General features: G+C 43.1%; 12 protein-coding genes and 2 long non-coding RNA genes across 31 annotated transcripts; 8 read left to right on the forward strand and 6 right to left on the reverse strand.

Moving 5' to 3' along the window:
• The first annotated feature begins 239 nt into the window (after positions 1-239).
• raf1b (Raf-1 proto-oncogene, serine/threonine kinase b) lies at positions 240-12,819 on the forward strand. Its single transcript, XM_077009548.1, has 17 exons — positions 240-364; positions 3,247-3,473; positions 3,801-3,916; positions 4,291-4,393; positions 4,512-4,669; positions 5,348-5,440; positions 6,831-6,984; positions 7,247-7,268; positions 7,389-7,489; positions 7,826-7,943; positions 8,297-8,381; positions 8,705-8,881; positions 10,163-10,209; positions 10,348-10,466; positions 10,761-10,892; positions 11,311-11,445; positions 11,583-12,819. Exons 2-17 carry the CDS (start codon positions 3,273-3,275, stop codon positions 11,721-11,723), a joined length of 1,902 nt encoding a protein of 633 aa, XP_076865663.1. The 5' UTR covers positions 240-364; positions 3,247-3,272; the 3' UTR covers positions 11,724-12,819.
• Positions 12,820-13,318: 499 nt separating this feature from the next.
• mkrn2 (makorin, ring finger protein, 2) lies at positions 13,319-19,105 on the reverse strand. 2 transcript variants are annotated; one of them, XM_077009603.1, is made up of 8 exons: positions 18,982-19,105; positions 18,346-18,474; positions 18,110-18,261; positions 17,702-18,012; positions 17,317-17,531; positions 16,952-17,062; positions 16,286-16,430; positions 13,319-13,925 (listed from the first exon to the last, which is right to left on the reverse strand). In XM_077009603.1, exons 1-8 carry the CDS (start codon positions 19,005-19,007, stop codon positions 13,776-13,778), a joined length of 1,239 nt encoding a protein of 412 aa, XP_076865718.1. In that variant the 5' UTR covers positions 19,008-19,105; the 3' UTR covers positions 13,319-13,775. The 2 variants fall into 2 exon arrangements, with proteins under 2 accessions (XP_076865718.1, XP_076865709.1); XM_077009594.1 differs by lacking the exon at positions 18,982-19,105 and adding an exon at positions 18,625-18,755.
• mkrn2os.1 (MKRN2 opposite strand, tandem duplicate 1) lies at positions 18,851-20,873 on the forward strand. The gene is made up of 5 exons (XM_077009615.1): positions 18,851-18,987; positions 19,198-19,596; positions 19,701-19,747; positions 19,846-20,008; positions 20,180-20,873. Exons 2-5 carry the CDS (start codon positions 19,343-19,345, stop codon positions 20,415-20,417), a joined length of 702 nt encoding a protein of 233 aa, XP_076865730.1. The 5' UTR covers positions 18,851-18,987; positions 19,198-19,342; the 3' UTR covers positions 20,418-20,873.
• A 1,095-nt stretch (positions 20,874-21,968) lies between these two features.
• mkrn2os.2 (MKRN2 opposite strand, tandem duplicate 2) lies at positions 21,969-23,357 on the forward strand. Of its 2 annotated transcripts, none has more exons than XM_077009629.1 (4): positions 21,969-22,171; positions 22,283-22,332; positions 22,652-22,820; positions 23,102-23,357. In XM_077009629.1, exons 1-4 carry the CDS (start codon positions 21,969-21,971, stop codon positions 23,355-23,357), a joined length of 678 nt encoding a protein of 225 aa, XP_076865744.1. The 2 variants fall into 2 exon arrangements, with proteins under 2 accessions (XP_076865744.1, XP_076865754.1); XM_077009639.1 differs by having other exon boundaries at positions 22,655-22,820.
• Positions 23,358-23,812: 455 nt separating this feature from the next.
• Positions 23,813-30,138, reverse strand: tsen2 (TSEN2 tRNA splicing endonuclease subunit). 3 transcript variants are annotated; one of them, XM_077009571.1, is made up of 12 exons: positions 29,624-30,137; positions 27,790-27,856; positions 27,660-27,699; positions 26,817-27,378; positions 26,493-26,558; positions 25,787-25,837; positions 25,557-25,695; positions 24,884-24,920; positions 24,383-24,494; positions 24,202-24,288; positions 24,033-24,117; positions 23,813-23,947 (listed from the first exon to the last, which is right to left on the reverse strand). In XM_077009571.1, the coding sequence occupies exons 1-11, from the start codon at positions 29,813-29,815 to the stop codon at positions 24,058-24,060; spliced, it is 1,413 nt and encodes a 470-aa protein (XP_076865686.1). In that variant the 5' UTR covers positions 29,816-30,137; the 3' UTR covers positions 23,813-23,947; positions 24,033-24,057. The 3 variants fall into 3 exon arrangements, with proteins under 3 accessions (XP_076865686.1, XP_076865693.1, XP_076865676.1); XM_077009578.1 differs by lacking the exon at positions 23,813-23,947 and having other exon boundaries at positions 23,978-24,117; positions 29,624-29,735; positions 29,863-30,138; XM_077009561.1 differs by lacking the exon at positions 23,813-23,947 and having other exon boundaries at positions 23,978-24,117.
• Positions 30,139-30,469: 331 nt separating this feature from the next.
• Positions 30,470-34,181, forward strand: LOC143517314 (uncharacterized). Its single transcript, XR_013131919.1, has 3 exons — positions 30,470-30,600; positions 30,987-31,062; positions 34,050-34,181. It is a non-coding gene; the product is annotated as an uncharacterized LOC143517314 (long non-coding RNA).
• pparg (peroxisome proliferator-activated receptor gamma) lies at positions 31,668-57,887 on the reverse strand. Of its 5 annotated transcripts, XM_077009670.1 has the most exons (8): positions 48,437-48,559; positions 47,842-48,230; positions 44,871-45,284; positions 44,191-44,360; positions 41,382-41,520; positions 37,703-37,902; positions 35,357-35,840; positions 31,668-34,267 (listed from the first exon to the last, which is right to left on the reverse strand). In XM_077009670.1, the coding sequence occupies exons 3-8, from the start codon at positions 45,280-45,282 to the stop codon at positions 34,020-34,022; spliced, it is 1,653 nt and encodes a 550-aa protein (XP_076865785.1). In that variant the 5' UTR covers positions 45,283-45,284; positions 47,842-48,230; positions 48,437-48,559; the 3' UTR covers positions 31,668-34,019. The 5 variants fall into 5 exon arrangements, with proteins under 5 accessions (XP_076865785.1, XP_076865801.1, XP_076865769.1 ...); XM_077009686.1 differs by lacking the exon at positions 47,842-48,230; XM_077009654.1 differs by lacking the exons at positions 47,842-48,230; positions 48,437-48,559 and adding an exon at positions 47,270-47,580.
• A 1,258-nt stretch (positions 57,888-59,145) lies between these two features.
• Positions 59,146-112,644, reverse strand: syn2b (synapsin IIb). 4 transcript variants are annotated; one of them, XM_077009704.1, is made up of 13 exons: positions 112,128-112,644; positions 88,988-89,045; positions 87,191-87,282; positions 84,091-84,247; positions 82,128-82,217; positions 71,872-71,934; positions 71,398-71,540; positions 70,700-70,774; positions 69,925-70,027; positions 65,925-66,077; positions 65,502-65,568; positions 61,760-62,369; positions 59,146-61,433 (listed from the first exon to the last, which is right to left on the reverse strand). In XM_077009704.1, exons 1-13 carry the CDS (start codon positions 112,481-112,483, stop codon positions 61,304-61,306), a joined length of 2,097 nt encoding a protein of 698 aa, XP_076865819.1. In that variant the 5' UTR covers positions 112,484-112,644; the 3' UTR covers positions 59,146-61,303. The 4 variants fall into 4 exon arrangements, with proteins under 4 accessions (XP_076865819.1, XP_076865848.1, XP_076865840.1 ...); XM_077009714.1 differs by having other exon boundaries at positions 61,297-61,433; positions 61,996-62,369; XM_077009733.1 differs by lacking the exons at positions 88,988-89,045; positions 112,128-112,644 and adding an exon at positions 87,901-88,034.
• LOC143517337 (metalloproteinase inhibitor 4-like) lies at positions 73,225-80,486 on the forward strand. Its single transcript, XM_077009742.1, has 5 exons — positions 73,225-73,726; positions 79,057-79,154; positions 79,491-79,605; positions 79,884-80,008; positions 80,261-80,486. Exons 1-5 carry the CDS (start codon positions 73,591-73,593, stop codon positions 80,456-80,458), a joined length of 672 nt encoding a protein of 223 aa, XP_076865857.1. The 5' UTR covers positions 73,225-73,590; the 3' UTR covers positions 80,459-80,486.
• On the forward strand, positions 101,505-104,529 carry LOC143517345 (uncharacterized). Its single transcript, XR_013131927.1, has 3 exons — positions 101,505-102,092; positions 103,750-103,940; positions 104,343-104,529. It is a non-coding gene; the product is annotated as an uncharacterized LOC143517345 (long non-coding RNA).
• An 8,881-nt stretch (positions 112,645-121,525) lies between the features above and the next one.
• Positions 121,526-126,383, forward strand: tamm41 (TAM41 mitochondrial translocator assembly and maintenance homolog). Of its 2 annotated transcripts, XM_077009762.1 has the most exons (8): positions 121,526-121,866; positions 122,045-122,227; positions 122,526-122,618; positions 122,901-123,051; positions 123,352-123,497; positions 124,337-124,502; positions 125,826-125,888; positions 126,016-126,383. In XM_077009762.1, the coding sequence occupies exons 1-8, from the start codon at positions 121,729-121,731 to the stop codon at positions 126,090-126,092; spliced, it is 1,017 nt and encodes a 338-aa protein (XP_076865877.1). In that variant the 5' UTR covers positions 121,526-121,728; the 3' UTR covers positions 126,093-126,383. The 2 variants fall into 2 exon arrangements, with proteins under 2 accessions (XP_076865877.1, XP_076865885.1); XM_077009770.1 differs by lacking the exon at positions 121,526-121,866 and having other exon boundaries at positions 122,089-122,227; positions 122,451-122,618.
• A 345-nt stretch (positions 126,384-126,728) lies between these two features.
• Positions 126,729-156,439, forward strand: vgll4b (vestigial-like family member 4b). 2 transcript variants are annotated; one of them, XM_077009828.1, is made up of 6 exons: positions 126,729-126,922; positions 127,754-127,830; positions 146,369-146,543; positions 152,897-153,122; positions 153,365-153,488; positions 153,753-156,439. In XM_077009828.1, the coding sequence occupies exons 2-6, from the start codon at positions 127,767-127,769 to the stop codon at positions 153,995-153,997; spliced, it is 834 nt and encodes a 277-aa protein (XP_076865943.1). In that variant the 5' UTR covers positions 126,729-126,922; positions 127,754-127,766; the 3' UTR covers positions 153,998-156,439. The 2 variants fall into 2 exon arrangements, with proteins under 2 accessions (XP_076865943.1, XP_076865933.1); XM_077009818.1 differs by lacking the exons at positions 126,729-126,922; positions 127,754-127,830 and adding an exon at positions 140,653-141,193.
• atg7 (ATG7 autophagy related 7 homolog (S. cerevisiae)) lies at positions 155,944-221,371 on the reverse strand. 3 transcript variants are annotated; one of them, XM_077009792.1, is made up of 21 exons: positions 220,379-221,371; positions 219,986-220,045; positions 219,589-219,787; positions 218,920-218,974; positions 218,093-218,210; positions 217,339-217,416; positions 217,140-217,256; positions 216,746-216,892; positions 210,305-210,393; positions 209,353-209,468; positions 205,579-205,669; positions 205,324-205,468; positions 203,210-203,368; positions 197,958-198,152; positions 196,854-197,013; positions 195,747-195,823; positions 195,334-195,449; positions 188,839-188,914; positions 184,815-184,895; positions 181,118-181,240; positions 155,944-157,197 (listed from the first exon to the last, which is right to left on the reverse strand). In XM_077009792.1, the coding sequence occupies exons 3-21, from the start codon at positions 219,752-219,754 to the stop codon at positions 157,150-157,152; spliced, it is 2,157 nt and encodes a 718-aa protein (XP_076865907.1). In that variant the 5' UTR covers positions 219,755-219,787; positions 219,986-220,045; positions 220,379-221,371; the 3' UTR covers positions 155,944-157,149. The 3 variants fall into 3 exon arrangements, with proteins under 3 accessions (XP_076865907.1, XP_076865898.1, XP_076865917.1); XM_077009783.1 differs by lacking the exon at positions 219,986-220,045; XM_077009802.1 differs by lacking the exon at positions 219,986-220,045 and having other exon boundaries at positions 155,944-157,263; positions 220,379-221,368.
• Positions 221,372-222,890: 1,519 nt separating this feature from the next.
• On the reverse strand, positions 222,891-230,664 carry hrh1 (histamine receptor H1). Of its 3 annotated transcripts, XM_077022129.1 has the most exons (4): positions 230,528-230,664; positions 229,522-229,574; positions 228,925-229,106; positions 222,891-225,184 (listed from the first exon to the last, which is right to left on the reverse strand). In XM_077022129.1, exon 4 carries the CDS (start codon positions 225,098-225,100, stop codon positions 223,505-223,507), a length of 1,596 nt encoding a protein of 531 aa, XP_076878244.1. In that variant the 5' UTR covers positions 225,101-225,184; positions 228,925-229,106; positions 229,522-229,574; positions 230,528-230,664; the 3' UTR covers positions 222,891-223,504. The 3 variants fall into 3 exon arrangements, with proteins under 3 accessions (XP_076878244.1, XP_076878252.1, XP_076878235.1); XM_077022137.1 differs by lacking the exon at positions 229,522-229,574; XM_077022120.1 differs by lacking the exons at positions 228,925-229,106; positions 229,522-229,574.
• Positions 230,665-238,069: the final 7,405 nt, after the last annotated feature.

The raw sequence follows: 238,069 nt of genomic DNA on the forward strand, positions 1-238,069 counted from the left end.
TTGTATTAAAACATTCACTGATTCCTTGCTTAGAAAGTTTGAGGAGCCATTCACTGTAATTTCTAAAATTTCTCATTTATAATGTCATTCACCTACCCTAAAGGTTTGTAGCCTATGTGTGGCACTTACTACCTCCAATACATTAAAACAGCTGACAGTATATTCTGAGTTTGTATAGTCTTTATAGCTCTTTGTTGTAAGGAACGTTAAAATGTAAGAATCTTGTAAATCTACTGTACTGCAACTCTAGGACGCGGCGGGTTTTTTATGTCTGATGTATTGTCGACATCGATGATGTCACTATGTCGACACTTTTTCCTCCAGCCGTAGTCATGGCGGAGCAACAATTCCCCAACTTTCGCTGGTAAGTTACTTGCTTCCGACACTATGTATATATTTAAAGAGCAGTCTCCGCTAGGTTATGGCTTGGACCGCAACTGCAGTATATAACAATACTTAGATTAATATGAAAGCGGTTAAAGCGAAACAACTCGTCAATTTATGGCATTATGTTGCCCTTAAATGTTACTTGTGTCCACTGTGCATGGGGGACTTGCTGTAAGTTTTGGCCGAAATATGTATACTGTTGGTCAGTGCGAAACTGACGTTTGTAAGCAGTATTATGTTCATGCATGTTCCTGTAATGCTATATTCGACTACTGTAACCCATTCTCCCAGTATAGTATGCTAGTATTGGTATGTTTAGTTGTAGGCGGTGATCTGTGTACGGCTAACAGCCATGCAAAAGCTGTACGATTAAAAGAACTTCTGTTTCGCATAGAAGATTACGGCGTCAGGTTTGATGTGCACCGAAACGGCCGTCACATTTTAACTGTGCTAAGTGCGACCTGATGTTTTTGCATTGTAGATTCGTCTGATCACTTCGTGGCCCTGAATTGCTTTCAGTGATTTGGTAAAATAAAAATGCAATGTCTTCGAAGCCTTGTAAAAAGATGCCATGAAATGACTGGAAATAATTTACCCAAATGTCCAGTCGTTTTGTAAATATTTGCATAGGTTTATAAATAGATTGTTTAACCAGTAAATGCAGTTTGCTCTGTTGCTTATTCTGCAGAGTAATAAGAGCAAGATTTACTACAGGACTTTCAAGAAGTCCAAAAATAGCTCACATATCTCATGTTTTGCAGCATTTCCCCTAGTGTTCATAATTTCTAAGTGCTTTGTTTTAGGTTTGGCACAGACATGGCTTTGATAACGCTGACATCACTGCAATGGCATACTGGTCAGAGACATTTCCATAGCTGACCCCATAGCTGGTTCACTGTTCTGCCTGTTAAACCCACAAGTTAAACTGCCTGTTAAACCCACACTGTTAAACCCACAAGTACAGCAAGCATTTCTCCAGCTATGCTAGTATTTGGCAGTAGGTACGCCTAATGTTCAGGTAGCCCGATATTTAATGAAGACAAAAAAGAACTGGATTACATTCTGATTTTTAGTTTGTTTTATTTTTAAACACGTTTGTGCATTTAAACTTGGTGCTGATTCTTGTTCAGTTTACTGGTCTTTACACTTTTGCTTTGAGCTTCGCATGAAACGATTCTCTTGATGTTGAAATCCAAATCCAAAGTGGCAGTAGACTATATAGTGTCAACCAGTATTCTTACTGTTGCTGATAACACTGCCTGAACATCCCAAAAGCTGAAATCTGCAGTAAAGAAGTAAAGTCACGTGGCTGTGAACACCTCGGTCATAACCACGTTAATTGTTAAATCACGTTTAATTGCAGTACATGAAGCATGCGTTGTACATTTTTTAGCAGTTCTGTTTTGTTCATGGTTTTGATTCTTTTGCTGTTGTATTCAGACCACTCCCTGGGAGTTACTGCAGTCCATGGTGGGGATATTAAGTGGGCTGTTAAACCTGTAATGATCATGGGAGTGAACAAGGAGGCCCTACTGCACTGGACAAGATGTGTTTTCTTATTGGTCCAGTGGACTTTATTTCCCTGGATGAGCTCCTATCTGCAAGCAGAGATGTTTTAATTAAGGACGTTCTGCAGTTAGCTGTGTTCCCAGGAATCTGACCCTTTCTACTGTTTCTACTCTGAACTGGGCTGCTATCTTCTTGACATGTAGTAAAAACTTTAAGACTAAATGTTTTCACTTGATATGCTTCAAAGTATGAAGCAACACATAAGAGGATCAAATAACTTCCTTCTAATCTGCATGACGCTGGATGACATTTTGAAGGTGCAAGAAAGTTTGCTTTTCTATGTGCACAAACGCCAAATGTAATGCTTTTTTATACTATCGATTTCCTTGATCAGATTTGTCTGAACTTGCAGTGAGGCTGCATGCTGATGGAAACATCAACACTGCAACTTTTGCTTGTTTTGTCAGTGCACAGACTGGCTGAACAAGCTTCTAATGTTAGAATGATGAACCCCGTGACTCTAAATGCAGATGTGGACAGCAAACGCCATTTAAACCACACGGTTGTTTGCAGCGGCCTGTCCATCACGGGCTCGTTTGGTGGGCTGTGCACTCCGAACACAAACCTTGCGGTGTCATTCTGCTTCCCTTGCATATCCTGCAGTGTCATGTATAAAATGGTTTTGCGATGTGTTTGCAGATCTCTGCACTGGAATAGACCAAGAGTAGATTCCTACCAAAAATAGAACTGTTGTTTGAACCGTTCCAGCCGTCTTCACGTGACAACAATCGTCTTATCACAGTTCTGATCGAGCCTGTGGTGGGCTCTTGATGACTAAGCACTCTCACATAGTGCTGCCACATATTCACATGACCTGCGTGGTCATGACTGGTGACCATTAGCACGGAGAGCATGTGTAATGTATCGCCTTTGAACACTCGATGCTTCCCAGAAACTGTGGAGTAAAGGTGTGAATGGGAAATTACAAAAATGTCACGAACCAGTTTGCTGGTTGAGTTGTGGCAGTTTCTTTGAACAAGTTCCTTCAAACTTTGCTCCTTTCTCAAATCTAACTATAGCTTTTGCTTTCCCAGTGGACCATGGCAATTTTGAGTGCATGCTCCTTGTATAAAAGAAAACTGAGGCACTTTTCACTATTTCTTCAATAAGAGTTATAACACGTGGTGTGTGTTTTCTACTGGCAGGTTGCTTGTTCATGAGTAATTTGCCTGTAAAGTTAATATGGGGCCTATTTTTTCCAACTCTCTTTTTTGAGAGTGGGGGTGATCGTTTACTTCTTTTTCCAAAAGTTTCTTTTCACTAATAGAAACTTGTTTCTTCTTGTTGTAGAATATTGAGGTTTGCGGTCTGGTCTAATGGAGCAGCTTCAGGGGGCATGGAAGAGCCTGAGTAATGGGTTTGGATTTAAAGACTCTGTGTTTGAAGATGCCCGCGTGTCTCCTACCATTCCCAAGGGCTTCCCTTATCAGAGACGCTCATCCGACGATGGCAAAATCCCAGACTCTTCCAAAGCAAATACAATTCGAGTTTATCTGCCAAACAAGCAGAGAACTGTGGTAAGCCATCTGATAATCTGCCCATCTAGTAAGAATAGCATACAGTACATGAATGTCCTGAACATGTAGTGTTATACTATTTAAGAAGCACCAAACAACCAAAACCAAAAGTGTGCTCTTATTTTGGATATGAACATTGGCTCTTATTTTGGATATAAACATTGGCTTTTATTTTGGATATGAATATTGATTTACTCATGTATACTCTTTCATCATTTACTGTGCTGTAAGTAAGAAGAGCCACAGCTAGTTCTGTCCTGTCTGCATGTGCGACACGCACCCATGCGACACGTCCAGCTCTTCTCACGAGTCGTCGTGTCTCTTCAGGTGAATGTGCGGCCAGGCATGACTCTGCACAACTGCCTCATCAAAGCCCTCAAGGTCCGAGGACTTCAGCCGGAGTGCTGCGCTGTTTTCAGGCTGCACCCAGAACAACCCAGAAGGTAAACTAGCTGTCCCAGTTGAAATATGAAATGTAATATATTGAAATATGAAACAATTAATGCATGAAAGGTTTTCAATGTCTGGGAATTAGGTTAGCTGGGTACTCACAGAAGATGTATAAACTCTGAGACAAACTCTATACTGAACGTGAAACATCATTCTAGATTCATGTTCTACTGTTTTTCTCATCATGTACATGTCACCTTTTAGGTGAAAACGAATTTACTATGTAGTAAAGAAAGGAGAGCTTATGTTTGCATGGCACATATGTTTGGCAACCTTACAGTTTTCTTGTACATGCATGCTTGCATTACCTGCATGCTAAATAAAAACGAATACAATTTAAAATGATTTTAATCCCCATCTTTTTTAGCAAAAAGTCCCGTATGGATTGGAACACTGACTCTAACTCACTCATAGGGGAGGAGCTGCTGGTTGAAGTCTTAGATCACGTACCGCTGACAACACACAATTTTGTGAGCTTTCTTGGAATAATTTCAGAGACTCTATAATGTATCAAGCCTCCATATGTAATTATTGATTTACTTTGGATCTTTTGACTATTGGTAATGTGCTTCTCTGCCCTCTCCACAGGTTCGGAAGACCTTCCTAAAGCTGGCGTACTGTGATATATGCCAGAAGTTTCTCTTACATGGCTTCAGGTGTCAGACGTGTGGCTACAAATTCCACGAGCACTGTAGCACCAGGGTTCCCACCATGTGTGTTGACTGGAGTAACATTAGACAACTTCTGTACGTCTGACTCTTGTACCAGTACCACACCACTCTATACTCACATTTACTTATTTCTGTTCATAATACAGCATCGGTAATTATGCATCTGCTCAATTGGGCATTTTTGTAGCTAAAATTGTGAAGCGATTTCAGGACGTGTAAGCCGGTGATTATCAAATATGAAGCAGTGGAAAGGATATTTGAAATGAAAGTTGAGGACAAAGATATTATCTATTCTTTAGTCTTTTCTATTCCCCTGTTTTGGACAACTCACAGGCTGATATTAGGGGCCAGCAGTGCACATGAAACATTTTGCATAAAGATGCCTATCAATGAAAATTAGCACAGGGTTTGCACAATCATCTATTCTTCTGTTGGTTACGCTGCTGATGGCTGTCCTGCAGTGCATTGGCTAGTCTTCCAAAACTCGTCTGTAACATGAAAATTTGCAAGTGCATGGGGCTTCAAACGGGTCCAACAGAGACACTGTGTGGTGGCGCTAGAAGGGAGAAAAACGGGTGTCGTCATGTAGCTTGGCTGTGTCATCCATGTTGGCCCATTGCTCTGGACTTTCTTTGATCCTTCAGACTTCGGTAATGTTTGGCTAGTTCACAATGTGCTAGTGTGTGATCAAAAGCATTAGTTAGATGACATGGTGCACCAAATATCCTTCTGACTGGTCTTGACGTTTCCCAGGTTGTTCCCCACACCGGGGGAGGGCGGGGCTCCTTCTCTTCCACCTCTAACATCTCGGCGGAAGCGAGACTCCGTATCCCGCCTCTCCACCAGGTTGGTGCTGCTTAGTTTCCGGACTATTCATAGCTCATGTCTCTAAATCCCTCCACAGAAGAGCATCACTCTGTGCCTGAACGTTATGAGGTATCGACATCTGAAGTCAGTTGTCTACATGCATTACATGCATTTTCTGAATACAACAGTTTCAGATAACCATTGTACTTTTCAAATAAACTTGTGCAAGTCACTAACCTACTTCAAATGAACCTTATCATCAGCATTAAAAATATTTTACCTGCCTATACCAGTTTGTTTAGTAAGAGAGGTGTTGTGTCTCTTGTTACACCAGTGCTATTCCAGGTATGTTTTAGAATGCTTTATAAAAATGTGCAAACAGTAGAAGAAAAACATTAGAAGCTACTTGAAGTATCTTGATGTTGATGATGAAAACAGGAGATTGCGCAGTAGCAGATGTGCAAGCTGGCGAGTGTGGCTATTAACATCTTATAAGATGTGTTATGAAGGTCATAAGTCAGGTTGGTCTGGAAAGTGACTGCCAGGAGGGTGAGATTCCCAGCCCTGGATCCAGCCTGGAGAAGTCCGTGACCTTGTGAGAATGGCACAATACTGGCATGTTGTCAACGCTGCATAGACCAGGGTTCTTCGGTGCTATTGGTTCAACGATGACACAGCAGTAATTTTTAATTGCATCCTAGATGGAGCGTGACAGATTCCACTTATTTAATCGGGCTCCGTGTTCAGTTGATAAGGTGTGCTCATGGTTGGGAGGAAAATATGCAGACACACCTGCACTCTGAGAATAGGGTTGGACGTTTGTGCAGAGAAGCATGTGCAACCATTATACACCTCGCCAAGAAAACAAAATCCTGTAAGAAACAAAAGTCCAAACCAACCTTGAAGTTTTAGGAAAATGGACCAGTTTTAGGTAGAACATGTTCATCTCTTTTGGCTGCTGTTCACCACCTCGACTGAATTACATACACTCTTGCATGCATAAGAATCATTTAGCAGCAGGAAATGGAATATATCTCGTGGGTGTGCCCATTAAACCAGAAATAGCTTGGAGAATTAATGATTGCATTAGGCAATAGAAAAACATTAGTGCAAAGGAGAGGGATGTAATCTTCAGATCATACAGATTGAGCTTTCAGTATTATGGGTCTTTCAGCTTGATGGGTCTTTCAGTATTATGGGACTTTCAGGGTTATAAACTTGTTTCCATCAAGCTTTGACACTCATGTTGATGTTTGTGTAAAAATTGTGCTTTAAGTGGTACTGACTAAACCCACTACAGACCACTAAGCTTATGGTGAGATTTGGACTGGTTGGCCAGGATATAAATACTTTTTTACATCTTAACTGTATTTTAATTTGAATGAAGTCCCTAAGCCCCTAAGTTTTCCGCTAAAAACTCTTCTTTCAGCGCTCATCACAGACACTCCACCCCTCATGCCTTCAACTACATTGCACCCACCTCATCATCTGGGACCTCTCTCTCCCTCCAACAGCGCTCCACCTCCACTCCCAATGTCCACATGGTCAGCACCACCCTGCCTGTGGATGGAGTTGCTATCGAGGTAATGCATCTGAAGCAGCGCTCCATCAGGCTCTTAGTCATCTGCGAGCCTGTGCACAAGATTGCTCGTAACAATATAGCAAAATAATTTGCAATCGGCCACTTCCTGCTAATGTCTGAGCTTTCGCAATAGATTGTCATGCAGTAGATTATTAGGCCAATGTAATGTAAAATGCATCACATATTTGTGAACTATTAACTCTTAACTTTCAAAAGGCAAAAAACTGAATAATTTGTCATTTCCTTTCCTTTTTCTGCAATAGGACGCCTTAGCTCCAGATTCAGGTAAGAAGTAAATCAACATACAGAAAAAGAAACTAAAAACACCCCCATAAAATCTCCTGATGGGAAGATGGCCTGTTACATCTATCTGTCTTTTACTCCCTTTGTGGCAAATGCGTGCAGCAAGTCCTCCAAATCTCAGCCCAACAAGATGGGCAAAAACCCCAGCGCCAGTCCCCAGGGAGAAGGGACTCTCATCCAACACTCAGGAAAAAAACAGAATTGTGAGGGCTACATCCTTTTAATTTATTTATTAGACACTGATTTACACGTATGTTATGTTGGCCAACATAAACCTGTTTGAAGACCTGTTAAGTAACTTGTATCTCAATAAATACTGAAAAAAATGTAGAAAATAGAAATAGAAAGTAATCTATTATCTTATAACATTTTCGTTATTTGTTACTAAGCTAAATTCCATTAGAATCGTGCTTTTAAATTACAATTTTCCTCAATCCCTCCAATTCCTATTAAGATGAAAATGTGATGCCTGTGGCGTGTAGTCTGCAGTGTAAAGTCCCTTTTGGGTCATGAACGCCGGTCCTGTCCTTATTCTTCAGCGACCCAGGGAGAAGAGAGATTCTAGCTACTACTGGGAGATCGAGGCCAGTGAGGTGGTTCTCCACTCTCGAATTGGTTCAGGGTCTTTTGGCACGGTGTACAAAGGGAAGTGGCATGGTATGTAACATGGTATGTTACATGGCTCCATGAGCTGGTAATCCAGGAACATTCAAGTCAATTAAAGTCACTTTTTAGTCTCTCCAGCACATTATAACCAGAAGTGTTTGTCAACCAAGTTCATTGGTTTAGATTCTAACTGAACTGTTTTATAATAGGTGTGAATTTGACCCAGCTAACACTTTGACCATGTGACATCCTGATATTAGGAGGCACAGTTAGGGGGTTCTATCTTCAGTTAATACATTTATTTATTGCTAGATTTTCTTTGTTTTGTCAGTAAGGTAATGAACATTTGCACATGGTTTCATTATGCTGATATATTTGGGGTTCATGAAATGCACCTCTTTCAGGTGATGTTGCTGTGAAGATTTTAAAGGTCAAAGATCCAACACCAGAGCAGTTCCAGGCTTTTCGCAATGAGGTGGCTGTACTGAGGTGAGAGATTTAGGGATAAACACACTCAATTGTCCAATAGCATTGCAAGCAAAAAGGAACAGGATTAGATGACAGAGGTGGAATGTTGTTGAAATGAGTAAATATGGGAAATTCCTCCTCCAATCTGAACAGTGACCTCCAGCACATTCACATATAATTAAAATAATTAGCTAATAATGGCTAACAGCTAGCAGGCAGTAGGCCATTTGGTGGCTACTAGCATCAATTTGGTGTTGGCCACGTTAGCTTTATTTGGTCCGAGAGCTGTTTTGAAGACTCACGCGGAGACCTCCGGTTTGACTATTGTGATCTTTCCGCTCCAGGAAGACCAGACACGTCAACATCTTGTTGTTCATGGGCTACATGACCAAGGACAACCTGGCCATCGTGGCGCAGTGGTGTGAGGGGAGCAGCCTCTACAAACACCTCCACGTGCAGGAGACCAAGCTACAAATGCTCCAGCTGATCGACATCGGCAGGCAGACAGCCCAGGGCATGGAGTGAGTGTGGGGGAGAGACCGGGGCAGCGGAGGGGGGCCCGCAGTATTCGTTTGGCGAATATCAAATTTACAGATCAGACCAAAGCACAACCGAAATTCTGACCCTGCCACTGCTGTTCTCAACTATGTGATGCGTGTTTTACTACAGAAAACATGTTTTACCACGTGATGAGCTGCATGGACAGTCTATAATATTACTAAAGACCTCAGTGCAGTGTGAGGCTAGTGTGATATTACTAAAGACCTCAGTGCAGTGTGAGGCTAGTGTGGTGATATTAAACACCTTAGTGTAGTGTGAGGATAGTGTGATATTACTAAACACCTCAGTGCAGTGTGAGGCTAGTGTGGTAATATTACTAAACACCTTAGTGCAGTGTGAAGCTAGTGGTGATATTACTAAACACCTCAGTGCAGTGTGAAACACCTTAGTGCAGTGTGAGGCTAGTGTGGTGATATTACTAAACACCTCAGTGCACAGTGAGGCTAGTGCTGATATTACTAAACACCTCAGTGCACAGTGAGGCTAGTGCTGATATTACTAAACACCTCAGTGCACAGTGAGGCTAGTGTGCAGTGATATTACTAAACAGCTCGGTGCAGTGTGAGGCTAACGTGGTGATATTACTAAACACCTCAGTGCAGTTGGAGGCTACTGATATTACTAAACACCTCATTGCAGTGTGAGGCTAGTGTGCGGTGATATTGGCATGCAGTTTGCATGATGCTAATTGGTGGCTGTGAGTGATACATACACAGGCTTACGACTTATTGTTAACTAGGAATGTGTTAATGAGTAATATTTAGTGATTCTTTTCTTCAGCCAGCAGCTTTGCATTTGTCGTAACAGGTTAAATTTGGCATTTTTTCCATCCCAACCACATGTGAATTCATGAGTTTAGTGACTAAAAATAGAGGTGTTTTATATGTAAACATGGAGGATGAGTGGTGTGGGTTTTTTTTTTTTTTTCGTGGTAAATTTTTTTTTAAATCTCATCTGTTACATTAGAGCTCTTCTCTGTGTTACCCAGATTGGCCTTTTCAAAGGTAGTGACACAGATATACGTGAAAGCAGTCGGGGTCAGAATGCAGGGGTCAGCAGGCTACATGGCAGAGCGGTTAGAGACTACGGGTCTTGCCCAAAGGGACAGCCATGCTGGGAGAAGGCAGCGATACCCTCTGTGCCATTTCAGATCGCAGCTTATCAATCACCGTCACTGTTACATGAACTAATGCATAACATCACGTGTTGTTATTTCATGATCTTCCATGTTTTCCCCCTAGTTATCTCCATGCGAAGAATATTATCCACCGGGATATGAAGTCGAATAGTATCCTTTAAATTAACATTTCCTATATCTTTTTATATATTCATATAAAGTACAGTCAAGCCACTGGCTGTAAATACCAAAGTATGTGTTGACTTGCAGGAGTAGATTTGATGTGTTCCCCTTAAGCGCAGTTGGCAGATATCTTCCTACATGAAGGACTAACAGTGAAGATCGGAGACTTTGGTTTGGCGACTGTGAAGACGCGGTGGAGCGGTTCCCATCAGGTGGAGCAGCCTTCAGGGTCCATCCTGTGGATGGTGCGTGGAAACACAACATATTAGATCAGTGGATGGAGTCGTGTCCATTTTGATTTTGCTGTGATCTGGTTTATGAAACCATGACTGAAACATTGACCTGTACCACACTTATGTAGTATGTCTTAAAGATGAGGTTTTCCTATGGTCTGGAAAGTGGCTTTGTTGGCTACAGAGTGACTTGGTGTTAGGTTTGTGCTAAATAAATGCAACTGTGTGAAACAAAGTGGAACCTTAATGTGCCGAGCAGACCTGATAACTCCTGCGATGTTAATAAGTAACCACGCTGTCCTGCAGGCCCCGGAGGTGATCCGCATGCAGGATAAGAACCCCTACAGTTTCCAGTCGGACGTGTACTCCTACGGCATTGTCCTGTATGAACTGATGACTGGGGAGCTTCCGTATTCTATGATCGCAAACAGAGACCAGGTAACTTCACATGCCACATTGCCACTTGAAGTCCTGAGAGTGACGGTTCCCTCTCGGATGCTGCTGCTTCACCTTATCTCTGTGGTGTGCGAGTAGCACCGTCTGCCCCAATCGCTCTTGCCAGACCAGAGCTGGGTGCTAAATTTAGAAGCCCTGACCCAGAGTTGGGGCGAAGGGCACAACGCCTGCCGGGCCCTTCAGCTTGGTTTGAGTGTTGGCAGCAGAGAGACTCCCTCATGCATTCCTCTGGGAAAACACACACACGCGCACACGCACACACTCCTTATGGGCCCTGGACCTGCACGTATTCTAAGAGCCAGTGTGAGTCCACGATATATTTGGGAGAGGACCTGTTGTTGTCGTCATCCCACCCCGCGAACGTAATTCGGACGATGAAGTGCTCACTCCTCTCTGACAGATCATCTTCATGGTGGGAAGAGGATACTTGTCCCCCGACCTCAGCAAACTGTATAAAAGCTGCCCAAAAACCATGAAGAGGCTTGTTGCTGACTGCATAAAGAAGTCCAAAGATGACCGGCCTCTCTTCCCCCAGGTAATTAGATCTTTTGTGGGATGATCTGAGCAACCCAGTCAACCTCTTTAACAGTCATTGTTAGACTTCTGTTAGTTTGTTGCATGACGCAGGGCTCTTCTAGAAATGGCGTTGCTGAAGTTCATTGTGTTCTTCAGATTCTGGCCTCCATAGAGCTACTGCAGTGCTCCTTGCCCAAAATCAACCGCAGCGCTTCCGAGCCGTCTCTCCACAGAGCCGCTCATGCCGAGGACATGGCTGTCTGCACCCTGACCTCCACCAAGCTCCCCGTGTTCTGAAGCAGGCGCAGCCCGGAGCGCTCCGGCGGGATTCCAGACTATGACTTAAGCGTGTTTGCTTCATTTAGAACCCAAGGCTGCGCTGCTCCAGAAACATGGATGTCCTTGTTTCCTTTGGCGGGTTGTGATCCGGAAGAGGCGATCCGTGCCTTGTTGATCATCAGACCCCTGGAGGTCTGCAGTTGCCCAGTGCTTTCTTCTGTGTGTGTGTGTGTGTGTGTGTGTGTGTGTGTGTGTGTCACAGTGCCCAGAGATCACCTCAGTGGTGGAAACCACCGATAGCACTTTTTATATTGATCTGATCACCACGGCTTTGAGATGTGCACCATATCATGAGATTATAAGCAAAAGGCTGTGGATTACAGCTTCAAAAACTGCTATAGCAGAGATACTGTTGATAGTAGCCCTAACTCTTGTTTTGTTTTTATAATGACATCTTTAACAGTCAGTTCTTGGGGAACTGGGAGTTTAAGAGCAAGTTATATTGTCCTTAAGTGCCAACTTGCATAGTGGCCCTTTGTATTCGAAGGCGTTGATGTTCAAGTTAATTACCCTTATCCAGCGAAGTAGATGTACAGTTCAAATTTACCTAATAAAATCTAGATCCCTCTATAGCATAGCGTTTTTTGTTAATTATCTTTTTTCAGGTTGTACCTATTTCAGGACTCAAAGATGAGAGGATATGAATATTGTTAAAATTATTAGGGACACATTTTTGACCTGTTATTGCTTCTTAGCAAAGGACCAACTTGGACATCTGAAAGACAGTTTATGCTTTGTATTTTAATAAAAGTAAGTTAACTACAAACTGCGAGTTGCTTATTTAGGTCATAGGAGGAAGTACGACTTTTTGTATGTTATTCTTTACAGGTACAAGTTTGAAACAGCAGTTCTGTCTCGACACTGCCCCCGGTGGCCGTTTAATGTCATTATTCTGTAGACGGCGCAACTCCATTACAACATGTCTCCGAGTTCTAAAACATAAAACCTTAAGCCTTACTTTTAAGTGTATTAATATAATTTACACTGCGTACGTTTAACTAAAAGCCTGCTGTCTAGAACAGAGGACATTCAAACAATAAAGATACAAACAGTACATCTCAGTATCTTTGTGCAACACAACTGGTGGGAACCAATGGACTTGCAATAAGTGTTTGTTTCTGTTCCTGATACACTTGAAAAGCACCATCACTATTTGAAGTGTTTCTCAACAGCATATGGTAGGACTCAGCGTTGGAACATGTTGTAAGTCAAACACCTTGCTTGTTTCTATTTTATTAGTCTCACTAACGTCACTCAACAAGACAATTCATAGAACAGGATAATATACCCTTATCAGGTACCTTCAAGTGTACAGAAGATGGGACAGAGTTCATTATTCTTATTTAGTATTCAGTGGGATGTCATATCTAAGCATTCATAAAAACACTGACGTTTGTACATAAGGAATGAGTGATAACTAGAAAATGAACCTTTCCCAATATTCATGTTTCCCAAAAATAGTAGAGAAGGTGCGTCTTTGTAAACTGTCCTAAGTGCAACGATTACAGTATTTTGTTTTTTTAAATACACAATATTTCTTTTACTTCACACACTACTTGAGTGCATTCATGATGTGCCAGAGGTTTCACCAGTCTTTTTTTTTTTTCCCCCACAAAACATTTTCTTTGGACATACCAACGCATTAAAAATCTTTTTAAACCAGCAAGATTCTAACACGCATCAGGAAAGGATAGCAGCTTACAGAAACACTACAGGTGCCTTTAAATAGTTTCATATTCATATACTATTTTTGTCATTTCACAAAAATGTACCACAGGTAAAAAGATTTTTCGTCTTCCTCTTCTTAGAAAACCACCTCAAACCATAAGCGGAAAAAGCTTTACCAGTGAGTACATTTCTATTGCTGAGAAAATGCGCACAGTTACCAAAGACATGAACCCACGGTTTCCCCCAGCTGGGCCTGCTGCTCTGAGCAGGCACGTGGGGTAGAGCGAGTGGGGTAGTGGGAGTGGTAGTGGGTGGGGTCAGTGGGTGTGGTAGTGGGTGGGGTCAGTGGGCAGCTGAAGTCCCCGCCTCTTCTCCAGCTGCTGACAGCTGCATGAAGAGTTCGCCCAGCTCGCTGACCTCGTCGTCGTAATGCGGGACGCCGCGGTGCTCACGTTCCTCGATGAAGTCCCACAGCCGAACGGAATTGAGGAACTTTGAAAGAACAACAAGAAGGTTCACTGGTCAACAATGACTGTTTCCTACAAAAACAAAACAAAAACAACCCTGCTTATCATGTATTTTTACATGCTTTAAAAAAAAAAACCTTAAAATATGCTTAAGAATGTATCACCCATAGTTTTTTTGTTACAGCACAGTCGTATGTTACTTTGTATAGTATGGAAAGAAAAGTGGAGTTTCTCCATGTTAACAGAGAAGGAAAAGAGATGGTCCTTAGGCCAAATACAGGCAAAACTATCACTACTTTCTAGAGGGTTTTTTTTGGCTTAAGAGACTCCTTTTAGGATAATTTTACTTTTTATGAAGATTAAGGATTAGAGATTACATCAAAATTAAAATATACAATAAACTAACAATAACCCTAACCCTAGAGTGCAATTCATGCATTTGTACATATAATCACCAAATTGTACGTGTTGGCCTGTGTACATAACGTATAAGATAACTGATGTAGGTGTTTAGTATTCACTAGAATGGTGAAATTGGTTAACAGGCTCAGTAGGGGTGCACGATATGGACTAGAATTGCGATAACATTGTTGGATATCCTGATATCGATGTAAATCACGATAAATTAAGATTAAAATACAGAAATGTAGTGTCTCTCTGAACAGCAGCACATTAATTTGTTTTGTGTTTTACTGTGTAATGAAACCAAATATTTTGCAGGTTTATTCAACAATAGATTCAATCTAGGTTTATACTTTCACGAGTGACCGTAGCGCGCGACTCCGCACACCTCGCGTGAACCTCCGCGAACGGCGGAAGCGTTTAATCTTGCCGTGTCACATTCTTTTGCAGAATGCAGTGTTGTCCGAAACTATATGTAGGCCTAGTAGTTTAAAAAAAACACCCCTCAAATACAGGGGAATGAACATTTACTTGACCAATTTTAAGGTTGCTTTGTGTTTCAGGTTTGAAAAGTGCTGGAATTTAGGCTAAAGTACTTGAAAATGCTTGAAATTGTAACTACTTCGTTTCACAACAAATATGTCTGATTGAACAGTTCTCTTATATTACGTTAACAAATACGAGCCTCTTGTAATTCCAGGACGAAACATGAGAGAACATGAAGACGTTAAGATCGGGCGTTTTGAAAATAAACAACCATTAAATAATGTGAATTAAAAAAGCGAATTATTTCGAATCATTTAGAGTATATGTATAAATATTTAACTCAATTAAGTTTAATGTGCTGGGAAATATTGAAATGGACCTTGAAAGTGCCGTACAAGTGCTTTAATTCCACCTTGTAAAGGTGTATGAACCCTGCAAACATGACTTTGTTCATTGCTCTGAGACGCGTCGCGCGCGAAGTTACAAAATTGGAGAGGTGACCTCGTGAATCGACAGCGTGCGAGGCCATCGCGATTACGTTATTTTCGCCTCGCGGACCCTCGCGCCGCGTCAAGTGTAAACCAGGCTTAAACCAAATCGCGTGTCTGATGAGCGTGTTCACCTCACTCTGCCTCTTGCCTACATACCACGTGATCATAGTCTGCACCGCGAATAGCTCCCTCTATTGCTGGACGAGGATAATGCAATTTGAGTTTGCTGTTATTCAAGGAGTTATCGTGGCTCTTTCGATGTGTTTATCGTGAAGCTTCACATCCCGATAACAATTAAAATACGATTAATCGGGCAGCCCTAAGGCTCAGAGAGTGCTGGATAAACCAGGATTTTTGTTTTTAATAAAAGGTCCTCATAAATGATTAAATATTGTGATTTGGAGGGGGTCCAAGTTTGTGAGATCACCCATGGATTGGCCGTGGGGGTCCATGTTTCTGAGGTCACCCAGCAGGCAAAGAGAGGGGGAGGGCCAGCTGAGGGCCAGAACTGCTGGCTGGGTGGGCGTGTCCACAGGGCATGCAACCAATCATCAGGAGTGGTTATCGGGCACATGGGCCTGATGATAACGTTTACTGATCACATGATATAAGCACCTTTGTACACACTGTAAATTGAATTAGAAGATCCATCAATTTTTATTCATGAATATATTCGCTAAATTTCTGCTCCACACTAAAAACATTCACCTATGCTGCCAAAGGTAATTACAAATCTCTCTTCCCTTCTGACATCTGAGCTCTATGGACATCTTTGGAGAATTCAGTGTCCCTACCCAAGTGTAGTGGATATATGTGGACTGCAGTGTGTGTGTGTGTGTGTGTGTGAATACTACCAGACGCAACCGATTACAAAAAAAAAAAAAAACAAAACCACACCCCCCAACAAAACATGGAGCGCATGGACATATATGCATGTACAAACTTGCTTTGAAGCACATGCTCTCTGACCTTGAACATATCGAATGAGATCGGAGAAGAGCATTACCCGGACGTTGCCTTCAGAGCTGAGCTGCTTTCGAGGTTTGTCAGGTTCGGCCCGTGTTCCGTCGGGATAGGCATGCATGTAAAAACACTTCCCCCCAAACGGACACGTGCCCCTCCCCTGGTCAAAGTACTTGCAGGGCTTCTTACTGTAAAAGGGGAAAAATAAGCCTTTTAGGAGATCTGGATAGCTCTGTGCCAGCAACCTACAATTATGTTGATCTGATAAGCTGATATTTGAAAGACAAACAAATTTAAATAGCAGCATGTTTCTAGTTCACAGTGATGGGAGTGGCAAACTGTCTCTTGTTCATGCGTCCTGTCATGGCTCAGGTGAAGATGCCGTGACCGGTACAGGACGCTGTGATGCTGACAGTACCTTCTTACATTATGGGCTGAAGCCAGAAGAGTTCTAGCTGGGTTCAAAAGCAGTTCACAAACTGCACTGCAGGGGGAGCCAAAGGCAGACTCCACACAGACAGACTGGTGGCTGACCTTTGGGTTTCTATTTAAGTTGCATTTTTCACTATGTAATGTTCAGCATTTTACACAGTAAAGGGTCTCAGTACAAGGGGCAACTGAGAATCATCTTCAGCTTGAACATAAAATGCTGATTTACGATACGGACCAGTAACATTGCACACAGTGGCAAACACAGACTGCTTCTCACCTAACCCCAGATTTGAACTCCTCAATGAGACGGTTCTTCTCCTCCTGATCTTCCACCCAGTACACACTGGGAATAACAAACTCCGACACCACTCGACATTCTGGACAAGACCTGCACACAACACAACACTCATGTTAATCATGGGAAAATATAGCTCTAACCTTACACTGTTGCTGCAATAACCGAATTCACATTACGATAATTACATTCGGACAATCTCTCAACGGTTCTCGTCACATCACAGTGAGCAGTAGGGTCTTCAGGGTCTTAACCGAACCTCCGAGGGGGGGGGGGGGGGTGTGTCTGCATGTTTGTACGCGGGACCCGGCGGGAGCTCCGGGTGAGCGGGTGGCCGAGCTACTCACTTAATGATCTTGTTGTCAAACTGCTTGGCGCAGCGCCACTGGCGGATGCAGCTGAGGCAGTAGGTGTGGCAGCAGCTGGACAGGATGCCGAAGCGCCGCTCAGCCGGTGCGGCCTTGTCGTACACCACCTCCATGCAGATGCTGCACACCTTGTCCTGGCTGTGCTGCACGGCGAACGCCTTCTCCATGTCCATCTCGAAGGCCATCATGCACATCTACGGGCGCAGGCGGTCAGCGTCGTGATGTCAAAACTATCATGGCGTTCTTACACGAAAGCTTAAAGCATACATCGAACGTAAAGGTTGATAAAAGATGAGAATGAGAATAAAAATCTCCCAAAAACTGGATATAAACCACACAGCGGAAACCGTGAATTTACGCTCACCTTCTCATGTGCCGCCCTCTGCTCTGGGTCATGGGGGTGCAAGACCTGCAACCGACAGATCTCGCACATGTCGCCATGGAGGTACGGACACGTGTTTCCGTAGTGACAGTGTCCGGCGGCAGCGTAGGGGCAGAGCAGTGGTTGGCGTGAGGGGGTGGGGTAGGGGCCGGCTGCCGCGGAGCTCTCCAGGCCCGTGCGGATGGCGTCTAGGTAGGTGTGCGGTTTGGCCTGGGAGCTGCTGTCCCTGTACTCACAGCAGTCCAGCATGCTCTCCCCACTGTAGGCCAGGCCCCTACCATCACTACCTAACGCTGAAGGAACAGAGAGGGGGGGGAAGAGCTTCAATGCAGGTGTGAACAGCAGACGGTGAGGAAGGAAGAGGAGGAGGATGATGATGATGTGGTCTACCTCTGTCTCTCAAGACCAATGGTTTCTTGGTGGTTCTGGTGGAGCCAGGTGGAGGTCCAGGTCCTGGAACCGATGCTCCTGTGCTACTGGTTCTGTTTGGGTGGTCCACCGGTGGTCCACCTCCACGGCCGCCTGGTTTGATGTGGTCATATCTACAAACAAAATAAGGTTTGTTCAATTTCTCAATTTACAGCAGCACAATTTAAATGCTCTTGCAATAAAAATGTAAGTCTTACCGACATCGGTCGCCATAAGCACATACACCTCTCTGATAAAATTTACATATTGTTGATGGTTTGCTATTTGCCAGATCGTGTGAGAACATACACCTGTTCCCTTCTCGACAAACGCCATGGAGAAAATACCTGCACAAAGGGGAAAAAAAGTTATTATCGATACAGAACTAGCTGTGCGGATATTTTAGTGACAATTCGTTTATGAAGCAGCTGGAGAGTTTTCTTTAAAAACGTTTGGTGTGATCTCCCCACCGTGCTAGGACACACACAGCTGCCTACCTAGCGACAACACGGTAGCAACGTCTCCAAAACAAGCCGCTATTTAGCTTAGCTACAGGCAGAGTGTGTCGTGGGGCAGGACTGGACCTCGCTGTGTTCGAGAGCGGTACATTTAGGCATTGCATGCAGCAGTCGCTCGCTAACCAGCGGGATAAAAGGACGCGGACGTGTTGGGTGAACGTGGCTAGCGAGTGTGGCTAGGACGAGCTAGCGCGCTAGGCTAACCAGCTAACACTGCACCATTTTGTCCAACGTCAAAGTCAATGGTGACACTACCGTTGACGAGCAAGGCTCACTCGCTCACATTTGAGGTTTACCGTCCCGCTAACACACCAGCAAATATTTCAACTGCGTTACCTGCAGGTGACTTGCTTTGTGGACATATTTCAATCCATATATACGCAATTTATATTTTTGTTCCTGTTCTCCACGTTTTGTGCAACCTTTAACTGTCGCCCACTGGACACGAGACTCTGTAATTTATTGGTTCCGCGCTGTTGGTCGGACGGCTCACACCGACGCCCACACAGTAAACTAGTTCGTGTAGTTCAGATTGCCCTTGCCTTTCTACAGGTCAGTATAAGGGTCGACATATACGCATAGTCAACGAGAGTGAGGTGCTGTTGGTGGACGCGTTGAGATGTACTAAAGCAGCAGCGACCGCAGGTGTGAAGAACAACCCGCCGGCTCCTGGGCTTTAGTCACCTGTGGATTTTTGATGGATAAAACTGTGATCAAGTTTAGACACTGTGGGAGAGATATTTATAGATTTTCTGATCAAAATAATACTTCATGCTCATTATATAAGCAGCATCAGTCATGTGCTGAAAGTAAACTTTGTCCCATTTGCCACGAGTCTCTCGTTTTTGGGCTGTTGGACGCACCTGTGGCGATTCCGGGTCCGTTTGCCAATGGCCACCACGTTTCGTGTGCGTTTCTTTTAGGAGCGAAAGATGGACCGTCGTCTCTACGGTACGTTTGACATATCCACTGAACACAAACTCTATTAAACATTTATTCAGACGTGGAAAAAATGAATACTGACACGATTCGGGACACTTTTATTTTTCTTTAAGAGAATCGCACGAGTCGGAGCTACATGTCGGTCTGTCAAACAAAAAAGGTAATCTTCAGCTACAAATGCTTGTTGTAGTTTGTCTATATTTTCAAGCAAGCTATCGTTTTCTGTAGTTTTATAACCAGCTGTCCCTATACATTCAGGTTTGGTGTATAACTACACACTGTCCGGAGTCCGGACGGACGCGCACGGGTGGGAACAGTGTGTGTGTGTGCAGCTGGTTCCTCCGTGCAGAGACGCACTAAGAGATTCGTGGGATGCGGAGCTGCGCGCGTTTTCATCACTTCCAACATGGGCTCCAGAACTGTGTGTGAAGTATTTATTCATTAACACTTCATCACCAGTAAAATAACATTGTATGCGCATTGTCCATTTGACATTTGGCTAAATGCACATTATCTCGTTATAAATATAACCTATTTTTAACCTATAACATCTGCAGTGCTAACTCAAGTGTTTTTTTGTTTGTTTCCCCAGATTTTATGAGGAGAGGGAGTTTGGATCTTGTTGCTATGGTTTTGTATTGACATTTATAAATCACATGCGATCACTAGACAACCAACGACCTCTTAGCAGAGATGAGTTTACCGGTACACACGTGTTACCGAAAATGAAGCAGGCCTCCATGTATATAAATGTGTATGAAAAAATACTGCAGGGTGGCTTTTACATTGGTGACAAAGATATCAGTGTAATCAGTACTTCTAGCAAATGATCATTCATAATTCACTATATTAAATACACGTTGCAAGCTAATTTCAATGTGGAATCACTGTTGATTCCTGAAATCACTATTAAAATGTCTCGTGTAGTTGTGTAATAGGTGATATCTGTGGATATCACAAAGTCATTATAAAGAAATTGGTTCACTTATTTTACAGTACCTTAATTTCTGGTATTCAGCTGGAGAATAAACAGGAGAAAAAATAATGACTAAATAACAATTGTTCTTAACTTGGTCTTAAGATATTGCATTTTTATTTTAATAAACTACCAAGCATGTATTAGTTATTATTAATTGTGCATTATTTATAATTAGTTAATAGTTGGAAATGTAAACTATTAACACACACACACACACACACACACACACATTGGTATGTACTTTAATAGTGTGTACTTTCTAAACAAGGTGTATTTATCATTCTCATGGTATTTTTAGGGATTCAGGAAATGTTCAGGGATTCAGAAGACAAATCATCGTCATAATTATAGAACATTTTCTATAAATTTGTCTTTAATTTAAATGTGTTTAAATGTGTCTAATTTAATTTAACCAAATAAACTCTAAACAGAGATGCATTCAATGTACATGGTCTTTACATACTTACATACTAATTTGTTTTCTTATCCAGAGAAACAGGACATTTTGTTCAGAGGTCCTTCATCAGATGTGCAAGCAAAGTGCTTCTGATATAATATGAGAAGGAACCAGTTTGTATATGAAAAAGTAGATGATTAAATTATCACATTCATTCCATGGGGTTCCAAGAGCAACAACTCGCTATGCAAACAAATATGTCATAAATATAATGTCCACTGGAAATGACATATCCTTAATCTGAATGGTCCAAATGTGTTCAATAAACCAAACAGCAACAATTATTAGTCTACAGTCTACAAGAGGTATTCTGTATGTAACTGAGAAGTGTGAAATGAACTTGTTTTTAGACGCCTACACTGGCAAGTCCTGAGTTGAGCTGCAAACCGGTAACTCACACCAAAGCAATATAGAGGTCTCCGAGTTTGAGCTACATGACTTCATGTAACATTTATGAACCTCTACGACAACAGACTGAGCTATTATGTGGCACCAATAGATCCCAAAAATGTGCAACCTGTAATTTACTTTAAAGGTGCACATTTATATGGATGTTAACTTTCTAACAAACATGATTTCAGATTCTTATTTACCACATTGTGTGCATAGGACTAAACAGATAAAGGATGCTCATAGCCGAACGGAGCCTCACGGTTCCGAGACACATGGACTCTACATCGTCCTTCACAGAAGCGAGCAAGCGTGCACAGCCACCGAAGCTTGCACGCAAATAAGCATTAAAAAAAGTTCAAATGTAAACAGATCCTGCCATCCCATAGGTGTAGGGTTAGCTGCAACCTGATAGGTTCCCAACAGAGACCAGTGGGCGTGAGACTGCCGAAAGACACCCACTGGTCTCCGCCGTTTCCAGCACCAGCTCCCCAGTAGGAAGCAGGAGGCCGTGGGGAGTCGTCCGAGCTGCTAGCTGCCCCATGGTTGGCTCCCATGGAGAAAAACGTGATCAGGTTCAGTCACTGTGGCAAGGCCATCTTTTGTTTCTTCGTCCCTGAGCAGTGTCCCGGGTGTGGGGTCAGCTTCAGTGGTAGGAGGCTGGAAGAGGCTCCCGTCAGGGTCCCCAACCCTTTCTCCAATGGACACAAGGCACCATGTGCTTTCCTGGTTGCTCCTGCAGAGGAAAACACTCTCAGGTATGGCTGATCTTAAATGTTAAGAATCAGTGTTTTTCTGTGGAAATAATGTTCAGTGGTTCATAAGAAAACAACTAAAGAAACAACAGATTTTTCACATTTCCTCTGCAGGGAATTTGATGGTGGATCAGACCTACATACTGGAATTACTGACACAAATGGTATCTATGTACCATTGTTTCTAAAGTTAATTTCAAAACAAACATGTAATGGTTCCAATTATGTCCAATTCAATTAATTGTTTTACAATCAGTTAACTGTTAAGTGGCAGGATTCAATAATCTTTCACCAAATTTGCATTTGAATCTATTAGCGACACGAAAACCTTGTATAGTGTGAAAATGAGTTAAATACATGTATTGCAATTAAGAATTTTCACACATAAAGAAGCCAATGCATATAACTGCTTTTACATTGTTATCAGGAGTATCTACAATTGTACAGAACCCTAACTGGATAATACATTTTGTTCCTGCAAAGGAGTAGTGTATAATTACACCAGGAGCGGCGTGCGCAGGGACAGCCAGGGCTGGGAGAGGTGCATCAGCGTGCCTCTAGTACAGCCAGACATGTTCAACCTCATCAACCAATGGGATCAGTACCTAGAGAAGTTCTCCTCTGCTCAGATGTGGGATCCACTGTGGCAAAGGTATGCATTTGTACTTATTGTTCCTGGGGAGATTTGCTCGCTAGCCTTTACACAACAAACATTTCTCTCTAGTGTCTAATTTGTGTGTTGTTCAGACTTAATCAGTGAACATATTGAGGTACAGTTGAGCTTTCCCCCCCATCATTCCTCAGTGTTTCTAAAGCCAAACTCCACCTGCGGTCTTCTAAAACGTTTTAGCAGCTGCTGACCCACTGGTGTGTTGATCTGTGGCCCCAGAAGCCCCGTCACTCAGCTCTCGTTCTCGCCTGCTCTGCCCACAGCTTCCACGAGGAGACCCACAACTGCTACAGCTTCACTCTGACCTTCATAAACTGCGTGCTGGCAGCACAGTCCAAGCGAGCGCTGGGCAAAGACGAGTTCACGCGCACCTTCGTCCTGCCCCGCGTCAAACAGGCGTCCAAGTACAGCACGCTGTGCCAGGAGATTTCCCAGAACCACTTCTACATCGTTGACAGCCCAAAGGGGGACATTCAGGAGGGTCAAAACGATGAGGACCGAGGGGACAGCAAACATTGAACTTGATGTAATTTTGTCTGTATGGATATCATTCTAAGCTCCGCCCCTGAACCAGCAATGTTAGATTTCAGAATAGGTCCGTGCAGTCGTAATCCCAACTGGCCCGTGTGAATGCGCATTTGCAATCCAGGTAATCAGCAGCACAACTGACTCTCACTCGTTTAATCTGCTGGAGCGAAATAATCCCGCACGAGCCCTTTTATGACCTGATAAATAACATTGTAATAATTAAGAACAAATAGAACTTTATGGAAATTGACACCTGTCCAAAACGTCTGATAAAAAGTAGATGTTCTGATTTAATAGAATGGGCAGACCTCAATAGTATATTTGCTTATTCATATGAGAAAAGTATTGCTGGATCTTGTATTAACATCCTTCAATAAACCAGGCTTCTCATTATATTTGGCTTTTGGGGCCTGCATAAAATCTTTTGTTTATAGAAAGTATAATATCCTCTCATAGACAATAAGCTAAACAATACAGAAGATCCTAGCATTGTTGGGAGGACACACCCTGGTGGGTTTAGTTTCAATGTGTCACTTAGCCTGTTGTTGCCTTCAGGTAATCCAGGAATCGCGTGTCTGTAGCTTCAATGAACATTAAAGAAAACAAATTAATGCAGTGCACAAGTTAACTTTATTGACACTGAAAGATAATCCATAAACAGCTTACTGTTTAACAAGCAATGAAATTCTGTCTAAATTTCTTCCTGCTCCGTGCGTTCTTTTGAAGATATCCATCTGCTTACAATTAGCTCCTGTAACAAAATCCCCACAAAGTCGTTAACACACATAAGAACTAAACATATTAATGAAATCAATAGCCCAGTCAAGTGTCTGACCTGAACTTTGACTCTCTTCAGGAATTCTGGTGAGAACACCTCGTCCCTCATATTTGGTGACGTGATTATGTAACAAAGCATCAGCTCCTGCGCAGCAGATATAGGGCAGATGAACCTCTGATTTCACTTTCTAACGCGTGTTATGTTGAAGTAGTCAGTTATAGCAACGACGGTGCGTCACCTTGGAGACGTTACCGGTGACTCTGCTGAGGGCGGCGAGTGACCTCCAGCTGAAGGCCCTCAGTGGAACACCTTGGAATGATTCTTCAACTTTCTCCACCACCACAGAGTAGCTGAAACACCACCCATACACACAGCTGGAATAAGGGGCAATACCACACTAAACATTCAACTGAGAAAGGCCCAGATCAGAGGCCCGTGATGTCATCAAACCTCGAAATACACATTTTCAAAATACATATTTTCTTATTGACCGACATTTTATAGAAGTGAACTTGTTTAAAGCAAAAAATATTTTTAAAAATCCGTGTAGGTATTTATAGGTATCTTTGGATGCCTGTTCTTCCTCTTGAGGTAAATATCCGTCTCTAAATAATCTACACATAACTTCTCTGTAACACACAGTTCTGTTGGGACAGGATGTCTCAACAAAGCTGCAGCTCCAATGCAGCTCCCCACCCAACACATCTCTAAACAATCCACATCATATTTCAACACCAACCTCGCATGATAAAACGGCGGCCCTTTCCGATACAGCACTGCGGAAGAAACCAAAATGTTAAAAGAAAACCTTAGTAGCTGGAACAACAACAACAAAAACAATGTTGTAACTCTACACAGCGCCAGGTACGAGAATCGTGTGTCAGAATGGAAGCTACTGAGTGCTGATGACTTCAGACTCGTGCCCTCCAAGCTCACTGCCAAGAGTCAGTTTCCTGGCCTCGACATTAAGACAGCAGACAAACTGGTAAGGGGATCAAGGGAAGCGATGCTTAGTGTGTGTGAATTATTCACCTCTTATTCTCCAGCATGAACCGAATGGAAAATCTACTGCACTGATTGCAATCACTCGACATCAAGAAATGAGAGACAAACATTTGAATAGGATACTCGGAAATTTATGAGGATTTCTCATTGCTAGTGTAAACATGTACTTAAACTTCAGGGTTTTCACTCACACACCCATTTAAAATTCATGATGGGCTGACTAATTACCGGAACCACCGAGTCCAGTCTACTGGGAACGGGTTAAGCACTGGGAACCAGTCTGAACTATACAACTAAGCTGTAGGGGGTTTCAAACCAAGCTCAGGTTTTTAAAGTGAAACACAACGTGTTACTTGGTAACTAGGACGTTCGAGTGTAGCCCGAGTGACGTGGTTAAACGTCCTTACACAAATCTGCTCCATATTTAATGCCCGACTTGGGCACCCAGCCTTTGCTGCGGAAGTAGTGATAGGCTGCGTACGAGGACTCAAAGTTGGGCTGTGCTGCACGAAACACAGCCCACACCTCCTGGACCGACAGGGGCTCCTGCAGAAGAAACCAGAAATCCCCTTTTTTTCATTCCGCCTGGAAAACAGAGATGTCACAGCATTCGACTAGAGCTTGTGTGTGTACCTACCCCATCATAATAGATCGACAAGCACCCAAGCGCAAAGACCAAGAAGAAAGCCTGCAATGTAGAAGAGTGAGAGTGACGGATGAGCCGAAGACGGCGGGTCTGCACGTCCTGGGACAGCTGGAATGAGGGAGCTCTAAGCTGCAATCTTATTATTGCTTTCTGGGACTTTGTACCAAGTCAACACAATGCATTTTGCTGAAAGGTAAAAACGACAACTTTGGACGGTAAATAACTGGACATTAAACAGCAAGCGTTCATTTTATACTTCCTCTATGACTGTTTGACGACACTCTCGGGTTCATTTGAGTCGGGTTACTCGTGTTCATCCACTAGAATTTTTACATCAACATGCTAATCCTTGAGGGGGCTTGTGTTAACATTAGCCTGTAGGGAGAGGAGCGTCAGGAGAGCTAGGCTTGGACACGTTTGCGGCTCCATTAACTGTTTGTGCTGGCTCGGTCTGCTGAATTCCCTCTATCAAATCCAGCTGTGACAATACGGCTTAATTGAGGCATTCATCTCGTCCCCACCTTTGCAAGAAAACAAATCAAGCTATTAATAGCAGGCCACTGTAATAGCGGTGTACTCTGGGGACCCATTACAAGACACAGCTGTATATACAGCTGTATATATATTAATATTAAGCCACAGCAATATGTATATGTTTTACAAAAGAGCACTCCATTATTTGAATTAAGTGCTTTACCTCTTCATAACTGAGCTGCAAGTACTCCATCATGTTAAAAGGGTCGATTCTGCAAACCAACTTGACCTTGGACACAGAAGGAAGAAGTGGTTAAGGGTTACTGCACGCACCTACTCTGGTACATCATCGGCTTACAAATGTCCACAGCTGAAGACAACATATTAGAGTGGGGAATCTGCCCTTTGCGGTGTTGAATGCAATTGCCTGTTAAGTGTGTCCCAGTTCAGATTTTTCAGAGGCTAAAGTGTTTCTTAACTGACCAGAACCCGCAAGAACCTTTAATGTTTTAAAACACATCATGCCGTCACATTTGTGCACATTTACATTGGAGGTGTTGTCCAGATTTGGATCGCCGCTGTCCTTTTCATTGGGTTCCTCTACCAGAACGTAGCCACAAGCTCCGGACGGTCCCCGTACTCGGGTGCCTGAGTTCGCCAGAACGCTCACAATCTGGCTCTCGTCTGGCCGACATCCACAGTGGACGATCCAGTCGTCATGTCTTCTGCATTTGACTGCTGCCATCACAGCTGGATCCACGGTCTCAGGCTCTTGAGGACAGAGTTCAGACAGTGGATCATGGAGGGCATTCTCCTGCCATTGCGGTGCTTCACCCTCTGGGCCTTTAAAGTCGTTTCCCTCATCGTTCGCATCTTTTTCAACGGTCGCTTCTTCCATCAACTGGTCCTGAGCCGTGCTGCCTGAAGGTGGCGCCAGAGGTGCTGTAGACTCTTGGTTTTGCTCAGAGCTGGACTGGTTGGTGCCATGCTCTCCTCTAAGGTCTAGCTCAACAGGATGTGTCAGCTTCTGCAGTATGTCGGTCACAACTTCTTCATCCAATCCCTGTGCGAGGAGCACCGAGCGGGCCCATCGCACATGTTTCTGGTACCTGGTAAAGATGAAACAGAGAGCAGAGGTTTTTCATTTAGGGTTTCATTTAGGATTATCTGACATTTCTCTCGCCTTCAGCCCTCTGTCTAATCTCTTTGCATTCTGATTATTTTTCCTGTTGTATTCTTAGAAGTTCATGTAATTTCTGTGAAAGTCTGCTGTTGCCTGATATATGCTGTGGAATATTTTACTTCTTGGAGATTACAAATCTCAGTATTGTTTTAACAATGAAAATAGAAACAATACAAAAATGCTATAATGTGGCGTCAGATTACTTACTTTGACAAGCAGATGACAGGCAAACATTCATCACCTTTGTCTAGAGAAAACAAACAATGCAAATCAACTGTTTATTGCACTTTAACTCAAGGCTTCAATATACTGACATTGACATCATGCCAATACCCACATTCCCAGCGTTGAGAAATACGGCACTCTGGTCCACTTCTCGACAGAACTCCTTTACCAAAGTAACCCTGAAATTATACACACACACACACACTTATTATTTTACACACTTTATTCTATTTTAGGAGTTCAAAGGCAAATGCATTTTTGTATGTTTCGCAGTGACGGCTCTTTTGTAAAAGAACATAGATCGATTAGCAGGTGTCCTGTTTCTTTATTGTATCTGTCCAACAGGGTTGGCGAGGGCTGGTGTTCACGCGCCATCACATCAGGTTTGGGCCTTTCAGGGTTTTTCACAAACACGTCACTCCATACAAACTCACACTGGATTTTCATGTAGGAAAATCATATGAAAACTTATATTAAATTCATGAGACCTTCCAAAATTCTTTAGTTTTACTCCAATTTTTTTGTGTGAATTTTTTATCTAATTTCTTTTAAACTATTTTATATTTTTTGCTGATATATAAAACAATGATGTTATATTACATCCTCATTGAATAATCATTGAATAATTTTTACTATTTCTTGTGATAGTGGACAAAACCAAAGTAACATGAAATATTTAATATTTCAAACTGAAATTCAACTGAAGTTGAGAAACACAAGTGGGATCTAAAGTGTGGCATCATGCATCAAGTTAGAACAGATAGAACTTCAGCAGCTCCTTGTCAATTCTCCGCTTAGCGAAACAACATTTTCCATTACTGTCCGTGGCAGTTTGCCTGTTATTGTAGGCTTTTTCCCAGGAGAGGAGGACTTGAACTCACTGTCACACCAAACTGCTTAATTTAATGATGAAATCAATTTGGATTGCAGTCTTTGACATGCTTCTCGGTATGTAGCAATCTGTTCTACAATAATCCCAAACCTGTTTCAGATGGGATTAGCCCAGACTTGATTTCTTGTTGTCGATTGCTACTAGTTGATGATGTGTGAAATTAGTTTAGTTGTACTAATTGACATACACGCCGTAACCTGTTAATTTATTGACCGCAGTGGAAAAACAAGATCAGTAGGCATCACAACGAGATGGAAAACCTCAGATCCATTTGAGCCCTTATGAAACATTGGGAAGAAACTGACATTGAAAAAATCTTGGCTAAAAGGTTTTAAAGGGAGCTGTAAGGGTTTTTAACCAGCCCGTAGAGGGTATTATTTACCAATATGGAGGCTGCACATGAAGTAACTATAAAAATTAAGTATTAAGTCATTTTATATACTGAAAATTAATATGAACACTTCCCCATAAAAGTGCTTCAATGAAAATGGAATAATTCTTGGGAAAATATAACAATATAAATTATAGATGTGACAAAAGTTTAACAGTATAAATTTGAAAACACGAGATTAAATTGGTTAAACTTTGATTTATATAAATATATTTTACAAAATATACTTTAAGCTTCTTGGAAATTCAGTACAAATTTCAAATCAATCCAGTGAGAAATAGGCAGTTGGTGAGGCTTACAATATACACAAGTACTGTAAAAGGGTTCGCTATATTTGCTATAGGATTTTGCAAGGTCTTGTGAAGTTTTCACATTACATTTTCAAGAAAATCATGACATGAAGCGGGAGTCCTAGGTGAACTGGCAAACACTAGCAACCATTGTAAACGTTTGTAAATATATATTTAATGTTAACTAATTTTCCTGCAAGTGCAAGACGTATAGTGGGTTGATGCTGTGGTTTGAGGGTGTTCCTAACGCGCAGCTCGGAGACTCCATGTGGCGCATGTTGTGTACCCAACACCGCACTGCACCCGCTCCCTGCACCACGGTGGGACACAGCTGAATAAAGACATGAACACATTCGCCAGAAGACAAGCCTACCTTTTCATATAGCGCTAGCATATGGTCAGTTCTCCTGACTATGACATGCCGATTGATTATTTCTGCGTGGTATATCTGGGTCTGGGGTTTCTGGTGCGAGGAAGCATCTTTGCTAAATGGAAGAGGAAGAGGAGTGTCAAATGATCCGTAAATCTTTGTCCTACGTTTCGGAGCCTGGAATATCGCTTCCATCACTGACGGGACAGGTCTAATGACCAGTCATGTTAATACAACCGTACTTGTCACGTCTGGAAGAAACCCTTTTTTACCGCTTTTCCCGTTTTGTCTCACGTTTTCAAACTTACTCAAAATGATATTAGTTAGCAAGCTAACAAGAAACGAGAACAGCTTTGGACGGTTTTAAACAAACGTGTTAATATCGCCGGAATAACCTTTACACGTGACATTATGAACAAAACGTGAGTTAAGTCCACTCGCTCGCGAACTAGGCTCCATACTGCTGACGTCCACGTGCTTCCGCACGAGGCCCAGGCGCGTGTCACAGTGAACTCTGTCCGACAGCGTTCGCGCATTTGTGTTTAGTTCCTACCATAGACTATAGCTATTTGATTTCTTACGAGCTCAAAAACGTTCCGAAAAGTATTAAAATAAGCGTCCACCATTTGCCCAACACGTGCAATGCAAATTAATATATTCACAAAGCATTGTTTGTGATTCGAAAAATAGACCAGGCTAAGTTGCGTAGTCGGGACTACTAAATTGTGTAGTCGGATTTCGTAGCTATCAGGACGAAGCTGCACGGACGTAATTCAAAAGCCGGTTTTGCCCCCCCCCCCCCCCCCAGTTTTTACGGTTAAAACCAAATATTTAAATAGCGACGTATCCATATCCCCCCACTTTTGAAATCAAAATTACGTCCATGCGAAGCTGGATCTACGAGCACACACACTGCTTAAAATGGAATAGACACCGATAGATGGAATAACCAATTCCTCCAATAAAAATGTTTTGAAACGGTAATGGTTTTGTTCTCTGTTGATATCCTATGGGATAAGAATGTTAGTATCAGCTAAGTTAGCTCGTGGTGAAGTGTGTAAACTGCTTTGAGTACCGGGCAATTAAGTGACTTCCATTGCCACTGTATTATGTAAAGTTATGAAAACAATATTGACTTAAATCGATTTAAAGGGAAGCTGTAAGGGTCTTTAACCAGTAGGGGGTATTCTTTAGCAATATCTTTACCTGCATGAGGAATACAACTCAGTATTCCGTTTAAAATACATCTACAGCAATTAATGTAAATGTTTTCACAGCCTTTTGTTTAAGAGCAGGAGAGTGTTAGTAAGCCATATCAAATTTTAATTAATAATGGCTCTTCATTATTTTTCCTTTTTTTTGATAGCTCATAACAGGACTACGACATTAAAAGAAGCCCAGTGCAGCTGGAATTAGTCATGGGTGTAAACATGAATTACATGGTAAGTGGCTACATGAACAACATGAACATGGCAAAACTTGGCTAATTCTGGTCGCACCTAAAAGAAAATGCAGATCTCACAGACAGTTAAAACACAAAAAAGAAGTGGACAGTTTGCATGAGTGAGATTACATTTCGTAGAACCAGAGGGGGGTGTAACCGAGACCGGCTAGGAGAGTTAGACAGGCTCGGGCAACACCAATACAACTGACAGTGTACCTAACGCTTTCTAGGAAACCCATTTACTGTCCTCTGTGTTCACTCCTCTTTGCCTTTGGCTAAGGAGACGGATCCCCCCCACACCAGTCACGAAGATGTGGGGCAGAATATGTTGTTATGAGTTTGATAAGCAGTTCCACATATGCCTTGGTGGTCCTTGCACACTAATAAAGTCATCAGTACATTCCATGAATCACTTCTTATGAAGTATGAGGGAATGAATAGAGTCCAATGTAATGTGAAACTATTGTGTAGCTACATACAAACTCCAAAGCAAATGCTTGTACCATACAGAGTATTTATAGTTTAAAAACCCGCCAAGTGAGTTTTGAGAAAAGACCTCAGGGCTCAAGAAGCACAAGCTTAGATGTTTAATTTACACATTAGAAAAGTTCTGTCACAGGTTTAGAGAGCACTGTGAATAGTAACAAAACCAAGTTTAATAGCTTTATATTAAGTTTACATTGTATTTTTGGAAAAACTGAAATCAGCACATGCATAGTCTCTAATGTTAAATATTTTAGCAGGGCGTTACCTTAAAATTGGTTGTTAGGCAGGTTGAAACATATTAATTATGCAAACCTAGTTTTACTTGTACATGCTCAGAATACTGATCTTCCTAAACATCTTTGTTGTTGCCTTTTACTGTCAGACATGGACTAAATAATATACTTTAGAGCAAACAAGACATTATTCTAAATTTGAAGAGAGATTATATATAGGCAAACACTGCAAATGGACTTCTTAGTCAACAATTGATAAAATGAAAAGGGCTGCTTTTGAGAGAACCACAAACACAAAAATGTAGTTTCCTTAACCAAATGCTATCTTTGGCCATATTCCTTCAATGGTTTTTAAACCAGGAAAATGTATTTTTTGATATTATTTGGCAGTGTCTATGAAGGATCTTGGCAGGAGTTAGTCGCTGGAGACTTGGTAGTAACAAAGTAAGGATATGCTGACACAACACAAAAAACACATTTAATCATCATCATCAAAACAGGCAGCGGATCCCTTTCCAGAACACTCCGTAGCCAACGCTGTAGCTGCAAGAGCTGATCTGTGTGTTCACTAACCACTCCCACTTTGGCCTTTGGAGAACAGACCTGGGCCTCGTCTGGCTCAAAAAGCTTTGAAATATATGACTTTTAAAAGTTTGACACAATCTGTTTTGCCTAGCTGAGAGAAAGACGTATAACAAGAACCTTTCTTATATGCGATCATCAATAATAATGTTATTACCAATGTTATTGGCCTAAATTACTTGATCTAGACTTTCCGTCGGGCCGAACGAAACAGAATGAAAAGCATCTGATACAAACGGAAAAAAGCTTTGTTGGACTGCTTACAGAACACAACACATTCTTGGTTCTCGTTTTCTTACTTGGGTTCTTTCCTTTGATGCACCTGATTCAAAGCATGACAGAACTGGTAAAATACAACTGAGTCAAACCAGCAGAAAAAGCCCCGCCCCCTACTACGCAAAAACTGAACTCCAAAGATCTGTCTAGTTATACACTGAGCATGATCAGGCATTAGCTTCCTGTCAGTTTATCAAAAGTGAAAATAAAACAGCACCAAGAGGTTTTATTATTAATGATTCACTGAAAAAAATTAATAACCAAGAATGAAAAAAAAAAAAAAATCAGTAAAACCGCTTTCACAAAAAAAGTTAAAAAAAATGTGCCCATTGTTTTGCAGCTGGAAATGATATCTTGGAACATGAGATATGCATCTACCATGGAGAGCAGCAGAGTTCATATTTTGCAATCACAACAGGGTGTGTTTGGAGACACACGCAATAAATGGGTGATGTAATGCCTGTGAAATGGATTCGCGTGTAATGGGACAGTGTGCATCGTGCCAGCACTAAGTTTCAGTAGGAAGCTTTTAAAGAAAACACGGGAAGTGAGGTAGTGGATTTATGAAGATGCATGACGTCCTGCACAGACGCCAAACACAGTCAGAACTGGGGGGTGCATCATATATTGAAAATATTTATTTACACATTCTACCATTTTATCAACAATTTGCAATGCAAAATAAGCATGATGAACTCCTCCACAGAGGTAGCCAAATATGTTTTACTATATTTACAAACCCTTTTTTTTGTGTGTTTTAGAATAAAAAAAATTAAAGCTTTGAAATATATGATTCCCTCTTCATAATGAAGAAAACCGCAAAAGACTCATTTATGTCCAAAACTGTCACAGTTAACATTTACTGTACATGATTTATGTCAGAAAAGAAATTAAGACAAATTTAGATCATATTGGTTTATTTAGTCTTTAAGAAAAGTATCACATCTTCATTTATATATTTTAAAACTCTCCGTCTCCATTTTACAAAGTTTTAAACCCCAGTGGCTGCTATCTTAGTATGAATTAAGCTGCACTCTGTGAAATTTCCATTTCACTCATCCAGGTTTGCCAACAGTTTTGATCCCACTGAAAACGTGTGCGTTAGTTTTTTAACCCCGTAAAATACATGTTTCACATTGATCTCATACAGCCCAACCTGGCATGTCCAGAAAGCTGCATGCTCTTTGAAGCACTCTTTGTTGTCACTGTCAGACAGCTGTGCTCCGTCACAGTCAATAAACACTTGGTCCTGTCACATGGTGGAGGTGTCGGTGGTGGTGGGTGGTGGTGGTGGTGGGGGGGGGGGGGGGGGGTCGCCCTTGGCTCCACAGCAGAAACGAAGGCACGGTGGCTGCTGCTGTCTTGACGGAGACGTGAGCTAGTACAAGTCTCTCATGATCTCCTGCAGGAGAGGATGTAAGCAGAGGTCGACCTCCGACTCCTTCAGCAGCTGGATCACCTGAACGTGGTGCGTGACCAGCTGACGGAGGTCCGTCATCTTCTGCAGGACTTTGGCGAACAGGTGCATGGAATCAGGGTGGTTCATCTTGAGGTGCAGCTCCAGCGCGTGGAGAACATTCTCCTGCAGCTCCTCGATGGGCTTCACATTCAGCAGGCCTGGACGATCTGTGGACATCACCAGCAGAGAGATTAATGCACCGTGTGCAGGGGTTCTAGATATACTAATGGTTTTGTTAGGAGTCATATATTAGTGACTTGTATGTCATGTGGTATATTAACCGATTAATGGACCACTGTAGTTTTATAACATCAGATTCATTCACATTTTGTATTGTTATTTGAACAGTTGTAATAACACACATTCATTGTAGGTACTATATGCCATGAATTTATAAAACCAAATGACTCCTATAGTCTTTCCCCCGGTTACAGGATTGAACACTCATAAATTTATATTTCTGTTTCTACATTGTTGTAATTTACTGTCATCTTTCTATCAAACCTATTTCCTCCATGTGTTGGTGGTTCACATTTCAATCTGAATCATCAAAGTTCAAGGATAAGAAGTTGGTCACAAAATGTTACCAATAAAACAAAGTGATAACCCCTTTGTTCTTGTTAACAGCGAAACAAGTCACAAAAATATCGATAATGTCGGATCAATGTTAAGAATCAGCCAGGTCTGTCAGTTCTGCATATTTTGGCTCATATCTAGTGCAAATCTTATTGATCACGTCACATATGTTTTTTACAAACTAAGAATATTAACATGAGTCACATGTGAAGCAGATGAGAAGGAACAAAACTCGGTGGATAAATTTCAGGTAATTTGTTAAATATGATAAATTACTAGGAAATCGTCACCTGCACTGCTGACAAAACATTTTAAACCTTTTCATTATCACTAGTTATTGGAAGCCACAGTTAACAAAGCAATGAGCCGAAAATAAGACTCACTAAACTACACTGTCAACATTTTCTTGTCATTGGTAGGATTACATGCTTGGTCACATGTCTCCTCCAGACACTGCAGTAGGGTGTAATCAGCACGTCTGGCATGACTGCCACACTTTCTCTGCTCTGACTGTCACGCGGCTTCACTTCTTTGTCACCATGTGACATGTAGCAACTACAGTTATTGGGTAACACTCCAATACGAAGCTGCAGTCAGTATACTGTTCTTATTCTGCAGTCAGTGTTGTGGCAAAACAAACAAAACCCAAAAATGCTTGGACCTCTGCTGGCACAACCCACCTCCGCTGAGGATGATGACGGCGAGGAAGAGCGCCATGTCGCTGTCATCCAGCTCCAGCGTGTTGAACTTGACAGAGAACTCGAATTTGGGCTCCATCATGTCACTGAAGGGCTTGCGCAGGCTCTTGAGGAACTCACGTGTCATGAAGATCTGGCCGTAGGAGATGAGCGTGCCGTCCTTGTTCATGAGCGGCGCCATCATGATGCTGAGCACCTCGATGACGCCATACTTCAGCAGCGTCACCTGGTCGTTCAGGTCCAGCACTGCGAAGCCCGGGATGCTCTTGGCGAACTCCGTGACCTCGCTGACCGCCTCGGCCGAGCGCGACTGGCAGCTATGGAAGAAACGCAGCTCCACCTCGCGCTGCAGCTCCGTCAGCGTAGCGCCCACGCTCTCCCGCCGCTGGTCCTGGTGGGGCAGGTGGCGGCCGTTGATGAACTGCTCACCCTCCAACAGAGACTTCATATCGTGGATGACGAAGGGCTGGGGGGGGGGGGGGGGGGGGTAAGACAGGCAGGCGTTACATCACTAGAATGTCACCCCATGTGGTGACCAGAAGGGAAATCTGGTCAATGCGCTGAACAGGTGTGAAAAGTGCAGGTTCTCTTCTGCAACTACCAATGTGCACTTGCTGTCTGGGCGCACCTGTTTGCAGGACATTTGAACAGGACGTTTCTCTGATGTTGCTCATTACCCAGACATTTGTACAGCTTGTAAGGTAGCAGCCTTCTCATTCCATACTGCCGTATTTTATTAAGAAGTACTGCTCCTCCCTTTAATATTACAATCATAAAGGAAATGAAGAAACCAGGTATGCTGAAAAAAAAAACGTTTCACAGTAACAATGTGTTCAGACAATCAAATCAGGACATGGACTTTAAATGTAAGACTCTTGATTTGGCAACATTTTGGTATTGCTGGGATAAAGTACGTATTAAGTATTTCTATTGCGTGGTATGCCTGACACTGGCAAGTATTTTACTGAACCTTAAACTCATCATGTATCAACCCCTAGCAAACCGTGAGAAGGTTAAATGAAAAATTGGAACAGCTAAACACGTCCAAGGAGCAGGTCAGTCGTTAAAACGACATCTCCGATTCTAGACGTACCCTCTCTGGGACTTTACTGTTGCATTAGGCCCGAAAAAATATTCGGACTGTGGGAAATCCCAAGGTGACATATTTCAGCTTAAGTCAACCGCTGCATTGCAAGTTCTTGCAGGAACTGACATGCCTATATTTTTTAATAGAAAGCAAATAAAAGTGAATTAGGAATTGTCCTACAAAGATAAATGCATTTATGTTGGAGTCTGTTATAATAGAAGTCGTTTTTTCTTCACCGAGGGCTCGATCAAGCGACGCCTACTGTTTGGAAATACATTGGCAAGAACATGTTCTGGCAGCGTAGTGAAAGTTGTCTGTATTTTTTACTCTTAAGGTTGATAGCATTACAATTGTGGCCTGTGCCTTCATAAATATTGTCGCATTCTGAAGGCACCAGATGTTCAGTATCATCCAGCTCATATCTTACTCCACACTAGTCAAAACAAGTGGCCTACAGCCTTGGTCATATCTCTTGCTGGAAAAGCATGAAGCAATATTTTTATTCCACATTTGCGCTGTATATTCAGATTTACTGTGTATAAAGAATCCGAAGTGTGGATTTGTGTGTTTGGTGTTTGGTGCAGACCGCTGCAATTCAAAAAGGTAAATGTTGTACCAATAACACTGTAAAGGAGAAGGAAACAGCAATACAGTAAGAAAGATAAAAAGAAGGACAATGCTCTAAGACAACAGTGCAAGAAAGCCGTCTTTCAGTTTTGGGGCCTTTAGTCACGTGACTTTACATCATGACCTGCCTGTAAAGAAATGTTGCGGTTTCACTGTTGCTCGTCAAAATGTGCCAGAACACATAAAACCTTCAATATGTAGAAATAAAGGAAGTGGATTTTCACATTACAATAGAAGGTTCAAAGGTTCCATATCCATAAATCCAGGTAGTGGCATCTTCTGGCTGCTAATGAGGCCCATCAACATAACACTGTTGTGGGGTTGAAGTATGCAAACATACAGTCAGGAGACAGACGTGTTGGAAACCTGAATTTCTGCTTTCTACCTGCCAAATAGCGTGTTGTTCTGGACTGTTCTCTGTGATATGCTCAGATAACTACTGTGCATAACCAATGACGTACCTACATACCTGCAGGTAGACTTCTGTTCACGTTGCTGAACACTAACAACAAACCACTAACTGATTAATCGCCGTCAATATCATACAAATGTGACCCCTCCATCCCCCTAAAAAAACAACAACACACAAGCAAGGAAACCAAAGCCCAACTCACTGCGTTGTCGCTGGTCTTCCCTGAGAGGATTGCCCTGGCCTTGGCTTTGGTCAGGGGGAAGTTCTTGAGATAAGATTCATAGAGATGCTTGGCTAGGGACCTCAGGTCAGCCGCCTCCGGGTGCATGTGGTCCATGTCAGCGGAGAACTCCGCCAAGAGCTTCTCCTTCTCCGCCTGGGGCATGCGGCCAAAGCGGATTGCTTGGGAAAAAATGGGACAGGCCAAGAAAACAGTCAGAATCTCCCAGAATCCCCCAAATCCACCATCTCCATGGTCAGTGCTAAGGCTCAGACCCTGGGGATAAGTGGGTGGGATGTTTATATATATATATATATATATATTTATATAAAAAAAGATTTGATGCTTTAGTGCATGGGTATATCGCCGAATGTCAGCATGACCCATCTACGACATCCGTTTCCTGTACCCAGATAAATTGCTTTCTGCTGAGAGCCACTGCTGCCATTTATTTCAAACTGTGAATTTCGATAGATGAACTCATCCATTTCCATATGTAATTGTTCACCTTTCCTGCAACTGAGACTAAGTGAAAGGGAGACTGGACTAAGGATAACTCCATGAGTCCATGAAGGATCACATGGTTTCTTGGCAACACATTATCAGCCTCAGTTTTATATGGCCTGTAATTAAACCCACTTGCCGACACAATGCCTCAGCAATCTCTGGTAATCTCTGCCTGGTCATCTTACAGCACTGGGACTTGCGCTCCTATTTAGGCTGGGCGTGGGTCAACAGATATGCTCAAAGGCGAGAAAGAAGGTCATACGTTCTTGTCACCTCGCCATATTGTTCAATAACTAAACAGAATCAAAACGTGATGTCACTGTAACTTAATGAAAGAAATGCTACAACATCCCGACACCATCAGTTAGTCATTTGATTTCTAATTACTTGTTTTTGTGAGATGCAGGAGGAATTTGGAAGGTCTCACACGATTAAGGTTTTGAATAATTAAATCTCTATCAATTTCTGTATAAAAGTAATAACTGTTATTGGTTAAGAAAATGTCTGTCAAAAAATGATGAATGTCAATTTAAAGGATTCTCTACATGGTTAACCACTCATCACATGTGCAAACAGGGACTGAACACGCTTGGCTCCCCCGTCACAACCCGGTAATTTGGGTCCTCACCCACATTTGATTTCAGTATTTGACTTCGGGGTAGAAAATGACACGTGAAGCATCAAGTGACAAGCCTGTGAGCCAGCAAACCTGCAAACGCATCTACCATATTTAATGTTAGGAAGTCAACATCCCCCCCCCGCATGTGTCCTGGCTTGTTGCGGGAGCGGTTTTTGATTAATAGAGGGGCTGAGCTGCCATCACACCTTTTGTAAACCTGCACAAGTGTCCTCCCCCTCCCTGCTCCTACTGTACACCTTGGCGGTGCGCCAGGAGCCGTGACACGGCGTATTTGCGGTTGCAGGGGCCGTGCCTTCATGAATCATTGATAAAAAAAAAGAAAGGTGGGGGTGGTGGAGGGGGCGGGAGAAAGCCCGGCTAAGCCTGATGGGATTTTGCCCAACCCCTGCGGCCTAGCCGAGAGCGAGAGGGAGGGAGAGCGTGTAAGGAAAAAGGGGGGAGGGATAACGAAGGTAGCCAATGACGAGGAGAGGCCCGACGCCAATAAACTTGGTTGACCCCGGCGCTTGGGCGGCTCCGCCTACAATCAGCTGCTGTGCTTTCAGGAGCCCCGTGAACTCAAGACACTCGCGAGCGGATTGGTTGTGCCTCGGGGGAAAAATAATAGGTAGTTTCCATTGTGCTACCTGTACAAGTATACAAACATACAAGATGAGGTGAAAAAAAAACCTCCCATTTAATAATGTTTAGGCTTGTCTCTGTGGCTCTGGTTATGCAGTCATAGTGCCAGAGATGTTAATGAATGATCAAGGGCTGACTGCACCTTACTCACCATGTCAGTGTAACACAACAATTCAACTATGTTAATGAAGACAACTATGTTAACGGAGAAGAATGACACAGCAAATTGTTGTTATTCTTGTCATTTTTAGATGGGGAGGGAATGAGAGCAAACAGACGTATGTGAACAGGGCCGCAAAGCCCAATATCAAGCATGAAATAAAGAGTGGCCACTTCCCTAGTGTGTTTTCAGAACCACGAGTTAAAGGGAAGTGAGGGAAATGAATCCGCCATCATTATGTGAACATTTCTGAGCTGTCAAGTAAAGGCATCTCATTCAAAACATACCAAAGCTGCTAGAGCATCAGTCACCCGGCTGTGACACACACACACACACACACACACACACACACACACACACACACACACACACACACACACGCATGCACACATACACACACGCGTGCACATGCACACGCATGCATGCACACATGCACACGCGCACATATACACATACTCGCACACGCATGCATGCACACATACACACAAACTTGCACTCACACATTTAAACACGCACACACACACACACACACACACACACCTTAACTACTTAAGATTCTCCCCTTATTTATAGACCAACAGGTATGTTCATCCAGTTCTGCACACTCAGTGCACCTCAACACGCCATGAGGACAGTCGCTACGCTGCTGGGTTTTGACGCCATGAGTCTTCCTGCCAAAGAAGTGTTGTGGTTATTTTTAGCCAGCTGGCCACTCAGTTTATGCTCCTTTATTGTGCGATGCAGCATAAAGACACATCTGTGCCTCCTTCACTTCCCCCTGCCAATCACGTCTGTACTGTCCATTATTTTCATCTAAGACACCCTGGATGAAAGTAAACAAACCATTCAGGTAATAATGTTTACCACTTTTACACGACTATATCTAGAACACGATATTTAAGTGAACAATCAACTAATATTCGCAATAAGATTTGTTATGGTTGCCTCTTCATGTCCTGATACAGGAAGATTAGGACAAAGAGAGTTAGACATGCTGTGTTCTTTCTGTACTGTGTTTTTAAACACTCTGGTTTAGGCCGGTAGTAGCAGATGATCAATGATACCATGATAGGGTCGTCTGAGATGGGCCTCGTTCTGAGATTGCGAGGTGTGAATGTGGGTGTTACGCTTCAATGGAAGCGGCTTCTCTGCATTCTGCACGTTCTGACAACCATGCCATGTACGAGGCAGCAGGAGACCACAAAGAGGAAACAACAACGTGAGCAGACCCAAGGTGCCGCTGCAGGGGAGGGGCCTCACGTCGAGTGTCTACCTCAGGCGGCTCGAGCGGAAACGGTTTTCTCTGAAATGACAGGGTCTTTCCCGGGCTGAAGCCCAAAAAAGACCAAACGGCGTCGGTCCGAGAAAAGGGGGAGCAAAAAAAATGTAATTAATAAATAAATGAAAGCGTGACACCCCTAAAAGGAAACCGGCAGGGTGGGAAAGTGTGGGCGCGGTGGAGCAGCACCGTCCCGAGAGTGGCGCGACCCAAGAGTGGCGTGACCCCGAGAGTGGCGCGACCCCGAGAGTGGCGCAACCCGAGAGAGTGGCGCGACCCCGAGAGTGGCGCGAACCGAGAGTGGCGTGACCTCGAGAGTGGCGTGACCTCGAGAGTGGCGTGACCTCGAGAGTGGCGTGACCCCGAGAGTGGCGTGACCCAGAGAGTGGCGTGACCCTGAGAGTGGCGTGACCTCGAGAGTGGCCTGCCCCTGGAGGTGGGAGTGGCGTCTCACCATTGTGCGACATGCCCACCATCAGGCACTTCTGGAAACGGCAGTATTGGCACTTGTTGCGACTCTTCTTGTGGATGCGGCAGTGCAGGTCACAGTGGTCGTAGACCAGCTTCAGCCGGATGGTACGGCGGAAGAATCCCTGTGGGGGGGGTAAAAAGGGGGTGGGGGTTTTGCATTACTTCATGTTCAACCTCTGACACCAAACTCTTTCACCCCGATCTCTCCCAACATGGCCGTCACCCAGTCCGGCTGCTGGCTGAACCCCCCCGATTCCTCTGAGGGATGATAGGAAGTGACCTCATCTCTTCATTGACCTGGTACTCACGCAGCGTCGTTGGACAGTTGAACATGCTCGGAGGAGAGGAGGGCAGTCGATCTACGTGATTTGTCAGCTAGTACTGCACTGGCACAGGGAGATGAGAACCAGGCCAGGTTCTGTTATGCTATCTTGGACTTCCCAGCTACGGATGACTCTGGCATTGTGGGGGTTTAAATGACATGATCCCTCATCAATAGTGCAACTCACACCTTCAGCCACACCTTCAGTGAACAGAGACGAGCACTCAAGTGTACCAGTGCTGTCAACCAGCATGTTGGAATACAAATGTGAGAGACCCCAGAACCCAATGAAGTGAGGGTGAAGGCGTCCCCAAAGCTGCCCAGAAGCTGTTGGTTTATAGCTCAGCTGGAATGCATAGCCAACCACAGGCTGCTCTGATACACCATACCGTGCTGCTTTTGCAGGAAATTGGAACTCGAAAGCAAGTTTCAACCTTTGGCAATTTTAGCATAGTTAGCACCTTTGTTAAAAATAGTCGCGTACAGGCATGTTCTGACTCGAGACTTTTATTAAAATGTTACCATTTTAATTTATGGGTACTATGTTTGAAGCTATGCTTTTTGAGCTACTAACAGGCCGCACTAAGTGCCAGGAAACATTTGGTTACAGCATCTATGTCAACTGCAAAATCATTAATCACCAAAAGATAACCTGGGGCCTCATGATGGGCATGTTATCTATACAACACACCATTAGGACACTGAAGGATTGCCTTGATTGGACTTTGGGCAGAAAAAAAAATCTCTTATTTTCTCCTCATCTAGTCATTAATAAGGGCAGATAAATGCATACCATGGATTATTAATATACACAAGAAAGAAAGAATAGTAGTTGTCAAGTAATTATATGGAGATCGACATATTCTAATTATCCAAGTTATGAACACCAATGCTTAAAATTCATAAACAAGGATGCTTTATTTATTTTCTTTTAATGATCTATTTCTTTGAATGCAGTTCTGTTATAGTGGTTCTTGCTTACTCACAGTAGCACTTTAGTCAGCATTCGTATATGGAAGAAGCATTATAAAACTGAGAGGATGTTTTCAATGTACGTTCTGTGCCCCTTGATGACTTTTAATTTTAATGGTGTTTCTGACTATAAATAGAAATAGGATGTTGGGTCCGTCTGACACTCCACCCAAAAATGGCTTTTGTATTTTAGAACAATTCACATATTAACCTCGTTGGCTGAACCTAGTGGAGGTATTGTTGTTGAGGACGGTGGAGCGACAACACTGTATTAACATGCTTTCACGCTGCTGGGGCGTTTCAATTGAAAGATCCTATTAATTTCAGTCATCCAGTTCTAAGAAACATGTCACATGGTTTGCCACATGTTAAGTATATATTTTTTTTAGGGTATCATCCTACTTCATGGTTATAAACTTGTCTTTTATGCTGTTCTGTTGAGAAATTGTGGGTAATTCCACTAAGGCTGATGGTGGTGTGCTAATTTAACTAAGGTGTATCATCAAAACCTACTACCCACCTACCTGCTTCTGGAAGCGCCATCTCTAGAGTGTGTGGGATGGAAATACATCTGAGCAGTCTGGGCCACCCACAAACTTCATTATTCTTATATAGATGCAACTTTTTGCCCTGGCTTTTTTCTTTGGGTGGAAACTTTCATGTGCATTTGTGGTTGAAGTGACAGACAGAGGAAAGATAGCCAGACACCTTTTGACCTCATCTGTGAGGCCGTCTGGGTGTGAACTGAAACCTCTGCTGAATTGATCTGAATGACAAGAAGTAGTTCGTGCTTTTTCGGGGCATGCAAATATGGCTAGAAGCTTCATAGGAAGTGGCATAATGAAATTAGCTCTAGATGAAATGTAGGAACTACACTCTCCCCAGCATACGAGGTCTGTTCCCTCATAAAACGGGTCTGCATGGGCCGGGCCTATTAATAACCCCAGAGAGCGAACACTGCTTCTGTTAGACCATAATCATGCCACCCCATAATGTGGTGACCATGATGACCATAGCGCCCATGTGGTGAGAGATAAAATTATGACGGTTGGTATTGCGGCACGTGTGAACTCGGGTACGAGACAGCAGGGTGTGTGGTGTGGGTCGGCTGTGAGGCGTGCGGTGTGGGCCGGCTGTGAGGTGTGCGGCGTGGGCCGGCTGTGAGGTGTGTGGCGTGGGCCGGCTGTGAGGTGTGTGGCGTGGGCCGGCTGTGAGGTGTGTGGCGTGGGCCGGCTGTGAGGTGTGCCGTGTGGGCCGGCTGTGAGGTGTGTGGCGTGGGCCGGCTGTGAGGTGTGTGGTGTGGGCCGGCTGTGAGGTGTGTGGCGTGGGCCGGCTGTGAGGTGTGTGGCGTGGGCCGGCTGTGAGGTGTGTGGCGTGGGCCGGCTGTGAGGTGTGTGGCGTGGGCCGGCTGTGAGGTGTGTGGCGTGGGCCGGCTGTGAGGTGTGTGGCGTGGGCCGGCTGTGAGGCCTGCACATGCTGAAGTGGCACTGAAGATCACCTTGCAGCCCTCGCAGGCGTGGACTCCATAGTGGAAGCCCGAGGCCTTGTCTCCACACACACGGCACTCGATGTTCAGCGCGGAGGTGGAGGGGTCTTCGTGGACTTTGGGGAAGGGGACGCTGGTTTCTGCGTACTGCGGTGGGGATTCTGGCTCCAGTTTGATTGAACCTGCGGGAGATCCAAATGACAAGCGGCGTTAGAAAACCAGCCGGACATCCCGCCTGCCCTTAAAAACGCTGTGAGCACCATTGCATTGTGTTAGAAGATGAAAATTAATGTTTGACCGCATGCTAAATGAATAAACAGTACTGTGATTTATTTCTTCTGTATAACTGCACTTTTAACAAGGTGTTATGAATCCATGTTCATACTATGAGGAACAACATTGCTCTTGCCGTGTCTGTAGATTTGTAGAATAAACATTGCATTTTTTAAAAGTTAAAACATCGTTTATTGGGTATTCCTAATTCTCTAGGTTACCTTCCATAATTTAGGATTAGCTATTGACATTTTCTGGGTCAGCTTCCCAGATGACAACGTAGCTTAAACCTAAACTATTTTTTATTTTCCATCTTGTTTTTTAAGAAATGAATGGCCAGTGGCTCTTGATTCCAGGAGTCTGGAAAACTAGCCCAGTGAGCTATCTATCTACAATAAACAGAAAAACACAGTGCATACTCTGGGTTTCTTGTACTCTGTAGCTGCTCTCTTGAGTCCTGTAGTTGCTCTCCTGAGTCCTGTAGCTGTTCTCCTGAGTCCTGTAGCTGTTCTCCTGAGTCCTGTAGCTGTTCTCCTGAGTCCTGTAGCTGTTCTCCGGGACCCTGTAATCACTGTCTTGGCCTCTATAGTGGAGTTCCTGGAGTCTGTAGCTGTCCTGGGCTCTGTAGCTATACATGTGTGTCAGGTCCATTGTGTGTAGCGCCTCACTCTGGGGTGGGCTGGGTGCGTAATCGGACGCCGCGATCATCGTGTAGTCCAGCGTGGAGAATGGCTTCATGTCCAGCGAGTGAGAGCTGTCGTCGAGACCCTCCAGTTCCAGAGCGTTCAGGCCGAATCCGGTGGCCCAGGAAAGCGTCTGCGTGTCCACCATGTCTGCGTGTGAAGGAGAAAATCAGCTTTAGGATGAGGGCAAGAGGTTGCGGCGTCACCCGGGGGGAGACCCGACGGGTCCGGCTGAGCCTGCGGACAGGACTGATCCCAAATCAGTCTGTGCTGGCAAAGCAGCTGTTGCATGAGACTAGGAAATTAAACATGTGTAACATGTACAATTAAACATGTGTAACATCCTGCCATTGATGTAACAGATCCCAATGTCAAATGGCTAACTGAGTCAAAAGAAGATCAACCCGAGAACAGCTTGAAGATTGTTGCTGCTCTCCTGGGTGACGTTACTGATCACAGAAACAGCAGCACTGCCCCTGATGTTGATGACACCAACATCCCCACCCCAACACCAACATGACACCAACACCCCCCATGTATCTGTATGATTATTTTGTGCAGACACAACACTGGCAAAGTGTGAGACTGAGAACACATTAACAACAAGTCTCAAATCAGTACGAGGGCAGGAACGCAGAACTTGTGTCAAGGGCCAGAAAATAACTCTGGCATGAACACACCTATAAAAACAAGCAAATTACTGGAAAGATCATTTATGTGCAATTATAATATGTCAAAAAGCAGGGAGTGGTTCTTTTTGTTTCTTTAAACATATTCAACCACGTGATTAGTTCACTGGAAAAGACTTTCTACTTATTTGTTCTTAGAATTCCTCAGTAATGTGCCAAATAAAATACTTTGTGTATGCTGCAGGGTAATCTGGTGCACCTGTTACTCAAGTTAAAAATACATAAATTTGAATGAAAAAAAAACATGCCATGTTAATCACCAATATGTACTGTGGCTACATTAGCCAAACAGTAGTCCATGACTATGAACACACACGAACTGGTTAAAAAAACGATCTCTCATCTTTAATGGCAAAAGGGGGGTGTGTGATATTTTGCATTTGTGCCCGTGCTTGTTGACAATAACAAAACCCATAATAGGCGTTGTTTTCCTAGAGAGCGGAAAAACCAACTAAAAAATAATAATGTAGAATCAGACTAATTTTTATTTTTAAATGACTGTCTGGCCATTTGCCAGCTTATATATCTTCTCTGATTTCCATAAATAACAATAATTATCAGACTCGCTCCAGTGACTGGATCACCTGTCAGGTACCGAGAGTTTTTAGTGAACTGGGAAAATCTGCTTTTAGCTACAGTGCACCAGCGAGCTGGAATTCACTAAGGAAACGCTGAAGCTCAGCGCGCTGGGAACACTAAACCATTTTAAACTTTTAGTTACTGATCACCATCAGAAAGCCTGTGAATGTTCTAAATGAGTAAGTGAGGGTTACCTCAATGTACTTCCGAGTTAATTTTTTTTTTTCATCTTAATTAATTGATTAAATTTGATGTACTATTTGTATATTTATGTCAATACCTGTATCACATGCTCGGCTACATTGAAAATGAGGGTCACCCTCAATGTACCTTCGAGTCAAAACACCGAGCCCAACTCCACTATGCTTTCTCAAGGGCAGAGATGTGCTTGATGATAAACTCATCCCTGACTTGGCGAGCACATCTATGAACTCACATAAGTCTTTTCACATCCCGGGTCTCTTCCAGCGAGACTGTTACATAACCAAAGCCAGCACTTCTGTAAACGACTTTTGCTTTTGTAACCAGATAGCTGGAAATGTGTGTTCCCACCTGGGACTGAGAAAAGGTTGATTGAAACTTCCTCCCACGTTTAATTTTATCTACATGGGAATTTATTTTAAGGATATTGTGAAACCCAATAGATGGAGCTGTGTGAACTCAGGGAGGTCTGATGAGAATGTGTACAGGTGTCACGTCAAACTTAACAGTGCCCACTAAATATTCCAAAAATAGCTAAAAATAGTTGGCACCGTGCCCAATGGCTTCCCTAAAATACACACACGCTGCAAACATCCTCTGCCCGGTGCCCTACTTTTTTCCCTGAATGGAATGTGAACCAATGAATGGGAATCTCCTAAGAATTACCTGCCAATTGTCTTCGCGCAAGACTCACGGGACCCTGGTTCTTCTCTATTCTTAGCAAACCCATGTCTCTGTGTGTCCAGCATGTCCACAGCGGGACTGTGGAAAACACACGTCCTTGTGGGACAGCTTTTGTTCCAGTTGCAAAGATGGGGAAGGGAGTGATTTGGCGAGACATCCCCTTTTTGCTTTCAGAGTGTTTCGTGTCCGCCGTCATCACGCTTCTTTTGGGTGAAACCACAGGCCTGTCACGTGACGCGTAAGGTCATATGATGCATAAGGTCACGTGAGGCGCAAGGTCATATGACGTGTATAAAGAACGAATGGTGATGAAGTACGTTGAATGCACAACACTTAACTGCTCATTTATTCTTGGTTATGTAATGACATGAAACACCCAGTGTGATGGAGCAGGGTGCAAAACAGAGATTGCTCCTGTTCGCCCCTTCTGTCGATTGGACCAGGCTCCTGCCTGTGGCAACCTGACGGATTAAGCAAGCACAACGACATTCGACAAGCCATCAAAGCTAATGCAGTGCGTAGGAAGTAAATACAGCAAATACGTGTGGACCAACCCTTAATGGACACGGCCGCTCTGTCATCGTCAAGTCTGGTCTTGCAGCACGCTGATGAGATCGGGCAGGCGGCGTGACGTTCGGCTGCTTGAGCCTTGTTCTCTTGTTCTTTGTGCAGTACTCATGCCATTTGTTTCACCTGCCAATAATGCCATATTTTTCAGGTGGTTCTAATGATGTCTTTGATTATGTGGGCTATTCCACACACACACTTGTTTATATGGCATCCTTCAAATAAGAGGGTGGGGTGGGCAGCTAGGGACAGATTTCTCTTCAGAGTTGTCCATGAGAGAAAGCGAAGGGAAGGAGTTGCTCACACAGTGTGATGTGAAATCCTTTCCACAGGGACAGTATTGCAACAAGAACATCATGTTTTCCATTGATATTTCCTAAGCACGACAATGGCCAAGCCAAAGGGAAAAAAAGTGAAACAGAAAATGTATGTTTCAAGTTTCATGTCTCACAAAAGCATCCAGTTTTACACATTTACAGTTCAATCAAGTTCTAGAAATCCTTTAGCAATGGTGCGTTTGCATGACACTTATTAAACGGGAGTAGAAAATCACAACAGTCGCTTTAACCAACAAATAATTACCTTACATGTAGTCCACAACGGGAAAGGCCGGCTAGCTTGCTCTTTAAGATTTTAAGCACAGATTACATTAAAAATGAAAAATCACCAAAAAGCTCCCGCACCAACCTGTCAGTGCGTCGTAACTGGCGAGCATGGAGGATTACGCTACCTGCGAATGTTTCTCAGGTTCCTGGAGAGGCGCAACCGTCAGCACGGAGCGCACAAGGAAAACCTGTCTGGCGACATTCAACGGCATTGCCGCATTCACCCAACACTGATAAGCGCAAAAGAGAGGCAGCTTCGCCTTCCTTGGGGCATTTTTAAGCGATAACACTCCGAAACGGCGAAGGAGGCTCACTATTCTGAGCTCAGAAATGCATGCGTTGTCAGGCAAAACCATTGGCCTATATTGGTTTCTTGGCGGGAGCCATTAACTGCAGACAAATGTACAACCAATGCTTGAAGAAACTTTGTCAAGATTTTATATTCTACAGCATTTGACTGACACTTTCACCCAGACTACTGACAGACGGAAGTGCTGATGCCTATTTGTCAATTGCTTGTCTTGAATTTTGTTGTATATGGATTTATAGCTAAAGCTGCCAACAAAGCTAAGACAACAAACTTGGTGACTTTTTAAATTCGCAGTAATATTCCTTGGTTATGTTGGTGTTTCATACTTTGCTGTAAAGGACAAAAGGGCCATAAAAAAATAAAATTGCAACATGTACGTCAGCGCAACACTTTCATCAGAAAAGGACGCGATCTTGAGGCCTTTGCTATAGAGAGCTGAAGAAAGAGAAAATATGACTTCCTGACCAGAGAACCTCCGACTGCTATCAAAGCAACGCCAGCAGCGCCTGCCCTCGTGCCACTGTCTGCGCAGGGCCCACTCACCACGAGATCTAGCCTAGACACCCGAGATGTCTCGCCGCCCACGTGACTACTACTGAATTCACTCAGCATCGTATTTGACGCTTTGATGTATCAATTATTCTGTATACAGGCTGTGGCCCAGACTCTGAACAATATGGCATGGATTGGTGTAGTGTGGCGTGTTGCCTCTTGATTTTTGGTCCCACTGACTGTAAATGCTTTGGAACAGCCAGTGTGCGGTGGGGAAGTCCTAAGTAAATGTGTCACTTTGAGCATCCATCTTGCTCATAGATGCTATCCTATCCTATAAGGTGAAAGGACAGGATTTGTCCGTTGTTTGTCCCTTACACACCACAGAGCAGCCCAGGGGTCAAGATACTCTCTCGGAGATGTGTTTCAGTGTAGTTACTGAATAATTCAGTGTAGTTGCTTAACAATATAGTTTAAGATGAATGGCTAAATTAGAAGTCAGGACTTAGAGGTTTTTGTGATTTGAGAATACACACATTCGAACGTATGTTGTCTTAAATTTTTTTAAATTCTTAAATAAAGAAAAATTATCTTTTCTCTTTTTTACTCACATTTAAAACTGCTAAATGGAGAAACCCCAGATGATGCATTTTCATAAGATTAGTGCATCAGAATGAGGAACCAATCATTTTCAATTTTGGTAAGCATGTAGCAAATAAGAACAGTTTCCCCTCAGCCTATCAGTTAAGCAAGAATATGAAAATCAGATTTTTAGGTGAAATGTCCCTTTAACTGTCCTGTGGGCATGAGTGACTCAAGTTTAAATCAGTGTAATGGAGGAGGATGAAGAAATGGTTAGCCCCCTAGGAGCTAACAGATCAGAGTGTGTCTTAACACCGTACCCATTTAGCTGTCTACTTCGAGACACAATACATGGAGGTAGAAACTGCTCTTAAGCTCACCCTCAGCGTGAGGGAGAAAACATATTCATGAGAAAACATTCATATTTTGGAATCTGACCACAGCAAAAAAAAAAAAAGATCACTGGTCTGCTACCGACTCATGCTGTCTATTTGCTTAGTGAATTTATTTAACGAGATAAAAACACACAAACAAGTAAAACCAACACTTCTACCTAATCAGTTAAATAAAACATTTGACTAATGCATGAATCTGTTTGGCAAATACTGTGGCCTGTTCTCTCTGCCCCGTTCTGACCACAGACTTAATGCTTGTGTGTGTGTGTGTGTGTGTGTGTGTGTGTGTGTGTGTGTGTGTGTGTGTGTGTGTGAGAGAGAGCGAGAGAGAGAGAGAGAGAGAGATGCTTGTGTCGCATGTGCATGTACATTTTTGTATTTTTATTTATTTTTCATAATTATTTTTACTTTTATAATTCCACATAATTCAAGCACCATCTAGTATACTTTATTATTACTGTATTTGAGATATGTAATATAAGCAAAATATACACAGCAGTCAGCTTTGTATTATACCACATGATTATATTGTAAATACACATTAATGGTTGTCGTCACACAATGGACTCTGTTTAAGGAAATGTGGTCTCAAACATTTCAAAGACACGTAAAAGTAATTTCCTATAGATCTACTGAGAAGTAGAAATTCTTTGAAAATAGTCAAAAGTTGTACATAAAGTGTTACTTTCCAACACTGAAACCCATATCTGATGACCCATATCTGAGGTAGTATCTGAGGTAACAATTCTAATTTTCAGACCACAACAAACGAGCAAAATTCCAAACCTAAACCAACATCTGATTAACCAACTGAAAAGTGTTTTTAAAGAGGCACTCACCCCAAAACCCTCGTCTTCACCCTGAACTGTGCTTGTCTGTTGCAAACACGTATTCACTGAACTTTTGACTTCGGTAAATGGGCATGAAAGTGGCTATTTCTGTGGTTATGCCAAATTTAACAGGAACTGGAATTTAACCCCCCCTCTGAATTTTCACACATGGCTTCAGCAAAATGCAGACAGCTAACCATCATGTGGTCCTGTGTGAAGTCTTAGGCTAGCCAGATCACTTCCTGTTGCTTCAGTCTAACTCAGAGCCTAACTCTGGTTCCACTTCTCGTTAGAAGACCCATACTGGCATGGGCAGTCTTTCCACTGGATAATCTCATATATTAAAGCTGGTGTAAATTTAACTGTGACGCGGTCAGTGCCACTTCCTGAATTTTCACTCTCCATCGTGGTATTAATGACCGATCGTTTTTAATCCCTCAGAAGGGAGCTGACCTTAAAGGAAAAGTTGAATATATTTCCACTTTTACTTGTGATTTGATTTCCTCGCGTTCCTGGCCTAATGTTGTCAGCTGCCTCAGCCGAGAGACACAGATGCTGAGCTGTGCTTACGAAACGATTCCTCAAACTGATGAAGACACTTCGCTCTGCAGAGTGCGACATTTACATTTTGTAGGTGAAAAGCTCCACAACGTCATGGTTTTGACGTCTGACAATATTAAGCAATAAGCAACATGTTCCATTTTTGATGGACATTGGCTTCACATCCAGATAGCACGTGGACACCGCACTCAGAACTCAACTCTAGATATTTTTATGATTTCTTTCATATGTCATTTGTTCTGAAAAGTCATGAAGGCTGTTGGAAAAGTTCAGCATAGCTTTACGAATAAACAGGACTTACACACTTAAAAAGAAAAAAACATCTGAAAATCTGAAAGCTAAATGCAGATAAAAGTTGCTGAGCCATCTGTCTAGCAATCTTGGGTCACAAACCATCTTCCCAAACAAACTGCACTCCACACAGGTACGCAGGTACGTGTGCCGCACGCACATGAGCACAGGCCAATCCTCCATAGGTACAGTAAAAGCTCCGTTATGATCTCACTGACCCCCCACCTCTGGGTCATTAAGATACATGCAAGAACATAGTTTAGGCCGGACGTTGAGCAAAAACACTCAAACCGTTTACCGGAACATTCTTGGGAGACCCTGATGGCAAACTGAATTCGCAACAGGCATCAGTTTTAGCAAGTGCTCCAAGTGCCAAGATCGTTATTGTGCAGTTTCTTGGGAATTTGCCCTTGCACAATATCTGAGGACACGAACTTTCCTCCAATTGCTTTTAATAGGCATGAGTTAATGGCTGATGGCTCTCCTGAGAACCACACCGTGCTTCCTCGCCGGATCAGGAAGGGGGTGGGGGGTGCCTGCGCTGTGTCAAGGCTCCTGCCATGCTGTAGCAAAGCCAGGCCTCGGCGAGGGAGAGGAGGGGTCTTCTGTTCCTCGAGGTGGGCAGGAAGTAAGGATCAGGCATGCCGAGGGGATTTGAGGGGGAGGGGGTGTTGTGGACTCTCAGGTTGACTCGAGCCTTGTGCAGGAGGGGGGGGGGGGGGGGGGGGCACACGAATCCTTTGAGAAGGGACAGCTCACTGATTGATCAGGGAATGCTTTTTAAACCCTGTGGACATGTTTACTCATCACCTTCCCAGATCCTGAAAACCCCAACAAAACATGCTACGCCCCCCCCCCCCCAAAAAAAAAAACCTAAACAAAACAAGAAAAACCCTAATGTGACATCTTTGACCTTACATACACACAATGTGTAAAATGTCAAGCATTTTGGGAAGTCCCAGTGTCTGCTCATGGACGTAACATATTTACGTGTGGCCTTTTCCATACAGAAATATTATAAACGACTATAATCTATTGTGATGTGTAGGTATTGATTATTTCTGCATATAAACAGTGTCTGATACAAATACTGTGCAATACAATATGAACTGCAGTGATGTTCTACACACAAGGATCCATAAGGCTGTAAAAAACTTTTCTTGACAAAAACATATTCCATTCAAAATATTTCTCACAATCTCATCTTAACTATTAAAATATCCAAAACAATAGCTGCTAAATGATCTCTCAGTCATCTTAGCATGGTAGTTGTGGGCATCCATGTCAACAGTACATTAGCACACAGATTCTTATAAATGTCTTTTCTCGCCAATGACTACACAACACAAGTGCTGCCACTAAAATGCCCACTTGGTTGTAAGAGCATCACAAAGATACTTTAAAAACCTCAGCTCCCAAAGGCTCAACAACACACACACACACACACACACACACACACACACTTGCACACATGACCACATGCTCGCCTCACACTTACCATACGCTCACCCACACACTCACTCTAACCGATCATCTCGCCTTTAGTCACTCCATCCATTTTGCGAGCGCGTGTTCCATCAGCTTCTGCCATTCTGCAAAACTCACAAGCGAACCCTCACGGAAACAGAAACCGCAATGCCGCAGAAGCAGACATTCAGAGAGGCCATTCTAGCGGCAGGCTGGGAGGTCTCACTACCTACACTTCTGAACATCGTGCCTTTTGCGCAGCTAGCATGTTTTGCGCCCTTGCTGCCTTGGTTTATTTTTTTTCTTTGACAAACCTCAGAAGAGACAACGGACATCCCGAGGTTAATACTCAGTTCATATATATTGTTGTCCTGACATTGCTATTACTTTTGTAATGGTTCCGCTTCTGAAGGTATGTTGAAGGCAGAGGTTTTGGAGGTTTGAGTTCTGACGCTGCATAATTAGAAGAGGCTCGTGGTGGGAGAACGGACGTTTTTTTTCACTCGGCCGTGGCAGCAAGGACCCTCCTGTGCAGACCCTGACGGTCGGCCTGGCTGAGCCAGCACCTTGGGCCGAACAGCCTCCAGCATGCAGGACGGGCGTATCAAAGGCCATTAATGGGGGGTGAAGATCTGTTTCTGACGCAACAGGAGTGGCTGGTATCGCTGTTGCGTCTGGTATCGCTGTTGCGTCCAAAGCCTGCAAAAAAGCTCTGGTTGCTCAGAAGACAAGGTGGTTTGTGCTTTTTGTTTTTTTGCATTTTGCAGTTCCTATCTACATCTCCATTGGAAGAGGCTGCATCACTGTTAATCGTCCAATACAAACAAACCTTTTTCAAGGTGCTGTGCAAGCTGAAGGTCATTTATGAAGACTACATGCACAACCCCAACATAACCCAACACAACTCAACCCAACACAACCCCACACACAACCCAACACAACTCAACCCAACCCCACACAACCCAACCCAACACAACACAACCCAACCCCACACACAACCCAACCCCACACACAACCCAACACAACACAACCCAACCTCACACACAACCCAACACAACACAACCCAACCCAACCCCACACACAACCCAACACAACACAACCCAACCCCACACACAACCCAACACAACACAACTCACAGCAGCATGCTGCTCACCTCCATTTACAAATGACTGAATTGATTTTGTTAGTTGCACAGGACAGTGCAGTCAGATATACATTTCTGAGGGAGACTGGGTTTCGAGTGGTTGGAACACACCCACTACCCTATAGCCATAACTTTAAACACTAGTACAAACATGAACGAAAGCTCTCTAGACAAGCACCGAACTGATCCTTTGAGGGGTTGTGGACCCTTCAAGTAGACCATTTCAGTTTGGCCTTTCAGTAGGGGACACTGGTGACAAGCTGAACCCTTTGACGCGGGTTTCACAGACCTGCAAGAAACCAGTTCTTCTACATGCTAACCCCCCCCCCCCCCCCCCCCCCCCCCCCCCACAGCATATTCTGCCACGCTCATAGCGCAGGTCCTCCCACGACTGCCTGGGGCCTCCTCCACACCAGCTCGGCCGATTCAGCTAACCGGCCAGCGATCGAGCTCCATAGCCAGGGAAACAGCTGCTGTATCAGCAGACAAAAGGCAAATTTCAGCACAGGGGTCACCCACCACCGCAACTGAGAACCACCAGTACGGCAGCTTCCGGAACACTGCAGATGTCAGCGTGGCCCTGTCGGTGCAAACGTTGCTCTTCCTAGCACAAAGCACATACCCAAAAGGCTCCTAGAGGGACAGCAAAAATGGGGCGGGGGGTGTTTGTGTTTAAAAGTTAGCACCATAACCGCATCGAGACGACTTCAAGGCCATTCTGGTATGACGAGACACATCACGACTGACACCCACCAACCACGTGGTAACCTTTAGCTGTCCTACGTTTAAACATTTTGCTCGACCCTGTCCTTAGCAGAAACAAGCAAACTCCATACAGAGTACGTCGCGGACAGCGAGAAAAAAAAAGCCACTGGTTTACAAGCAGGGCTTTTGTGATGTAGAGAACTCTAGACAAACTCCAGAGAGGCACAATGCAAACAGGCTTTGTATCACTGCACCTTACATTTATGACAACAGAACAAAGTCCATCACATAGTATGTCAATTATATAACTGGTCAGATGATCTCATGCCACACAGCGTCACCCAATTCACTGTAGACGATTTCATTGCATTTGAACCACACGTGCGTGCACACACACACACACACACGTTCATGAACGCATGTGAATACAAACAACCATGTGTACATACTCATTTACAAGTGAACACCATAGCTAATATGAGCTTAAGGTTTGACAGCTTTAGAATATAATAAAAAGTAATTGCCAGCATAACTATTACTATTATGAGAGGCAGCAAAAATACTTTATTAGCTACTTGTTAAAAATGTTAATTCAAATCCATTCAACTACCTATACTGACAAATAACAAATAGTTTTAACGCTTTAAACACACACACACACACACACACATATATATAAAGCAGAATAAATAGTAGAACTCAGTAGTTCAGTAGAACTAGTGCCCTGGACTAGTTTTCTACTGTAGATTTCACAATTCAACAAAAGGGTCACAGGTTATTTTAGTAATGTCCCTAAATTGCAGACAGACAACTTAACTCTTCTAAGTCAGAGACTTGGATTACGATACTGCGATTAGCCAGACTCACTAATGTAGAGCCAGCACAATCCTATCACGTTATCAGAGACCGATAAGAAGAAACGTGTGTGTGTGTGTGTGTGTGTGTGTGTGTGTGTGTAGGATATGGGGAACATGCATATTACTCCTGATTTATGACAGAACACCCCCCCCCCCCCCCCCACACACACACCCACACACACCCACACCCACTCTACCTCACACAAACCAATGCATGTTGGTCTGCTTGGGTTTCTGCAACCAAAGTGAAATTCATTATAAGTGGAATGATTATTAATCGTTCATCAGCCAAACGTGTTGAATAATAATATAAGGATGATCCAGATTCTCCAAAGATCCTACCTGTTGAGATCATCTGTATTTGTCAGTAGGTTCCAAGTGACAATTCCCCACATCTCAGGTGTGCCATGACACTGGTTAAAATGGTCAGGACGTTTGTATGGTGCATTCGTATTTCATATAATTTGTATGTATTTGTGTGACAGCTAGAATACATACAATATTCATAGGAAAGATGTTCCCTATGTAGACCTAATATTAGGCAGTAATGCAAAGAAAAGTGAAGTTAACTATGATATTAATGTCTTTCTACTAAATGTGATACAACTGAAGTATTTACCAGAGCATTTTATTTTTTGAAAGTCCGCCTTCCAAATTCAAACCATTACATAACAATAAAACATTATAAAATATTATAAAACATTATAAAATTGTCTAAATGTAAAATTGGAAGGGTGGTTCTGGTGAGTTTTATAGTTAAATTTAAATAGTCTACCTTTAATCACAAAATAGGAACTATAGCTGCGCTAATTAAGATAACTGGTCTTACCATGTTAATGGCAGCGTCAGACCACCAAGTCTGATATGTGCCTATTACCACAGTGAAACATGACTTAAAGACTCTATGTGACAATAACGCACTAAAAACGGACTACATTTAATGTTAAATAATCTCATGGATAGTTACACATCCTTTGGATGCAATCAAATATTCAGTTTTACACTACGAAAAGGCACCTGTCATGCCGTTTCAGCCCCACGGTACAGATTGCTCAACCCCACCAGCTACTTTCCCTGATTTACTATTTGAGTCTCATAGATGATTTACTCGCGTCCATAAACTGCTGAGTCACACAGAATCGATTAGCTATGACAAGCACTAATTTTTGCACATTACAAAGTTTACGTGAACTTTACTTTTAACTTTCAGTGTTGTTTACGACGACACATTTTCAATGGCAGTAACGTTGGACTGTCGTTACTCGTATCATAAGGACGTCCAACACTGAGCTCGTGTTTCTGATTTTCAACGTACGCGCAATCAGAAAAAAGACATATGTATACGGTACGTGTGGGGAAAGTGGAAACCTGACGTGTTGCAGTTATCTTGAGTAAAAGTACACTTTCCCCAGTTCCATCACTAAACAGAACTCCTTGACTGAGTCGTCTGGTGAGACTTCATCCTGCAAGAGACTCACCTGAAGTTCTTTCTTGAACGAGGACACTCGCGCTCCGTCTCTGTCTGGTGTCTTGTACCGCCACGAAACTTTCTTCTTCGGTGTTCGCCTTATAACACTCTTCCTTTTGCCTGTCCGTGTTGACAAAAAAACACTCGATGCCTTCAGAGAAAATAATTTATTGAGTGGAGAAAACGAGACGTTGACAGGTGCTCGTTACAGAGGCGCAATCGCACTCGCTGCGAGGGGACTGATGCTGGGGACATGCTTCTCGCGTGCGTGTGTCCCTCCCACTGGAACACCTTCTCGCGTGCGTGTGTCCCTCCCGTTGGAACACTTTCTCATCACATGGAGCAATGCGGAAAGCCTTTTCCAAAACAGTTCACACAGGCGAGGCGTGGTGGGCTTCACTGTTTAATTACTGTTGCAATGTCTCAGTTTAACAACATGGCGTCTTTGGTGTGTATTCATCCACTCTATCTCGATCACTCAAAAGTTGAGTGATACTTGACACAAAGCTCAACCATCTAGTAGAAGAAAATACCTCTAAGCAGACAATATAACAATATATAGTTTAAACATAGAGCGTAATAAATATAATTGTATACTGCTCAAGTATATATAGCCTACTGTATACTGTATATATATATATATATATATATATATATATATATATATATATATCCATCGTAAAACAACTGAAATCACCGCAGACAATAATATAGAACGGAAATACCGAGCTACTGGTCTTTGACCACAAAGTAGTCAATAGCAACACGTCTTGCAAATGTATAGATACGTGAATAGGCTATATAGTTCAGTCTGTCAAATGTATAGATACGTGAATAGGCTATATAGTTCAGTCTGTCAAATGTATAGATACGTGAATAGGCTATATAGTTCAGTCTGTCAAATGTATACGTGAATAGGCTATATAGTTCAGTCTGTCAAATGTATAGATACGTGAATAGGCTATATAGTTCAGTCTGTCAAATGTATAGATACGTGAATAGGCTATATAGTTCAGTCTGTCAAATGTATAGATACGTGAATAGGCTATTCAGTCTGTCAAATGTATAGATACGTGAATAGGCTATATAGTTCAGTCTGTCAAATGTATAGATACGTGAATAGGCTATATAGTTCAGTCTGTCAAATGTATAGATACGTGAATAGGCTATATAGTTCAGTCTGTCAAGTTGTAAGGTGGAATATGAGGAATTACAGTATTTTAGACATTTCTTTAAATCACAGTAGCTAGAACTGTTTTCTCTAACTAGAAAAACACCCAGAAGACACTCACTCATATAAAAACAACAATTCTGACTAAAGAAGTCATAAATAAAAACACAATTATGACTAATGTCGAGTGACACTAGCACGAACCCTCAAGCACGCTAGTCATTGGCCTACAGTAGGCGTTGGTAGAGATCATAATGATGCATTATGACGATGCTATAGGCTATAATTATGGATTATAATGATGCTATAGGCTAATAACTACACTACTGACACAACCTTAATGTTTTTAACCTTAATGATTCTATTGGCGGCAAATTGCAGTGATTTCTAGTCAGCACGCTCAGAAGAGTGGGTCAGGGGTGTTCTCTGAACTTTATTTTTGCAGTTCAAAAATTCATAACATTTAGCAGTTACAGAGTGTGTTTATGGGAAAACATCTGTCCAAAATCTTATAAACATCTCATCTAAATATTCCAAAATTCCAGTGCATCTGTGTGGGGTAGGCCTATATTGATATAAATCTACAAGGACTACATATTTTATTTAATCAAATCTGTAGGTATTGTAGAACTCTATGTAAGTACTCATTTCCACTTACGGATATATTTCATTTAGTTTTTTATTGTTTCGTACACCAACATCCCACCAAACTCAGACTAAGACTGGGAATGTTGCTTAAAAATAAAATAAAAGAACAGAAATAGATGTGTGGTGTCTTTGAGGCACACAGAAGCAACACAAAAACAAAGCAGCGATACCAAGACAACACGTGAAAATAATTTTAAAATGACCACGAGTCCTTCTGACCGTATTGTTTCAGTCACACAAAGAGCTACAGTCTTGAAAAGCATTTATTTTTCAGTAACCTAAGAGTAGGTTCACTAAAATTCACTCTCAGACCAGTGGTTGTGTATGAACCTATCTACCAAAGTAACACTTTAAGGTTAGTGAGCATTTAGCTACAAAGGTCACGTCTGGCGGTTCTCCTACAAATCTTCACTTTTATATCTGGCCTCCATTTTTATTGAGAATAGCTGGAAATCATGGCGTATTAAGTTGTGATTGATATTGGCAAGAAATATAGTTCACACGTTCTTATACATATTCTAATAGTTATAATCACAAATACGAAAAGTGAGATGAAGGAGACCCCATAATCTTATCTAACGTCATTCTTATTTTGTTGAATATTGTACAATTGCATCGCTTGCTTCGTTTATCACATATCTATACGAATCACTTAGCGCCATCTACTGGAAATTCACATTCATACTTCCTCGCGAGTTATACTTCATTTAAGAGCGAGTTAGTCATCCTGAACAAAATAATTTGATTGCCAGCTCATATGTCAGCTGCTATGTCCTTTGTTTGCTTTTTTGTTTTTTTTTTAAAGATTTTTTAAAGTACAAATCTTCAAGATGTGCAAATCAACACAGCCACACTACGTACACATCATGACACATCATGAAACTGCTCAAAGCAGCAAGGCAGTGACATCTGCTCTGCACTTATCATAACCTCAACAATCCAGTAACAAGAAGAAAAACATGCTTTCACTTAAAAAAAATCTCACAAATACATAAGCAGTCACTACTGGTGCACATGTAAGATAAATGAACAAATGATGGTCGTACTATGAGAACCACAGACAGTTCACTAGTAAATCAGTGGAGAGTAGTTCCACATTTATTGACACTGTACAGGAGAAAGAAAAGAAAAAAAAACTGTCACTGAGTCATGCAGAGGTACCGCAAACCAAGGAAACACAACATGAACAATATGACACCAGAAATAAGTGAACTACAACTTAAACCTCCCGAGGTGCAGAACAAACTGTACAATACAATATGAACAGATCCTGCATGGCACCCATGAACAGCTCAACAAGTGGATAAGGTCTTAATTCAAAACCACAACACAGGACACCAGGCCTTCCACTGAAACGCCACTACTGTATTGGAAAGTGACCAGTCCAAGCAATTCGTACGTTAGGAAACTTGGACAGGAAAGTGCTTGTATAAAGGTCTCATCGAGGTATTGTTGAACGAATATCTCATCGGCTAATAATTACGACAGGTCAGCTAGATAAACACAGCGCGTGCGAGACACAAGGGAAACTACTCACGGATATTTGTCTTTGGGTAAATAAAAACACACTTCCACGATAAGGCTACAACATCGAAGGTTAATGGGTCATCTCAGCACACAGTAGGGCATCTTGAGTGCCTTAGACAACCGTTTCCCCTGGAACATGCATCTGAATATGAACAGACTCCTTCCTCATACAGATGGCAGTTTCAGACCGGCACGAACCACGTAATGTAGATGCCGACACCGTGCCAGAACAGATCACTACACATCACTCTCCATTTGCTTACTGACATCCAGACATTTTACAGCAGAGTTGGGAAGAGGGTACGATGTAATAACAGCTACGTGGAGTTAACCTCGGACCATTACACGCTGTCGCCAATCCAGGCCACGGCCGACCTCTGACTCGCAAATGTGTGACTAGTCAGAGAAAAGGCTGGCGAAAGACTTCCGCAAGTTTCGAATGGTCTCCGCCTTGGCTTCATCCTCATTGCTGGAACGGAAGGTCTCACCGAAGGCGTTGAAGGCGTTGGTCAAGGACTGGGATTTACTGGAAAACAGGTACAAAGTCGCAAGACAGATGAAGCATTATCCAAAGGGCTTTTAATGCAATAACTGGACACTTGTAAAGGCTCCCTAAAAAAAACAACACAAATTGAAGTAATAGCATAAGTTTCTACAGCCACTCCTCAGGTTTCAAGAGACAGTCCACATTTTAGGCCTAACCCAGCTCCCACACCATAAAGAACACTGAGTCACTTGTACACTGCTTTACTGAGAAGTTAAATGTTAAAGCAAAAATGCGGACTGTTGACCCAAGGACTGGGCATGAAAGCAATGGAATAAGTGTTCCTAAAGCAGGGCAGAAACCCTTACTTTAAGAAAGGATGTGCCGATTTCTGCTGAGGTGCCGGCTGCTCCTCTACGGGAGCCTGGGCGGGAGCTGCGGACGGCGCGGGGCCCAAGCGTGCCGCCTCGGCCGGGCCTGCACTCTGAGCTGGAGCTTCAACCTGAGCTTGCTCTTTGGGCTTCGGCTGGAGCTGGGGTTTGACCGGGGACTGGGCCTTGGTGGGAGACTGCGGCTTAACGGGGGCTTTGGCCGGGGGTGGTACCTGTGCAGAGGCTGAATCGGGCTGCGCCTGGCCCGGGGTGGGGCTTGGATCTGCGCCTTCGGGCCGGCCCTTGGGAAAGGCCTTGGCCGGAGGTGGGGTCTGGGGCTTCGGTTGGAGCTGAGGCTTGGAGTTTCGCCGGATGGGTGGCACAGGCTTGGGGGGAAGAGGCTTTGGGGGCTGGGGTTTCGGGGGCAGGTCCGTCGGCTTCCCTGGGGCAGGTGCGGGAGTGGCCTGGACGTGGGGCTTGGGTTGCTGTGTTGTGGGTGGAGGAGTCGGTGCCTTTTGCACGGGTTCCGGAGCAGAAGCACTAGGGCCCGGCTCGGAAGGAAGTTCTTGACTCTTAGCTTGTGACTCTTGGGGTTTCGCAGGGCCCCCTAGATTTAGCACAAAAGACACTCATCATATTAAAACACTGTGTACATGTCAAATATTAACAAGGCCATTTTAAATCCAGCACAAGTTGCTTTGATTTTTCAATTAATCATAGATAAAGGATGCACCCCCAAGTTTGGCCAAAGTAAAAGGTCTGGTCAAAGGTCACAATCTCTTGTGTAATGATGGTCATATCCACAGAGAAAAACAAATCAGTGGGAAACTGATTTATTCAATCAAGAAGAAAAAGTGAAATGATTTTAAACAGATAGTAAAAGGACTTGCAGTAAAATCACAGGTACTGTTGTCAAGAAAAGCTGATTTACATAAAGTATTTACCAAAAGTGATCACCAGGCATGCAAAAGAATAAAGGCAAAGAATATGCACATGCTCCACATGAAAATTAATTCAAAGATTAATTCAAAGATCAATTTGTAAATATTAGATGTTAACTCAGTCCAATATATACTTTCAGACAATAGAAAATAAAAAACTGTTATTATAAAATAGCAATATGTAGGAAAATGACCACAGAGAAACATGCAAAAGAAACATTAAACAGACCCAATTTTAATCATATATAATAGATTTTGAAATATGTTGTATTTACTGAACAACTCCAGACACAGTTTGACATTTTACATTTGATACTATAAAATGTTATTAATCATCAATGTTCTGCCTTGTGGTATCCATGTATCCTTAATCGGGATCTACACAAGGGTCTGTTTTAGTAAGAAGTTCACAAAACACACACAGACATAAAGCATGTCTGCTAGAGAAGTAGAAGAATTTGATGTACGTAAACCAATGTAAACAAAATACAATACAATAACACATAACATATAGATATTGAAAAGGGGCTTTATTACTTTGGACATGGTGGGCGGGGAGTTACACACACACACACACACACACACACACACACACACACACACACACACACACACACACACAAGGGCCAGGGAGCAATCATATTTGTGTGGAGTTTGTCCAAATCTTTCAACCCATGTACTGGATTTAAAGAGACAGTGGCATCATTGACATGTTATCCATGTTAAAATAAGAAAAAGTATCGTCAGGCCAGTGATAATGCATAAAGAGGAAAACAGCAAACACTGGAGCTCTAAAAAGTTCATTCACAAACACTCATTTCAAACCAAAACAACAACAACAAGATTCTATGATCAGTGTCTCTTTGGTAGAACAGCATCGTAAAGCATGTCCCCAGTTATAAATAAAAAATATTTAATTATTAGTAATTATTAGCTGTTTCTTTGTGAAAACACCCATCAAAAAGTTTCATATGGCTTAGAAATGTAAAAAAAGAACCAGAAATTCACAAGGATTGTGCAATTTCTAAGATCGATCTATAAAATCTAAAAGTATTTTAGACCTAATGTTAGTCTCCTGACTATTATTATTGTAACGCAATACAAGCATCCATTTTAACATGCTTTGGTCAAACTGGATAAAGAGAAATCCAGCACAGAAACCTCAAAAACTCTCCGAAACACAAAAAAGCATCAACTGCAATACCAGTATCGTCTCACTAAATTTTTTGTCTCTGATTTCAACTCTTGAATTTTTCAATGTTAAAAAAATCTGACAAAATTGCTCATAATTAGTGTCCCGGATGTTTAATCTGAATTTTGTACTGCAAATTTTAACAACTCAGTTTCAGCATGTTGAATTTTTGATTCAGAATTTTGTAACATTGAAAAAATACAAGTGAATATGAGTCACTGAAAAGGTTGAAATAAGAGACAAAAAATTCAGATACATAATTCCAGTGCAAACATTTCAGCACTAGAAATTCAAAGGCATTTAAACTTCAAAACCTAGTGAGACGGATTTGCTTCCATACGTATCCTGCTTGACACAGTCACTATTAATGACCACGGTACTGAAAGCACAGCAGCACTGCAAACCATCATGTCAAATGTTCAATGTACAGCTCCCAGACATCTTTATATACTACATCAGCGTAATGAAGATGCCCAGCGCCACACTCCCGAGCTCACGCCATGTAGAAGCATTACCACACACACGAGCGGCAGGACAGTCAACAACGAGCTACCAAGCGTAGGGGGAAATGGCTAAAAAAACAGTACCAAGATGGCACCACCGTGCTTCCTAATGCATTTGACCATGCAGCACTGGACTTGTTTTGGGGAGACAGGCCACAGCGCAAATGAAATGCCAAGGAAAGGAAATTCAATGAGGAGAAGACATGTGGCCAGCAGGGGTCTGACAAAACCTCAGTGTTGACTGATTCATAGAGTGTGAATACTACAATGTGATTCTTTTCATCCAGTGTAGGCCTACATACAATTGGCACGAATCACAAAACTATGTAGCCAATGAAAAATTGTGATGAACAAAATGTTTTATCTCCCATTCAAAGCTGAAAGAAAGCAGCAATAAGGTTTTTAATTGAAGCTGATAAGAACCATATAGAGCAGGTATCACCAAATGGCGGACCGCGGTCCGGATCTGGACCCGAACGCCGTCCTGTCCGGACCCAATCACATTCCTGATTAACTGGATACGGACCCAAATGCCAAAAAAATTTTAACGGGAGACTATATTTTAAAACGGAGAATTTATTTTCAGACGAGTGTTACATTCACCACCCATTTGAGTGTTACTTTCAACCCCCCCCCCGCTCAACAACTTTCGTTCGCCCCCCCCCCCCGCTCAACAACTTTCGTTCGCCACCGCGAACCCGGACCTAAGGTCTGAGCTATCTGCCAAAAATGGACCGCGGAAAGATTTAATTGATTACCCCTGATATAGAAGAAGCATATCATAGCATAATAACTCCTGAGCATTACACCACTTACAACCGAAGGCCAAACATTCAAGGTTACACCAATAGGGGCCAGTACAACCAAAGGCCACACAACCAAGGCTGCACCACTAGGGGGCAGTACAACCGAACGCAACACATTCGAGGCCCATTCTGAAAGACTGCTGAAGAGCACAACCCACAACTTAACCCTCATCACTTTTTAGTGGCTACTGTACGAGGACTGTGTTCACTGTAGCTGACACCTTTGCCCTTGCTGTGGACCAAATCACTTTGCCTGGACAGCAACTCCATTACAGTCAAGAATGTACTGCAAACAACCTTGAGGAGGAACACGCTGAGACAAAGTCTTGTTGGGGTCCGTCAGGCCTTCCTTTAAGACAGAGCTCTGTGGAGAAGCACACACACACACACACACACACACACACACACACACACACACACACACACACACACACACGCACACACACACACACACACAGTCCAGATTTCTGACTGCCATCACATTGCATAATTTGATTGTGCAGTTTCATTCTAAATCAACACCAGATGGCGCCAACTCTGCAGGGTGCCAGCCATCACTCAGAATTGCCACACACCTCCATTAAGATCTATTTGCATGCTTAAGTATTTACGGAAGCGCTCCGGGGTGAAAAAATGCTTTCTTGTGACTTCATCATCCTGACTCAAAACATAAAGGAGGCCAGAGTGCTTGGCCCTGTGGAGGTGTGAATGTAGCGGTACCTGTGGTTGCTGGGCGGTGGCTGGGGGCCACTGCTGGGGCCGCACGGGGCCGCGGGCTGCCATGTGGTTCATCTTGCCCAGCACCACCTCAGCTATCAGCTGCCGGTCCTCCGCCTGGTGCTCTCCAATCAGCTGCATGGAAGATCCCACCACCTGAAGACCAAGCGCATACATTAACATCACTAATGGGTATGGATCCGCCCACCTGAAGACCAAGCGCATACATTAACAACACTAATGGATATGGATCCCACCACCTGAAGACTAAGCGCATACATTAACAGTGATAATGGGTATGGATCCGCCCACCTGAAGACCAAGCGCATACATTAACATCGCTAATGGGTGTGGATCAGCCAGGCCACTGTCTGGCACTGAGATCAATTGTTCGTGCGCTGTGTGCGCCACGGGGCTTGAGGTCACTAATGAGGGGTTTATGTTTTTTTCCCCACTGTGATGATCTAATTAGTGAAATCTGGGGGTGGTGTGCAAAGCTGCAGCAGATATGTTCAGAAACTCCAATCCCACGTTGGACCAAATGGAGCAAAGTTCAGAGATTTTCCAGAGGGAGAGCACAATTTATGGTGTGTGTGTAGGTGAAAACGTCGAGAGAGAGACACGCAGTGGCTCAGAATCCTCGTCGAACTCCTATCTAGATCTCGCCATGAGCGAGAGCTTTTCCAAGCGCACGTCTCTCAGAGGAGGTCAAAGTTCAGGGCGGCCAAGGGCAGAACATCAAAAAAGCCACGTGGTCATGTGGAGAGCTGCGCTTGTTGTCAGAGGGCGTTACATAAGCAAGATAAGCAACATGAGGCCTCCTCTGGGTTTCAGGGTTAGTGAATGCTGTAAAATCTTCACTTTCCTCAAAGCAGACAGAGATTTCAGTGATTAGGTTTGACTGGCTGCATTTATTCCATTTAAATTCTGCTTTGTGGAACTTGGACATTCTGAGTCATACAACAGCAATGCTACGCAAAACATGTAATGCAAGAGTTCATAAATAACTAACAGCAGTAAGAAAAATGACTTCAAATTAAGGCAAAGTTTTAATGTTACTGTACATATGAAAGTTAAATCCAAGCTGTTGACTTCTACCATACTAATTTGTATGGTTGACTTTTATTTTCTTTGTATGATAAACACATTCTTAAAGTGCTATATTTACTTGAACATGAAAATTATGATACATTCAGAGATGATGAAATATTCCACGTTACATATAATGTACTTGAAAGTAGCCCACATTGTTTAGGACTGTAGAGGTACGGGGAGTCGAATAATGATACGAAACATGCAAATATGGTGCCTACGGTCATACCACTAAGACTGCAAATAAAATCTCACTGTACACTGCACCGAATGACATGGGAATTAGAGGGAGCGTCTCAGGGACGTGTGTGTGCAGCTTTGCTGAGGGCTACTGCTGATTTTTAAGCTGCAGTGCATGCAGCTCAACAACATCAAAAGCAGTTTCCATGGAAACCGGGACCCGGCCGAGGCCCCTCGCGGTGAGAACGGACATCGCCTTGCGATCATTTAGACGGCGGACGTTGCCGTGTGCGCTGTACTGCGGGAGAACGCAGGCAGCGGAATGAGGCGGAGACTGGACATGGAATTGGTTTAGGAAGGCGGATGTATACGCCCGGAAGGCATCACTGGAGGTCTCCTGTGTGCCAACATCAGACGCCTGGCTGTTGTGTCTCTGTGGTAGCCAGGAGGAGACGGGACACACACCAGCACATCCCACGGGAAGAGTCTAACCGACATTCTAGTTCACAACTCACCAAAACCACCACGCTCACCAAAACCACCACGCTCACCATAGCCACCACACTTACCACGCTCACCAAAACCACCACGCTTACCACAATCACCAAAACCACCACGCTCACCAAAACCATCACATTCACCATGCTCACCAAAACCACCACACTTACCACGCTCACCAAAACCACCATGCTTACTAAAACCACCACGCTCACCAAAACCATCACATTCACCATCTTCACCAAAACCACACGCTCACCAAAACCATCACATTCACCACGCGCATCACCAAAACCACAGCGCTCAGCAAAATCATTACACGCACCAAGCTCACCAGGTACACCACGCTCACGGCCTCCTGCTCCTTGTCTGTAGGTGTTTGGAAAAGGGAAACAGGATATGTCATGATGAGCGTCAAAATTTATCCCGGCAATTTTGGGTGCCAAGAGGTCAGAGTGGCCACGGAAACATTTTAAGATCTCTTACGGGATGTAAAGCACAGGCAGTATTACTGGATACTTTTCAGAACTGGGTCCTGAAACATATGCCAGTACTTGGGAATTAGATCTTCTGTTCCGGACAAGCAGGAATAACGTCTGAAGTGTAAAATTCCACTTTTTCTTGGCACATCAAAGGAGTGCAGTACAGCTGGCTGGCAGGCCTTGTACTGACAAACACTGCATGCTGCAGTGAAATGGTACCAAATTCACATCAATTTGAGTGGCTAGAGATGGCCACACTTTAGCATAATGTTAGAACTCTTCTCACAAAAGTTTCTACCAGAGTGTGCATAAAGAAGAGGTACTGGTTCGTTTGTAAAACCTGTAAAAAAAACACCTGTGGTTTATATCAGGTAAAATCACCTTGAAAATCACCAAGGCCTACATATGCTGCCTCAATAACTATATAATCATTGAACAAAAAGCCAGAAACAACTGATATGTTACGCTAAGCTGATTTGCCACTGCACCTGATCAATCAGAGATGCACCAACCAAAAGTTAATGGATTTAACTGAATGGCTTTAACTGAATGGCTTTATATATCATATGTAACAAGGACACAACACTATCCACAAGTCTTGGAGCAGCAGTGTATGTTTAACAGAGTAGCCACACATTTGAAACAGTCTTAAGAGGCATTTCTGTGTGATTCCACCTTATCAATGATTCTCATATCTTGCAAGGCTACAAAATCTTCTGCTTACAAACTCTGCTAACTTTCTGTGTGCTAATATTAGTTAGGAAGTCTCACATTTAAGTCTGTGCTACACCAAATGAGGCCAAGATAATACCTGGCAACTAGGAACAGAAAAAAATGTAACCAATGTGTCATAAGTGAGCAGCTCTGGCAGGAGCCAGAACTTTAAAATGTAAACAACCACTGTGCTGTTTTTAATAGGCCAAAATCCCCGCTGAAGTACCAAAGTTTTATGATCACCCTCATCCTTCACTTCCAGGAACTGCTGCGCACTGGAACCACGTGCATGCACAGTCACTGTGGTAAAAACATTCTTGTTTTTGCACAGGCCTACACAAACCACACACAACCACACACAACCACAGTCGTTCTCGTACATGAACACGTAGCATTGTTTCATATTCTATGACGTCTCAGGACTCATGTAACCATCATAACCACTGACAACCATAAATGTCTAAGCTATTGATCATCGTCTGCATGCATCAGACTTTTTGTTTTATCATCATTCATTTTTTTCAGTAAGGAAGCCTGGAGGAGATTTAATACAGAAATGTAAATTGAGAAGACAGTGGTGTGTTGGACATGCAGACAAAAAGCTGCGGTTGCCTATTGGACTATTCATAGAGATTGAGCTATCATTCTATCATTTCTCTCATTCTATCATTCTTTTGTTCTCTTGAGGTTATTAACTGAGATTGAGATGATCATTCTCTTCTCACTATTAATTGAGATTGAGACTGTGTGATTCTCTTGTGGTTATTAACTGAGATTGAGATTATCATTTTCTTGAGGTTATTAAACTGATTGAGATTGAGATTATCACTCTTGTGGTTATCAACTGAGACTGAGAGGTTTTTCTCTCATCCTCTCATGTTAATAATAAGACTGAGAAGGTTATTAATTGAGATTGAAATTGAAAGGCCATTCTCTTGTGGTTACTAATTGAGACCGAGATTATCATTTTCTCATGGTTATTAATTGAGACTGAGATTATCATTTTCTCATGGTCAATCCCTTGTGATTCCACTCACCTCACTGATGTAGTCTTTTCCATTCTTTCCATGTATGGCTTTGACAGCACAGATATCCAGCCCTCCAAAGATCTCAGAGCAGGCATCCACCCACAGTTTGTACCTGCAGGAAAACAACACATCAGCCTTCAATAAGACAATGCAAATAATGTAATCAACAAACATCACATGTCACACCTCTATAGAAAAGGCCCATTTAGTTATACAGTTAAAGCGTAGAGAACGATCATGCTGTCATATTTCTCTTGAATGCATCTAGCTTGTGTGAACCTAGTTCTTAAAGTGAAGTGATTAAGACAAGAACAAGTTTGGATTGGAGACTCCTTGAGTTTCAGCTATTTGTAAGGCTGTTATATCCTGAACTATGAGCTTTCCAGACAGAACCATTAACATTACAAAACAGAAGAATTCTAAGGTGAGAAATGACCACATATGCTTATGTACGTACACACACACACAACACACACACACACACGTGTGCGCACACTCACACAAAAAGCTTTTGCTTTTGTTAGTCTTGTGCTGACAAAACATCAACTCTCTTGCAACTCACATGCAAGCAACTCACATGCAAGCAACTCACATGCAAGCAACTCACATGCAAGCCACTCACAATCAAGCCACTCTCATGTAAGCCTTATTCCTACCCACCACGTCTGGTTCAGCCTATCATTCTAGCCTTCATACACACAGTACGGATAAAACCGAAAGGCACCACAGAAGTGTGAGTAGTGTGTAATCTCCAGTACAAGTGACGGAGTGCACAAGTGCTCACTTCTCTGTCATGGCCACTTGCTCCAACATGGCAGAACCTGTGTTTGACTTCCAGTTGCCAGAGATGGACGTCCTCCTGTGGGAAAAGACATCATGAGCTTAAGTGAGACATCATGAGTTGTGTAAAGTTTTTTGAGGTTTAAATGAGGGTGAAAAACACATTTATATAGTGACATTGAGAGTGGAGCTTTATTGAATGAACAACTGCAAAAGCTGTTTGGTGCTAGGAATTAATTTTGTATTAATATTTATCTGAAGATTATATTAGTCATGGAATATGGGTCATTATGGTACTCGGCTCCAATTCTATAACCCCAAAGCACTAATGGATTTGAAAATCACTGGTGCGAGCAAATTTGACTCGGGTGGTTATGGTTATGGTTGTAAAGCAGTTTTTCTATTACTGTTGAAAATTTGGTTGCAAAGTGGAAATAGAAGATTAGAGGGGTGTAAAAAGTTGGTCAGATTATTGCTCTGATGTGTGTGATTATGTGAGCACATGTGCAATCACCATCACCACCATCACCATCATCATCATCATAACCATCATCATCATCATCATCATCATAACCATCATCACCACCATCATAACCATCATCATCATCACCACCATCATAACCATCATCATCATCACCACCATCACCATCATCACGATCACTGACATCCCAGTCTTAAATAAATCCATATAAGGGCTCTTACATATAAGCTTTGTAGTCGTTTCCAATCTTCTGGACTCTGATGTCATACTTAGCCTCAACGAACGGTTCAGTGGTAGTGTAAGTCTGAGTGAGGGCGACCACGCTGGAAATATCCTGGAAGTCACTGTGATTGTCAACTTTAACCTATCAAGAAGCACAGGAAAACCACACAAGGCTCAACATAGCGGCTTTGGGTCCTATAGAGTTTTAAAAATATGAATCATGCTACCATGCAGAAAAGGGCTCTGGTCTGCTGCACGTTTTCACTCTGAAGCAAGCAGGAGCCACAAATCATGTGGCTAATCTAATCAAACATCTGAAGACTTCAGACCGTAGGATAAAGGCACAGGAATGAGCGGTGTTCCTGCTTGGCTGTAAGGAAAACCTCCAGCCACACCACGCCCGTGAGGAGCAAACCACACGCCCAATCTCCCCATCTCCTCCAAAGCTCCCGCTGGAGAGCTCCTGCTCTTACCTTTCCCATTCCCGAGTGAGCATGTCCGATCTTCACCACCACTGGGAATGCAGGCATGGAGATCTGGAAGATACCAGGAGGACATTTGTGAATGTCATTTCATTTCCTGCAGTGCTGTAATATTGCCTCACCATGGCCACCGGGCAAGAACAAAGACTATGTTTACAAAGCAAAGACTTCACTTGTTCTCCTTCAGAACTCTTCAAAATGTAATAAATCTGTAAATAAATCTGTTTACTTTTTTCTGCCGTGGCCCTTTAATGTCACACTGTAAATATTAGTTTTGGCAATTTGATAAAAACCAGGAACTGTGTTTGATCAAATCCAGGAACTATGGGATTAGACTTGACTTCACTCTTATATAAGGTCTCGATATTGTCTGTGATATTTATTTTTTTGCTTCTATCATGTTTTGTATAAATAAAGCATGATAAGACATTTTCTAGTCAAACGGGATGAAAGAGTCCAGGGAAAAAATTTAATCATTAGAGCAGAGGCCCAACGCAACGGTGCCAAATATTTAAATGGAAGTCATTATGCATTCACAGGATTATCATGAAATCCACCAGAGCAGAGAGGGAGCATCAGCACAACTTCATGAGCATCTGAGAGGAAAGTAAACATGGTGATATTCATCAGCAAGCTTCAGGCACCAGAAACATGAGAACAACTCCTCAGCACATTTAGAATTTTTATTTCTTATGTATTTCCATCTCAATAAGTTAAATTAAAATGCCTATTCTAGCATTTTCTACTTTTGTCACTACTGATGTTTGCCATTAGTCTAAAACTAGGGACACGCCAGAATATTTTGTTTATTGTTGTTGGGTGGCAACAATTATAATGTCAACATATGGAGCAGTAATGTCAGGAGAACAGGTGAAGGGATGTTAGTCCGACTGCATTATCTTCTACTGAAACAGAAATCAACAGACGAGTTGCAGTTGGACTTGGAATAACTGACTCACAGGTTATGACTGGGGATGAAGTCATACTAGGCCATACTGAAATCAATTAACTGAAATATTTAAAATTAAATGGAAATTACAACTAGCTGCACAGGCTAAAATCAGATCAGGCCTTAAACAGGGGAAATCCATTACATGAGCCCAGCAGTGACAACACAACGAGCTTCAGGCAATAGATTACAGTGAAAAGGCAGCTAAGTTCATGCACATGATTTGTGTCTTGCTGTATTACACCCCATTCTTGTTTCTTCATCGTATTGACCTCTGAAGTTCTTCTTAGTTATGCATCTTCACATAACTACCAATCACTCTGTAGAAGGGGCGGTCCTTCAGGCTGGAGGGGCGGACCTCTGTAGGAGGGGCGGTCCTCCTCCCAGGCAATGATGAGTGCTACATAAGAGCTTCCCTTTCCCTCGCATTTTTTTTAAACGGCTTTGTCAAGGGAGAGAAAGAGAGAGGGAAAAAAGGAGGAGAGGAAGCACTGAACGGGATAGACGGATAGGGAGCTGCGGGGTGCGTCGGCGTCAAGTGTCCGGGCTCAGGAAGGCAGCGTCCGTGTGTGTGTGTGAGCGAGCGTGCATGTGTGTGCGCGCGCCTTTCTTTACCCTCCCTTTCTGCTCCGCTACTCCTTTCAGCACCCCCACCCACCCACCCCCCATCCCTGCTGCTGTTGTTTACCCTCTCACCCTTGGACAACCCGCTTCGCTCGTGACAGTCGCGGGAGGTAAAGGAGGGCCTGGGCAAAGCGACCATGGATGTCGGTCTGCGCGGCCACGGGGCCCTACTGCTGGGGCTGGTCCTGGCCTTGGCCCTGATGGACCCCAGGGTTGAGGGATGCACCTGCCAGCCAGCCCACCCTCAGGAGCACTTCTGCCAGTCAGAAATAGGTATGTGCCACACTTCTGCACTGGGGGTCCACAGAGGGGTCAGTCAACATTGTGGGGGCTGACTAATGTGTGTGTGGTGGAGTTGTACACTAGTGTTTGGCTTCCCAGAATATATATTAGGACACTTTCAGTCTCGCTGGAAAGATTATGTCTAGACTTTATTTCCCACAGAAGATAGAGAGATGGGAATTTTCAACAAAAGCTTTTTCATAGACTCTGAATTTTTTGTCTTTTATGGTAGCAAACTCATTTGGAGGTATCTGGAAGAGTACCTAAATTCTAATGTATGAACCTCTCATTTTGGAGTTGAACGTTTTGTGCTCTAGAAAAAGATGCAAAGTACAACATGTAAAATGTGGTCAGACATATTTAGAATCACAGACATGAGGTAACAGGTGAATCTGACAGTGTGAGGAAAGTCCCTTCAATGTCAGTGTGGCTGACTCATGATGCCTGGTGTCGTTTATATCACCACGTGCTGTCACCTTAGATCGTTATTCGTTATCACCTTAGATCGTTATTCGTTATCACCTTAGATCGTTATTCTTTATCACCTTAGATCGTTATTCTTTATCACCTTAGATCATTATTCATTATCACCTTAGATCGTTATTCATTATCACCTTAGATCGTTATTCTTTATCACCTTAGATCGTTATTCATTTTCACCTTAGATCGTTATTCATTTTCACCTTAGATCATTATTTCTTTATCACCTTAGATCGTTATTCGTTATCACTTTAGATCATTATTCTTTATCACCTTAGATCATTATTCTTTATCACCTTAGATCATTATTCTTTATCACCTTAGATCGTTATTCGTTATCACCTTAGATCGTTATTCGTTATCACCTTAGATCGTTATTTCTTTATCACCTTAGATCGCTATTCGTTATAACCTTAGATCATTATTTCTTTATCACCTTAGATCGTTATTCGTTATCACCCTAGATCATTATTCTTTATCACCTTAGATCGTTATTCGTTATCACCTTAGATCGTTATTCGTTATCACCTTAGATCATTATTCTTTATCACCTTAGATCGTTATTCGTTATCACCTTAGATCGTTATTCTTATCACCTTAGATCGTTATTCTTATCACCTTAGATCATTATTCTTTATCACCTTAGATCATTATTCTTTATCACCTTAGATCGTTATTCGTTATCACCTTAGATCGTTATTCGTTATCACCTTAGATCGTTATTCGTTATCACCTTAGATCGTTATTCGTTATCACCTTAGATCATTATTCTTTATCACCTTAGATCGTTATTCGTTATCACCTTAGATCATTATTTCTTTAACACCTTAGATCGTTATTCGTTATCACCTTAGATCATTATTCTTTATCACCTTAGATCATTATTCATTATCACCTTAGATCATTATTCTTTATCACCTTAGATCGTTATCACCTTAGATGTTTATTAATTATCACCTTAGATCGTTATTCATTTTTATGGACTAAAGTACCTTTTACACATGAGATGAGAACACATGCGGTGCATGTGCACATAAACACAGCCCATGTGGAATATGGATTAATAGGCCTATTTGCTAATAGATCTTTATTCATTTTCACCTTAGATCGTTATTCTTTATCACTGTAGATCATTATTCATTATCACCTTAGATCGTTATTCGTTATCACCTTAGACCGTTATTCGTTATCACCTTAGACCGTTATTCGTTATCACCTTAGATCGTTATTCGTTATCACCTTAGATGTTTATTTATTATCACCTTAGATCTTTATTCATTTTCACCTTAGATCTTTATTCATTTTCACCTTAGATCGTTATTCATCATCACCTTAGATCGTTATTCTATATCACTGTAGATGGTTATTCTATATCACTGTAGATCGTTATTCATTATCACCTTAGATCGTTATTCATTATCACCTTAGATCGTTATTCGTTATCACCTTAGACCGTTATTCGTTATCACCTTAGATCATTATTTGTTATCACCGTGGATCATTATTCGTTATCACCTTAGATTGTTATTTATTATCACCTTAGATCGTTATTTATTATCACCTCAGATCGTTATTTGTTATCACCTTAGAGCGTTATTCATTATCACCACAGATCTTTATTCGTCATCACCTTAGATCATTATTCGTTATCACCTTAGATGTTTATTAATTATCACCTTAGATCGTTATTCATTTTTAAGGACTAAAGTACCTTTTACACATGAGATGAGAACACATGCGGTGCATGTGCACATAAACACAGCCCATGTGGAATATGGATTAATAGGCCTATTTGCTAATAAAGCTCTGATTTTTGAACACCTTGTTGTGCATTTACAACCAGATACTCAATGACGTTAGACCCCCAAAGAGGGGGGATGTATGTATGTGTCTGTGCTCTTTCTGTCATATCCTGTGTAAAGGGATGTCAAAACAGAGTCAGGTTTAAAGCATGGTTTTAACATTCAAAGCATTACATTTTGATCTTTTTAGTCTAAGACGTTAAAAATAAAAATTGCACTGTTGGATAAAATTTTAGCCAACATCCCTTTAGTACAATGTTTTGGGGAATTCATTGTAAATCTGCTTTTTGTGGTAATGAACATCAAATAAGCCATGAACGCAAAATGGCATGTTTCAGAGAGTACTGAGATGAGCTGTGTCTGAAAACAACAGCAAACCTCTCTGCTTGGACTCGCCTCGTTTCACTCTGTGTCCTCAGCAGAACAAATGGACAAGCTTGACTCAGGAGTGTCCTCAGTAAGACAAGGGGCAGCTGAGGGACAGTGTGGTCAGAAGATGGAGGTGTTCACCTTTCACGATGTTTGACCTCACGAGAATGAAAAACAATGCACAATGATCAATGGTTGATGTTGCGCAGATGTTATCAAAGGTTCTCCAGGCTGTGCTGTTCTCCAGTGGCTGGTGTTTTTCATGTAAAATGTGGGTCATATTCATAAAGTTACTAGAAACACAGCCAACCAAGGAGCTGAGTAGTGGTAAAACATTAAATGTTTGTTAAATCATTCATGAACAGTTATGTGAAGATACATAACTAAGAAGAACTTCAGAGGTCCATACGATGAAGAAACAAGAATGGAGTGTAATACAGCAAAACACAAATCATGTGCATGAGCTTAGCTGCCTTTTTGCAGCACAGGACTGAACTGTGAAAAGACACTACCCTGCATCCAGATCCCTTATAGCCAAATGACCATTATTGAGTTCCTTCATACGAGTCCCACAGGAGTTAGTCTCCCAAATCTTGTAAAGGAGAAACCTGGGGCCTAATTTAATACTGAATAGAATGTAGGAACCAATCCTATTATACACCTTAGAAACAGACAGTAGAAACCTGTTAATGGTCATTTGAAATGGGAAAGGTTAGATTTTTTTGTCTTCTCCAACAACTAACTGATACACACCCTGCATGTACCATCTGCATGGTTATGGACATCATAGCAGGTCCTGTGGTAGCTCAGTGGTTAAAGTGCTTGACCAGTAATTTGAATTTGGCAGTTCAAGCTCTACTAATGAGGCACTAATAGGCCCATGGATAAGACCCTCACATTATGTTAATTAAGGTAATTAAAATTAGGGTAAAAGTACCATCTAGATAACATAAATGATAAAAATGTTTTAGCCTAAAAGTTCTTCCACTCCTGTGGACAAAACCCCAGTTGATACACAACACTTTGCTGAATGTTATGTTGATGCTAGTCTCTAGCTAGATGAGTGATAAATGTTGGACACCAGTTCTTGGTGGTATCCAGGGTTGCCAACTCTCACGCATTGAGCGTGAGACACACGCATTTGACCGTTTTCACACGCTCTCACGCCACACTTCCGATATCTCACGCCGAAAAAAAAATCTAGTTTATTTACCTCTGATCCACATCTGTGATTCAATGAGTTACTAGTTCGCTCTGGCGCCAACCACCGGCGATCTATAGATCACTTAATTGGTGTCCATTTTACGGTCGCCACCCCCCCAACAATTTACACTCGCCATCTCCTCCAGGTTCAAATCTCACTCCAAGCTATCTTCAAAAGTTGGCAACCCTGTGGTATCTCATTCACAGGCCTAATCTTAGCAGAGGTTTAATGGTGAATTAGGGACCAGTAAAGTTACTAAAGTGATCTCGGTTGTGTCCTAATTGTTTTTTTCATCACACTAATTTTTCATCAACACTGAATTAACTGCCAGGTGATGATTCTACATGAAACAGCAGGAGATTTGAGCTTGTTACTTCAGTGAAAATGACCAAACTGAAGACTGGTATGTCTGTTGTACAAACAATGAGGCACCAGTAACACCAGTATACTAATGGTATTTACTAATTTGGCTTTTACTGCAAGTTTTTCACACATGAACACATGGTCTACGTGCACTATTTGTTCAGGACAAACCCAACATCCACCCATCTGTTAGCTAACGGCAAGACGCAGCTTCACATCTTCACATAACAGCCCCATGAATTCACTCGCTATGGACAACCCATGAAACAGATCAGCAGTCATAACAGACTTGAAACTAAGAATTTAAAAATCATTACAAATACACATTGAACGCACGGGGCGTTAACATATTACAAATCACATTTCATGGGCTAATCTATTGTATTGCTTTGTATATGGCTTAAATTAATATTGCTGCTTGAGGCACAAAAGCAGGCCCGGGGTGTATGTTTTGCAAAATGTCCAGCTGGGCGGTTATGAAAGGCTTTTGCCTCTTTCTCTAAGGGCGTGAAAGCTGGTGTGTGTGCTAGATCCCCGGAGGGCAGTTCACCCAGCTGGTGTTGCCTTCCACCCTTTGTTGGAAAACAGTGAGGCATGGGATGGCAGAGATGAGCGCGCGAGGACAGACAACCTCTCGCGCCAGGGACACGTCTCAGGGACACCTCCTACATTAGGTTTGCCGTGGTGATGTCCGATGGCTGCATTTTAGTGCTGGAAAGTGCAATATCAACTTGGATGGCTAAAATGTTAGACTTCGTATTTAAAGGGAGTAAATAAAATATAAAACGTTTTGTCTTCTTGCAGGAAAGCATACTAAAGTCTTATATTTAAACAGCCTGTCCAACTCTCATGAAATATAGAAGTGAAATGTGTTATGAAGAAATATGTCAAACACAGACATGATGAAATCCTTTGAAGTGTGCTGACTACTTCACAATTTCTTAAAAGATGAATGAGGCTTATGGGTTGCAGTTATATAATTTCTTTTGCATTGCATGACGCCTCACAGGACAGACACACTCTGCAGGGAACTGTTCAAATAACATTGTGATTTCAGAGATTTCTACACCATGAACTTATCAAGCATGTCTCTGTTCTAACAGTGATCCGGGCTAAGATATCTGGCGAGAAGATTATATCTCCAAGTAACAGCTCTTCACCCTACCAGAAGATGATTCAGTATGAAATAAAGCTAATCAAGGTGAGAGCTTCTAGTGAATCTGTAGGTCTGCAATTGCTTGCGTATTATATATTCTGTCACATGTATTATATATTCTTCAGTGATGAGAACTTCCACAAATTACCATATAAATAACATGCTATAATTAAAAAAATATTAGGTTGAGCTTAAATTTCAGAAAACATATACAACAGTGGTGTAATCAAATAACTTATTTTCATTCAGTGATCACTCATGCTAAGCTGAAAAAAGGAAGTTTCTCTCCCCAAACACTCTCTCTCTTCATCTGTCTCTCTCTCTCTCTCCCTCCCTCCCTCTCTCTCTCTCTCTCTCTCCCTTTCTCTCTAACACTTGCAGATGTTCAAAGGTTTTGACAAAATCAAAGACATTCAGTATGTCTACACACCTGTCTTTTCCTCTTTGTGTGGCGTGAAGCTGGATGCCAGTTACAAAGTTCAATATTTGCTCACAGGTAAAATAATTTTAGTGAAGGTCTGGTGTTAGGTCATTGGTCAATTAATCCCTACAATTCATCAAAGAAATTTGAAGTGATTGGCAGTGGCTTTGTGAGTTGGGGAAATGTATTATTTCTAATTTCATATAACATATGGACATTTTTAGATTTATTTTGAGTAAACTCAAGTTTGCAATGCACAATGGATTAATATCAGCCTTTGTGTAACTTTCAACCTTTTTTTAATGGCTTGAGCTGAAACATCCATTTGCTTATCATTAATTATTATGATGCAGGGAATATGTGGAGTGAAGGGAAGGTTTCGATTGGTTTGTGCGACTTCATCGAGCCTTGGGACAATCTCTCATTGGCTCAGAAGAAGAATCTCAACTACAGATACCAAATGGGATGCGACTGCATTGTAAGCTCTAGTCTTTTCTTCAGTCAATTCAACAACACAAACAGAAGGGTGGGAAAATACATCCTGTTTAAACATGCTGTGTTTATATATGCTCTCTTACATCTTTTGACCACTGATTTGTGATGGACAGTAATCTGTCAGGACTGGAGGAGGTTTCGGATTTGCATTACATATAAAGTAATTTGTTGTGTGAATTTGATGAAACTTGTTCTATCTTTTAGTTTTTAACTGTGTCCTGTGGACCTTCTCCAGATTTCCACTTGTTACACTGCCCCCTGCTGTGCCACGTCGGAAAATGAGTGTCTGTGGACAGACTGGCTTGTGGACAACAAGCTGAGTGTACAGCAGGCCCGGCAGTACGCCTGCATCAAACGCACAGACGGTTCCTGCAGCTGGTACCGAGGCAGCGCCGGTCCGGACAAGGACTTCACAGACGCATCTGACCCCTGAGGACTGAGCACGGGGCACTGGGCTTGGGGAAGGGGGCAGAGATGGGGGTGGGGACAGGGGAAGGGGGCGGAGTTTATGACTATGATTCGTGGAGAAAGGTGGCGATGGTAACACCTCCAATCTTATATTGTCCTGTTAAATTCAGCCTTCGGTGCATTGCTTAGTAAGATGTGTCTGGCCAACATGAATTACTTAAGTCTGGATCTGGATTTTCTGCCTAAATTGAGCAGTATTCACAAAGTGCTTTTTACTGCTTGTGATTCAGTTTCACTTAACTATACACTTTAAATTATCTTTAATAATTTTATGTTTAAAATGTCAATTTTAAGACTGCACATTCTTGTTGAAACTACCTGTTCCAGTTTTGGGAAAATAGATTTTTACATGAAGCAAGATTATATAACATATTCAAACTCTCCTTGTGTTTTTGTAGCTAATTAAACATTTTATATGCCAAACATTTTATTCAGATATTTCCTATGTCAGATGTATACATATTTATACATGTTCGGGGACTTTCTTTTAGTTTGTTTGTCTTAAGAATGTATATATTCTATGACATTTAAGGAGTTTCACTCAAACAGATTTTTTTACAAGGCTTTCATCTGCCTGGACTGCCTGCAATAGACACGTTGAAAATCATTCTTCCCACTGTTTTATGAGAATGTGTATTAATAAGGGTTTGTATTTGCAGTTACATTACGTTTTGTCTATGCTCTTATGATATCTGTCTTATATCTGTATTTGATATCTATATGATATCTGTATTTGTCTTGTGCAACAAATCTAATACGTATATTTTTTGTAATAGAAAATGTGCTTCTATTTCTATTGCTAATTTCTTTATACAAAAAAATGCTGTCAACCCTTAACATTAATATACCCTCATCAGTCTCTTTATTTGAAACACTTGAATCTACATTATACAGCACCTCTCATGTTATATTATACACCTTTGTTATAGGTGTATTTCATAAGTGTGCAATTATATACTCTATGGTGTCTGTTCTCAGTGTAGCAGTGGAGAATGATCAACGTCATGATTGTGGCACGGTTTGGTCTTCTGATCTGAGAGAAGTTCGTCAGACACATCAACGTTCTCCACATGTCAGTGTCACCACTGGGTTCAGGATCTTGAGGACAGAAATTGACCAGTGATGAATGACAACAGGATGTCTATTTCAAAATGTGCATATTAGCAGATGTCACAAAGACTCTAATCATACCTTTACAAGATATATTTAATAAAGTTGTTTCTAAGGGTACAGCAACATCGTGCCTCATGACTTACATCTTATTAAAATGCTCCGCGGCACTCACTGCTTATGGAGTTATAAAAATGACAAAATATTTTTACCACCCTGCACAAAGTCACAATGACCATGTATCCTGTTTTGTAAACCCAACTGCTGTCATTACGTACAATGTTGCCACGGTTTCTGTGTATATTTAGATTTCTTCTTGCTTTGTTTTCATTTATTGCACCAATGTTGGGTAACTTACAAAATTAATTTTCCAGATCGCTACACTAAAACATGACACCTTGTACTTCGCAAATCAGACTGACATTATCCTTCTTCTTTAACATAAAACAATTCCATTAAAAAAGAAGGGTTACTATAATTATCATTTTGGTTCAATTATATTGAATCAGTATTTTCCCCCTTACCATGTCCTTGTAGTTTGGGTAGAACGTTTGCTCCATAAGGGGGAATTTGTCTGGTCCCAGCTTCTTGTAGATGCTTATCAGTTGGGCAAACTGAGGGGAAAAAAATAAGCTGAAAACCAATTAAATTCAGTTCAATTGACAACATTGTCACAAAGCAGCTTTTCAGAAATCAAGGTCTGCAGGCCTAGTGAGTCAGACCAAAAAACTCCCGAAATGGCACAACAGATACCACTTCTCCATCATCAAAGTGCTGGAGTTAGTGCTGGTTCCCACAAACTAGCAAGCCTTTCATGAACAGACCCATGTTTCCACTGGTTTGATTACACTTGACTACGCTCACAATTCAGAAACGTCCGAAGAAATCCCACAAACCACATGATGAAACAAAACCTCCTATTTGACATTTTGGGCCTAACAGTCCAGAATGAATGTTTTTCAGCTTTTTCAGGACCAATGACAATTAATTACTGCTGTTTTTACAGTTGTAAATGGAGCAAAGCTGCTAAACAGCTCTATGTGGAGCTCAGGGCCGGCGCCAGAACATATATAGTGAGGGGGCGTCAGAAAATTTCGGGGGGGGGGGGGGGGGGGCGAACGTAAGTTGTTTAGCGGGTGGGGACGTAAGTTGTTGAGCGGGGGGGGGGGGGGGGGGGGGGGGGGGGGGGGTGCGTGTAACGATTGTCGAGCGGCCGAGGGGGCACCATGTAGCGATTGTTGTAAAATAAATGGGTCTTATTTTTTTACATTGAGGGGGCGGGACACCTCGCTTGAGGGGGCGACGCCCCCATTCGCCCCCCCGTGGCGCCGGCCCTGGTGGAGCTGCCGAGGTCCCGCCCTTCACCTGCTCTACTAAACAGCTCTATGTGGTGCTTCTGAGGCCCCGCCCTTCATCTGCTCTACTAAACAGCTCTATGTGTTGCTGTCGAGGCCCTGTCCTTCACCTGCTCTACTAAACTGCTCTATGTGGAGCTGCAGAGGCCCCGCCCTTCACCTGCTCTACTAAACTGCTCTATGTGGTGCTGCCGAGGCCCCGCCCTTCACCTGCTCTACTAAACTGCTCTATGTGGTGCTGCCGAGGCCCCGCCCTTCATCTGCTCTTCTCAAACATTCATTGCTTCCAAACCAGCAACATGTTGGGCGCAGAACAGAACCCATTTTTCTGGCCGAAAAACCTTTTTGTGCCATGTAAAATGTGCCGTTCAGGATTTTGGCAGCAGCACTAGAACCATGCCAGTGGAAAAATGCTAAGTGCTAACCTTGAGAGGATCCCAATCATTTCTGGAAAAGATAGCAGTTTATGACATTAAAAACTACAACATATGTACAACGAATTCACCGTTTACTTTTAGAAATTGATATTGGCCAGTCTTAAAAGATTTGAACTTTCCTTATTCCTTATATTGGGCCTGCTAACAGACGACAAACAGAATTTAGCACTGCAAGAAGGAGCTTAGCTGCTTTGTTGCTATTACATTTCATTGGAATACTGTATACTGGAATAATAACTTAAATTGACAAAGACCAAACCCAGATGACAACAGTACCACAGGATCAGATGAACCCAAATGACAACAGTAGTCAAAAAACACATTTGAATATGAAACCGTGACTGGAAAAATCTTCCAGTACCATGTAACCATTGATCTCACACAGCTATTGGTGGAAAATGTCTGTACGTCATTGTTTAATCTTGAGCTACTGGCTTTTCCCCACAAAATCAATAAATCAACTGACCAAGATGTCACCATCAGTCAAGACTTTGGCTTTGGCATGATACCTTCTGGGCAAAATGAATGTGTTTCCCTTTGCAGGGGTTTTCATTGTAATAATGATTTTCTTTACTGCTCCACTAACATTTATGATGTGGAGCATTGGGAATCCATATTATGGTCATTCAATGTGAGCCCAGCAAGTGATGCTTCCTCAGTCCATGCAGCTGCGGGGCTCTCTGAGCACTACTCACCGCCCAGGGCTTGTCACAGAGGTTGTAAATAGACTCCAGTGAGTTCACACTCGGGATTCCAGCATAATGCAGTCCAATAATCAGGTTGCGGAAGTCCTCATTCTGCGTCATGCTGAAAGCGTGCTGTCGTACCAGCACAAAGTCCGGCTTGAAGGACCTACGGTCAGACACAACCCTTCGCTTAATGTCACGTTATTAATGAGAAACCTTCAATAAATGTTCACAAAACATACCAATATCAAATGATTTCATGTTTGTTTTCAACATATAAACAACTCTTGCCAATTCAGTTTATTAAGAACACCCGTACACCTGTTCATTCATGGAGTCATCCGATTAGCCAATCATGTGAAAGCAGTACATCATTCATGAGTTCCATTTTGTGTTCACTTCAAACACTGGAATGGTTAATGATCTGAGTGAGTTGTGGCATTATTGATGGTGCCAGTCAAGTGGGTTTAGATATTTCAGAAAATGTTGATCTCTTGGGATTTTCATGCACAATAGTCTCAAAACTTCTGCAAAAAACATCCAGTGAGTGGCATAACAATTGGAATCTGAGGTTACTGTAGGCACAGGATTGCAAAAACCAGGCAGTGAGTGAGATCAGGTACAGGAGATCAGGACGTGCGTGACAAGTGCATTGCAGGGTCAGAATGTTGCAGTTCAAATGATCCGAGGTATTTTCTTGATGCACACTGGGCGTCTAATAAAAATCAAACATTGCTTGACTGCCAGATCCTTTATAAATATTGTTGTTGACCATGTAACCTTTATGGCCACAATTTAACCATACAATGGCTATTTTCAGCAGGGTAATGCAGCATGTCACAAAGCGCATGTCATTTCAAACATTTCATTATGACATCATGGAAATTATCTCATAATGACAATGAGCTCCAGGTGTTTCAGAAGTCTCCCCACCAGATCTGAATCCAATAAAGTGTATTTGAAGCGTGGCTGAATGGGGGATTCACAGCATGAATGTGCAACCCATGAATCTGCAGCTGTTACATGACCTGATCATGTCAATATCCTGAGAGAAAAAGGATGCTAAACAAGACCACTGCTAACCGGATGTTACAGTATTATTGGTGAATCATTCTCAGCCCAGTAGTGACAATGACAGTGTGGTGGGTGTTGCACTGGGATTAGATCTATCAAGCATGCCAGTGCTGCTGGATTTTTATCAATGCCACTGCTAGGCTGGGATTAGCCTGCCACCCAAATTCATCAAACCAGCAGCAGTCCATTGGTCCGAAACTGACCAATGATAAAGAATTGAAAGACGGTTTAAAACAAATAGAGCATAGCAACAGAGGAGCTGAAATCTCCAATTGCACAACATGGATTTTCTAATAAATGTTTCTAATTGTTTGTGAGTGCATATCGCATACTGCTTAAGAATGGGATGAACCACTGTGGTCACCTACCAGAGTTCAGTACATCTGAACATTCAAACTGGGTCACATATGTCTTATAAATGTGGCACGTTGGCCTTGTATAGTGGCTTGAATAAGGTTTGTCCAAAAAAAGAAAGATTTTGACATCTAAATTTACTCCTCCTTTTTCTGTGGGCCATCTGCTATACTTACTTGGGCTTTGCGTTTTTCTTTTAGTCAGCCAGGACTGTGTACCCTGTTTTGTCAAAAAGCACTTCGAATAATAGGGCAAATTTGGTGCAGATAAAGACGCAAGACTGCTTCAGAAGAAGAGACCCAGAACAGAAGGACAGAGAGGCAGAGAAAGGGGCTCTGAGAAAGAAATGAGGAGAACGAGAGAGAGAGAGAGAGAGAACAAGAGAGAGATAGATAGAGAGAGAGATTAAATGAGTGTCAGAGAGACTAGGGGGAAAAGAGAGCGAGGAGAAAGAAAGAAATAGGGTCGGACCGTCTCAGGTCTGTGAGAGAGACGGTTGTGTGAGACGCTCCTGTTGGCTGTTCTTTTGTGTGAGAGGTTGTGAGAGTAAACACAGCCCAGTTTGATTAACACCAAGTCTCTGTGCGCACAGAATTTCAATGAAGCCTTATTGCAAGCACAGACAAGGAAAACACAACTAAAACTGTGTTTTGAATGTTTCTGTGTGGAGAATGTCTACACACAGCACAAGTTTCATATTATCTTTCAATGATTGATAAACTTAGTTATGAAAATAAGGATATATCTATGCCAAATATGACTAACATTGATAAATGCAGGATGGGGCTATGAGATTTCATATCATTGTTGCTGAGAAACCTGACCTTAAGGTGAACTAACATTTCCCTTCATACAACTATTATGATGCTTCAAAGGCACTCTGAAAGAAATGGAAGACATGAACAAGCCAGGACACCCCCCCCCCACCACACACAAGCACACATACATACGTACACACACACACACACACACACACTTACATAGACACACAAACACACACACATACACTCACACACAAGCACACATACATACGTACACACACACACACACACACACACACACACACACACACACACACACGCACACATACGCACACATACACACACGCACACACACGCACGCACACACTCGAACCGGTTGAGGGAAACTCCTTGCTTACATACTACTGTAACATGCCACATGCTTTTCCTGCAGTGGTGTTTTAATGCCATCAGCTCCAACAGAGATTGTGCTGCGTGTGTCTAACAGACTGTGCCTCTCATCCTGCATGTGGCAGGATCACCCAGGAGGGACCCGAAGCTCCAGATGTATTTCGTGTCACGGTACTTTTCCATCAGCAACACTCTAGAGTTCAATTAGTTCTTTGCACTGTATCATGATTATTCCCAAGCGGCTGAGACAAAGAAAATCACTACATGTTTACATATGCAGACAATTACGCCACAAGGTTGAGCTGATGATTACTAATAATTGCAGTGATTACTCATAAGGTTTTATTAGAGTGTTGTCTTATCCTGTGCTAAATAATTCCAATTAAGATTTAGGCAGTTTATATATGAATCTCATTACTTCCATTTTGAGAAAAGTTGTAAATGCTAAACATTATTATATATTATACATACGGGCACTAATCTAAGTGTGACTCTGTTGTGGTAGTGACATCCATTACAGTCCAACTCACCGAACCACTCTGGTCCCGTTTCTGATGACTTGCATGTCCACGCTGCAGCTCCCATTGGCGTGAGCCACAAGATTGATCTCTGAGAATTCAGCCTGAAATAGATTCCGTGTAATTAATATTTCAAAAACACGTAACCCCTGAACACAGGAATATCTCATAATATTATAGTTTCCTTAATGTGATTCAGAACTACACATCTGAACTATCATCCAGCACATCAGTATTTACGTGATCACATGACCGCTAATCGTTTCATTTGAACGACATAGAGACACTTTTAGGTTCATGTCGTGCACCAAATTACTCCCAACATTCCACGAGCTGCAGTTCACGCGCCTCGTTACAGAGAAGCCGCATTTTAAGACTGCACTGTATTATGGCTCATATACCACATCTAATTCCACCTACCACATGCTTCATTTATATCAGCTTTTCCCGTAAGTGTGTCAACACAACATGACTGCGGGCTTAATTAAAGCACGAGGCAGCACAAAAGCCACTTTGAAAGGTGCGTAGAAGTGACGCGACACCAGGCAGGAAAAGGGGAAGCGATTATTCCCCCCTCCCCCATGTACTTGAACTGAAGCTGAATGGGACTGCTTTGAGATTTTTACCCATAAAATCGACACGCAAACGATTCAAATACAATTTCAAACTACTCTAAAAGCATTAATCCCTGCTACTTTCCAGTAGCACACGTTGGGAAATACCATGAAAACGCAGACGTGTAATTTGTGAGTGAACAGAGAGAGTCCGCCTGTCTTGTCTGTGTGGTTTAAGTTAATTGTGATGTCTGTCTGCAGTAGTCGATAGTGGCGGTGGATGCTCGATCATTGTGGGAAAGCCCGGCAGGGGGGTAGCAAAGGAGTCTGAGCAAGCTAGCATTTATTCACCACAGACCTCAGCTCGATCCATCATTTGGAATGCAATTTAGACTATTCTGCCACCTTATCGGTAGCACTTTTACAGAGAAACACTAAAACGAATGCTTTTATGTACATTTTAATGATACAGTCCCGTTATTAAATATGACTCGGTAATTTTTCTATTCTGCAAAGTATAGGAGAATTTACACATGTAAATTATCCGTCAATTCGCAAACGGCTAATGTCACAAATGTATGTAAATTATGACTGACTCCAGTCAAGTCCAAAATGGCACGCGCGAAAGGGCTCAGGAGCTGCGGTTACGAAGACCATGGCAGGCAGCACTGCCTCTTTAAGGATCTTTACTACAGCCGAGTAAATACCCAGTGCTGCGTAAGCGCACTAAATGTTCCTATTTTAGGAGTAGGGTGGGGAGTTGATTCGACCGCGTACCTCTAAGGGGGACACAGTTGATATGAGCGCATAACTGCACACAAAACCGACGAGTCATCATGTTCGCGAGAAATCACGATGCTCTCAACATGCAGATAACTAGACACGTCAAAAACGTGATGTCCTTGGTGGATAAATTATATATCAGGCCGCTGCGTCGCGAGACAGAATGAAACAGCCCACTGGACTCCACACACGCACGCATGCGCACTAGGTCGCACCGCTAGATAAAATGACGCAGTTTTAGTCATTGATGAAGTGCGAGTTGGAGCTGACTTCAAAACGGCGCCCGTTACTTTAATCTCCTTAGTGTGTCCTTCCGGAGCCTTCCAACGAAAAATGCGAAAAGACTGCTTTTCACACGAGATGAAATATGGCACTCAGCCAGACATAAAAGCAAACAGCCGGTAATGAGAGCAATCTGATTTACCTTTATGCCGCTGACAATCAGTGCTAAAAGTAAAAAAAATCACATTACCTGCTCGACTCGGATGTCGTATTCTCCCTGGACCTTCTTCCCACGGAACAGCTTTGCCCTGGCAGGGAAAAAGAAATGACTTTAAAAGCGCGTTCATGTAAGCCCACACCATCATGTCTGGAAGTGAGCTTCCACAGTCTTGAGTTACGGTGGTAGCACGAGCCTGTCTTAGAGATTGTTAAACAAGCTAAATATAGTTAATTAACCGAACTATGTATTCTCCACCTGCAATACCTTAATTACCGCCATCACTCCAACAAAATAACAACCGGAACAACAGAGGTGTAAGATACAAGTGTAGTTTGTGGTTTAGGGCCATTCGACCTTATCTCTGAGTATGTAAAAAAAAAATGGTGCTGTAGGCCTACGTCTTTCAGTCAGTGCTTGTTCTGTTTTTCATTAACGGTGAACTGAAGAGAAAACGAAACTTCAAAACACTGAAGTTTTAAACAATTAAAAGCTTTTGAATTATATCTCACACTGAACTTTTATGGTCTAGCACAAAATCCACTTCAAAAGCAGTAACATGTGATGATGTGTTTTGACTGGTATTTCTAATGGTCCCTAAATGGGGTGTTCAAGTTAATGAAACTGATGCTTTTGTGCGTGCTCTCTCTCTCCCTCTCCCTCTCCCTCTCCCTGGCCCTCTGAGGTGCCCTTGAGCAAGGCATCTAACCCCAACTGCTCCCCGGGCGCTGGGCTAGGGCTGCCCACTGCTCTGGGCACGTGTGATCCACAGCCACCTAGTAATCACTAGTGTGTGTGTGTGTTCTAACTGCACAGATGGGTTAAAAGCGAAAGACAAATTTCGATTGCGGTGAAAAAAAAAATCACAATTGACAAATATAATATGGCACATTTACATTTTATCATGCATGTATGAAGAATGCGAGATGACCAGCCCAGAAAAAAGATGATCAGACCAGGGTGCAACCAATAACATTAGAGGGACTTAAGGTGAAAAACCGCATATGCATATAATCTTCTTGACTCACTTCAATGTTGAAATATTGTTACATTGTTTTGTATTTTTTTTAAACTTGGGGTTTGGAGGACATCAGGAAAGTTTGATCATATGAGAGCGCTCGAGACATAAATGGCCGTTTGCGTTCGTGTAATACTAAACGAAGTAGGTGAAAGATGCTGCTATCTCCTGGACTCACACATATTGTCTGCAGAATAACTGCATGGGTATTTGGCTCTGTTTTGAAATATATACAGGGTATTTCAGTAAGACAACCCCAGGAAAACATGATAATATCATTACATTCTACATGGCTATGTAGTCTCACGTCTTCTAGATTTAATGGCTAGCAGTAGAAGTGGACTAGCACATCTCAAGCTGTCCTCCAGTACCTGGACTGTGTTATGAAGATTAAAGGAAACGGCAGGGATTGGAGGTCTGAAGTTAAAGGATAGACAAATCCCGCCTGTTTCCCATCCACAACACTGCCTGCACGTGTGTGGTGAAGAGAGCTCATACTGTTGTGGCTTGTGCAGTTGGCTCATCCCAATGACACTTTGTTTTGCAGAGTGCCAGTGATACACTCCCCGAGGACTCATAACAGAATTACGAACATCTGGTCTTGGAGACAAAGACACATGTTTTTGGCAAAAAGAAACCGTAGTATTGAGTAAGTGAAAAGTACATGTAACAGGGTTGCCAACTCTCACGCAATGAGCATGATACATATGCATTTGACTGTCTTCACACGCTCACATGCCATGCATCCGATTTCTGACGCTGAAAAAAATCTAGTTTTTTATCTCTGATCTACATCTATGATTCAATGAGCTACTAGTTCACTCTGGCACAAACCACTGATGATCGATCGCTTTAGGTGCTGCACCCCCCCCCCCCCCATACACCAACCATTCTCCCCATTAACATTACACTGTAGAGTAAGAGCAGGGAGTAATCTTGAACAGGAGTGGGTCTGTTACCCAGCAATCATTGCGCAGACGTAATGGTGCAAGCAGACGGAACCATTACACCCATTTCATTCTTGGCTGCACAGTAGAACACACCTGTGACTAGCCAAGGAGCCAAATGAAATTAAATATGCTGGATAATTTCCACCCACCCACTTCCAGAATTCCACATTTTGTAAGGAGAGTGGGTTTGGGTGTTCGCAAAAACCCAGATGATGTTCATCTGTTGAAATGCACAGGTGGCTTAAACAGTTCACAGGTTCACCTACAAAAATATGGAATAACACAAGCAGAAGCAAATGTAAAGTATATTTTACTAAGAAGGAAAATCTCCAGTCAAGAACTACTGAACGATGAATTGATGTGATCCATTGTGTCTATTATACTGTGGCAAAGATAATGGATGAGGTGTAAGATGTGAATCACCAACATAATAAAAACAGACAGACACACACAAGCATGAAACAAATGTAACTAACGAATCATAACTTACTCAACCATATTAAGATGGTATGTCGCATTGCAAATGAACTATTCACATTCAGAACAGCATCTGAAGGCAGGTTCAGTAGGACCTAAACGGTGCTATGTGTGGGCACAGAAGGCTAGCTAATATATGTAGTTCAGGTCCACACACACAAAATGCATGGAATAATGGCATAGAATAATGTGGCAGACAGATTGGAAAGACAAACACACACACACACACACACACACACACACAAAAAACCTGGAAGAGGGTTAAAAAGGCAGACACATACACACAAACACTCACAACATTCATACGTCACACAGACCCAACACCAGACACCCCGAATATGCACCCGCCCTTCACCCTTACGCAGTGACTCTACACACAGACACATCACACCTTATCCAGACACTGGCACAACATGGAGCTGATGTCCTGCTGACATGTTGGGTGACTACTGTGTCACAGGACGCCCTGCACTGTGAAACTTTCCATTACGTAAAGTGGCATTAAATCACACTGAGCACAACAACATTCTCTGAATGTGAGGAAAAAACCTCAGGTTCATTAGATTATTTCAGAGAACACAAGCGCAAACGCATAAATACACACACACACACACACCCACACACACACATGCACGCATACTCATAAGTATGCCATTTGGTATGTGTAAAATGTAAGCATATTTAAGTTTATAACTTTCTTTTCAATGTATATCTACATTTGGGAGTAAATAGAAAATACAGCATATATCCTGCTACATTTACATTTCTGATCAGTTGAATAAGGATTTTCTTTCTAGTCAGCACAAGCTGTCAGTTCATACCTTGTTAGTTTTCTTTAGATAATATATGCAGATGCTATTTAATGAATATATTATCTACATTATTGCATTGCTTCTGAAGTAGCTCTTTTGTGTTTTGTGTTTGTCCACATGCCAGAAACAAGTAGGTAAATCAGTAGATGTTCATGGTGGCTATCATCGACCCTCAAAACACAGGTATAACAAAGTTCTTCTGGGTTGAGGCTTGAATCTCAACACCTCCCTGTCCAATTACGGGGCAGCTATAACAACTTCTCACACGTCATTCTCACCTTTAAACCTGTAAGTCCCACTGGTGACACTGGAACACAAAGGGTCATCAACACTGCCTGCACCAGTACACCAGTGCACCAGAGCACCAGTGCACCAGAGCTGTGTCATAAATGGGATGGCCAGTTTGGAGGAGTCCACTAATCTGGTTCCATTGCAGAACAAACTCCTTGATGAGTTAAATATTTCTGCAGACAGAGAGCTTCTGACCCCTGAGCATGGCCAGGGTGTGGGAGGAGATCTAACTGATCATTGTCACAGCACTTCAAGTCTTTGTGGTTTACAGAGGTGGTTGGACACCTGGGTGACTCTGGCATCAATTATTGAACCGGACACCCTTCTTGGAAGGCCTTGTAGGCCAAATTTGTCAGCCCAGATCAGACCTGAGGATTCTGTGAGGTTGTGTGTTAGGAGTAGAAGGAAATCACAAATTAGTATTTGCTAAAATAATTGGTTTCATTGGATGGTTTATATTCCATTGACTGATGTGTTGGCTCCAGTAACACTTAATATTGCCATTTTAACACTCCATTTACACCCAGGGCAATGGCCATTGCAACAAGGCTGATTGTGCAGAGGTTCAAATGCTTGCAAGACATTTTGTTGATGGATATATTGACTTATGGTCTGCTATACAAAACAGCATGAGCCCGACAATGGCAGATACAATGAACTGCTACATCTAGAATTCAGTTATTTTCTGTCCAAATGTCACAACTCTTGAAGAGCGATACATTCCTTTCACCACGTAGGACCAAGACGATACCTCAGTGTTGAGGCTCTGCTTATACTCTTATGGTGTTTCTCTCATCTGAACGTCTACGAATGAGGCAACATGCCACACTCAGCTTTGGGGTTTCCAGATTGTGACTATTTTGTAGTTTGTGCATTGTGACACAGTTCCTGCTGACAGATGACAGCTTGCTGTGTGTCCCTAATTTTGCTGATGTGAGACGTGCCCTAGAAACCCATCAACCCATATTACATCAACCCATATTACATCAACCCATATTACCATGTCCTTCACAGAAGAATAAACTGAAAAGAGATTGTGGCTCTAGATGCCATCATGCCTAATCCTGTGGACTCATAGGAGTCCCTAACGACCAAATTCTTAATTGAAGACGTGAGAATTTCCTGACAGTTCAAATGACCCCCTCAGATACACATCAGAGTTACAACAATTACAATGTTAAAGGGTTTCCCAGCATTAAGGTGCGGGAAATAAAGTCATTTATTAATATAAGTTAGCCAGGTCAACTTGAGTCATGACATTATGTTTTGACTTTTACTGCATACTCCCTGAAGACTTTTAATGAATTGATTACAGGTCTCGGACAGGCCTTGCACACGAACGGCGCTGGGCTTCTACACGCTGCGGGAAAAATCGCCGATTAAATTTCTCTGAATGTATTTGTGAATAAAAGGACCAGCTGTGCATAGAGATGCGTGTCGTAAAAAAACATAGGCAGACCCTTGCAATCAGAGCAAAAGGAATACATTCATATATATTGGAGAAGCTATGAAAAATCCTGCTTCTTTCCTCGAATCAATTTGTATTCTGAAAACATGCGTGAATTTTGCCGTTTTGCGCTGGCGTTTGAGTCAGTGTAGCGCGGGGGAGGGCGGACTTGGGATGCTGCCAGCACCAGTCTTTGATCGTGGAGCTGAGCGTGGACATTGAGTCGTGTGGATGAGCTCGTGCGTGAGCGAGACGGCGCTTGAGTCTCGGCTGTGGGAGGAGACACGCGGGTTGGTGCTGCGCGAGACGCGGCTTCCGTGAGCAGGTCATTACGGCAGCTAAAATGTGGTGTTTTCAGTCTAGTCTTAAAGCAACTAAGCCATGAATCAAAATCAGACTCACGAGGAGAAACACTGAGGAAATACAGAGGCATCACTATAAAGCCTCTGGGCCTACAAAATAAATATATTCAATAAATAACTAAGGCCAAGAAAAATGATTTTATGATTTACAAATCCCAGGTTTTGGTAAAATGCTGCTGACTGCCTGCACAGTGCTCATCCTTGTGGGGATGAAGCCTTCAGATGGGCCTCGGGTTCTGTTGCCAGGTCAACCCCGCAGGACCAATCAGAGCGCAGGGAAACTGATCATGGTTCAAGAGGTCGCGAGTTGCTGTACTACCGTTGAGTCACTGGAGAAAAGGCCCTTCAGCTTAACACTGCCCCCTGATGGGAAAACTATAAATATACAGCCCACGGTCTGGTGTGCCTGAGACTGTTTGAAGGATGATCAGGAACTCCATCCTCCTCTGATAGGTCAACCACACTGTCCACTCCAATCAGACTCAAGTGTTTTGAATTCTGTCCAGCCGTTCAAAATGGGTATAGAATAGCAACATAATAGCGTATCTACTCCATACAATATAAATAGGACAACATAGAGCAAAATGTTTGATTGTTTGGAATCTACTGTCAAAGCAAGGAGAAATCCTTTCTAATAAAGTATTTCTTAATTTATGTTTTGTTTTTAAAAAATCAAGATAAATCCATTGAAGCAATAAAATGGTCTGTAAAAACCAGAGTTGTATAATCCAGGTTCAGAAAGTAAAAGTCCTCACCAGAATTTTGCTCAGGCTTCCTGGATTGTGTTGATTCCACTCATTTTACCTGGATTGCTCTAATTAGAAATCTAGCAAGCTTGAGCAAAATCCTGATGAGGACTTTTACTTTCTGAACCTGGATTATACAACTCTGGTAAAAACACCACAGATGATGGCCAATACCAAGGAAAAAAAACAAAAAACCCAAAACAAAGGGGACAACAGAAACCTTAACCTTTTTATAATAAATTAGAGGAAGACTCTTGCAACGAACTGCTGTAGGACAGACTAATTAGGGCCCCAAAAAGAACATCCAGTAAGAAGAGAGAGAAAAATCAATATCTCCGCTGTGACTGTGCAGCGCGGCTAAGAGACGCCTCCCTCTGTACCTCCACTCAGTTCAAATTCATTCAGACATTTGTACACATCTCTCTATTTTGGGGGTTTCGTCTTCTTGAATGCTGACTGGTGGAAAGGAGCTCAAGCTCTTGGGAATTAGTCGAGCAAATGGTGGCTTTAGCGTGCGAGGGCCTGTCTGCCAGGACATGATGCTCGACAGTGTGATGGCTGTCAAACACGATCCTTAAAGGTCTGGGAGGAACATATGGCAGTGCGAGGGAGCGGAGAGACCCATCCTGATTACCTCACGATTACCTCACACCCGTGACCAGAGTGCTAAAAGACCCATGATGCCACGTGACTCCCCCCGCACTGCGAGAGGGGAGTGGTGAGACAAGAGAGGGTCTGGGAGAGAAACGCCTGTTATATAATGATCAAAAGAACATTCTGCAGAAAGAGGCCACATGGGATGTGAACGATTTAAAAATCTCAGTTTGGAGGGGAATGTGCATAAAAACCAGTATGGAGGAATATGTGGAGTTTTATTTTAGGGTATGTGTCTGTGGTTGATTGCTTCACATTTCCTGCTGTTGGGCCTGCAGTGAAGACACAGCTCCACTCTGGAAGAGGAGCTTCAGACTAATGTATTTTTTCATTAGCATTAGCATCAGCGCTAGGCAGAACAGGGCAGCTAGCTTTCTACTGCCTCTTTCCTTCATGGTAACAAACAGGACTTTATTTAGGTTCTCTTCCTGTTAAAGCTTATACTGTCTGCACTGACAGCACGAGACCCTCTTTACATATACTTGTCTTATTTCGCAAGGACAAAAATGATCATATTGTGAATGTATTTATATAGCTACACTTGTCCATAACATTACCATATACTTTCCTACTGCAGTCTAGTGACCGTGAAATCAGATCAGTGATTGCATCCTGCCAACCACGTCAGACGTCACATTTGCGTTTTCCCCTTCGAAGCATAACAGATGCTCTATTTCCACTCATAAACAACAACCAAAAAAAAAAAAAAAAAAACAATAAACAAAGCAAACAATCTGCAGTCTGGAAACACTAAGGAAAACCACAGGGACTTTAAGCGACTTTGTTTGGCATATATTGTATGCTTCCCTGGACAGTGTCATCAGTTCATAGTTATATAACCTAATGGTTTCTTGGAAGGATTCCAAGCACTTTTCCAGGACATTAATGGTTTGACACTAGATACCAAATGAACACACTACCACTTTTAGTTCTTCAGTGAAGTCCTTAGTTATTCTGGGACTGAGAATTTATTCTCTGTTTATTATAGTCTCATTAAACTTAAAGACTCACTAAAATTTAAACGTTTATAGCACACAACATGAATCAAATATTTCACTTTTGTGAGAATTGCTAACAGGTTTAAACAGATGACAGTGTAAAGTCAGTCTACATACTGAGGTCTCCTTGTGCTCCACCTGCACTGTACATTATCTATCCAGAACACGGAAACACTGTTAATGTCCAGCCTTTCATTTTAATGGCGGAACAGCAGCTTTTTATAAAATGCTAAACAATTGCGTAAACTGGGCCCAGTTTCCCCCAAATCATTGTAATGTTAAGATCATCTTAAAAGAGAGAGATTATTCTGTGTAACACATCTTTGTTTTACGATGGTTTTGGGAAGCCCATCCTGTTTTTTTAAACAGGCTTTAGGCTTAAGATTAAAGCCTCTATGCTGTCTGCGCTCTAACAGTTTTTGCTCTTGAAATTGGGTCATCCTTTATTAACAACAAACAGGAGATTATAAATCTGATTCGTCTGTTTGCAGTAGAGTTGAATGCATCAGAATCAGAATTAGAATCAAAATTCCAAGGCTTATGCTAAATTAACATGTTTTTTGAGACATTCATTTAGACTTCTACTTTACCACTAGTCCAAGTCAAACCTGAGTTCCTATCAGTAGAGCTGAACAACAGGCAAAAGGGAACACGCTTTAATATCGGGCCCAGAAACTCTGAAAGAGATGTACTAGAAGAACGCGTCTCTCTCCGGTTACACCGTGACCATTACAGCTGCTGCAGAGAACTCGTTTCTCTCCCGTGGAGAGAAGCCCTGAATGTCGAGGTTATGAAGAACGCTCTCCTTAGCTGAGTCAGAGGAAATATGCGCCTTTGGAAGTCAGGAAGACATTCTGGGGAGGTTACACTAGTACCAGAATGTATTTTGGAGAGCTGTGACATGTCTTACATTGTGTATGCATTTAAGTTACGTTTGAAGGTTAGCAAGGGAGTTCTTAACTTCTGGTAGAAATTGATCAATTAAACTTAATGCATAACAGAATTATATAATTTGATTGGGATTATGGACATGCACTATTAAAGCATGACCTTCTCTGCCCTGTAAATTTACTCTAATGCATCAGGGTGACTTTTATGTCAAATATATTTGAACAAGAAAAATATTTGATTAGAAAGTTGAACTGAGTTGAACTCATATTAGTAAAACAAATGAAAATGAACTCAGATTGCTAAAATGAAATTTGTTTGTGCGAGCTGTTGTCAAAAATGAGATTGAGGCTGTAGTCTGTATTAATAGTTCAGTTCCCTTACCATGACAATCATTTGCTATGTTTCAGCTACCTGATTAACACTTCCATATTAATATTGTCAGTTTGTGGGTGAAGTGAAAAACATTTTTAATTGATGTATGACACTCAGTGATTGATTTAAACAAAAAACAAAATAAATTGTCTACAGTAGAAAACATCAGTTCAAAATGAAACTGACTACTGTCTTGATTAATCTGGGAGAATATGGCAGTGTAAGATCACGTTTGGTTTTTGGTCAACAGATTGTTTTTTTTGCTTTGATGCCATCTTACATTTTCCCATATTAACGAAAAACAGGGCAGGTGGGGGTGGTTCAGTGCAGGTGGGGGGGTTCAGGCCATGTGGGAGGGTTCAGGGCAGGTGTCTGCCCATCTCTGCCACCCACGCTGCTAGGTAACTGGAGGTGTCAGGATTCTATCAGGTATACTCTGTGAACCGGTCTGGACAGAGGGGACAGCAAAGACCACTTTGTTCACTGTGGAACATGTGTTAGTTAAGGACAGGCAAGATCTGCAAGGGGCGAAATTAAATTACTCTATGAAAGCCCATATTTGAAAGGACAATTATGGAGAGATGAGCAGAAACATATGCGCTGCTTAATCAAGTTGTGCTATGCTAAATTCTCTGAGTGCAACTGCTTGTAAACACATTCGTCTTAATGGACATGTGATGCTGAAGAAGAAAGTGAGGAAATGCATCATCTGCATAAACGTCCAGGATGTGAGATCAACGATTTTGCAACCTTTGTTTCAGTGCCTGGATAAAGCTATCCTTGATGTTTGGTAATCAGACTAACTGCTAGAACCTTGTAGGCTTTGATTTCACAAAGTCTCCAGGTGATAAGCTAGTGTGATTGGGCTTAAGGCTCGACGGGGTATTCCATCCCTAATGTTCGGCATTTTTATCTGGGGGTGATGGGTGACATTATGTGCAAATGTACAGGCACCTTCTAAAAGAGCTGGGTAAGCCGATGAAGCCAATTATAACTCTATAAACTCTCTCAACTGCAGTTTCTACGAAAAGGAGAACTTTGCTCTCTCTTAGATAAAGGTAGGCGAGTTTGGCCCTATACCATATAGGTATGATTATTGGTTATTATAATTGTCTGATGGCTGGAGGCACTTGCCCAAAGAGAGACGTATTGGATAAGCTCCGGAAGCGTAGGACTAAGTATAAAAATCAGCAAAGAACTACTTGGATGCTGGACTGAGCAAGATTTGACCTATATAGAGGTCCTATTCGTACAGTGTATCTGAGGAGTGTGACAACAGCTTGTGTTAGTGGCCTAGAGGGCATCTTTCATCATCCAGCACTAATATATTGAAAGCAGAAACCCATCTACCACTCTGCCTGATAGGCGTTTCAAAGAGCAATATTGGAAAAAGGCTTGAAGTCCCAATAAGGGGGTCTAACTGCAAAGGAGAATGAAAACAAACACCCAATTAACCTGAAATATAACATCAACATTGCTCCTTATTGTATAGAATAGGTCATGATGTGATAATTGTATGCTCCCAGTGGCCACATGAGGTGGAGGCAATCACTGAGACTATGAAAATGGGTCCCTGTAGTGACATTTGAATCCTAAGTGTGTGATATGTAACACATAGTCAGAGGTCCCAGCGACAGCTATGGCTCTAGGGGACCGCTGTCCATATATTAGTTTATAGAGCACGACCTTTCTCCCCTTTGAAGAAAAATTGTGGAAGAAAAATGTTGCCAGTGCAGTAAAAGCTCCACGTTGAATCTCTGGATAGAGATCCCTCCATCTGCACTGCAGCTCACTATCTGCAGTGCACTTAAAACACACAAGGGCTCTTTGGTTTAATAACCATTACTGCAAAAATGACGGTTGACAATTCAAACAGTCCAAGGCCATTAGCTAATTGCAACTGGAATCTTTGTCCTCAATGCTAAAAGAATCATGGGTTTATTTGAGAGGATGGATCTGGCAGTGATATTGCATGTGCATTGCTACTGTGCCTGCCTGTGTATGGCTTAAGGCCAGTGTTGCCATAGTTACTTTGAAACAGTAATCCGACTACTGACTACTGACTACTTCTTTAAAAAGTAACTCAGTTAAGTTACTGACTACTTGCTTTTAAAAGTAACTAAGTTAGATTACTTTTAGTTACTTTCAGCAGAGGCTGATCCCCCGCCCCTATAACATGAAAATGACTACCAGTTCTGCCAATACTCACTTTATTGACATGTATTTTAACCGGAACATCAAAAATGACACTGGCATTTGTAAACTTTTTCTTGAAATAGGCTTACATGTTTTTTAAATAAATAAATAAGACAGTCTTTCTGTTCAACTCCGCCCACTTACAGGGTTGCCAACTGTCACGCATTGAGACACACGCATTTGACTGTCTTCACACGCTTACGCCACACTTCCGATATCTCACGCCGAAAAAAAAATCCAGTTTATTTACCTCTGATCCACATCTATGATTCAATGAGTTACTAGTTCGATCTGGCGCCAACCACCGGCGATCGATCGATCGCGATATAATACTGAATTTAGTCAATTTTACACCCCGCCCGGTAACAATTTACGTTCGCCGCCAAGCCCCGGTTTTTTTTTTTTTTTTTCAGGTTTGACGTTGTGTTTTTGAAAGTAGACAGCACTCTGTCGCCAGGACAGAGTGTACAACGGACCTTAATGTTGTCTTCCTTAGCCGAAATAAAATCAAAATAATGCCTGTATTTCCAGCTGCTAAAGGCGAACCTCTCCTTCCATCTGACTTTGGCAGAGCAGAGATGACGTAACCGCGTAAGAAACGTGTAGCCAAAAAATAAGAATGAATAAATATAACCTACGTTCCCCCGAAATGCAGAAATAGTAACGCACGATGTTTTAGATAAGTAACTTTAATCTGACTACTAGTTTTTAAATAGTAGTTGCGTTAGACTACTCGTTACTGAAAAAAGTAGTCCGACTACAGTAACGCGTTACTAAGTAACGCGTTACCGGCATCACTGCTTAAGGCAAATCAAGGTCCCATGTTATGATCTGACATTCATTGCTGTGCTAGTCAATGGCAGAAGGGCGATTCAGCTCAAACAGGTGTGAAGCCTTCCAACACTGTGCAAAATCGATGACTTGCTTCCCTCTCAGAAAGGTTGTCATTCCATACACACCAGATTATTCTTATTTCAGAAATGTTTGAACATCTGTTTCTTTCTCATTTTGGCTTCCATGAAGGAAGCTCAGATGATCCTGAATTAAGAATCTGTGCATGTGTTTCCAAACCTTCCCATGGCTTGCTATGACTAATGTGAAAGTGTCTGAAAGTTAACATGAGACATCTGGTGATGTGGAACAACCACTTCCAAGGGGTCATATGTAGACCAAAGATTTGATTCATTTACTTTGCTTTGAAAGTCACTTTAACTGAACATCTGCTTTCTCAGCTAAGGCTGCTGGGCTGAGTCAGCGATGCATCTGTACAGACAGAAAGTTGCTTTCACAACCACATTACCATGTAAACTCATCCGTAACCCTTGACTCATGAACCTTGCCTAATTACCTGGAATACGACCACAGAGAGGCCATAATTTATTACCAACCCAGTAAATGTTCACAGTGGAAGGGCTGCACTTCAGGAAGCTGCTGGGTAGGTGTTAAGGATCTGTCCTGCTCTTCGTCCCGTAAGACCTTTTCTTTTGCTCCATTCATCATACCAACGTTTTCTCTGCAAGCAGTTTAGCATCGCGCCATTTGTGTCTCATCGCTCTTTTGCCGTGTAATTAATTTCTTTCTTTTTCACATTGGACTCTCCAGCAAAACTAACCAGTTTGCGACAGGCACCACTGTTTATTCCATTCCAGAGAGCTACCACCATGCTTCTGTAACACCAAACGCTGCCTGTGGATCTGTTCTCTACACGTGTTTAATTACAGCCTGCCACATCAGGAGCTTCACTGAGGTCTCCTTTCCAGATAGCGCTGGGCTGATCCTTGGCGCCCTGACTGATTAATTAGTTTCTTCAAATGTGTGGCAGGAGCAAGCGTGCCACAACCTCTCATCCCCCCAAATCCAGAGCCTCACCCCCATTAAGGATCCGGATGGCTAAACATGCCTGGACAAGTCCAACAGTGAACTGGTAAGTGGACGTATGAGAAAACGTGAGAGCTGCAGCTGGAAACCTAGAATAAAACCGACAAGTTGCAGATGCACATTCACGTTCATGAAACACTGCATTCTGGCTCAAATAACAATCATTTCTTGTATTTGCTTTGGTTAATAATTCTTCTTCCATGTTACTAAAAACAGAGTGCTACATTTTGCTCGAGGACTCACCTGATGACAAACTGACCAAGCAATTACAGCGATTAAAATCTGGCACAGAATTTTCAATTGGAAATGAAGATTTTTAATACTGCCCCCCTAGCAAGGTGTTAGTATATGCAGAAAGCACTTGTAATTGGATGTGTTTAGTCAGATTGGTCTCCACTGTGAAATAACTATCATCACAAAATATAAACAGGCTCAATTGTGTCTGGACACACTGCATGATGACGCCAGTGGAAGCTGTGAGAGAGCAGCTATAATGAACATTTAGATCCTACTAAGGCAAAATAAAAAAGTGATACTTAGAACTGAAAACCAGGCTACACTGAGTTGCACGTAACATCAATTGTTGTAGCATGCTGGCTTCTATCTTTCATGCCTGCAAGTATGTAGCAAGCAAAGCCAATCGGCAGCAAAACAGGGTGCACTGTCACGTGTGATTAGCTTCTCCGTCCGCCCACCAGAGCATAGCAGTGACGCAAAACAGGGTCACGTGATCCAGGTTCAGTAGGAGTCTTGTGGCAAGAGGTCCAGAAATGTCAGTCAGCCCCTGGCCAGACTGCCACTTAAAGGAAAGACAGGTTTAATTCATACAGCATTATGCAGATTGCAGATTGAACAGCGGTGTCCCAGAAAAAAAGATGCGTTTACGTTTGTGTCTTTATGACACATAAATGTCTGAATGACAGACCTAGCTTCATATAGCAGAGAAGTGGCAGAGCTGACATGTTCAACATGGTGATTCCTCCCGGTATTCACATTAAAAGACTAAGCTCTCTCAAGGTTTTTCTCTTATTTTTCACTACGCCTGGCAACTGTGCAGCTGGCTGAGAGAAGCAACCCAGTGAAAAAGCACGTAATCGAACGCAAGACTTAAAGTGACAGCGATTACCACCAAGGAGGAGACGTTTCATTGCTCATGTAGTGTCCCGCTCCGTGTCATTAAATCACGAGGTGCACGGGCCCAGCTAATGTTGCATGTACTCCGGCATCGTGACAAAAAACTGCGGCACAAGAATGATTATAATTTTCTCTTTTTCCATCTCCTGATAAACGGGGGGTGGTCCGTTTAAGGGGACAGAGGTGCCTTTAACCTCAAGTGTATCTGTTCTCAAGTAGACATGGAATAGAGCTTAGAATGACCAAACTGAGGCAAAAGTGAAAGGATTTTTTTTTAAGAATGTGAGCAAGCTTCAAGCAGTTTGAACATAGGCAAATTCTGATGTATATGCAAATGTAAAAAACCCCAAACATCATTGTTATTTCAAAACTGTTAAGTCAGGGTTTCTTCACACCACTCCCATCATAGAAGCCCAGACTACTCTGTGTGAGTCATGCCATTTCATGCAGATCTCACCAACATCTCACCAAGTCTCACCAAAGGCAGGGCACTGCAGAAGAACACCTCCCCACTCTGCATTTACCAGCTCTGTCACCACAGCTCTTTTCTCTGCTGTCTCTCCCGTTAGTCTCCAGACCTGCTTACGGAATGACATTTACTCAGACTGAGGGAGAATTTCGTCCCCTCGCCCCCTCGTCCCCTCGGGCCGACAGCAGGACGTCCTCCCCGTTTGCATACCTCCCCAGCCACCCTCATCCCCTTCGCACCTGCTCCAACAGAATGACATTTAGCGCAACAGCAAAGATGGCAAATCTCTAGGTGACAATTCAATTCTTTTTCAAAGTCTGGTAATCCAAGGAACCCAAAATGTCTTAATTGTGTTTGTTGTCTGGAGAGAGGCGGGGCTTTCTGTGTTTAAAATTAGAAACAGTTTTACTGTCTGGGTGTTGGATCTTTGGGTTGGATTCATTTACAGAGTAGAATCAAATTTTCCATGTCCTGCATCTGTGACTGTGATAGTCCCACTTTTTCATTCTATGCCTTGATATTCAGTACAGTACAGGACTATATAGCTGATATACAGGACAATACACAGATACACATAGATATATATTCATTTCATGAATGATACTATGGCTGAATAGAATAGCAAAAAGCTGGACTGTCTGGTTTTTAACGAAAGCCCAGCAGTCTATATGGTGTCTTGTGTTTACTCTCCAGTGCCTCGTGAAACTGCAGAGAAGGTAATCTATCATAACAACTGAGCAAGAGGGGGACCTCAGTGAACAAGAAGCTTCAATCACAAGAGAACATCCACACCTACGTTCCACACCATTCCATTACGCTCCAGAGGTGATGAGCTCGTGGAGAATTTTACGACTAGCCAGGAGCCGAATCATCAGACTGAGTGTAGTGTGCCTCCTTTTGGCTGTGGAGGGGGGGTGGGGGGGTGGTCGTGAGGCACCTTACATGTCATCTGCTGGTAGATGTGGCCAGCTGCTGAGAGTGGGGGCAACAAGGGACTGATTGGGGCCTCCAGCATGACAGGCACTTTAATGGACACCTATAGCTGGGCCTGTGCTGTCTTATCTTCTGCACGCAGTTGGTCCTGCATGGGCATACTGAAGCAGCAACGAGGTGCCGATCCACCGGGCACAGACGCATCTGTTGGTTCTGTTCTCTCAGAGGCGTGTGGGTTCAAACAAACCTCTCGTTAATTCGTCATTAAAAAGATAAACGAAAGAGCGCGTTGACTGAATAGAGACAAACAGGCCATTTTTTACGCTGAGTGCGGAGATGAAAACTGAATAAGAGTAATGTGTGTAATTGTACTCTGTGTGCAATGCTTTTATTTCCATTTTAATACCTCAGGAATATCTCGTAACATACTAGTGAAATGTCCAACTGCTGCATGCCCAAGTTCAGAAGGACACACGAGCACTGACCCACTTCACGATTCCAGCTACGTACAATTCTGAGGTTTCTGAAAAATGCGTTACCATAGCAATCTACTTAAGAAATACTACAAAGCCTGTGCATGTCATGAATTGTTTGTTTGCACACCAAGCATTCACAGCGTGATCTTCCATAGTGACCTCGTCTGCGATCAGAACAAAACCTACACGTTTCAGTTCTGTATATTTTGTAAATTTCAATTCTGCACATATATTCTGTATTTTCCAGCCAAGAGGCAGTACAGCTGTTTCCTGTGCACACATGTTCCAAATGAGATTTTATCTCGAGGGTTTGTGAGGGACCTGCGGTTGGAAATGGATCACGTGTTCCTTCCTTCTCTGCATCGCAGAGCCACTCGGCTCCCCCAGAACACAAGAGCTGTGTGCTCTATGGCCCAATCTGGTCAGGACATACAAATTACTGAATCGCCACTCAATGCCATCTGTGTAGCAAAACGGAGAGTGTAGATGGACTCATCTCTCCAGCCACTCGGTACCCATGTAAGATCAGCAAGCATCAGGAGTAGAAGTGACTGATTTACTATAGTGAGGATTTAAAATCCTAATGCTATCAGAGCACATGGAGCACCACATATGAGTTTGATTCATCTGATTCTACATAAGGCAGTGTTACGAACATTATTTTTTATATGAAATATTTCTATACGTGTTACTATCTGAAAATGATCTAGGAATCCATTCTAAAGACACATCGTGACACCTAACTGAATAAATAAGAAGGCAGAGAGGAGAATCTTCTGCTGTTTCTTAAAGCATGAGCAGCACCGGTCGGCCTCATCGTGCTTCTGGAAAACGCGCCCGCATGTTTTGGCAGAGTAATCCGCATGTGAGGAAGCCTGCAGTATCATGTCATACACCTCTCCTCCTCAAACAGAAGAGACTGTGACAGTGCGGTGAGCTGTGAGTGTGACCGTCGTGGAGTGGAGCTGCTAGCGGTATAAAGTGGTTCAGTGATGACATGGGGGGGGGGGGGGGGGGTTGCTGTATGAAGTGCCTTTTGGAGTGTAACCACAGTAGGAATTCAAAACAGTATATATCTCCTGCAGCAACAATGGATATTCAAAAGTTAATATACTTAAATAATTTTGTTGGAAATTGAATGTGAAAAGAACACAGCTAGACATAATAGCTATAGCTGTCTAGGGCCAGTTTCTGTGATGTATTAGTCTGCTTTTATCTGTGTGGTAACGGTAGGTAGCTCACCTGAGCCGTGGGTCTACTGCCAGGACCCAAGGTACATGTGTAAGTTTAAGGAAGTGCAAAGGTCAAACAGGATCCCTCATAATGGCTCGCTGTGCCTCAATTACATCTCGCTAAAGCAACTAAAGGTCCTTTCTGGCTATTAAAGTATCTGCAGAAGGTCTCTGCCCCATGTCTCCGGTAGTAATAAATGAATGCGCATTTAATAGGCCTAATATTATTGACCAGTTCTGCCTCAGATTTAACCAGGAGCCTGATTAGACCAGCTAAGTGAAGTTGTCATGGGGTAGACGGTTTGACTTGGGGTGTCCCACTGAGACCAGTGAGGTCACAAGGTTCAATTCAACTTAAAGGCTATGTTCACAAATAAAGACAAAAGGTTAATGAGGTTCGTCTTTATTTGGTCAAATAGAAATAGAATCTAAATGGAATCTTTATAGAATTCTGCCATTTCCAAAGGCACCAAATGAAACTAGAACAGTACCCTTCTAGCACAATACCCTAATACCCTAGCATGAAACAAGTTTAGCACATTTTTATGTAGGTAAGCTTAACATTACTAGCAGTGAATTAGTGTGGGCCTTTCCTATGCCCTTCCCCTCTCAGAGTGATCAGTAAGAGTGATTATGGCAGGTCATTCATCACTGCAGCAGTGGGCACTGACACAGCCATTCACAGAGCTTTCAGAGGTACTAAAATAATACACAATGATCACGTATTTCATGGGGTGGGAGAATCGATGTTATAGCAGATACTGTTACACCAGCTCATGGAAACTGTGGATCGCCTCAGTCTGGAGACTAAAGACTTTACATGCTGTTTTAGTACAATTGTAATTCCTTTATCTACTGCAGGTGAATCCACACACACACACTCACTCACTCACTCACTCACTCACTCACTCACTCACTCACTCACACAGACACTCACACACACCCACACCCACACACACACACACACACACACACACACACACACACACACACACACACACACACACAAAAGGTTAATGAGGTTCGTCTTTATTTGGTCAAATAGAAATAGAATCTAAATGGAATCTTTATAGAATTCTGCCATTTCCAAAGGCACCAAATGAAACTAGAACAGTACCCTTCTAGCACAATACCCTAATACCCTAGCATGAAACAAGTTTAGCACATTTTTATGTAGGTAAGCTTAACATTACTAGCAGTGAATTAGTGTGGGCCTTTCCTATGCCCTTCCCCTCTCAGAGTGATCAGTAAGAGTGATTATGGCAGGTCATTCATCACTGCAGCAGTGGGCACTGACACAGCCATTCACAGAGCTTTCAGAGGTACTAAAATAATACACAATGATCACGTATTTCATGGGGTGGGAGAATCGATGTTATAGCAGATACTGTTACACCAGCTCATGGAAACTGTGGATCGCCTCAGTCTGGAGACTAAAGACTTTACATGCTGTTTTAGTACAATTGTAATTCCTTTATCTACTGCAGGTGAATCCACACACACACACTCACTCACTCACTCACTCACTCACTCACTCACTCACTCACTCACTCACTCACTCACTCACTCACTCACACAGACACTCACACACACCCACACACACACACACACACACACACACACACACACACACACACACACACACACACACACATACTCACTCACTCACTCACTCACTCACTCACTCACTCACTCACTCACTCACTCACTCAGACACACACACACACACACACACACACACACACACACACACACACACACACACACACACACACACATTCACTCACTCACACACAGTCACTCTTTCAGTCACTCACATTCATACACTCACACACTCACTCACACACTCACACTCATACTCACTCACTCACTTACTCACACACTCAATTCCACTCATACCTTACCTATTTTTCAAATTTGAAATATTTTTCCTAATAAATCTCACTGAATGATCTGCCTTAAAAATACACATATGCACAGTGTATTCATTTGATGTCATTTTGGTTTGTGAAGACATCTTTGTGACAAGGATATACAGAAGAAAAAGCCCAACGATTCTTCATACTGGATCCACTGATGACCACCACAGCTGTGTTTGCTAACAGTCTGCTAACACGCACATGCTGTCTGCCATTTTGATAGCACTGTGTTTCCTTTCCTAATGATAGCAATGCTGCCTTCTGGAAGCACAACCACCCCCCGACCTTCAGACGTTCAGAGATGTCAATTTGTGGCCTTTCCAAGACTTCTTTTTCTTTTTAATATACTTTATTTACATTTCTAAAAAGATCCTTTAAATTAATAATCACATTTTAGTTCAGCTATACCCTATTTTTTTCCATTCTAATATTTTCATTTCACTTCATGAATTCATTAAGTTTTTATATTGATTAAATCTTTCTGTTGCCTTCTGAGCATGGAAAAGTGCTATTAATAATAAAATGACCCTGGGTCTTTTTTTTGGGGGGGGGGGGGGGGGGGTGGGCTGGTGGGTTAAAAAGACATTAGAAAAAACCTTGTTAACAATGCAAGGCATTTCAGTTTATGCTGGGAATGTGAATGTTTCATAATCAGTATCACCTTCTTATAAGAGGTACATTTTCTTTTCCTCATAAGAAAAGAATAATCTTGTTTGTTTTTTCTTGTTTGCATAGTTTTCGGTTGTTTTTAAAACGGTGCAACCTTTGATCATAACTAAAAAAAACTGTTTTTTAAGCCCAAAAGATTGAAATGGCATTTCACAAGAGCAGATTACTGTAGGGGTAACGTCTGTCTCTATAGCCTAGAATCTTTGGGTTCAGTCAGTAAATGTGAGTGTCATTAGTGATTAGTGAGTAGATACCAATAATGATCAGAAAGCTGATAAACATTTACATAATTGAATCAAAATAAGATGTTATTAACACATGTACTCATCGATACTGGTTTGAAGAGTTAGTTAGGGGTTATTTTGCTGTTTGTTGAGACCTGAGAGTTATCTGGGAGATAACTAAGAGCTTATTAAGAGTTTCATAAGAGCTCAGACTTTTGAATTTGTTATATCAGAGCACAGAATAACTAACTAAATCACAATACAACTGTTCCATTTTGTGCAACAGTTCCAGTTGACTGAATAATGCAAATACCCTTCTTTACAAATGCCACAGTAAGTCAATAAATGTAAATTATAGGCAGTATGGGGTTTCTAATAATCAATATGTATATTGTTATGCTTTACACTGTCACTGATGTACTGAAATGAAAGAATGAAAGCTAATTAGAGGCAGTTGAACCAAGGCCAAGGCAAGGAGACCTTACCTGGAGAGCAGGAAGACAGTTGGTGTGTGTGGCTGTAAGCTTATATGAAGTTATTTGTTGATCATCAACGGAATAAGGCTGAGAGATGAGGGATCTACGGATTGCATTTGAGCATTATTGGAAAAAGTCACAGGATGGACATTACTGGAGGGACATTACTGGAGGGACATTACCGGATTACTCGTTATGTTTGATGTGTGGAGCCCTAGACTCCACCTCCCTCAACCCACCTGCTCCCTTTGAAAACTGCAAGGGATGTAAATAAAGGCAGACGGACCAGGTGTCAACGTGCAAATGTGCAAACACGTGTGCACGCCCATACACACACACACACACACACACACACACACACACACACACACACACACACACACACACACACACACACACACACACACAGAGTTGAGCAAAAAGTGTGAGCAGACGAACATGCCCAAGCACGCCTCATCACAATCTTGCACGTGCACAAGCTTTAAGCACCTCCCTCACGTTCGTGTGCCACCCACACAGTGTACTCAACACAGATGCAGCCCCCAAGCCCAGCGGATGATTCACCATATCCCTTCATCAGTTTATCACGATTGGGCTTTGGCATCTTGTCTCTCTGGTTCTCAAGGAAGGTCTTTGCTAAAAATTAGCAAAGGTCTCTTTGCAGAGGGGCTTTCTAGATTAGAAGGGGTTACATAAGACTAATATTTTGTTAAACAACCTGTTTTCCTGATTTTTCTTGCACCTGCGTGAACCACTGGTTATGTAAGCACTTGAGTTTCAAAGAGTCAAAGAGATTTATGAGAAGAATGGTGAGCAGGAATGAGTATTACCACCTTAACATATTCCAATTGTGCAGAGCACAAAGCTAAGGACACATTTATCCAGGCGGAAGACATTGCAGATTGTGGAGGGAGGTTACATAAGGCTCCTCTTGGCGCTGTCTGTGTACAAAACGATTCAGGGAAGGACGTCTCCTGAACTGTCAAACTCTATCAAGCCCTAATCAGACAGCGTCTGCATGCAGAATGAGAATTTGATCGAGACGCTACTGTTAGAATGGTGACCGTCACGTGCGTATCTGTGGCGACCAGGCTCGGGGATCCGTGGTCGGAGCTGTGCGAGCTGAGTGATCAGGAGGAGTGATGAATGTCAGCGAGCGCGCTCTTAGTTCCTGGCACTTTCAAACATCACGCGCTCCAATGTCACACCTTGACACTGAGGCGCTAGCCGATATCAGCCACGAAGCGCGAAGATACGTGCCACAAGCCGCACCTGTTGAGAGGATCTTCAACGCACGGAATACAGCCAATACATACAGCAAATGTTGTCCCTACACGAATACTTTTTTGGTACCAGACGTCCGCAATGCATCGAGTGTAAGGACGTGTTAACTAAGAAAATCGCGTTATTGTATTATTGTTATTTTAGGACACAGCGCTCTGGAAAATAGTAGGGCATAAATATGGATCTTTTAAAATGATTACAATGGAAGATTAGTTTAAGAAAAAGCTACCAGCTACCTCGATCAATCTCGTGAAAGCTGCGCTATTCCCCCCGTGAGGGGAAAATCGATGGGGTTAAAGTAAAACACAGTCTCCTCCGTGTCCCTAGACAGAAATCTGACTGGTGCTCCTAAGCAGAATGGCACTAAAATATTTATAGATGTGCACAGTCAGGTGGAAGGCGGAATGTCTTCATTCCAGCATTAGTCCTTATTTTATTGTCATGCAAAGCTCACAAATAATTATCTTTATCGGCTAATGCTTTTGCATTAATGAGGCATTCTCATTATTATAATGCAATGCCTTTGGACTGCACATTCATCACGTGATCTTTATCTAAGAGGCTCTGTTTTCACAAGGCAATATAGACGCAGAATTATAGTCCAATTACCCAAATGTAAATCAAGGCACGAGCACAAAGTCACCTAATGACTACACCAGCTCCAATCAGCCATCTAACAGACAGGATTCAATTGAACTGGTTTGAGGTAAACTTGTGAAATGTCAAATGCAGGTTTCAATCTCTCCTCAAGCCTTTTCAGGATTGTGTAGGGCACATTTTAACCTTTCACACCATTGTAATGATGCATGAGATGCCATCATATTGCAGGCTGGGGAATCATCTATCTGAAAATGACAAAATCTCATGTGGGTTTTGGCTGGATCCCATGCTGTGAAGCATTCGTGTCTAATGCAGATCTCTTAAAGGTCATTTGCAGGCGAAGACCATCAGGCACAAGAAAACAACAGTATGTCATATTCAAAGGTTTTGCCACAACCACAGCTGGCAAGCAAGCCTACTATATTCAGAGTAAACACACGGTAATTTAGGACCATTCATGAAAATGGAAGTTGCTGTCCATGGTACCAAGCAATATTTGAGTTTGCATGCAAAAGTGTTGCTTAGACATGCACGAGATACTCATTCAAAATATGGCAGAGATCAAGGTAAACTTCAATGCCCTGATCTCGACCAGAACCATCTATGCATCGCAAAGCCAAACAGAAAAGCCGAAAAGGAGCGTGATGCCACCTCAGCCCACTAACCATTCATGCAGTGGCTCGTCGATCACCAGGAGCACCTTGAACTTCTTGGACACCAGGGCCGTGCTCTGCTCCACCAGTCCTGCCGAGGCGGCTGTCTGCTTCACCACGTTGGTGATGGAGCTGAAGAAGCCGGAGCCTGTGGACGGGGCCGGCTGGGGTCGGCGCTCCGGGGCAGGAGAGGTGGCGGGGGGCTGGGGGGCGGCGGGGGCGGTCGTGGCCGAGGCGGAGGCTTGCGGGGCGGTGCTGCTGGGTGGAGGGGGTGCAGGCGGGTCGGGCCTCTGGAGGTCCGTCATGTAGCCGTTGGGTAGGTTGGCGATGAAGCTGCTGTCCGACAGGCGGCGGCGGAGGAAGTTCATGGCTGCGGCGGGTGGAGGTCACGCTTTGCGGGAGCTGCTGGTGGTTGTGGAGACGACGATGGCCTTGGACGGGGCTCGTGATGGAGCTGGGTTTCCACACGCTACTCTCCTCCTCGCTCTCTCGCTCACACAACCTAACAGCCGTGCGGAGATGCTCATGCTCTCTGTCTCCTCTCTCTCTCTCCCTCCCTCCCTCTCTCTCTCCCTCCCTCCCTCTCTCTCTCTGCCTCCCTCCCTCTCTCCTCACTCTCCCTCTCTCTCTTTCACTCTCACACACACACAGACACACACACACACACACACACACACACACACACACACACACACACACACACACACACACACACACACAAAATACACTCATTCTCCCCCTCCCCCTCCCTCTCCCTCTCCTACATCACGACATACGTGGCTGTGTCGTACTGCAGTCGGCAGCAGGGGTTTCCAGTATTCATATAAGGGGAGGGGTGGTAGGGGTTTTGGGGCGGGGGGGGGGGGGGTACTACCCTTCTTTACAACGGCGTTCCCGTTAGTGCTTGCGTCTGCTCCTCTACGCCTCCCTGTATTCTCAGGGTGACCTCCACACAGGTCTGGCTGACTGCAGGAATAATGGATTCCACAGATGGTGGAGGCACGCGTCACTCTGGCTCTCCGCGGGCTCCTCCTGCTCCTCCTCCTCTGATTCATCTCCCTGCCACACGACCAGCACCGTGTCCTCTGCGCTCAGCGCAAGCCAGACAAACAAAAACAGGTCAAGATTTCTCTGTAAAATAAGGGAGCACGTCCCCCCTCCTGGGATAAATATTGTAATGCAGGTAGAAATAGAACACACACATTTGTTAATACTATATGATTTACATATTGGTTTTGCTGTGATTTAGTCTGTGGTACCTTTTTTTGACCATTGAATTTCACATAAGAAATGACCCTTCCAACATCTGTGGTGGATCATAGCTCTGTTAATAAGAGGCAAACAGGGAAAGAAGTTTAATATTCCTCTAAGACAGCTGTCCCTCTTTCCTGCATTATTCAGTCCTGAATCTTGAAACGTGAGTGGTCTTCTGGGGAATAATAGTGTTTGTTTCTCGTCTTAATGTTGGATCTGGGACATAACTGATAATGAGACATCATTTTTAATGTCAGCACAGCACATGAGATTTCATTAGAGAAAGGACAAAAATGGTATTTTGTGACTGCATGGCTTTTTGGCCCAAATGGCATATTGTTGGATTATCTTGTTTTTTTTTCAGATAACTTGGGCCACCCTTTAAAATGATAGACAGTGAAAAGATAAAGTGAAATCCATGTTTATCATGGCATCAAACTACTCCCGGACAATTCTTGCCCTAGAACAGAGAATGTGTAGGAAAGTATCATGCCCTCGGACATACATGAGGCCATAAGTGGGTGCACCTGGGCTTGTCTTCAACTGTTACACTCTATGCAAGCAAACACTGGGGCATCCCAGTGTTGCAGGAGTTTTGGCCAAGAACTTGGGGAACTGGGGTAAAACAGAGTGCTTTTGCTTGACAGGGGGATGAACCACATGGGAGAGGCAGTGTTGTTATGCACTGTAGCTCCAGTTTTCCAAGCTCATCTCCAAAAAGACACCTCCCACACAGCAAATGGCCTCTAGCAGAACGTGTTGTGTCCTTGTTCATTCATTGTACACCTTTGAGATTAAAACATCAAAACCACACCTGCTCTGTGGGTTTGTCGGGGCTTAATCCCAGCACCACAGCACCCGTGACCATTCCTCCATTAGCTAAAGCTTTAAACCCATTCTTGGTCATCTGTTTACAGGCAAAACGTGTGGAATTGAAGTTGCTGTTGCATACACCAATCTATGCAGATTATGCAAATTGATATGCAAATGCAATGGAAGTCTTGTCTGTTCCGCAGAGTCTAAACTTCTGACTCTTTTCCTGATTAACTTGTTTAAAGACAGCCATTGAGGCATTTGGCAGGAAACACACACCACTAATCCTGCACTTAACATGGTTCATTAAAGATGCAGGTTTGGGAAATACATTCCCCTTTCGATTCAGGCGTAGGATGCTGTTTTGTTATTGTGGTGCAGAAGCCAACAGCCACTGTTTGGGAAGTGTCTTAATTTTTCATGTACGCAGTATGTGTTGTGTCTCCCTGACCATGTTGCACAGAGACATTACAGGCACGGATGAACACACACACATGTGCATGTGAAACGCAGATGCCACTATACGCAGATGCCACTATACGCAGATGCCACTATACGCTGCCGCAGGAGAACGGGGCTCTCGCATCAAACGAACGTTGCCTTGCTGTCTGGGGAAAACTCCTGCATTTGCTGACTTAAAAAGGGGGGTGTGGGGATACAAAATCACGACTCACCTGTAACATCTCAGCAGCGCAGCATGGGGAGGTAGGGGTGGGGTACACCGAGGGGGGGGGGGGGGGGGGGCACTCAGGGTGGGGGAGGGCTTTCAGATGGGGGGGGGGGGGGGGGGGCTCTTAGGAGCATGGAAGGCCCATCATGAGTCACATCTGCAGCTGCGCTGACAAGTTAAGCTCATCCTGGCCTACATTTTTAATGGCGTGGCAAAAATAGCACGACAGCATGCGGCACTGTGCTGAGACGGTGGAGGAGCATCACACTGGAGCAAACATGTTTACATAAAGGACAACAGGCCGATTACGGACAGCAATCAGGTTGTGGCGTCACGTTAAGGAGGATTTTGCCTTCGCTGCATTATCTCAGCACCGAGGTTTGCACAGGATGGACAGAACAGCGATTGTTCCCATGACCAAAAGACCTGACGTAGAAGCAGAATTTAGCAGCAGTAATTTTAGCTGCAGTAAAAATAATGTCTGGTAACTGCATTGTGTTCTTTGCTGTCTCTTCACATATTCGCCTCATCGTCTCAATGTCGGGTTCTCACCGAGATAAGGACACAAATACCACAAACGAAGAGGACTTGGTCCTAAACACAAGATAAGGGCAAACACATCCTGGGAGCAAAAGATAAAATGCAAAACCAAGAACAAGTGAATGATCAAAATGATGGAGTTCGAGCTGAATTATGGCGATGGTTTTTGATACCAATTTCCCTGCCCTTGGGGCAGTATTAATTATTACTGAAATGCAAAACATGGAAATCCACAACATTTGATATGCATTGTGATATTGGTGCGAGACTAATACCAATCTTATTGGGAGAGAATTAAGGACGCGTGACTGGTGACATGTAAAGATGGCGCAGTGATTTTCAACAAGGAAACTGTGAAATGAATCACATGCGTATTAGCATACAAGTGTAGTAATTATACAGCTGTTCTACTGAGTGGTTAAGAGACTGTAAGGATTTGGCGACAATCCTACACAAAAGCTGGTTTCCACAATTATTTTCTTGGCTAAAGGCGTGGCTATTATTGAAAAGGTTTGAGCTTTTATAAGCATGAATATAAGCATTTATTCATATAACATATTATATAATAAAAATTGACCTTATTAACACACTTTGCAAAACAAAATAAAAAAAAATTATTTCTCTTTAATCTTGGATGAAGAGCTTTTTTGTTTCTAATTTGCCATGTAAAATGCAAACATATGGGTTTACATTTGAAAACTGAGACAAGGAGTAACATGAACCTTTTTGCCTAAGAAATCATGAGGTGCCTGTGAAGCTGATGGAAGAGTGACTGTGTGATAACTGAAATGAAATGTGTGCTGATCTTCAAGAAGCTCCATTCAGACTGACCTCACAAAAGGCATGATGGACCATAACGGAGCTGCTCAGGTTCTCACACACAAGGTTCTTCAGGACCTGCTGTATGCTGAAGTCATTCAGTTAGTGGTAGTTGGTGTAAAGGAAACAAGGCCACCTTAATGTTTAGGGTAACTATTTAGATAAGTCTTCATCAATATAAACAAAATCTGACTGTGAACATTTCTGTCCTGATATATGTCCATATATCTCTTTAAGAATGACACCATCTTTTAGAATTGCAGGTAACAGGCTTGAGCTTTATCAATTCTACTATTTCAGGTAAAAGCCAACGAGAGGCAGAATTACAGGACCACAGGCTGTGGCAGTTAGAAGTAAGATTTAAAAAAATGCTTCAACAACAGTGTGCTGCAGATGCCACCATGTCTCCATCAGACACCACCACGCCTCCATCAGACACCACCACACTTCCATCAGATGCCACCATGCCTCCATCAGACGCCACCACGCCTCCATCAGACACCGCCATGTCTCCATCAGACGCCACCACGCCTCCATCAGACACCACTACACCTCTGACACCACCACGCCTCCATCAGACACCACCATGACACCATCGGACACCACTACGCCTCCATCAGATGCCGCCACGCCTCCATCAGACACCACTACACCTCCATCAGACACCACTACGCCTCCATCAGACGCCACCACGCCTCCATCAGACACCACTACACCTCCGACACCACCACGCCTTCATCAGACACCACCATGACACCATCGGACATCACTACGCCTCCATCAGACGCCACCACACCTCCATCAGACACCACCATACCTCCATCAGACACCACCATGACACCATCGGACACCACCACACCTCACACCTCCATCAGACACCACTACACCTCCATCAGATACCACCACGCCTCCATCAGACACCACTACACCTCCATCAGACACCACTACGCCTCCATCAGACGCCACCACGCCTCCATCACACACCACTACACCTCCGACACCACCACGCCTCCATCAGACACCACCATGACACCATCGGACATCACTACGCCTCCATCAAACGCCACCACACCTCCATCAGACACCACCATGCAGTTAGAAGTAAGATTTAAAAAAATGCTTCAACAACAGTGTGCTGCAGATGCCACCATGTCTCCATCAGACACCACCACGCCTCCATCAGACACCACCACACTTCCATCAGATGCCACCATGCCTCCATCAGACGCCACCACGCCTCCATCAGACACCGCCATGTCTCCATCAGACGCCACCACGCCTCCATCAGACACCTCTACACCTCTGACACCACCACGCCTCCATCAGACACCACCATGACACCATCAGACACCACTACACCTCCATCAGACACCACTACGCCTCCATCAGACACCACCACGCCTCCATCAGACACCACTACGCCTCCATCAGACGCCACCACGCCTCCATCAGACACCACTACACCTCCGACACCACCACGCCTTCATCAGACACCACCATGACACCATCGGACATCACTACGCCTCCATCAGACGCCACCACACTTCCATCAGACACCACCACACCTCCATCAGACACCACCATGACACCATCGGACACCACCACACCTCCATCAGACACCACCACGCCTCCATCAGACACCACCACACCTCACACCTCCATCAGACACCACTACACCTCCATCAGACACCACTACACCTCCATCAGATACCACCACGCCTCCATCAGACACCACTACACCTCCATCAGACACCACTACGCCTCCATCAGACGCCACCACGCCTCCATCACACACCACTACACCTCCGACACCACCACGCCTCCATCAGACACCACCATGACACCATCGGACATCACTACGCCTCCATCAAACGCCACCACACCTCCATCAGACACCACCAGGCCTCACACCTCCATCAGACACCACTACACCTCCATCAGATACCACCACGCCTCCATCAGACACCACCACGACACCATCAGATGCCACCACGACACCATCAGATGCCACAATGCCTCCATCAGTGTTGTCAACACCAGCAGCAGCTCCAGGTCCTGCTACAATCATGGCTCCAACACCAAGGGTCAAGTGTGAGAGGCAACGTTTGTGCATCAAAACCGTCAGGTCATATGTTTTATGCCAAAACACATGCAAAAATGCTATTCCAGTATCCTCACAAATGACAGCCAAACTGGCAAGACCTGAGGACCAGTAGCCAGCTTTTGAAGTGGACCAGCATCATAGAACGTAGAAATCTCTAGTGTGTCTAGTGCAATTCTAGTGCACTTCCCTAGTACATATAGGCAAGTATCTGACTAAAAGGGGCGGAGTCTTAGTGCAAGATCAACGCTTCATTAACCAGGTAAAATGTGAAATACTTCACACTACTTATATAAAAGCAGTTTCACATAATTACATAATGAAACAGGCCCTCACTACTGTGAAACTGCATTTCTGGACAGCAGGCAGTGTGAGGCGTGACTGCAGTTAAAATCCCAACTCACACAGGATACTTTAAACAGCGCATAAAGCGGGAATAAGCAATTGCTGTATTGCCATGGCAACATGGCAAGTGTGAGCGATTCTTTCTCGCACTGTGGTGGTGATAAAAACAGTTGAGGTTCAGAGTGTGCTTGAAGCAGTCACTCTTATGGAGCACTTCTTTCTTACTGCACCACCCAGACACCCTCAGCGTCAGAACACCACTAGCTACAGAACAATCATTCATGAGACAAAAGAGGAAACATGAAGTGCAGCTAAAAGACAGTTTGATGTTAGACAGTTTGATGTTAGACATTATCTTCCTCTTCTGTTAACAAACGTAATCTGTCCAGCGTCAAGTGGGATATTAAAATGATTATCAGTAGCCTGTTATATACTGCAGAGGGCAGTATACAGTGTGATGTGGAGTCAAGATAACAGGTCTGTGAATTTGAATATAAAATATATCTTGTCGACAATCAACAAGACCTGAATATAATTACTAAACAAGCACATTAAACAATTGTAATGGCATTAACTACCATGTGCAGTTTACTACAGACAAAAAAGATTAACTAACAAAAATAAACACAAGTAAACAAAGATGATAAGAGATCGTCTGCCACAATGTTCTAACACCAGACAAAAATAAGACTGCGGCGAGAATACGGCACAGAGAAGTAAATAAAGTGACACTCCATAAAAGCAGTTGTGGGGTTCTGGGTCATTTTTGGTGCTTTTTGGTGTGAGTTGTGATGGAGGAGAGGAGCTCAGGTGATACAGCAGCAGGGGGGACTGTGGATGTGGCTCCAACCACAAATATTAGTCACTGCTATAGGAGTGTTCATATCAGTGTGGCCCTAAAGGACACTACACCCGCTCCTGCTGCTCGAGGAGTTCCCCAGGGGCCAATACTGGGCCAAAACTGTCTCATCATTTATCTTGTTCCGCTGGGTGATATAAGGTGACACTATATTATCCGTTTCCACAGATTTGCTTAGAACACACAGATTTATGTGTCCACTTGCCAGCAGTCACCCCCCGGTCATCTTTCACACCTTGGCTTTCTAATATAACAATTGGATGACCTACAACTCTGTCACGCTCAGCACTCATGGAAATAAACACTTTCTAAATTACTTAATTTTGATATTTCCACTGATGCAACTTTCCTGGCTACATTCATCAATAGTCAAGAGCCTTGAGTTCCTCACAGATCTCTCTCCAAGGCCCTGCGTACAGAGACTCATGAGTAAGTTGTTCTGGGTTTGCAGTCCCCAGACTCTTCTCTCTCTCCATCACGCTTGATTCATTTCCAGGCTGGACTACTGCCATTTTCGACTCACTGTTTTACCAAAGGACTCAAAGTGCCAGTCATCCAGTTCATCTCAAATTATTGCAAGCACTTATCTAAATGTAGGCTCCTATATCCACTTTCCTCTGAGGTCCTTTCTGGCTTCTAATAAAGCATAAAAAAGATAGTTTAACTTACTCAGAATATCGTCTGCTTTAGCTCGCCCTACCTTAGCTTGCCCTACCTTAGCTCACCCTACCTTACCAGTTTTATGCTCAAACACTGTCTCTCCACACTGTATAGTTCCAGGACTGCGTATCACTTTGCATTAACACCTCTATTTACCAGGGACATTTTACATCATTGCTTTGGAACACACCATGACTTTGGGAAACTCTTGCTCTACCATTTGGCCTCTTGGATTGTTACATTATTTTTAAAAAGGTGAAAAACATATTTATGCAGAAATCTGGGCAGTTTTGAGCAGTGTCAGTGCACCTTACTGCAATGATCTTAAGCACCAGCTTGAGAAAACAGGCTAACCTAACCTTTGTCATTACTAGTATCTGACCTATTTTACAGTAATTTGGCACTCGGGCAGAAAACTAATTAATAATAATTCCATCCATCCATCCATCCATCAATCACTGTTGTAGTGCTTAGAGCTGAGATAAATCCTCAAGTTCATTTCAACTGCTGACATTGCGTGTTAGCGCAGGGCCAACTCGTAGGCCCCGTGCACCACACTGCCATTTGGTTCCACAAAAAGGCTTGTGTTCCCAGCTATTGTAGTTAGCTAACAGATTTGTGATCAGTATGCTATACCACAATATCACGTCTCCACTGAATGTTCAATGTTTATGGCATTTAGCAGGTGGTCTTGAAATATTCTCAGCTAACACAAATAAGTACATTTTATTTTATTAAATGAAATATATATGTAAAGACATTTAAAGACTTAAGTTGGAATTTAATTGAAATTGAAATGCATCAATTCATTTAATTCTTTAAACTCATTTGTATTCATAACTGACAACTAGCGAACTGATTTCAGTGGGATTTAGACTGTTGACCAACTGTTCATTAAAAACACTTTTATACCCTCAAGTGGTAGAACAAAATAGTGCACATTTGGACACCAACACCTGTTTTTTTTTTTTTGCAACGGTTAATAAAAAAGAACAAATTCTATGAATCGGGGAATGGGCTACAACATGTCAATGCTAAACAGCTCACATGTCCATCTATATCACGACTTTTGAAAATAAGATGTTCAGTGTTGCACAAAATAGTTCATTCAGCTCATCTTATAAAGCACTTCAACCAAAATGGCATAATGACTAACTAATGTAAGCCAAATATAAATAATATCTTGTGGGGTCTCTCCTGTTAGATAATGTACACGCTATGGTAATTGCCCGCTATATCTTACACAAAATAAAACATTTCTTTCTCTTTTTCTTATAGTAATTTCTTCTCGTGTTTAAAATAGCCTTGCCGTTACCTTTGGTCCGATTCACTGTGAGTGTGATTGTAGCGCCCTCCAAACCACCAGATGGCGCTGCGTGACAGGGAACGCGCTGTTTTCCGTCCTGTGCAAGAGTGTCCAGATGGCTCCATGCTTTAGCTTTAGCTTTAGCCATTATCTCCAAATAAAATATTATACAAGCCCCACTTCCTCAATATAAGTGTGGACAACCTCGTTTAGTTATACAGCCTGTCACGTAGCTCGCTTCTTAAAATGACGCTGCCAGCCTTACAGAATACAAGTGTTTTCTTCCGGAGAATCCTGTCACAATTTCCTCAAGACATCAGCCTGGCAGTCGCCTATGGATCTGGGGTTTTTAAACAGGCCGGGGCATCTCAGGGGCAGATGGGGGTAAGACAGCAACATGTCTACCTTTACAAAGAACTTCTCTCTGCGGCAACTCTGCGGCGAGATTGACTCGCCAGCTTGCTCACTTTGTCTGAAAAAGTTACTTTGTGATCATATGACCTCAGGTTTTTGTTGCTGTATTATGCAGCTAACCTGTCATACATTGTGTTTCTTTTTCTAGAAAAACATGATGGACTTTATATTTGCTGTGGATGACCCCATCACCTGGCACACTATGAATTTGATAGAAAACAGGAAACACTACTCTTTCTTAAAATGTTTTGGTCCAAAGCATATCAGCAGCATTCAGAATCACTATGGAGCCGGGGTGTATTTCAACACCTTGGTGCCTGCCGATGGAAGGGTATGTACATTTTGTAAAATATTTCAGGTGTTTTTAGTTTGATGGGCAGGTTCACTCAAAAACCTTCAGTATTTGCCTGATGTTTATTACACTACACTTAGGCTATACCTGTCACCAGCAGCGGATTAACAGACATGTTTTTAAGTTGAGGACTGATGTGATGACACTTTGAAATTTGAGAGGAATTTTCTTAGGTGTTTTTTTTTTCTTTTGCCTGCTTTAGGCATGGAGAAACAGGCCTAGGTGATTGGTTGTGAAACCTGATTACAACAAGCTTCAGCATGACTTGTCATTGCAGATGATCAAGTATGGTGTCATCAGCACAGATTTCTTGATCGATGACTTGCTTCACTGGAAAACAATGTATATAGCTGGGAGGTTGCACAAACCAGTAAGTATCATGAATCATCAATAAAACGCAATGTATAGTTCATCTGTTGCTGCTTTTCAGGAAGTTCTCATCTACAGAGATGATGCTGTAGTCATACATCTGTATATAGGTATATAAGAGATGCACTTGCTAATCTGCTGCTAAGCAACCATTCGGGTGAGCTCCCAGTATACCCTGTGCTCCCAGTAGACTATGAGTTCCCAGTAGACTATGAGTTCCCAGTAGACTATGAGTTCCCAGTAGGCTATGAGCTCCCAGTAGACTCTGTGCTCTTTTCCTGAGGTGCGGATCTTGCGGCAGAGCGAGAGCGGGAAGCTTCACGATGCCCTGGTGTCAAATCTGAAGAGCGCCGTGAACGCTGCCATCCTTATCCTTCCAGAGAGCTTCTCTGAGGAAGAACTTTTCCACCAGATTGCTGGACTCTCTTACTCTGGTGACCCTGCGCAGTGTATTCTGTGCACCGCATCCTCTGATACTTGACAACATAAACGGCAGCTGGATGCATCTGTCCAATGTTACTTCCTCCAAGCCTCCAAGCATTGTTTTGATTTTTACAAATCACTATAGTCACAGCTCGACAAGTATTTTGCAACAAATCATTTTGAAGTTATTGGACAAATGGATTTGTGTCGATTGACTGACAAGGGCCATGAGTCAGATAATGACATGCTTGGCTTTTACCGTCTCTCATGCTTAACCACAGATGTCTCCTGTGATTGTGTAATGTTCCTAGGGGATTTCAGGATGCTGATTGGTGAGGATAAATCCAAAGTTTCAAACATCGTAAAGGACAATATGCGCCACTTCCGGATTTTATACAGTGAGATTCTCCAGGATTGTCCACAGGTGGTTTACAAGCCACAACAGGGGAGACTAGAGGTGCGCTATGACGTCCATATTTAATTACTGTTACATTACATGTTTAGTTAGTTAGCTTTTGTCCAGCAGGGAGTGCTATTAAGCAGCAAGAGCTTGGAAGTGTGAGAAGTTGCATGCATTTTTTTTATTAAAAACGTTGATATATTCCCTTGCCAGTCAATGAATGTTATAAACTCTCAAATTATCCTTTGGTAAACAAAGTCTTGCTTGGTTGCTTAAATTACAGTTCCTTCTAAATCTCCATTTAGAAATCCTCCTTTTTAACAGGAATGGGTGTTTCTCAAATGTGTTCCATGGCCGACTTCCTGACATTAAGAACAGCTGAACTGTTTTAACATGCCCGGTATTGTGGGACAGTGAGCTTAAAACACTGTGCGTCCAATGTTAAAGAGGGATGACTGAACCACACGTCAAGTTTGACAGACCTCAGAAAGAGGTGCAGTTAAATGCACAGACTGATTTGCAGGTCTGCCTACATCATGCCTTGAGGCCAAAAACACATCAGAGAAAGAAGGAACAGATTTATGCCTCAAAACTTCACTCATTCTCATGAGAATATCATTATTTCTTGGACATTTCATACAAAAATGCTCCTTAGTTACTAGGATAAATATTTGTTTACACAGCGATCTCCGACACCGTTAACACTTCAGTTGCAGAAATAGTCACAATATTTCCTCCTCTAAAGACCATAAAATTTTGGTCTCATAGATTTTCATTTATTTGGTACCTGTGCTGATTGACCTTGTTGACCTCAGCTTTAGCCCAACTTTAGCTTATGAGTAGATGCCACAATGTCCGGAAGGGCTTCAGCCTTTGACCCCCCTGTTTCCCTCCAGGTGGACAAGAGTCCAGAGGGCCAGTTCACCCAGCTGATGGCTCTGCCTCGCACCCTGCAGCAGCAGATCACCCGCCTGGTGGATCCGCCAGGGAAGAACCGGGATGTGGAGGAGATTCTGCTGCAGGTGGCCCAGGACCCAGACTGTGGCTTCATAGTACAGCAGGGTAAAACAGGCTCCAAACGGGCTCCAACCGTCTCCAAACGTGCTCCCAACAGCCTCCAAACGGCTTGAGGAAGCCAGTGTTAAGAGTGCATTGAATTTGACGTGACGAGGCATGTTATCAGCCAATTACTCATGTGGTTTCTTTGTATTTTGTGTGATCCGTAGTGTATTTTGTATCACATCGTTTACTGTAATACGGAGGTTTTTGTTAAAATGAGCCACACTGCAATGAATCAATAAGCATATGGAGTGCTCACATCAGTGCTGGTTCCTTCCTCCATTTGCTCTCCTGCCTCCGTGCTGTGAGTCTTCTCAGAAGGCTCAGTGCTGAACGTTTTCACACTGGCATGTTCTGACGGTCAGAAAACAATGCTGTTTGCAGGCTAGTGGCTTATGGGAATGCTGAGAATACAATGGGAAAGAAAAGAGTGATTTAAGATCTTCTGAGTAGGCAGTGTTTGCCTGTCTCACCTAACCGGCCTGCCTGGATATGTTGACAAAGGATCTTCCGAAACCTTAGCAGAGCACGAACGGTCAAAAGTGACTGAATGTTTATGGTTTTCAAAACATTGATATCAGTCTTAAACTGTCGACCTTGTAAATCTGTCGTAGTGCCATTGGCTTGCATTAAGACTTTTAGTCCTTAATGTTAGTAATTGTTTTTTCTCCCATGATTATTTGCGATACCAGATTATTCGAGATCTCTTCGCTTCTTCACATGAATACATTTCCAAGCGATGACTGCGAAAGCAAAAACGTGGCTTTGCTGGTTTGTTTGAACCCTCAATATTATTAGCAGCTTAATTTGAAACATTAACACATCAAAATTAAACATTAGCATGTGTCTAGTTATATTCGCAGGTGACACAGTTGACCTCGCTAGCACATTTTACTTCTGTTGGTTCAGCGTTGCTTTTCCAGTTTGTGAAAGGAGAGGTGGAGCTGCGGCGTTGTGGGCAGGTAGCACTCTGTGTTCGACTCTGTTCCCTAGCTGCAGAGGTTATTGTCAAGTTACCTGTTTTGCTCTACTATTGTTGGCTTACCATTGGATTGTGGAACAGGATAGTCTAGCCACTTGCAGTTTTAGGTTCAGGGTTTGGCCCTCATTAGTGGGATCCCAGGCTGCCGGCCTGCTTTGTTCTGCAGAGAAATGCCTCCACAACAAAGCAGAATAAGAACGTTATTACCGTGCAGGTTTGTGAGGTCGTTGCTGTTCTTGGACTCGGTGAGGAGTGGCCACTCCACGTTCATAACATTGGCACAGACCATATTTAACAAACCATATATAACAATCTGTAACTACTTGTATTTCTTTCTTTTAAAGGTATCTCCTCAATAGTGAAAACCTCAAGTATATCACAGAGCGTTAAAGGAATTGCCACAGCAGGTAGACATATATCTACTCCATCACACGTTCTTGAGATCCTCAGCATTTTTGGTCACCGTCAAATTACGTGCTCCATGTTCCACTGGGAGTCTGAAGTAAGATGGTCTTGCTTTGAATGTTTCCAAAGGACTTCTGAAGACGGTGTCGTACAGTGTGAGAAAGCTGTGGAAGATGTGGAAAGGCTGGAGGAGGAAGACATCATGATTGCTCCTTTTGGGTTCCTCATGAGCTACCGTGTTGGCTGACCATTTTTTTTTTACATTTAACTTGAACCAAGTCATGTTTATTTTTGTTTGTGAGACATAGTACATAAATAACATTTCATACATGTCTCCAGATGTTTGGTGCTTGTCTACAGGTAACCGGCACCAAAATGTATGGGAATTTTTTTTCCTCTTTGAAAATGCAAAATCACTGATTTAAAGTGAATTCATCTTGCCAAATAATGTAATATTTTTTAAAATAAATAAACTAATTGCTGAAACAAATCCATCAGTCTGCACTGGAACTATCCTGTTTATTACATTAAAGTGTCCTACAAAATCTCAGCCTGGCTAATGCAAGTAAATTATCACTGTCATAGCCCAGTATGTCCTTCCTCCTGCCCGAAAGTGCCGGCACCGTATTTGTGCTTCTCCGAAATTGCAACTGTTCGAATCTTTCATTTTCTTTTTACTTTGTTATTTAGACATCCACTGTTTATCAACCACAGTGCTTCATCACGCTACCGTTTACAAGGTTATGACGTAATCCATATATTAGCATAATGTATGCTGATCTCATTTTTGTTGACCTTAGCCAATGAGAATTCTCCACTTTCACCACCTGCTGGGAAGAATTCCGTCATTCCAAACATTCCTCTTGTAAGCTCGTGCGTGTCAACGTCTCCAGAGCGCAGTAGTCCGAACGAAGTCTTGGATACGCGGAACATATTTAGCTGTTTCTGTGGATTTTACACTACTTGTGGCTTTTCCCTCTCTTAAATTGACGGCACTGTCGAAATCTAGGACATTCCAAAGTGGCGCTCCAAAGTGGTATGTAGTTAGCTGGTCGTTTCAGTGACCTACTTCGTTGTTTATATGCATAGCACACAGCTGTGATTCTTCAAACATGCAGTGCATTTTAGATGAAGAAGGCGAACGTCTTAGTAATTGTGTACAAAACTATCATGAGGTAGTTTTTAGCCACGCTACGAAAATAGTGTAACGGAGCTACCCTACAATACAGAATAGTAAAAACACCTGTTAAATTTCACTTTTGAATTGTTAGCGGGAAAAGCAAAATTATTACCCTTTATCTTTATTACATTACCTCCTAATACATTCGTGTAAGAGTGGTTGGTTAAAACTGCCCTTAACCTCGAACACTTCCTGGTGATCAGACGATATAACTTTTCAGCTTTTCCCACTGTAAATGCAGGATCGATGATATCGATTACTACAAGCGCGTATAGGGGGATTGGGCCAAACGGCCGACACAGAGCAGTGTGCAGCCGAGCGCGTCTGTGAGCGCGTCTGTGAGCGCGTCCCCGCTTCAACTGCAGCGGTATCCGTGGAATGTGAAGTGTGGGAAGTAGGACGTTGAGGAGCGTCGAGGGGTTTGTCAATTCATTCAGCGAATTCAGTTGAAAACACCCATCAGTGAAACGAAACGACTGTCGCCTTCATTGTAATATGCTCTAGTTTACGCATTACAGCTAGGAGATGTTAACGGGTCAGATTTCTCAGTTTGACTCGGCGAGATTAGGAGCTAGCCGTGATAGGAGCGCAGTCATACTGGGTGTTGTGCTTCTGGACCACACAACATTAAGAAAGAAACACCTTATTTCGAGGCACGGCGTTTTTGAACTTGTAATTTTTTATTAGGTTCTTACCAAGGATGGAAACGCCTCTGGATGTTTTATCAAGAGCGGCATCTTTAGTGCACGCGGATGACGAGAAACGTAAGTTTTGCTTTATCACTTATCGCAGATTTAGCTGAACATACACCACAGTGTTGTCCTACAATCCATAGTGTAGTCCCCTGATCCTCGTGCTAATGTTGCTTTTTAAATATCTTGTAGAAAACTTGAAGAAAGTTAAGACTTTTAAAGGAGTGAGCTACGGTTGTACGGTTATATCCTTTGGCTGCTATTTTTGTATACAAGCAATCCAGTACAGTGATGACACAGTTTGGCTGTGTCCTTTGACACAACACCCATCGCTTGTCTTCACGACCGTCTGAAAATTCTCGATAGCATGGCGACTGCGCGCGCGTGTAGAACTCCAGAACCTGGTACACGCTTCACGCGCTTCCGAGGAGACGCGTGCAGCATGACATCATGTGTCTAGAACTGCACGAGCGCTTTCCTGAGAGGATCGTATCAAGACTGCCTGCAGCGGATCCAGTAATAACCACATGGTCTGGATACTTCCCCGAACAAGAACACGCTGAGTTTCAACCTCAATAGTAATTTTCCCCGTCCCACAATATTTCAGTAATCACACTGAATTTCGCTGGTTAAAAATTCCTTCCTAGATTAGGCAGAAACAAATCCTACTTAACATTCACCTCGCCTTATTTACAATTTTATGTGCACAGCCTGTTGGAGGTGGTAGGACATTTTTCAAGACCCGTTTGAACTGTGTTGTTAACCTAACAGATTCAGTGGATTTTTAATTACTGTAATTAATTTTAACGTTGCTGACACTGTTGGTAGCACACGGGTTTGGGCTTGCAACACATTTTGTTTGCAGTAACTGAATAATATATTACTTATTAATAATGCATTACAATCTTAACATTAACTGAAGACTATTTCAGGGGTTAATCATATCTGAAAACTCACTTTCAGCTTCCGTAGACTGTTCTAACTCAACTCTGAGTATGAACATTTGGAAGATGATGATGAGGAAACTGGGTCTGCATGTCATATGGGGACATTCTTGCATCGGTGACATGAGTGACAGCGATCGTGCCGTGTGACTGCCGGGAGCGTAGTGTGAGCGGGGCTGCCCAGGCCGCCCCCCCTCCCCATCACCTTCCTGCTGGGTTTTTGTTATGGGCCGGGCTGATGTCACTCTTGTTGTGATTGTGCATGCCCCTTTGTGCTCACACAATTCAAGTTGACCTGCTTTCACAATACAGCGTAGGCCCTGCTGCCACAGTGGAAGCTCTTCCCGCTTGTTTTCTTTTGGAATCTTTTTTGGAGTTCCATTTTGGAATGCTGGGTAACTTCAAGGGAGAGGCCTTGAATTAGTTCAGTGGCAATTTGGCCTAAGTGCACAACGTAAGAAAAATGATGGTAAGTGGAATGCATATTTCAAGAGAATGCACAATGGAATGGTTGGAAGGTGTGGTTCTAATAGGTTGCTTTTTTGGTTTTCATTTTGATGTTAGGCTGGGTGGTGACTTGGCTGAAAAATCTACATGGTGCTAGGTTTACTCCACCCGTAGGCCGGGAAGGGCACAGGCCAATCACATTAAGCCCTATAACATGATTAGATGAATACAACACAATTCCAGCATATTCAATCACTTTAAAGCTAACTGCAAGCTCTGAGTCAAAGAGCAGAGGTTCAAAGTACTGAATTCTTATGGAAATCTGGTACACTAAAGATTTGAGATTGTGTACTTGTGATGTAATCTTAGGAACTATGGCAAGTTGAGTTTTATGTTGACACAGTGGTACAACTGGCTGAGGTTTTAACTCCAGTACTGAGGGCTTCTTGCCAACAGGAGGTGGACTAGACAATGGCTCCTCCCAGTCCAGACCTCTATTCCTTTATACTGCATGTTTGTTTTGGCCATGCCACTGCCGCTTCTAACACCTGTGGCCCAGACCCAAACAGGAAGTTGACCTCTGTGTCCCTGGGACCTTTCTTCTCCTTCTTCATGAAAGATTGATGTGGTTCCTTTTTGTTATTGTCTCCATGGAATGCCCAAACATGCCAGCAACTCCTGGTCCCAGAGGGAAGACATGTTGGTAATTGCTCACCGCCTCCTTTGTTGGGACTGTGCGAATCCCGTCCTGGCCTGGCTGAGTTGTTGCTGTGCTAGGATTGCACTTTGTCAGGCTCATATGATGTCACGCCTCGATCCCATCCTGAGTTCTCATGGAACTAAAGTGTCCTTGACACCTCAAGGTTCGGCTAGGATGTTCCATTAGTCTCACATGATAAGTCCCACCTGGGGGCATTTTCACAGAATGACATTGGCATATGGGTGTTTATTTTTACAGACCGCTGGTGTCAAACTCAAGTCAAGAAAAGCAACAAGCACATTATAATGCAGTTTCTTCTGATTAAACCAAACTGATTCACATCATTAGATTTTAGATCACGCAACGATCAACGAAAAGCCCAAAATGACCAGTGCTGTCTTCTTGAAGTTTGGAGGAAGAACTCATGCAATGATGCAGAGGCAAAAGGCCTTGGGCTTCAGGTTTCATGCAGGTTTTAAAGAGCCCCTTATGTGCAGTGTAACTCGTAGTCTTGAGCATTCAAGACTATTGTTAACTGAATAGAGCTTGAACAAATTTAAAGGGGTCTGCAGGTGTAACAGTTCAGGATCAAGAAGTACAAATCTTTGCCACAACTTTGTATTTCCCAGTGGAATCCAGTCATCCATCCTACCTGCTGACTTTGGATAATTAGCAAAGTCAAGCATCTGGTACAATAATCCTGGGATGATGATTGTTTTGTGAACATGAACTGTGGGCATCAGGGACACAAACATATATATCCTCACATAATACAGCAAATGCATAACAAAGAGAATTATAGTCAGTGAGAGACAATAATGTGAAAGATATGAGACCAAAAAACACAGTTTGCCACAGTGGCCCTGCTCTCTAAACACATCTGGACATCAGGTGACGCTTTGAGGACCCCAGAAGGTCTCAGTTCTCGTGTCCCTGCTTACTTGTTTGAATGAGTCTGTGTACAGATTTAATAGCTTTTTTGCAATGGAAACAATGGTACTTTTCATTATTATTCTTCCTGTCATCTAACATTCTGCAATAATTAAGGCCACTCAAGTACCGCCAAATGTCAAGCACCTCTTCAGGAGGACAAGGAGGTTGATGTAGCTGTACAGCTTGTATCAATGGATGATAAATCAGGGGATCTTTTATTACAAAATACAGGCAGAGCTAGAGCAGAGCAACATCTCTTCTGATCATGGAGATTTCAGGGTTCACTAATAGTCCATGGACGCAGCTGACCTTTAGGTTGTAGGGCAAAGGTCAGAGGTTGGGGCGGGGGGGGTGGATGGGATACACAGACACTGCAGACACTCATTATTGTTAATGTAGTGTTAATATGCAACTGTTTTAGTCTATCAAATAAACCACTGAGAAATACAGGAGACCTGCTAAAAGACTCCAGATTTAAGTTGGTGATCCTCTACTAACTTGTCTGACAGCTGATAGGAAGGTATAATATATAGTGGAAGTGCTTATTTCTGTTCTTTTGGTAAGGGTGCATTGATCTAATGGCTGCGGTCATGTGCCTTTACACAGAGATGAACAATATATTGGATTTATCAATATCTTCAATGTTTTTAAAAATCAGTATGCAACAGTCAGTACTAGGATATTAATCATTAAGATATTTTGAGGCCAAATCACGATTCATCGAATGACTCAGGGTAAATTGATCACAACACTGATTAAATTACTTCTAATTCTTGATGGACCTGTTCAACTTGGCTCACAAATATATAGCAATTGTGCACAACACAACCACAACAGGTTAGAGAGAGCCCCTCACCCCGTAATGACACCCTGACTATATCCAAGTCTGCACATATGCTGAATGACCGTCCCTGTGTGTTGGAAAATGCAGCCAGGCTGCCGGGTTTATCGTATTGCAGGGAGAAAGCAAGGAGGCAGGTGGGTATCCTCACGTGGAGATGACAGGAACGTCCCAGTTGAGATGTGTGGGCACACAAAGTGCACAGTGGCTTTCTGCGGACGTCACCACACGCACGTGCATTGCTGATTTGTAGACAGGTGTCTGTAGGAACATGGCATACTGCTTTGAAGTCAGTTCTAGAAGCACACAACAGGGGCTGTAATGGGGTTTTGTACAACGTGGATTCTCTTGCTACACATGACAAAAGATCTTGACACATAGATCTTTAAGACATTAACATGTATTCAGTACAGCCACGGACGTAATTTGGGGGGGGGGACGGGGGGGACATGTCCCCCCCACTTTTTCAAAAGCCGGTGTTGGTCCCCCCCCAGTTTTTACGGTTAAAACCAAATATTTAAATAGCGACGAATCCATGTGCCCCCCACTTTTTATTACAAAATTACGTCCATGAGTACAGCAGCTTGCTTTGATATATGTTGTGATAAAAGGCTGGTCCGTTGCCACTAAAGATTCATCTTTACCAGTAAGCACCGACCTGAACCCACTACAGGTCCAAACTAGAATGTTGGGTACATAAATGACAGCACCACTCTGCCAAAGAATAATGGCACTGAATTGAAAGCACAAAAATACCTCTGGGGAAAAATACCTCTGGGAATTTTTGTTCTTTGGTATCTTATCAGCACAGCCCTTACTTGCATTTCAGCTCTGCTGTCTCAGACAGACAGAGGTGTTGGTGCACAAAAACCCTTTCTCATATATGGACAGAGGGGGCGCTCTTTCACTTGACCTGTGCTTCTGGCCTTTATTGACAAAAGGATTGTTTTGCTGGGAGCTGGCTGCAATGAAAATGTCCTCCAAGTTTGCTTTAGCTGGCGAGATGCTAATCTCTCTCAACCGAGACATCTTGATGAATTACATGGTCTATGAGGTCCACAAAAATACATAATCCATGAGACAACCCATCCACATTTTGGAGGATGATAAATGTTCAAGGTTGGTTACTGCCAGTTTTGAAATGTACAAGGATTATGCCATAAGTTGCTTTTTAAGACCAGCCATGTCTAAAGATCATTACGTTCCATGCTAACTGTGCAGCGTTGCCTCCTGTAATCTGTTTAAGGATCGGGAAAGTCTCTGGTGCTGATTGACAGGCCGACTGGTTGGTTCACTATTCTGGTGCTGGAGCTGCCGAGGCAGTTGTGAGCAACTGAACAAGCCAACATAAATGTTCTGTGGGCGTCACCTTCTGGCACAGCTTCAACTGGCACAACTAGTTTGTATAAACTGCAGTGGCCAAACTCCAAACTGAAGTCTTTAAACTCCAAACTGAAGTCTGTAAACTCCAAACTGAAGTCTTTCTTAAGTTGTGATGTGAATCTCCACTTAAGTGGCAGAACGCCAGACAGGTCTGACTGATGGTTAAGTGGTCAGGGGCGGAGTTCTTCTGCTGAGCCTTGAAGACCATGCAGTTGACGAACTGTCAGGAATCCAGGCTGCTGAGTGTGTGTGGTTATCCATCCATCCATCCACCCATCCATTTTAGTTATGTTTATTTATTTATTTGGGGGTGGTTGTGCTGGAGACAAGTTTGGAGTGTAAATATTAATGTTTCTATTAGCATAATCAGATCTTATTATTACTGTTAATAATAAAATATTTATTGAATAATGGTTATTACGAATATGTCACTGCAAATGTGAATGCAGTTTTCAAAAGAAACAATGCCTCTTCGGTAGCATGTGCTTCAGTGCACCGTCCATTTTCCGTTGGGGGGGGGGGGGGGGTGTCCCCTGCTGTCCCGCGCGGTGCACATGTCCCGCCTTCACTTCCCTGTGCTGTCCTGGTTTCTTTTCTTAGCACAGCAGGAACAATACGCCCCACCCCCACCCCCGGATTGGTCACATGATTCTTTCTTCTCACCTATGCTGGGTGAAGTTTCTGGGGTATCTCTCACACTCACTGCTTCGCTGCAATTATGAGCTTGAGCCTGATACCCGCGGTTGCATAATGTTGCTCTCAGATTGCGACTGCAGGTCGGCAGTATGTGGTCGCGCTTGCTCAGAAGGCAGGGAGGCCGGGCTGCTGGTCGAGCTGCTTTCACAGCAGTTTAGTGGAATTATGTTCCACCATTACAGGTGTGGTGAGGCCTGTCATGATAATGTGATTTCTGAAAAACAAAGTGCGTTAGAATTGGTTTAACTTTTCAACTTACGCTGCACATTCCATAGTCTGATGTTTGTGGATGCACATTACACATTTTAACTTCTAATCTACAAAAAAAAATAGGTCAAGAAAATTATCTTTTATAATAACATGGACTTCCTTATTTAATTATATTTTTTAACACCCCCAAAATGTAATCATGGGGTGTTATACACTCTCTTGCCACTTTATTAGGAACACCTGTCCAACTGCTCATTAACTCAAATGTTGAATCAGTCAATCACATGGCAACAGCTCATTGTATTTAGGCATGTAGACATGGCCAAGACGATCTGCTGCAGTTCAAACCGAGCATCAGAATGGGGAAGAAAGGTGATAAAAGTTACTTTGAATGTGGCATGATTGTTAGTGCCAGGCAGGCTGGTCTGAGTATTTTAGAAACTGCTGATCTACTGGGATTTTCATGCACAACCATCTCTAGGGTTTACAGAGAATGGTCCGAAAAAGAGAAAATATCCAGTGAGCGGCAGTTCTGTGGGCACAAATGCCTTGTTGATGCCAAAGGTCAGAGGAGAATGGCCAAACTGGTTTGAGCTGCTAGAATGGCAACAGTAACTCATATAACCAGTCGTTATAACTGAAGCATGCAGAAGAGCATCTTTGAACGCACAACACATTGAACCTTGAGGCGGATGGGCTAAAGCAGCAGAAGACCACACTGGGTGCCACTCCTGTCAGCTAAGAACAGGAAACTGGAGTTACAATTTGCACACGCTCACCAAAATTGGACAATAGAAGATTGTAAAAACGTTGCCTGGTCTGAAGAGTTTCAATTTCTGCTGCAACATTTGGATGGTAGGGTCAGAATTTGGTGTCAACAACATGAAAGCATGGATCCATCCTGCCTTGTATCAACGGTTCAGGCTGCTGGTGGTGGTGGTGCAGGGGTGTGGGGGATATTTTCCTGGCACACTTTGGGCCCATTAGTACCAATTGAGCACCTTGTCAATTCCTACCTGAGTATTGTTGCTGGCCATGTTCATCCTTTTATGACCACAGTGTACCCATCTTCTGATGGCTACTTCCAGCAGGTTAACGCGCCATGTCATAAAGTAGGGGTGCACGATATGACGATATAATTCGTGAATGGCAATGACGAGTGGAGAATCGCAGGCGATCTACCTTTCTATAGAGAAATCTTATAGATCGCCTTTGTCAATCAGCGCAATGACTTTTTAAAATGCTGGTTTCCACCGATGCGGCCGACATAGGGCGTAGGACTGACCAATCACAGCGAACTGTGTGTCTTCCACGCCTCCATGTTGTGTTTGTAAAAACTAAAAGTGGACAAGAGGAAATCCACCTCTGTAATATGGAATTGGTTCGAATTTTCTTCCACTGACCAAGACCAAACTTTTGCGATATGTAAGGTGTGCAAAGAACATGTGAAAACCTCCGATGCCAGTACAACAAATGTATTCAATCACTTGAGACGTAGACATCCCAAGGAATATGCCAAAAGTGAAACAATGCAGGCAGCGGGGGCAGCCGCCTCACAAGCTGCGGCCTCGGTGGTTTATACTTTCGCGAGTGACCATAGCGCGCGACTCCACACACCTCACGCGAACCCCTGCAAACGGCGGAAGCGTTTATACAGGTACTTAAACTTGCCACGTCACTCCGCGTTCTTTGCAGTGTTGTCCAAAACGATATGTGGTAGTATAAAGAAACACCCCTCAAAAACAGGAAGGAACATTTACCTGACAAATTTTAATGTTGCTTTGTGTTTCAGGTTTGAAAAGTGCTGGAATTTAGGCTAAGTACTTGAAAATGCTTGAAATTGTAACTTGGTTTCACAACAAATAGCTGTCTGACTGAACAGTTCTCTTGTATTACGTTAACAAATACGAGCCTCTTGTAATTCCAGGACGAAACACGAGAGAACGTGAAGACGTTAAGATTGGGCATTTTGAAAATAAACAACCATTAAATAATGTGATAAAAAAGCGAATTTGTTCGAATCATTTTGACTATATGTATAAATATTTAACTTAATTAAGTTTAACGTGCTGGGAAATATTGTATATTTAGTGCAATAGTGCACTTTACCAGTGTCACTCATTAAAATCAGTTTAGAAAGAATGTGTTGTAGCCCCCCCCCCCCCCTTTTTTTGGATGGAATATTGTGATAAAAAAATCTAAATCGTGATTTTATGCAAAATAAATCATGCTTATTTTTTTTTCCCATATTGCCCGCCCCTATCATAAAGCATGAATTATCTTAGACTGGTTTCTTGAACATGACAAGTTCACTGTACTTGAATGGCATCCACAGTCACCAGATCTCAGTCCAATAGAGCACCTTTGGGATGTGGTGGAATGGGAGATTCGCATCATGGATGTGTAGCCGATAAACCTGTAGCAACTGCGTGATGCTATCATGTCAATATGGACCAGACTCTCTGAGGAATGTTTCCAGTACCTTGTTGAATCTATGCCATGAAGGATTAAGGCAGTTCTAAAGACAAAAGGGGGTTCAACCCGGTACTAGCAAGGTGTACCTAATAAAGTCACATCATTATTTAGTATTATAAGTATTTGCAATTGTCCAGTTTCAGTGTTACATTTACCGACTGCAGTGGTATGTTTGAATTATTTTTTCAATATCGTTCCATATGCTTTATCATCAGTATGAACTAGATTATAGTCATATCAGTCCAGAAGGTGGACCACAGACTCTTTTATGGGTCCAAGAACCAGACTGAACTTGTTTAAAAATCAAGCCCTTGCAAGCCCTTGATATCCTACCATTGGCTTTTTGTTAAAGCTCTGCTCTTGTGTTAAGCAAAGCCACAAGCCTTTCCAGACCAACTGTGGGCTTTTCTGATATTCATGGAGTTGCCTCTGTTTTTTGGGGAGGGGGGCGGGGCCATTTGGATAATTTTACAAGCCATTAGGTAACACAACGACCTTTACACAGACGATTTACTGCAAAATACTTTTCATCTCGATGATTTACTTTTTTAAAAGATTTTTTTCAGTTGTACGTACAAGGTGGGGGTGTATAGGCCGATCATTATATCCTAGTTTGTCCAAGCTTCTGTGCTCTTGCCTGAGTCTTATTTGGACAAATCTGATTTCCCTTGTTTGGGAGTAAAAGCCTGAGAAGGTTGCAGACGCTGAGCTCCTGCCCAGCTCTTCAGCATTAGTCCACCGCAGCGTCCGAAGTTGCGGGGGAATACCCACAAATGAAGACAATGGATTAAGCAGCTCTTTCAATGGAGGCACTGTTCAGAGTTGGCGTGGCCTTTCTGCCAAGTGTGTGAAACATGAGACAATGGCTCTCTAAACCCAATGAGAGGCATTTTCCTTAGTATTGACTGAGTTTGGGGGGGGGGGGGGGGGGTGGTTAGGGAGAGATGGGGGAGTTAGGCCCTCTGTGTGAATAGACCTTTAATCCCTTTGGCATAGGGAGCCAAGTTAGAGAGGGAGCCTCAATCTTGATGATGAGAGAGGTCAGTTGAAAAGCACTGCACAACCCTCAATACCCCTCTAAACCCTCAATAACCCTCCCTACACCCTCAATACCCCACCCTACACAACACCACCCTGAATAACCCCCCCTACACCCTCAATACCCCCCCACATGGCACCACCCTCTATACCTCCCCTACACCCTCAATACCCCCCCCTACACAGAACCACCCTCAATACCCCCCTACACAGCACCACTCAATACCCCTCTACACCCTCAAAATCCCACACACACCACCACCCTCAATACCCCCTCTACACCCTCAATAAGCCCCCCCTACACAGCACCACTCTCAATACCACTGCCCCTACACCCTCAATACCCCCCCATCCCCCGGCTGCCCGGGGCTTTCATGCATCGGTCACATTTGGTTGGAATTATATCAAGCAGTTAAAGGTTAACTGGTTGTAGAATCTTTCAGAATCACTTCCTGGTTCACACTGGTCACAGAATGATCTGGTCATGTTATGAAAAGATTTCAAGTACACAGGAGGGAAGCAGGCAAAGGTAGCATCTCTAGACAACATGTGGGATTACTAGTGAATCAGTCTTTGAATGAGTATGAAGTGTACCAGGGGTTTCTGTTGGTGCATGTGAATGTTGAATACAACACAGCAGAATGCCTCTTCATTCAAAATGTTTATGGCTGTACCATAAAAATAACTGCAGCAGTAGTGCTGTTTGTGCAGTCATGAATTTCAATAAACGTTGATGTTTACTGTAAACAGACTCAGTGTGAAACTGTCAGTTGCAGAATGTGGTAAAAAAAAATAAGCCATTTTTATCTCATCTTTATCTTTGCTAATATGTAATGGACATTCTCACTGTATGAGCAGGTCACAGGTACAGAATGTGGGGATCTCAGTGGTCCTGACCTTTCTCCTGGAGATCTTCACCCTCCCTTACAAATGTTTGGTTGCTATCCTAATACAAGGCACCTGGTGCATCTGATCATGGTTTTGTAAATCATCTAAATACTAGGGTACTTGATCTCCATCAAAGATCTCTGTTCTTTTAACAAGAGTGGAATTTCATTAATGAAATCATGTGGTGTGGCAGGTAGAACAATCTGAAGGCAGTGTGGGTTTTGAAATGCTCTTCAGTGGTGCTGACACAAGAATGGAGAAGCTGGTTTGTTTAAGGAAAGAAACTCTATCATTGAAGAATGATTTCAGAGCAGGAGGCTTGTCAGAACCACCGCTGGTCAACTTTCCAACAAATACTTCTGAGTTTCTCAAAAGACTCATTGTCTAAAATGGCATTCCTTTAGCTAATAACATAATCCTGTTTTAAGGTACATCTTGGAATGTTTCAGAGTTGGAAAATAATGTTAAAATCCTTCTTACAAGTCTAAGTGAACTAGTTCCAGAGAGACACTTACTAGGCCAGTATTTGAGCAGCCCTTTGTTACCTTGGTTATTCATCTTCATGAATGTAAGATGGTAAAATGGCCACATCAGTTGCAGCTAGACTACAGAGCAGCATGTTCAAATATATCAAAGATGATTAAGAATGAATTCTCTTGGTCATCATGTCCCAGTTTGCAAGGTGTGAGGCGCAGGATGGCAAATGTACACCAGAGTGGTTTGTGACAATACGTGACGTGAACATTTCGTACCGTCTTGACCTAAAGCCCATCAAGGTTCTGAGGTGTGATTGTAAATTAACGGTGACGTCACCTGGAACTGAACTGGTGGAGCAGAACTGGGCCCAAACACAACCCCCCACACCCCCACCCCCCTCCACGATGCATGTGGGACCGAGCTGGCTGGAGTCAGAGAGGAATCACTACAACCTTCACATGTCCTCATTTCTGCTAAAGGAGCAGCAGATTTTGCGTAAAAACTGAGGACCCTCCTTTTATACGTGAAAACTGGACAGTGAATTGAATGGGTGTCATAGCTCCTTACATCACATCTGGAACTGGAGCGTTGTTGAACTGGGAATACACTCCATGACTGGAACCGGTGACCCCTGGTATAGATAACAAAATTCAAATAAGTAAACAAACAAATAAATAAGTCACACAGCGATCAGGAATTTGCAATATTATTTGAAAAAGGTGCTACACAAAAAATAAAAAGGCCCATCAGGTGTTTCTTTGAGTAGTGTGTGCTGTGTTACTCAGTGTTATGAAGTGTTCCAGGACAGTCCTGCTGTCATTCTAAAGGTCAGGTCAAATATACGACCTTCAGAGCCTTACAACCACTCAGTTCTCCTTTAAAATAGAAAGCAAATATGTCAAATTTGATGTTGATTACATTTTTTTTTCTTATAAAGCAATGCTTTATTTGTGTACCTATCATAGAGTCCATGGGCACACCCTAGTTGTAATGCCTACTTAAGAAGTTGTCTCACTGGTTTGACTATGAAACTGTCTGTTTTGAACAATTTAAATGTTGGGTTATTATGTCAGCTGTTAATGCTTTTGTCTTTACATTGTATTACTGCACAGAAAAAACTCATGTGGCAGACTGCATATATATATATATATATGACTTATTTGTGCATGATTTGCATCTTGCATACAAAACTTGCCTTTTATCATGAAATTTCAGCCTAGCCATGTTATCAGGTCTAGCCAGAATATTAAAAAGAGGTACTTTGTTTTACTTGGTTGGTAATGATCAGATTTACATTCATTAATATACATTGTGCTATCTTAGAACATATCTGTTTTCTTTGCCTGGTGATCACAATCGATCGAAACTGAAAAAAAAGCATGAAATATAGACTGAACACTGCCATTTCATAGAAACTGAACAATACACGATTGTTTTTTTAAGGTCTGTAGGACGCAAAATGTGTTTGCCACTAGATGGCAGTAATGCATTACTAAATAGTTTGTGCTCAGAATATCTTCTGCTTGATGATTTTTTTTATAAATGAAGTTCGTTTAGGAAAGCGTAAACGTCGTTCGAATGCTGAGCATTTTTAAGTAAAAACGTCTTTTTATTACAATAACTTCTGTATTCCGTTCAAGGTAATTTCAGTCCAGGGTTAGACTACTAGTCTTCATTCAAATAGATGAAGCATGCGCTACTTCTCTTTAGAGAAGTAGGGCATTAGATTATAATTTGAGAATGGCTCAAAGTTTTTTCTTGATGGGCGGGTTTGTATTACATTTACCGGAGCAGAGTTTACACTCCGTTTTAACAGCCCCGCCCTTGTTTTTAACCCCCTCCTCACCCACCCCAAATTACGCGCACTGTACCCCGTGAGTTTTGGAGGCTGACCTTGTTCAGGAAAAATCTCTGACATTTGAGGCGCTCTAGGGATTTTGCGAGCATGCCCAGTGGCTGATGCTCTGCCTGGAGGAAACGAGTGTACATTCGAGTCATACCGAGCATAGCCTGCGTGTCTGCGGCTGTGCAGTCGACTTACAGCGGGCTGTGAGGAGAACTAGCGCGACCCTTTGTCCCATATTAAATCGTTTTCAATCCCGTTTATTCGCTAAAACTTTTTATAAAGTCCTTGGAAAGTCGAGTAAGACCTTTTGCTAAAGTACACAACCCTTGACGGGTTGAAATAAGGTTTGAGCGAGAAGTTTAAAGGCTGGGCCTTTAGCTCGGAGGACGACTTTGCGAAAATCTGACCGCTCGTACTGCACCTTTCAGCGCTTCTGTGGAGAGCAAAAAAGCTGGTCTTTTTGCTAGCTTGATAAATGCTTCTTACGAAGATGGACCTGTTGAACTACCAGTACTTGGACAAAATGAACAACAATATCGGCATTTTATGCTACGAAGGTAACATGCTTTTTTTTGGTTTTATTGTTGCGGGTGGTAATTTGCTCCTTTGGCTAAATTGTAGCAGAACGAGGTGGACGCGCGTGACGTCTGGAGTTTCCGTCATTTTCACTCCCGTCTGACGCTACACATTTGGAGCGTTTCACCAACTTTTTCGTTAGTTTTAAGGCAGCGTTCGTTTAGACTTCCGCCATGGGACATTTTGGAATTTGCCTAAATGTACCGAATGGCGTTTGAGATGTTTTAACCAGAGTTCTGTCAGTGTTTATCTAACTTTAGTGCGTAAACGTGTTGGCTTCCTCACATTGCCATGACTTTAATGACCTGCGTCGTTTCCAGTCTCATCGTGCAAACGTGCCGGCGGTTCGTGTCACTGGCAAATCCTTAATTGTTTTGAAATTGAGTTTTTCCAAAGATGTTTTTCCTCATGAACCACGTGTTTGAATGTTTACTTACATATTCGCTCTCCAAGTCTTATTCAATGCTGTTATCCTGACAATACTATATTGTGTTTTCTTATGCATCTTGTATATCTGTAATTGTAAACGTATTTTGGGTTCTCGAAAAGGGCTCTATAAATGTCATGTGTTATAACTGTTTCCTAAACTTTGCTAATTTTGCTAGCTGTTCTGCCATGTTGCAGTCTAAACAACATATTTAAAGCTCTCGCAACTAGGTTTGCGGTTTTAACAAATTATTTACTCAACATTTTGTTCTTAACTCACATTTTATAATGGTTGAATTGCGCGGTTTTAGAGTTGAAAGATGCGACTAAACTATGCATTTGGGTATATGAAAATTTATTTTTGCCAATGTTAAAAGGGTAAGAATGATGAGTACAGCGAGAGATTTCTGTTAGTATGTTAGAGACTGAGCGTCTGGGCTGGAGGGGGAGGGGGGACTTCTATTCTGCTCCGCTCCGTACCAGCCTCCTGTTGTCAGACATCACTTGTCGAGAGAAGAAACGTGATCCAGACCATTCTGCAGGTCCCAGGCCACAAGTCTCGCTCTAGCATGAAAAATGAAAAGCTTTTTTGTCAACTCTGCCTTTTTGATATTGAACAAAGCCATACAGCGGAATCTATTAAAATATTTTTACTTTGAAACAAGGGCAGAACATTTGCTATAATGCAACTGGTGTTTGTGAAGGTTCCGAGTGTTTACCACTCATTTTGTGTACATTGCAATCCTTATGTGGAGAATACAGTCTATGGATTTTTAAAAATGTAATCTAAATTTTACAGTTGATATTTCACTCTTGACATTCAGACAGCCTTTAAATCAACCTAAAGTATGCATCCACACTTATGTTATGCGGGTAAAATATTCAGTGGTCATGGAATCTCTGTACTCTGTTCTTGAAAATCTCATTGACTAGCTCATTCTGTTAATTTTATAGCTCAGTGTCTACTACAAATTGAATCTTTAACGGGTATTGATAGGACAGGTTGGAAATTTCAGTATGAATGTTTTACCCATAGTGAGAGGTGAGAGGCAGCAGTTCTGTGGAAACTGAGCAGGTTAAAGGCACTTTGAGTGGAGCACTATAGGTGTTTGAGCTTACAGTTTTTAGAGCATGGGTAGTCTTTAGCACCAGGGTCACATTATCCTTTCTGTGATGTATGTGAAAAGCAGAATGAGTTGAACTCGGAGAGCCAATTTGGTGATGTGGAGTTTGGCATTTTAACAGAAATAGCAAGTTTCTCTTCAGACACTTGGTCAAATGATTTTGTTTCTCGTGGGTTATATCCTATGTGTCTCCTTGTTTTGAGTCATAGTTGCATTGAGCTACAGGCAGTGCTTAGTGGCTCATAACCAGGGTGTCCCGTTGCTTCCGAACAGTGGCACTCTTCTACACACGACTTTGACCGTGATCGCGTTTTACCATTCGCGCTTCTTTGGTCAGCACTGGTTCATGTCCAACCTGCAGAATGGTTGCCTCCATTCTCCTTGGCTCCGTGTTTTTGGAGAACTCTTCAAAGATAACCAGGGCCTATAGAAGGATAACGACCAGCAAAAACAAAAAGCACATGGCTGAGTGACCAGCCAGGCACCCCCCCCCCCCCCCCCCCCCCCCCCAACGGTCTTTTCTTCACATCTATTCTTGCTGCTCACCCATGTTACCATGCAGTTTTTTTCTAGAGCTGACATTTTTTCTATAGCAGATGTCACGCATGCTCTGGGTTCCGGTAGCATCGCCCTACCAGAGCGCTCTAATCTCAGGTGGCCGGGTCATGTGACCTGGCGACAGCAGATGGAAATACACAATCGTGGCTGCGTTTGCCTGCTGCAGCATGGTAGGCCTTCCTGCTATTTCCGACGCGCTCCAAAGAATCGTCCAGAGCACACGGCTAATCTATTACTGCTCCTGTGCACCGAGCACACTGCATCATCTCTTAAAATAGGCCGCTGTGCATACTTGGGAGCACTTCTGCCCACTTTAGCATTCATCCGCACTGGAGTGGAAAAATGAGCTGACGCCTCTGTAATTGAGCTATGAAAGCAGCCTGCACTCAGTGTTTGGTTGATCCCAAAGTATTGACCCACCCTCTCTGTTCACTAAGCAGTTACTCCAATAGCTACTGTGGTGTCTGCCAGTCATTTTGACAAGCAGCCCTTGACCAATAAATACTGTAGCATCGGGGGACGCGTATACTATTTCTGATCTTTATGTAGGTGAATCGTAGGTGAATCTTTGGACTTGGAGTTTGGCGTCTTATAATGGCCACGATAGGGAGGGACATTACGGTTTTGTCAGTAGTTTTTGGTAAGAAATGCGCTCGTTCCTAAATGTGTGAGCATCACATAAAACTGCAGCGCTACTTCCACAGGTCCACAGCAGGTCGCCCGCAGTGCTGGTTTAACGAGCACACCCCAGACAAGATGGCTCAAGATGGAACAAGCTTGTTAATAACATGTATTGTTGAGTAAAAATCGGCCATTTAGCTGCCTTGTAAAATACAGCACCGAAAACGAAAAGCAGAACAAGTTAAAGTGCATCACGAATGTGGGCATGTGTAATTCCCCATGAGGTGAGGAATAGTGGTGTTTTGGGTGTTTTTGTTGTTGTTTGTATTTTATACCCCGGTATGCTGGGCTGTTCGCTGGTGTGTCACACCGGGTCCAACAATGGTGCCTCGCTGCTAGCAGGCAGACCTCCACCCAGACCCAGTGGGCCGGGCCTGAGGCGGTACCTCACCGGCGCTGCTGAGTACAAGTCTGCTCGGGTTTCCACTCACTCCCCTGCATTCTCCTCACACACAAGGAGCCCTGTTTGTTTGTCCGCCTTTGTTGGTGTACTGAAAGGGGCTGGGGGGCAGATCAACTTTCAGGCACAGTAAGGGAAATATCATTGTCTGCAAACATCCGTAGTACGATCAAGGGGTTGAAAGCACAAGCCACGCTACGCAGACCACCACCACACACACACACCCCCATATACATTTTAAAAATCAAGGTGTCTCCGCACCACCTCACATCCCAAGTGTGGCTGCCAAAACCATCATTTGCCAAGAGAGGCCTTTTATTTTGGTTTTTTTCTTGCTTTTTTTCCCTCTCTTGCTTTCTAAAGCAGTGTGTGGGGTAGGTGGGGGTGGGTTGGCTCGCTTCTGTAACAAAATCCCACCCTGCCCTGACGTTTGAAGTGTCTAGGAGGGCTTGCCTTTGATCACTTACTCTTAATGACCGCCCTTCAGCAGATCAAACATGGGGCACATCTTCCCCACACCGATGGGGATCTTTTATGACTCCCACTGTTACTAGAATAGGTTACTGTACAGTGTTTGGCAGTCTATTCACAATACATGAAGCTGGTGTGAAATTCAACAAGTAGGCTGAGGTGATTCTGTAGGGCTGAAGCTCCCTAACCCTCACAGGTTCTGTGGCCTCTGTCATTCGTCCACATCTTTAAGCAGCGTGGCATCGGAAGAGGCCTTTTGTAAACCTTCTGACAAAAGTTGCCTGAAAGCGTGCAGTTCTTTTTTGTTCCGTCACTTATCTCGGCCGTAAACTGTAATTCAGTAGTAATGGATCGCTCCCCAATACCTCACAATAGCACGTGGCTCCGCCCCCTGCTCCCCAGCCCCTATTGGAGTGCTTCTCCTGAGACAGGGGCAGATAAGCTATCATGTGTCGGGGTCTTTGTGCGGCTGGGTAATGCTCTGCTTTAGACGGGCTAGCAGCCCTCTCTCTGTGTTACTGACTGCCGGCTTCCCTGCCAAAAACAATGATGTCATCCCTGTTGCCATGGAGCGCGGACAGACGAGCCGAAACACGCCAGTCAGGAAAAATAGGCCGGTCGTTTTGGGAGGTGCCTCACGCCGCGTCTCGTCTGTGGTGCAGATTTACATGTTGGTTCGCTTCGATGCTGCTCTTAATGTCGGGAGAATGTTTCGTGTTAAGTTACTCATTATGCAGAATCTGAGCCCTTTCAGTACATATAAGAGCTAAATACAATTAACTAAATACAATTAACTACGGAGTCAAAGGACTGCAATGCAAAACCATCTTTCCGTTTCCAGCAGCTTCTCAGTAGGACTGTTGCTTTTGGATTTTGCTCAATAAATCTTCTGAAAACTCAATTTTGGGTCTAGCTAACCTCATCCCAAGTGGAAAGTCCCAGTTGCTAGACACTGCCAGTTGTAATTTTCCTGCCTGCCTCCCACACAGTATGCACTGTAAATATGCGGCACTGTATCATGAGTTTTACTCCACAAAGTCCACCAAGTGTTATTCATACCATGTATATTTGAGATTTCTGTGCCCAGTCAGACATGATGGAAGCCAAGTAGATCATGGACACTTTTACCACGTTGGACCTTGTAAAGAAGAGTGAATGACTTCAAGTACAAAGTGGCTCTTTTGCCTGGGACTTTTGTTTTAAAGAAGTCGTCCTATCTCCTTCCTGTTTAAATGTTCAAGTAGTCATTGCACGAGTAAACATTGGTCTTACCCGTTCTTGATTTGCTCTTGAAATATTTTATCTTTGAGTCATTCTTGGATGAACATTCTGCTTAAAATGCTACTGTGTAAAAAAAATAAAATAAGAGAAGAGCCATTTTAAGAGATTTTTCTTTAACCTTTTTTCTTTTAATGAAGAGCCAAGCTTGTGCGTAAGGTCTTGCTGTGGCTCCAGCAGCTGTATTAACTGTAGCCGCTCCGGCATTCTCTGCCCAGGTGAGGCCACGCTGAGGGGGGAGTCCAGGATGCAGCCTGTGGTCAGTGGTCACAGGACCGGCCCTCCTCCCATCAGCCCTAGCAAGCGGAAGCACGGTGGCGACCAGGCCGACGACGACCTTGACTGCAGCAACGAACACGTGGCCAAGATGAGCCGGCTGTTCGCCACACAGCTGTAAGTAGGACCGTTCTGTTTGCCATGCCTCGTTTTCCTGGACACCCCCCGACACTAACCCTGACCCTGACCCTAACCCTAACACTGACCCTGACCCAAACCCTGACCCTAACCCTAGGGGCCGTTTTTGTCTTCTTGCTGGTGGAAAGTAAAAAAAGAAAAAAAGCAAAGCCTGAGGCAAAAGGGGAAAATGGACGAGGCACGAAGGCTCCAGAATTCCTGCCGGTCTGGGCTGGTGAGTGGGGTGCATGTCTCTTCCCCCGGTGCCGGTCCAGTCATGGTGGCAGCACATTCCGCACGTTCCTGCCCGGCTCCAGAACAGCGGCTCTAGTCATGGGACACGAGACATGACTGTTTAGCGTGGAATAACGCACCCCAGCGTGAAGCCACGCGGCATGGCCTGGTTTACAGTGCCGGCTGCGCTCGCTTCAAAGTAGGACTGAGGTGTTAGACACTGACAGAACGCCTGTGTCCTGAGAGCCTCAGGGCGTCTTCGTGTAGCCACATGTTTTTTCCAGTGAGGCTTTACTTTGTCTGTTACACTGCTTTTGTACTGGGGGGGGCTTCTTTCCTGAGCCAGGGCCTTGGAGAATATACTACCCTCCAACCTGAGAAGCAGTTCGCCAGCAGAACTTGAGGGTTCCACGTGTCAGGGGGTAGCTGGGGAACTTGGACTGAAATCTGCACTTTGGGGTGCTATGCGAGGCAGGCAGGGACGAGCGTTATTTCGCCCACCCGCCCCCTCCAGCCTCAGCTCCCAGGTCCCCCACAGAGCCGGCAGAGTTTCCTTATTCCTCGCTGCCATTTTCCTGTCATAACGTGGTCCTGTGATCTCCAGATTGGGAGTCCATCGAGGAAAAGGCTCCAGGTCTCGCTTTTGTGTGGTTTCATTCTGCATTTGTAGCTGGCATCAAACCGTCGCTGTTGATGTGCAAGTGGGTCTGAAATACAGTGGGTATTATGCAAGGGTCAATGCCCACACTTGTAACACTGCAGTTTATGCACAAATCTGAAAACCTCAGCAGAATCCCCCATCATGAATAAATATGACTTGATGCCATTTAAAATGAAAGGCAAATTGTTCCATGCATAAAACAAAATGCATTGTGATGTATTCTGTGATGTTCACTTCTTTGTTTTTGTTTCTTGTGGTTTACATGTTATGGGTTTTTTGGTGTGTGTGTGGGCCAGCCAATGACCGAATGAACAGTAGAAAGGGGCAAGGAGTTGTGTTTCCACCCAGGACAGACAAACACTTCCCTTTCCTATACACGCAATGCATTGGAGTCCTTATTACATTTCACATCTAAACCTTCCAGAACACCAGAACTGCACCAGTTCGTATGGCCGATGTGCAGCGTTTCAAGTCCACAGTTCTGCGCAGCCAGTGTTGTAACTCTTGCAGATTTTTTGTCGTCTTCTTCCTCCGGCGAGTTACTGACACCTGACACCGTGGGGTTGGAGCAACAGCGAGGCAGCTCATGTTTCTATTATTGTGCTCTACTAGGAAGGCAAAGCCCTGCTGGCCAACAGAACGGATGAGTGGGGGTTGGGGAAAACAACCCTCCCTCTTTCTCCCGATCACTACAATCTTTTGTTCAGAGGACACACTCAGTACTGCGGCTGTGTGTGGTAGGAACCGGGGCGGGCGGGGAGGTAAGGAACTAGAATGAGTGGGGGGGTCTTTTGAAGTTTCATAACGACAAAAGCCGCTTAAATCATTTCATTAGTGTAATCAGTTTTGTTGGGTAATGCGTTCTCCTACAGGCCCCACCTAACCGGGGAAGCAACCAGCACGTTTTTAGCAGACGCTTCTCAAACAGACATGACGGTGATTGTTAGTGTGGTTGTATGCGGCGGCTTGCTAGCGTGCAGAGTGGGAGGCCAGAGCAGAGAGAGATGCTGTGTTGTTGAGTGGGGCCTGATGTCGGGCCGGGGCCATTTTCTCCTTTTCACTGCCGAGTTGAAAACAAAGGCCCCCTTATCCTGTCAGCCCACTGTGTTCTGGAAGTCTGCTCTGGCCTGGTCCTCTGGAGACGCCCCCACTGCAGAGAAAGTCCCGCACTGCCTGCACAGGGCCCTGCAGGCACAACCCCCCCCCCCCCCCACACACACACACACACACACACACACACACACACACAAACCACTCTGTAAACACAACGTCCATCCCTCAAAACATTACCATCATCCTACGGTTTAGGCTTCATTTGCAAGCACCTAAAACAAAAAATTTGTCCATATATTTAATTCTTTGTACAGTTTGCAACATCAGAAATGAAGAAGAAGCTTGTTTGGCCCCACGAGAACTGTAAAGACGCCGGACAGACTCCTGGAGTTCTCAGGTGTCCAGTGGCCACTGTTAGTAAGGGGCCTGGGGGGGCAGGCACAGCTGCTGTAGTAAACGCTCCTACCCCAGCTCAGAACGACTGTGTGGAAGCCCTCTGCTCCCTGCTGAGAACTTTCAGAGTGAGTATTTCTCATGCCTGTAGGGTCGGCTAACTGGGGAGCGGTGAACAGTGTCAGGGTGGTTTGGTGAAATCACTGTTGGCTGCTAATTTCCACCCAGTGAAGCTGCAGAGAACTTGGCTGCATTTGAAAATGCCAAACTGCTATGAAGGTAAAAGACTAGCTTCTTAAGAAGACAAATGTCCAGAAAGTAGCAATTTTGTTAAATTTGAATATATTATTTTGAAAAGTCTAATTTCAAGTTTGCTACTTGCTACTTTGATACTGAGCCATAGTGAGTCACTGAGTCGTAGTGACTTTGGTGCTACTGTTTTATTGGCAACTGAATAATATCACAATATCACTATATCACAAAAATATCACTAACCACTTCCATACATGTCACTGCTGCAAACTTCAGAGTTCTCAGAATTTTTGAATACGGTGTACAATGTGTCTAGATTAATCTCTCAGCAATGTGGTGTTGGGGGGGGGGGGAGTGATATCCTCACTCCACCCAAAGACCAGACCATATTTGTTATGTGTACTTGGATGTTGTGGGAGGAAGCCGGGAGTTAGGGGGACTGATCTCAACAACACTTAACAGTCTAACCTGAATATCTTACAAATTTGGCTTTAGTTAGTGATCAGAGCGAGAACTTCCTCCAACGTCACTAGTGGGCGAGCTGAAGGTTGCTGGTGAAAGCTGAGTTGCAGCAGACTCTCCCAGAACTGCGCTCACATCCTGCGCTTCTGCTGCCCTCCGCTTGATTCCTCCCAGATGTTTCCTGTATCTCCGAGGGCGAGGTTCCAGCGACTTAAAGGAGAAGCGAACACACTCTGTGCCAAGATTGTAGCGAGCCGTTTCCCCGAGCTGCTCCGAAATGCTGTTGTGAGAGAACGTTCCCTCGTTTTAATGCCTAACTCCTGTGTCTGAGGACAGTGTCTCCCAGGATACGTCAGCTCGGTAAAATTCAAAGCAGGCCAGCTGCATTGCTGAGCAGGCATACTTCCTCACAACTGCACACTCTTGAACCATAAAGAAAAATACCTGAATCTGAACAAGTTAAGCAGTCTATTTTTCCCCTCAATGGGCTGACTGGTGTGGTTATTGCGCATGGATTTCTACTTGAGGTTGACTAGTTAAAGTCACATGAGATCAGTGACAATAAAGCACTGATTAAAAGGAAGATTGGACAGTTTAAACTTTATAGTCCAAGTATTGCTTTATCATTTTATGCATTGTGGTTTGCTATGATTCTAAAATTAATAGATGCCTGTGAATAACCAGTTTTAGACAGTATAGTTCATACCCACTAATTGTATGTTGCTCAAAACCCAAGAGCTTAAAAAAAGGAGTAAAAAACAGAACATGGGCCATATTGGGTCTGACCCTGGGTCTGTGTCAGTATAGTTTATTCCCACTAATTGTATGTAGCGTGTTGCTTGATGCCATATTGGGTCTGACCCTGGGTCTGTTTTCAAGCGTGTTTCCCAACAATTTACACCTACTCCTTATTCTCGCACTCTACCCTTTCACTCTCAGCGCAGTAACATTATCAATTAATACACACAGATCTAAAAGATCTAAAGGCTCCCAAACCTTTTTTAAGGAGGTGCAGCCAACTCTAGCCTTTTCCCTTTTGTTATTTATTTCTTTTGCACTACACTGCTTGCCAAGTACTATGGGCCCCAGGCTTGTGGGAGTGTGCTGGGTTGTCTTCATGCTGCTTGCCAGGGATTAAGAAAAAGTTGGGTGAGGACCCAATGACACCCCCCCCCCCCCCCCCCGCTTAATCAAAGATGAGAGGTGCATGTGAAGTACATTTACCACTAAGCCCCCACTGCCACCATAAAAACTTTACTTTTAAATGGAGTAATTTTTCAGCCACTTCTATAGAAACGTGCAAGCACTACAATGCAGAGTGTTTAGAAATAATAAAAGTACAGCAAAAATCATGAAGCATTTATGCCCTGAAAGACAAGTGTCTTATCCAGGCTTGGCCAAGCACCAGACCCATTTTGGAGTGCAGTGGTGCAGCTCAACAACCAGCCCGGTCTCAACTCCGTTTAGCTACTTCCCAGCAGACGTCGAAGATGAGAGAGGGCAAACTCTTAAGCTCGTCTTAATGCCGCTGTGTGTGCCGTGTGGGGTGCAGAGACCGGATGGAAACACTCGCTCCGGGCACGAAGGACAACGGCGACACGGAGGAAGCAATATTTTTGCCTCTCCTCTCCTTCTCTGAACTGTGATGTGAGTTTATTCACTACTCACTGTCCTCCAAGGCAGAGACAACAACATCACAGTCCTTTATGAGCCAAGCAGCTCCCTGGAGATCACCAGTTAAAGGAACAGCAGTAAACTGGAATACAGCATAAAAGGTCTCTCCTCTGTTCACATTATCTAGGGTCATGGGACCTACACTAGAGAGCTTCTGGGTTCTTTCTTGTTATGCACAGTCCTTGAATGGTACATTGAACGTGTGGGACCTAGCTTCTATTAAATGCTTTGAAAAATAAAATAAATATGCCAGCTTTAGATTTCTGCTTTCCAGTTAAACATTCTGTTTGAGTCCATTTTATTTACCCAGGACAGGGTTAGAGGAAGGGGCACTGATAATTGCTCTATTATGTCGTTCTTTGCTGTATTGTAGTCTTTTGAGCACAGATGTATTTTCTTTTGGATTCCTCAGGAAGTCTGAGCTGTGGCAAAATGTATAATTAGAGTTTTTTTGGAACCTGCTGTTCAGAGTAGTAGCAGCCTCTGTTTAGAATAACTCTTGAAATGGCTGAAGTCAAAGAGGAACCCTGTGGGGGCACCAGGTTTTTACCCTGGCTGAGTTAAGCCACGGACTAAAAGCTTCTTCTCTTTCGCTCACCAACAGTTGCCTTGGGGAAAGACATTTCCGACGGACATAATGGTGTACTTGCAGGTGCTTTTCTTGCCAGCTTGGTTGCCAAGTAACTGACTATTTCAAGGATCACAGTCCACACAGCTCGACAAAATATGCACCCAGTAGGCCCTAAAGCAGCATGCCTCTGTATATAGAACTAGATAAATAACTGTGGGGTGTGTGTATACATGTATGTATGCACCATAAATATGGTGGTAGGTTAGAACCTAAATGCTTCCTTACAACCAACAAGCATTTTAAAGGCCACCAGATCCGGACCAAAAGAAAGCTGCTCGCGAAAGCCCAACGACCCACGACCCCAGTAAAGTCTCAAGATCAGTGCTGCCTAATTAAACTTCTGCCGCCCCTCCCCCTCCTTCCGGCCCGTTGTGTGGGCCTGCTCGTCTCTGGCTTGAAACATGTTGGGTGCTCTTCCTGTGAGGCGTGTGTGAGGTCTTTGAGCGGTGTGTTTGAACCCTTCACTGGGCCTCCGCTGGGTTGGCAGCTATGGCAGGACAGGCAGAACGCGCAGTAGAACAGCATTGACTCTGGAGCTACAACGCAGCTTTTTCAGGGTCTGAGGGCAGGGTGGGGCATGTTGCACTGGCTAAGATGGAACGGGGGTTGGGAGTCTTCAACAAGCCATTTTGATTGTCTGACATAAGTGGACCGTTTACTGTGCAGCTGGTGTAATCGCTCGACGAGTCTAGCTTGGTTTGAAAGACCTGTGTGTTGGGCTGATTAGGGACTTTGTTCATTCTTAAGCGAGTTGAAATTCCTTAAGCTGTAGTGGAAAATCCCACGCGTTCAGAGGAACGTGAAGGCATTCCGGTGGACATAGGGAGCAGTGGCCACGTGCAGACGAGACCATGCCGTGCTGCCCATGATGGCTCCCCTGCTGCATGCCAGGGCCCCGCTGAGAGCGTTATTAATAGCCGTGCCCGTTTGTGCCACGTGTGTGCGACGCGGCGGCCCACTGACAATTCCTCCCCTTGTTCCCCCTCCTCGCAGGGGCAAGTCTGCCAACGGGGACTACCGCAAAGACCCCCGGGAACGCAGCCGCAGCCCCGTGGAGCGTGCGGCCGCCCCTCCTGCCCTGAGCCTTCACGGGGGCCACCTCTACGCCCACGTCCCCAGCCTGGCTCTGGACCAGCCACTCGCACTAACCAAAAACAGCATGGACGCGGCCCGCACCATCGCCCTACCGACCACCGTCAGCCCCATCGAGCGCCAGCAGGTAATGGGTTCACCACAGGTGTCTTCAGGGTGGATGGACGCTGGAACCCTTGCAAAATTGAGATGGAATTCAACTGGGGTTTCTTGGGTAATCCGTTTCTGAGAAACACCACTGGGGATTACTTTTTATTTGATCAAGTACTCATAAAATACGAGTAATACTTTTATTCAGTATTTTTGTTTATAAAATGTGTTGAGTCTTTACATAATTTGACCCTTAATTTTTCCTTGTGATTTATGCAGAATCGACCCTCGGTGATCACGTGTGCCCCGGCGAACAACCGCAACTGTAACCTCTCCCACTGCACTGTGTCTCACAACGGATGCTCGGCCAGCCTGCCGTCTACATACAGGAGGCCCTCCAACAGTGAGTATCGCTCAACACCGCATGGGCTGTCCAAATGCCCCTTTACGAGGCCCCTCCCATATCTGGCTACCCCTCACTCTGTCCCTCAGAAGGTCAGTCTGGGGTCGTAGGAAATAAGATTTTACTCCTGTGACATACACTCATGGCTGCAGTATTTTTTTCCACAAATACTGGAGAAACATGCGTTATTTATGTCTGAAGGTCATGCGATGCTACAAGAAGGTAAGAAAGGTAACCAGGAAATTCTTCTTATTTTTTCAATAGCCAACACGACCTGCGACCCAGTGATCGAGGAACACTTCCGCCGCAGCTTGGGGAAGAACTACAAGGAGGCGGAGCCGGCGGCAAACTCCGTGTCCATCACGGGCTCAGTGGATGACCACTTCGCCAAGGCGCTGGGCGAGGCTTGGCTGCAGATCAAGGCCAAGGGCAGCTCTTCAGGAAGCCCTGACTCCTCCCCCAACAGTCACATGGTCAACCACAATCACTCCCCCTCCCTCGTTTCCTGAAAAGAGGACCAGTTCACCACAGCCCCCCAGTCCCCCAACTCCCCACCCTCCACACCTTTTCGCTTTGAAACAACCTGCATGTTTTAAGCTCGGCTTCAAGCAGCACTAGTGTATAGACGTGCATAAAAACAACAGAATGGCAAGTGTTTTTTTTTTTTGTTTGTTTGTGTCTCGTTTTTACTGTTTTCTTCCCTTTTCTTTAAAAAATGTTTGTAGACAGTTTTTGGACGCCCGGACCTCTTAAACGAGCAGGGTGATTTTCTTCTTTGAGGAAGCGAGTCAGCTAGCGTCCAGCCCCCGTCTCTGATACCAAAGAGAGCTCTGATGCAAACATTTCCCCCCGTTAAGAGGAAGCCATCATTTGCATCCAGCTGGATTAGTTCTTGCACCACAGTCGTTTTTGCGCGCTCCCTCCACACTCACCTGTTTTCGTACGTGTGTCCTTGAAACAGAAGGCTTTGTCCGATTTTGCACTATTGATGGTTTGAGGTCATACACTAGGGCGCTGGAGTTTTTGTTTCCGTGTTTTCTCGTTTGAAATGTAAAAGAGGGCAGACTGCTGACAGCGATGGTTGGGTGATGTTACGTCATTGTGGGGGGAGACTCTGATTCTTTCGATCCTTTTGGTTGGTGCTGATGACGGAATGGCATCGTTTTATTGTTTTTTTTAATGGGCATTGTTTGTTTTCCCTCCCAAGCACTGTGGTTTTGGTGGAATAGGTAAGGTTTTATGGGTAAGCTATTGCTTAACAGTGCATGTGTTTAAAATAGCTGGTATCTATTGTGTAGACATTTCATTCTTAATACTATTAGCCTTTTCCTCAGATTTTAGTTTTATTTTTGTCAGTAACAATCCTAGATAAACTCACTGCTGGTACAGTTGTACTCAATATTATTATTTTTTATTCAATATTCATTGTGGTAGCAGCAAGATACAGAGGACAGCCTCCGGCCAGGCCATCTATATATTAACAGTTGGATTTCTATGATATTAATCCGTGGTACAGGATGCTATTAGCGTTGTGCATGACTGAAAAATATCCGCAGCTATAGACAGGTCAGCCTTGAGAGTTGACAATCTGCTGAAAATAGAGAGCTATGTTGTTGTTGTTGTTGTTGTTATTGTTCCCCCCACTTCTGGATTTAGCACCTGGGTTTAGTATCTTAACTTCATCGTGGTTAGCTGCAGCTATTACAGCTGGCCCCTCCCCCCTTTTTAAAAACAACCAACCTGTACCAAGGTGAGATACATTCCTCCAATAGGGAACTTAGTACAGGTCTTGTTTTTAGCTCTCATTCTCAGCATAGCTATGAACTAGAGACTTTGTTGTGACGAGCGGTTGCACACAGAGGTGATACTTATACTGGGGCTCTGCTCATCTTAAACCTGCCTGTACATTCCATCACCCCAGTGACATCACTGAACGTGCACCACACTCTGGAGAACAGGAAGAAAACCCGTTTGGGAAGATCGTGGCCAGACGGCCCGCGCTAGCGGCCATTTCCTGGGGAGCTCTCAGAATGTCCTATTTACAAAAGTACTCCACAGATTAAACTATTTTTCACTTTGTAGTTTTATTGTATGTATATGATACAAAAAAAAAATCGTATACTGCGTTAGGCGATCATAGTGTCTTTGTGCATGCAGATGGGGGAAAGGGACTTGGTGTCCTGAGGTCAATATATACACATTTCACTACCAATTTACTAGGTAGGACACTCACTTTGTTGTTGACACACATTTACCCTACACACTGTAGGTAAATCACTTAATGGAAAAAAACGTTTTATATAGGTGACTAAGACCATCATTACGCTGCGCGTAACGAATGTACAGAGAAAAAATCGTAGGTATTTTTTGAGGAACAATTAATTTGTTAATGATATGTAGCTATTTAATTTTTCCCTGTCCTTTACTGTAATCATGCTCTTTTTTTGAGAAAAAAGTTGATCTTTTTCATTCGTAGATTTGTCTGTTTATGGTTAAAAGTGCAGGAACACAGTTATTCTATGAAAACACTGCGTTATAGCCACTTGTGTGTCATTTCTAAAGGCTACTGAGCAGTCTTGATACAGCTTTGAACACAGGGGCTTTTCAGCTGTCTCTGGAGACAATTGAACAAAACGTTCTCATCTTTTAGGCCGTTCGCCTGGGACGAGGACGCCACTCCAACCTGACCGGTTGACATTTTACTGCCGATATTCACTATTGAAACAGAAAATCTGAGAACGCCAATCTATGCTTCCAAAAGAACAAATGTTTGAAAATCCTTCACTGCAGACTCTAGTGTACTTTGGAACACCCCCAAATTGTTTGTACATCTGTATTATATCCTCATTTTGTGGCCTTGGGTCTCTTTTCAATTAAAACAAAATTGGCAGGCCATTGTTTTTTTTACTTAAAAGTAGCCTCAATGAACAATAAAGTGCTCTTAAACCACAGCCTGTGACTCTGTGTTCGTTCTTCAGTGGGGTGATCCGACAGCAGATCCTGTACCACAACAAATGAGTGAGCTTTCATCACAGAGCCTTTTCCCTGTAAGCCACCGCGTTGACATCAAAACGACGGGTGAGCAAAGGGGAAGAAGCGATGATCATATCGTACCACTGCTGTAGCTGCTGATCCAATGTGACTACATACGTGTGTATGATGGCAGTGTTGGTCCAAGATCAACTTGGTCAAGGGCTCAGGAAAATCTTTGCAGCAGGTGCCTCTTCATACGCATCTTAAGTATATATTGTCTGTTGAGGATCTTTACTGGTAATGGGTATATAGTAATTTTATTCTATAACTGGCAGGTATATCATTTCATAACAATTTCACAAAGAGCAATATGTGAAGAAGCACTACACCAAGTTAACTTTATTATGTGGCAGTGACATATTTGACATGTTACCGAATCAAAATTTAAATCATTAACGAAGAGCAAGATGTTATCTTTATGGTTTCTCACTCATTACATAACAGATGAGCTTCCACAGTTACTCAGTTACTTGTTTTAAAATGGGTCATAACTTAAAAACACTGTGCTCAGGTTTTTTAAATTTATTTACAACCCCATGTATTGTTTTGTTATACCTCAGAACTGAAGATGTCAATTTCTGTGGCAGATTACCAGAATGTTCATGCTGAGGGGGGGTGGCCATGTTGTTCATGCTGGCAGGGGGGGTGGCCATGTTGTTCCTGCCACGCTCGGCTCCTGCAAAGACAGACGGGCTCCGATTCAAAATCTTCAAATACTTTCATCATCGCTCATGTCCCAAATCTGTTAAGAGAGGAGAAAAAAACATGGATATAAAATGATGATACTGTGAGCTTCACTGGAGTTTGACATTACTGTACATCCATTGATTCTGTAACAACTAGCGTTCTCCCAGCTAGCCTGCTGTAATAGACACAGCTACTAGGAACTATGTAAACTTGCTCTACTCACTAGAAGTAAATGTTAAATCAGACTTGCCTGCCAGTACAGATTCAGTGTGGAGATGCTGTCCCCACACATACATACATGTAATATTCAACAATCTGAAGCCTGTTGAACCGTGCCAGGTAAGTAAGGGGCTGGATTAATAACCAATATGCTGTAGGGATTCAGGATTCAAACCAGTAAGAAAACCTCCCAAAGCTCATCAAGCAGTACGAACCTAAAAGAACCTGAAATCAGGTGAGTAGCAATGACAAATGTCATTGACTGCAGTCCTTAATCCAGCCAGATCATGGCACATAAAGAAGTTTTTGACCTATGAACTGAAACTGCATTTGAACCGAAACTTCAAAGTAGAGTGAGTGTGTGTGTGTGTGTGTGTGTGTGTGTGTGGTGGGGTGGTGGGGGGGTCTCTAAAGATGCTTGCAGATAAAGCAACCTAATCCAAGTAATGGTTTCAAACTAAGGCAGGTGATGCATTTCCCATTAATAAATTATGAGTTCACGTTTCACAATACTGAGGACACGAGACACCAAACTTCTAAACTACTAAACCACTTTGTTCAAATGGTTTTCCCATCTGTCCCATTCCTGTTAAAAGACATCAGCTATATTAACGCATGCTTACTCAAAGGCCAACCGCCATGTTTGTGTGTTATTTCACATACAAATGCCCTAGACAAAACTGCACCCTCACTGTTGTGCACAGCAGTTTGGAGAAGGTCGTGAATGTTTATGTATGGCTGCCTTTGAAAACGAAGGCAAAGCCCCCCCCCCCAGCACCACCACAGCACACCTGGCTGTCAAACGCTGCCATGTGTCATTGACATGCTAATAAATGCCCCCCTCCCCCCAACCAGCCCACCACAACAGTGGCTCAGAGACACTTGCTCACTTTGAAGTCTAAAGCCAACGTAAAAAAAAAAAAATTAATTAAAAAAAAGGGGGGGGGGGGCAGATGAAGGTTCAGAAAAGAGTAGAAAAGGTTATTTAGACTGTGAAGCTTTAGTTTTACTCCTTCCCTTTTTACGGAAGTGACATGGGCCTGTGACTAAACTTCAGTGTGTTACGCACACACACAGATGTGTGCGCAAACACACGCACACACACTCACACTCTTTCTCCTCATAATGGGACAGACGCCATGTCCAAAGCTCTTATGTCGAAAACACTGCTGCCATGCTGACGCTAGAAATTCCACACATTCTCTCTTCTGTCAGGGCACTTGGCATAGTGAACAGAGAATGGAATGATATCTACAGTCTGACCAGCACATACTCTGACACACACACACACACACACACACACACACACACACACACACACACACACACACACACACACACACACACACACACACACACACACACACACACACACACACACACACACACACACACACACGGGCCGGTTTGTAATTTGTTTTTTAAACTGTATTTTGTTATATGTTGTCTGTAAATTGTACATACTATACATTCTGGATACATTGGGGTCAGTAAACACTGTGTGTGGATTCTCCAAGACCCACAGTGTGTCGTCGTCCCCCAGTCATTCTGACAACAAACTTTTACATCCATCCTGGAGGATGATAATTACACAAGCGTAAATTACACATGCTCTCACACTGCAAAAATGGTTTTATGGTGAATGTTTACATGTCAATACAGTCACAACAGTCATCTTTACTATTTGATAAACATTTGATTACAATTTTTGCTATCTTATTATTTTACTACATTTATTGTCGTTTTCTTCTATTATTTTATGTCATTTATGTCTATTATTTATGTATTTTTATTATTTTATCTTATTTTATTATGTCTTCATTCTATGTTTTGTAAAGCACTTTGAGTTGCATGTATGTATGAAAGGAGCTGTATTATTATTCCAGGAGTCTTTAAAGGGCTTAGGCAGGGACAACTGAGGACGTCTGAGTCTTCAAAGTTAAAATTTGAAAATGTGCTGGTCAGAGGTCTGCAGCTTTACAGACTGGCTGGTCAGAGACCTGCTGCTGTACAGACTGGCTGGTCAGAGATCTGTCGCTGTACAGACTGGCTGGTCAGAGGTCTGTCGCTGTACAGACTGGCTGGTCAGAGGTCTGTCACTGTACAGACTGGCTGATCAGAGGTCTGCCAATGTACAGACTGGCTGGTCAGAGGTCTGTCGCTGTACAGACTGGCTGGTCAGATCTGAAGCTGTACAGACTGGCTCATTTCTATGCTAGTGTTTTCAGGCAATAGCAGGGCTATACACCACACTCAGTCAATAATGGGGACAGTTAGTGGTTTTGTTTTTTTTTTTGCAATTTTTATAACTTAAATGGGTAAGCAAAAAGCAAGCATACATTTTATTATACAAAATGGATGAGACATCGGTCATACTACAGTTAACAGGAATATCAAAATCATCAGAATAGATGTAGTCATAATAAAGAAGATGGAGTTAGGGGTTTTTTTGCTGTAATGGCTGTAAGGTAAAAAAAGAAAGAAAGAAAAGAATGACTAGGTGGTGTATTGAAATAGAACGAGCTATTAGGATGTTCTGTCTTCAAATGGAACATTAAATCTACCAGGTACACTGCAAATAACAGCCCCCCTCATCATGGAAATTGTGTGAAAAAGCTTATTTGCTTGATGGAAAAAATCTTCAGAGTACTTTTAATGCCTCTGCCTGTTCCCTCGTGTTCCAAATGTGAACTGAAATGAGGACTAATAAGATGGAGCTTCAGCAGGACACACTGCAAACTGTAATATGTAATATTAATATGTAATATGTAAGAAATTACAATTATAATCATTACAAGTTATTGTATTTGAGTAACTATAGTTAGTATTTGAAAGTATTTGTGTGGAATTATTGTAAGTATACATGTAATGGTAATACCAGGCATTACATTTAAATGAGACATTTTCACAATGATGTTCAAATAAAAGCATCCTCCATACACGTTTGAGAAGTGTCATACCCATATCCTGTTTAGGACAGGATGGGACACACAACCCCACACATCTACAGGAACATTTCAAACTAAATGAGACATGAATTACAGGAATGAGAAAAAATGGCAAATGAGATTTTTAAAAGCTGAAAAAAGAAATCCTAATCATGCTACCTTTTCTCTTCTACCATTTGAAAAACACGACCTTGTCACTAGAGGCAATAGCCTCTTACACAAATTGCAGGCTACACATAGCCGGACGGGAAATAAAAGGACAGAGTACAATAGGAGAAAGACTTAGACAGGAGTTTATGCAAGGATTACATGTATAAATGTAATTTGCGTTTGCGTCTGTATAGAAATTCCTTACTGTGAAGTTCAGCCATTCCCACTGCACTTCAACAGCCTGTCAAATTTCCCTTTACCCTTTTAAATCATGCAACCACCAGGCCCTTTAATCCACAAACTGAGCCTGCTGCCAAGCTAACAGAAAATGGCAGTATTATAATTTGAGCAGTATTTGCCCCTATGCAATTTTTATTTTAGATATTTTTTCTTTGTAGTAAGTGATTATTCTAAAACCTTTCTAATGGCAATTATCCTAGATGTCAATCCATTTTTAGCCCTTTGCGATTGAATGAAGTATATTTGGTTAGCGTTGTCTACAGGAATAGGAGAGCTTGATGTAATTAAGGCCCTCTGGTGAATTCATTTGCTAGTCAGAAATGTCAGCAGTGGGGTTTGGCTATCTCTGCTTATAAAAGGCCCTTCTCCACCACTGTCTGCCAGAGACATACTTGAACAATATGAAGCATTAACAATTGTTATATATGACAAAAATAGGGTAAATCATGATAAGTTTAATTAATACTTAGTAGAGGATATCTATTTGATCTAAATCTACTAAAATGATAAGACAGAAGCCAGATCACTGAACCGTTCATACAATGGCAGTCAGAGGCAACAGACCCGACCACTGAAAACCTTTTTGACGTTGCTAAATTTAAGTGCATCTGGGCATTATCCAATAGGGAAACAGGAGAAACCGAATACTCTGCTGAAGCGGCTTTGCCTGAAGTTAGATGCACGCTTGCCAGCTCACCGGCAGGAGCACGAGGGATTTGGTTGATACTTGGTCGCTCAGGTATCAAAAACATTTTTGCCCGGTGCAGGATGCATGACTTAAACGGTGTTACAATCCAAGAGTCCACAGAAACATGTGAGAACTCTTTCTCCACACTGAAAAATGTCCCTCGCTGTCAAAAGACTGCGTGAGTCAAAAGAAGAGCATCGAACTAACGCAGCGGAAGTGTGAGTATGGGGTAAAACTCACGACTCACTGCAAGTGTGGTGATGTGCTCAGCTGTCTGGGATGACAAAACGCATGGTTGACTAATCAAAATCTAACTAAATAAAAAAATAATAATCCGTTTTAGTTTCCGATGGCCCTTCTATTGTTTGGTTATGTCCAAGTGATTATTCTGATTTTTCAGAATTAAGATGGTCTGCTTTTCAGATGCTGAACCTACAGTGGCCTCGGGGAAAAAAAAAAAAAAAAAAAAAGTGACAACAGACTCCAGGTGAAAATGCCATATTTAGAGACATTTTGCGAGCTCACTTAAAGGCGATCTAATGATGCAACCACACGCAAGAGAGGGAGCACACCTTGAAGCAGGGTTCTTTGAGTTACTGGGTTAACTTTGAGTTTTACTCCGAGCTTAACTTGTGCGTAATGGTGACAGGATGACAGGTTCGTATTTTACCACCTTCAATTACCACAGCAATTTAGTCTCAGCTAATCTATTCCAGGGCAGGTGAAGATTCCATTGAGCTAAAGTGAGGTAAAGAACGGCAGGAGGTTTTTCCTTTCTTATTTGCCGATTTCTATAAACTTGCTTTGTGACGACACCTTTTGCTAAGAAGCTAGAAATCTGAACAAGCAGGCTCATTTTAGTGCCAGACAAACGTGAATAAAACACGAGTTCACTTGGATAATTCATACCTATTTCTGAAGATGTATTGATTGTGAAATAAACCCAGGGTGAAATTAAGGAATGAGGACCCAAACCCCATGCTGATAGTAACCATCCCATACTTTGATGCATCAGACACAGTTAATGTAGCCAGTGCAGTACAGGTGTCCGTGTCTCCAGCGAGTCTCGTGGTCTACCCCTCTGATTAAGAAACATGATTGCAGCCAACTGTCCTCTGACGTTTAGTCTCCTAAAATGGGAGAACGTCCACAACTGTGTCCACATGTTACATGATTTCAACATGCAGGGGAGTGCAAACTGCATCAGGCCGCCTGCATGCCTCACAACTGCACCATGATACCACTTTGCACTTCTGGTAGATGATGCATTTCACTGCCTGTACATTTTCTGAACAATACCAAAGCTGAATCTATCAACCTATCCATCTCTCAATGGATACCCATATCCAACACACAACAGGCACAAGTATGTTGTATTCAAACAAATAAATCTAATACTATTTACCCACAATTACATATGTGTGTTTTCAGAAGCAAAAAAGGAGTCCTTCTGTTAAGCATTAACTCACAGTGGATTATAATTTACCTCATGTCTTATACAGGGACCATAAAGTTGCAAAATCTACCTCCTGCACTGCAACTGCCAAACGACTGTTGAATGACTGTCAGACTAAATCTGAACCGAGTCACGGTGAACCTCCCACATGGGCGATAATGAACACAATGCTATCACAGTACCGGATCGTTTGAACCCCCCTTCAGCAGAGGACGCCTAGAACAGGCAGCGGCTCTTAGTACTGAGAAAACAAACGGCTGGGGTGAAATTTCAAGAAAAAGAAGACACTCTTTCAGGTTCATTGAGGTCAGGTAAAAATTAGTGGAGGTTGTTTTGCAGCGTCTGTGAATTCTTCGGACACATTCCCCTCCCCTAGAGTCATGAAGTTGCTCCAGCTTTGATAGCTACATGCTACAATAAGGGACAGGGTGGCTGATCTGCAAACTGGGGGTGCTCACAACGACTTGCACATGCTCACAGAAGCACATGGCGGATTTATTATATAAGCCTAAAGGCAGGGGAGCCTTCAACGGAGCCTGTTTTGTGTACTGGAAATCAAAAACAGTGTGAAAATCAGCCCCGGCCTTTTATCACTAAGCTAAACTGCTATAAACACTGAGATTCTGGGACCACACAAGGGGCAATTATACCCAAGTTTGCAAGCAATCATGCCCTTTAAAGAGATTTACCCTAGAAGCCACATGACCTATAATCAGGACACATTAAATGTTCGCCATTAACGACAAAACCATTAATCCTGGCAGCAGAGAGCAGAGCTGTGAATCAGAGTTGTAGTGTTTAATGTCCTGTGATGTGGTCACTTTATATCCACTGCAAATGTATACTGCATAAATCACATGACTAATCAATGAAACGATGCCTCAGTTGTGGTTTTCCCAGTGAACAAAAATCCACTGATGAGCTGATCCAGGTTTGATCACCATAAAATGACAGTTAGTGTCCATACATTCATCTTGTAGAACTGCAAATGTCCATCAGTGACTTTCTGTACCGTTTGTAAATATACATACAGCAGAGAAGACAGTAAACAACCAAAATGAAATCTGGATGTAGTCTGTTTATAACTATTTTGTAAACCAGTAAGACAGTTCTGAGAATCCCCACAACCCCATTACTATAATGACGGTGGACTGAGAATTACCCTTGGCTAGTTAAAGTGAAACCCAAAAAACTATGGTTGTGAATTGCTACTTTGCAAAAACACACATAGAGAGAGAGAGAGAGAGAGAGAGAGAGAGAGAGAGAGAGAGAGAGAGAGAGAGAGAGAGAGAGAGAGAGAGAGAGAGAGAGAGAGAGAGAGAAATGTCCTGGTATAAGTAATGTCCTGGTATCAATCTAAAGATCCAGAAGATGAGGTGAGACGCTGGTTTTGCCGTGCTGGGCTGCTAAACCACATGTTCTACAGGACAGGCTCCATCTCCATTCACATGTCTGTAGGGCCAGAGGATCATGAAGTGGATTCCTAGGGTGCACATATACCATCATATTGATTAATATAAAATGTAAATGTGCCATATTTTGTCAATTGTGATTTTTACACCCCAATCGAAATTTATCCTCCGCTTTTTACCCATCTGTGCAGTCAGAACCCACACACACACACACACACACACACACACACACACACTAGTGATTACTAGGGGGCTGTGGATCACACGTGCCCAGAGCGGTGGGCAGCCCTAGCCCGGCGCCCGGGGAGCAGTTGGGGTTAGGTGCCTTGCTCAAGGGCACCTCAGTCATGGCCTCAGGCCTGGGAATCGAACCCACGACCCTCTGGGCACAAGACCAGTTCCCTAACCGGCAGGCCATGACTGATAGTAGAGTAACTCTGGATAAGAGCATCTGGCAAATGCTCCAAGTATAAATGTATAGGTGTATATAAAACATACAAACAGAAACATAAAAAATATATGTATATAAAGTTTAAAGCTTGACTGACACATTGAGACTGTGTCAATCTTGAAGCTACTAGTTTTAACTCCAAATTCTTGGCAGGTTCTCCTTGCCAATCTTCATGATTGATTTCAAACTTGGCACCACAAACAGGGAAAAAATAGATAAAGCAGAAATAGATAAATGAGGGCAGTTTACCTGGTTTATGTGTATTAAATGAAAAGTGGTGTAACAGTAAGCCAAAATAAACACCATATCTGCCCATAATTGCATCTGAAGACACAACCTCTGTCCCTTGATGAGTTCTCCTCTTTAACTAAAGTCCAGAGATAATACATGTAATCTTTCACTCGGCAACAAGAAACAAGTGTTATTAAGGAAGACACACACACATGCATGCCTCACACACACACACACGCACGCCTCACTCACACACACACACACACACACACGCATGCCTCACTCATACACACACGCACGCACGCACACACACACACACACACTCTCTCTCATACACACAAACACACACACATACACACAAACACACACACACACACACACACACACACACACACACACACACACACACACACACACACACAGTGACGTCTGAACCGGGAGAGGTCAGAGGTGAGTGAGGGTGACGTCTGAACCGGGAGAGGTCAGAGGTGAGTGAGGGTGACCTCTGAACCAGGAGAGGTCAGAGGTAAGTGAGGGCGGGAGCCTCTGATCCCAGATGCTGGAGCCGAAGCCCCAACAGCTGCGTGTTCAAATGACGCCTGGGTGCAGCTCGATCCCGCTTCAGTAGAGGAGGAAACATCCGTGTGAGTGCAGTGGCGGGAAAAGACCTGCCTGCTGCCATTTTGTGATTGGCCTCCATGTACATCCTTAATATAGCATCCGTCTAAAAGTTTGTTGTAGAAGTTACACTGAATCTAAAGTGTCTAAAGTGATCCAAAGACTACAGTTCCCATCATTACTCTGCATTTATTTTGTAGCAACTACCTCATTGATGCAGACATGCAGACCAGAAGCCCCGAGCGGTGCAGGCTGGTCTGCTGGCCTGCGGCTCCTCCGTGCAGGCGGCCTGGGTTTTCCCCTTCCCTCTGGCCAGCGCCGCCTGATCTGCTGACTGTTCCTGTGCTCCTCCCCTTAACCGTCCGGCATGTTGCTCCTCTCGTACGGCTCAAGAACTCATTTCACATCATCCCACTCCCTCAGGGCCATGAGTCACGCTCCAGCCGACGCACAGCCATAAACACCAGAGCAGCCTCCTGCCAGCACACCCCTACAGGACATCAAGACTCAAGGCAAAAGCTCATTTATGTCTCAAACACACGGTCATCATCACCCTTGCAGACCCTTTGCAGTTTTTCCCCCCTACACACACAACTGAAAGCTACACATGTCACAGCCAGGAATCAAGATGCTAATCAGGTGCCTACAAAAATACTGACATAACCGATCCCCCCAAAACTGTCTCCACACTGAGCAGATTCACATAAACACCAGCTAGCCACACAAAGTGCGGGTTCTGTGTGGCGTGACGGCTAGCCGGACGCAGCTGTGGGCCACGGCGTCTGTGGACGGATAGAAGGCCCCTGCTCGAGTTCACTCAACTGACTCTCGTTACACTGTGGGACACGTTTCCTGTCCCACACATCAAGGAAAAACACTTGGAGGCGACTCAGGGCGTCTGAAGCTTGCTTGGCTTCCAGCAGCAAAGTAAACATATATACGGAGCCAATGGGGAGATCATGTACGGCACTGCAACGCCGCAAACAGTCGTCCTGCTTTTGGGAAGTGTGTGTTTTCAGCTTTACTGCACCATACTAAATACAGGACATGAGCATTCAAACAGCATTGTACTCTGTGTCACAATTACAACATACAGCCGCCTAAAAGGGGTCACCCTCGCTTACCTCACATCCTGTTTGGAAGAAGTGGACACCTTACTCAATGATGGCAGCCATCCGGTACCTGAGTAACATGTGTGGTCATGTTTACGTGTTGAGGATCTACTCTACGTTATGAACCACATTATAAACCAAGGCCCTTTTGTGAAGCTGGACAAAGTTACAAAGTGCCTTACAAAAGCCACCAGCTTTAATTACCCAGCACATGTTTTCAAAACCACAAGATACGTGAATAAAGTCACCCAGTAAAAATGAAACCCGATCACTCCAGCGGATGTAAACAAACACTACCATTATGTACAACAGCCTGCTCCATTTATTTTTGTCTTCTTCATTTGCAAAAAAATGAGCTGCTGGACATTTTATCCAATATTAATTGGGTAGTGTAAAACATACAGTAAATTCAACTTGTAGAGTATTAGTAGTGAATGGCGACCTTAACTGTGTCTCCCAAATCGCTTGGAGATACGTAAATAGCACACAAGGTGAGATTACACTGCAGCCTGCAGACCAGCCAATCTAACCAGCAAATGGCACAGATCTCCTGTGGTTCTCCTGTGGGAACGCACACCCAGGACGGTGTTCTAACAGGGATCATGTGTACAGTGCCCAGCTATAGAGGAACAGCAGCAGAAGCTGAGACACGCCTGGTGACCTGTGGATGAGTGACCACCAGGGAAAGATGGTTCCCATACTGATAAACCAAAAAAAAAAACACATGCATAGCAATGTTGGGAAGGCAACATTGGGGGGGGGGGGGGGGTTGGCGGCTGATGGAAGAGCTTGAACGGCTGAATTACGATGGGGCTGTAGGTGCTAATCAAATGGAAAAAACCAGAATCCCTTCAAAGGGTGTATGCTAGTACAAACCTGCCCTTTTAATTACATGTGTGACTAACATCCAGCTGACATGTGGTTTAAGTGGAAATCAAGGCTCAGGGGTGCAGGAGTATATGCTCACCACACACACACACACACACACACACACACACACACACACACACAAAACACTTTTTTAAAGGCTTGGGTTTAGGAAGGAAAAAAAAGTCTTTTAATGAAGATGACTGAAAGGTTTCCAAAGACAAGGGCAAATCACTTGAAACCAGAGAGCAGCTTATCTGGGATCAAACACAAGCTCGTGCTCTGAGGAGCACTAACCACAGACCGAGAGCTGGTCTTAAGAGTAAGACCCTCACAGGTTTGTGTTCTTTGAAGATGTTCAAAGATAATTTCGTGGGACAGACCAGCAAAAACAAGGAACAAAACTTTTTTCATGGATGCCAACAGTAATCGATCAACTGCAGTTATATATTCGATGGGTTAGAATAGACCTAGGTGGAGTAACGTGGACGGGTAACGTGGACGGGTAACGTGGATGGGTAACGTGGAACACACTACGCAAAGTCCTGCGATCAGCCAGGCACGGTCTGGAATAAACAAGACCATGCCATAACACAGAAATATAGACGGGAAGGTTAAACTATTAAAGGCATTCTGAGGAAACCACACTTCTAAATGACTACAACACTATCTGCTACCCTTTCAATAATAGAAGCCCTAAAGGTGTGGGCGGGGCCGGAGCAGGCCGCAACTCTGAGGGTAGAAAACGCAAACACGGGGATCATCATATCTGTCCATCCCATGTGTTGGGCGAAGAATCAGGGGAGATAAGGGCCAGTGACGCAGCGTCTAAAGGGCCCACAGAGGATTACACTGCTGCCTGGTGCCAGAATCCGTTCTGCCTCAGATGGGCCTCCGAAAACTGATAAAACACAGAAAGCACATCAGGACATCTTACAACAGCCAGCTTTTGTACACACACACACACACACACACACACACACACACACACACACACACACACACACACACACACACACACACACACACACACACACACACACACACACACACACACACACACACACACACACACACACACACACACACACACACACACACACACACACACACACACACACACAACCCTCTAGTGAACTGGATCACATATCCATCACACACGCCAAACTTGGGGCCAGATCTGATCACTATCACCGAGGCTCAATTCACAGTGATTAATTGTGTCCAGAGCCACAGGACCACATAACACTAGGGTGGAGGTGGGAGCCTGGAAATTACATCTGAAAACGTATTAGTTTTATTATTATGTTGTTGTATATATACACAAGTTACACCCTGTCAGGAAATGTTAGTGCTACAGTTCTTAATATGAAAAAAGTTGCTTTGTTTTAGTACTAATGCAAGTTCAGATTCTTAAACAATCATCAAATACCCGAACAAGACCCAATTATCTCCAGACCAAGTAACAATACTGCAATTACCGTATTTTCTGAACTATAGAATGCACCTCAATATAAGCTGCACCCAGTGGCGGACTTAGAAATTTGGGGGCTCAAGGCAAATTTTGCTAGGGGGCCCATCAACATTAATATGCGAGAAATAAGTCAGCTAATCAGGGGGCCCCTACAGTGGGCTGCAGTGGGAGGGGTCCAAGGCAGTTGCCTAGCCACGCCTCTATGCAAAGACCGCCTCTGGCCGCACCTACAAAGTAAAAAAAAAAAAAAAAGGAAAATGTTGTATAATCCGCACCGGGCTAAAAGCTGCATATATCTACTAAACTGAATACATTTAACTGAACTGATCAGTAGCATTTCACGTGCTCAATTCTGACTCCCCTCGTTTATCCGCATAAAGACGCTACAGATTATATTGTTGATTTATGTTTCAATTCATAAATAAGAGCTAGACTTTAATTATCCATCACAGCAAACACAGCATTATCTATGTCCAAAGCCACACTGGCTCAAGGGTGTTAATTATTTTAAATAAAATACACACTGGCTATACCGAAGTTCACTTCTGACCACGACATCGCAGTATTACAGCAGTATTATGTCTAAATATCTAGTTATCTAGTAATATCTAGTAGTGCTCAATGAACTAATTTATAATCACTGTAACTCCCGAATATCATCTGTATAGTCTTTATGCGTGTGCAAACGAGGGGAGTTGGATTCTGCCGGGGATTCGGAATTTGTCACAACACATGTTGGTTTGAAAAGAATCTCCGTCATGCCTGCTACTTATATGTGCTAAATGAAAATTAGCACTTTCTTCTTTGATTTACAACTTTGACTTACCACCTGATTAACTTTCTGCTCTGCTCTGTAGAAAAATCTACAGAAAAGCCACACCTCATTATAAGCCGGATGGTTCAAATTGTGGGGAAAAAAGTAGGGTTCACACCCGTACCCTCGCCAGGGGTCACACCCGTACCCTCGCCAGGGGTCACACCCGTACCCTCGCCAGGGGTCACACCCGTACCCTCGCTAGGGGTCACACTGGGCTGTGGATGCTGCGCTCACAGCGACTGAAGGAGGAGGTTCTGGTGATCATGGGAACACTGTTGATGGCTCTGCGCTATCATCCCTCTTCTGGCCACATTTGTAGGCAAGACAACCAGCCACCATAAAGCGTCTCGTTTAGTGGGAAACGTGGTCCTGCTCCACCAGGGAGTCAAAACTGGAGATAAGAAGACCAAACAAACATACTGACTTGTCAACAAGGACAAAACAAGAAAGAACTCCAATGAGGCACAAAAGGACATGAAGAGGCTTAAAAATTCACACCTGAAAATATTCCTCCTTGATTTTTGTATTGTGTATTATAAACCATCCTGATAGAGACCACAAACATACTGCTGACATACACACATTATTATATGTATCATATGAGGAGGATCATATCAAAGGTAAAATTGTCTCCTAAGATCACAGTGAGACAGCTGCATACGCAGCATATACAGGGCTCCAATCAGACTCCACGCTGGCTGGATCCAGGCCAATCAGACTCCACACTCACACCAGCTAATCATTTGGGAAGGGAACCGAATTACTCTACGTCCGCAAAGTTCTGCTAGCAAGGATCCTTATGCCAGGATGTATGATATAACGAACGCCTTCAGGCCAGTTAAATACAAACAGAGTTTAACTCAGCTGGTTGGGGGGGGGGGGGGGGGGGGGGGGGGGGGGACGCCGACCAGGTCGTGGTTGGAAGTTCTAGCAGGTTGACCATTCAAAGCATGTTCACACAAGCGTAAAGCCCTCAGGTGAAGGCCAAGATATGGAGATGTTTAGTATCCAGGAACGAGTCTGTAAGTGTGCTTGTGTCCTACTCTTCCAGGCTCAAAGGGACAACACACCAACTACTAAACAAAGCAGGACCAATAATTACAACTATAATAACATAAAATATGTTTTAGGAAAAATAGTCCATATTTGTAGAGAAATATCAAGTAATGGGCAGCACATTTTATCAAGCTTGACGATTCTCCTGAAACCATTAAAATTAGTCAAAGTCTAAAATTAGGCAGTCTAAAATGTACCTGAAGGCAATATTACAGTTTGCCACTCAACTGTCGAGTAACCAAGTAACTTATTGAGGCCACTGAATTATGTGGATATTAATTCTTTCTAACGCTCAAATAGACCCTGTGGTGAAATGAGAGTTCAATCTCTTTCAAATGGTAAAAGGACGTTCAAAACTAAATGGAATGACAAAAGGGCTGGCTGTTGTGATAGTCAACAGACTGGCCTTAAAACAACGGTTACAAGTGTATTGTAGGGCACAACAGCAGCTGCTGTTTCTGTACACATTATGCGTTTAGAAAATACTTCTTTAACCCTCCCAGTGTGAGGACGGGAGGATGCGTCCTGGTTAATGCCTGTGACGATTGTTGTTAACAGCTCACAATGAAGTGTAAATTTACTAGCCAGTCAGCCATAGCCAAAATGCTGTCAGAGATGTATGGCAAGTCAAACCAATGCCTTCAACTTCTGTTTGCAAGGGGCCATAAGAGCACAAGCTCAATACTCTGCACACAAATGCGTACAGATAACACTTCATGTTTAGCTAAGAAAAGGTCAAATCTGCTAAAAACACACTTCTTATAAATGGAGTCACCTTGTATTGTTGAGAAGTATCGACTGGGATTACCTGCTACCCCCCCCCCCCCCCCCCCACACACACACGCACACACAGTTCCTGTTGCCTTCTGTATCTCTGCAGCAGTTAAAAGATTAAATCTTCACACACCTCCTGCATGTCTCAGCAGTAACATAATTCTTTGCTATTTTAACCATTTTGCCAAAAAAGGGAAACAAATGTACTATATATATTTACTGCAAATATAGTATATTAGTAATATATAGTAAATTACAGTGTATTAATATTTACACACCGGCACTTCACACCTGCACTTTTATTTAGTTTCTACGGGAAATAAGAAATAAGGTGATTATAGTGTGTTAAATACTGTATTGACTTTTTATGTTTAGATGTTGATATCCATCAGTCTTTAAAAAAAAGTGGCAAATTAATTCATATACAGGCTAACTTCCACTACTTATATTTGTCTGCAATGCCTTTCGACTGCAATGCCTTTAAGACCGTGATAAACATTCAGTCCGGGGTGTCCAAATGTTTGACTGCTAGCGCATTACACCGTGTCCTGTTCAACCAAGACCTCGGGACGATGTACTGCAGTGAGAGGCAGGCGGAGGCGCCGGTGGACGGAGGTGGACGGAGGTGCTCGGAGGGACGGGGACGGCTTGTCCTCCGTTAGGACGCCCCGTCCTGTCTTCCCCGGGGACAGAGGAGGGTGTAAATCTGGACCGTCACGTGCCATAGGCTCGCTGCTGCTTTAACGAGGCAGCTGGCCCCTCAGCTATGCGCGGACTGCAACCAGAGCCGGGTCACGGGACAGGTATTTGACTTTTGCCTATGGGTTTGTATTCCAAACATGGACTCATGAGCCCATAATAGCAAGCAACAGGAAATGGTTTAGAAAGAAAAAAACAGAAAAAAACAAAAAAAAACCACCCAGCGGAAGAATGTTGGTCACCTACACGTACAGGTCACCATCCTCAAGCCTAGCAGGACAGATGCTAGCTAAACAAACCCTCAAAGAAAACCAATGAAAACTTATCAACAATATCAATATCAGCAATATCAGTGGTAGAAAGACTGAGAGAGAGACCAGGCACAAGAATGTGACACGAGCCACTGAGCTGTCGGGCATTAACGTGTAGAAACCACACCACATGGACGCAGCACTGGGACCCAACGGGTGTGATTCTGTGTACCGGGTCTCTGGAACTTTCAGATCAACTCGGACACCACAAGCAGAGTTTCCCCAATCCAAAAAGTGCAAATACTGCACAGATGCTTAAAACCTCAAAAGAAGAATGAGGAAAATATCAGCGTAGACAACAAAAGGCCAAAACAACAGTGATAAGGTAAACATACAGGAAAGATGATTAACCCCAGACACAACATGGACATTTCACCATGAAGACCCACATGATTCTCCTGAAGAAGCTCCGTCTACACACCTGACACACACACACGCACGCACGCACACAGACACACACACAGACACACACAGACACACCATTTCTCTGAATGAGCCATTGTTTCTGGTGCACACTCGACAGTGAGGGACGGCATAATGAGAGCAGAGGAGCTGTATTATCTCCCTGAAGAAGGACAACAACATCTTCATGAGCAGCACGGAGGAGCAGAAGTGGAGAGGAAGTGAGTATGAATAAGACCTCGCAGACACTGAGTCCTTTTGTGTGGACGCTTCAGAGAACTTGTGGGCCACACATGAAAGGACTGCAACAGACACCAGAATCATTTCCCAGACTGGCAGAAGGCGGTGAGCTGCACTGACGGGAAGACAGCGAACAGGGAAACAGGAAAAAAACATTCTAGATATCCTACATAAAACAGAAGCTATTACGATCTGCGTTATATTTAAGCGCAGAGATGTTTCACACCAGTCCTCTAGGACTTAACAAGGTGGTTTACAATCCCATTAGTTTATATGTGTCAGGAGCCCTTATCAAGAGAGACTTACAATCTTCAACCACACAACAGACGGCTGATCTCATATTCAAGGCTACTTCTGTGGTTCATGTCTTAAACTATCTGATTTTGAAACAGCTCTGAAGAACCAAAATGGTACAAGACTAATTTTAGTAGAGGGACAGCTATGAGACATTTTTAAAAACCCTCTCAGCCTGACCGAGAACCGCGCCTGTGGACAGCAAGAGACTTCGTGGTGAGTCATCTGAGAGACGACGTCCTCCGTGTCCCAAACACAGCTAGGGGCGGCCCCAGCGATGTGGAGTGTGTGGTGCTCCAACAGCAGCTGCTGTAAACAGATCCTGCTCCAGCGTGGAGCTGTGAGCACATCCCCACATCCACAACACAGTGGTGCAGAGCAAGAAATGTAAGAAATGTGCAGAATATTGATTTAACAGGAAAGTGACTGAAGGTCGACACGAGGACGTGAACCGCGCTGAGCGACCCAGTATCACATGCAGCTACTTACTGTATAGTGCGTGTTGGGCTTGATAGTGGTATAAACTAGATGGTGTTACCAAGGTTACAGAGGAGTGCAGTCAGACTAAGAGCTTTCCCCCATCATACAGGGCTTAAATTCTGATGCTAAACAAAATGGTATTCGAGAAAATTCAAGAAATTTCTCTCAGAGCAATTTCTTTCCTGCTTTCGTAGAACATTACATCATCTACTTTTCCAGTGATCTAAATGAAAAATTATACGCTTGAAAATAACTTCAAATGTGACAAATAGTCTAACCCTCTAACCTTCTAGGAGGGTATAATGTCCCACGCTGGATTATTTATGGATTATTTCAGATGCATTTTTTCTATTCTACTGAGTACTTATTATGTGTCTACAGGCACACATCATATTTTTAAACATACATTCAATGAACATGGAAAAAGTAAATAAGTAAAATCCTGAAAATGAAAAATTCTAATGCAGAAGCCAACAGGTCTTCATAGGTGCTGTTAGCATGGCATAGGGTTAAGACGTGTAGTGCATTTCATAAAAACTTTAAATGAATAAAAGTTCAAATTTTGTTATGTTAATATCAGAATCCATCACGTCAAGATGATAATTTTCAGTTATTGTATCGATCCCAAAAGTTCTATATCGGTGCGGTGTAACAAACCATTCTATATCCTACAGGCCGGTCCAAACATTGCAGTGGTTTCTTAGTAAAGGGGCATGGCCTAAGCATCCTGCTCAGACTCATTTCCTCTGTGCGTGTTTGGACTAGTCAGCAGCCACCGTGTTGCATCCTTGGGTTTCTTGCTTATGCATCTGGTCTGCAACCAGCACTAAATGCTAGCACTGCAACTACTGACATTCATGACTAAACATCCAAACTGATTTCAGACCTGTGGTTAAAAGCTAGGTTTATTAATCATTCCTGTTTCCCATTTTTCAACTTCCATGCTAAGAGAACAATGGTCTGGAAATCAATGTTTATTCATGTTTACTGTAAGTAAATAAACAAAATAAACCAATAGAGACTATGGTGAAATGGTTTTAAGTCTGTAAGCTGGAACATATTTATTATGTAAAGCTGAATGGCATCTTATGAACTTAACATTGTTCTTTTTTATCAGTAAAAAAGAAATCACAATTACCATACTAAACAAGGTCATTACAGGGCTCTCAAGTTTTGGATTCATGTCAGAGTGTGAGAGTTGTTGTGGGGGGGGGGGGGGGGGGGGGGGGTGGCGAACGTTAATTGTTGAGCGGGGGGGGGGGGGGGGTGGCGAACGTAAGTTGTTGAGCGGGGTGGGGGTTTGTATATCGCGATCGATCGCCAGTGGAGGGCGACATGGATATGGATCGGAGGTAAATAAACTAGATTTTTTTTTCTCGCTGTGTGAAATCGGAAGTGTGGCGTGTGAGCGTGTGAAGACGGTCAAATGCGTGTGTCACACGCTCAATGCGTGAGACTTGAGAGCCCCGGTTTTATTAGAATTATTGGGTATATATAAAGACCAGCTAAAACCATTTAAAAAGCTATTTTTAATTATACATTTTCATCATCATCATCATCATAATTGTAACGCTCGTAGGAAGGAGGCACAACGAGCGTCGCAAGGTGCAACATAGAATGTTTTATTGGACGAAACAGACGTGTAAGCTCCGAGCGTAGAGCGAGCACAACACACACTCACACTGGCACGGAACTTTAGACAAAGACGAGCACAAGACACTGCGCGAGCGCACATTAAATAGGTGATTAACACAGACCCTCGTGATCTCGAGACAAGGCACAGGTGAGACGACAAACACGCTCACCAACAACCCACACCACATGGACATAGCGACACGCAGACAACGTAGCGGCACGCCCACAGGGAAGGGTCCGGAGCTGTGACCGTGACAATAATCAGGCATCATAAGAGGAGGAAAGCAGGTCACATGGGCCATGTAACCCGTTTCTGCTCTCCCACCTGCTGTAAGGTGTACAGTTCTCATCGCCTCAATCTCATCCTGTAAATGTCTTAAAATACAGATCACAAATATAAATGATTAAACCATTTCAGAAATGCCTCATTCTGGGCAAATTGAATTTTCCTTCCTTTTTCCCCCACTTCAAATAATGAAATGCACTGTGTACACATTGTGAAATGTTACAAATTCATGGTCCATGACTTTTCAGAGCACATAAATAAATGAAGCCGTTTTACGAGCCGTTTTTTTTTTTTTTAAGCTGAACTGTGATGACTTGGCTTATGCAACACACTGGCATGGTGACATAGCTGAGCACAGTCCAGCACCGCACAGTCCAGCACCGCACAGTCCAGCACCGCACAGTCTTCTGTGCTTAAACTTGTCCTACAGTCCTCATTAGGCAGGCCTGACTTTTTAGTATCAGTTAGTGCTCAACACGAGTGACCTTAGTAAGGTGGAATATGAGCAGGTGTGTGGTTTCTTGGTAGTTTCAGACATCATCCTTTTTAAGGATTGGACAAAAACAGATTGCGAATCAGAGTGATCAAAAGAGAATAATGTCAACAAACAACCAAATAAAACAAGCCCCCGCCAAGGAAAACCTGCTCAAATAAATCTAGATTCCCTCTGCATCACGCTGGTGTAAGCAGCAGAATTTGAGTCCACGGACCAGTCCTGTTCGATGTCACCAGAGCGGGCTGCTACCGACGGTGTTGCACTATGGAACTTGTTTGCCGCACCCCCTCCACTGCAGGGTGTCACAGTGGAACCAGCTGCCCCATCGGCTGCATGCATGGAGTACAGCATGGTGCAACTGTCCCTGTGCAATGTGACCGGCACATTTAAGAGCCCAAGTGGAGGCAAATCTATTTCATGTTGCAGGTCCAAAGAGGCACAAGACACGATATGTGTGTTCCTAACTCACATATGAGCTGCGTGTTCCTAACTCACATATGAGCCGCGTGTTCCTAACTCACATATGAGCCGCGTGTTCCTAACTCACATATGAGCCGCGTGTTCCTAACTCACATATGAGCTGCGTGTTCCTAACTCACATATGAGCTGCGTGTTCCTAACTCACATATGAGCTGCGGTGTTCCTAACTCACATATGAGCTGCGTGTTCCTAACTCACATATGAGCTGCGTGTTCCTAACTCACATATGAGCTGCGTGTTCCTAACTCACATATGAGCTGCGTGTTCCTAACTCACATATGAGCGGGTAATACTGAGTTTTGCCTCTTCTCCTCTGTAGGGAGGTTCAGTATCTAAGGTAACTAAAGCCGGGTCAGGGCTCCTGAGACCGGTTACATGCTACTGGATTTGTTACTGACCGTACTCAGATACATTCAGCCTTACGGTGAGAAACAGGCTTTTGTTTGTCCAACAACAAAAAAGCCTTTTTCTAATGGTGCAGATATAGAATTTTTGTCTACAGAATTTGAGTTTTTGACTTAATACATAGGACATGCAGCTAATAACATGCTTCTCCATTACATGTCTGTTATTTGTATTACATGTTTTACAGTGAGAAACATAGTGAGATAGTGAGACCTGGTATCTCCCATTCAAACAGAATCAGTGACGAGAATCAGATCAGCAATCATTACTGATTTCCCCTTAAAGTCCAAGAACAGCTGCTTTCCATGTCTAGACGCACAAAAACATTTACAAACCAACATTTACAAATTAAATTGTTCTGACCACTACTTGTCTTAAAGAAAAGGAAATAAAATAAATGAAAAAAAGTCGACAATATGGTTACAGAGATTACAACTGCTACCCAGGACATGATTCTTCACTGAGCATATTTCCTACTCGTCCTTCTGTTCCATTATAGTTCATCATGGCCAACCATTCTGAGGGCCATAATGACAAAACCGCAGGCTGTTGTGATCACTGCTCTCCAAGATTAGGGGTGGTCAGCACACATCAACAGCCCGACAAAAGCCAAACCAGGTCAGCCCATTTCCCCAAGGTGCTAAGAGCTCATATATTTGTTATTCGCAGTTTTGGAAAACAACAATACAAAAAATTCCAAAATGTCAGAAAATGACATGTGGCAATTAGCAAGAGCGCATTACCCCAACATCTGGGAAAGACTAACGAACGGCTTCATTATTTTGTCCGCATTCAACTGGACCTACATTTGGTTCTACTGCGTTGTGACATTCACAAATGTCTGGGGTGGGAAGACCTGCTCCCGCGTCCCGAGTCCACTGTGGGCATGACGAAGCAACTGGGTCAAACTCCACGTACAGGCTGGAATCTCTGAGAGCGCTCACACTAACGGCCTCACAGTGGTCTCTTTCACAGTCATGTTCCTACACAGCCAGCAACCTCTGACATGGTCCCATATAAAAACACCACTGTCTCCGTAAGTAAAGGAGACAGTGGCGTAAGTCCCACGCCACTTTGTTACCACAGGAAGACATGTCACCTGCTTTCAAACTTAATAAAGACTCTTTTAAATCCGCTTTTAAACCAAGGAGTGTAAATCTCTAAAATTACAGACGTCAGTATTTTTGGCCTCTGCAATAGCTGGTGGCACTTCCTACCCCATTGTAGCTCTTCCCCATCACACAATGGCTTCAAATCTTGAAAGATGTGAATACTCCAAGAAGGCTTGTAGTCACATCCTTCTAACAGGACACAAGCCAACACAGCACAGGCCACAGGCAGCAGAAACCAGCCGTTTTCAAGAAGCCACGAAAACTGGATTAATGAAATAAAAGTTGTGTTTATTATAGATGATATCATAAAGAGAGCAGAGTAATGTTGCGATTGTCTGTCCCATGTTGCATGGACTGTACGGCAAGGCAAGGTAGAGTGTTGTGTGTGTGTGTGTGTGTGTGTGTGTGTGTGTGTGTGTGTGTGTGTGTTGGGGGGTTAGACGTGGCAGGATGCGGCTCCACACAGTTAGGTTTGGACTCCATGTGTGCTTGTAAACCTCAGTGGAGAACAGGGAGGCCTTTCCCACACTTTCAAGCCCCCCTCCCCCCGTGTGTCACAGGAGAGCATGGCTGATCTACATCCCCGGGGCGTCTCATGGGAATGCACTGCTTTCTGCTTGCTCTCTATGGATGTTTTACCAAGCACTGCTCAAACCATTTCGAAGAAACTGAAGCACACAAATTCATTTGGGAATTAGATGATCTGTATATAGTCTAAGGCATCTTAAATGTAATACTGGCCATTGTATAATTCACTGAATACTATATTCATAAATTATTTTACTTTCAGCGATATTACAAAATGTACGGGAAACATTAAATGGAATAAAAAGAAGTCTGTTACACTGAAAGCCAGTCTAAAAATATCAATTGGAAAGAGAGAGAGAGAGAGAGAGAGAGAGAGAGAGAGAGAGAGAGAGAGAGAGAGAATAAAGGGTAAGGAAGATAGAGACAGAGAGACTATTTATGATTCACAATTGTAGCTGAGTTGGTATGTACCAAGCGATTACAACACTCATCTGCTGTGATCTGAATGATTATAAAACGACCATGGTCCTTATGGGTTCTTTCTTTCTATGTTCTAACCCATGATATTATGTAGAACATATGTCTGCTAGGAATATTCGGGTTTGGATGGACTGATTGATTTCGTGCTGCATTATGGAAGAGAAGAAGCATTTCTACAGAGTTTGTGTTATAATGCTTTCAAGCAACTGAGTAAAAAAAAGTTATTTAAATACCATAATCTGAACAGAAATTGATAATCTCAAATTGATGGAAAAAGTAATGCATGACATACAAGCCAAGAACTGAGAGTGGTGAGTATTATTTAGTGCCGTCTTTTCCCCCTAAGAAAAGATAAAGAACACGTGGATATAAATGCAAGGCTAAGGATTTCTGGAGTTTGTGTGTTTATTTCTATATCCAAGGGTTCTATGCCTTCACAGATCTGTTGTGTGATGCTTTGCTATCTCTTCATTCAGGTGGCCATTATAGCTATGGGGCTTTCAGAAAGTGCTGATTAATGCTTGCCATGATGAATTAGATAATAGTGCTTAGTCATCGGCATTAATCAGCACATACTTAATGTGAAGACATGGTATATTCACTACACAAAGTCCTAGAATGGTGCATTTTTTATGAACATGAACATATAAAAAGGTAGATATCTAGCTGAAAAAGTGTATCAAGAGAGACTTGGTCTCTTAAACCAACACACTTTAATATCACATTTTAATTTGCTAGGATGCTAAGGTGATTTGCTATTCTCTAAGGTGATTGCTGTATTATGTGATCCACCATTAGATTTCTCTATACGCCATATCTTTCTACTCTATGGTTCAGACTGTGTTCGACTGAACAAAATCATCAACTGAATTATTTGCCTTTCACTCATTCAACACAGCATTCAGATATTCCTAAATCGCTGCAATCCTCCCAATCACAGTCAGTCAAAGGTCCAAGCAAGTCCAGCATCATCACTGAGCCACATCTGAACATTTGTAATGTGCTAAAAGCTTTGATGTATGTGGCCCCTCGTGTTGTGTGGACGCACACAGTTTCAAAATCATCACATTAATGTGTGAACAACAGTAAATGCTTTAATGACATTAGGCTCAATTTTTACACATTTACATATTACATTCGATTGGCTCAAGAAAGGGCACTCTTTAGAACCCTAGGGCGTTAGCATTAACATCATACACAGAGCACTCTTTAGAACCCTAGGGCGTTAGCATTAACATCATACACAGAGCACTCTTTAGTACCCTAGGGAGGTAGTGTTAACCGCATACACAGGGCACTCTTTAGTACCCTAGGGTGGTAGTGTTAACCGCATACACAGGGCACTGTTTAGTACCCTAGTGTGGTAGTGTTAACTGCATACACAGGGCAATCTAACAAACATTACTTGCAGTCTGTTTCTTTTAGTGGCTTTGGTTAGATTCATACATTTCTATACATACATGCTTCATAGTGGCCTATGTCACACAGTACTAAGATTAAATCATCTTCTGTAGCCAGTCATGGAGAAGAGGAAGAAGAAACACTGACCTCGGCAGCCTGGGTCTCCTGGTGTAGCAGTGTCAAACCAGTCAGGTCCTCCAGGAAGGAGTGGGAGGAGTTAAAGACCTTGGACAAAAACTGGAACCCATCGCGTTCGTAATGGTCCAAGACCTGTAAATCGAAACAGTGAATTAGACTGGACCTGACAAATCATGGGTCTGGTACAACAAGGAGAACTTTACTACCGAATGTTCCTCAAAAGTAATAAGATGACTGAAGAACAAATGAGAAATAGAAAATTTTATGTGTGTGTGAACATTCCTCAGTTTAAACTCCACTGTATTAAAAACACCTTCCTCAGTTCAAAATCTCTTCCCTCTTCACTAAAAGCAAAGAAAGTGCATCCAACAGGAAGTTCAGGAACTTTGTTACTGCATTTCTGTTAGCTCAAAGGTTTCATCACAGGTTTGATGATAAAGCAATGTCAGGTGGGACCATCTGGTACCACTGTCTATTGTCCCAAGAGCACCAATACTGGCCCTTGGAAAATCAGCCCTGCGCAATAAGAGTCAGACTGCATGTGTTCACAAGTGCCCAGTCTCAGAAGGGCGGTCTGGAATAGGGCTCTGAACTGCCTGTGTAGTTCACGACCAGCTTCTTTTTTTTCTTTGCTTTCATTCTTCAATAAGCTTTAAGGGTCCTGCACCTTCTCACTGCTTCCACTGTTGGTTTTGTTCTTAAAAAAGCAGCATGTAACACATAAAAAATAACTTTGTCATATTTGCTAAAACTGTCACTACGTGCTGACAGTAGTACATGAGACAGATCTGTGAAAAAAAAGTCCCTTCTGGCTCCATCTAGTCCGTCAAACGGCATTTGTAAGAATCCACTATGCCTGAACCAAACCAGCCAATCAGAGCCAGGAGGAGGGTCTGTCAAACTGTCAATCATGGCTTATGTATATGCATATGCTCTCAACTCAAGCACAATCACTGAGCAGCTCCAGGAACTTTGCAAAAGAAATAGTGGATAAAAAAGTAAAGCATTAGACCAAGCCCACGCTAAAACAAAGATAAACACTGGAACAGCTTTTCAGAGGTAGAAAGAACACCAACCTGAAAGGATTAAAGCCAAGTTAGTGACGTTTAGCTACTGTCTGACAGATAATAAGCTAACTACTGCTACTTGATTTTTGGAGAGAAAAAAAAAGACTGAATCACAGCTAAAATAGTAATGGTGACAGAAACATCCCACAGTGCATTTCTTATTTCAACATTAGCAGTCAGGCTAACTTGAGCTTAGGCTACCGATGTGTGCCAAATCATGTCTGATTTTCATGTCTTGAAAGATTGATTTTTGCTTGTTTGATGGCCAGCAATGTTCCCAGCACTGCAGCCTGATCTGTGGGGAGGGGCTTTGGAGGAGGGGCCTGAGCGTAGTGGAGCAGGAGGGGGGAGGGGCCGCGAAGTCACTCTCTCCTCCGTCTTCTACACTGTAGTTTTAATGGCAAGAGAAAAAATAGAACAGTAGGGAAATTCCCTGTGAAGAACTTCATGAGAACTTCTACCTGCCAAAGATAATCAGTCCAGCAGAACCAACACATTTTGAGAAATGTATCATTTTCCTTCACGGTTCCTTCCAAAACAGACACCAGGTTTCTTTCATACAGATACTGCCTACACTGGATTTACAACAGAGCTTGTAAATAAACCTTCTTGCCTAGCAACCTAGAAGCAAAGGGGAGCGCAGCTTTACAAGGGAGGTGTGTGGGAGAGGATTCTTTACAAGGGGAGCACTGCTTTACAAGGGGAGCACTGCTTTACAAGGGGAGCACTGCTTTACAAGGGGAGCACTGCTTTACAAGGGGAGCACTTGATTTCCTTGTTTTGCAGGAGTGGATCCCCTTGTTTCTGCACCTTTTGACTTATGCAACCCATTAAACCATGGCAACCATGTGACGCACAGCGAGCGTGTGTGTGGGTAACTTTTGGGGGCTCACATCTGGTTTCCATAGAGAGAAGGTTCTCCACCCTCCACTTCTGGTAACATCCCCTCCGCGGTTGCTCGGGGAGGCTACGAAGACACGCCTTCACACAGGCGGAGATTTCACAGGGGCCACGCGCTCTCTTTGAAGCCAGAGTCTCTGGTATATGTTCATTAGGGGTCTCAGGGGGCTGTATAATAAACACTGGCTATAGTGAATTTCCAGGTTGAGAAATAGTTCCTGGATCATTAGCAAATTATTTAAAACAAAAGATGTGATTACGCATTATGGTGGTTCTGAAGCATTTTTAAAATGAGCAAAATTTGTATACCTTGTTGTTTTCAGTAAATAGTTTTGGTGTTTTTATTAAACAAAATATTGTTTAATATTTTAAACAATATTGAATGCTCCCATTTTAAACAATACAGCCTTTAAGTTCGTCTTCAGGTTTAGGGAGGAAAGAAAACACACAGAAAAGTCCCTAAATTTACAAGCATTCATGTGCTGAAGGATGAATTGTTTTGTTTCCATGGTTTCTCGGTTGCACACAGTCGACAACGGGTTCAGCACAACTGATACACCAGAGCCAGACTGAGACCGAACACCGATCCCAGCACACCGATCCCAGCACTCAGCACTGCTCTCAAAGACACCACTGGACACCTAAAGAGGATACACAACCACAATCCCCTGTGCCGTCTTCATCATGTGCGTTAACTTCAGTTCCGATATGAACTTAGTGAGTCAAAAGCATTATTAGATTATGATGTGCATACACAAACAAAAAGCCACCGTGTACAATTTTGGGTTGATTGTGCACGCTTGTCGAATTAAACCAGTTTTCACTGTGTCTTGGTCTAGAAAGACAGTAAAGGATCTGAAGCATTTTACAACCATTTTATGAGTTTACAGCAGGGGAAAGAAGATGGAAAGAAAAGAGACTGGGGTGGGTGAGAGATGGAGAGATAGAGATAGAGAGAGAGAGAGAAGGGGAGGGGAATCTTGAGAGAGCAAGTGACCCAACAGAAGGGCAAAAAGGGGCGGATAAATGGGAGGAGCCAATAGACCACTCCAGCTCACTGCAGACAGCGAGAGAGTGGTAGAGAACAGGTAGAGTAAAACAGTGAGAGAAGGAGAGGGAGAGAGAGAGAGAGAGAGAGAGAGAGAGAGAGAGAGAGAGAGAGAGAGAGAGAGAGAGAGAGAAAGAGTGAATGAGAGAGTGCGGGAGAAACATGCCACATTCACACATGGGGAAGAGATCGAGCAGCTGAAGTCTGATTTATGAGCTCCTCAACACCAGGTTCACCCCTGGGAAAAAACACTTCAGTCCAGCCCCTAACTGCTCACATATGACACATCACCACGCGGCCAAGCCCTAACTCAGAACACATGGCTTTTTTAACGCACATGTAATTTACCCTGCACTTTACTACAGCCACTGAGATTGTGTGTGTGTGTGCCTCAAAAAAGGTATAAACTTCCTGAGAATACTGATTTGCTAGAACCTTCAATCTTAGATTCATCTTATATGATGTGTCTTTGAGAAGCCCAGTGTTTGACTGTACTCATCACACCAGCGTGACATTAAGAAAACTATATTATTAGCCATGTTGATAAAGTAGGTGCTAGGTGCTGTAATGTTCTATGAAGGCCACGTGCACAGAGAACACGTGTTCAGGAAACACACACACACACACACACACACACACACACACACACACACACACACAGGTGAAAGGGGGCGTGTCTTGAATGTCTTACCACAGGTGAGCATGCTGTGCATTTGTCAAAGGCCAAACTCGCGGGAAGAACATTGTCGAACCTTGAGAGGAAGCCACGGATCTGTAAAGGACAGAAGACAAGTTAGCAAAGCGCTCAGACCACCATCCATTTTAAAACTGGCCACAGCGCCATCTGGTGTGCATTAAGAGTCATTACTTTGACACATTACTGTAAAATCAGGTTTTCCAGTATCAAATGAAATATGAATTGTTGTAAACGCGCTCTCATGATGCACGGCTGACTGAATGGTTGCATGGGATCTAGACACTATGTGAAAACAAATATACAAAGACACAACTTGATGCATAATTATTTCTCCATGAAAACAGTTGAACAGTGTTCCTTTGCATGCAATGACCATGTTCATATAGTCAGTGCTTTATTCCAGCAAACACATCAGGTATGTTTTAATAATATTATAAATATCTTTAAATTAAAAAATAAAAAAAACAAAACAAATGGGCAATGTTTCTATTAGCATCTATTGGCAGTCACAAAAGTAAATGTCCAGAGAATAAATATTTTTGAGCTAGAAAGGGACGATTAAGCAGTTAAACCTTAAAAGAAGGTGCAGAAATAACTGCCAGACTTCCGACAAACCCATGTGTGGATGTTAAAGTGTGCTGCCACTAGGGGGCACTGGTGCTCTATAAAAAAGCTTCCAGAGAACATCTCCAGCAGACCAAAGAGGCAGATTAGCTTGATCTGGACCCGAAGCACCGCCCGGGCCAACTCCAGAAGGGCCTCCTCCTCTCCCTCCTTCTCTCTCTCTCCCTCTCACTCTTCTCTCTCCACCTCTCCCCTCCTCACCCTCTCTCCTTCTCTCCACCTCTCCCCTCCTCACCCTCTCCTTCTCTCCACCTCTCCCCTCCTCACCCTCTCTCCTTATCTCCACCTCTCCCCTCCTCACCCTCTCTCCTTCTCTCCACCTCTCCCCTCCTCACCCTCTCTCCTTCTCTCCACCTCTCCCCTCCTCACCCTCTCTCCTTCTCTCCACCTCTCCCCTCCTCACCCTCTCTCCTTATCTCCACCTCTCCCCTCCTCACCCTCTCCTTCTCTCCACCTCTCCCCTCCTCACCCTCTCTCCTTCTCTCCACCTCTCCCCTCCTCACCCTCTCTCCTTCTCTCCACCTCTCCCCTCCTCACCCTCTCTCCTTCTCTCCACCTCTCCCCTCCTCACCCTCTCTCCTTCTCTCCACCTCTCCCCTCCTCACCCTCTCTCCTTCTCTCCACCTCTCCCCTCCTCACCCTCTCTCCTTCTCTCCACCTCTCCCCTCCTCACCCTCTCTCCTTCTCTCCACCTCTCCCCTCCTCACCCTCTCTCCTTCTCTCCACCTCTCCCCTCCTCACCCTCTCTCCTTCTCTCCACCTCTCCCCTCCTCACCCTCTCTCCTTCTCTTCTCCTCTCCCCTCCTCACCCTCTCTCCTTCTCTTCTCCTCTCCCCTCCTCACCCTCTCTCCTTCTCTTCTCCTCTCCCCTCCTCACCCTCTCTCCTTCTCTTCTCCTCTCCCCTCCTCACCCTCTCTCCTTCTCTTCTCCTCTCCCCTCCTCACCCTCTCTCCTTCTCTTCTCCTCTCCCTCATCTGCAGCCAGTTGAGCTTAATTGAAAAGAAAATTGTGGAAGTGTCCCAAGAGGGTGAAAGCAGAAGCAAGACATTACACATCAGTCACGAAGTATGTGACAGTGTGTGTGTGTGTGTGTGTGTGTGTGTGTGTGTGTGTGTGTTGTGTGTGTGTGTGTGTGTGTAGAGCATGAAGCCTCATCCAGGACATACGAGCAAGACGCTCAACTTCCTGGCCTTCCACACTCAAAAGAATCAGAATAAAGCTCCAGTGAAAGTGGCGTCACATCCGTTTATCTTCCTAGAGTGAGTCAACTCACAAGGTCACAGCTTCTCAGGCTGAGTTTGTGGACATTTAAGCTCACACACCACACACTCTATGGATAATGGACACACTTCAGCCATAAGCCATTTATTAGCTATTTTTATTTACATGATTCTGTATGTAGATTAACATCTGGTAATGTAGGGCTCACATGGTGGCCTCAACATATTTTTTCTATTATTATTTTTCAAAAATTGTTGTTGTGCATACAGTGGATTTCATACATTCCCTGATATTTATCTGTGTCTAAGCAAATATCACTTAAGCAAATATGAAGGTCACATTCAGTAAACATGTAACTAGATGTATCAAACATAATGTGTTTTAAAAGGGAATTATAGTGCTATTGGTACAAAGACTAATGTACTGCAATACCCCTCAACCACAGAAGAAGGCAGTGTTGGTCCAGATTTGATTTAATGGGAGTTCACGCAAGCACACACACATACACACAGCATGCCTTATCGTCAAATCAAGTCTAACGCTGAACGTCCTAAAAGCAAAGCCACGACGGGTGAGATCTGTGGGTGAGAACGTGCCATGTCCCCGAAAGATAACGCCCTCTCGACGGTGTCCTACCGCGGACAGTGGGAGGCCGGCGGGGGAAATGCCTGGCTCTCAGACTTCTGAAATAAATAAATCACGTTGTGTGCGAAGCCTCCCACTTCTGCGATTAGGGCTTCTCGGGTATGCCATAACTGTGCTGTTTCTGAGGGCCTCGTGAGTAGCGCGGCGGTGTAGTTAATATCCCGCGGCACCAGGCTTTGATGTCTTAGGTTTTGTCATTATCCCCCCCACCTCGGGCGCGCGAGTGTGGGCGTGGCTACCTACGCGCGGATAACGTCTCACAGAAGCACGGCAGGAAGTGTTCAATTTAGCAGTTGCACTCCGAGCAGCACTTATGAAGGGGGTTGAAAGATCCACGTCAGGGAGCCTCCCACCGGCTCACGGCCCTGCCGCCCCACGGCCAGTGCTGCGTCAGAAACGAGGCCACTAGAATGAGTGACGACAGCACGAACAAACGCAGAATCACATTGTACTTTGGCAGGATTAATGGGAGGTTTTTGAGCTTTTGCATCTTTCTCCCAATCTCTCCAGTCCCCCCCCCCCCCCCCCCCCCCCCCCCCCCCCCCTTACTCACCTCCCCGACTGCAGGGGGGTAAAAAAAACCCGGCTAGCAACCATGAGCATTGGACCATTAAATGCCCAAGACAAACAAGACCGGAGCAGTAGTGTTTACTGCAGGGATGCATCTCAAGGGACCCTATTCATTATGGATTTAATGGATTCACACCCTCTCACCCACCACCCCCCCCCCCCCCTTCACAAAATCTCACTTTCTCTCCTCCACTGCAAGCACGTGCACCTTAACCCCCCTCCCCCGAGTGCCGCATGACCCACGTGTGCGAGCGCTCACGCGGTCGCCTGAAAACGTGACCCAATCTGGCTCATTTCTCAGATAGGTTTAGCTTTTATTCAAATAAAGGATTATGGGTAATGGGGGGTTGCAGTAATCAGATTACAACCCGGCCAAAAACGTCTTTTAAAACTACTTCTTGGTTTCTCCTGGGTGGATTCACAGCGGAACACTGATGCAGCAGAGGTTTGGTGTGCGCTACAAATGTACTGCATGTTCCACCCCAGCCTCCACCCTCCACCCCACCCGCATGCTTATCAAACAGCAGCATCCTCCATCCTCTTGTGCCCCTCTGCCACTCCGCTCCAACAGCTGCTCGCAGCCACAATGGATGTGATTGCGGCGTCCATGGCTAACGGGAGCCAGATTGCTCCATCTTCCACTCCATTGATTATTATTTACTCCGCAAAAGAAATGTATAGATACGGAGAGATGACTTCCCCGCCTGAATCGCTTCGATGATGCGGCATCAGCATTCAGAGGAATAAGAGCGATTATATGGCACGGCCGTGAAAAAGGGAAGACATCGAACAGCAACAGTGGGTGGGACCAGTGAGAGGCCCCTCCCACCATATGGCTATTTGCATATTTTTACAGAAATGCATGAAACACATGCAGGAGAAAGAATGGGCGAAGAAATGAAGGCCTAAATGAGCCATGAGTTGAGAGAGGGAAGGTCTCCAGACGCAACAACTGACCTGGTGAGGGACGAGGCCGAGTGAGGTCGGGGGTTCATTCATGCGGTCATCACTGCTACTGGCTACAGCATAGCCCCTGAGAGAGAGAGAGAGAGACAGAGAGAGAGACAGAGAGAGAGAGAGAGAGAGAGAGAGAGAGAGAGAGAGAGAGAGAGAGAGAGAGAGAGAGAGAGAGAGAGAGAGCGAGAGTGAAGAGTAGGATCTGCTTGCAGATGAATTTGACACATAGACAAACACCCCCAGCTCTTTTATGCAGAGTTTGGTAATCCTAAGAAAATTCACAGAAACAACACAACTAATGCAGCGCAGAACAGGGCCAATATCATTCATTATATAGATGGAGAAAAGAGCAGTCAAACTCTGGAAACACACAACAGCCACCCTCTCTCATACCATTACAGCTCTGCAAGAACAAGGGCAGAGCAAAGAAAATATGGCCCTGATCCTGAATCAGTGTTCCTCACGTTCACAAACACTTCACAGACTCAGGACCAGAGCAAAGAAAATATGGCCCTGATCCTGAATCAGTGTTCCTCACGTTCACAAACACTTCACAGACTCAGGACCAGAGCGAAACAACAAACCTGCTCCCCATGAACCACATCACAACACATCTGTGGGAAAAAAATATGTAATTTATTGGGAATCAAAATCACAAAGCAAAATGCAATCTATCCAGCCCTGAAGAGTCCACCATGGCAGAATACCACCCCCTAGTGACGGCCGGAAACGCAGAAACATCTTGATGAAGTCGTTGCTCTATGAGCTACAGGGAAGGACAGACAGACCCGCTGCCAACACAGCGCCAGGTTTCTCAGCCCCGCAAAGGACAGAACACTGACACAGAGCTGCACTTTACACACACTCGCAGGAAAAAACACACCTGTCTCACTGGAACACAAACACCTTCTTTATTAGACAGGTTTTCAAGCTTAATCTTAAATTTTATTTTTAACAAATTCATTTCAATGTTTTACTGTGTTATTTTTCAATATGATCGCACTTTGGAACCTAAGCTTGGGCAATACAAACACATCATCATTTATTACGAAAGGCCCTTGAGTGATCTGGAGAGTGATGGGGAGAGGGAGAACCTCACACACAACACACTGAATATTAAAGGCTATCTGGACATCCATCCTCGCTCTCTCACTCAAATAAGAATTACATGCATCACTTCCTTTTACATCCATCTATATTTCAGTTGACGTGTTCATGAATGCATGTCTCTCTCTTTCTGTCTCTGCATCTCTAGCTTTCACATTTAGCCACAGTACAAACCTCCCACGATTCCCTTGCTAGTTCCTGAGTGGTTCAAAAAAGCACCCAAGAGTATTTACACAGCTTATGCATTAACACGGTAAATTAATTCTCGTTATTACGCATTTCCTAATGCATTCCGTTGGGCCTCAGGATAGGAATCATTACTGTATTAAAGCCAACACGCCAAACTGTTAAGACTGAATTTAGGCATAAAAATAATAACAACATCAACAACTCAAAGGAAAAGACTTTTAAACACATTTTCAAAAAAACAGCAAGTTTTAAACAGGAGACTGACTCATGGATTTGGCAATGAGACAACGCCACAGAAACATGGGCCAACAACACATGAACAGAACTGTTAATGTTAAGCCCTTAAAATGGCCACAGGGTGAGAAATGCTGGTGGAAGTTGAGCGTGAAGCAGATCATGGGGGTTCAGGCCGACAGGCTCACTGTTATTAGCAGGACTGGACCGGACCTCCTCCTCTCCCTGGTAGACATTTTTCACACCACTCACCAACTGCTCATCCCGTAGCCGTTTGTTTGGGCAGCGGCGAGTGAAACGATACCCTGCAGAAAGTGGAAGGGGTCCATTGCCTTTGATGGCTGGAACCTCAAGTTGTCAAATTTTAGAATTTAAAAGCTTTTATTTACACTTTGAGGCAAACTGAGGAGGTCGTCTATGTCCACTTGGCGAAGGTGGATGACCCAACAGCCCAGGAGTCAAACGTCAGCACAGCCAGGCGTGTCAGAGAAGGGGCAAAAACAGCATTGCTGAGGGGATTGGCACAGATTCAATGACCCTCCTGATCCATGGAGCAACCACACCCATGAACACAAAGGGTCGCCCTCAAGCAAACTCTTTAAACCAAACGTCAGCGTTCGCTCAAACAACCGGAGTTATTTGTTGTCTGTGATGCTTCTACCACCGTCAGTTTATTCACCCATGTTCACTTGTGACTGGCTGAGCTCACAAATTCTAGCTCAAAAAAGCAAAGCCATTTAGTGAAAAACTAACTAACTAACACCCAGAAAACAAAAGCGCCTTTCCAGTCGCGCTTCTCGACTTCTGCTCTACGGCTGATGCTCCTAAAACATCTAAAGAGACTCGCAGCAAGATGGCGGCAGCGAGTGGCCCGTTGACACGGAGGCACACGCAGATGGCGTTTCCAGTATAAACCGCTCGCGTTCATTAAACATGCAGATATATTCTTAAGAGGCACAAAGGTTATTTGTGCTGCAGCGCTATTTTGTTTTCATTAGCGTGAAAGCAATGCATTAGCTTTGGCGCTGCTTGTGTGGATTTAATTTTGTCAAGAGCTTGAAATCTAACTATTGATAACAGTTGCAAAACACATAACAACAATGACACGATGCCTTTTTAAAAACACAGTCATGCGATCAAAAACAGTGAGACTTCCTTCTTTGGGGCCGAGCCAAGTAGGTAACTAAACACAGTAGAGCACAGACGCGCCACCCACACACACAGATGGAGTGTCTGGTATCTATAGTGCGTTCACCTGGCCTCACTGTCAGGATTCTGCCAGTTGTGTTGTGATCAGCTATCCATTCTGGCATATACGCACTTCCGTGCACAATCCTGTTCTGGTCTGACATGAACTGAAGTTTTGTTGTTTTCAGCCATGTTCAGCATTAGCAAACATGAGTGACGTCAAAGGATTCTTTTAGGGCAAGATATTTACCATGAGTGAGAAAAAGATTTTTGAAATCCATGGTATTTTGGTCATTACAGGTAACTCAAGAGTTTTGCTTGAAGTAAGTGTATGTGATGTTAGTAATAATGGAGACACCACTGCCTGCTTGGCAATGGTCCACTGAGCCTCACATTTCGATCATGGCCAAATCTCTGTGAAGATCACCAATTGGACCAATCAGGGCAGCTCAGTGCTGGACCAATCAGGGCAGCTCAGTACTGGACCAATCAGGGCAGCTCAGTGCTGGACCAATCAGGGCAGCTCAGTGCTGGACTTTTGCATGTTGTTACTCTTCAGAGGGCAACTCCAACTTAGTATTGTCCAATGGAAGATTCATCTTTACAGTCTGTAAGTCTGCATTATTATTTGTGCAAAGTAGCTACTACAAGTGTTCAAGCAAAGGCATAGTTGCTCTTGCTCTTGACATTGATGGGGAGCATGTGTGTGCGTGCGAAGGGTGTGTGTGTGTGTGTGTGTGTGTGTGTGTGCGTGCGAAGGGTGTGTGTGTGTGTGTCTAGAGGGTGCGTGTGTGCACATGTAGGGTGTGTGTGTGTGCGAAGGGTGTGTGTGCACGTGGAGGGTGTGTGTGTACGGAGGGTGTGTTTGCGTGTGGAGGTTGGGTGTGGGTTCATGTGCAAACAGGGGGGGGGTCCCCCACTGGATATTCACTTCCATTCATGCTAATTCTACACCCTTGATGTAATTAGTGGAGAAAACTCAATAATCCCAGGATACTGGTGACGTGTCACTTCTGTCTGTGCTGATTCTGTGCCCTTATGTTCCAGTGTGGAGCTGCTGACGGCCACCCCACAGACCCACAGCAAAGCTCTTGTTGTTTTAATGGTTCTTGTAATCAGTTGCATGCCCATTTTTAACTAAAACTATGGAAGTATAGCAACGTTTTCCTTAATCACTAGATGTGCACAAGTGTGGCGGTGGATTTATGATTACAAGCCCTGTTATGGTCACAAACCACTGTAATTCCCCAGCATCTTTGGATACCACCAGCCATTGGAAGGGTTTCTAACCCTGCAAACACACCAGTGTTTACAGCTGCTCCTGAGAGAATAATGTGCACAATGTGTAGAAGCAGAACCACTTTGGCAGTAGACCAATCAGAGCAGAGAAGGTGAGCTAACCAATCAGAGCTGACTGGGCTGATATAAACCAGCATTTACTGTGAACACCTTATTGGACTGCTAATTTGTGTTTCCTGAAGGACTGTTAATATCATGACTCCAAAATTGCAGGTCTGTAATTGGCCACTGTGCCAGACTCAGTCAATGAGTCAAATTAAATTTTTCAGCAAAAATAGTAGTTCTAAAATCTCACAGAAGACAAATTCTCTGTCCCAGTTCCAAGATGGTGGAATGATCTTACACTAGCTGCTCGGAGTGCAGAGCGTCTGTGGTCTTCAAACGTAGACTGAAGACTCACCTGTTTGTTGAGTACTTAAATGAGCACTAACACCACAGATAGCACTTGTTGTTCTTCTACTTTACATTGTATGTTTATTTATGTCTATGCTTATTTGCAGTACTAGGTGATGGCATAGTGTCCAGTAGTTCAGTAGTAGACTGGTTCAAGGGTCTCTTGAATTATGACCCATCTAGGATGCATTCTGTGATATCATGGAACCATCTACTGGACAGTTTGCATGAAATACACTGCAGTCCTTTCCTCACTATTAAGAAACCTATAGTTAAGCAATGCAATAAGTCAAAACACGTTACAAAATGACCCAACTGCACAAACCCACATATTGCTTCACTCTAAACTCCAGACCACCGATTTCAGGAGGACCAGAGATCTGTTCTTTGTTCCGCTCCAGAGGTCTAAAACAGATTTCACACTTGACCAAATGAACTGAATTGGCAGAGTAAGGCTCCAGCGTGAAAATGCCCTTAGAGTCTGGCAATGATAGACTCAGAGAAAAAGAGTAAAAAGAACAAGACATGGATAAACATAAAAAAAATAATAAAAGGACATATGATCTCCGTTTTGCTTTCATATTGTGGTAATCTTTCTTTTGAGTACCTACTGGGGTGTTCAAAACAGCCAAAACTAGCTTCCTTTCATGTTGGGTTAACAGAGATAAGGCATTCCTAATCCCCCCCCCCCCCCCCCCAGCAAACCACAAATACATTTTTGCCCCGTAACCCCCACCCACCCCACCCACATTATGGGAAAAACTGGGATGGGTGGTGAGGGTGGAGGCAGCACTACCCCTGTGTGTGGTGAGGGTGGAGGCAACACTATCCCTCTATGTGTGGTGAGGGTGGAGGCAGCACCTACCTCCCTGTGTGTGGTGAGGGTGGAGGCAGCACCTACCTCCCTCTGTGTGTGGTGAGGGTGGAGGCAGCACCTACACCCCTGTGTGTGGTGAGGGTGGAGGCAGCACCTACACCCCTGTGTGTGGTGAGGGTGGAGGCAACACCTACACCCCTGTGTGTGGTGAGGGTGGAGGCAACACCTACCCCTCTGTGTGTGGTGAGGGTGGAGGCAACACCTACCCCTCTGTGTGTGGTGAGGGTGGAGGCAGCACTACCCCTGTGTGTGGTGAGGGTGGAGGCAGCACCTACCTCCCTCTGTGTGTGGTGAGGGTGGAGGCAGCACCTACCCCCCTGTGTGTGGTGAGGGTGGAGGCAGCACCTACCCCCCTGTGTGTGGTGAGGGTGGAGGCAGCACCTACCCCTCTGTGTGTGGTGAGGGTGGAGGCAGCACTACCCCCCTGTGTGTGGTGAGGGTGGAGGCAACACTACCCCCCTGTGTGTGGTGAGGGTGGAGGCAGCACCTACCCCTCTGTGTGTGGTGAGGGTGGAGGCAACACTACCTCCCTGTGTGTGGGGAGGGTGGAGGCAGCACCTACCCCCCTCTGTGTGGTGAGGGTGGAGGCAGCACCTACCCCTCTGTGTGTGGTGAGGGTGGAGGCAACACTACCCCTCTGTGTGTGGTGAGGGTGGAGGCAACACTACCCCCCTGTGTGTGGTGAGGGTGGAGGCAGCACCTACCTCCCTGTGTGTGGTGAGGGTGGAGGCAACACCTACCCCCCTGTGTGTGGTGAGGGTGGAGGCAACACCTACCCCTCTGTGTGTGGTGAGGGTGGAGGCAGCACCTACCCCTCTGTGTGTGGTGAGGGTGGAGGCAGCACCTACCTCCCTCTGTGTGTGGTGAGGGTGGAGGCAGCACTACCCCTCTGTATGTGGTGAGGGTGGAGGCAGCACCTACCCCTCTGTGTGTGGTGAGGGTGGAGGCAGCACCTACCCCTCTGTGTGTGGTGAGGGTGGAGGCAGCACCTACCCCTCTGTGTGTGGTGAGGGTGGAGGCAGCACCTACCCCCCTGTGTGTGGTGAGGGTGGAGGCAGCACCTACCCCTCTGTGTGTGGTGAGGGTGGAGGCAGCACCTACCCCTCTGTGTGTGGTGAGGGTAGAGGCAGCACCTACCTCCCTGTGTGTGGTGAGGGTGGAGGCAGCACTACCCCTCTGTGTGTGGTGAGGGTGGAGGCAGCACCTACCCCTCTGGGTGCTGGAGTACAGAGATCATCAGCTCCACTGCCAAGGCTCCGGCGATCATGGCGAGACCAGGACGGCTGACGGTGCACTGCTGGTCCAGGGTGCGGTCCCTGGTCGACTGCAAACCAGGACCCCATATAAATCAATTAAACAACTGAAGCATTTGGCAGTAGTGCAAGGATTAAGCACATTATACACAAAATAAGCTTAATTAGTCATGTGTAGTGCCATATATATTCATTACTACAGAAGCATTTTGCAAATGCAACTAAAGCAATTAGGCGTGACTTAATATAATCAATCGCTCCACTGAGACACAAAGTGGGTCAATCCGAGGATGTCGCCCTTGTAGAACGTGCGGGTCACATCCGGCAAGAAAAAGACTGTGAGGTGCACGTGAAGCTCGTAAACTCACATCGCCAGGGGCAACAACATCATTGCAGAAGTAGCAGCCAAGCCGGTGCCCAGGAATGTTGGAGAACAGAGATGATCCTAGAAGATGGAAAGGCACCATAATGAATAATTAATGTCAGAAGCCAACCCGGACACCAAGATCACAGAGCACCGCTCTACTGGCAGCAGATGAGCAGTGAGTGTCCCACTGATCTCAGACCACATGCATATAGTAAATATAGAACGTAAGCAAAACCAGAGTCAAGGCAGGAGTCCAGCCGCATGAATCCTCGCCCAGGTCGAGGTCGCCACCGTCGCATTATGCTTTCACCACTTTCCCTTCCTTCACGTGGAACAAAGCGTGTTGAAAGATGACGCCCACGTCCCACCAATCGATGGACGGTAGGAGAGTGAACGCCTCCCGCTGCCGCCACCAACATACATGATTGGTATATGTGGCATGGCACATACATGGTTGGTATATGTCGCATGGCACATACATGGTTGGTATATGTGGCATGGCACATACATGATTGGTATATGTGGCATGGCACATACATGGTTGGTATATGTGGCATGGCACATACATGATTGGTATATGTGGCATGGCACATACATGGTTGGTATATGTGGCATGGCACATACTGTACATGGTTGGTATATGTGGTTGCTCCACTGCTGCGTTCTTTTGGGGGTTTATTTGCAGACATGTGCAACGTTGCCTTGGTTTGCTGTTAGACCAAAGCCAAATGTATCGCTTAAGGCCCCAAACGGAGGTGAAGGCTGCACAGGGTGTGACACACTGTCCATGACACACTCATCCCAGCTTGCACATAGTTTAAGGCCTGATGTTCATGTGGATCTAGAGCACGTGATGACCAGCAGGATGCCAAGACAGCAGTGGACTTGTAGTAGAACTTCTCCTTTTAGATCTGCTAAAAGCCTTTTTTCAGTAACCATTAAAAGCACCAAACGGTAGATTTCTGCCTATCCAGCAGATACAGGGATCTGCATTCATCCAGTCACCGTTTCAGACGCACACACACCTGGACAATCCTGAATTCACTTCCAACCAGAAAAAGAGACAAAATAATAAGTGTGCTGTTTTTCAGTCGTCATAGTTACTCACCGGGTATGGCTGGCGTCGAGGATGAAGAGGTGGCGGAAGCAGAGGAAGATGATGATGACGATGAAGTGCTGGTGTCTCCGGTGTCTGGGGCCCCGTCTCTCTTCAAGCCGTGTCTCATTACCACGAAGGTGTCAAAGCCAAGAGCGGCGTTGACGATGAGCTGCGGCAGCAGAGATGGTGCTCATGACAACAAGGATGTTTATTTAGCTGTAAACTCATGCGCAGCCCCACAATATCCTGACAGTAGATATTTTATTAGTAGATAAAGGTCAATTAATTCTCATCACTAATTCAATATTGGAATAACTGCAGATAATAAATACAGACAGACGTTTTCAGTTAATTATGCACTAGTGTGCCTTAGTGTGCAAAAAAAAATGTTTTTAGGGTTCAAGAACAGATGATGGGCCCAAAGTTTACATACACTGTGTGCAAATTAATGGTTAAATAAGTACTTTCACACAGCCATTTTCGTCTGGTTCTCTTGTCATACAGCCATTATGACTTCAAAAATAGTATAAAAAATCTGACAACATGGCTACTGCTTGACATGACAGCATGCTGGCTGTCCTATATGTAGTCTACGTTGTTCATTGAACAGGGTTACAGGAAGATCATTAGCAAGTTGATGAACAGTGATGCAACAACTGTTTGCATCATTATGGCCAAACACATACACGTGCACACCAGTTTGCAGTGTGTCGGTAGCTCTTGCAGGAAAAATGGTGAGGACATCGCTGTGTTTGGATCAGCACATCAGAGCGAACGCACTGTTCATTCCAAACATAACCCTAACATGGTCCCTAACAACATAACCCTAACGCTGTCCTTCAAGGACTGCAGAGTGTGGGGGTCCATTATCAAATCAGAGTTTATCTGCATAATTATTTTCAGCCTGTCACATTTGCTTCAGCAATGGGGGGGGGGGGGGGGGTTCAGTCACAACCAAGAGGTCACACTGCACCAGTCCACTTCAGAAAAATGCCAATGGGTTTCAGAAAAAAAAAACACCTTTCACACACACACACACACACACACACACACACACACACACACACACACACACACACACACACACACACACACACACAGTGTCCGCCTCACCTTCCTCCTGCTAGCAGCCACCACCGTGGGGAGCCATCGGCTCTCCCGCGTGTCCATGAGCAGGAAGACCACGTCATGCGCTGCGATCAGCGCCTCCAGCTGCTCCACGTCCCGCCGGGCTTGCGCAAGCGTCTCTTCGGAAAAATTGACCGGGTGTCCAGGCATGGGGATGCTCAGGTTGAAGCCTTCAGCATTCTGGCAGCGGCGGAAGCAGAGAAGAGCATTTGGGGAATTTTATTGGAGATATCCAAGGAAGGCCACACATCAGAAACATATTTCAGCATATTAGAGGATATTACAGGGAAACAGCGGTGGAAGGAGATTTACTTAAGTAACTTGTCTCCTTACAGTTTTCAAGTATTACTAAAGTATTATTAAAAGGCATCCCAGCAGAATTAAAACAGTGGTTATCATAAAGCCTCTTACATCCTGTTATGTTCTATCAGTCACAGGTCAATTACAATTTGTTGTGTCCTTCGAAATGATGGTGTAACCCAAATCTGAATTCATGGTATGAATCTGTCAGACGTGCATGTGCACTGCACCAAACATGGGACCCGGGCATAGACCTGCAGTGACTGAAGCACCCGGTGTGTTTAATGGGCTATTTAAGGTCCCCTTACAAGACTGCATTCAAAACAGGTGCTAACAAAACAAGACCACAGCAAACATGTAGCTCCATCCATGAGGCCCGATGACGTCAAAGACAAAATCACTCAAATTCCACAAACAAGTCACCAACATTCTAATGTCATACCACTCTCTGAATGAACATTTGCTTGCGTTCTGTGTGTGTGTGTGTGTGTGTGTGTGTGTGTGTCCATGTTGAGAGGGACAGGGCAATGAAGACACGGGTAATTATGCCTCAGATTACAGGCTAGCGTCTAACTGGCTGCACACACAGGGGTTCTGAAAGGTAAAGTATGAGATGCTCATTAGCAGAACAGGAGGAGACGATCAATACAAGACACAGGCGTTAATAAATAATGACCAGTGTGTGCAAACAGAGCAGGGGGCCAGTTCACCATGGTGGCCAGATGAACGACGGCTGGTGCAAGAATTACACAGACATGGATTTGAAGACTTTGGTCCTCTGTCCCAAGAATACAAGTGTACACCTACTACGGACACACGTCCATGCTTGTGTTACGTTGATGGACCTACTCCCGCAGATCTTTCAAGAAACCAGCATGAGTCAGCAAAATTTCATCCCAAAAGTTGTATCTGTGTTCATTTATCTCCACAGTACTGCAGAAACAGTAATTAAAGCTTCTCCCATACAAATCTGGCCACACAAATATTGGCTCATTTGAATTAACACGGACAAGTGGCCACTTTGCTACAGTACCTCAGCATCCTATAAAGGGAGTGTGTGTGTGTGTGTGTGTGTGTGTGTGTGTGTGTGTGTGTGTGTGTGTGTGTGTGTGTGTGTGTGTGTGTGTAGGGGAGAGTAGTTAACACTTGAGCGCAAGCCAACCAGACATAAAATAGGGACAAAAAACGAATGCCAGCCATTTTATTAGCACCAGCACAGCAGCAGAACTGAACTTGTAGTTAACAAAGTAAGAGAACGTTTGTGGGGGGAAAAAACAAAACCCGCACTTTTCGATGCCTTTCCATCTCGGGTCAGGCTCACATCTCTATGGTTTTGCAGGAAGGGGGGGCACAAGGGTTTCTAATTACTTGCAAATTAAATTTAATGAGAATGAACCAAGCATCCTGCAGGAAGACCACAACATCAAAGCTTCAAGAGGCTTTGAGAAAAGCTAAAGGTGAGGAAACTCTTTAGAGATCAGTGTTCACAGTATTGGCCTAAAATGGGTTAGACAACTAGCACATGCTTAGTGTGGAAGGGGTCTGATAATAGTGTGGTATTAGTCTGGTAATAGTGTGGTATGAGTATATCCCGATGGATAATGTCTCAGGTGGGTCCACCGGCTTACATGAGAAATGTTATGTTGTTATCATAAGATGCACAGGTAGAACACTTTAGATATCAAGTAATAGATATTGCATTCTGTACAATAATCATTTCAATCATTTAGCCACAACTTCAGTAAACAATTCAAATTAGTTTTTAAAATTCGAGAATATTCTGAAGCCATTAACTATACTGACACGTACCAAAGTTTGATACATTGAGTCAGTTGTACTCATCACTGAAAGTACTTTAAATGGTTATGCCATCTCAGTTACGTGAGCTTGGTCCGCTAAATAAAAATATATTATTCTCAGTATCTTTATGGTGATACACAGTCACCACTAGTGAAAAGATTCTCCAATAGAAGCACAAAACGTTTAGGCCAAGTGGTTTATAATCTGGCTAATGTCATGTGTAGTTAAGAACACCCACACTACATTTGATAAGCATAATCTTAGCGTTAAGGTTAGGGTTGTGGTTTTGAACAGGTATGAAGACATGGTAAAGGTTAGATTTATTACTGGGATTAGGGTTAATGTTAGGTGTGATGGCACATTCATGAATAGGTGTAAGACCAGTAATAAAGTCAAAGCATTGCTTTTATAGTTGCGCTTCTGATGGAAACTAGACATTGCTCGTTGTATCTGACTGAAGGAATCATCTATTCAACACTATGGTTAACTTAGCATAATGTGGAAAGGGCATCTGCTTGGAAAAACACATTCCATGTTTAGGTGGCATGTCAGTATTAGTCTGTATTCTTAATGTCAACACACGTATGTTGAAGTTTGTTTTTGAGACATTTTCTTTTGTGCAGCAACTCTGAAGGTGCACACTCCTTATACGACGTCCATGCTCCTTATACGACGTGCACCTTATACGACGTGCATGGACCTTATACAACGTGCACGCTCCTTATACGACGTGCATTGCATAATATTACATCAAAGTAATAAACATTCCATTTATTCACTAGATAGCAGCACAACATGTACTATATATAATATTACAAAATATAAACATTAGCCTAATACACCGACTTGGATCAAGTCACAATGCAAGAAAACACTTTTAAGCATATTATGTCTACATAATTTATATTATCTATATACATTTGGAGTCCATTTTAAAATGAAGAGCCAATCGGAAATCTCCGCGCTGCTGATGAGGACTGGCTAGTCCTGCACAACACACCGCACTGTAACAGGCAACAGCCTTTCACCAACAGAATGACGCCATCCGAGGGCCAACAGCCTTCGTCAATGCCGCAGTTCACACTTATGTTACGTTTACAGCATTTGGCAAACACTTTTTCTCCTGAACATCTGACATTTTTGTCACTCTGAGTGCACTTGCTTCCTGGGGATCGAACTAATGACCTTGGCACTAGTGTCTTGCTCGGGCAGCTACACCAGGTGAGGTACAGGAGGAGAACTTTAAGGCAAGCAGCCACGATGTATGAACCGCTCATCTGAAATGAATTTGATGATACATTTTCTTTCAGTGGTTTAAGCATCCTGAAACCTCAGTTTTATTTTAGTGCTCAGAAGATGTTTCCTCTGCTTGGAGGTCACCATTAGGAGTCTCCAAGCAATTAAGTGGGCTTCACTCGCTCCTTCTAAGTGTTCGGTTATTAAGTAGCTTTCCATTTTGTTAGCTCCCAAGGGCAGGATAATCTATATAGAGTAGGAACATGTCATTTGTTATTTTGTGTAAAAGGCAAAAGCATCTGAGAAACTCAGGAGTGCCCACTTACGGTGCACAGTGACTTAGCCTAAAATGTAATCATCCTCTCACATTTAGAGACAAAAGACTACTTTAAAAGTGCTGAACTTCACCACAAAATGACTGCGGCACACCACTGGAGATAAGTGTAAGTAAAAGTGTTGAAAAGCAAGTGTAATTAAAACACTTCATTTTCAGTGTTCAACATTATTACAAATTGTCAGGGCTTCTGGTCCGACATTCCGACGGGAGCTCCTCAGAACGATTCATCGTGAGGAGAGCAGGGCAGCGGGTGGGTGGTGGGGCTGACGAAACATTGGATGAACAGATGGAGGCAGAGAAGGAGGGGCGGACAGAATAGAAGGTTGATTCGTTGGAAGGAAAGGGAAAAAAAACCCACCTTGGAAGCGTAAACAACGGCCGACGGTGTTCCTGCACGGAGGAGCACACGCTGGCTCAGAAATCACACTAGCACCATCTCCGTTTGTTTCACACTCACACCATTTCTGCATAAGAACACGACGATGCCGCTGACACGCAGGAAATGTCCCTGCATCGATTTTGTTGCTTAGCGACCAGAATTACATCGAATCTAATTATACCTAGTAAATAGCCGGACGGTCATGACGAAGCTCGTTGCGACAGGGTGGGTGAAAGACTGCAGGGTTCATGAAACCGTGGAGTATGAAAAGGATCTGGACGCCTAAAGTGGGCCAAGACCAGTCGGGTGTTTCCTGCAAAGAATGAGGCCATGCTGTTTCTTGAACAATCTGACATTTTCAATCCATTTCAATTAGTCTTTAGGTTCATTTTGCTCCAAGAGGCCCTTAAACTGAGGCAACTATGTTTGAATCCAAACCTGAGGCAGGCTCAACTTTAACTCTTAAGTATTTAGAGGTCCTTTAGAGGTATTTAGAGGTATTTTAGTTAGAGGTATTTAGAGGTCTTTTAGTTAGAGGTATTTAGAGGACCTTGTCATGTACCATCAGCCTGTCAAGACACGTTCAGCCGATTGTCCTCCCCCGAATACCAACACTGCTCAGCTTGGGCTAATTTCATCCACATATGAAAACACTCAGCTTAGCTCAGTTATCTGCTGAAGCACTGCCACTGAGCCCTACATCCCAGGTTTTCTGTGCACGTGTGCGTTGTTCTGGTTCTGGTATTTGTCTTTTGGTTTGCCCTCCGGTGTTTTGTTCACCTAGTTCATCTGGCACTCTCTGGTTTCTGTAATGGTGGTGTGCCTGCGGCTCAGACCCCTTTGGCTCGTGTTGCTCCGTGTAGTGATATCGACGCCCTTCTGCACCCTGATAACTCCCTTGAGCCGTTTTGTAATTAAACACTTTCCTATATTCCACAAGCACCTGTCTGGTCTCGAAATGATACAGACCTGCTACAGATATCTCAAACTCAAGCAATCAACCCCAAGTCCTTGTCCCCAACAGCAAGACTGGAATATACTTCTCTCCAAATGAAAGCTGTAAATCAGTAACTTATTCCAAACCCCAAAACCCATTATCATTATGCACATAAACACTGTGTATGTCCTTGGGTGAAATATGTCGGTGATGTGATGTCCTGAAATGGACCACATTACATGCCTTACCACGCCTGGGAAGATCTTCCTCAATCTGTCCACGGCAGCCAAGGCCTTAGACTTCCCACCACTCAGGCAGTCTTCAAACTCAAAGAGAGGCTGGCGTACTGGGTTGGAGTAGGAAATCTTTGCGTTATCTACAAAGGTGATGCGTCTCACGCCCCAGCCCTAGAAAATTGAGGACACATGTTAAGAAATGTAGTAGAGAAGTTGAACACTTAAATCTGTGCTGAATGTGTTTTTTAAGTACAAAGTAAGACAAACACAGATACACTAAAATGCTGTATCTGTACTTTACTGGAGTATTATTTTTTTCTCCTACTTCCAATTTTACTTTACTACATATTTTCCATCAGTTTAATACTTTTACTTTGATACATTTTTTACGTGCTGTATAGTTACTCGTTCCTTTTATAAACATGTTAGCTGGTGCTGTCACCAGGTCAAGGGATCAGGCTGTCTTTTGAGAAAACTGCGCATGTTCCGGTCGCGTCTCGTTTACTCTGTTGCTGCCTTCACTGAACACTTCAGCTTTGTAATCTAGGTTCACTTGACACGTCGTGACTGCCGCAAGGGTCCGCGCGGCAAAAATGATGCAATCGCGGTGGCTCCGCCCATGCACGTTGGCCACGCGCGTGGTCGCGTCGCGAGATCGTGCACCTCTCGATTTTTGTGCGTGCGAAGTTACAAGGTGGAATTCATGCACTTGTACGGAACTTTGAAGGTCCATTTTCAGTATTTTCCAGCACCTTCAGCTTATTTTACATATTTATACAAATACACATATACTCGAAATTATTCCAAATAATTCACTTTTTATCTCATTAAAAGAGATGGTACCGTGATTGGTAACAGCAGAAGAGCAGCATAAGTGCTGCATAATAAGCTTGTTGGCGTTTTAATGTACATATATTGGCACCTTCCACACCTTCAACATCGAGTGATCGTGGCGGTGAGGGTGAGGAAGGAGACCACCCTGGCCCTACCTAGAGACAGTGTTTGCGTTTGCTGGAGTGAAAGTAAATTCCTATAGGATGGAGTGCCATCTCTGCCTCCCTAAAGAGGGTGAAATATTGGCCTTCAAAAATTCACCTTCGAACTTGAAGAAACACATCAATGCAAGTTATAAATATAATGCACATAAGACACACCAGCTTTAGCTTTCAGTAAGCGCTAGTTAGGTCTTAGCTAACTAACCTAATTATGTTCATGACATGCTGCAGTATTCACTTAACATTAGCTGGCAATCATAAAGGCGATGTCACGCAGAGTTGTGTTTTTAGCAACAGTAAGCCATGTCTCTTTTCATGCTGACTAATCATGTGCCCATTTTTATAGTGTAGTGTTTTTATAGGGTAAGGGCATTTATTGAGGGTAAACGCAGGGCAGTAGGCTCACCCTTAGAACTTGACGGTCCAAAATAAACCTTGTTTTCTCAGCTAAATTAAGGCGAACTTGTACTTCTGCATCAAACCAAATCTGTTTTTTGTGTACGAAGTGTTAAGCCCAGTTTTGCTACTTGTTTGTACATACAGAACACTTGTATTTGTGGTCTTTGACATCTTTGATTTGTAAGTGATATATAAAAACTATTGATAATCAAACTGAACAGCTTTCATTAATTAATTCAAAACACAACACTTGTACTTTTTACTTTCAGTACTTGAGTATCATAAGTACTTAATATTGCAAATTTATTAGAGTACTTGTACTTTTACTCAATTATGGGTCTCTAATACTTTATACAACACTATATATTGTCACGTTACGGTCCCCGACCCCTCCCTTTTAGGCGTGTGTTTACGTCGTCTGCGTCTACTCGTCTGCGTCAGTGGATCCCCGTGGGTGCGGTTGCGTCCTGTGATAATCCGTCTCATCTGTGGCTCGTCTCGTCATCACTTGGGGTTTATGTGGTTTGTCTATTTCGCGCAGTGTCTTGTGCTCGTCGTTGTTTGAGTCTGCACGTTGTGTGTCTGTGCAAAGTGTTTTTCGTGCACTATATGCGCTTTATGTTAATAAAAAGCTATACGTCAGTGCCAGCCGAAGTGGTATTGTGCCTCGTCCTTCCAGCAGCACCGAACGTCCATGTAGGATACTTTAAATATATTGCATCGTGCTCTCACCATGAGTGTCCTTGCCACGTTACAGCCTAGAGTCCCAGCTCCAAGTAACAGACACTTGGTGGACACAACCTTGTCCAGATCGAGTGAAGGGACAAGTCTCCAGCGCATCAGCTTCAGGTTTAGATCAACCGATGATTCTGCAAGTCTGACACAGATGCATGTACATAACATGTACACATACGTTTTCAGTGTCAATAGCAACAAAAATGTTTTATCTAATTAAATGTAGGAAATACATATTCACCCCTCCGATACCTTTTTGGGTCCATGCATTCACTGAGGTTGACACTTCGAGGACCCATTGCCCCCTTGGGGTTTTTCTCCCAGCCCACACCCTTTGGACAAACTTTAGGAAATACATGCATTAAAAACATTTACTGACATTAATTACACATGGTTATGAACTCAAAAATACTCAAAAAACCCCAGCAAATATGCAAAAACAAAAACAAACAAAAAACCCACAAAAAATGCCCACTACCAGTACAGTGGTGGGGAAAGAGGGTGGGGAATAAAGCCGAAACCATGGTTACTCCACATGACAACATCTGTAACATGTAAAATCATCTTTTTCCAGACAAAAGCATTCTGCTGTACCTCAGGTCCTGAGGCACCAAAGCACTGGCTAATAGAACACTCTAGATTTACTTTGCACTGACAACGGTCATCGTTTAAGTAGTATTAAAGAGTTGCACGAGTCACCAAAAACAGTTTTACAGGCAAACACAAAAGGTCACATTCCCTAAACTCCTGGCTGTCTACACGATGCTCACAAAGCAAAGCGTGATTTGTTAAGATTCTCACAATTCAGTTGCTGCTCCCATTTTATGTTATGTGGGCCCTTTCACAGGTAAAAACCAGGGTCACGCCACAGAGACACTGTCTTGCTGAATCTCCCAATTCATCACATTTCAATTAATCATTTGGAGGATGAAGTTCCATCATGCAAGAATACACAGCTGCTCAGAACTTAAATTCTAACAACTCTCCTAAGCTTTAGTCTTACTACTAAGGAGGAGTTGGCTCATGGTAATCATGGACGATACTGTGACGACCCTCGTGCACCTGCTGTATTACTAAGCCAAGATGATGGCGCACTTCCTCATGGTCCCAACCCGTCGTAACAGTGAACAGAATGGAGACACTGGACACACAAACGCCAGCCAGACTCACAAGCTGTCGTCACCCTGTTTTACTGCCCCCTGGGTGTGTGATGGAGGGGCACTCGATCTGCCCCTGTACTGCTCTACTGCCCCCTGGGTGTGTGTGATGGAGGGGCACAGTCAAATGCGATACACAAATTAATTTATGTTTAATTAGTGATATGCAGTTACTGGTAATTGTTTTGTCAAGAAATAATAATATAAAAAAAAAACTCGTCAGAATTTAAAGTAATTCGTCTTGAAAAGCAACCCACACCATTGCATTAAACTGCACTCTGTGGTGACTTCAAGGCTTCAGAACTGAATGCCAAGGACATCACTGCTGTTCTTCCTATGACTCCATAGTGTTTGATGCATTTCCAACAAAACAAAGCTGTCTATGAGCACTGGTCCAAGATCAATTTACTTAGCATGTCTAGGACATGGTACAATCGTACAAAGTTAATTCATTCAAGACAACACGAAGATAGACCAAACGTTACTCTTGCCAACTGATCTCAGATCAGCAACAGAGACTTTGTTAGAATTCAGAGGCAACTTCACGCATGGCCTCCAGACACCATTTACCACCACACCTCCAATTTCGGCAGAGACGGACTGGACCGTGAGATTGGTCAGTGATAAATATTTCAGAGTGGCATGGATGCCACACAATGTTGACTGTACTATTAACACCAAAGGCTCATATAACGAAAAATAATGACATGTTTAGCATTTAGATCTGATGGGCTGAAAGTGCTGTAGCTCTGCACAGTGAAATGAAACCTCGCTTTTCAAATGCATATTACAGTTGTGATCAAATTTATTCAACCCCCAATGCTGCGAAGGGTTTTATGGAATTCAGTGCACATTTGTAATTGTGTTCATAATGAAATCTTACAAGGACTTGTTAAAGAACTAAATGCAACTAAGATAGCATCAATTTTTTTTGTCATAAAGTATTAAATGGCCTTTTTGTGATTTCTTCATTGACACAATTATTCAACCCCTTTACGACTACCACTCCTAAGAACAGAGGTTCATTCCAGTGTTTTCCATCAGGTATTGAAAACATCTGTGGATGTTAACGAGCAGCAATCAAGCATGATAAGCACCAATTAGGCAGATTTAAAAGGACTGTGATACTCAGCTCCTTCTAGACATCTACTGGTGTGTTTCCAAGCATGGTGAAGGCAAGAGAATGGTCCCAGAAGACAAGAGAAGAGGTTATTGCTCTTCACAAGAATGGCAATGGATATAAAAAGATTGCGAAGTTGTTAAATATTCCAAGAGACACTATCGGAAGTATCATTCGCAAGTTCAAGTTAAAGGGCACAGTGGAAACGTTACCTGGTCGTGGCAGAAAGAAGATCCTGACCGCGACTGCTGTGTGCTACCTGAAGCGTAATGTGGAGAAAAATCCCCGCGTGACTGCTAAGGAACTGAAAAAAGACCTGTCAGATGTGGGCACTGAAGTTTCAGCTCAGACAATAAGGCGCGCACTGCATAACGAAGACCTCCATGCCAGAACGCCCAGACGCTGACTCCAAAGAACAAGAAAAGTCGACTGCAGTATGCCAAAAGTCATGTGGACAAGCCACAAAGGTTTTGGAACAGTGTACTGTGGTCAGATGAAACTAAATTAGAACTGTTTGGGACAATGGACCAGCGCTATGTTTGGAGAAGGAAGAACCAGGCTTATGAACAAAAGAACACCTTGCCTACTGTGAAGCATGGCGGGGGGTCAATTATGCTTTGGGGCTGTTTTGCTTCTAATGGTACAGGAAAGCTTCAACGTGTGCAGGGTACCATGAATTCCCTTCAGTACCAGGAGATCTTGGAGGAAAATGTGATGGAGTCAGTCACAAACCTGCGGCTTGGGAGACGTTGGACCTTCCAACAGGACAATGATCCGAAGCACACATCCAAGTCCACTAGAGCATGGTTGAACATGAAAGGCTGGAACATTCTAGAGTGGCCATCGCAATCACCAGACTTAAATCCAATTGAGAACCTCTGGTGGGACCTAAAGAAGGCAGTTGCAGTGCGCAAGCCTAAGAATGTGACTGAACTGGAGGCTTTTGCCCATGAAGAATGGGCTAAGATACCCATAGGTCGCTGCAAGACACTTGTGTCAAGCTATGCTTCACGCTTGAAAGCTGTCATAACTGGAAAAGGATGTTGTACTAAGTACTAAAAAATAATGTCACTAGGGGGTTGAATAAAACTGATAATGATGTGAGCACAGTAAAGACATTTGTGGTTATTCCATCATAAATATTATGTTATGTTTGTCTAATTTATAAGTGCCTCTTTGATATAATTGTAAATAAGATGACTGAAATGATTAAAATCAATGTCAAACTGGCCAAAACACTTTATTTCAGTGGGGGTTGAATAAATTTGATCACAACTGTACATTCACTTCTGAAATGAATCCAGCATTTAATTATTAAGAGGCAAATCTCTCCTAATTATTTTCAAGCAATGAGATCCAACAAAGAGCAATGAAAGTATTGCTCTCCCACGCATCACTAATGAAGAGTATTATAGATTTTACATTGAACCCCATGTTTTTATCCACTGCCAACACTGGAACACTAAGATGCGTCATGAATTCTACTGTATGCAGAGACGTCGTAACAGAGATCACTCCTCAGGCGCTTATGGGTAGATTTTCAAAAACACTACGTGAAGGTCAACGTTATAACTCCAACAAGCCTTCGAAATTCACACCCATCCTACAGAGAGGCCGATGATCCCTTGCTGACATTTAAGCAAAATTACCTCATTTGCTTAAAGTCAGCACAAAAAAAAAACAAAAAAAAAAAAGTGCGCGTTTGTGTGCATTTCTTTTCAGCCATATTGGCTGCAAAAGCCACATTACCTGTGGAGAGCCGAGGAAGCTGGACCTGTAAGACGATGCTGTGCAGGGCTGAACGTACGCCGTGGAGCGTCCGGTCCCTGAAGCACAGAACCTCCACCGTGTCCAGCTGTGAACCCCTGATGCATTAACACCCACGCACACACACACGCCCCCACACACGCGCGCCCCCACACACACACACACCCACACCACAGAAGGAAAGTGGACATGTGCATAGAGACAGTAAACTTCACTCAATCAAGCACTAAAGGAACACAGATGGATGACTGGGATCTAAGTGCATAGGGGACATTTATACACTTGGCTGTGGAGATCGGAGACGTTCTACTGGTTGTCAAATGATCTCAATGCTTTTCAGCTTTTTCTTATTTATAAATGGACGACTCGGGAAGAGTGGAAGCGCAGACTCAGAAAACACTCAACCACAGGCTGCGATGAAAACCTCATTAATTAAGTGTGTGTAAATACTGAAGTGCTGGTGAAAGAACAACATCGTTGCTAAAGCAGGATCACCAGTCAGAGACGGAAGCAGGGTGGAGGTGCGTGAGGCAGGGTGGAGGTGCGTGAGGCAGGGTGGAGGTGCGTGAAGCATGGGTGGAGGTGCGTGAAGCATGGGTGGAGGTGCGTGAAGCATGGGTGGAGGTGCGTGAGGCAGGGTGGAGGTGCGTGAGGCAGGGTGGAGATGCGTGAAGCATGGGTGGAGGTGCGTGAAGCATGGGTGGAGGTGCGTGAAGCATGGGTGGAGGTGCGTGAAGCCAGGGTGGAGGTTACCACCACACAGTTTGGGGGTTTGAAACTTCTTGGCCTAAAGGGTTAACTGAAAGTGAAAATCATCAGGACTACAGGGAGACTTTGCAGACATGAAGTACTGCATGATGGATGGGTGTTGTGACTGGGATGGGTGTTGTGACTGGGATGGGTGTTGTGACTGGGATGGGTGTTGTGAGTTTACCATTTACTGGCAAGCAGGATCAGGAAATTCCGAAGAGGCCATCCTGGATGTTGGGCCAGTGTGCAAGGATCATACACACCCACGGTGACCTTCGTAAAATGTGGAGATACGTCAGTGAAAGCAACATCCACAACATCCAGCTCCACCGTTACTGTCAATCACTCAAAATCAATAAAATAAATACAGTAATACATGTGTACTAACAAAGCAGTACCTATAATCACGTATACTAACAAAGCAGTACCTATAATCACGTATACTAACAAAGCAGTACCTATAATCACATATACTAACAAAGCAGTACCTATAATCACATATACTAACAAAGCAGTACCTATAATCATGTATACTAACACATTTTTTTGGGAGCTCGGATTTTGGTGGGAGCTCGTATTGCAGAAGTATCAGTCATATATAAATGAGAGTAAAAGTGTTTCTGAAGCTCCCAGAGGTGAAACCATAACATTGGGGTTGTTTCCTTAAGTTTCCTAATATCATAGCTGCTATAGCAACAGCTGGCAAGGCAACCAGATATGTTGTTAATGCAGTGTCCATTAGAAAAATGTCTAGCCACTGGAAACGGCAAACTCTTAATTTGGAATGAGGAATCTGTGATAATTGATCCTTTCACACACACACACACACACACACACACACACACACACACACACACACACACACACACACACACACACACACACACACACAACCAGTCAAAAGTGTGGACACAGCTAAGCTGAATGTATGTTCTTTATAACCTTAAAGGCATTTTAGCTAATGGTTTACGCTTAAATTTGCGGTAACTCTTTACATTAAGTGTTTACTTACTTACGTGAAGTAATGCCTTAGTTAACATGAACAACACATGAAGTAACACATTAACAATAATTAACTAATGTTACGTAAACATGTAACAGTTGCAGCTCCTGTTTTGGCTCATGTTAACTAATACATTACTTCACATTAGTAAGTAAACACAATGTAAAGTGTTACCAAATTTGCTTCCAAGACAAATATAAATAGTGAATGTTGCTGGCCTATAAAATATTTTTGTTGTTCCAAAACAATGTATACATTATAGAATAAAAATAATAATACTAAAATGTTTAATTTTAATTGCCTCTCAAAATTAATAAAGTTCTCAATATAGATGAGAATGTGTTCAGGGCATCACAGGTGCTCAGCGTACATGAGAATGTGTTCAGGGCATCACTGGTGCTACCTCATGAAGCTGGTTAAGAACACCAAGAGCATTAACTCACTTTAAAATCTTCAGCCATCTATTAAAACATCTGTTTTGGTTTAACACAGCATAGCCATGTGTTATTTCATTATTTTCATACATTCATCGTTTCCCGAAAATGTAAAAAACAATAAAAGGACTGTTATGGTGTGTCCAAACTTTTGACTGGTTGTCATGTCCCTGTCTCCTCCCTCAGGGTCGTCTGTGTGTGTGCATGTACGTGTTTGTGGGTGCGCCTATATGTGTGTGTGTGTGTGTGTGTGTGTGTGTGTACATATTTGTTCATTATTCATCTCACCTGTCTCTTGTCATGTTTGCATTATGTGTTAACGTGAGTAATTATTGTGTTAACGTGAGTGTATTTATACTGTGTTGATGTTATGCTTGTCGCATGTCTTTGACTGGAGTCCATTGTGCATGTTCTGTGTTTGCTAAAGCGCCAACACTAAATCTAAATGAAGTCACATCGTACTCTGCTTCAGCGTCCTGCCTTATCCTCGTCTCATTACACACACACACACACACACACACACACACACACACACACACACACTTCAAAAAAATATATAGCCGGCGGCAATTACGAGGTCCAAGCGCAAGGCATGGGCACCCTCTGGCATGCCTGGCACCATGGCACATGAAGGTATATGAAGGGAATCCATGAATGAGGTGGCTGTTCAAAAAACACAAACCATATGTAATTTTCTGTGTGTTTTGTATGTGGTCATCACTGAGGTATGGGTAGGTATGGCTTAGGCAGTGTATATGTGAATTCCTAGTATAGCGCCACCTAGTGGTGCAATTCCCATCATACTTTGATATGTATTAGAGGGCGTGTAGGTGAACGTAATATGTGAGTTTCATGTTAATTGGCATATGATAAGCTTGTGAAAGGTGTACTGAAAGCTTGGTCGATAGCAGCGGCCATATTGGATATATGATGGTGTAGGGCAGGGGTAATCAATTAAATCTTTCCGCGGTCCATTTTTGGCAGATAGCTCAGACCTTAGGTCCGGGTCCGCGGTGGCGACCGTAACACTCAAATGGGTGGTGAACGTAACACTCGTCTGAAAATAAATTCTCCGGTTTAAAATATAGTCTCCCATTAAAATTTTTTTGGCATTTGGGTCCGTATCCAGTTAATCAGGAATGTGATTGGGTCCGGACAGGACGGCGTTCGGCCGCCATTTGGTGATACCTGGTGTAGGGCAAGGACCTGTGCCATAAGTGCATGTAGATGATGCATACCAAGTTTTTGAGTTATTTGGCCAATCGGTGTGGGCAGGAGAGTTTTTTGGCCGTTATAGCGCCACCTAGGTGTGCATGTCTGCCAAAATGTATGTGCAGGTCTAGACACCCACTAGTTGCATGTATGTGAAATTTGAAGTGAATACGTGAAAGCATGCCTGAGATACAGCAGAATATGTGCATTTTTAGCGAAGGAATTTTTGACCTTTGAATTGTGAGGCATGTGGCCACGCCTCTGTGCGGAAATGTGCACTTTTGCTCTGCTACAATCAAAGTTCAGACTCTTCTGAATGTTGTGATATCACATATGTGCATGTATGTTAAAAATCCAGAGACTAGTTCGCGCTCAAAAATGTGTGCGTATTTGCATATTATGCAAATTAGCTCAACATGTAAGGGGCGGAGCATATGGCTCCAATTTCTTTTTTGTAGAATGGAAGATGACCGATCAGATGCAGTTGGAATTTTTTGTTTATGACATACGGTGTAGGCGTGACAATTTTTTGTGCACTATAGCGCCACCTATGGGCGGATCGGGCTGGCGTGTTGCGCCTGAGTAGCGGAGAGGAGTACTACAAGTTGGCCAAAGGAGAAGTCTGTAGGTCTTACGGTTTAGGCTGCACAATGCGTTTTAGCGGACTGAAAGCTGATTGGTCGATAGCAGCGGCCATATTGGACATATGATGGTGCAGGTCAAGGACCTGTGCCATAGGTGCATATAGATGATGCATACCAAGTTTGGAGTTATTTGGCCAATCGGTGTGGGCAGGAAAGTTTTTTGGCCATTATAGCGCCACCTAGGTGTGCATGTCTGCCAAAATGTATGTGCAGGTCTAGACACCAAATAGGTGCATGTATGTAAAATTTGGTGTGAATATGTGAAAGCATGCCTGAGATACAGCAGAATATGTAGATTTTTGGCAAAGGAATTTTTGACCTTTGACTTGTGAGGCATGTGGCCACGCCCATGTGCAGAAATGTGCAGTTTTGCTCTGCTAGAATCAAAGTTCAGACTCTTCTGAACGCTTTGATACCACATATGTGCATGTATGTGAAAAATCCAGGTGTCACGGTGAGGCTGCCCCCTACCGGCCGCCTCCGTCCACAGCGGCTGTTGTTGTTGTTGTTTGGTGACGTCATGTGCGTCCCTCAGGTGGGCGGAGCCCGTGATCCGTCTCACCTGAGGGTCGTTTGTTTGCCTATATATGTCTTGTCTTTGTACCAGTTGACCGCTGGTCATTATATCCTTAATTTGGAGATATTGCACGGGTTTTAGGTTTGCACACTTTCTATTAAACCATCCTTTTTCCCTGAGACTTGGCGTGATCGCTTCCTTTTTGTTGCTCACCCCCGCCCGTCACACCAGGGACTAGTTCGCGCTCAAAAATGTGTGCGTATTTGCACATTATGCTAATTAGCTCGACATGTAAGGGGCGGAGCATATGGCTTCAATGGAACTTTTTTTTAGATGAGCACATTCCTGATCAGATGAAGTTTGAATTTTATCTCTAGGACATACGGTGTAGGAGAAACACCTGTGTAAACTTTTTCATGCGTTTGTGTGCGCTATAGCGCCACCTATGGTCGGATCGGGCTGGCGTGTTGCGCCTGAGTAGCGGAGAGGAGTACTACAAGTTGGTGAAAGGAGAAGTCTGTATGACTTACGGTTTGGTCTGCACGACGCGTTTTAGCACAGATGTAAGAATAATAATAATCGGAACAAATACAATAGGCTTCCAGCACCTTCGGTGCTTGGACCCCGAAAAGGTATAAAGGGAACACAAACAACACAATGTAACTCCTGTGAAACCAACCTGTTCAGTTAGGAAGCAACACTGATTGTGAATCAATTTCACCTGTTGTTGTGCAAATAGAACAGACAACAGGTAGAAATGAGAGGCAATTAGCAAGACAACCCCTATAAAGGAGTGGTTCTACAGGTGGGGACCACAGACCTTTTCTCTGTTCTCATCCTTTCTGGCTGATGTTTTGGTCACTTTGGCATTTTGTCGGTTCTCTCACCATAATGGAAGCATGAGGCGGTGTCTACAACCCATAGATGTTGCTCAGGTAGAGGAGCTCATCCAGGATGGCACATCAATGCGAGATGTGGCAAGAAGGTTTGCTGTGTCGGTCAGCAGTGTCCAGAGCATGGAGCAGTACACCAGGAGACATGGAGAGAGCCGTAGGAGGGCAACAACCGAGCAGCAGGACCACTAACTCCTCCTTTATGCGAGGAGGAACAGGAGAAGCATTGCCAGAGCCCTGCAAAATGACCTCCAGCAGGCCACTAATATCCATGTTTCTGCACAAACTGGTATGAGGGTCCAACATCCACAAGTGGGTGTGCAGGGCAATTGGTACTTGCCAGAGAACACCAAAGTTGGCAGATTTGCCACTGGCGCCCTGTGCTCTTCATGGATGAGAGCAGGTTCATACTGAGCAAATGTGATATAGACGTGACAGAGTCTGGAGACTCCGTGGAGAATGTTCTGCTGCCTACAAGATCCTCCAGCATGACCGGTTTGGCAGTGGGTCAGTAATGGTGTGGGGAGGCATTTCTTTGGAGGCCTGCACAGACCTCCATGTGCTAGCCAGAGGTACCCTGACTGACCCATTGTGAGACCATATGCTGGTCCAGTGGGCCCCGTGTTCCTTCTGATGCATGTCAATGCTAGGCCTCATGTGGTGAAGTGTGTCAGCAGATCCTGCATGATGAAGGCGTTGATGCTATGGACTGGCCCCGCCCGTTCCCCAGACCTGATTCCAATCGAGCACATCTGGGACATCATCCACCAACGCCACATTGCACCACAGACTGTCCAGGAGTTGACTGACGCTTTAATCCAGGTCTGTGAGGAGATTCCTCAGAAGAACATCCGCCGCCTCATCAGGAGCATGCCCAGGCGTTGTAGGGAGGTCATACAGGAACGTGAAGGCCACACACACTACTGAGCCTCATTTTAACTTGAGGAATTTCCACTGAAGTTGAATCAGGCCGTCATTTGATTTTCCACTTTGATTTTGAGTATGATTCCAAATCCAGACCTCCATGGGACAATAATATAGATTTACATTGATCATTTTGTTATTTTGTTCTCAACGGATTCCACTATGTAATAAATACAGATTTTGGAATATTTATTCATTGAGATCTAGGATGTGTTATTTTAGTCATTGTGTATGTATGTGCCATTTTTAGATGTATATACATTACACACATACACACACACACACACACACACACACAAACAAACACATCCAGTGAAATGTTTGGACACACCTATTCTATTTATTACTTTCAACATTTAAAAAAAAGGGAAAATGCCAAACCAATGAAATTACACGTTATTATTCTCTAATAAACAAATACTGACAGATAGATTCTTTGAAGTAACTGTGTTTAGATGACAGCTGTGCACACACTTGGTGTTCGTGTTAATCATGGAGCAGCACCTGTGATGCTTCTCCATCAGTCCTGAAGACATTCTCACATATGCAGAGACCTTGAAGAGTGAGGAACTACAGTTCAGAAATTAAACTGTATGCTGAGGGCGCATTTACAATTGTGTGTGCGTGGACTGAGAAAGATTTCCCAGATAACACCTCACCCAAATTATATTGGTCTTACAAACAAATCCATTAGATTAAAATGCCATTTTTACTATTAAGAACATGCACTTAGTCATGCGTGTCCAAACTTTTGACTGGTAGTGTACACACACACAAATGTGCGCACACACACAAACGTGCGCACACACTGACACAAGCAAGCGCACACATGCACACAGCACTCTCCATTGTTTAAAGGCACTTTTCACTAAAGTGTAAAAAGCGACAGACATGGTTTTAGCCCACCGGGTTCCTTTGTGCCCATCAGGCACTTTGTTGGACTAGTGCTCTCAGTGCTTGGCACGCTCATCGGCTGCGATTTTCAGTCTCGGCCGTACCTTCTTCAGGTCTCCAAAGAATGAGTCCCAGTCTTTCAGGAGAGCCACTGCAATGTTCTCCTCCGAATACTTCACGAGAAAGTACGGAACAGCTGTTGCACCACTGCTGGAACAGAGGCTGTCGTACGCCGCTTGGAACAACGATATCTGCCAAACGAGGTTGATGAAGAGAATGTATCAAATAGAAATTAACAGGGTTTTCTAGCTAAAGTCTACAAACGCTACAGAAATGAGAGTGTGTGCTTATATTTATTCTCTCTGCAAACCTGAGGCCACTGATCTCATATACGTTTCCATGACAAGACTACAACTGAACTTCTATTTGTAGTAATGAACCACCCCCCCCCCCCCCCCCTTTTTTTTTTTGATAGCACATATTAGCATAACAACCCACCTGTCGAGGTGAAAATTTCTGCTCTAACAAGACTGGGTCCTTCACCAGTGGAATTCCTTCCAAGAAGCAGAGAGCGGGGAAACAGAACCAGTAGTAGAAGTGGTATTTCTTCAGATCCTAAATACCGGGGATCAGTGATGAGAACCTGATGCAATGCCGCCTTCTCCACATGGCTATCTATTCAATTGCGAATACCTACTGCAAATGTCAAGAGGACGAATCTATTCAAGACCGCGGGGTCGTCCGTAGCAGCGCCCGACCGGATGGCATTCCAGATCTATTAAGATGGCACATCACATTTCCAGCAGGCGCAGGACAAAAAAAAACAGGAATGTTGAAAGTAATTTCACATCACACATTAAAGAAACAGATAGCATTGTCCACCATCAAAAGAAGCTTGCCTATGGTCTGATACATTTGTTATATTTATATATTTAAATTAGATTTGTTTTCATTCATATTTGTTATATTTCTTGGATGTGCATCTTTAACATATGTTAAGCCTAACAACTAACGGTCAATACACAAAAGCTATAAACTGCACCGTAGTCTGTAATGCACAATTATAGCATGTCCACTGCGTCAAACGCACACAGATCAAGATCACCTTTGTGGTTTAAGCAATGACTACACTGACTCAATAATTCAGATCCTACTACATATACCATAAGCATGAATCTAGATTACAGCAGTATCCTATGCTAAATCAAAAGTATTACTCACTGGTGATTAATAAAAAGGGGAACAACCATAAATGAGTGTACTGTGTATTTTGCAACTGAATCATCATTGGATTCTAGAAATTAAGATGCCGGTTCTCCCAGAACGTTTGATCGCACATCTGTGGTGTTCAATACTTGAGTCCATCATGTTCAGAACAACATGAACAGGCAATCACTGGGCTATCATAAATAAATAAACAAACTGTTAAACAGTACGTGAAAACACTCCACCTCATTGGCCGCTTTATCAAGCAGTGCTTTCTTGTCTGTTGCTTTAAAGGCCTCTAGGGTATTGGTGTTGTACAGAGTGCCTAGAGCAGGGCAGCACCGGGCCGGCGTGGGCGCGTCACTGCAAATGGGGACCAGAGTTTGGTTAAGGCACACAGGGATATGCACTACACTTTACCCCCCTCCCCTCCCCAAACACGTCTGGTTTGGCTGATCCCAGAACAGCGGTTCGATTCTGGACATAATAGATGCTGCTTCCACTGTCACACTGTTGCTTGATCCAAGTGCACTACTGGCCACTAAATGTCTAACTGTAGGACTGAATAGCCTATAGGACTATGTGAAATTTATCTTACTTTTCACTCAGGGTGCCTTTAATATTATTAGGCTGAAGATCTTTCATAAACAAGCTCACAATAATACAGAGCCACTGTTTGTTTACATAATTAAACAGTGGTTATGGCTTTGTAAATCCTTGTTAAAAGACACTATGAACTATATTACTTTGCCAAAACAAAAATGCTGCATTTGTTTTTAGAATGTCTGAATGTCAGACATGTTTTTAGTTATGTCTGAATAACATTAGAGTCTCAGAGAGTTAAAAAACTTCAGGACTTATTCATTTATCAAGACTTAGTCACTTAATGGCCATCCTGCTTTATTGTCATACTGCATATTAATATTAATTAATATTAAGCACCAATTTAAAATCCTGGAAACATTCTCCATTTGAGCATGTAAGGCACATCAACACAAGTCCATTCAAACCAGAGAGACACAAAAATATACAAATTAAGATAAGCCCTATGGAAAAAAAATTCAAAACTTACACATCAAATGCACTGAACTCCAGGGTCAGACGAGTAGGCAGGCCAGACGGGTCACCTAATTTCATAAAACATGCACCATTTGGTTATGACAACTATGTTACACATAAAGCAAGACAAAGCCTTTAGACTGAACTCTCTGTTCACCTTTGTGTTCATGAAGACACAGCAATTATGACTTCTGAAATGACACACAAACTTAATAAGGTTTTGCAGCTGGATCGAGGAGACAAATGATTGGCTGCAGAGTGCACCATGCACAAAGAGCAAGACAGTAGTACATCCTGCCTGGCAACCAATTGGTGGCCATCTTGTGCATTAGAAGAAAATTATTGGTTTCTAACTGAAAGGCATGCCCCTTCCCCAAAAGCAAAATCCGATTCCAATAGCCACGTGTCTGCATTTCCAGGCAATGGAATATTTGAGCCTACATTTATTTTTTTTTATGCAAATTAAACTAACCAAAAAATGATTTAATCATTTCTCCACCAAAAGACAGGATGCAAGTCCTTGCCACACTGTTTCTTCTCTGGACTGTGAGGACTTACCACAAAATCATTAAAACCATGAAGTTCCTTCGATTGTGTTGGGAGTGAGAAATAACAGGAAGCAGCATGGGACTACAAGCTTTGTTAGGAGATACTATTTAGATTATGTCACAAGCCTACTCACCATTATAGTAATAGCCCTTGATGTTTTTTGGACTTTCATCCAGACGGTAGTCATTGAGCTTCTTCTGGGTGAGCTGATGCCAGAAGCCAGCTTCAAGAGCACTGGAGAAAGGTGCAAACTGCAACTTTGGAGCAGCTGAGCCCCTTTCAGTCGACTCAGCTGCCATTTGAAAGCTGAACTCTAGTCTCTCTGATTAACACTGCATGGAGACAAAAAAGAGAAAAAACTAGCACACCATGATTCACTTAGGAGATCTAGAATCTAATCAGATCTAGAATCCAGTCAATTTGAGAACCAGTGAGTTTTAGGTCACAGTTAGCAGACATAGAACTCTCCTAGCCCTGGACAGAACTGTCTATGGATTTATTATTATTATACAAATTTGAGTTTAACAAACCTCCCAGTTATGCAAATTATTTCAGTTCCAGATAGAGTTGCAGCTCCTCTGTATGATCACCTAGATAGTATGACACGACTTTCAGGGAATACTGATGCAATTCACAGCTAATATATAGTTAGTCAGGTGGCTACATGGGCAAGAATAATATCTTGAATCTTACTAATTTAGCTCTGCCCCATCTCAGTAAACTCCCAGTAACAGAGTACTGTTCCTAAGCTCAGTATAAGATAAATGTATGCCGTGAGTGCTGCTGCTACGACAGAAGAAACAGGAGTCCATCCAGCTAACTCAATAAGAGGCCAGTCTATATACAATACAATAAATGAGAAAAGGAGAAAACTGATTTTAAAAAAGCTAAAATAGTGCGTGGTAAAACAAAATTGCACTCACCAGAATGTGACTTCCTTGTTTAAGTCATGTGACTAGCGGAGGGCACTGCGCAGTCTCAGTAGTGACTCTTAAATAGCACCGGCCTCGCGCAGTTAGCGGGTTAGCTCGTTTTAACTAGCTGGCCATAAACGAACTTCTGGTGTTTGTTAATGGACTAGTTTTTCCTGATAAAATGTGGGTGTAAACACGAACGCTAATATAGACGCGTTTTGTATCTAGTAAGAGAGCTGGCTGGCAGACACTTATCTAGCTACCTAGGTTAGTTAACGAATCTCGTTTTTAATGAAATTGCACTTTCTTAAAGTACCTCACAGCTAGCTTAGCTCCGTGAGGCTGAGTGACTCTGCATAATCACAATGGTCGGGCACAGCTCGGCTTTACGATAAATACATCTGTCCTGCGTCCAGTCGGACGAGTTGTGAGGACTTTGAGCTAGCTAGCTAGGCGGCTCATTTGCCAAAATAAAGATGTCACGTATCAGCGCTAGCCAGTGTCTCTAGCTCAGCCTAGCTATGGAAACTTTACTTTTCACGGCGCCAAGACCATGGAGTAAAACACGAAAAACCAAAATGAGATCAAGAAAACGCAGATAACGAGACAAGAGAACACAGATAAAAACCTATACGCCCCGTTCCTTTTCATTTTGAACAATACTCGATAATATAAACTAGCTGTCGGCTAAATTTAACTGATCCAATGAGTCTCTAGATGTCAGAATAAAATAATCCAGAAGAAAGAAAAACCTTTGACAGAAACGTCTGTCTATCCGAAGAAGACACGCTTAGATAAGATAAGTGGCCACTGCTAGTTAAGGGTGAGCCTCACCGGATTACTGGTTTCACAACATTCCTGTAAATAACTGGGCCGCCGGCTCTCTTCATTTATGTATGTAGCCTTTTGTGTACATTAACTAGGCTCGTGGTCGAGGTTTTAGAACTATATGGTGAATGTAATGGTGTTAAGGATGCGTTGGTCTGCCGCATCGTCGGTGGTGTCGTTAAGATGATAATGTAATTTTCCTTTACAGAAAAATAAACATGCATGAAAATGTTTCGCTGTCTGGTATGTGTCATGCGCACACATACGTGACATACACCTTCAGGGTTCAGTGTGTCCACAATGAAGAATAACCTATGATGGAAAATTGGTGATGTCAAATGTTTAGTAAGAAAGCAAACACTATATTTTTCCTAATGGAATGCCTTTTGACATTAGCCATTGGTATGAGATTTCAAATATGAGAAGTTAACCCTAAACCCATTTCTTGGCAATCACCCTGATAGGAATCTGCACCAATAAAACAAATAGATATGTGAGGTTAACCATTACTCTTCAGCATTTGAAGAGCAGATTCAAGAATGCTCAAAAAGTATTTTCTTAGGCTCTGCTTCTATAGTGAGAAGATGTGCTGCAGATAACACTTATATAGATAACAACAATGTTTGGATAGGATCCATGAGAATAGGACTAGAGAGAATCATAGGGTATCTCTGTCCTCAGTAAGTCTGAACATATGGTCTCTGTGTGGGCAGAGTAGGCAAACTCCCACCTTCTTACTAATGCTGCTTGACTGCTATTCAGATGGAAACGATGCATTAAGTTTTGAACATTCAGGCCACAAAATCAATATTATGTACTGTAGGATGGACAGGACATTTTTACAAATACACATGTCCTCAACAAACAGATCACATCACAATTATAACACAGCAAGTGCTAGACGGGTGTGAAGCTACTTTCTCCTGTACTGCTGTGACTGTCATAGATGTTTAATTGTTTACTTAAAGTTTTTAGCCACTGACTACGGAATGCAGAACAGTCTGAGACGTTTTTTCTTAAATCACTTTTACTGAGAGCTCTCAGGATGTAAACACTGTTGAGCAAAGCATTCCCTTAAAAAATAAATTCAATCAACTTTAACAAAGATAAATCCTAATATTTACCTGAACAGGTTCAATAATTTAATCAGTAATTCACTACTTTTATGATTAATATTTTTTGACAAAGAATAAAGACTATATCACGTGAAACATCTAAAACAAATCACAAAAATATAGATCACAATAGATCTACACTGAACGATACTGTGTCTTTAAGCCTCTTAATTTGATAACTATCTTTACAGTGCCCTTGGCAGCTTGTCTGAACTGGAAATCAGATGCACTTCAAGAACAAGCAAGAATTTCTGTGTTGCAAAGGTTGAAAAATACTACACAGAAGTGAGTCCGGTGTGGCTCTAACATAGCTCTCTAAGTACATTTAAGTAGAAGTGTTAAATCAAAATTTGTCTGAGTAAAGGTTGTTAAGATAGTTAATGTGTTGAAGCAGCATATTATACCTGAAAACAAATGCAAATTAGATACACTATATAAAACTATATATGTATGTATTTAAATATAAAGCAACACAACATAAGTGTCACCAAAATCAGTTGAGATTTTATTGAAAATTTACCACATTTACATTTAAATAAATGATAAATGGTTAAATCTGATGCAGATTACAAACATTCCAAATGCACAATAACACTGTTCAAAGATGTTACATCTCTGAAGCCATGAAACAAAATTCACTCTATAAAACTGATAATTGCAGTCCTAAAATCTGATTGGCTATGCTGTGTTGAAAGCCTTTGCAAAATCCTCAGTATATGCAGACCTATCACCACCTCACAATGACTGGATTCATAACGGGATACTCCAATGAATAAAATAATATTTGTCACTTTATTGCTCAGCAACAAAAGCTTGCTAGTGGATTGCATTGCCTGGAGTAAGAAGTGTTTATTATGAATATTCTTGATAATAAATTATGTATTGAGCCCTGGTGTATGTTATCATATTGTTTTCTTAAAGCATAAAACCATGTGAAGCTGCACATTAAAGCGATTTTACCATGGGTAGGGGTGCTTCCCATGGAGCTTTACAACACCCTTACCCGTGATGAAATTTACTATAATGTACAGCTTTGTGGCTTATTGCTTTAATCATATACAACATATGGATTCAATGACACAGCAGGTCAAAGGGGGCGCTGATTTTCAAAGTTTTTACAAGGCCAGCACAAACATTCAGTGAAGCACATAAAGTCAACATAAGAGCACGAGGCTTACATTTACACAATTACTTACTGTTTGACACAAAATATCTTTTTGAATACTCGCTGGAAATTCTCATTGCAAAGAGGATAAATAAAAGGGTTCAGAGTGGAGTTGATGTAGCCCAGCCAAATGGTGAACATGTGGAGGTCATGATGGACACAGGTGTTGCACAAGGCCATAACCATGAACGTGATGAAATATGGGATCCAGCACACCATGAAAGCTCCGATGATAAAACCAAGTTGCCTGGCAGCTTTACGTTCCTTGTGCACACGCATGTTCTGGACGCACTGCCTGGACTGCACGCAGAACCTCTGCCACGTTTGTTTCAGTGTGAGAGCATTGCCAGCATCCATTTGTGGACTACTGTCATGCCCCCATGGTGACGTAGGTGACTGTGCAGCTTCATCGTTACAGAGAACTGTGGTGTACTTGTGTACGTCAGTGGTTGTCGTTATCTCACAAATATTAGCAACAGAATTTGGCACCAATACATTACAGTCATTAACAGACACAAACATTTTGAGCTCAGCATTGTCCTCGTGTTGCAAAAACCGCAACGGTAAAGATGGCTGTTTTGAGGATGTGCCATCCTCAATGTCTTCTTCCTGACTTATAGAAGAAATGTCATTTGAATCCCTCACATTTTTTATCTTTTGTTTGGAGATATTAAAGAAGGAGGGTTTACGCTTTTTAGGTTTTTTCTCAGCCAAGCTGTCACTGTTTTCCTCGTGTGTGTCCTTTGAGTTAAACTGCTGATCCAAAGTATATTGATCCAGCACACCTTCATTTTGAGAGTAGGCTTGTAAAGCCAGTGTCTCTTTCCCTGAGGCCCTGTAGAAGCTCCTCTGTAGCTGGTTTGGGTTTCGTATAGTCCCGTCTTCATCCATCGGCACCCTGGGACTAGTGAGATCTTCCCACTGTTTGTAATGTTCTCGCACGGCTATGAAGATCTGCGAGTAGAACCACAGCATCAGGAAAGACGGGATGTAGAAGTTGAGGATGGCGGTGAGGACTTTGAACCAGGTCACGAAGCGAAAATCCGTGTCGCACTTGCTCTCCAACTCTGGCTTCCTGTCTACGTGGGCAAACACACGCCAACCCAGAATGGGAACGACCCAGGTCAAGGAGAGCAACCACGCACCGCAGATCATCAGAGTGGCCCTGCCCCGTGTGCGGTACTTCAGGTATCTCAGCGGGTGCCGCACAGACCTATACCGGTCCAAGCATAGGATGAACAGGCTGAAGATGGAGGCAGTGCTGGCCACGTAGTCCATCACCAGCCAGAACTGACACGCAACACGGCCCAGTTTCCACGCGTCTTCCAGCAGGTAGACCATGTTGAGGGGCATTACAGTTGCCCCGACTATGAGATCCGCCAGGGACAGACTGACGATGTAAAGGTTCCCCACCGTGTGCAAGGTGCGCTCCTTCCTCACCGCAAGCAGGACCAGGATGTTCATGATGACTGTCAGCAGAGACAGTGTGCCCAGGAGGATTCCCAGCACGGCGTTGTTCATAAGACGGTGGAAGGGGAGAGATGCATTTAAGAAAGGTGTCAAACTTAGGTTTGCATGGGTTTCCAGAATTTTGTCACCTTGACTGACTGGCAGGGTCTCCATTGGAGTAGTCTGGTCTTGTCACCTGATGTCAGGATAGCAGTACAAGTGCATTGATAATTCATAGACATGTCCATAAGAAAACTCCTGAAAAAACAAACATGGGAAATGAATTAAATAGCACCAAGTTATCATCAGTAATAACAGTATCATATGAGTGGTCTACACTTTTTATTTAATGGTAATTGATCAAATATATGGAGGCTCGATGACATGGCTAAAATTTCATTAGACCATAGATCATAGATTATTAAACTTTCAGAAATTAAAGTTTTATGGATGTGAGAAAACCAAATTTTAAATGGCATTATAAGTAATGCCATTGTACCATGTTCACTCCTATTTGTTATTATTATTATGTATTATTATCATTATTTTTTTTGTTTGTTTTGTCAGTTTGTAACATGCCAGTTTTGTAAAAGTCAGTGAGAAAAAGATTGGTCTTGTCTTGTTGCTAAGGAACGATCTCTGTGCACACTTCACTGTCCACCGAAAAATGTTGACAGTCACCTTCATTCTACCTTCTCAAGTTCTCGCGTGTGTCTCCCCTGCTGTCTCCCCTCACACTTCACACCAGTGCTCTCACGAGTCCCAGTGGGGCCTCGCCTACCCTCTGTGCTTTAGCTTTGCCATTTTCCAGGTCTTTTAGTTGCGTATGGCTTTGTATTTCCAGGACAACATACATCGATAAAATTGGATGGGTGCCTTGCCCACATGCCTGCTTAAAAATAAACTTAGTTTCAATCATTTCTGACATTTAATATTTCAATAAACAAGCAATTTGCTATTCACCTTTATATGTGGCACCTTTAGGTATTATCCTGCCCTTGAGGTCTAGCACTCTTTATGACTGAAAAGGTTTCAAATTGAGTGGCCATCTCTTGTCTTCACTGTAAAAAGATACAAGCCTACGCTCTTTCAGTGCTTCTGACTCTTCAGTTTGAAACGTAGTAGGAATGTACACTCATCTGAGGCGTCTGTCACGTTTGTGGCGGCTGCTGTTGATGTGTATGTGGTGTGGGGTGGTTTGGGAGATGTGCTGTCCACCGTTGTCGGGTGTTGTGTGATTGACAGGCATCGCCGCCCACCCCGACCCATCCTCAAGCAGTACGGTGGGTGGAGCTTCTCTCAAGTCTGGTTAAAAGACTGTTTTGCTTTCTCTCTTCTAAAACATTAATAAAGAAACATGTTTTTATCTTTTCTGCCTTTCCAATGCCACAATATTTTACACTCTGCCTTTCATCTGAGACTAATTCTGAGCTGTCATGGCACTGTTGATTAACTTGTTCCATGTGCGAATTTGCTCTGCTAACCAGTATGGCTTCCTGAGAGGTCTTCCTGCTGTACTAAATTACCCAGTAGAGATCAAGTAATCTCAACTGTTGTTTGAAACAAATATCAAATGCCAGCATGCCTTTGAATCTGATTTAAAAATACAAACAAACAAAATTCCTGATCATTTATCTTTCGCTACTGGAATTGTGAATAACATACAGCAGACAGGGACAAATAGACTTTTAAGGTTTCTGTCCTGGAATCATGATCTTAATCAGCGTGAGGTGTCAGAACACACAAACCAGGTATGCAAATTCATTATGGGCAGATCCATATTATTAATTCAGGCTGGCAAGGTCAAAGGCAGAAAAGGACTTCAGAAACACAATGAAGCACTCACAAGATCTTGCAGAACTCAATGGGCAAGACAGTCACCATGCATACATAGACATCACGAACAACAACCAACAAAATATGCAGGTAGCTAACAAACAGATACACACAGGTTGACATGAGGCTACAGCAACACAAGAAGGTTCCAGACGCAGGTCCCAGAATAGAGGGAGCTGTCTCCTCTTTGTAATGCATGATGAAATTCTGTCCTCTGACGCAGCATCATTCTCTTAAGAACACCAGGCAGTATACTATATACTATTATGAATTTGAAAACAAGCACAAATAAATAATCAGAATTGTTAAGGTTGCATTCTTGCTGAACAGTATGTATGTGTTTGAAAAATGACCAGGATGTTCTACTTGAGCACTTGATTTCAAACTAACTCAGTTAACTCTAAATGCTGCATGAGCTAAAGTGACCAGAAAAGACAGCGTCTTCCAGAACACAAGTCCAGACACCACATATCTACACATATTACAGCTCAGCCCATATCCCAGGGAGCCACTGACTAATTCTCACCTGTCAGTCTAACCAGGCTCTCTTTTAGACTCCAAGACACATTTATCTATTTTTATTTGACACGGCGACCTATATCGCAGTGTTCCCTCACTACATTCAGTGTCGTCTGCAGCTGAATCGATAGATGTGGATCAATCTGGATCAATTCTACTCCAACCATCAAAACGTAAACACGGTAGATGCTATTATCCCTCACATGCTTAACGAGAAAGATGCGGAGATCACAAGGAACGTGTGATGGGGGCTTTTGCTTTCAAGGAATATTTCATCCTTCTCACTTAGATTTTTTCCCCACATCCTGCTGAAGCTTCATCATTTCCTGTTCCCCAGAATCCCAATGAGCCACCATAACTTTTCTTCATATTTCTTCATGTTTCATTTCCTTAATGCTGAAAGTTATCATTCAAAGTATGCTTGTCATCTGCCTTTTAAAATGAGTAATAAGGGAGAGAAAATGCACTCGCAAGGCTGCAGTACTTATTGACTGTCAGTTGCAGATGTTTAAAGGACATTCACCCATAGCCCTCTCTCCAATGTACAGCTCAGATCCATTTTAACAGAGCAGAAATTGCAGATATAAACACACCACACATCTGTGGAAAAAAACAGAAGTGCCTTTCACCTTGCAAATACACTTCCATTTTTTGCAGGATGTCAACTTGAATGATCTTTATAAAGATTATACAGAAAACATAACTTTGCCTTTTTCTTTTGCAGACCTTAGCGTACGACTCTAAAATCAGCCATAAAAGACCAACAGTATGTGAAGCACAGAAAACCAGTCAGCAGTGGAAGGCACCAGCATGTGAAGTTCACAATCTGTCTGGTGTTTGAAACATTGTCATATCGTCCTTTAGGTTAGCATACTGATGATCCGGAATAGCCTGAGGTTTTCTGATTAAAATGCACTGCGCTTTTCTACATGCAATCTGTCCTGGAGGATGCATACACAAAACACTGGAACATGTTTGACACACTCGTCACACTCTGTCAGTTTGTCAGTAAATTACCAGTACCAGTCTTTGGACAAATCATGTGATAATCCACTAGTGTGTTATGACAGAAATTTTTGCAAACACCTCTTGCACTAATCCATTTTGACTAATTTTTTGGTAAAGCAGATTCCAGAGTGCTTCCCTAAAGGAATTCTAGCAAGTGACAGTGACACAGCTACTTGAGCTCGGTGCCTAAAATGAGCTTTTGTTTGGTTTCTGACTGAGGAGACATGGACGTGCAGGGACGGCCCCTCCCAAATCTGAATACCACACCATCAGTATATCAGTGTTCACGCACACTCCTGTCTGCTTATGGTTGCCATCGTCCGAGGATCACTTTGCGTTTTTTATTCTGCTCTGTTTAGAAATGATGTTAGGTTTGCTTGGCTTTAGAGAAGTGTTCCACACCAGTTCACGTCTCTAAACACACACACACACACACACACACACACACACACACACACACATATATATATATATATATATATATATATATATATATATATATATATATATATATATATATATATATATATATATATATATATATATATATATATATATATATATATATATATATATAATTAATATGGTGTATGTGTGTGTGTGTGTATTTGTGTATTATATATATGCATACGCACATTGAACAAGCTTGCTGAGTAGCAATAACCTTTAGGCTTCATCCACGATGACGAGTCAGAATTCGGAAGGTCATCCTTTCCATGACTTTCTCGAACTGTTGAGTTTGTAATCATAAAAACATCTGTTTGATGCTGTTTGGATCCTTCACAGAGGCCTCAAACTTTTGACCTCAACCTACACCCTAGACGGTGAAAAGAGATGAATCATGTTTGTATCATGGGACCAGAACCCATATTGTGCTAGACACGTCTTCATAAAAAGGGCTGTGATGGCCTCTACTAGCCAATCACAAAGCTTTTGTAGATTGAACCCAGTTTCCAGTGATCACTCTAGGTCACTCTGGTCATTGTAAAGTTCAAGAGGAAATCCTGTGCAAGTTAATTACTTATGAACAGAAAGCTCTGGCATTCAGCATAGCTTGTCTATCAGCAAATGAGTTTGTAAGGATCTCTTGAAACTGTATTAGCTGTGCCATCTAGTCGAGATGGTTTAACCTTTCTCATCACTATGTGTTGGAAGTGTGAGGACTTCATCAGAGTGCCACCAGAATGACATACTTCGTTGAAAAGGCCATTCTGTTCCATCAAATCACATACCATTCTCCATCAGTGCCTGTATTTTGCTCCCTGACAACACAGGGGTATTTTATCTAAACAAAAAAAACAACAGGATCTCATTGCAATATCATCTCCAAATCTAGAACTGCTCCTCTTGCCAGATTCATGTTAACACTGTTTTAAATTTTATGTGCAAAATAGTGTTGAGTTTTTGCATTTGGCTATTGGAATAAATATACCAAAGAACATTCTGTGTGTTACATTCTACACGGCACGTTATGTTTCCTGTCATTTCTGTTACATCTGACAGTGGGTCATAGTTGACAGGCTGCTTTGTCTCACAGCACAAGTATCATGTAATCGTTGACCACATCCAATCAAAACACCACAGCAATGCATTTATTATTCTATCGGAACTAAAAACGACACGGTATTTGAGCAATAAGCCACCCACACTTGATTCAAATATTTACACATTATAGTAAACCTCTGCATCAGAAGATATACAGACTGAGTGCACTGAGTCAACTGATTTTCGAGGTGAAAGAAACTTTAACTCAAACGCTCAATATTAAGGACGCCGAGTTACGTTTTTAAGTATTATCATACTTGAATGCTGCACTAATATGAACTACTAACATAAAATCTACGTTTCAAAATGATATTTGTACGGTATTCGGACGTAGCTTCACATAAGTGTGCGTAATGTTTAATTATGGTTCTTTTGTGGTTTAATCGATAATCTGTCGCTTGTCACGCGCCATTGTCCAGTCCTAACGATAACGGCGAAAGAATTCGATATTAGCTCGAAACATTCTATCGAGTTATTCTGAAGAAACGCAACGAAACTTCCGCTGCCACCTGTGGAACGCTTTTGGAGATATACTTTTTCGAACATTTTTATCTCCATTAATTTGCAGTTTTAAACTGCAAATTAAACCTCTCCAGGGTTAAAAAAAATATGTAATTCACACGAATATAATAACTTAAATCGATCGTCTTTCGTGACCTTAACACTATGCGCCATAGATCTTTATAGACTTACCGTTTAGACGTTCAAAAGCTGTGCTCAGGTACACATCTATCTCCATAGGCTGCTGAGACGCGCGGTGGACGAAGCGCTTAGCTGACCTTGTGCTGAGGTCTCTCAAGGATGCGCCGCTAGCACACACCCACAAGACACACTTGCACCAAACCCGGTCTCCAGACACGTATTTTTTTACGTAACATATATTAATTATAGTTTTTGACAAAATTAAGGAAGTTAGTTTGGAATATGAGATTTAAAAAACAGCTTACTAATTATTACATTAATTTGCTCAATTAATAATTACAATTACTAATGATTTCCAACTCAAACTTTAACAATCAGAAATAGGCCCAGGAAGAATATAGTTCATAACCGAACAAACTGATCATTTCGAAGAAGCTTTGATATTCACACCATAATGTCTATCAAAAGGTGATACTTATTAAGCGTAGGTCTGTAGTATGCTTTGTACTTGGTAAACCCAGTGGACGTACAGCCTACAGTCCAGGTGTTCAGAAGAGCCTTCTCGATAGGACATCACACAAAAACACGTTCAAAAAATTCAAATGTTCAAATATTCCTTCTGATAGGTTGTCACTCCTTGGTTATTAGTTTATCATTCAGCATGTGTTATATGAATGGGCTGTTTCTCTTGAATGTGTCACTTGTGCCACAAACCAGTAAGAAGTGTCTTATTCCGGAACCGACTCTGTTTTCTGCGTTCAAGAACCAATAGCTTTATTTAAATCGAGCATCATCAGGAAATAAAATTAGCTTAATTTCTGATATTATTGGTTCCAAGCAGCACAGCAAATCAGCTTGTCCTTTGATGCTTTTCAGCTTCTGTTCAAAACAGCGTGATACCTACAACCGAATCTCGCATATGCTGTGGCATATTAAACCCTACGTTATGGATCCAGATCAGAGAGCGCACGTTCAGCGTAGTGGTTATCGTCACGTGTTTAGTGGAAATAATGGCCAGACTGGGTCTATCTAAAGGTCATTCTCAACGGGCCAAATAATAATGTTGGCTTTTGTCAAGCTCTTGCTGGGTTCGAGGAACACATTTAGATGAATATACGCACTCCAAGCAGGAGAAGTGATCTTAACAGTCATATTTACTCAGGGTGAAATCACGCTTTAAATTTACAGCAAGCATTGCATTCATTGAGACAAGACCAGGGACAACTGACAAATTGTTTTTTAATATATCACTGCAAAGCATAGAAGAATTTCGTTATCATTTGGTTTCTATAAATACAGCTGATGATTGATCCCGTAAATCATAAAGCTGAAATGGATTTTTTACATTCATTTTGCTCTGCAAACACTCTCAGCCCCATACTGCCCAGAGATGTGAATACCTACAGGTCATTTGAGGAATTTCAATAAGTTATAAAAACAGCGTATTAGTAATACCATGTACCTTTGCTTTGAAAAGTACTATGTACAAGAATGTGGAACGAGCGACGTCCCTTACGTTTGCGTCCGCGAGCTCGCGGGCACCGGGACTGAAAGGCCCAGTGGCGTCAGCATCAACACTATGGTTTAAAATACGTTTGGAATACAGTTGTTTTGTATTTATTTTGGCTAAGAATTAAATAGTTTCGTTGGCTCGTTTATATTTGACAGAAATGTAATATGACTTTTCAGCTGCTGTTTTGAGCTTTGTTATGGGTCTGACGTAGTCATTGGTCACGTGTCATATTAGAGGTGTGGGCTGACCAAATACACTTTTCCGCATGATCTTAGTGCCGTTTACTGGTGACTGTATGGACAGGTATTTGCGATCTATTTTCAGAGTACAGTTTCAAAACATGGAGGGACAATATAAACCATTTTAGCAAGCAGCAGGGACATGACCCCTGTGTCCCCAGCACAAATTACACCTATGAGTGTTCCTGTCTATCAAAATTAAAGGTCAGGTAATTGGCCAAGACACATGAACCATATCTTCAGACAGTCAGCCAAGAGGGTCGTGTTTTATGACTGTGGAGATGGAAGATGGTGTGAGTTTCTAATGGGATGATTCTACAGGAGAGCAATTACTGCATGAACTTTAGAAACCTCGCTCAGCTGCTACTCAAAGACAAGAGTGTTGTGAATTTTGCTTGTGCCAGCAAATCCGTTTTCTTGGTTCTGACCTTGTGTAACAGTAATCCACAATTGGAGTAAGTGTTGGTCATTGCATATATACAACAAACATATAGTAACAGAGCCATAGACACAGAATGTTGAAATAAGAGAGATGAGAAGCTAGCAGTAAAATGTAAAAAAAATTATCAATAAATAAATATTTTCATCCCAAAGATGTGATATCAGATTTATATCAGCCCATGTTAACAGGTTGATTCTACTGTTAATCACAAAATAAACTTGCATATGCAAATCAAAAGTCCAGATATACAAACTATCTAAACTACATATTTGTAGGAATGTCAACGCTTTTTCATGGACACATGATGTCCCTGATTGATCTGAGTCAGTGCTTCTAATTTAAATAAACCACCATAATTCAGAGTTGATTGCTGGTTGCTTTATGAACAAAATCTGAAAGGAAGGTTTGCTTTGGGAAAACTTTTAAAAAGCCACCATGATACATTGAAAACATTTAGTTTTTTGAAGAGGCATGATGAAAATAAATAATTGTGGTGCAGCATATTCGGTTTTAGAAATCAAGCCATGAAAAGCAGCTGTCACAATACCCCACTCAAACTAAATATGTAAACACTCTTTTTATCCAGATTATCACCTTCCTCTTGATGTTTTTATACATTTTAGACAGTTTGTTCTGTCAATGCTTGAAATTCAGAGAATAAACTGGAGGCCAAAAAACAACAAATGTCACTTCACGTTACCTGGATGAAAACAGAATGTTCATGTGAAACTTGTGAAATATGTATTCTATACCAAACATGCGCAGCAACTAGGGACCAGTGATTCAGCAGACCAGAATGTGCCGCCCTCGAGCTTCATTCATATTTTGTCAATGTTTTATGTATCTCCTTCTGGATCCAAATGTCAAGCATCAGCACTCAGTAAATCACCATAATGGCCCCCACAGGACGAGAGCTTTACACACCCCAGTGGCTGGGCAATCAAAGCCACTCAGAGATCCAGCAATGCTGATTGATCCCAGCGATTTCTAGCTGAGAAAAAGAGAAGAAAGATTCGCTTTTCCCATCAACATGTCCATCGTAGGAACAGATAAACAGTTGTGGAGTGATTAAATTATTTTTTTTTTATGACATAGTTTTGTGATATTTATAAAAGTCATTAACTTTAAGTGTAATGGTGTGAATTCAGCAGTGGTTATTTAATTGTATGTACATTTGGGGACTTTTATGGCCCATAACCACAGAATCAAGAAATTACAAAATATGCAGCCATTGCTCCATTCATAAATTCTAAACTTTGCATTTCAAATGAAAAATTAAACAAAATAAAAAATGTTGCTATTATCCATTATCCATTTTGATTTGCATTTTCTGTTGTGTGTTGAATTTGTTGTGTTTTGAATGAAAATGAATAAAAACAAATAAATAAATAAAAACTCATTTATTGGTGATATTAATTAAATAGGTAAATGAACAGTTGTTACAGTATGTAAAAATTTGTTTGTTAAACAATTGAAAAAATTTGCATTATTGAGTCAAGAGGGAAAATACATGGTAAGATATAATGATTGCCCTTCTGCTGCCGCAAATCAAGCTGTAAAGTGTAAAGTGTAAAGCTGTAAAGCTGTAAAGGTTTCCCAACCTTTGGGGTGAGAGAAGCTGGAGCTGAACTTGGTCAAATGCAGCACAAACATGACCATGCACTGTTTGGGAGGTAGAAAACACAGTCAAACCCCATTAACTATTCATAAACATAACTGCTTATAAAACACTGCAACTCACCAATATCTAATAACTTACAAATAACAGAGGGAAGTTCAGGGCAAATATGTTTGGCAGCAATCATTGTGAATTCATTCATTCATTCATTCATTCAGTCATTCTTTCTTTCTTTCTTTCTTTCTTTCTTTCTTACTTTCTTTCAAGCTTCTCTACTGTCTGTTTTTAATGAAACAATGACCTTATATTTCCTTTATTTCGAAAGCGACACAAATGACACCTTTTATAACTTCTTTCTTTCTTTCAAGCTTCTCTACTGTCTCTTAATGAAACAATGACCTTATATTTCCTTTATTTCGAAAGCGATAGCACATTATTATTTAACCTTTTCTGAATCATGTTTCCTTGTGGCCTGGTAGCAGATGTTCGGTGGCTCGGTAATCCTCAGCATGGTGCTCACGGACCTCTTCAGCAAAGCATAAAATATTCATCCAAGAGCTGGAGCTGTCGGGTCAGATTTGGTGGGAGTTACTCGGAACACATTAGATGTTTTTGCGTATTAACACATGCTCAAAAATAAGGCCCGGCTCAAGGCTCTGCAGTTAGACCAGGGCTGGCGCTGCAGTTAGACCAGGGCTGGCGCTGCAGTTAGACCAGGGCTGGCGCTGCAGTTAGACCAGGGCTGGTGCTGCAGTTAGACCAGGGCTGGCGCTGCAGTTAGTCCAGGGCTGGAGCTACAGTTATTCCAGGGCTGGTGCTGTAGTAAGTCTAGTGCTCAAGCTGCAGTTAATCCAGGGCTTCTCCACTCCACTCAGTCAGACATAAGTTCAGCTCAAGAGAGTAGATCACATCTAATCACTTCTGCAGTCAGAAAGTACACAGCTATCTTGCAGTGCAATTAACATAGTTGTTAAAATGCCACATTGAAGTGCTCATATGAAGCCCTGAATGTAGTTTTTGGCATTCAAAATATGAATAAAGATGTGTCCCCCTGATTTTTTTTACCAACCCCCAAGCCAAAGCAGTCTAGAACCAGGCGTGAGTTAGACCCATATGTCCTAAAACACAAATAAATCTAATAACAAGTCACCCTAAGCATGTAATAGAATGGACAGTGAACACAGTTTAAAAACTCCAGCAACATGATGTATCTGATCTTCTCTTACCATCATCACATCAGTGTGACTGCAGTGCTGAGAATGATACCCCCCAAATAATACCTGTTCTCTCTAGTGCTCTTGGAGGGCATCACCACACTCTCCTGACAATTAAAGAAAAGAGTGAACAGTGGTCTTAGAAAGCAGAGAAACAGATGAACTACCATGTGTAAGTGTAGAACTACAAAATGCTCCTATATGGTATGTGGAGCTGATAAAATGATCAGTGAGTGAAGATACACGGTGTTCTTAATGATGTATATTATTCTATATACGGACTGGACGTGTTCCAGAGTGCTACGATTTCATCAGAGGAAGCAGGTTTTTAATTCTGGTAGGAACAAATGGTTATTTGTTATTTGGAAAACTCATTTTGTGATATTTGTGATATATTAAAAAGATATAATAAAATATATCTTTTACCAGTCACCAGTAACCACCGTTAGATCAGTGGAGCTGCCACAAATAATGTGCATGCAAGAGATGGAAACAGCTGTGGTTCTGCAAACCTGGCGGAATTTCGACACACCTTTGTAGGAGGACAATGTCACAGAGTATGATGTCATAGAGTGTGATGTCACTGACTGTGATGCACTGAGGCTTACCGAGATTGTGTGTCTGCAGCCAGACCCTCTTGGCGTCACAGTGCTAACCTGTACAATGCTGAAAGTTAGTGAATATAAGCAGAGCGATAGAGAGACTGTTGAATATGGATGCATTAGAACTGCACTGCCAGTCACCTGTGGCTTGTTATCAAAGCAAAGAACACACAGTTCTGCAGAGAAGTGGTCTGCAGGGAGAAAGGCATGAGTTAATGACCTGAAGGGTTGCAATAGTGATGCTCTGTTAGCTTTTGTTCATTTCTGAATAGGTACATTCCAGTGGTTACTAGCAGGCTAGCTTCCAAAAATATCCAGTCAGATTATTACTGTTGTGTAATTTAATGTTACCCTTGTAATGGAATGCAGTGTAACTCTCCTTGTAATTGGGAAGTTGTTTTAGCTGCATAGCTTTTGTTAGGTAGCTATTCCACTAATAATTGCAGATTACTTTGGTTGCTGTTTCTTTTTGCTTCAGTGTCCTTTGTTGTATGACAAATCCGAATATATACACATTAACCCACACTGTATTTCACAGTTTCCAAAGGTGCGAGCTGTAAATATATAAGGTGTGAAATAGGCAGATTTACACCTTTCCATTACAGGCAGTTGCATTTTCATTTGAGGAGATACCAGGGATATATTTACCAAAAGAAAGATTTCTATAAACAAAAAAATACATATATACCATGCATGAACCAGTACAAAAGTGACTGGGGTGAAAAGGTTTGTGATAGTGTACAGAGAAGTGAGCTGTATACAGTTATATCAGAGTTTAGGTATGGTCTTGACTCTCTATAGAGATAACAATGATGATGATGATGATGATGATGATGATTCAGGTGAGAGGTGTAAGTAGAAGTGGTTGGTGCTGGACTTCGTTTCTGCACCTGCTGCTGCTTAGCAGGTGTGAGCTGGGGGTATTTTCTAACCCTGCTGGTCTCCTCTGGCAGTGGCTTGTGAATAATTACAGGACGTGTGGGAGCTGAATCCTGGTGATGTGCTGGGCTGTCTGAGGCAGCCTCTGTAGAGATCTCTGAGAGCAGTGTAGTTACAAGGTGGTTAAACAGCCAGTGAGAATGCTCCACAGCGCGAGTGTAAAATGTCTAGAGGAGGTGGTGTTTCATACTAGATGTCCTCAGACTCCTCAGACTAAACCCCATCAGACCTTCTTCAGTGCACAACCTAAAGCTCACAACTTTCTCTACACCCCATTGGTGCTGTTAGCAGTGTCACTCTCCTTCTATCACCATCATCTGTGGACATTTATGTTTATTTTCTTGCCACAAGTGTGTCAATATGTATATCTTCTCTGTAGGCTGCTTTGTCACTATAAGAGATCAGCCTCAGGATTGTAGTGTTGTCTGCATATGTAATGCTGACACTGGCGCTGTATCAGGAGAGGTCTGAGTACATAACCCTGAGGGGCTCTGCTGCTGAGGTCAGTGGGGAGGTGATACTAGATGACCGTTTCACCCGGTGTCTGTCTGTCGGGAAGATCACCATCCAGGTGCAGAGAGAGCTGTTAAGACTAGAGATTCCGGAGGTTAATGTTGAGCCCAGAGGCAACAATGACATTGATTGCTCAGCCATAGTCCACAAACATACTCACATATGTGCTCATAAACATACTCACATATGTACTCACAAACATACTCACATACAGTATGTACTCACAAATGTGCTCTTTATGTCTCGGTTAGAGCAGGAGGTGATTGGTCAAGGCAGCGGACATTGAACAGGCTGCTTCAAAGCACGACAAATACGTTTTGTATAGCATAGCTTTGTTTGCATTGTTTGCATTGCTTTCTACAGAACGAAGTTGATAGCAATCTAGATAATCTGAAACACTAGCAGTAAGTCTTGTAGTTAAAGTTTAACATCATGTACATACAGTACAGAGTACATACTTCACTTAATTTATACATACTTCACTTAATTTATACATACTTCACTAAATCCTCA

Source organism: Brachyhypopomus gauderio, chromosome 1 (genome assembly GCF_052324685.1).
Source record: "Brachyhypopomus gauderio isolate BG-103 chromosome 1, BGAUD_0.2, whole genome shotgun sequence".
Lineage (NCBI taxonomy): Eukaryota > Metazoa > Chordata > Actinopteri > Gymnotiformes > Hypopomidae > Brachyhypopomus > Brachyhypopomus gauderio.

What these genes read in the sequence shown, in the direction of transcription:
- tsen2 (XM_077009571.1), bottom strand. Translation starts at nt 29,815, where the DNA reads ATGGAAGCGATATTCCAGGCTCCGAAACGTAGGACAAAGATTTACGGA. An exon ending in CCGCCGTTTTATCATGCGAG is followed by an intron (nt 24,495 to 24,883) that starts GTTGGTGTTGAA and finishes GTGGTGTTTCAG; the next exon opens with CTACTCTGTGGTGGTGGAGA. An exon ending in TCACCGGTAACGTCTCCAAG is followed by an intron (nt 24,289 to 24,382) that starts GTGACGCACCGT and finishes TCTGCTGCGCAG; the next exon opens with GAGCTGATGCTTTGTTACAT.
- pparg (XM_077009654.1), bottom strand. Translation starts at nt 47,483, where the DNA reads ATGACGGCGGACACGAAACACTCTGAAAGCAAAAAGGGGATGTCTCGC. An exon ending in CAGAGTACAAGAAACCCAGA is followed by an intron (nt 44,361 to 44,870) that starts GTATGCACTGTG and finishes GATCTCCCGCAG; the next exon opens with GTTCAATCAAACTGGAGCCA. An exon ending in GGTGGGCATGTCGCACAATG is followed by an intron (nt 37,903 to 41,381) that starts GTGAGACGCCAC and finishes TTTTTTCCCAAG; the next exon opens with CAATCCGCTTTGGCCGCATG.
- raf1b (XM_077009548.1), top strand. Translation starts at nt 3,273, where the DNA reads ATGGAGCAGCTTCAGGGGGCATGGAAGAGCCTGAGTAATGGGTTTGGA. An exon ending in CACCCAGAACAACCCAGAAG is followed by an intron (nt 3,917 to 4,290) that starts GTAAACTAGCTG and finishes CATCTTTTTTAG; the next exon opens with CAAAAAGTCCCGTATGGATT. An exon ending in CGCCTTAGCTCCAGATTCAG is followed by an intron (nt 7,269 to 7,388) that starts GTAAGAAGTAAA and finishes AAATGCGTGCAG; the next exon opens with CAAGTCCTCCAAATCTCAGC.
- mkrn2os.2 (XM_077009629.1), top strand. Translation starts at nt 21,969, where the DNA reads ATGGAGAAAAACGTGATCAGGTTCAGTCACTGTGGCAAGGCCATCTTT. An exon ending in GCAGAGGAAAACACTCTCAG is followed by an intron (nt 22,172 to 22,282) that starts GTATGGCTGATC and finishes TTTCCTCTGCAG; the next exon opens with GGAATTTGATGGTGGATCAG. An exon ending in TGGGATCCACTGTGGCAAAG is followed by an intron (nt 22,821 to 23,101) that starts GTATGCATTTGT and finishes CTCTGCCCACAG; the next exon opens with CTTCCACGAGGAGACCCACA.
- mkrn2 (XM_077009594.1), bottom strand. Translation starts at nt 18,749, where the DNA reads ATGCAATGCCTAAATGTACCGCTCTCGAACACAGCGAGGTCCAGTCCT. An exon ending in TGCTACCGTGTTGTCGCTAG is followed by an intron (nt 18,475 to 18,624) that starts GTAGGCAGCTGT and finishes CCCTTTGTGCAG; the next exon opens with GTATTTTCTCCATGGCGTTT. An exon ending in ATTGGTCTTGAGAGACAGAG is followed by an intron (nt 18,013 to 18,109) that starts GTAGACCACATC and finishes CTGTTCCTTCAG; the next exon opens with CGTTAGGTAGTGATGGTAGG.
- atg7 (XM_077009783.1), bottom strand. Translation starts at nt 219,754, where the DNA reads ATGGCAGCTGAGTCGACTGAAAGGGGCTCAGCTGCTCCAAAGTTGCAG. An exon ending in CAAGGGCTATTACTATAATG is followed by an intron (nt 218,975 to 219,588) that starts GTGAGTAGGCTT and finishes TTATGAAATTAG; the next exon opens with GTGACCCGTCTGGCCTGCCT. An exon ending in TTGATAAAGCGGCCAATGAG is followed by an intron (nt 217,417 to 218,092) that starts GTGGAGTGTTTT and finishes CCATCTTAATAG; the next exon opens with ATCTGGAATGCCATCCGGTC.
- hrh1 (XM_077022120.1), bottom strand. Translation starts at nt 225,100, where the DNA reads ATGGAGACCCTGCCAGTCAGTCAAGGTGACAAAATTCTGGAAACCCAT.
- mkrn2os.1 (XM_077009615.1), top strand. Translation starts at nt 19,343, where the DNA reads ATGGATAAAACTGTGATCAAGTTTAGACACTGTGGGAGAGATATTTAT. An exon ending in GATGGACCGTCGTCTCTACG is followed by an intron (nt 19,597 to 19,700) that starts GTACGTTTGACA and finishes TTTTTCTTTAAG; the next exon opens with AGAATCGCACGAGTCGGAGC. An exon ending in CCAACATGGGCTCCAGAACT is followed by an intron (nt 20,009 to 20,179) that starts GTGTGTGAAGTA and finishes TTGTTTCCCCAG; the next exon opens with ATTTTATGAGGAGAGGGAGT.
- syn2b (XM_077009704.1), bottom strand. Translation starts at nt 112,483, where the DNA reads ATGAACTTCCTCCGCCGCCGCCTGTCGGACAGCAGCTTCATCGCCAAC. An exon ending in TCTGTGACAAGCCCTGGGCG is followed by an intron (nt 82,218 to 84,090) that starts GTGAGTAGTGCT and finishes TTTTCCCCTCAG; the next exon opens with TTTGCCCAACTGATAAGCAT. An exon ending in CTCACTCGGGAATGGGAAAG is followed by an intron (nt 71,541 to 71,871) that starts GTAAGAGCAGGA and finishes GCTTCTTGATAG; the next exon opens with GTTAAAGTTGACAATCACAG.
- tamm41 (XM_077009762.1), top strand. Translation starts at nt 121,729, where the DNA reads ATGACGCTGCCAGCCTTACAGAATACAAGTGTTTTCTTCCGGAGAATC. An exon ending in CATCTCAGGGGCAGATGGGG is followed by an intron (nt 121,867 to 122,044) that starts GTAAGACAGCAA and finishes TTCTTTTTCTAG; the next exon opens with AAAAACATGATGGACTTTAT. An exon ending in CACAACAGGGGAGACTAGAG is followed by an intron (nt 123,498 to 124,336) that starts GTGCGCTATGAC and finishes GTTTCCCTCCAG; the next exon opens with GTGGACAAGAGTCCAGAGGG.
- LOC143517337 (XM_077009742.1), top strand. Translation starts at nt 73,591, where the DNA reads ATGGATGTCGGTCTGCGCGGCCACGGGGCCCTACTGCTGGGGCTGGTC. An exon ending in CTTCTGCCAGTCAGAAATAG is followed by an intron (nt 73,727 to 79,056) that starts GTATGTGCCACA and finishes CTGTTCTAACAG; the next exon opens with TGATCCGGGCTAAGATATCT. An exon ending in AAATGGGATGCGACTGCATT is followed by an intron (nt 80,009 to 80,260) that starts GTAAGCTCTAGT and finishes GACCTTCTCCAG; the next exon opens with ATTTCCACTTGTTACACTGC.
- vgll4b (XM_077009818.1), top strand. Translation starts at nt 141,112, where the DNA reads ATGCTTCTTACGAAGATGGACCTGTTGAACTACCAGTACTTGGACAAA. An exon ending in GCCCCATCGAGCGCCAGCAG is followed by an intron (nt 153,123 to 153,364) that starts GTAATGGGTTCA and finishes TGATTTATGCAG; the next exon opens with AATCGACCCTCGGTGATCAC. An exon ending in ATACAGGAGGCCCTCCAACA is followed by an intron (nt 153,489 to 153,752) that starts GTGAGTATCGCT and finishes TTTTTTCAATAG; the next exon opens with CCAACACGACCTGCGACCCA.